The sequence below is a fragment of the Ranitomeya variabilis genome, chromosome 2 (assembly GCF_051348905.1).
Source record: "Ranitomeya variabilis isolate aRanVar5 chromosome 2, aRanVar5.hap1, whole genome shotgun sequence".
NCBI lineage: Eukaryota > Metazoa > Chordata > Amphibia > Anura > Dendrobatidae > Ranitomeya > Ranitomeya variabilis.
The window spans coordinates 910,094,727-910,383,084 of NC_135233.1; the positions used below are offsets into that span (position 1 = coordinate 910,094,727).

At 44.2% G+C, this 288,358-nt stretch overlaps 1 protein-coding gene across 7 annotated transcripts; it reads left to right on the plus strand.

Moving 5' to 3' along the window:
* The first annotated feature begins 44,852 nt into the window (after positions 1-44,852).
* PHC3 (polyhomeotic homolog 3) lies at positions 44,853-236,734 on the plus strand. 7 transcript variants are annotated; one of them, XM_077290562.1, is made up of 15 exons: positions 44,853-44,996; positions 52,811-52,946; positions 110,296-110,454; positions 128,601-128,672; positions 157,252-157,434; positions 162,887-162,988; positions 166,036-166,276; positions 169,862-170,733; positions 181,361-181,517; positions 182,983-183,149; positions 186,285-186,444; positions 205,183-205,300; positions 207,743-207,890; positions 207,973-208,186; positions 230,835-236,734. In XM_077290562.1, exons 2-15 carry the CDS (start codon positions 52,833-52,835, stop codon positions 230,987-230,989), a joined length of 2,862 nt encoding a protein of 953 aa, XP_077146677.1. In that variant the 5' UTR covers positions 44,853-44,996; positions 52,811-52,832; the 3' UTR covers positions 230,990-236,734. The 7 variants fall into 7 exon arrangements, with proteins under 7 accessions (XP_077146677.1, XP_077146672.1, XP_077146673.1 ...); XM_077290557.1 differs by having other exon boundaries at positions 44,857-45,000; positions 182,905-183,149; XM_077290558.1 differs by having other exon boundaries at positions 44,857-44,992; positions 182,905-183,149.
* Positions 236,735-288,358: the final 51,624 nt, after the last annotated feature.

A 288,358-nucleotide genomic window follows, 5' to 3' on the forward strand; every position in this document is an offset into this window, starting at 1 on the left:
TGATGTTATCTTATTTTAATATGTCTACCTAGCCACGGAGGATGGCTCCTTATGATCAATGATAAGTGGCACCCCTGCTCATTGGTGGCTGTCCCTGTTTCCCCACGGTATGGCACAATGACTGACCTTCCATCTATTCTTCCACTGGCTATCTGGGCCTCAAAGTACACATAGTTTTACAGCTCACTGAGTTTTCTAGTAGGGATTCTGCGCCAAAATCCACTTAAAAAGCTTCTTGGAAGAAGCTTCCTATTAATTTGAAAGATAAAACATTTCTATAGTGAGCATTTAGCATTTTTCTATCAGAGTTAGAAAAAAGCATCATGTCAGTTCTTTGATGTGCTTTTACACATGTAAATCACAGCAAAATGCATGTTTTTTTAATGCATTTTTTTCAAGGTTTAGGAGCAGAAACTCTACAAGAAACACTCAGTAACCTAAGCTCATTATAATTAAAGCTGCAACAAAAGAACGTTGACAAAACAAGGTAAAAACAACATAAAAGTGTAAAAAACTGAATATGCCTACAAAACGGGGCCAAAAACCACAAGTCTTTTAGTAGTAGTTTTTAGATGTGGATTTTTCAACCAAGGAAACTCACATAAAAAAAACCCACTATGAATATGCCCTAATACTGTAAATGAATGAGAAGCATTACAAAGGTTCTCCATGGGTCTACAGTGGAAGGTGAGTGCCAGGCCTTTTCTGCAGCTGGCTTCAGTTTTATTTCAGCTTAATGATGGTCCGTTTCTCTTCCATTGAGAGCTCCTTTGACTGCATGTTTGCGGGTTTTCCAAACTAAAATGCCACACCTGAAATCCGCTCCAAACCTTTACTCTGCCTAATTGATGATGTATTAATGAGAAAATTGTCCACGTTGCTCATTAGAGTGCTTTTGAGATAATTATCCACTTACTTTTAGTCCTGTAGTGCAGCGGGGTTGGTGCAGTGTGACAGACAGGCAGGGACTACAGGAAAGTTCAAAGCAAATGTCTTTTAATGTCCAAAAGTCAGACCTAGTCAGAGACCAGTTGCCGTGGATGACTGTACCACCGTGTCACGCCGAGGGGTGCCAGACCTTTTGGCTCTGCTTGGCTCCGTGTTACCTCACAGGCTAAGTTTTGCAGAGCCACCTGCTCTGCAAGTTTGCAAACCAAGTCTGACACACCCAAACCCTTTACTGCAGGGTTTTTAACTGGAATCTGTGGCCATGGGCCACTTGTAAGACCTGCCTGGAGGGAGCGAATTTCCCTACTACCATCCTGTAGTTCGCTCCAAAAATAAAAGCCCATGCCGGGTTTTCTTAAATCTGACTTGGACAAATAGCTTGCCCAAGTCCAAACTTACTTTTATTTTGCACTGCAATTACAGCTATGCCTGTGACTGCAATGCACTCCAGCAGCCTCAATATGCTTCTATGCGCATCCTGGGAGACACATAGCGACCCTCGCATATAACACCTGTCTCTGCCTCACAGGTCCCTTTAAAAGAGGCAGTTACGTATTAAAGATCTGTAATTCCTAAGGAGATGTTTTCTTTGTAGGCATTACAGTGGTGATGACTATATTTTATGTCCCCCTTTTTTTTTTTTCTTCTTTTGTTTGTAGAATGGGAATTTTTGTTTTCAATTTAAATTTTTCCTTTCTATGTCCCATTCCCCCCCTCCCCTCTTCCCAGTTGTTCTTAATTTTCTGTGTCTACCCGAAGCCGGTAGTATGTTCGTGTAAAAATTGTTGGAAAACTTCAATAAAGATACTTTACTAAAAAGATCTGTAATTCCTAAGCACTTATTCCAATAAGTATGTGAATACCCTCAAATTGAAGCTGGGAGTCTGCACTTTAAGCCTCTGTTGATTATATAACTGTATCGTGAATATGTTTTGGAAAATAGCTAAAATGCCAAATTTCGGGACCTAACTGTAGATTACCCCCTATAATTGCACCCATGTTACGTGCTGAAAGATGGGTATGTGACATAAATAAAGCTGTACTGGATAGTATGCTAGAAATTTACTGGAAATTCTGAAGTTGTCCTTTTACATTCAAGTCACTTGGTAACTGTATAATTAGAAGTTCACCTTTCGGAGTCCTCTAGACAACATTTCTTATGACAGGTCACTTTGTCATTCATACGTCTTTGATGCACTTGCCAACAAGCAATTGACTGTCTTGTAAAGTCTGTGAGCTGTCCTGCTGCAGCCATCCGGGGGCTAATTATAGAAAACAGATATACTCAGCAGTGTTACACCTCACTCTCTGCATCGCTAGATGCATTTGATTAATGACAGTACTCGCGGCATAGAGAGGAGGAGTCATTAGTTATATAATCTAGCCTTGGCTGCATTACACCAGATATGCTAGTGTAACCTACATCTATCATAAGAACCATCAAATTACAGCACAATCCTCTCAATTATTATGATTGTTAATAAAAACGTTATAAATAGTGATTGAAAGAAAAAGCCAAAATAAAATATTAGGTTTCCCAGGCCACAGTTACCATATTTTTCGGATGATAAGACGCTCCGGATTATAAAATGCACCCTAAATTTTGAGGAGAAAAATAATAAAATGCTGGTGCTTTTTATAATCTATGCATCTTATTGCTTACTGGGGGTGGTTGCTGCGGTGTAGCGGGGTCCCAGGGTCACTGCTGGAGGAGGCAGGAGGTGATGCTGCAGGCTGGGATGAAGGGGTGTTCCAATGTGCGGCGCGCCGCTGCGGGGGTGTTCGGCGGTGCTGCAGGGGTGTCCGGTACTGCTGCGAGGGACTCAGGAGCTGCAGGGGGCTCTGCCGACATTTTGTGAAAGGCCAGAGCCCCCGCAGTTCCATGGTTTCCTGTGCGGTAGACTAAGGGAAAATGGCCGCCGGGGGTGGCGCATGCACAGATGGAGATCTCGGCACCAAGATCTCGGGAGATGAGATCTCAGCGCTGATGATGTTGGATACCCAAATCCCGCTGCATGTCGGTTATTAGGCCGGCCATGCTGCAGCCCAAGCCTGCCAACAAAATGGAGGAGCTACTGAAGCAATTGGTCATTAGTCAGCGGCAGCAGCAGGAGTTGTACCAGCAACAGCAGCAGACCAACAGTTTGATCCTGCAACAGATTGCGGCCCTGCAAGAGGCTCCCTTACCTGTGACCGCGATCCGTTCTCAGGCCCAGTACAAGGTCTGGTCAGCACTGAGGAAGATGAGTCCTAAGAACGATATGGTGGTGTTCCCTACAGTGTTCGAGCACACAGCAGAGTGGGAGAGCTTGCGACTTTCCCAATGGGCTGAAGTGGTGGCTCCCCTCCCTGACAGGTGATGCCCAGAAAGCCTACTTCGACCTCAGTCGAGACGATGCCCTGGACTAGGGCAGCTGAAAGGTGAGATCCTTGCCCAACTGGGGGTTAACACCTATGTACGTGCACAATTGGTGTTCCAATGGGCCTTTGTGGAAACTCAGACATATGGTAAAAAAATGGCTTCAACCTGAGACCTTAACTCAGTTCCAGATGGTAGAGAGCGTGATAGTCGACCAGCTGGTGAGGGTGCTGTCAGCTATACAGCATTGGGTTGGGCAAGGGGACCCAGGCACTCTGGACCAGGTTGTGGGACTGATTGAGCAGTATATGGCCACTCAGGACTTTATGCGGGACACTGCTCCAATCAGGACCGAGTCCGTACTGAGGGGGTATCCCAAAGAGAGAGTGACAACAGACCGGTTTCCCCTAAATCGGCCCCAAGGTCCAGTCGTGCCGCAGCTACTAAGTGTTGGCGGTGCCAAGGGCCCAGACATATGGCTGCCAACTGCCCCCTGATGGCTGAACCCACGGATTGTGGGTATACTCGCCGTGTGTCTATGTATGCCCAGCTAGTCTGCACCGCCATTACACGCACTGCCAGCAGCGAGCCCCATCTGTGCCAGGTACTCATCAAAGGGTACCAAACAGAGGCTCTCTTGGACTCGGGGAGCTTAGTGACTCTGGTCCATGGGTCCTTGTTGTCAGGCTCAACCCCAATAAACAAAAAGTGGGAGTGGTGTGAATAAATGGGGAACTCTGAGAGTACCTGACCGTGGAGGTTACTTTTTCCACACCGTGGGGAGAAATCAAACGTGGTGGGAGTGGTGAAGACCCTTCCATATGGGACTGTGCTGGGAAGAGACTTGCCCCTATTCTGGTCCCTGTAGGAGACCAGGGTTAACCTTTCCAAGGTAAATGTTATTCCGGGTGCGGAACCCGAAGATCCCGAGTCAGAAATACCTGTCGGTTGGGTCGCCAACCTAGGGACAGGGTACACCCTTAGAGGTAGTGGCAGGAGAGGTCGAAAAGACCCCACCGATCCCCTAGCTGGAAGTGTCTTCTGGTAAGTTCGGGACAGCTCAACTCCAGGATCCTACTCTGGCCCGTGCATGAGAAAGGGTGATAAGAGATAAATGGAGTGGCTGAGCAACCGGGTGTCGAGGCAGTTTTCCCCACATGGCTAACCACCAGGATTTATTATACAGGGTGGATAAAATCTAGGATGAGCTGGTGGAATAACTGATAGTGCCCAAATTCTACCGTCAGGCGGTGCTCGAAATGGCTTACACCCACATGCTGGGAGGGAACTTGGGGGCCAAAAAGACGCAGGAGTGCATACGTCAGCATTTCTTTTGGCCTGGGGTCTACGTGGAGGTTCAGAAGCACTGTGACACGTCCAGAGTGCCAACTAACCTCACTCACCGCAAACTACCGGAGTCCATTAGTACCTCTGCCCATCATAGAGGTACCATTTGAGTGGATAGGGCCTATAGTGAAATCTTCCAGTGGCCATCAACATATTTTGGTCATAGTGTACTACGCAACGCTTTACCCAGAGGCGATACCTCTCTGCCACACCTCAGCAAAACTAACACCCCGCTAGCTGTTTGCAATGTTTTGTCACCTTGGGCTGCCAAAGGAAATCCTCACAGATCAGGGAACTCCTTTTATGTCCATGGTGACCAAAGAGCTATGTAAGCTGCTCCGGATCAAACAGCTACGCACGTCGGTGTACCACCCACAAACCGACGGCTTAGTAGAGAGATTTAATAGGACCCTTAAATCCATGCTGAAAAAGGTGGTCTCCAAGTACGGGAGGGATTGGGACATGTTATTGCCCTATCTGATGTTCGCTAGTTGTGAGGTACTACAGGCGTCCACAGGTTTCTCACCGTTTGAGCTATTGTATAGCAGGCATCCGAGTGGACAGCTCGACGTAGCTAAGGAGACGTGGGAACAGGGGCCATCTCCGCATCGGATTGTGATCGAGCACGCGGCAAGCATGCAGGACCGGATTGCGGCAGTCAGGCCCATAGTAAAGGAGCATCTGATAGATGTCCAGGCCATGCAGAGACGCACGTATAACAAAAGGTTAGGTCCTGTAAAGAAAGGGACTGGGTATTGGTATTGGTACTAGTGCCCACCTCAGAGAGTAAACTCATGGCCAAGTGGCAAGGGCCATATGAGATAAGGGAGAAGGTGGGACAAGTAACTTATAGAGTGTACCAGCCCGGAAAGAGGAAACCTGAACAACTGTACCATGTAAACCTGCTAAAAGCCTGGAAGGACCAAGAATGTTGGGTCACCAGCTAAGGACGTGGCCGGGGGTCAGGTTAAAGTAAATGATGCTCTCACCAAACAGCAAGGACGGGAAGCTTGGGTTTTGGTGCACCAGAATACAGATGTATTCTCAGAGCTGCTGGGGCAGACCTCGGTGATCCAGCATGACATTGTCACCAAGCCCCGGGTAAGGGTACGGATGAAACCAGGTGCCAGAAGCCCAGAGGCAAGCCATCGCGGCCAAAGTGAAGCAAATGCTTCAGTTGGGAGTCATCGAGGAGTCCCGGAGTGAGTGGGCTAGCCCCACTGTGCTAGTACCAAAGTCAGACGGGTCATTGCGATTTTGTAATGACTTCAGAATATTAAATGGTGTCAAAATTTGACCTCTATCCAATGCCCTGGGTGGACGAGCTAATTGAGAGACTGGGGGAGGCCCAGTACTTCACCACGCTCGATCTCACCAAAGGTTACTGGCAGGTCCCATTAACAGAATCAGAGAAAGAAAAGACCACTTTTATAATGCCAGAAGGTCTCTATCACTATGTTGTCTTGCCTTTTGGATTACATGGGGCTCCTGCCAGATTCCAGAGGCTGATGGACATAGTGTTAGAGCATCGGCATATTTAGACAGCATTGTCATTTTTAGTGATGACTGGAATACCCACCTGTCCCAGGTACAAGCAGTGCTGGAGTCTCTCAGAATCACAGGGTTAACAGCAAACCCCAAGAAATGTGCGATAGGACTCACGGAAGCCCGGTACTTCTGATACGTGATTGGCAGCGGGGTTATCAAACCCCAAATAAACAAGATCGATGCCATTCAAAACTGGCCTAAGCAGTTAAGTATCAAACAGGTGAGGGCGTTCCTCGGCATCATTGGGTACCAGCACCGGTTTATACCCAATTTTGCTGAGAGATCGGCACCCCTAACTGACCCATTAAAAGGTAAGAAGTCGGTTTTGGTCAGCAGGTGTTCCAGCCCCACCAGCTAGTATCCAGGCTCATGCAGCATGACCACCTGAGGAGCTTACGCTGTGTGACTGCTTCATTCAAACTTCCTCGAGTCAGGTAGGATTTCATAATGATATTTAAGGAAAATATGGAGTTGTTGTATGTCCTAGCCACACACCGGTTACATTTTTGAGATCTCTGGAATGGACCGAATGCCTTCCAGGGTCTCGATCCATTCTAGCACCCCAGAGTAGGGAGATACACGGAACAACTAGTAGAAGCCAGGTAGCAAAGCCATATTTCGTCTCCAAGCGTAATGGGGGCCCGACCTGATCCAATGGTGCCAGAAACGCTGCCATATGTTCGGAAGTTATGATCCTTCATAGGTTTTGAGAGTTTTAGCTACAAACACTGAGGGGAGGGGGATAAGGCCTGTCCTAGAGGCAAAAAGGGTGTGACCGACTAAGGAGTTAAAAGGCTTGTGTAAGGCCATGTGCTCTCTCTGTGTTTGTCATGCTTGCTGTTCATTTCTAAAGGGGAGACCATGCCGAGTAACATGCTGGAATGAACGGGAACCAGCTGGCTGCCCATGCCCCCATGCGGCCCAACACACACAATCAAACATCAAACCGGTAATTAACATGACTCATTTACTTATATATTTTGTACTTAACCTGTATTTGCATTGTATATGTATAACCATTTTGTATATAGTGTAGTGTCAAGTGTGCCGTTAAGGCAATTAAATATATAATTTAACCTTGGGATGCTCATTTATCTTGATTAGTGTTGAGCGATACCGTCCGATACTTGAAAGTATCGGTATCGGAAAGTATCGGCCGATACCGGCAAAGTATCGGATCTGATCCGATACCGATACCCGATACCAATACAAGTGAATGGAACTCAAGTATCGGAAGGTATCCCTGATGGTTCCCAGGGTCTGAAGGAGAGGAAACTCTCCTTCAGGCCCTGGGATCCATATTAATGTGTAAAATAAAGAATTAAAATAAAAAATATTGATATACTCACCTCTCCGACGCAGCTTGGACCTTACCGCTGTGAACCGGCAGCCTTCTTTGCTTAAAATGAGCGCGTTCAGCACCTTCAATGACGTCACGGCTTCTGATTGGTCGCGTGCCGCTCATGTGACCGCCACGCGACCAATCACAAGCCGTGACGTCATCCCTCAGGTCCTAAATTCCTAGAAGGGAATGGAAGGTGCTGAACGCGCTCATTTTAAGCAAAGAAGGCTGCCGGTTACTACCAGGGCGCGTCCGAGGGTGAGTATATCCCTAATTTTTATTTTAATTCTTTATTTTTTACATGGATATGGATCCCAGGGCCTGAAGGAGAGTTTTCTCTCCTTCAGACCCTGGGAACCATACACTGGGAACTTCCGATTCCGATTCCCGATACCACAAAAGTATCGGATCTCGGTATCGGAGTTCCGATACAGCAAATATCGGCCGATACCCGATACTTGCGGTATCGGAATGCTCAACACTAATCTTGATCCATGAATCCACACATCCCTACTTTCGGTTTTAAATTCACATACTACCGGGGCAGGGCTTATATCTAACAAGGAACTGCTGCTTGTGAAAGGGGCCTCTCAGCCTGTCAGGGTTGTGAGTGAGTGTGGTGCAACATCAGAGGTTGCGTCTCACTACGTGTGCCTCCCTGGGCTCATGTGGACAGAGGGTGTCTGTGTAAAACTCTGCCAATCTGGCCTTACGTGTCCTCAAGAGGTGCAGAATGTCACGTTGGTGCAAGTGCGGAGACAGAACCGTGTGATCCCTTCGATGTAATAGTGACATCAGGCAGAGTGGCGAGGTTTGGGTTCTTCACAATCTGCGATACAATCAAAGCTATATCTCACCTAGACCAGTGGCTTCCTGTTCTTTAGATAGCTCCACCAATGTCTATAGGGCCACTTGTTCCATGGGGGTTGGAAACATCCTTTGCAAATCCTCATTATGATTAGAGATCATGATAAAATGTGAAGGTCCTTCACTGCTATAAAGGGGTCACAATGTAAACTCAGTGAGAATGTGAGACCTCTAGATAATAAAGAAAGATCAGTTTCAGAGAAGCAATGGTCAGACAAATTGATTACCCTAGGCATATTGGGTGGATGTTCAGTTTTTGTCTGTTTGCATCTATTTCCTGTCTGTTTGGTTTTCCAACTACGCTAGTTTTTATTACCCAGATGAGTGTTCATAGATACATATGATGAATGTGATGTGTCTGAATTCTCTCCAATAGAGAAAGTGGAAGCGATGGATTCTGACCTTTTACTCCCAGCCTGTGTTGCCTGTCGCCTTCATCTACAGTCCTGCTCATCGTTATTGACGCCCATGAAGTTTAAGTAGATAATGTAGAATATCTCCTCAAAAAAATGAATCAAGTGAAACAGTTTTTTTGTATAGAGCACTCTTGTTAAATACAAAAGAGCAAATGATAAACAATAATGTAAAACAAAAAACAATGGGAGGGAAAAATAGAAAAACCTAAAGCTTGCTGTGACACTGGTATAGGCACCCTTTACATAAATTAGTATGGAAACACATTTTGACTCGACTGGTAAATCACAAATGAGAATCACCTGTGATTAACTGTCGGTGCCCATGTGACATGAATTAGCCAATGAATGATGACTTCAGTGTTTCAAAAAGCCACATAGTAGGATAGACTCTGCTCCTTTGTTACAATGGTGAAAGCAAAGGAGCTGTCTGAGGACATTAGAACTGCTATTATTAGCAAACGCAAGACTTCCAAAGGGTATATCTCCAGAGACCTTGGTATCCCAGTTTCAACAGTGCACAGTGTTATTAAGAAGTTTGCCAAGCATGGAGCCATCAAGAAACTCCCTGGATTTTTTTTTTTGGGGGGGGGGAGAGAGAGGAAAATTGACAAGAAATGTCTTCGAAGGTTGGTGTCAATAGTGGAAAAAACACCACGTCAAACATCCAAAGACCTAAAGGCCATCCTAGAACAATCTGGGGTCATGGTTTCCACAAGTACCATATGCCACACACTAAAGCAAACAGAGATTTATGGGCGAAGGCCAAGGAAGAAACTATTGCTGAAGAAAAGACATAAAAGGGAACGACTGATCTTTGCCAAAGAATACCTTGACAAACCACAATCCTTCTGGGAAAATGTTCTGTGGACAGTGTGATGCAGTGACCCCTGTAACAGGTAGGGGGCACTGCATGGCCTCCCCAGTATGCACACAGAGGTGTATTGAGGCCATGAGAGTGCATGGCAGTTGCATGCATGGCTGTGGTAATAAGACAAAGTCCGGCATGAATGGTCCAAGTGCAAGGTCCTGGAAGCCTGTGTTGGAAGTCCTGGGAGTAGGATTCCTGAACCGCACATGGTGGGGCTTTGGACCTGGTGGCCTGGGGTGTTGGACTAACGTCCTGAATAGCACCCGGACAGGTCACATGCCTGGGGTGTTGGACGTAGTCCTGAATAGCACCTGTTGCAAAACAATGGGGAGACAAAAAGCGCAATAGGGTCTTATCCACGTTACATAGAGGAGAATATACACCAAATTTGCTCACCTGGTTAGGATGAGATTAGAGCATGTAGATAGCGGCTGCTGCAGATCCACAGGTCTTCACCGACCAGAGAAATTAATGTCTTCAAAAGGAGATTTGTAGTTAAATTTCCGCGCTGCCGCTAAGATGAATTTCAGGAGAGTATAGTTGATTCACAGTGGTTTTATTCAACGCGTTTCAGGGGTCTCATGCCCCCTTCATCAGGAAATACCACACATGCTTGTGTGTTGGGAGGTCATGGGAGTAGGACCGGATCCCTGAGCAGCGCACAGGGAAACTGTGGACCTGGATAGTCTGTGTTGGGGAAGCTACGGTCTTCAGTGGGTCTGGACTGACTAAGGTGTGCCACCCAGGCAAGCTGGTGATCCCCGTGAGGCAGCTTTCCCGGAAGAGAGGACTGACAAGGAGTCAGCAGGTGGAGCAGGAGCTCCCGTCAGGTACCTATACAGACTGTTGGTGCTTGTGATGTTCTATGAACTGTGTGGTGACCCATGGCAACTGGTCAGGAGAGGACCAGCGTGTTTAGTTGCCGCAGACTAAGGATCTGAAACTGTGATGTCCTGGTACAGTGTGTAAATGGACTGCTCATGATGTGGTTTATGATACCTTAATAAACCAAATAGACTGTTTTGTTTGGAAAAATGGTGCCTGACTACGTTAATTCCGTGCCAATCGAGTGTCCCCAATACACTTAGTAAGTGCAATCTTACAACAGATTATCACAACCCCTGATGCAGGCTTACAGCAGGGGTCTACGCACAGATACAAAGAAAACAGGGGAGCAGGAGAGGAGAGCTGCCATGAGCTTACCAACCTGAGCGCATGACCTGAAACACGTGATCCCTAAGGGGAGTGGCCAGAGGCGGAGCTAGATGCCAGGTAGCGGCAGAGATCGGCGATGCCAGAGAGCAGTCAGAGCTAGGGTTGAGCGAAACGGATCGGTCATTTTCAGAAATCGCCGACTTTTAGGCAAAGTCGGGTTTCATGAAACCCGAACCGATCCTAGTGTGGGATCGGCCATGCGGTACACGATCAGAGCGCCAAAGTCGCGTTTCGTATGACGCTGTTACCGCCGTTTTTCATCCAATGAAGGAGGACGCAGAGTGTGGGCAGCGTGATGACATAGGTCTCTGTCCCCACCATCTTAGACAAGGGCATGGCAGTGATTGGCTTGCTGTCTGCGGCATCACAGGGGCTATAAAGGGGCGTGCACGCCGACCGCCATCTTACTTCTGCCGATCTGAGCATAGGGAGAGTTTGCTGCAGTTAGTCAGAAGCAGGGACAGAGTTAGGGAGGAAGTATAAACCCCAAAACCGCTTGTGCTGGAGCGATTTTCACTGTCCCACACCACCTTTTTGTGCAGGGACAGTGGAGGTCGTATTTTAGTGCAGCAGCTGCATAGCTGTGTGCACGGTGCTGTGCAAACCAACTGCTTTTTTCAAAGCAAAAATCCTGTTGCTCCTTTCTGCACAGTTACCTTTATTGTTTATTTGTCCACACTTTTTTGTTCTGAAGTCCTTTTTATTGCTGCCATACTTGTCCTGAGATCATTGTAGGGACTAGGGAGCGTGTTATTGCAGTAATTTTTTTTTTTTATAATAATTACAGCCACTTTCTGCCACGTTCATAGTGTTGTGTAATACCACTGTGCCAGAGTTGTGGTTCAGTTTCTCCCCCCAAAAGTGAGATAGTAATTCTCACACAGTTTATATTCTGCTGTACTGCTAGTGTGTCGTATATCAGGCAGCCACTTTCTGCTACGTTCATAGTGTTGTGTTATACCACTGGGCCAGAGTTGTGGTTCAGTTTCTCCCCCCAAAAGTGAGATAGTAATTCTCACACAGTTTATATTCTGCTGTACTGCTAGTGTGTCGTATATCAGGCAGCCACTTTCTGCTACGTTCATAGTGTTGTGTTATACCACTGGGCCAGAGTTGTGGTTCAGTGTCTCCCCCCAAAAAATGAGGAAGTCTGGTGGAAGAGGCCGTGGGCGGGGGTTGCCAGCTAGTACTGATGGTGGTGGTGGTGCTGCATCTGGTGGTAGTGGCAAAAGCACAGTAGCACCCAAGGCTGGAGGTGTTGAGCCTGCGTCATCGTCTGGCTACACAAGGCCTCGAAGGCTCCCTTACCTGGGAGTAGGAAAACAGCTTTTAAAGCCGGAGCAGCAGGAAAAAGTTTTGTCTTTCCTTGCTGACTCAGCCTCTAGCTCTTTCGCCTCCTCTTCCCAAAGTTCAAAATATAAGAGCAGCCAGTCGCCGGTGGATGCTTCCGGTCCGGAAAAAGACGTTTCCTTGTGTCCTTCTCCCAAACCAAAAGTGAAGGATGCGTCAGGCGACACTACAGGTTACTCCATGGAGCTCTTTACCCATACCGTGCCAGGGTTAGAAAGGGAAATTGTACACTGCCCATTACAAGAAGAATCGGACATGGAGTGCACTGATGCACAGCCACAGCTAGATTATGATGCTGTTCCATTGACTCAGATCACTACATTCACCTCGCAGTTTCCTGAGCCAGAATCTGACCCTGATGAGACTATGGTGCCCTGTCCCGAACGCTATAGCACCGGCTTACACGGTGACACTGAGGAGGGTGCACATGACATTGTGGAGGAGGAGGTGATAGATGACCCAGTTCTTGACCCAGATTGGCAGCCATTGGGGGAAGAGGGTGCCTCTGGCACTAGCTCACAAGCGGAGGAGGGTTATCCGCAGCAACACCAATCTACATCGCAACAGCTGGCATCAGCCAGGCCCGTATCAGGCCCAAAACCTGTGACAAAAACAGTTTTAGGACAGCGTGGCCAACCGCTGAAAGTTGCACAGCGTGCAATGCCTGAAAAGGAATTCCATAGTAGGAAGAGTGCAGTGTGGCATTTGTTTGACCAAGATCCTAATGATCAGTCTAAAGTGATCTGTAAGAAATGCTCAAAGACCTTTAGCAGAGGGAAGATTCTTCAAAATTTAAATACAACGTGCATGCGTAGACATTTAACCAGCATGCACTTGCAAGCCTGGACTAATTACCAAACGTCCTGTACCGTTGGTGCACCTGTTCAGAATGAAGGTAGTCAGCAACACTACATTGCTTCCCTCACTGTAAGCCCACCGGTTCGGACACCACCAGCAGCAAATGTGGAGGGATCGTCGCAAGGCCAAAGCAGGCAGGGAATCAGAAGGTTATTGGTAGGAAGCACTGTATGTAGGTCAACATCACCAACTGTCTCTCAATCCGCCATGTCCACCACCACCACCACCGCTAGTTCCACCATCTGCAGGTCTCCTGTCCAGCTCTCCCTAGAAGAGACTCTCGTGAGGAAAAGAAAGTACACAGGGTTTGAACGCCCACATTGCCAGATTAATCTCGTTAGAGATGATGCCCTACCGGTTGGTCGAAAGCAAAGCTTTCAAAGACCTGATGGCCTACGCAGTACCACGCTATGACCTACCCAGTCGCCACTTCTTTGCGAGAAAAGCCATCCCAGCCCTCCACCAGCATGTCAAAGTCCGCATTGTCCATGCACTGAGGCAGTCTGTCAGTGGAAAGGTGCACCTCACCACAGACGCATGGACCAGTAGGCATGGCCAGGGACATTACGTGTCCATCACGGCGCACTGGGTTAATGTGGTGGATGCAGGGTCCACAGGGGACAGCCATAGTGGGACAGTTCTGCCTTGCCCACGGTCTAGGAAACAGTTGGCAGTAGGCGTTCGACACCCCTCCTCTTCCTCCAGAAGCGACAGCTCGTCCACAGAGCGCAGTCGCCTGGCAACTCCATCCGCAGCTGCCAGTGTTGCACACGAGGTGTCTCATTATGGAACAGCTAGTGGTAAGCGTCAGCAGGCTGTGTTGGAAATGAAGTGTTTGGGCGACAACAGACACACCGCGGAAGTACTGGCCGAGTTCTTGCAGCAAGAAACTGAGTCATGGCTGGGCAGTGTACATCTTGAGGCAGGCAAGGTAGTCCGTGATAACGGAAGGAATTTTATGGCTGCCATAGCCCTTTCACAACTTAAACACATACCTTGCTTGGCTCACACTTTGAACCTGGTGGTGCAGTGCTTCCTGAAAAATTATCCGGAGTTACCAGCCCTGCTCCTGAAGGTGCGAAAACTTTGTTCGCACATCCGCCGGTCGCCCGTACACTCCAGCCGTATGCTGAACCATCAGCGATCGCTAAATCTTCCACAGCAACGCCTAATTATAGATGTTGCAACAAGGTGGAACTCCACACTGCACATGGTTCAGAGGCTGTGTGAACAGAGGCGTGCTGTCATTTATTTGTGGGAGGATACGCATACACGGGCAGGCAGTTGGATGGCAGACATGGAGTTGTCTGGTGTGCAGTGGTCGAAGCTACCAGATCTCTGTCAAGTCCTTCAGTGTTTTGAGGAATGCACACGGCTGGTAAGTGCAGACGACACCATCATAAGCATGAGCATCCCACTTATGCGTCTGCTGATGCAAAGTTTGATGCACATTAAGGAGCAGGCGTCTGCAGCCGAGGAGGAGGGAAGCCTTGATGACAGTCAGCCATTGTCTGGTCAGGGAACTGTCCAGGACGAGGTGGCGGACGAAGAGGATGAGGAGGAGGATGATGGGGCTGAATATGTATGGGAGGAGGGAGCTTCTCAGGGGGCAATAGAAACTGGTGCCGTTGCAAGGTCTGGTACAGGTTTCTTGCGGGACACTTGTTATGTAGATTTGCAAGAAAGTGCTCCTCAACCCAGCAGAAGCAGTGAATTGACACCTGGAACATTGGCCCACATGGCTGAGTATGCCTTGCGTATCCTAAAAAGGGACCCCCGCATTGTCAAAATGATGACCGATGACGATTACTGGTTGGCCTGCCTACTGGATCCACGCTACAAAGGGAAATGGCAAAATATCATGCCACATGAGAACCTAGAGCAAATATTGGCTACCAATCAAGCAATTCTTGTAGACCGTTTGGTTCTGGCATTCCCAGCACACAGCGGCGGTGATGGTTCTCACACGAGCCATAGGGGGCAACATGACAGAGGTTCTAGCGGTGCAGAAATCCGAAGTGGCGTTGGACAGAGGGGTTTTATGACCAGGTTGTGGAGTGATTTTTCAATGACCGCTGACACGACAGGGACAGCTGCATCGATTCAAAGTGACAGGAGACAGCATTTGTCCACTATGGTTATAAACTACTTTTCCTCCCTTATCGATGTTCTCCCTCAAAGGTCATTCCCCTTTGATTACTGGGCATCTAAACTAGACACCTGGCCTGAATTGGCAGAATATGCATTACAGGAGCTCGCTTGCCCTGCTGCCAGTGTGCTATTAGAAAGAGTCTTCAGTGCTGCTGGTTCAATACTGACCGAAAAAAGAACACGTCTGGCTACCCAAAATGTTGATGATCTAACCTTCATTAAAATGAACCAATCATGGATTTCAAATTCTTTTGCCTCACCTTCCCCTGCTGACACGTAGCTTTCCTTTAAAAAGGTCTTGCTTTTGGACTCCTCTTACTGACTGCTCCAATTCCTCCATTTGCTGCTGCTGAATGTCCACCATAGGCCATTTTTAACACCTCCCTAAATGGGCTGACTCCCCCCACGGGCCCGTGGTCACCACTTGGTGCAAGCACCCGTGCGAGTGCCGTTTGCCTGGACAGGTGGGTGTGCCCTGTTATGGTTCTCAATGGCAAGAGAACATAGCCCAGCAAACATGAGTACTAGCTCTTGGAAGGATGGAAACTAAACTGACCATGAACTAAACCTGCCGCACAACTAACAGTAGCCGGGTAGCGTTGCCTACGTTTTTATCCCTAGACGCCCAGCGCCGGCCGGAGGACTAACTAATCCTGGCAGAGGAAAATATAGTCCTGGCTCACCTCTAGAGAAATTTCCCCGATAGGCTGACAGAGGCCCCCACATATATTGGCGGTGATTTTAGATGAAATGACAAACGTAGTATGAAAATAGGTTTAGCAAAATTGAGGTCCGCTTACTAGATAGCAGGAAGACAGAAAGGCACTTTCATGGTCAGCTGAAAACCCTATCAAAATACCATCCTGAAATTACTTTAAGACTCTAGTATTAACTCATAACATCAGAGTGGCAATTTCAGATCACAAGAGCTTTCCAGACACAGAAACGAAACTACAGCTGTGAACTGGAACAAAATGCAAAAACAAACGAGGACAAGAGTCCAACTTAGCTGGGAGTTGTCTAGTAGCAGGAACATGCACAGAAAGGCTTCTGATTACAATGTTGACCGGCATGGAAGTGACAGAGGAGCAAAGTTAAATAGCGACTCCCACATCCTGATGGAAACAGGTGAACAGAGGGGATGATGCACACCAGTTCAATACCACCAGTGGCCACCGGGGGAGCCCAAAATCCAATTTCACAACAGTGCCCACTTTTGGCCGACGGCACTGGCACAGGGTCCCTCATCGTACAATTAAGTGTCTCTGGCGGTGGGGATGCACACCCAACGTCAGACACACCGTCGTAATATGAGGGGCCCTGGGCCAGTACCGCCACCCGAGAGAGTGTTCCCCCCCCCCCAGCTCAAACAGTGCTCCACCGCTGTTTAGTCGGTGTTGTTAAATTTTTCAATGGCACTGCCAATACAAATTGAGAGATGATAGTAAATATATACAGGGACCATGCCCTCCATTTTGACCTGTGAATACTGTGCGCGAACTACCACTATCTGGTACTCAGCAGAGGAACCCACCCCTGTACGTTTCTTTGCCACCTGTTTGTTTATGAACATTTTTTTGCAGACATTTAGCCCGCTTTACTATTTAGGCCAACGTACTGTGTCAGCCACTTATTCCAGTTGTCCTCCACCGAACAAAGCAGTGCCACCAGTTTACTCCTGTTACCAGTTTAGAACTGCATTGAGCCATCTTTTTTATTTTAGGCCTAGTAAGTCTGTCTGCGCCACTCCTACTAATCGTCCTCCGCTGACCAAAACAATGCTGCCTGTGTACCCGTTACCCATTTTGAACTGCATTGAGCCTACTTTTTTATTTTAGGCCTAGTAAGTCTGCGCCACTCCTACTAATCGTCCTCCGCTGACCAAAACAATGCTGCCTGTGTACCCGTTACCCATTTTGAACTGCATTGAGCCTACTTCTTTATTTTAGGCCTAGTAAGTCTGTCTGCGCCACTCCTAGCAATCGTCCTCCGCTGATCAAACCAGTGCTGCCTGTGTACCCCTGTTACCCATTTTAAACTGCATTAAGCCAACTTTTTTATTTTAGGCCTAGTAAGTCTGTCTGCGCCACGCCTAGCAATCGTCCTCCGCTGACCAAACCAGTGCTGCCTGTGTACCCCTGTTACCCATTTTAAACTGCATTGATTGAGCCAACTTTTTTATTTTAGGCCTAGTAAGTCTGTCTGCGCCACTCCTAGCAATCGTCCTCCGCTGACCAAACCAGTGCTGCCTGTGTACCCCTGTTACCCATTTTGAACTGCATTGAGCCTACTTTATTCTTTGGGCCTATATCTGTGTTTCCTCCTCATCCTGCCCATTGCCCAGCCACTGCTAGATGAGTCTGCCGATACATTGACCCAGACCACTACATTCCCCTTGCACTCTACATAGCCAGTATCTGACCCTGCAGAAAGTCTGGTTCCCCTTCCCGCATACTATACCACCTTACACGGGGACAAAGAGGAAGGTGCAGATGAAAGTGCAGGTTCCTTCAACAGGTGGGGGGGCATACTTGTTGGCGACGTCACTGGCACAGGGCCCCTCATAGTACGCAAAAGTGTCTCTGCCGGTGGGAGGCGCCCCCGCCATCAATCACAACGCCATACTTTGAGGGCCCTGTGCCAGTGGCAATGCGAACGAGTGTGCCCCCCCTGCTTGCTCAGGATCACAGCACTTGCAAAGTTGAAATACTTACCTCTCCCTGCTCCACCGCCGTGACGTAGTCCGCGTTTCCTGGGCCCACGAAAAACTTGAGCCAGCCCTACTCCCCCCACAACTGTTGCCAAATGACCCCCAAATTTTCAATGGCTAACTATTATTATAAGGTAAATAAAGATTGACAAGCTTAAGTCACAAGAATTGACGTTTTTGGCATTAAAATGGGCTCTGTTGGTGTTTTCCTGTCCTCCACTCACTGCCGACTTTGATTCTCCATTGACTTGCATTGGGTTTCGTGTTTCGGTCGGATTCCCGACTTTTCGCAATAATCGGCTGATTTCACCCGACCCGACTTTTGACAAAGTCGGGTTTCGCGAAACCCGACTCGATCCTGAAAAAGTGAAAGTCGCTCAACCCTAGTCAGAGCGTGTTGAAGTCAAGCCAGGAGGTCAATAAGGTGCCGAAGAGTGAGACAAAAAGGGAAGTCAGGATGTAGCCAAAGGTCAGGGACCTGGAGATAGCTGTACAGTACAAGCGGGGCAGGCGGGTGCGGAGTAAGAGTAACCAAGCCAGAAGGTCAGAGCCGGAAGAGACAGTAATAACAATCACAGAGCAAAGCACAAAATGAGAAAATGGACCAGGTCATACACGAGAGACAAAATAGTATGCAAGCAAACCAGAGGGTCAGACACACAGCCAGAATGAATGTATAACTGACAAGGAACCCCAGACGGGGGCGGGTATATAGCCCTCCCAGATCCAAAAGGAGGCCACACAAAATTAACCCTGAGAGGACAGGGAAAGGAACCCTGTCCTCAAACATGACAGTATCCCCCTCTTAACGGGGGGCCACTAGACCCCCAGGCTTCTCCGGATGCCTGGCATGAAAAGCCTGAACCAACCGATCGGCATGCACCGAACTGGCTGGGACCAAAAACCGATCCTCCAGAGCATACCCCTTCCAGTGCACCAAATACTGGAGATCCTGACGCACCCACCGTGAGTCAATGATGGGCCCCACCTCATACTCCAGCTGTCCCTCCACCAATACTGGAGGAGTGATGGACGAGGAGTCCTCCTCAACCGCTCCCAATGGCTTTAAGAGGGATCTGTGGAAATCATTGGATATTTTGAAGCAGGCAGGAAGCTGTAACCTGTAGGCCACCGGGTTGACTACCTCCACAATTTTATATGGGCCAATAAACGTAGTCCCCAATTTGGCCGAAGGGGCCTTGAGTTTATATTGTGGGTGGATAACCACACCTTCTCGCCCACTAAGAATGCAGGACCTGATCCCCTCCTCTTATCCGCCAAAAATTTGTACTTTTCCTGAGCCTTGGAGATGTTTCATTGAACCTCTCTCCATAGGGCATTCAAACGTTAAACCGCACCGTCTGCCCCCGGACAACCTGAGTCCATGCGTGAAAACTCCCCAAAATGCGGGATAATCCCATATTTGACCAGGAAGGGAGACATCCCTGTGGATTGACTCACCTGACTGTTGAAAGCAAATTCTCACAATTCTCCCATTCTCTCACACCAGTCATCCTGTCTGGAAGATGCCAAACATCTACGACTTTGCTCCAATGACTGATTATTGCGTTCGGTCTGCCCATTCGACTCCGGATGGTAAGCAGCGGAAAAAGACAATGTGATTCCCAAGTTCTTACAAAAAGCTCTCCAAAACTTGGCCACGAACTGAACACCTCTGTCAGACACCACATTCATAGGTACCCTATGCAGATGGACCACATGCTGCACAAACAATCTGGCCAAGGTTTCAGCAGACGGTAAAGTGGGCAGGGGTACAAAATGAGCCTGTTTGGAAAATCTATCTACCACCACCCACACAACGGAGTTGCCCCTGGAATGAGGGAGGTTAGTGATTAAGTTCATGGACAAATGTGTCCATGGTCTATCTGGAATTGTTAAAGGCACCAATTCCCCGGCCGGCAATGAGAATTTTTAGAACGGGCACAGACCCCACACGCAGACACAAACTTTTTAACATCTGCAACGAAAGAGGGCCACCAGAAAATCCTAGCAACAGCCCCCCGTGTGGCCGAAATCCCAGGATGAGCACTCAAGGCAGACTCATTAAACTCCCGCAGACATCTAAGATGGAAATGTTCCGGTACAAACAATCTACCCATGGGTTTATTACTGGGAGCCAGTGACTGGGCCTCAAAAATCTCTCTCTCTAGATCAGACGAGATTTCGGTATCCACCACCCCTGGCTGAAGAATGGAGGATGGGGGTTCAGGAGGAGACACAGAATCAAAGCTTCGGGACAATGAATCTGCCTTAACATTCTTAGACCCCGGCCAGAAGGTGATGGAGAATTGATTTGAGTTAAAAAGCGACCACCGGGCCTGCCTGGGGGTTAATCTTTTGGCAGACTCAATATAAGCTAGATTTTTGTGATCGGTGATCACAGTGACAGGATGAATAGCCCCCTCCAAAAAATGCCTCCATTCTTCAAAGGCCAACTTGACTGCCAGAAGCTCCCTATTGCCCACATCGTAATTTCTCTCGGCAGAAGAGAACTTTCTAAAAAAGAAGGCACAAAGTTTGAGGTTGACCCTGAGACAAAACTGCCCCCACTCGTCGGAAGCGTCGACCTCCACGATAAAAGGTCTCGATGGATCTGGCTGGACCAACACTAGGGCGGAAATAAAACACTTTTTTAAAGACCGAAAAGAATTTTTCGCAGACGTTGACCAATTCTTTACATCAACCCCCTTGAGTGTGAGATCAGTCAGGGGCTTAACCACCTGCGAAAAACCCTTAATGAACTTTCGGTAGTAGTTTGCAAAGCCCAAAAAATGTTGCAAACCCTTTAAATCATCATGTTGAACCCATTCAGTAATAGTCTGGACATTTTTCATATCCATACGAAATCTCTCTCCAGAGGCAATTAAGCCCAAGAAAGACAATTCAAAAAGAAAACAGTTTAAAAATGGTCAACAATGAGTTCTGACCTCAATCCCATTGAAAATCTTTGGGGTGAGTTGGAATCTGCTGTTGGGAAGTAGAACCCTGCAAACATTCAAGAGCTTGAACAAACTGCAAATGAAGAGTGGGAGAAAATACAAAATGAGAGGTGCAAGAAGCTTGTAGATGGCTACAAGAAATGTTTGGAGGCTGTTATCAGTGACAAAGGGAGTGCAACCAAATATTAATTAGGGGTGTCTTTATTGCTGCACATGCTGTTTACTCTGTTTCTTCTTTGAAATTGCAACATGTAAGTTGAAAAACAAGTTTTATTGCTGTATTACTTTGGACCACTAATTGAATCCTGAGGATAAAACTTATCAGTGCTAGAATCTATTAGATTATAAAAAGTAGTCATTACATCAGGAGTGATCAGATCTTTCTGGAGTAAATATGCCTCATCCAATTCTTTCTCTATACTAGAAATAACCTGTTGATTATGACCAATGAATAGTTCTATAAATTTGAAAGAGCTACTTAGTGATGAATTTATCCTCTACAGGAAACAAAGGGAAAATGTGGATCCTAAGTCCATGTGGAATCATTTGTTTGCTTAAATATTTCTCCAGAAATGCTTTATTCCACCAAATTTTAATTTAGTGAATTCTTTAGCTTATTCATATTCCTCTGTTCGTCCGAACCCATGGGTGGAAACCAACTATTGAAAACCTTATCAAGTTTCAACCGTCAGGATGTATTTTTTACTTTATAGTCCATGATGACTGCTACAAGGTCTGTAAAAATATACAGCAAATATAGTTATCAAATGTGTAAACTGTAACAAACATAAATGTACCCAAAATTATACAAATCTATGTTCCAAATAAAGTTCCCTACATGGAAAGAATAAAGGGTTCAGTACAGAAAGGAACATACATCATATAGAAACAATGTACATGAGAATCATGAATATCAGACAAATATCACATTTTATTTGTAATGCTAAAGTTTATAAAAACATAAAAAACATGTAAAAAAGTGGGAAAATCACAAGGTGGCGCCACATACCCAGCAATAGTATATGCAGGTAATGCAGGTGTAAGGTCATGTATAAATTCTAATAGCCCAAAAGATGTCTGCTGACTCTGAGCCTATAATGTTGCTATTACATTAGATACTGTAAGTAAACCATACTAAGAAAAGAGTATAATTAAAGACCCAGCATAGCATGTTAATGAACATTATAATGATGTGAGCATGTGCAAGCAACTATTGTTTACCTGCGGTGGGAAGTAGTGTCAGCCCCAAACAAACCCAACATACGTTTTGGCATACTGCCTTCTTCTGTGGGTGGCGTCACACCAGCAAGGGAAACTTTTTGTACTGTGACACGACCAGTCAGCTAAAACATTCCACATCAGGTTTATAATTAACTCATATGCTCTAGACTCGAGAATGAAGGTAAAATAACATGGTGCATAGTGATTAACATAACCCACGCCTCTCAGCGCGGAGAAGATAGACCTCAGTTAGTAGGAGATATCTGTCCCCTTTATCATGCGTACACACCCCATTTCAAGCAACCAATAGGGTCTACTGGAGGTGTGGCCAAAACGCAATGTGATTATGGAGCGCCTCTCGCCGGCGATCCAGAAGAAGTGGAGTGCGTCAAAGGAGGCAATCCGGCTGTGACTCTCATGTGAGCAGGAGTGCCACTTGACCGGAGTGCCAACCATGGAGACACAGCCAGGACACACAGCATGTGCGCACGCATAGGATCGTGTAACGCAATAAGTAAAAATGCAATACGAGGACAAGAAAAGGAAGAGGAATGCACGTCTAGCAATATGGATGATTTAACAATTGTAAAGCAGTCACAGATAATAGGCATCGGTATCATTATATCACACCCTGAACAGAGGTTAATCTAAATCTTCATAAAATAAATATACCTAAAAAGTAAATATAATCCTAAAGTGCGGTATAGAAAATGGAACCAATCTGTGTAAGATCACAATATTGTGAATAGAAAAGTGGAAAAAGTGAAAAAAAAAATGTTTTAGTAAAGAAACCTATAAAACCTTTAAAAAATCCACAGATAAATATATGCGAGTATTGTAGAAATCCCCCCAAAAATGTAATACATCCAAAAAGTGACAAAACTGAAAAAATCATGTAAATAGTGTTAATAAAAAAATCTAATAAAAGACCTACATAATAACATGCGTATGAGATAAAAAAAAAAAAAAGCATGCCCATATATAAGACTAAACTGCGGTAGATATCATTTAAAAAGTCTACATATACAGTACAGAGCAAAAGTTTGGACACACCTTCTCATTTAAAGATTTTTCTGTATTTTCTTGACTATGAAAATTGTACGTTCACACTGACGGAAGGCATCAAAACTATGAATTAACACATGTGGAATTATATACTTAACAAAAAAGTGTGAAACAACTGAAATTATGTCTTATATTCTAGGTTCTTCAAAGTAGCCACTTTTTGCTTTGATGACTGCTTTGCACACTCTTGGCATTCTCTTGATGAGCTTCAAGAGTTAGTCACCGGGAATGGTTTTCACTTCACAGGTGTGCCCTGTCAGGTTTAGTAAGTGGGATTTCTTGCCTTATAAATGGGGTTGGGACCATCAGTTGTGTTGTGCAGAAGTCTGGTGGATACACAGCTGATAGTCCTACTGAATAGACAGATAAAATTTGTATTATGGCAAGAAAAAAGCAGCTAAGTAAAGAAAAAGGAGTGGCCATCATTACTTTAAGAAATGAAGGTCAGTCAGTCCGAAAAATTGAGAAAACTTTGAAAGTGTCCCCAAGCGCAGTGGCAAAAACCATCAAGCGATACAAAGAAACTGGCGCACATGAGGACCGCCCCAGGAAAGGAAGACCAAGACTCACCTCTGCTTCTGAGGATAAGTTTATCCGAGTCACCAGCCTCAGAAATCACGGGTTAACAGCAGCTCAGATTAGAGACCAGGTCAATGCCACACAGAGTTCTAGCAGCAGACACATCTCTACAACAACTGTAAGGGCTTGTTTCCACATGCGAGAATCACGTCCGTGTCTCGCATGTAGAAACCAAGCTCTGGCGCCGGCACTCAGGAGCGGAGCTGTGCGGCTCCATGTGTTCCTATGCGGCCGCACGCTCTGCTCCGGAGTGCAGACACCAGAGCTTGGTTTCTACATGCGAGACACGGACGTGATTCTCGCATGTGGAAACAAGCCCTTAAGAGGAGACTTTGTGCAGCAGGCCTTCATGGTAAAATAGCTGCTAGGAAACCACTGCTAAGGACAGGGAAGAAGCAGAAGAGAATTGATTGGGCTAAAGAACCCAAGGAATGGACATTAGACCAGTGGAAATCTGTGTTTTGGTCTGATGAGTCAAAATTTGAGATCTTTGGTTCCAACTACTGTGTCTTTGTGCGACGCAGAAAAGGTGAACGGATGGACTCTACATGCCTGGTTCCCACCGTGAAGCATGGAGGAGGAGGTGTGATGGTGTGGGGGTGCTTTGCTGGTGACACTGTTGGGGATTTATTCAAAATTGAAGGCATACTGAACCAGCATGGCTACGACAGCATCTTGCAGCGGCATGCTATTCCATCCGGTTTGCGTTTAGTTGGACCATCATTTATTTTTCAACAGGACAATGACCCCAAACACACCTCCAGACTGTGTAAGGGCTATTTGACCAAGAAGGAGAGTGATGGGGTGCTACGCCAGATGACCTGGCCTCCACAGTCACCAGACCTGAACCCAATTGAGATGGTTTGGGGTGAGCTGGACCGCAGAGTGAAGGCAAAAGGGCCAACAAGTGCTAAGCATCTCTGGGAACTCCTTCAAGATTGTTGGAAGACCATTCCCGGTGACTATCTATTGAAGCTCATCAAGAGAATGCCAAGAGTGTGCAAAGCTGTCATCAAAGCAAAAGGTGGCTACTTTGAAGAACCTACAATATGACATATTTCCAGTTGTTTCACACTTTTTTGTTAAGTATATAATTCCGCATGTGTTAATTCATAGTTTTGAGGCCTTCAGTGTGAATGTACAATTTTCATAGTCATGAAAATACAGAAAATCTTTAAATGAGGTGTGTCCAAACTTTTGCTCTGTACTGTAGATAGGAAAGGACTCGGCAGCGCCCCAGAGTCCTGGTCGTTGCAGTACTGTTGCTCCGCCACTAAGGGGAGTGATGGTATGTCCGATGGCACTTAAGGAGTTCACCTGACCAGGTATCACAGACACCAATACACTTCACAGTCTGGCCTCCAGGGGGAGCAAAGGGTACTATGTATTAGGCCACTCCTCACAATCTGGTAAAACTGGCGGTTGGATAGGAAGTTAGTTAGAAGCTGACTGGGTTGGAACCAGGCAACATTCTGTGGCAGAGGGTGTTGCGGGGGAAAGATTCAGGGGGGTCCCTGTCAGGGATGGGATCCTGACAGAGGCCTAGCGAACAAGATAGAGCGTTAAGGAACCGCGCCTGCACTACATCGCGGCGGTATCTCAAGAAAGGACAAGAAGCGAGGTTTATTGTGGAGACGTGAGAAACGAGATCACAGCAAAAAGGAGATAATACCAGTAGGAGTCGTGCTGTAAGATCGAGGCAACATCCTACTGAGGCGCGTAGCCGGTGGCCGGAACGCCGAGGAAGTATTGGGCTCCAAGCATTACTTCAAACCAACGGCAGGACAGTTAATTATAGGTTGGCTGTCTCACCTAAATCACCTAAGCAGACATAGGGGGCAATTGTGGGAGAGGGGCGACACTAGGGTCCCGGAAGAACTCCAGGCCTACCCGTCATACGGGTGCGTCCTAGCCATATCATCTGGGGGATGGAGAAGAACATCAGAACAGATACAAGTTGTGAGAATGAACATCAGAAACAGACATAACAGTTGTGAGGACTATCCCATGGTGCTCAGCAGGGAAGTACTACAACACACAGGCGCTAGAAGGTAGGCACTGATTTCCACCTGCAAAGGGAACTCTGGACGTGCCTTCGGACCAGCCGGTCTCAGCCAGCCCTGTTAACAGTACTCTGGATTGAGGATCCTGAAGCCTTCAGTAAAGAGGTAAAGAGACTGCAACCCTGTGTCCTCATTATTCATCGCGACCTACACCACGCACCACCATCACACCTTTCATTGGATGCCCCTTAGCAGGGTCACGGACCGGGTCTAGCCACCGTGACAACCCCAAGACCGAGACAGAGAGGCCCGGTACCGAGTACCCCGCGGCCCTGCGTCTGGGGGCACTCCAACTCCACTTGTTTGAAAAAAAATCTCCCATGGGGTAGATGCAATTCCAAAACTGAGAAGACCAGTTGGATCACAATTATGGAAATTTTTGAAACTCATGGTTTCATGAAGACTGTCATGATTCTCAATGGCGAGAGAACATAGCCCAGCATATATAAGAACTAGCTCTTGGAAGATGGAATCTAAACTGACCATGAACTAAACCTGCCGCACAATTAACAGTGGCCGGGTAGCGTGCCTACGTTTTATCCCTAGACGCCCAGCGCCAGCCGGAGGACTAACTAATCCTAGCAGAGGAAAATACAGTCCTGGCTCACCTCTAGAGAAATTTCCCCAAAAGGCAGACAGAGGCCCCCACATATATTGGCGGTGATTTTAGATGAAATGACAAACGTAGTATGAAAATAGGTTTAGCAAAATCGAGGTCCGCTTACTAGATAGCAGGAAGACAGAAAGGGCACTTTCATGGTCAGCTGAAAACCCTATCAAAACACCATCCAGAAATTACTTTAAGACTCTAGTATTAACTCATAACACCAGAGTGGCAATTTCAGATCACAAGAGCTTTCCAGACACAGTAACGAAACAGCAGCTGTGAACTGGAACAAAATGCAAAAACAAACAAGGACGAAAGTCCAACTTAGCTGGGAGTTGTCTAGTAGCAGGAACATGCAAAGAAAGGCTTCTGATTACATTGTTGACCGGCATGAAACTGACAGAGGAGCAAGGTTATATAGAGACTCCCACATCCTGATGGGAACAGGTGAACAGAGAGGATGATGCACACAAGTTCAATTCCACCAGTGGCCACCGGGGGAGCCCAGAATCCAATTTCACAACAGTACCCCCCCCTCAAGGAGGGGGCACCGAACCCTCACCAGAACCACCAGGGCGATCAGGATGAGCCCTATGAAAGGCACGGACAAGATCGGAGGCATGAACATCAGAGGCAGTCACCCAAGAATTATCCTCCTGACCGTATCCCTTCCATTTGACCAGATACTGGAGTTTCCGTCTGGAAACACGGGAGTCTAAGATCTTTTCCACAACGTACTCCAACTCACCCTCAACCAACACCGGAGCAGGAGGCTCAACGGAAGGCACAACCGGTACCTCATACCTGCGCAATAATGACCGATGAAAAACATTATGAATAGAAAAAGATGCAGGGAGGTCCAAACGGAAGGACACAGGGTTAAGAATCTCCAATATCTTGTACGGGCCGATGAACCGAGGCTTAAACTTAGGAGAAGAAACCCTCATAGGGACAAAACGAGAAGACAACCACACCAAGTCCCCAACACAAAGCCGAGGACCAACACGACGACGGCGGTTGGCAAAAAGCTGAGTCTTCTCCTGGGACAACTTCAAATTGTCCACTACCTGCCCCCAAATCTGATGCAACCTCTCCACCACAGCATCCACTCCAGGACAATCCGAAGATTCCACCTGACCGGAGGAAAATCGAGGATGAAACCCCGAATTACAGAAAAACGGGGACACCAAGGTGGCAGAGCTGGCCCGATTATTGAGGGCGAACTCCGCCAATGGCAAAAAAGCAACCCAATCATCCTGATCCGCAGACACAAAACACCTCAAATATGTCTCCAAGGTCTGATTAGTCCGCTCGGTCTGGCCATTAGTCTGAGGATGGAAAGCAGACGAAAAATACAAATCTATGCCCATCCTAGCACAGAATGCCCGCCAAAATCTAGACACGAATTGGGTCCCTCTGTCAGAAACGATATTCTCCGGAATACCATGCAAACGAACAACATTTTGAAAAAACAGAGGAACCAACTCGGAAGAAGAAGGCAACTTAGGCAAGGGAACCAAATGGACCATCTTAGAGAAACGGTCACACACCACCCAGATGACAGACATCTTCTGAGAAACAGGCAGATCCGAAATAAAATCCATCGAGATGTGCGTCCAAGGCCTCTTCGGAATAGGCAAGGGCAACAACAATCCACTAGCCCGAGAACAACAAGGCTTGGCCCGAGCACAAACGTCACAAGACTGCACAAAGCCTCGCACATCTCGTGACAGGGAAGGCCACCAGAAGGACCTTGCCACCAAATCCCTGGTACCAAAGATTCCAGGATGACCTGCCAACGCAGAAGAATGAACCTCAGAGATGACTCTACTGGTCCAATCATCAGGAACAAACAGTCTACCAGGTGGGCAACGATCCGGTCTATCCGCCTGAAACTCCTGCAAGGCCCGCCGCAGGTCTGGAGAAACGGCAGACAATATCACTCCATCCTTAAGGATACCTGTGGGCTCAGAATTACCAGGGGAGTCAGGCTCAAAACTCCTAGAAAGGGCATCCGCCTTAACATTCTTAGAACCCGGTAGGTATGACACCACAAAATTAAACCGAGAGAAAAACAACGACCAGCGCGCCTGTCTAGGATTCAGGCGCCTGGCAGACTCAAGGTAAATTAAATTTTTGTGGTCAGTCAATACCACCACCTGATGTCTGGCCCCCTCAAGCCAGTGACGCCACTCCTCAAAAGCCCACTTCATGGCCAAAAGCTCCCGATTCCCAATATCATAATTCCGCTCGGCGGGCGAAAATTTACGGGAAAAAAAAGCACAAGGTCTCATCACGGGGCAGTCGGAACTTCTCTGCGACAACACCGCCCCAGCTCCGATTTCAGAAGCGTCGACCTCAACCTGAAAAGGAAGAGCAACATCAGGCTGACGCAACACAGGGGCGGAAGAAAAGCGGCGCTTAAGCTCCCGAAAGGCCTCCACAGCATCAGGGGACCAATCAGCAACATCAGCACCCTTCTTAGTCAAATCACTCAATGGTTTAACAACATCAGAAAAACCAGCAATAAATCGACGATAAAAGTTAGCAAAGCCCAAAAATTTCTGAAGACTCTTAAGAGAAGAGGGTTGCATCCAATCACAAATAGCCTGAACCTTGACAGGATCCATCTCGATGGAAGAGGGGGAAAAAATGTATCCCAAGAAGGAAATCTTTTGAACCCCAAAAACGCACTTAGAACCCTTCACACACAAGGAATTAGACCGCAAAACCTGAAAAACCCTCCTGACCTGCTGGACATGAGAGTCCCAGTCATCCGAAAAAATCAGAATATCATCCAGATACACAATCATAAATTTATCCAAATAATCGCGGAAAATGTCATGCATAAAGGACTGGAAGACTGAAGGGGCATTTGAAAGACCAAAAGGCATCACCAAATACTCAAAGTGGCCCTCGGGCGTATTAAATGCGGTTTTCCACTCATCCCCCTGCTTGATTCGCACCAAATTATACGCCCCACGGAGATCAATCTTAGAGAACCACTTGGCCCCCTTTATACGAGCAAACAAATCAGTCAGCAGTGGTAACGGATATTGATATTTAACCGTGATTTTATTCAAAAGCCGATAATCAATACACGGCCTCAAAGAGCCATCTTTCTTAGACACAAAGAAAAAACCGGCTCCTAAGGGAGATGACGAAGGACGAATATGTCCCTTTTCCAAGGACTCCTTTATATATTCTCGCATAGCAGCGTGTTCAGGCACAGACAGATTAAATAAACGACCCTTAGGGTATTTACTACCCGGAATCAAATCTATGGCACAATCGCACTCCCGGTGCGGAGGTAGTGAACCAAGCTTGGGTTCTTCAAAAACGTCACGATAGTCAGACAAGAATTCAGGAATCTCAGAGGGAATAGATGATGAAATGGAAACCAAAGGTACGTCCCCATGAGTCCCTTTACATCCCCAGCTTAACACAGACATAGCTTTCCAGTCGAGGACTGGGTTATGAGATTGCAGCCATGGCAATCCTAGCACCAAAACATCATGTAGATTATACAGCACCAGAAAGCGAATAATCTCCTGGTGATCCGGATTAATACGCATAGTTACTTGTGTCCAGTATTGTGGTTTATTACTAGCCAATGGGGTGGAGTCAATCCCCTTCAGAGGTATAGGAGCTTCCAAAGGCTCCAAATCATACCCACAGCGTTTGGCAAAGGACCAATCCATAAGACTCAAAGCGGCGCCAGAGTCGACATAGGCGTCCGCGGTAATAGATGATAAAGAACAAATCAGGGTCACAGATAGAATAAACTTAGACTGTAAAGTGCTAATTGAAACAGACTTGTCAAGCTTCTTAGTACGCTTAGAGCATGCTGAAATAACATGAGTTGAATCACCACAATAGAAGCACAACCCATTTTTTCGTCTAAAATTCTGCCGCTCGCTTCTGGACAGAATTCTATCACATTGCATATTTTCTGGCGTCTTCTCAGTAGACACCGCCAAATGGTGCACAGGTTTGCGCTCCCGCAGACGCCTATCGATCTGAATAGCCATTGTCATGGACTCATTCAGACCCGCAGGCACAGGGAACCCCACCATAACATCCTTAACCCCTTCCCGACATGTGACGGTATAGTACGTCACATGTCGGGACCCCCGCTTTGATGTGCGCTCCGGCGGTGAGCGCACATCAAAGTCGCGACATGTCAGCTGTTTTTTACAGCTGACATGTGCGCGCAATAGCGGCGGGTGAAATCGCGATCACCCGCCGCTATTAACTAGTTAAATGCCGCTGTCAAGCGCAGACAGCGGCATTTAACTACCGCATCCGGCCGTGCGGCCGGATATGAGCGCATCGCCGACCCCTGTCACATGATCGGGGGTCGGCGATGCTCCTCCATTGTAACCATAGAGGTCCTGGAGACCTCTATGGTTACTGATTGCCGGTGGCTGTGAGCGCCACCCTGTGGTCGGCGCTCACAGCACACCTGCATTTTAGCTACATAACAGCGATCTGATGATCGCTGTTATGTAGCAGAGCCGATCGGGCTGTGCCTGCTTCTAGCCTCCCATGGAGGCTATAGAAGCATGGCAAAAGTAAAAAAAAAAAGTTTTTAAAAATGTGAAAAAAATAAAAAAAACATAAAAGTTTAAATCACCCCCCTTTCGCCCCAATCAAAATAAATCAATAAAAAAAACCAAAAACCTACACATATTTGGTATCGCCGCGTTCAGAATCGCCCGATCTATCAATTAAAAAAAAGCATTAACCTGATCGCTAAATGGCGTAATGAGAAAAAAATTCGAAACGCCAGATTTACGTTTTTTTGGTCGCCACGACATTGCATTAAAATGCAATAACGGGCGATCAAAAGAACGTATCTACACCAAAATGCTATCATTAAAAACGCCAGCTCGGCACGCAAAAAATAAGCCCTCACCTGACCCCAGATCACGAAAAATGGAGACGCTACGAGTATCGGAAAATGGCGCAATTTTGTTTTGTTTTGTTTTTTGCAAAGTTTGGAATTTTTTTTCACCACTTAGGTGAAAAATAACCTAGTCATGTTAGGTGTCTATGAACTCGTAGTGACCTGGAGAATCATAATGGCAGGTCAGTTTTAGCATTTAGTGAACCTAGCAAAATAGGCAAGCAAAAAACAAGTGTGGGATTGCACTTTTTTTGCAATTTCACTGCACTTGGAATTTTTTTCCCGTTTTCTAGTACACGACATGCTAAAACCAATGATGTCGTTCAAAAGTACAACTCGTCCCGCAAAAAATAAGCCCTCACATGGCCAAATTGACGGAAAAATAAAAAAGTTATGGCTCTGGGAAGGAGGGTAGCGAAAAACGAAAACGGAAAAACGGAAAAAGCTCCGGGGGTGAAGGGGTTAATGGCATCAGAGAGACCTTCTCTGAAAATCGCCGCCAGGGCGCACTCATTCCACTGAGTAAGCACAGACCATTTACGGAATTTTTGGCAGTATATTTCAGCTTCATCTTGCCCCTGAGATAGGGACATCAAAGCTTTTTCCGCCTGAAGCTCTAAATGAGGTTCCTCATAAAGCAACCCCAAGGCCAGAAAAAACGCATCCACATTGAGCAACGCAGGATCCCCTGGTGTCAATGCAAAAGCCCAATCTTGAGGGTCGCCCCGGAGCAAGGAAATTACAATCCTGACCTGCTGTGCAGGATCTCCGGCAGAGCGAGACTTCAGGGACAAAAACAATTTGCAATTATTTTTAAAATTTTGAAAGCAAGATCTATTCCCTGAAAAAAATTCAGGCAAAGGAATTCTAGGTTCAGACATAGGTGCATGAACAACAAAATCTTGCAAATTTTGTACCTTCGTGGCGAGATTATTCAAACCTGTAGCTACACTCTGAAGATCCATTTCAAACAGGTGAACACAGAGCCATTCAAGGGTTAGAAGGAGAGAAAGAGAGGAAGGCTGCAGTATAGGCAGACTAGCAAGTGATTCAATTATGAGCACACTCAGAACTAGAGAAAAAAAAAAAAAAAAATTTTCAGCAGACTTCTTTTTTCTCTCCTTTCTCAGCCAATAATTTAACCCTTTTTGGGCCGGTCAAACTGTCATGATTCTCAATGGCGAGAGAACATAGCCCAGCATATATAAGAACTAGCTCTTGGAAGATGGAATCTAAACTGACCATGAACTAAACCTGCCGCACAATTAACAGTGGCCGGGTAGCGTGCCTACGTTTTATCCCTAGACGCCCAGCGCCAGCCGGAGGACTAACTAATCCTAGCAGAGGAAAATACAGTCCTGGCTCACCTCTAGAGAAATTTCCCCAAAAGGCAGACAGAGGCCCCCACATATATTGGCGGTGATTTTAGATGAAATGACAAACGTAGTATGTAAATAGGTTTAGCAAAATCGAGGTCCGCTTACTAGATAGCAGGAAGACAGAAAGGGCACTTTCATGGTCAGCTGAAAACCCTATCAAAACACCATCCAGAAATTACTTTAAGACTCTAGTATTAACTCATAACACCAGAGTGGCAATTTCAGATCACAAGAGCTTTCCAGACACAGTAACGAAACAGCAGCTGTGAACTGGAACAAAATGCAAAAACAAACAAGGACGAAAGTCCAACTTAGCTGGGAGTTGTCTAGTAGCAGGAACATGCAAAGAAAGGCTTCTGATTACATTGTTGACCGGCATGAAACTGACAGAGGAGCAAGGTTATATAGAGACTCCCACATCCTGATGGGAACAGGTGAACAGAGAGGATGATGCACACAAGTTCAATTCCACCAGTGGCCACCGGGGGAGCCCAGAATCCAATTTCACAACAGAAGACCATGTGGTTGAAGTGATTGTATGGTCCAGATCCACTTTGTTTCCATTTGTTTGAGTAAGTGGCTTGTTTGGCCTCCACATGGTTCTAATACCATGAGATAAATGCCCCTCACTCTCAATCCCCTAGGATCAGAATTCTGGACATTTTTGAAGGGTGTAGGTAGTGTACGTAAGCTGTCAATGTTAGTCACCTCTCTAGAAGCATAATGTCCCTTACGGGCTCCCAGATTCTCACCTTCAGTGCCCATGTAGTGAGCCCCACATAGATCCTGGAGCATAGTATATGACGGAGTTTGTGGAACATATAATTGATTGGATAATCAAACATTCTTTTTGACCATTGGATGAATGAAAAAACAGAGCACTCTTTATATTCGGACACACAATGCACTTCCCACATGGGGAACATCCCCAACTAGGGGATGTGGTCCATTGACATGTATTGATCCAACAGGAACAGGTTAGCATAGGACGGCACGAAGTCCACCCCCATGGCTGTCCCCTAGAGCTGGAAGTAGAGGGACCTGCCGAAAAAGAAAAAAAATATGCATCAGAGCAAACTCCAAAAGATGTAAAAAAAATCAGTCTCCTCTGATCTCATGTTTGTCATGGACAGAAAATAGGACGCTGCATTCAGAGGATCAATTATGTTGCAAGGGTAAAGCGATTCCATTTCGAAAGTCACTAAAATCGCCCATCATCCACTTGTTACAAATCAATTTTTTGCAAAATGAGTTCAATGAAAGTAGGTACAGTAACAGGAATACATACGTCAGCAGCAGCTCAGCATTGGGGTATCAGCAGGGTAAGGAGTTTTTGAAGGTTGGGGATAGATGGGGACGGTGCCTGAAATGTGAGATGGCAGATGAGTCTTTGTTGTAATCTCTGCAGCTGAGTCCTGGCTGGAGAAGTTGCCATGTCAGTCTGGGCCAGATGGAGAACACGGGAAAAGTGAATGACTCAACCAGAAAGAACATAAGCTGTAAGTCCCTATCTGTAACTGTACTGTAATCTCTTACATGTTCTGCAGGACTGGTATCTACCACTATATGGCCCCATATGGCAGTAATATCAGTGTTGTTCATTGTATACATACTTTTTTAGTAACAGCGCGGTCATCTGCTGAGGTTCTCTTACATCCAATATTAGGGTGCGTCACCATAGTTGTAATCAGGGATACCTGACAGGGCAGTGCGACATCACATTTACTAATTTCCTATTGTGTTGAATTACCACCTGCAACATACCATAACTCCAGCACAGTCACAAGCATTGTTAAAGTGAACCTGACAGCTGATACTTGCTGCCTTATCCATGGCCCAGGGTTGCAGGGTTGCCAACTTGACGGTTTATTTTTTCTGGACAGTTGATCAAAAAATTATAGACAGACTATATTTTTCATGGACACATTGGAAAACCATAATAAATCATTATGAATATCAGTGATCCATATCTATAGCCCGTAATTTGATATGAAACAGCAAAATAAGGATAATTACAGTTAAAATAATCTGCTTAACTTTCTTCAGTCTAAAAAAACACCTTACATTTTTCTTACGAACAGGGCAAAAAATGACCTATTTTTACGGACTGTCCTGGTATTTCTGGACTATTGGCAACTCAGTATGGGCAGCATGTATTGGAAAGTGGCAGAAGGATTTCAGCCATATATGCTTTAACTCTGAAATACTGTGGTGTTTCTTTGAAAAACAGTTTAATAGCCCCTTGGGACCGAGCCTCACTGGAGACTGGTCACAAAGGCGAGTCTCTGGAGGCTTCTCCCGCCTGTTGCCTTGGTTTGACAGGTCTCTGCCTATATGCACAGCTCAGTTCCTGGCATCCATTAAGCTATGTTTTACGATGATACCTTAGGATTAACTCTTTCCTCCACTCATGCCCATGTCCATTTTCTACAGTTGCTTTGTGTTAATGGGACAAGCACTTATTGATTCCGGAGCAGCAGAGAATTTTATGGACTGCTCTGTGGCCAAAAGGCTGAAAACTCCTTTAGTTTCTTTACAGACACCTTGAAAGCTAACCTCCATGAATGGCTCAACAATTCCAGATGGCTGTATTTAAGTCCAGACAGTGAAAATAACTCTTTAGATTGGTGCACTGTACATTGAGGACCTTTATTTTTCAGTTTTGCCACTTTCTGATGCACTGGTGCTTTTGGGACTTCTATGGTTACGGCTACATTCTCCGATAATTGATTGGTTGTCTGACCGTGGAGATCATTTTGTTTTCATAACTGCTGTAAATTACTGCCTAAACCAAATTCTATGAAACTCTGCTCTGAATTTTTTGCCTCCTATCAGATCTTTGGAGATCTTTTTTCCAGGAATGGGGTCAAAGAGAACCACAGGGAAGACGTGACTGAGCCTGAGTGTGCCCTTCCTTCTGCCTCATCATTTTCCAACTTCCCCTCTGCAGGTCATCTTCTAAAATCAGAACAGTTCCTGCTTCTGATCCAATCACGAAGTATAAAATCAATCAAGTTCTGGACTGTAAAATGACTCATGGTGTTGAGGACAGATGCTGACTGCCTAAAAAGGACTTAGATGCTCCTTTCCTGCTCAAGTGATATCATACTAAGCATCCTCTTTATACTATCACTGACTCATCTGGGAGGGGCCTTAAGAGGGGGTGGATAGTGTTACACAGCTGTCCCTGTTATCCTGGACTCCAGTTCCTTCCCCTAGGTCTGCTGCCCTATGTTGTGCTCCAAGTTGGGTTTTGCAAGTTGCCTGGCGTGGATCAATTACATCATCTCCCTAGACCTACTAAAGCCCATTAAGACACACACCTGTATTTTGAGATTGATACTCTAAATCTACATGTTTCATGTGTCCACCATCTGTGCTTACTGAGCTGGTAATTGCTTTCATCCCTGAAAAGTTCCAATTCATCCATTCTGATGCTCCTGATATTTCTGAGTGTGTCCATGTGCCTTCCTGTTTGCTGAATCAATGCCCGGGGTCTGTGGGCTGACCGACAGCTGAGGCTTGCAGTATCCACCTCACCTGGTGACCCTAGCATAGAGTTGCTTTGAAAATTTAGTTTCCTTTTTCTCATCATTTACATATTATGCATGTGTTCAACCATCCTGTGATTTACATAATTTCAGTGTTGAGAAGTGTGCATACAAATACCACTATACTTTTAAATGCTGTTTTCAGCAGCTTTGGCAGGATGACCACCCTTATAATTATATACAGAAAAGAGAATACAACTGTAAAATCAGAAAATAAAAGCAAATAAAAAAATCTGATTTTAATTTTTGAAAAAAAAAGATAAAGATTGCTGGTACATTCCTTTTAAGGCCAGTGCTACTTGGAAACTTTGGCAGTCGCACGACTGCTACTGCTGGTTGAAGAATTACTCAAAATCAACTCACAAAACTACTGCAACTTTTTAGAAGGCACTTTCTTCAAGCAGTGGTACAGAAAAGGTGTGTTTTTTTTCAAGAAAACCTTGATTTCTAGGAGGGACAATGCTCCGTCACATTCATCAAAGTCCTCCACTGCTTGAATAGCTTGTAAAGACCTTAGGTGAAAGAAAAATGACAAAGCCTCTGGCTCACCTGACCTAAACGCTATTGAGAATCTGGGGACCCTTCTTATGCTAAAGGAAAACAGTACACCTCTCTGAACAGTGTTGGGAGACTGTTTTTGGTGCTGCTCAAAAAGTTAATCTAAACAGACTCAAAAAAGGTGAATAAACCAAAAGAAGAAAATAAATATAAAATATATAATTTTATTAAATTACAATATTAAAATGGTTAAAAACAGGGAAACACAGAAAAAAGACAATGTCAGAAATACCATAGTACAAAATTGGACATAAACGGGAGAACTGACTAGAAATTTTTTTAGTGGTGTATCAAAAAGTGTTCCTTCCAACAAGTCCTTATAAATGTGCAAGAAAATATAAGGAACAAAAAAAGAAAGGGATATACAATAAGTAAATTAATAAATACCAAAAGTCAGGAACCTGTAGCTCCTATGATTCTGACGTATGTTTCACCCAAAACGGCTTTCTCAAGGAGTGTCACGTAGGTTGTTGTTTTTCAAAAAGTTAATCACCTACTGATTAACCCCTTTATGACATCTGCTCAACATGTATGGCACATGTTGGAAGTGGGTGTATTGAGCGGGCTCACAGGGTAAGTCCGCCCCATACCCGGGCAGGTGATTTATTATTATTATTTATTTATATATTTATTTTTATAGCACCATTAATTCCATGGTGCTGTACATGAGAAGGGGTTACATCAAAATACAAATATCACTTACAGTAATCAAACTAACAATGACAGACTGGTACAGAGGGGCGAAGACCCTGCCTTGCGGGCTGTGTATTAGGCCGGCGTCACACTCAGCGTATGGAAATACGGTCCGTTTTTTACGGCAGTAATACGCAGTAATTGTTCCAAAACACTGTTCCGTATTCAATGCGAGGATGCGATTTTTACGCACAAATTTATCCGTGTGTCATCCGTATGGCTTCCGTACGGCGATTTTTTTCTCGCAGGCTTGCAAAATGGACATATCATGGATCCATCGGCTCAAATATTCTTAAAAACATATATACAGTCTATATATACTGTATATATATGTGTCAGTGAGACACATATATATATATTTATTTCAGCGCTAGATAGCAGAAAAGCAGGTAATTCAATATTGCCGGCTTTTCCTATCTCCTTCACAAACCCGACAGGATATGAGACATGGTTTACATACAGTAAACCATCTCATATCCCTTCTTTTATTACATATTCCTCTTTACTAATGTAACAAGTGTCTCTGTAAAATTTGGGGGCTCTAGCTATTAAAGGGTTAAATCCCGGAAAAAATTGGCGTGGGCTCCCTCGCAATTTTCTCCACCAGAGTGGGAAAGCCGGTGACTGAGGGCAGATATTAATAGCCTAGAGAGGGACCATGGTTATAGGACCCCACCGGCTAAAAACATCTGCCCCCAGCCACCCCAGAAAAGGCACATCTGTAAGATGCGCCTATTCTAGCACTTAGTCTCTCTCTTCCCACTCCCGTGTAGCGGTGGGATATGGGGTAATGAAGGGTTAATGTCCCCTTGCTATTGTAAGGTGACATTAAGCCAGGTTAATAATAGAGAGGAGTCAATTATGACACCTATCCATTATTAATCCAATAGTACGAAATGGTTAATAAAACACACACACACATTATTAAAAAGTAAAGACACATGGTGTTTTAATATTTTATTATACTCTTAATCCACCTCAAGACCCTTGTCACCTGAAACAAAGTTAAAAAAACAAACAACAATATTCCATACCTTCCGTCGTTCAGTCTTGTCCCACGTTGTAAATCCATCTGAAGGGGTTAAATCATTTTACACCCAGGAGCTCTGCTAATGCAGCTGTGCTCCAGACTGTAAAACTTGGTGAATGAATGGAATGCAGGGGAATGTACTGTAGTTACCTCGAGTCACGGTGCTGCGTCCTCTGCTGGATGAACTCATATGAACTCGAGCGTGGGAAAATATTCTGAAAAATTCCCAGGCTCGAGTTCATATGAGTTCATCCAGCAGGGGGCGCATCACCGCAACTCGAGGTAACTACAGTACATTCCCCTGCATTCCATTAATTCACCAAGTTTTACAGCCAGAGCACAGCTGCATTAGCAGAACTCCTGGGTGTAAAAAGATTTAACATCTTTCTATGTGTACACATTTATTCTACCTATTCTATTCTGTCAGTGTGATTTTACTGTACACCGCTGAATTGCCGGCTTTTCTATAGAACACCGGTGCGTATTTCTCGCAAGTCACACGCATGGTCCGTGTGTAATCCGTAATTTTCTCGCCCCCATAGACTTTCATTGGCGGCTTGTTTGCGCAACACGCTGACAAACGCAGCATGTTTTCTACGGATGCGTAATATACGGCAGATAGGAGCTGCCCCATAGAGAATCATTGGGCCGGGTGCAATTTTCTGGACGTATTTTCTGCGCTCATACGTCCGTAAAACTCGCTAATGTGACGCTGGCCTTACAGCCAGGACCGTCCTCTAACAATTGAGAGTGGAGTGGAGCTCCGCCCGTAATTGTTAACCTGTTAAATGCCACTGCCAAACTCTGACAGCAACATTTAACACCTGCTGGCATGGGGGCGTATAATTCTATGCCCCCGTCGGTGCACCTGTGACGTGATCCTATGCCGCTGACAGCTTGCTATGATAGCTGGGGGTCTGCTGAAGACCCCCGTGCTTGTCATTATGGAGCTATTTTGAAAATCTGCCTGTTGTTGGGCTTCAAAGGAGACTATGAATTTTGCTATATGCATCTATCCTGTGGTATTACAGAATATAGCACAAGTGATCAGATGATCGCAGCTTCAAGTCCCCTAAGGGTATGTTTCCACCTTCAGGATGGCCGGCGGTTTGGACGGAGCAGCAAACCTGCTCCGCCCTAAGCCCCGCCCCCTTCTGTGACCCGATGATGCCGGATGTGTTCATTGCACACAACCGGCATCATCGCACCCCACACATAGGGCCCTGTGATATACCTTGCGGTGGCGCAGCGTCGCCGCAAGGTACACGGACATGCTGCGATCTTAAAAGACATGCAGCATGTCCGTTATCGCATGTGCGTTACCACGCATAGTGGAGACGGGATTTCATAAAATCCCCTCCACTATGCTGTAACATCTGGATGCTGCGTGTTTGACGCTGCGGCTCTGCGCAGCGTCAAACACGCAGCGTTTCCTGCACGTGGACACATACCCTTAGAAGATTAACAAATACAGTGAAAAGTTAAAAAACGTTTTACATTTTTTTTTAAAAAACCCTCAAAGTTCAAATAACCCCCTGTTCCTCCAGTAAAAATAAAGATATTTTAAAAAAGTTAAAAAAATACAAATATGTGATATCGCTGTTTTCAGAAAAGTCCAATCTATCAAAATATTAAAATAATTAACCCGATCAGTAAACACTGTAAACAAAAAAAAATCAAGAACACCAAAATTACGTTTTTTTCGGTAGCTGCAATTCCACAAAAAATGCTGTAACAAGCAATAAAAAATCATTTTTATCCCAAAATGGTATCAATAAAACCATTGTCTCGTCCCGCATTAAATAACTAATCACATAGCTTCACTGGACAAAAAATAAAACTTACAGGTCTCGTAAAATGGCTACACAACTCCCCCCAACTGCCAACTTATGTTTTTTTCACCACTAAAATAAGAAAAAAACTGGACATGTTTGGAATCGCCATAATCGTACTAATGGGCAGAATCTTATCGCAAGGTCATTTTTACCACAAAATGTATACCTTAGAAAACAATTCTGAAAAAACAACACAGAGTTGTGGCTCTGGGAAAAAGGGGAGAGGAAAACAATGAAAATGCAAGAATGGAAGTTGGCTGCGTCATGAAGGGGTTAATAGACTGGCAGACTCTATGGATGGCTTATGACTATTATTGAAAAGATGGGTGGATATATTGGTCACTGATATATTTTGGAAATGTCAGAAACTTATTTTTGTACATTTTGAGCTGTTTGGTTATTATTCTCATTTTAACAGATGAAAATTAACCATTGAGATGGAAAAATTAATGTTTTTCATTCAGTTGCATAATAATTCTGCACAGTAATAGTTGCCTAATAATTATGCACAGATAGATATTCTCGGAAGAAAGACGAAACCTCACTTTCACTTTCCTAAATATTCAGGTTTCTTAATCTTTTTGATTGACCGACAGAACTGTAGTTGTTCAATAATAAAATTAATCATCAAAAATACAAATTGCCTAATAATTATACAGACTGAAGGCTCAATCTGAGAATGAAGAATCAAAAGGACCTGATTCATTTCTGCATTTGCATCTGTTTGGTGGTATTTTGTGCCTTTTTTTTTATTAGTACAAAATTCATCTTACATCTTTTTTTTACGTCTATTTTATATGTGTTCCAATGCTTTTTTATTTCCTACTGTGCCATTTTTGTAGACGTTTAGGGTTTTCAGATGTTTTCGGTGGATTAATCGGTTGCAAATTTACAATAAGTAGCAAAATTTGTCCTAAATATATTACATTCCCCACCCCCATCCCTCAGAGATTTTATGTACACCAGGAATTTTTGAGTAACTTTATGTGACATTTTGCAAAACATGCAACTTTCTGCTCTAAAAAAGTAGCAAAACTGGTGAGAGTAAAAAATACCATTTTTGAGCTTGAGTAAATTTCATAATCTGTGTGCGCCATTTGGATTTATTTGGCACAAAAAACATCACCGAATACCTCAAGATAAAAAAGAAGAAAAGTGACTTAATAAAAACGTAAACAGTGAATCGGACCCCAAAGTGACTTCCAGCATACATCCAATGGTGATTGTTTGGGTAAGTGCTGCGTTCTCATCAGCCTTGTGGGGGGTCCCAATAGTTGGACCTCCATCTAGCCCTCAATAATGGCTAGCTAATGCTATCTGTATTATAACTTATTTTGTAAGATAACCCCATTGTAACCACAGTGCTAAACTGTATGTGAATAGGCCATCTAAGTATATGTGCACACAGCTTTTTTTTATACAGTGTTTTTCCTGACATGTCTTCTTTGTCGTCGTTTTTATGGTGGCTTCGCCTTCGGGGTCAAAACATTATATATAAATTATTGAGGGAAGTCACGTTTTTGGCCACGTCATGACTTTTCAAGCTTGAATCGGTTATACGAAACTCAAAAAGGTTGAACGTATGTACAAGTCGTGTTGATATTGTGGAGCTTATGTTCATTCTTTTTAAGTTCAGAAAAAAGATTCAATTACACAACTGAATAACACAACAGAAATGTCAGTGGTCCCCCAAATCTTTGCCAACTCGTCCGATTGCTGGGGTCTGGCCCCCACACATTTACCTTCCTGGAATTGTTTTATAAGGGGGATTTATTGTCATATTTTTCTTTTCCTTTTTTTCTGGTCGATGCATTTGTGGGTGTACTATACAACTTTATAGGATTTGCAGATAGGGACAGACGACCATGTTTGGGGCGATATTATACCTTGCTTCTTCAGGGTGTCAAGGGAGGCATACAAGATAGGGCCACTGTAGGGCGAGAGCAGCCCACGTCTCATATCAGTGCATGGCCTCTGGCTACTGTCACAGGGTTGTTTCCCATAGGTTTCATATGGATGGCTGCTACTGTATAGTGAGTTTGTAAGCAGAGGGCTTATAGCCGCAGGTTCTCTGGGACTTGTGGTCCTTTACCGCTCGGTATTCCTGTAGTCTCAGTATTGGGGCCGTGGCTCCCTGTACATCAGACACTATACTTTTGGGTGGGACATTAGCTACTTCTGTGCCCACCTGTACCAGTTGGTCAGACAGAATGCAATGAAAACTAGGTTATGAGGGGTTTTATTGTTTGCGTGCGCAATTAACCCCATTATTAGGGGAGAGAAATGTGATCAGTCACGATGCTGAATAGTCCAACTCCACACAGCAAGCCGATACCAGCCGCGCTGAGGAGAGAGGTGCCTGCTGAGGAGAGAGCTGCCTGCTGAGGAGAGAAGTGCCTGCTGAGGAGAGAGCTGCCTGCTGAGGAGAGAGCTGCCTGCTGAGGAGAGAGGTGCCTGCTGAGGATAGTGCCTGCTGAGGAGAGAGGTGCCTGCTGAGGAGAGAAGTGCCTGCTGAGGAGAGAAGTGCCTGCTGAGGAGAGAGGTGCCTGCTGAGGAGAGAAGTGCCTGCTGAGGAGAGAGGTGCCTGCTGAGGAGAGAGCTGCCTGCTGAGGAGAGAAGTGCCTGCTGAGAAGAGAGGTGCCTGCTGAGGAGAGAGCTGCCTGCTGAGAGAAGTGCCTGCTGAGGAGAGAAGTGCCTGCTGAGGGGAGAGGTGCCTGCTTAGGAGAGAGGTCCCTGCTGAGGAGAGAAGTGCCTGCTGAGGAGAGAGCTGCCTGCTGAGGAGAGAAGTGCCTGCTGAGGAGAGAGCTGCCTGCTGAGGAGAGAAGTGCCTGCTGAGGAGAGAAGTGCCTGCTGAGGAGAGAAGTGCCTGCGGAGGAGAGAGGTGCCTGCTGAGGAGAGAGGTGCCTGCTGAGGAGAGAAGTGCCTGCTGAGAAGAGAGGTGCCTGCTGAGGAGAGAGCTGCCTGCTGAGGAGAGAGCTGCCTGCTGAGGAGAGAAGTGCCTGCTGAGGAGAGAGCTGCCTGCTGAGGAGAGAGCTGCCTGCTGAGGAGAGAAGTGCCTGCTGAGGAGAGAGGTGCCTGCTTAGGAGAGAGGTCCCTGCTGAGGAGAGAAGTGCCTGCTGAGGAGAGAGCTGCCTGCTGAGGAGAGAAGTGCCTGCTGAGGAGAGAAGTGCCTGCTGAGGAGAGAAGTGCCTGCTGAGGAGAGAGGTGCCTGCTGAGGAGAGAGGTGCCTGCTGAGGAGAGAAGTGCCTGCTGAGGAGAGAAGTGCCTTCTGAGGAGAGAGGTGCCTGCTGAGGAGAGAGCTGCCTGCTGAGGAGAGAGCTGCCTGCTGAGGAGAGAGGTGCCTGCTGAGGAGAGAGCTGCCTGCTGAGGAGAGAAGTGCCTGCTGAGGAGAGAGCTGCCTGCTGAGGAGAGAAGTGCCTGCTGAGGAGAGAAGTGCCTGCTGAGGAGAGAAGTGCCTGCGGAGGAGAGAGGTGCCTGCTGAGGAGAGAGGTGCCTGCTGAGGAGAGAAGTGCCTGCTGAGAAGAGAGGTGCCTGCTGAGGAGAGAGCTGCCTGCTGAGGAGAGAGCTGCCTGCTGAGGAGAGAAGTGCCTGCTGAGGAGAGAGCTGCCTGCTGAGGAGAGAGCTGCCTGCTGAGGAGAGAAGTGCCTGCTGAGGAGAGAGGTGCCTGCTTAGGAGAGAGGTCCCTGCTGAGGAGAGAAGTGCCTGCTGAGGAGAGAGCTGCCTGCTGAGGAGAGAAGTGCCTGCTGAGGAGAGAAGTGCCTGCTGAGGAGAGAAGTGCCTGCTGAGGAGAGAGGTGCCTGCTGAGGAGAGAGGTGCCTGCTGAGGAGAGAGGTGCCTGCTGAGGAGAGAAGTGCCTTCTGAGGAGAGAGGTGCCTGCTGAGGAGAGAGCTGCCTGCTGAGGAGAGAGCTGCCTGCTGAGGAGAGAGGTGCCTGCTGAGGAGAGAGCTGCCTGCTGAGGAGAGAGGTGCCTGCTGAGGAGAGAAGTGCCTGCTGAGGAGAGAAGTGCCTGCTGAGGAGAGAAGTGCCTTCTGAGGAGAGAGGTGCCTGCTGAGGAGAGAGGTGCCTGCTGAGGAGAGAGCTGCCTGCTGAGGAGAGAGCTGCCTGCTGAGGAGAGAGCTGCCTGCTGAGGAGAGCCGTGCCTGCTGAGGAGAGAGCTGCCTGCTGAGGAGAGAGCTGCCTGCTGAGGAGAGAGGTGCCTGCTGAGGAGAGAAGTGCCTGCTGAGGAGAGAGGTGCCTGCTGAGGAGAGAAGTGCCTGCTGAGGAGAAAAGTGCCTGCTGAGGAGAGAGGTGCCTGCTGAGGAGAGAAGTGCCTTCTGAGGAGAGAGGTGCCTGCTGAGGAGAGAGGTGCCTGCTGAGGAGAGAGGTGCCTGCTGAGGAGAGAGGTGCCTGCTGAGGAGAGCCGTGCCTGCTGAGGAGAGAGGTGCCTGCTGAGGAGAGCCGTGCCTGCTGATAATCACCCAGCAGACTTGTAGGGTTAATGCCCGCACCAGCTGAGAGTCACACGGCGGCACGACGCATGCGCAGCGACACCTAGTGACGAGGATAGAAAATGGCGGCACCTCAGTGAGTAAGTGAGTGTGAGCGTCCACTGGGGGAATGGAGATGCTGGTGGGCGGGAGTGGGAGCTGATAACCCGAGGAAGTCGTACACCACCGTACTGAGCGGGGAGGGGGAGCGCAATGTAAAGAGGCAGAGACGTCCAGCGCTGGGAGGGGAGACACGTCCTCTGTGGTGAAGGCTGCCATAGGGACAGGTGACAGCAGCCCTGGGGGATGTAAGGACACAGCAGGAGCCGCACAGCGAGCAGAACAGGCAGATGTGACCGGGGAGTCTGGGGGCATGTTGTCATACACAGTGCTGGGGTCCTGCAGCCCCATATAATGTCGGGGTGCCATCTATCACCACATGTAGATTGCTACATGGTCCTCTGTGCTGATATATAGTAGTGAGGGCATCTATCCCGATATACAGTAACTGTGCCTCCTATCCCGATATACAGTAACTAAGCCACCTATCCCCATATACAGTAACTGTGCCTCCTATCCCCATATACAGTAACTGTGCCTCCTATCCCCATATACAGTAACTAAGCCACCTATCCCCATATACAGTAACTGTGCCTCCTATCCCCATATACAGTAACTGTGCCTCCTATCCCCATATACAGTAACTGTGCCTCCTATCCCCATATACAGTAACTGTGCCTCCTATCCCCATATACATTAACTGTGCCTCCTATCCCCATATACATTAACTGTGCCTCCTATCCCCATATACAGTAACTGTGCCTCCTATCCCCATATACAGTAACTAAGCCACCTATCCCCATATACAGTAACTGTGCCTCCTATCCCCATATACAGTAACTGTGCCTCCTATCCCCATATACAGTAACTGTGCCTCCTATCCCCATATACAGTAACTGTGCCTCCTATCCCCATATACAGTAACTGTGCCTCCTATCCCCATATACATTAACTGTGCCTCCTATCCCCATATACAGTAACTGTGCCTCCTATCCCCATATACAGTAACTGTGCCTCCTATCCCCATATACATTAACTGTGCCTCCTATCCCCATATACATTAACTGTGCCTCCTATCCCCATATACATTAACTGTGCCTCCTATCCCCATATACAGTAACTATGCCTCCTATCCCCATATACAGTAACTGTGCCTCCTGTCCCCATATACAGTAACTGTGCCTCCTATCCCCATATACATTAACTGTGCCTCCTATCCCCATATACAGTAACTATGCCTCCTATCCCCATATACAGTAACTGTGCCTCCTGTCCCCATATACAGTAACTGTGCCTCCTATCCCCATATACAGTAACTGTGACTCCTATCCCCATATACAGTAACTAAGCCACCTATCCCCATATACAGTAACTGTGCCTCCTATCCCCATATACAGTAACTAAGCCACCTATCCCCATATACAATAACTATGCCTCCTATCCCCATATACAGTAACTGTGCCTCCTGTCCCCATATACAGTAACTGTGCCTCCTGTCCCCATATACAGTAACTGTGCCTCCTATCCCCATATACATTAACTGTGCCTCCTATCCCCATATACATTAACTGTGCCTCCTATCCCCATATACAGTAACTGTGCCTCCTATCCCCATATACAGTAACTGTGCCTCCTGTCCCCATATACAGTAACTGTGCCTCCTATCCCCATATACATTAACTGTGCCTCCTATCCCCATATACAGTAACTATGCCTCCTATCCCCATATACAGTAACTGTGCCTCCTGTCCCCATATACAGTAACTGTGCCTCCTATCCCCATATACATTAACTGTGCCTCCTATCCCCATATACAGTAACTATGCCTCCTATCCCCATATACAGTAACTGTGCCTCCTATCCCCATATACAGTAACTGTGCCTCCTATCCCCATATACAGTAACTGTGCCTCCTATCCCCATATACATTAACTGTGCCTCCTATCCCCATATACAGTAACTATGCCTCCTATCCCCATATACAGTAACTGTGCCTCCTGTCCCCATATACAGTAACTGTGCCTCCTATCCCCATATACAGTAACTATGCCTCCTATCCCCATATACAGTAACTGTGCCTCCTGTCCCCATATACAGTAACTGTGCCTCCTATCCCCATATACATTAACTGTGCCTCCTATCCCCATATACAGTAACTGTGCCTCCTATCCCCATATACAGTAACTGTGCCTCCTATCCCCATATACAGTAACTAAGCCACCTATCCCCATATACAGTAACTGTGCCTCCTATCCCCATATACAGTAACTAAGCCACCTATCCCCATATACAGTAACTATGCCTCCTATCCCCATATACAGTAACTGTGCCTCCTGTCCCCATATACAGTAACTGTGCCTCCTGTCCCCATATACAGTAACTGTGCCTCCTGTCCCCATATACAGTAACTGTGCCTCCTATCCCCATATACAGTAACTGTGCCTCCTGTCCCCATATACAGTAACTGTGCCTCCTGTCCCCATATACAGTAACTGTGCCTCCTGTCCCCATATACAGTAACTGTGCCTCCTATCCCCATATACATTAACTGTGCCTCCTATCCCCATATACAGTAACTATGCCTCCTATCCCCATATACAGTAACTGTGCCTCCTGTCCCCATATACAGTAACTGTGCCTCCTATCCCCATATACATTAACTGTGCCTCCTATCCCCATATACAGTAACTGTGCCTCCTATCCCCATATACAGTAACTAAGCCACCTATCCCCATATACAGTAACTGTGCCTCCTGTCCCCATATACAGTAACTAAGCCACCTATCCCCATATACAGTAACTGTGCCTCCTATCCCCATATACAGTAACTAAGCCACCTATCCCCATATACAGTAACTGTGCCACCTATCCCCATATACAGTAACTGTGCCTCCTATCCCCATATACAGTAACTAAGCCACCTATCCCCATATACAGTAACTATGCCTCCTATCCCCATATACAGTAACTGTGCCTCCTATCCCCATATACAGTAACTAAGCCACCTATCCCCATATACAGTAACTATGCCTCCTATCCCCATATACAGTAACTGTGCCTCCTGTCCCCATATACAGTAACTGTGCCTCCTGTCCCCATATACAGTAACTGTGCCTCCTGTCCCCATATACAGTAACTGTGCCTCCTATCCCCATATACATTAACTGTGCCTCCTATCCCCATATACAGTAACTGTGCCTCCTATCCCCATATACATTAACTGTGCCTCCTATCCCCATATACAGTAACTGTGCCTCCTATCCCCATACACAGTAACTGTGCCTCCTATCCCCATATACATTAGCTGTGCCTCCTATCCCCATATACAGTAACTGTGCCTCCTATCCCCATATACAGTAACTATGCCTCCTATCCCCATATACAGTAACTAAGCCTCCTATCCCCATATACAGTAACTAAGCCTCCTATCCCCATATAGAGTAACTGTGCCTCCTATCCCCATATACAGTAACTAAGCCTCCTATCCCCATATACAGTAACTGTGCCTGCTATCCCCATATACAGTAACTGTGCCTCCTATCCCCATATACAGTAAGCCTCCTATCCCCATATACAGTAACTGTGCCTCCTATCCCTATATACAGTAACTATGCCTCCTATCCCCATATACAGTAAATGTGCCTCCTATCCCCATATACAGTAACTGTGCCTCCTGTCTCCATATACAGTAACTGTGCCTCCTGTCCCCATATACAGTAACTATGCCTCCTATCCCCATATACAGTAACTGTGCCTCCTATCCCGATATACAGTAACTAAGCCACCTATCCCCATATACAGTAACTGTGCCTCCTGTCCCCATATACAGTAACTATGCCTCCTGTCCACATATACAGTAACTGTACCTCCTATCCCCATATACATTAACTAAGCCTCCTATCCCCATATACAGTAACTGTGCCTCCTATCCCTATATACAGTAACTGTGCCTCCTATCCCCATATACAGTAAATGTGCCTCCTATCCCCATATACAGTAACTGTGCCTCCTGTCTCCATATACAGTAACTGTGCCTCCTGTCCCTATATACAGTAACTATGCCTCCTATCCCCATATACAGTAACTAAGCCTCCTATCCCCATATACAGTAACTAAGCCTCCTATCCCCATATACAGTAACTGTGCCTCCTATCCCCATATACAGTAACTGTGCCTCCTATCCCCATATACAATAACTGTGCCTCCTATCCCCATATACATTAACTAAGCCTCCTATCCCTATATACAGTAACTATGCCTCCTATCCCCATATACAGTAACTATGCCTCCTATCCCCATATACAGTAACTGTGCCTCCTATCCCCATATACAGTAACTGTGCCTCCTATCCCCATATACAGTAAATGTGCCTCCTGTCCCCATATACAGTAACTGTGCCTCCTATCCCTATATACAGTAACTATGCCTCCTATCCCCATATACAGTAACTGTGCCTCCTATCCCCATATACAGTAACTATGCCTCCTATCCCCATATACAGTAACTGCCTCCTATCCCCAAATACAGTAACTATGCCTCCTATCCCCATATACAGTAACTGTGCCTCCTATCCCCATATACAGTAACTGTGCCTCCTATGCCCATATACATTAACTAAGCCTCCTATCCCCATATACAGTAACTGTGCCTCCTATCCCCATATACAGTAACTATGCCTCCTATCCCCATATACAGTAACTGTGCCTCCTATCCCCACATACATTAACTAAGCCTCCTATCCCCATATACAGTAACTGTGCCTCCTATCCCCATATACAGTAACTATGCCTCCTATCCCCATATACAGTTTCTAAGCCTCCTATCCCCATATACAGTAACTGTGCCTCCTATCCCCATATACAGTAACTGTGCCTCCTATCCCCATATACAGTAACTGTGCCTCCTATCCCCATATACAGTAACTGTGCCTCCTATCCCCATATACAGTAACTGTGCCTCCTATCCCCATATACAGTAACTGTGCCTCCTATCCCCATATACAGTAACTGTGCCTCCTATCCCCATATACAGTAACTATGCCTCCTATCCCCATATACAGTAACTATGCCTCCTATCCCCATATACAGTAACTGTGCCTCCTATCCCCATATACAGTAACTATGCCTCCTATCCCCATATACAGTAACTGTGCCTCCTTTCCCCATATACAGGTCCTTCTCAAAAAATTAGCATATAGTGTTAAATTTCATTATTTACCATAATGTAATGATTACCATTAAACTTTCATATATTATAGATTCATTATCCACCAACTGAAATTTGTCAGGTCTTTTATTGTTTTAATACTGATGATTTTGGCATACAACTCCTGATAACCCAAAAAACCTGTCTCAATAAATTAGCATATTTCACCCGTCCAATCAAATAAAAGTGTTTTTTAATAACAAACAAAAAAAACATCAAATAATAATGTTCAGTTATGCACTCAATACTTGGTCGGGAATCCTTTGGCAGAAATGACTGCTTCAATGCGGCGTGGCATGGAGGCAATCAACCTGTGACACTGCTGAGATGTTATGGAGGCCCAGGATGCTTCAATAGCGGCCTTAAGCTCATCCAGAGTGTTGGGTCTTGCGTCTCTCAACTTTCTCTTCACAATATCCCACAGATTCTATATGGGGTTCAGGTCAGGAGAGTTGGCAGGCCAATTGAGCACAGTAATACCATGGTCAGTAAACCATTTACCAGTGGTTTTGGCACTGTGAGCAGGTGCCAGGTCGTGCTGAAAAATGAAATCTTCATCTCCATAAAGCATTTCAGCCGATGGAAGCATGAAGTGCTCCAAAATCTCCTGATAGCTAGCTGCATTGACCCTGCCCTTGATGAAACACAGTGGACCAACACCAGCAGCTGACATGGCACCCCACACCATCACTGACTGTGGGTACTTGACACTGGACTTCAGGCATTTTGGCATTTCCTTCTCCCCAGTCTTCCTCCAGACTCTGGCACCTTGATTTCCGAATGACATGCAAAATTTGCTTTCATCAGAAAAAAGTACTTGGGACCACTTAGCAACAGTCCAGTGCTGCTTCTCTGTAGCCCAGGTCAGGCGCTTCTGCCGCTGTTTATGGTTCAAAAGTGGCTTTACCTGGGGAATGCGGCACCTGTAGCCCATTTCCTGCACACGCCTGTGCACGGTGGCTCTGGATGTTTCCACACCAGACTCAGTCCACTGCTTCCTCAGGTTCCCCAAGGTCTGGAATCGGTCCTTCTCCACAATCTTCCTCAGGGTCCGGTCACCTCTTCTCATTGTACAGCGTTTTCTGCCACATTGTTTCCTTCCAACAGACTTACCACTGAGGTGCCTTGATACAGCACTCTGGGAACAGCCTATTTGTTGAGAAATTTCTTTCTGGGTCTTACCCTCTTGCTTGAGGGTGTCAATGATGGCCTTCTTGACATCTGTCAGGTCGCTAGTCTTACCCATGATGGGGGTTTTGAGTAATGAACCAGGCAGGGAGTTTTTAAAAGCCTCAGGTATCTTTTGCATGTGTTTAGAGTTAATTAGTTGATTCAGAAGATTAGGGTAATAGGTCGTTTAGAGAACCTTTTCTTGATATGCTAATTTATTGAGACAGGTTTTTTGGGTTATCAGGAGTTGTATGCCAAAATCATCAGTATTAAAACAATAAAAGACCTGACAAATTTCAGTTGGTGGATAATGAATCTATAATATATGAAAGTTTAATTGTAATCATTACATTATGGTAAATAATGAAATTTAACACTATATGCTAATTTTTTGAGAAGGACCTGTACAGTAACTGTGCCTCCTATCCCCATATACAGTAACTGTGCCTCCTATCCCCATATACAGTAACTGTGCCTCCTATCCCCATATACAGTTTCTAAGCCTCCTATCCCCATATACAGTAACTATGCCTCCTATCCCCATATACAGTAACTGTGCCTCCTATCCCCATATACAGTTTCTAAGCCTCCTATCCCCATATACAGTAACTATGCCTCCTATCCCCATATACAGTAACTATGCCTCCTATCCCCATATACAGTAACTGTGCCTCCTATCCCCATATACAGTAACTGTGCCTCCTATCCCCATATACAGTTTCTAAGCCTCCTATCCCCATATACAGTAACTATGCCTCCTATCCCCATATACAGTAACTGTGCCTCCTATCCCCATATAGTTTCTAAGCCTCCTATCCCCATATACAGTAACTATGCCTCCTATCCCCATATACAGTAACTATGCCTCCTATCCCCATATACAGTAACTGTGCCTCCTATCCCCATATACAGTTTTTAAGCCTCCTATCCCCATATACAGTAACTATGCCTCCTATTACCATATACAAATAAATTGTTGTACTGGTTCTGATAGTTCAGTTCTGTGTTATCCACATCAGGAGATGTAATCATAGCGCACAGATAATAGTGGTGGGAGCTGTTGACGAGTGGTCTGTGGGTGGTATGTCCAGATAGAGCTTTATATATGTGTCTGGTCACTATATGTAGATACGCTGTGACCAGGCTCTCTTTCCGTGTACGTGTAGTTGGCGATGGTTCACCAAGAGCTCATGCCCTCATTACGTTATTACAAGAGACCGGGCAGCGTAGTTCTTCTTTCATAGATATCTCTGGTATCATAACCAGTATTGTGATGGAATGATGGCTGATAGAGCGTAGCTCATTTATAGGATGACAATTTTTGTATTTTCCCTAATTACTGTGAAAGTAAATATTCTTCAAGCTATGCATCTAAATACATCGATGACATATAATGTATATGAATGTGTAAATACATATATATATATATATATATTTTTTTTTTTTTTGAGCCACAATCAGAATTTGTTTTTTTAAACAGAATCGAATATTAACCAGGAACCATGGAGGGTGAGCATGCCGTAACTACATCATCACCATCTCCAACTACGACCACCACTTCTGCTTCTCATCCCCCCCCCATCTCTGTGTACAGCTCGGACCGCCATGCTGTGCAGGTATGTGGAAAGTAATGCTAGATAATACCTCAGAAAGGCTGCCCTCTCTTGTGCTACACAAAGTAGTGAACGTTCTTTTGTGTTCAATCTTCCGTGCCGGTTTTATGATAATAAAATTATATGTAGCCTTTAAAGCACTTGTGATGATTTTGGAAGTTTCCTTCTGCTTGTTAGCGGTTTTCTCGACTTATTCTCATTTACAGCAGTGATCAGGAACCCCAGAGCCAGAAAAGAGGCCACTGAAATTGCAAGATATATATATATATATATATATATATATATATATATATATATATATATATCTATATATATAATTGTCTTAAGGGTTTTTCCGTCTGTCTGTCTGTCTTTCTGTCTGTCTGTCTGTCCTGGAAATCCCGCGTCTCTGATTGGTCGAGGCCGCCAGGCCTCGACCAATCAGAGACGGGCACAGCATGGCGACGATGATGTCATAAAGGTTGCCTCGACCAATCAGTGACGGGCACAGTCTGCCGTGAATTCGCCTCGACCAATCAGCGACAGGCACAGTATCGACGTAGATGTCATAATGGTTGCCATGGCGACGATGATGTCATAAAGGTTGCCTCGACCAATCAGCGACAGGCACAGTCTGCCGTGAATTCTGGAATCATCATTGTCCATATACTACGGGGACATGCATATTCTAGAATACCCGATGCATTAGAATCGGGCCACAGTCTAGTATATATATATATATATAAAAAAGTACGGTATTCAGCAGTTGAACCAATATAAACAAAACAGAACATCATCGAACCGTACGATGTGCACCGTACTGCAAATCAGCTACTATTCTCTGCATTAGGGCTCATGCCTTAAAAAAGGTGGATACGATGTTGTTCCTGAACAATCGGACAAGTGTATTGCAGGTGTTAACTAAATCAATGCCTCTTTCAATCTCTTTAACAGCGGCATTTAACTCGCGCTTACAGGAAGCACATTGCTTATCCCGCCCATCGGTGACCCCATCACATGATTGCGAGTCATCGATGGGCCGGCATGACAACCAGAGGTCTGCAGCAGACCTCTATAGTTGTCATTGCCAGATTGCTATGAGCGCTGCCCCGTGGTCGGCGCTCACAACAAGTGAGCATTTCTGCAACACAGTGGCAATGAACAAGTACTGCAGCTTTTAGTCTCCCATGGAGACTAATAAAGCATTCAAAAAGTAAAAAAAAGTTTTTAAAAATATTGAAAAAATATTAAAGTTCAGATCACCCCTTTTTTGCCCCATTCAAAATAAAACAATAAAAAAAAATACACATTTGGTATCGCCGCATTCTGAATCGCCCGATCTATCAGTATAAAAAAAAGAATTAACCCGATCGCTAAACGGTGTAACGATAAAAAATTCAAAACATCAGAATTACGTTTTTTTGGTCGCCACTACATGGCAATAAAATGCAGTAACTGGCGATCAAAAGATCATATATACACCAAAATGGTATCAATAAAAATGTCAGCTCGGCGCTCATAAAATAAGCTGTCACCCAGCCCCAGATCACGAAAAGTGAAGACGCTACAGGTCTCGGAAAAAGGCACTTTTTTTTTCTTTTTAACAAATTTGGAATTTTTTTTCACCACTTAAAATAAAACATAACTTAGACATGTTTGGTGTCTCTGAACTGGTAATGACCTGGAGAATCGTAATGGCAGGTCAGTTTTAGCATTGAGTGAACATTGAAAAAAAAAAACAAAATAAAAAACAACTGTGGAATAACACTTTTTTATAATTTCACTGCACTTGATTTTTTTTTCCCGTTTTTCCAGTACACGATATGTTCAAAAGTACAACTTATCCCTCAAATGGCCATATTGACCGAAAAATAGAAAAGTTATGGCTATGGAATGGGGAGCAAAAAACGGAAATTCAAAAACTGAAATACTCCTGGTCGTTAAGGGGCTAAAATGGGTGATCCTAAAAAAATGGTGTAAGGTTCCCCTTTATCTAATAGCCAGCAAAGACTAGGCAGACAGCTGCGGGCTGATAATAATAGGCTAAAAAGGGGCCATGAATATTGGCCCTTCCCTGATTAAAAAAATCAGCTCTCAGCTGCCCCAGAAATGACGCATCCATAAGCACTTCCCCTGGTTCGTTGGCAAGTGGGGTAATAGTATTGGGGTTGATGTCGGCTTTGTATTGGTAGTTGACATCAAGCCCAGGGGTTAGTAATGGAGAGTCGTCTATAAGACACCCCCATTACTAACCCCATAGTCATATTGTAAATAACACCCAGAATAAAGTCCTGTAATTTAAATAAAGACACTGACACCTTTATTTTAAATTAAACAAAACAAACAAAATATATATATATATATATATGACACCTAATCCACTGAAACCCATGTCCCCTGTAAAAGAATTAAAATAATAAACCACCATATCTATCACCTGTCTGACATGAAGATAATCCTCCGATGCCCATGTCCCCTGTAAAAGGGTAAAAAAATAAACAACTATATTCCTCACCACTCCCGACAAGAAGATAATCCATTTGTTCCTTTACGAGTATTGCTCTGCTGTATCTAGTTGGCAGGCTGAATACTGGCATGATGTGAGCATCCAGCCTGCCAGCCAGCAGAGACACTGAGCTGCGCATAATAGCTCACCTCAATGCCTCTCGATATCTTGAGGAAGTTGAGTGGAGTTCATTGACGTTAGCGAGCATGAGAACTTTCAAACGGTGCTCACGCTGACATCAATGAGGTGAACGGAGTTTATTGGGTATGAACTCCACTCAACTTTCTCAAGTCACCGCTAGGTACTGAGCTGCCCTATCACGAGCAGCTTTGTGTCTCTGCTGGCTGGTAGGAAAGCCATATTTTATCCACAACAGAACATATGACACAGACTAGACGGTGAAATTTAGTATTTCTCCATTTCATTTTTTTTCATTTTCATTTGGAAAAAATAAGTCATTTAGAAATTGATGGCAGCAATTTCTATAAAGAAAAAATGCGACAGAATTAGCAATAATCAGCTAAGGCATGTGACTGTGTATAAAAAGAGCGTGTTAAAGATGCAGAGTGTCCCAGAAGAAAAGATGGTTAGAGGTTTGCCAATCTGTGAGCAAATGTGTCTAAAAATTGAAAAACAATTTAGTCTAAAAAAAAAAAGTAGGAACCAGGCCATGTCTACCATTGTATAGCATCTCCTCTTCTATTTACAACAATCTGTAAATGTCCTGGAAGTTAGGAGACCAATTACCGTACTACAGTTTTGGGAGAAAAACATTGTCCCATTCTTGTCCAATGTTTTATTCTAACTGGTGAACAGTCTGGGATCTTTTTTTGCCAGCTATTTCACTTCAAATGTGCCCAATGTTTCAGAACTTTCACCAATGTTTTATTGTCTCCTTCCCCACCATCCTGTAGAATGTAAGCCCGCAAGGGCAGGGTCCTCGCCCCTCTGTATCAGTCTGTAATTGTTAGTTTGCTTACTGTAAGTGATATCTGTAATTTGTTTGTAACCCCTTCTCATGTACAGCACCATGGAATTAATGGTGCTATATAAATAAATAATAATAATAATATTGGTGAAAGTTCTGAACTTAAAGGGGTTGTCCACTACTTTCAATTAACCCCCCCAATGTATCCCCCCGGGGCCCCTAACGAATTGTGTAAATACCTTTTGTTGCCGTTTTCGCCTGTGAGCGGCGCTATGGCGGCGGCTGTGTCCAGGTCAAGTGACCCCCAGGCTGCAGCCGCCGCTTATTTCCGCCGACTCTGGAAATTGACGTGACATCATGAGCAGGCGTGACCCAGCCTCCACAGGCAGCAGTCACTCATCAAGAGTGACTGGGCTGTGGGCGGCGCTGGGGGCTGCAGGGCTGTGCTGGGGGTGGGCGGGGCTAGGCAGGGATGTGTGGGTGGGGCTAGGCAGGGATGTGCGGGCGCCGGGGGTATGTGTGCCGGCGCCGGGGGTCTGCGTGCCGGCGCCGGTATGTGCGGAGGTCTGCGTGCCGGTATGTATGGGGTCTGCATGCTGGCGCCGGTATGTGCAGGGTTCTGCGTGCCGGGGCCGGTATGTGCGGGGGTCTGCGTGCCTGCGCCGGTATGTGCGGGGGTCTGCGTGCCGGCGCCGGGATGTGTGGGCGGTGCTCGGGTCTGCGGTGGGTCTGCTGGCCGTGCTGGGATCTGCTTGGGGGGGTGGTCATAGATGTGTGTGTGTGTCTCTGTGTGCAGGCTTCGTCCGATGGGACTACAAATCCCATCGGACTCTGCCTGCTACAGTGACAGTGAGTGACACATTAGCCAATGATGGGACAGTAGTAGTCCCATGATCCGGCTAATGTGTTGAATGTAAAAAAACCCACACACATATACAGTACATACAACATACACCATGTGACATGCAACATGTGACAACATGCGACATACAGCATGCGACGTGACAACATGCGATGACATGCGGCGACATGTGACAACATGCGACGACATGCACCTTGTGACATGCGAGGACATGCAGCATGCGAAAATGCAACATACGATGACATGCAACACGCGACATGCGACGACGTGCAACATGCGACATGCGATGACATGCACCATGCTACATGTGAGAGCATGCAACATGCGAAGACATGCGACATGCAATAACATGTGACATGCGGCGACATGCGATGACATGCACCATGCGACGACATGTGACAGCATGCGACATGCGATGACATGCACCATGCGACGACATGCAGCATGCAACAACATGCGACATGCAGCATGCGACATGCGACGACATGCAACATGTGACATGCAGCATGCAACTACATGCAACATGCGATGACATGCAGCATGCGACATGCGATGACTTGCAACATGCAATATGTGACGACATGCAACATACGATATGCAGCATGCGACATGCGATGACATGCAGCATGCGACATGCAACATGCGACGACATGCAACATGGCACATACAGTACATACATACAACATACGTATAGACATACAGAACATATAACATAGAGTACATACTCACCATCACTTGTCACTTTGATCCCCGAAGCCAGTGTCATCTGTAAAAAATATTAAAATAATAAACAAACAACATACTACCTGATCCGCAGATATCCAATTAAAACGAGTGTCCCACGACGATCTCCCGTGGAGAGCAGCAGCATCAGCTGATGCGACCGCTCTCCAGTGGCTCCAGGAATACAATGATGGAAGGTATCCTTCCACAATGTATTCCTCACAATGTATTCCTACGCCCCTGTGAGAAAATAGTCCCTAGTCTCACTTTATGCCATTGCTGTTGAGAAATTATCCCAGGCAGCAATTGCCATAAAGTGAGACTTTGTCCTAAGGTAACCTCTCAGTGATGCACTGCAGGAGCCATTGTCTCCTATCAGTGTGTCACTGAGGGTCCTATAGAGCAGTGACATCACCCGATGTCACTGTTCTATAGGGGAGATGGTCGTGGGACACTCGTTATTAATTGGACTACGGCGGACAGGTAGTATGCGGTTTATTATTTTACGTTTTTTGCAGGCGCTGAAGTATGGTAAAATGGTGGTATGGTGAAATGAAGAATATTAAAATACTTTTTTCTGGCTGCGTCTTTTTTTTTAACTCTTTCACTACTATAGGAATAATAATGGATAGGTGTCTTATCGACGCCTCTCCATTATTAACCCGGCTTAATGTCACCTTACAATAGCAAAGTGACATTAACCCCTTATTACCCCATATCCCACCGCTACACGGGAGTGGGAAGAGAGGGGCTAAGTGCCGGAATTGGCGCATCTTACAGATGCGCCATTTCTGGGGCGGCTGCGGACTGGTATTTGTAGCCGGGGGAGGCCAATATCCATGGCCCCTCTCTAGGCTATGAATATCAGCCCGCAGCTCTCTGCATAGCCTTTCTGGCTATAAAATATAGGGGGACCCCACGTCATTTTTTTTGGGGGTCCCCCTATTTTAATAGCCAATAAAGGCTATCTAGACAGCTGTGGGCTGATATTCATAGCAGGCTACAAATATTGGCCCCCGGCCGTCGGCTTTCCCCCTCTGGCACAGAAAATTGCGCGGGAGCCCACGCCATTTTTTTTTCTTTTTTTTTTTAACTGAAACATTGTTCATTAACCCCTTTCTGCCAGCTGACGGAATAGTACGTCAGCTGGCAGTATCCCCCACTTTGAGGTGGGCTTCGGCGGTGAGCCCACTTCAAAGCCGCAACATGTCAGCTGTTTTCAATACAACCAAAAAAATTTACATGATCGCTAAACGGCGTAGCGAGAAAAAAAAATCAAAAGCCAAAATTATGGTTTTTTGGTCGCCGCGACATTGCATTAAAATACAATTAAGGGCGATCAAAAGGACGTATCTGCACAAAAGTGTTATCATTAAAAACGTCAGCTCGGCACGCAAAAAATTAGCCCTCACCCGACCCGATATCTCAGAAAATATAGACGCTTACGCATATCAGAAAATGGCGCAATTATTTTATTTCTTTTTAGCAAAGTTTGGAATTTTTTTTCACCACTTAGATAAAAAATAACCTAGACATGTTTGGTGTCTATGAACTCGTAATGACCTGGAGAATCATAATGGCAGGTCAGTTTTTTGCTGTGTGCACACGTTGCAGATTTGGGTGCAGAATTTTCTGCACAAAATCTGCATCTCGCAGAAAACGCAGCTGCATTTTTGATGCATTTTTTTCACGGTTTTTGCGCGGTTTTGATGCCGCTTTTTTGTGCGGTTTTTATGCAGTTTTTGGTGCGTTTTTTTGCGTGGTTTTGATTCAGGTTTTTTAAAGGCGCAGATTCTGACCTGCGTTTTCTGCCAAGAAATGCAGAATCTGCACAGAAAATTCCACAGTCAAATCTGCAACGTGTGCACATAGCCTTACGCTATGTGCACACATAGCGGGTTTTACCGCGGATCCGCAGCGTTTCTGCAGCTGCGGGTCCGCAGCAGTTTCCATTGCGTTTACAGTTACATGTAAACCCTATGGAAACCGCAATCCGCTGTGCACATGCTGCGGGAAAAACCGTGCAGAAACGCAGCGGTTTACATTCCGCAGCATGTCACTTCTTTTGTGCAGAATCGCTGCGATTCTGCACACATAGGAATGCATTGATCCGCTTACTTCCCGCATGGGGCTGTGCCCTCGATGCGGGAAGTAAGCAGATAATGTGCAGATGGTACCCGGGGTGGAGGAGAGGAGACTCTCCTCCAGGCCCTGGGAACCATATTAGTGTAAAAAAAAAAGAATTAAAATAAAAAATAATGATATACTCACCTCTCAGCGCTGCACGCGGCCGTCCGGTTGCTGTGCGAGCAGGACCTGCGGTGATGTCGCGGTCACATGACCGTGACGTCGCGGTCACATGACCGTGACGTCACGAAGGTCCTTCTCGCACAGCATCTTTGGAACCGGACCGCCGTATGCAGCGCCGAGGAGATCGGGACGTAAGAGGGTGAGTATAACCATTTTTTATTATTTTTAACATTACTATTGATGCTGCATATTGCTGCATATGCAGCATCAATAGTATAGGAGTAAACCCGCAGCGGAAACCGCAAAACAAACCGCGATAAATCTGCAGGGATAACCGCAGCGGTTTTGCCTTGCAGATTTATCAAATCCGCTGAGGGAGAACCCGCAGAGGACCCCGCAAAGTGTGCACATAGCCTTATGCTTTTTCATGCAGTTTTTGGTGAAGTTTTGATGCAGTTTTTGGTGCAGTTTTGATGCAGTTTTTGGTGCGGTGTTGATGCAGTTTTTGGTGCAGTTTTTGCTGCTGTTTTGATGCAGTTTTTGGCGCAGTTTTGATGCAGTTTTTGGTGCAGTTTTGATGTAGTTTTTGCTGCAGTTTTGATGCAGTTTTTGCTGCGGTTTTGCTGCAGTTTTTGGTGCAGTTTTGATGCAGTTTTTGGTGCAGTTTTAATGCAGTTTTTGGTGTAGTTTTTGCTGCGGTTTTGATGCAGTTTTTGGTGCAGTTTTGATGCGTTTTTGATGCAGCTTTGATGCGTTTTTGGTGCAATTTTTGCACGGTTTTGATGCATTTAAAAAAAAAATTTGCGCAGTTTTTCTTCTGGGCTCCGTCGCAATCCATCGTTATGAGCAAAAAACGTATCCTGCAAATGTGCTCGCAGGATGCGTTTTTTGCCCATAGACTTGTATTAGCGATGAATGGGCACATGTCGCATCCGTCGTGCGACGGATCCGTCGTGTTTTGGCGGACGTGACGCACAAAAAAACATTCAATGCAATTTTTTTTGTGCGACGTGTCCGCCATTTCCGACCGCGCATGCGCGGCCGGAACTCCGCTTCCTCCTCCCCGCTGATCACAATGGGCAAAAAACTGCATCCGCTGCCCACGTTGTGCTAAATTTAGCACAACGTCCGTCGGTACGTTGGGCCGACGGTTTGTGACAGCCCCGTACCGACGGAAGTGTGAAAGTAGCCTTACATCCAAATTAGCTGCAGATTGGATGCTGCGTACTTGTAGTCCCATCGGATGATGCCTGCACACACCCTAAGGCCATGTTCACACTTTGCGGGTTTTACCGCGGATCCGCAGCGTTTCTGCAGCTTCGGGTCCGCAGCAGTTTCCATTGCGTCTGCATTTACATGTAAACCCTATGGAAACCGCAATCCGCTGTGCACATGCTGCGGGAAAAACCGCGCAGAAACGCAGCGGTTTACATTCCGCAGCATGTCACTTCTTTGTGCAGAATCGCTGCGATTCTGCACACATAGGAATGCATTGATCCGCTAACTTCCCGCATGGGGCTGTGCCCACGATGCGGGAAGTAAGCGGATCATGTGCAGATGGTACCCGGGGTGGAGGAGAGGAGACTCTCCTCCAGGCCCTGGGAACCATATTTGTGTAAAAAAAAAGAAATAAAATAAAAAAATAATGATATACTCACCTCTTAGCGCTGCACGCGGCCGTCCGGTCGCAGGGTTGCTGTGCGATCAGGACCTGCGGTGACGTCGCGGTCACATGACCGTGACGTCACGAAGGTCCTTCTCGCACAGCATCTTTGGAACCGGACCGCCGCGTGCAGCGCCGAGGAGATCGGGACGTCAGAGGGTGAGTATAAACCATTTTTTAAATTATTTTTAACATTACTATTGATGCTGCATATTGCTGCATATGCAGCATCAATAGTATAGGAGTAAACCCGCAGCGGAAACCGCAAAACAAACCGTGATAAATCTGCAGGGATAACCGCAGCGGTTTTGCCCTGCAGATTTATCAAATCCGCTGCGGGAGAACCCACAGAGGACCCGACCTACGTGTGCACATAGCCTAAAAGACCCCCCGCACAGCCCCGCACACACCCGAACAGCCCGCAGACCCGCCCGTACACGCACACAGTCACCGCCAACACACTTCCCTCCTCCCGAAACTGCAGCGTTTCTCGGACCCACATCCGCAGCAAAACTGCACATCTTTTTTACATCTGCGGTTTTGCTGCGATGTGCACGACTCAATGAAAGTCTAAGGCCGGAGTCACACTACAGCGAGATACGGCCGAGTCTCGCAGGTTAAAAACAAACTCTGGCACCGGCACTCCGGAGCGTGCGGCTCCATGTATTGCTATGCGGCTGCACGCTCCGCTCCGGAGTGCCAGAGCTTGGTTTTCTCCTGCGAGACTCGGCCGTATCTCGCTGTGTGTGATCCCGGCCTAAGGGTGCAGAAACGCTGCAGTTCAACACAAAAGAAGTGACATGCTGTGGAAAAAAAAAGCTGCGTTTCGGTGCGGCCTTTTCCGCAGCATGTGCACAACAAGTCTGCGGCTCCCATAGACTTACATTGGTTGTGCACTACACTGCGGATTTGATGCAATTCTGTGCAGCAAAAAACCCTGTGGATCTGCAATCAGATCCGCAACGTGTGCACACAGCCTTAGCATTTAGTGAACCTAGCAAAAAAGCCAAGCAAAAAACAAGTGTGGACTTGCACTCTTTTGCAATTTCATCGCACTTTGAATTTTTTCCACATTTTCTGTTACACGACATGGTAAAACCAATGGTGTCGTTCAAAAGTAGAACTTGTCCCGCAAAAGATAAGCCCTCACATGGCCATATTGACGGAAAAATTATGGCTCTGGAAAGAAGGGGAGCGATAAACGAAAAAAGCTGCAGGGGTGAAGAGGTTTAGAAACATGGATATGGACATATCTATGGAAATAGACATAGATATATCTCTGGATGTATCTTCTATCAATCCCATACCTATCTATCTATCTATCTATCTATCTATCTATCTATCTATCTATCTATCCATCTATCCGTGTGTAATGGAGTGTGGGTTGGACAAATGTAAAAGAGGAGGTTGGACAGAAATTACATCACAAATCTTTTTGAAGATAGAGGAGAGAGGGGAGGGAGGGGTTTGGTTGTGTTTTGGAGTGGCTGTGGTAGGTTCGTGCTTAGAAGCCTGTGCAAAGCATCATGGAACTTGTAGTATTAGAGCACAATAACTCAGGAGAAAGGAAGTTGTCGATTAACCCCATGAGAGCTGGATCCAGCACTGAAGATCTGCTGCTACAGCATGATAAAAGGTAATACTGCTAGTGGCACATAATAGCAAGATTTATGAAAACATTTTTATTGTAGTGGACAACTTCTTTAAAGGGAACCTGTCACCTGAATTTGGCGGGACCAGTTTTGGGTCATATGGGCGGGGTTTTTGAGTGTTTGATTCACCCTTTCCTTACCCGCTGGCTGCATGCTGGCCGCAATATTGAATTGAAGTTCATTCTCTGTCCTCCGGAGTACACGCCAGCGCAAGGCAATCTTGCCTTACACAGGCATGTACTACGGAGGACAGAGAATGAACTTCAATCCAATATTGCGGCCAGCATGCAGCCAGCGGGTAAGGAAAGGGTGAATCAAACACCCGAAAACCCCGCCCATATGACCCAAAACTGGTCCCGCCAAATTCAGGTGACAGGTTCCCTTTAAGGTGGCAGGTTCATCACGCGAAGTGTTGTGTGTACTGTGATGTCTGTAATGATCTGCTTTTTATGTGTTGTGTGTGCTGTGATGTCTTTGATGATGTGGTTCTGCGATGCCTGTAAGAAACGTACAAAATGCGAGCCCGCTTCGGGTATTCCTCCACCCCGTCCGTCTCCTACTGGAAGCACCTCTGATACTTCAGCTTCCCGTTAACAAGAATTAATATATTAATAAAATATATATATACTAGATGGTGGCCCGATTCTAACGCATCGGGTATTCTAGAATATGTATAGTATATAGCACAGCCCACGTAGTATATAGCACAGCCCACGCAGTATATAACACAGGGCACATAGTATATTGCCCAGCCAGGTAGTATATAGCAGAGGCCACGTAGTATATAGCAGAGGCCACGTAGTATATAGCAGAGGCCATGTAGTATATAGCAGAGCCCACGTAATATATAGCACAGCCCATGCAGTATATAACACAGGGCGCATAGTTTATTGCCCAGCCAGGTAGTATATAGCAGAGGCCACGTAGTATATAGCAGAGGCCACGTAGTATATAGCAGAGGCCACGTAGTATATAGCAGAGCCCACATAGTATATAGCACAGCCCACACAGTATATAACACAGGGCACATAGTATATTGCCCAGCCAGGTAGTATATAGCAGAGGCCACGTAGTATATAGCAGAGGCCACGTAGTATATAGCAGAGCCCACATAGTATATAGCAGGCCCACGTAGTATATAACACAGAGACGTATGTAACACAGCCCACGTAGTATATAACACAGCCCAAGTAGTATGGCAGCTTTCTGGAGACCGTCCCCGGCCCGTCCGTCCATGAGAGGAGCAGATGTACGGCCGGTGGTGAGAGCGGCGGAGGTGCTATCTCCGGCAGTGCAGGAGCAGCACACGGAGAGGCCGAGGGGCCGACCGGGAGTGTGACTCACATGGGGCGCCCTGCAGGACTCCACAGTGCCGGCACATGGGCTGGCTCCGAAGAGCTGTTCACGTGCGGGGTGATAGTCCGCCCTTCCTGTAGTCTGGTACGGAGGCCATTGCTGGTGGAGGACCAGCTGCTCCTGGGAGTGTGCCCCGGGCACAGGTCAGATGATGGTGCCCGCTGTGATCTCCCCATTGTATTTCCATGTCCCGCATTGTGAGCGCTCGCTGCCTCCTCCCCATTATAACCTCGTGCACCATGTGCGGGTCATGTGTCAGCAGTGAAGCACACAGGGGGCACTGAGTAGGGAGGGGCCAATTCGCGCCACTTGTTAGCGGTGACTGGAGGGGAGTATGCGGGCATTGGGCACTGACTGCAGGGGAGTAGGGAGGGACTAATCGGACTTTGCCCGTCGCTGATTGGTCGCGGAAGCCATGACAGGCAGCTGGCAAGACCAATCAGCGACGCGGGATTTCCGTGACGGAAGTTGCGGACAGAAAGACGGAAGTACCCCTTAGACAATTATATATATAGATACAGTGGGGCAAAAAAGTATTTAGTCAGTCAGCAATAGTGCAAGTTCCACCACTTAAAAAGATGAGAGGCGTCTGTAATTTACATCATAGGTAGACCTCAACTATGGGAGACAAACTGAGAAAAAAAAATCCAGAAAATCACATTGTCTGTTTTTTTATCATTTTATTTGCATATTATGGTGGAAAATAAGTATTTGGTCAGAAACAAAATTTCATCTCAATACTTTGTAATATATCCTTTGTTGGCAATGACAGAGGTCAAACGTTTTCTGTAAGTCTTCACAAGGTTGCCACACACTGTTGTTGGTATGTTGGCCCATTCCTCCATGCAGATCTCCTCTAGAGCAGTGATGTTTTTGGCTTTTTGCTTGGCAACACGGACTTTCAACTCCCTCCAAAGGTTTTCTATAGGGTTGAGATCTGGAGACTGGCTAGGCCACTCCAGGACCTTGAAATGCTTCTTACGAAGCCACTCCTTCGTTGCCCTGGCGGTGTGCTTTGGATCATTGTCATGTTGAAAGATCCAGCCACGTTTCATCTTCAATGCCCTTGCTGATGGAAGGAGGTTTGCACTCAAAATCTCACGATACATGGCCCCATTCATTCTTTCATGTACCCGGATCAGTCGTCCTGGCCCCTTTGCAGAGAAACAGCCCCAAAGCATGATGTTTCCACCACCATGCTTTACAGTAGGTATGGTGTTTGATGGATGCAACTCAGTATTCTTTTTCCTCCAAACACGACAAGTTGTGTTTCTACCAAACAGTTCCAGTTTGGTTTCATCAGACCATAGGACATTCTCCCAAAACTCCTCTGGATCATCCAAATGCTCTCTAGCAAACTTCAGACGGGCCCGGACATGTACTGGCTTAAGCAGTGGGACACGTCTGGCACTGCAGGATCTGAGTCCATGGTGGCGTAGTGTGTTACTTATGGTAGGCCTTGTTACATTGGTCCCAGCTCTCTGCAGTTCATTCACTAGGTCCCCCCGCGTGGTTCTGGGATTTTTGCTCACCGTTCTTGTGATCATTCTGACCCCACGGGGTGGGATTTTGCGTGGAGCCCCAGATCGAGGGAGATTATCAGTGGTCTTGAATGTCTTCCATTTTCAAATTATTGCTCCCACTGTTGATTTCTTCACTCCAAGCTGGTTGGCTATTGCAGATTCAGTCTTCCCAGCCTGGTGCAGGGCTACAATTTTGTTTCTGGTGTCCTTTGACAGCTCTTTGGTCTTCATCATAGTGGAGTTTGGAGTCAGACTGTTTGAGGGTGTGCACAGGTGTCTTTTTATACTGATAACAAGTTTAAACAGGTGCCATTACTACAGGTAATGAGTGGAGGAAAGAGGAGACTCTTAAAGAAGAAGTTACAGGTCTGTGAGAGCCAGAAATCTTGATTGTTTGTTTCTGACCAAATACTTATTTTCCACCATAATATGCAAATAAAATGATAAAAAAACAGACAATGTGATTTTCTGGATTTTTTTTTCTCAGTTTGTCTCCCATAGTTGAGGTCTACCTATGATGTAAATTACAGACGCCTCTCATCTTTTTAAGTGGTGGAACTTGCACTATTGCTGACTGACTAAATACTTTTTTGCCCCACTGTATGTATTTATATATATATTACGTAAACATCACAAAAAATAAACAAAAAATATATATTTACCTTACAGCGCTGACGATGCGAGGGAGGGCTCCCAGGAGAAGACATTGGTTGGCTGGCTGCTGGCCTGAAAGGCTGTGGCTAGCTGCTGGCCTGGAAGGCTGTGGCTGGCCTGGAAGGTTGTGGCTAGCTGGCCAGGGGCAGGTTTTTGCTCTGGCTGACCTGGGGCAGGTTTTTGCTCTGGCGGCAGGTTTTTAGCTCTGGCGGCAGGTTCTAGCTCTGTGTCTTGCTTGCTGGCTGGTACATGGATGAGTGAAGCCCTACCTTGCAGGCTTTATATACACCTTTCCTAATTGGGGGCTGGCCAATTGTATCCTAGTTAAATCGGAGCATGCGCAGTTAAAAAAACGGAATCCGGCTCCAGATTCTGTCATGTGACGGATCCGGCGCCCATAGGCTTCCATTCTAGCAAACGCCGGACGTCGCGGATTCTGGCGCTGTCCGGTTTTTCGCCGGAGAAAAAACATTACTTTGTCCATTCTTTCCCACCGCCGGATAAACAATTTTCGGCGATCCGGTGAACAACGGATGAAACGTGAGGCCATCCATCGCAATCCGTCTCTAATACAAGTCTATGAGAAAAAAACGGATCCGGCGGCAACATTTGCCGGATCTGTTTTTTTCAAAATTCACTGGATTGTGACTGATGGCAAAAAACTGATGTGTGAAAGGGGCCAAACGCGCTTCTATGAAGTCATACTGTTGTGATCTATGTATTACATGGTTTACCATTGTCTTGCTGACATATGCTTCTTTTGAGTCCGCAGGACAGCATCTGTGGTTTTCATAGACAATTTCACATTTTGATTCTTCTGACCACAGAACAGTTTCTATTTTGCTTCAGTCCATTTTAAATTAGCTTTGCATGGAAAAAGATGTCAGTGTTTCTGGATTATAGTGGGGGAAATAAGTATTTGATCCCTTGCTGATTTTGTAAGTTTGCGCACTGCTAAAGAAATGGACAGTCTATAATTTTAATTGTAGGTTAATTTTAACATTGAGAGATAGAATATCAAAAATAAAATCCAGAAAATCACACTGTATAAATTACACAAATGTATTTGCGTTTTGCAGTGAGAAATGAGTATTTGATCCCCTACCAACCATTAAGAGTTCTGGCTACTACAGACCAGTTAGACGCTCCTAATCAACTCGTTACCTGCATTAAAGACAGATGTTTTACAAAGTAACCCTTTATAACCTGAAATCCGCTGCCTCGGGGTAACTCTCGATTCTGCCCTGTCCTTCAAACCGCACGTCCAAACTCATGCCACCTCCTGTCGCCTCCAACTCAAAAATATTGCCAAAATCCATCCATTCCTCAGCCCACAATCTACTAAAACTCTTGTGCATGCCCTCATCATCTCCCACCTCGATTACTGCAACACCCTCCTCTGTGGCCTCCCCGCTAACTCCCTTGCACTACTCCAGTCTGTCCTCAACTCTGCTGCTCGGTTAATCCATCTCTCTCCTCGCTACTCCCCTGCTTCACCCCTCTGAAAATCCCTCCACTGGCTCCCAATTCCCCAACGAATCCAGATCAAACTACTAACATTGATCTACAAAGCCATCCACAACCAGCCCCCTCCCTATATCGCTGAACTAATCTCCCACTATCTTCCCTCACGTAATCTTCGATCCCCCCAAGACCTCCTACTCTCCTCTACACTTATTCGTTCCTCACACAACCACCTCCAAGATTTCTCCCGAATATCCCCCATCCTCTGGAATTCCACGCCTCAACACTTCCCATTATCCACCACCCTCGTATCCTTCAGACGGAACCTGAAATTCCATCTCTTCAGGAAAGCCTACAGCCTGCAATAACCATTCTGCCGCCTCACCAACCACCTGAGCTGCCGCCTCACCAACCAACTGAGCTGCCGCCTCACCAACCACCCGAGCTGCCGCGTCGCCACCGCCAGAGCTGCCACCTCACCAACCACCCAAGCTGCCGCCTAACCACCACCAGAGCTGCCGCCTCACCACCACCAGTGCTGCAGCACACCGACCTCCTGTCTCTTCCCCATTATCCCGAAGAATGTAAGTCCGCAAGGACAGGGTCCTCTACCCTCTGTACCAGTCTGTCATTGTAAATTTGTTTACTATTAACGATATCTATAACCCTGTATGTAACTCCTTTTCTCATGTACAGCACCATGGAATTAATGGTGCTATATAAATAAATAATAATAATAATAATAATAAAAGACTGCTGTCGATAATCTCAAATAATCAGTCAGACTCTACAACATGCCCATTGACTTAAGGTACCGTCACACTAAACGATATCGCTAGCGATCCGTGACGTTGCAGCGTCCTGGATAGCGATATCGTTGTGTTTGACACGCAGCAGCGATCAGGATCCCGCTGTGATATCGCTGGTCGTTGATTAAAGTTCAGAACTTTATTTGGTCGTCAGATCGCCGTGTATCGTTGTGTTTGACAGCAAAAGCAACAATACCAGCGATGTTTTACAATGGTAACCAGGGTAAATATCGGGTTACTAAGCGCAGGGCCACGCTTAGTAACCCGATGTTTACCCTGGTTACCAGTGTAAAATGTAAAAAAGCAAACAGTACATACTCACCTTCGCACCCCCCGCCGTCCGCTTACTGCACTGACTGAGCGCTGGCCGTAAAATGAAAGTACAGCACAGCGGTGACGTCACTGCTCTGCTGTTAGGGCCGGCGCTCAGTCAGTGCAGGAAGCGGACGGCGGGGGGCGCGAAGGTGAGTATGTACTGTTTGTTTTTTTACATTTTACACTGGTAACCAGGGTAAACATCGGGTTACTAAGCGCGGCCCTGCGCTTAGCAACCCGATGTTTACCCTGGTTACCCAGGGACCTCGGCATCGTTGGTCGCTGGAGAGCGGTCTGTGTGACAGCTCTCCAGCGACCAAACAGCGACGCTGCAGCGATCGGCATCGTTGTCTGTATCGCTGCAGCGTCGCTTAGTGTGACGGTACCTTAAGACTGTTCATGTCTTTGTCAGTGGGCACACTTACAAAATCAGCAAGGGATCAACTACTTATGTATACTGTATGTTAATGTATGGCTTCTTCTTTACAGGACAAAGCTTTAACCTATATTTATGGATTGCCCAGAGAAATCTGTTCACAGACAATGATTTCTAGAAGTATACCTGAGCTCATGCAGTGATATACTGTGTCCTACCAAATCATGCCTGTTTCTATGCAGTGCCGCCTGAGGGACCATAGCATCTAATATTGACTGGTGTCCTTGTCCCTTGTGCACATGGATTTTTCCAGAATCTCTTACTCTTTTGATATTATGTATTCTAAATGGTGAGAATTTGAAAGTCATTACAATTTTAGGCCTGTCACACGCATCCTGATATTTTCCGTACCGGAAAAAAACAGTACCGGAGATATGTTTCTGTGTGTGTAATGCTTGTAGCATACATGTGGCAACTGTGTGCTGTATCAGTATCACACGTACTGGTGCCAGGGAAGCAGCTGTATAGTTAGCGCTGTTTAAGGCACCGGGTGTTGAAGACCGCTCTCATCATTCTCCCCTGCTCTGCCAGCAATCATTGCAAGCAGGGGAGAATGTTGAGAGTTATATTCAACTGATAACTGCCAGAGCAGGAGGTGGCTGATGGGACTACTGCACCCATCAGCCTACACCTGCTTCCGCTAATAACAGTGAAAGCAGGTGGTGGTTGATGTGATTATTCATCAGCCACCACCTGCTCTATAAATAAACTAAAATGCGGTGTGAGTTTCCCTATATTTTTGATAAGCAGCCAGGCAAAACTGACAGCTGCGGTCTACAACCCTCAGCTGTCAGTGTTAGCAAGGCTGGTTATCAAGAATAGTATTATCTGGCTGGTTACCAAGGCTGGTTATCAAGAATAGCCCCTATGTGTTTTTTGGAAATTATTTAAATAATTAAAAAAGGTGTATGGTCCCCCCATTTTTGACAACCAAAAATCCTATAGTTTTTATGCTAAATAAGCACAGCAAGCATAAAGTCTTTTATTTGAAATAAAAACAAAACACACTTTTCCTTTTTTATTTAAAAATAACAAACACAGTTGTGCTCACCTAACACCCATTCCATTGAAGCCAACGTAATAAAAAAAAGCACAAAACCAACAATATCGCTCACCCTCACGCCCCTGGAAGAAGCCAGCAGCGAAACGCGCGTCAGGGGTGAGGGGACACCACCGCGACTTTTGTAAGGTATACTGGGCTCTCTTTATATTTTAAAGCTTCTATATACCGTATCTATGGTCTTGGCACTTGTATCTCTCCAAACGGTTTGGTATATGACATTTTTGACATTGGGCTAAGTAAGACCATTTTCGGTATTATCATATTACTAGCTGAAGAGCCCGGCGTTGCCTGGGCATAGTAAATATCTGTGGTTAGTTATAGCACCTCGCTTCTCTTATTTTCCCATCACGCCTCTCATTTTCCCCCTCACTCCTCTCATTCCCCCCTCACTCCTCTCATTCCCCCCTAACACTTGTCATTTCGACCTCACATGTGTCATTTTCTGATCACTCCACTATTTTCCCTCACTCCTTTCATTTTGCACTTGCACCTTTTCATTTTCACCTCACACCTCTCATTTTCACCTCTCACTTTCACCTCACACCTCTCATTTTCACCTCACACCTCTCATTTTCCCCTCAGTATATACATGTTTGTCATCTCCCTTATATATAGTATACACCTGTATGTCATCTCCTGTATATAGTATATACCTGTATGTCATCTCCCCTGTATATAGTATATACATGTATGTCATCTCCCCTGTAAATAGTATAAACCTGCTGTATGTCATCTCCTCCTTTATATTGTATATACCTATGTGTCATCTCCTCCTGTATATAGTATATACCTGTATGTCATCTCCTATATATAGTATATACCTGTATGTCATCTCCTGTATATAGTATATACCTGTATGTCATCTCCCCTGTATATAGTATATACCTGCTGTATGTCATCTATATATACCTATGTGTCATCTCCTCTTTTATATAGTATATACCTGTATGTCATCTCCTCTTATATATAGTATATACCTGTATGTCATCTCCTCCTGTATATAGTATATACCTGTATGTCATCTTCTCCTATATATAGTATATACCTGTATGTTATCTCCTCCTGTATATAGTATATACCTGTAAGTCATCTTTTCTGTGTCGAGTTGCATGTGACAGGTTAGTGTAGCAAGTTGTGTGCAGCAAGTTTTGCACATGGCGAGTTTTGCGCGTGGCGAGTTTTATGTGTGGTGCGTTTTGAGTATGTGCAAGTTTTGTGTGAGGCAACTTTTGCATGTGTTGCAACTTTTGTGCATGTGGCAATTTTTCCGCGTGTGCAAATTTTGCGTGTGGCAAGTTTTCTATGAGGTGAGTTTTGCACGTGTGGCTAGTTTTGCGTGAGCCTAGTTTTGCATGTGGCGAATTTTGCGCGTGGCGAGTTTTGAGCGGTGACTTTTGTGTTTCGACTTTTATGTGGGAGGTGGGTGTATGTGTGGTGAAATGTGTGCTGAGGGTGGTATATGTGTTCAAGCACGTGGTAGTGTGTGGCGCATTTTGTGTGTGTGTTCATATCCCTGTGTGTGGTGAGTATCCCATGTCAGGGCCCCACCTTAGTAACTGTACGGTATTTACTCTTTGGTGCCATCGCTCTCATTCTTTAAGTCCCCCTTGTTCACATCTGGCAGCTGTAAATTTGCCTCCAACACTTTTCCTTTCACTTTTTCTCCATTATGTAGATAGGGGCAAAATTGGTGAATTGTAAAGCGCGGGGTTAAAATTTCGCCTCACAACATAGCCTATGACGTTCTCGTGGTCCAGACGTGTGACTGTGCAAAGTTTTGTGGCTGTAACTGCGACGTTGCAGATACCAATCCCGGACACACACACATTCATACACACACACACACACACACACACACACACACACACACACACACACACACACACACACACACACACACACTCAGCTTTATATATTAGATTATGATTTAATATAGAATTCCTAATACCTTTTCTTTCATTTCTTCTGTGGACTCCTTTAACCCCTTAAGCACCAAGGGTGGTTTGCACGTTAATGACTGGGCCAATTTTTACAATTCAGACCACTGTCCCTTTATGAGGTTATAACTCTGGAACTCTTCAACGGATCCCGTTGATTCTGACATTGTTTTCTCGAGACATATTGGGCTTCATGATAGTGGTAAAATTTCTTTGATATTACCTGCTTTTATTTGTGAAAAAAATGGAAATTTGGCGAAAATTTCTCAATTTTCCAACTTTGAATTTTTATGCCCTTAAATCACAGAGATATGTCACACAAAATACTTAATAAGTAACATTTCCCACATGTCTACTTTACATCAACACAATTTTGGAACCAAAATTTTTTTTTGTTAGGGAGTTATAAGGGTTAAAAGTTGACCAGCAATTTCTCATTTTTACAACACTATTTTTTTTTAGGGACCACATCACATTTGAAGTCATTTTGAGGGGTCTATATGATAGAAAATAACCAAGTATGGCACCATTCTAAAAACTGCAACCCTCAAGGTGCTCAAAACCACATTCAAGACATTTATTAACCCTTCAGGTGTTTCACAGGAATTTTTGGAATGTTTAAAAAAAAATGAACTTTTAACTTTTTTTCACAAAACATTTACTTCAGCTCCAATTTGTTTTATTTTACCAAGGGTAACAGAAGACATTGGACCCCAAACGTTGTTGTGCAATTTGTCCTGAGTACGCTGATACCCCATATGTGGGGGTAAACCCCTGTTTGGGCGCATGGCAGAGCTCGGAAGGGAAGGAGCGCCGTTTGACTTTTCAATGCAAAATTGTCTGGAATTGAGATGGGACACCATGTTGCGTTTGGAGAGCCCCTGATGTGCCTAAACAATAAAACCCCCCACAAGTGACACCATTTTGGAAAGTAGACCCCCTAAGGAACTTATCTAGATGTGTTGTGAGAGCTTTGAAACCCCAAGTGTTTCACTACAGTTTATAACGCAGATCCCTGAAAATAAAAATTATTTTTTTTCCACAAAAATTATTTTTTAGCCCCCAGTTTTGTATTTTCCCAAGGGTAACAGAATAAATTGGACCCCAAAAGTTGTTGTCCAATTTGTCCTGAGTACGCTGATACCTTATATGTGGGGGGAACCACCGTTTGGGCGCATGGCAGAGCTCGGAAGGGAAAAAGCACCATTTTGGAATGCAGACTTAGATGGATTGGTCTGCAGGCGTCACGTTGCATTTGCAGAGCCCCTGATGTACCTAAACAGTAGAACCCCCCCACAAGTGACCCCATATTGGAAACTAGACCCCTCAAGGAACTTATCTAGATGTGTTATGAGAACTTTGAACCCCCAAGTGTTTCACTAGTTTATAACGCAGAGCCGTGAAAATAAAAAATCATTTTTTTCCCACAAAAATGTTTTTTTAGCCCCCCCCCAATTTTTATTTTCCCATGGGTAACAAGAGAAATTGGTCCCCAAAACTTGTTGTCCAATGTGTCCTGAGTACGCTGATACCCCATATGTTGGGGTAAACCCCTCTTTGGGCGCACGGGAGAGCTCGGAGGGGAAGGAGCACTGTTTTACTTTTTCAACGCAGAATTGGCTGGAATTGAGATCGGACGCCATGTCGCTTTTGGAGAGCCCTGATGTGCCTAAACAGTGGAAACCCCCAATTGTAACTGAAACCCTAACCCAAACACACCCTAACCTTAATCCCAACCACACCCCTAACCCCAACCACACCCCTAACCCCAACACACCGGTAACCCTAATCCCAACCCTAACCACACCCCTAACTCCAACACACCCCTAACCCTAATCCCACCCATAACCCTAACCACAACTCTAACCCTGACACACCCCTAACCCTAATCCCAGCCATAAATGTAATCCAAACCCTAACTTTAGCCCCAACCCTAACTGTAGCCCCAACCCTAACTGTAGCCCTAACTTTAGCCCTAACCCTAACTTTAGCCCCAACTCTAACTTTAGCCCCAACCCTAACTTTAGCCCTAACCCTAACTTTAGCCTCCACCCTAACTGTAGCCCTAACCATAGCCCCAACCCTAACCCTAGTCCCAACCCTAGCCCTAGCCCTATCCCTAATCCTAGCCCTAACCCTAACCCTAACCCTAATGGGAAAATGGAAATAAATAAATTTTTTTAATTTTATTATTTTTCCCTAACTAAGGGGGTGATGAAGGGGGTTTGATTTACTTTTATAGCGGGTTTTTTTAGTGGATTTTTATAATTGGCAGGTGTCACACACTAAAAGATGCTTTTTGTTGCAAAAAATAGTTTTTGTGTCTCCACATTTTGAGAGCTATAATTTTTCCATATTTTGGTCCACAGAGTCATATGAGGTCTTGTTTTTTGCGGGACGAGTTGACATTTTTAATGGTAACATTTTCGGTCACGTGACATTTTTTGATCGCTTTTTATTCTGATTTTTGTGAGGCAGAATGACCAAAAACCAGCTATTCATGAATTTCTTTTGTGGGGTGCGTTTATACCGTTCCACGTTTTGTAAAACTGATAAAGCAGTTTTACTCTTTGGGTCAGTACGATTACAGCGATACCTTATTTATATCATTTTTTTATGTTTTGGCAGTTTTATATAATAAAAACTATTTTATAGAAAAAAATAATTATTTTTGCATCGCTTTATCCTGAGGACTATAACTTTTTTTTATTTTTTCGCTGATGATGCTGTATGGCGTCTTGTTTTTTGCGGGAGAAGATGATGTTTTCCACGGTACCATAGTTATTTATATCCGTCTTTTTGATCGCGTGTTATTTCACTTTTTGTTCGGCGGTATGATTAGGTGCCCTGGGATTGGGACACCTGGTTTTTTGTAATTACTAATTGCTCATTGAGCAAATTTTAAGAATAATCACGCAACATGTAATGTAATATGTTCACTAACAATGAATTTAATGAGGATATTAAAAGTCACAATGATGCACTCTTTTATGGACTGTTAATATATATATTTTTCCAGGTATTTATAATATTACACATAATGAATTTTATAATTGGATATGTATGAGTTTTGTATAAAGGGTTGTCTCACTCATGTGCTCACTGCTTGAAAAAGGATTTTGTATCCGAAACGTTGCCACGCCGTTCAGGCAATAAAGTCCACTTTTTTATATTATTTTGTGCTGCTTTTCTTTTTTTTATACTATAACTGGAGGCTATTGGACTGCTGGTTGGGAAAGCTCTGCACGCTATTGAGGTAGTATTGGATGCTGTTCCAATTTTTTTCTTTATAAAGAAATTTATTTATGGGAACAATATTTTTTTTTCTTTATTTAGGAATTATTATTTTTTTTTTTACACATCTAAATATTTTTTTTTACATTATCACATTATCAGCGATCTGACGTGCACTGCTCCAGGCTTACAGGCGCCTGCTCTGAGCAGGCACTTGCAAGCCACCTCCCTGCAGGACCTGGAAGTAGCCCCGTGGCCATTTTGGATCCGGGGCCTGCAGGGAGGAGACGCTCGGTACAAGGTGAGCACATCACCTTGTACCGAGGGTCTCAGGGAAGCCCGCAGGGAGCCTCCTCCCTGCGCGATGCTTCCCTATGTTTGATCGCAGTGTTCCGGGGGTTAATGTGAATAAATCATAAGTCACTGCAGGGCTGGGATTCACAAGCAGGGCGGCCGCGCAGGCGCAGTCAGCTGGACTGCATATGAGGAAAGACGGGCAGCGCTCACTGCGCCTGCTCCAGGCAGGGGAAAAGAGCGCAGGCGCCAGCTATTTTCAAAACAGCGGTGAGGAGGAGGCGGCGCCCGGCGCCAAGAAGATGTGAGTGACAGCTGTGTGGCGTCTAAAGCAGGGGAGAAAGGCCTGCCTCCTTGACTGAAGACCTGGTATTTCTGACAAATTAAAAAACGGATTACCGTATATACTCGAGTATAAGCCGACCCGAGTATAAGCCGACCCCCCTAATTTTGCCACAAAAAACTGGGAAAACTTATTGACTCGAGTATAAGCCTAGGGTAGGAAATGCAGCAGCTACCCCCATAGATGCTCTATTTCAAGCTGTGCCATATATAATGCTCTATAGCGTTCATTATTGCCCCATAAGATGCTCCATCTCAAGCTGTGCCATATATAATGCTCTATAGCGTTTATTATTGCCCCATAAGATGCTCCATCTCAAGCTGTGCCATATATAATGCTCTATAGCGTTCATTATTGCCCCATAAGATGCTCCATCTCAAGCTGTGCCATATATAATGCTCTATAGCGTTTATTATTGCTCCATAAGATGCTCCATCTCAAGCTGTGCCATATATAATGCTCTATAGCAATCATTATTGCTCCATTTCAAGCTGTGCCATATATAATGCTCTATAGCCATCATTATTGCCCCATAAGATGCTCCATCTCAAGCTGTGCCATATATAATGCTCTATAGCGTTCATTATTGCCCCATAAGATGCTCCATCTCAAGTTGTGCCATATATAATGCTCTATAGCGATCATTATTGCCACATAAGATGCTCCATTTCAAGCTGTGCCATATAGAATGCTCTATAGCGATCATTATTGCCCCATAAGATGCTCCATTTCAAGCTGTGCCATATATAATGCTCGATAGCGATCATTATTGCCCCATAAGATGATCCATTTCAAGCTGTGCCCTATATAATGCTGCTGCTGCTGTAATAAAAAAAAACAAAAACACATACTCACCTCTCTTGCTGCCCGCAGCTCCTCAGCGTCCCGTTTCTCCGCACTGACTGTTCAGACTGAGGGCGGCGCGCACACTAGTACGTCATCGCGCCCTCTGACCTGCACAGTTAGAGCAAGGGGACGGGGAGACGGAGCGGCGCCCGGCGTGTGGAACGTGGACAGGTAAATATGACATACTTACCTGCTCCGGCGCGGTCCCTGGCTCCTTCTCCCGGACAGATGGTCTCCGGGTGCCGCAGCCTCTTCCTCTGTCAGCGGTCACCGTTACCGCACATTACAAGGAATGAATATGCGGCTCCGCCCCTATGGGAGTGGAGTCCATATTCATAACTTTAATGAGCGGTACCACGTGACCACTGACAGAGGAAGAGCTGTGGCACCCGGAGACCGTGTGACAGGCAGGGACAGCGACAGGAGCGCCGGGACTAGGTGAGTATATGATAGTCCTCTCTCCCCCTCACCCGCCGACCCCACCACCGATCATGACTCGAGTATAAGCCAAGAGGGGCACTTTCAGCCCAAAAATTTGGGCTGAAAATCTCGGCTTATACTCGAGTATATACGGTATTTCTCTAGTTACAGCACCCAGAACAAAAAGAGCCACCTTGTCAGAATGCAGCATTACTGCTTGCTGCACAAGGTGGCTCTTTTAGTTTGAAACGACTGGGGGGGTGACAGGTTCCCTTTAAGGCCGAGGTCACACTTGTGAGAAACTCACACGAGTCTCTTGCATCAATACCCGGCACTGCCGCCGGCACTCGGACCGGAGCGTGCGGCTGCATGTATTTCTATGCAGCTGAACGCTCCGTTCCTGAGTCCCGGCGGCAGTGCCTGGTACTTAGGTGCGAGACTTCTTGTGCGATTTTCTCGCAAGTGTGACCCCGGCCTAATGCAGATTTTGTGTGTGTGTGTATATGTCTTTATTTAACTCTTTATGTACCATTTTATTATGTTTATTACTAAACATCGGGCTTGGTATTATCTATGTTATCTATAGATATCTATCTATCGATAGATGGATAGATATATATAGCTAGATGGATAGATAGATCTGTAGATAGATAGATAATAGATAGATCTATAGATAGATAGATCTATAGATTTATCTATTATCTATCTATTATCTACCTATCTATTATCTATCTATCTATAGATCTATCTATCTAGCTGTGTGTGTAAACATTATTCTTCAATGGAGTATGTAAATGAAGAGGTTGAACAAGAAATGACATTACATTTTTTTTTTTTGTTCAATAATAGATCTTTATTTAGCTTACCAAAACGCATACAAATCTGCATGAAAAAAAAAAACGCATGAAAATCCACACCAAACCTCATTCAAAACTCATCAAATCCACGCAGATTTTTGCTCACATTTTCTGGCAAGAGATGCAGATTCTGTGCAGAAAATTCTGCAGGCAAATCTGCAACGTGTGCACATATCCTTATACTTGCTGTGTGTTTATTTACCATACAACTATAGGATTAGTAATGGATAGGCCTCTCCATTACTAAGCGGTGGGCTTGATGTCACAAGAAAATACAAAGGTGACATCAACCCCACAAATATTACGCCACTTGCCTCCGCCACAGGGCAAGTGGGAAGAGTCGGGCAAAGCACCAGGTTTGGCTCACCTAATAGTTGTGCCTTTTCTGGGCGGCTGGGGGTGCATCTATATCCATGGGTCCTTACCAGCCTGAGAATACCAGCCCTCAGCCTTCTGCTTTAGCAAGGCTGGTTTTCAAAAATAAGGGGGGGCCCTATTCTGTTTTTCTTTAAATTATTTAAATAATTAAAAATACTGTGTGGGGACCCCTCTATTTTTGATAACCAACCTTGCTGAAGCTGACAGCTGAGGGTTGCAGCACGCAGCTCTCAGTTTTGCCTGGCTGGTTGTCAAAAATAGAGGGGAACCCACACCCTTTATAAAATGTATTTATTTATTTATTTATTTATTTATAGCACAGGCGGTGGCTGATGAATACTCCAGTCAGACGCCGCCTGCTCTCACTGTTATTAGCAGTAGCAGGTGTAGGCTCATCGGAGTTATCAGTTGAATATAACGCTCAACATTCTCCCTTGCTTGCCCTGATCACAGCACAAGCAGGGGAGAATGAGGTGAGCAATCTTCAGCTCCCAGCGCTAGGGAGCAGCGCTAACTGTAATACTGCTTCCCAGGTGCTGGTACGTGTCACACTGATGACACAACGGATGTCATCCATGTCCCTTGAGTGTGCACGTGTGCTGGCTGTTTTGCGGCCCTTGCTGCTGTTACAAAACGGACATGTCAGAGTCTTTTGCCCACGTCCGTGGAAACACATGCGCACAGACCCATTCACTTGACTGGGTCTACGTATGTAAGTGTCTCCGTGAAAACTGTCACCACACGTACTGGACACACTGACCTGTGAAAGAGCCCTTACATTGAGAAACTTTAATATGAACATTGTTCCACAATGTTTAGGTACAGCTGTTCAAAGATTGGAGAACCTCTGACCATCTTTGCTTCTAAGAGCGGCTGCCTCTTTTGCCGGAGTCACACTTAACTATCAAAAATCTGTCCGAGTCTCCCTGCCGAGAGTCGCACGAGTGTAATGCAAGTGTCATGCGATTGTCATGCGAGCACAATCTGATTTTTCACACCTACCATCCGATTTACATCCTAATGTAGTGCGATTGCTATCCGATTGCAATGCGATTTTAACATGAGCTTTTACATAGAGCAATTCTCTGTCATTTACACTATGGAGGTCAGCGCCGTGGGAAATTTTACCATTGCGATTGCGCTGACGTGAGTTCATTGGCTGTGAACTCCCAGGACCTTTTTGACGGCACCACGAGCAGGAGAACTTTCTCACGCTCGTGGTGCTGCCAGACAGGGAGTAGGAGTTCACAGGGAGACATTGAGCACACGCTGCTCAGTCTTTCTGCTGGATGTCAGGCTGTATGGTCGCATCATGCAACCTGCCATCTAGATATAGCAGAGCTAGACCGTGTCATGTGGAAAAGTGAGGAATATTGTTGTTTTTTATTTTTAACTCTTTTGTAGATGACAAGGACGTCGAGGTCGTAAGTATGGTTTAATTAAGATTTATTAAAGAAGTCGGTGTCATTCTTTCAATTAAAGGACTTTAATCTGGGTGTCTGTGTTTTCATACAATGGGACTATGGGGTTAGTAATGGGGGCGTCCTATTGATGCCTCTCCATCACTAACCTCGGCCTTGATGTCACCTGACAAAACAAAGGTGAAGTCAGCCCCCCCAACTATCACCTCACTTGCCACCGCTACAGGGCAAGTGGGAAGAGCGAGGCTAAGTGCCAGAATTGGTGCATCTTAGAGATGCGCCTTTTCTGGGGCGGCTGAGAGCTGATGTTTTTAGCCTGGGGGGGGGGCAGAATTCATGGCCCCTTCCTAGGCTATTAATATCAGCCCGCAGCTGTCTCCATAGCATTTGCTGTTTATTAATTATGGAGGACCCTACATCATTTTTTTTGTGTCCCCTATATTAATAACAAGTAAAGGCTAATTATACAGTTGTGAGCTGATATTAATAGCCTGGGAAGCCCCATGGGTATTACCCCCTTCTCAGGCTATAAATATCGTCCCTCAGGGGTCGACTTTCCCTCTGCTGGTTACGAAAATTACACGGGAGCTCACGTCAGTTTTAACCAGAAAAATTACCTTTTATTAAATACATGTACTATAAGCTGCACACACATTGTACTAATTGTATTTGTCACAGACATCTGTATATCTATATGTATTTACTGTGTGTAATTCATCTCTTCTATCCTTTTGGCTCCTGCTGTGATTTTACAGTACACGGCAGATGAATTGCCAGCTTTTCTTCTATCTTTCTATGTAATATATATACATACTGTATATACACTGCTCAAAAAAATAAAGGGAACACTAAAATACCACATCCTACATGTCACTGAATTAAATATTCCAGTTGCAATTCTTTATTCATTGCATAGTGTAATGCGTTGAGAATAATAAAACATCAAAAGGATCAATGCAAATCAAAATTAATATCCCATGGAGGTCTGGATTTGGAATGATACTCAAAATCAAAGTGGAAAATCAAATTACAGGCTGACCCAACCTCAGTAGAAATGCCTTGAGACAAGGAAATGATGCTCAGTAGTGTGTGTGTGACCTCCACGTGCCTGTATGACCTCCCTACAACACCTGGGCGGATTTCTCCTGACAGATCTCCTTCAAGACCTGGTTTAAAACATCAGTGAACTCTTGGCCAGTCTGTGGTGCAACGTGGCATTGGTGGATGGAATGAGATATGGTCTCCCAGATTTGCTCGATTGGATTCAGGTTTGGGGAATGGGCAGGCCAGTCCATAGCATCATTGCCTTCATCATACAGGAACTATTGACATACTTCAGCCACATGAGGTCTAGCATTGTCATGCATCAGAAGGAACCCAGGGCCCACTGCACCTGCATATGGTCTCACAAGGGGTCTGAGGATCTCATCCCGGTACCTAATGGCAGTCAGGATACCTTTGTTTAGCACACGGATGGCTGTGCGGCTCTCCAAAGAAATGCCACCCCACACCATTACTGACCCACTGCCAAACCGGTCATGCTGAAGGATGTTGCAGGCAGCAGGTCGCTCTCCACAGCATCTCCAGACTGTCACGTCTGTCACATGTACTCAGTGTGAACCTGCTTTCATCTGTGAAGAGCACAAGGCGCCAGTGGCGAATTTGCCAATCTAGGTGTTCTGTGGCAAATGCCAAGCGTCCTGCACGGTGTTAGGCTGTGAGCAGAACCCCCATCTGTGGACGTCGGGTACTCAGACCATTCTTATGGAGTCGGTTTCTAACCGTTTGTGCAGACACATGCACATTTGTGGCCTGCTGGAGGTCATTTTGCAGGGTTCTGGCAGAGCTCCTCCTGTTCCTCGCACAAAGGCTGAGGTAGCGGTCCTGCTGCTAGGTTGTTGCCCTCCTGCGGCCCCCTCCATGTCTCCTGGTGTACTTGCCTGTCTCCTGGTAGCGCCTCCAGCCTCTGGACACTACGCTGACAGACACAGCAAACCTTCTTGCCACAGATAGCAATGATGTGCCATTCTGGATGAGCTGCACTACCTGAGCCATTTGTGTGGGTTGTAGAATCCGTCTCGTGCTACCACGAGTGTGAAAGCACAACCAACATTCAAAAGAGACCAAAACATCAGCCAGAAAGCATTGGTACTGAGATGTGGTCTGTGGTCCCCCACCTGCAGAACCACTCCTTTATTGAGTGTGTCTTGATAATTGCCAATAATTTCCATCTGTTGTCTATTCCATTTGCACAACAGCATGTGAAATTGATTGTCAAACAGTGTTGCTTCCTAAGTGGACTGGTTGATTTCACAGAAGTTTTATTTACTTGAAGTTATATTCCGTTGTTTAAGTGTTCCCTTTATTTTTTTGAGCAGTGTATATATGTGTGTGTGTCACTGACATCTATATATCTATGTATTCTATATGTATATATCTATTCAAACCTGTCAATGTGATTTTCCTGTACTCGGCAAATAAATTGCCGGCTTTTCAAATGATATCGGTGCATAAAAATCAGACAGCACTCGCATGGTTTGAGTGGTGTGTGATTTTTTTTTCTCGCACACAAAGGCTTGCATTGGCGAGTCTCGGCCGAGTCTCGGTGACAATCGCAGCATGCTGCGATTTTACACGCACGTCGAATACGCCTGAGAAAATAAACGATGATGTGAGCTGCCCCATAAATTAACACTGGACCGAGTGCTATGTGATGTTTTCTCGCATAGCACTCGCCCATATTCTACGGTAGTGTGACTCCGGCCTTACATGCTGTTTTCACACACAGTTCTGTCACTTAGCTGATTATGGACCCTTTAGCTGTTTTTAATTAGTAGCACCAACTTTTCCAGCATTTTATTAACCCTGTGTAAAGTTTTTTCTTAGATCTGTTGCTGTAATCAGTTTCTAAATGAGTTAATTTTTTTTTCTAATGGAATGTAAAATGTCTAACTTTCATCTCTTGCTCTGTGTTCTATGTTCTGTTGTAAATAAAATATGAGTATGAGAGATCTGCAATTCATTGTATTCTTACTTTAACATTTTACACAGCGTTCCAACTTTTTTTTGGAATTGGGGTTATAAAAGTATTGGCCTATCACATTAACTGTATGCGCGAAACATCTGATTATTTCTTTTACATCTAAGTATATTTGAACATTTTTACTGTATTTGTTTTGAATGTGGGGTAGTTTTTGGGCTCTCATCACCTGCTTTTATAGTAAATAATTTCAAGTCTTTGTGACCAAAAACTGTATAAATAAATAGTTTAATGGTATCTCTACTTCTAGCTTACAACGACTTTATTTCCATCTTGTCTGCTTAGTCATGATTGGATCTTTTTGTGTAAATCATTTTTGAATAATATGTGATATATCTAGTCAGAATTAAGTAACGTGGCAGTAATATTTATATAGCATAAGATGTACATGTCACGGGAGTACTGGGTAGACTAAGGCTGGTTACCCGGGCCCCTGTGATATCCCTCAGGCTAGGGAAACCCTGTCCCTTTCCCAGAAGTTACACTAAGGCCATGTGCACACGTTCAGTATTTTTCGCGTTTTTTTCGCGTTTTTTCGCTATAAAAACGTGATAAAAACGCGAAAAAAACGCTAACATATGCCTCCCATTATTTTCAGTGTATTCCGCATTTTTTGTGCAAATGTAGCCTTTTTTTCCGCGAAAAAATCGCATCGCGGAAAAAAAAGCAACATGTTCATTAAAATGCGGAATTGCAGGGGATTCCGCACACCTAGGGGTCCATTGATCTGCTTACTTCCCGCACGGGGCTGTGCCCACGATGCGGGAAGTAAGCAGATTATGTGCGGTTGGTACCCAGGGTGGAGGAGAGGAGACTCTCCTCCACGCACTGGGCACCATATAATTGGTAAAAAAATAAGAATTAAAATAAAAAATAGTCCTATACTCACCCTCTGATGGCCCCCGAAGTGTTCCCGCCTCTGTGCTGCACGCTGGCTTCGGTTCCTGTAGCTGGTGTGCGGTGAAGGACCTTGCCGAATGACGTCACTGTCCTGTGATTGGCCGAGACCGCTCACGTGACCGTGACGTCATGGAAGGCCCTGCGCGCATACATCAGCTATAGGAACGGACGCCGGTGAGGAGATCTGATGTCTGCGGGTGAGTATAAGCATTTTTTTTTATTATTATTTTTAAACGTTCTATCTTTTACTATAGATGCTGCAAAAGCAGCATCTATAGTAACAAGTTGGTCACACTTGTCAAACGCTATGTTTGACAAGTGTGACCAACTTGTCAGTCAGTTTTCCAAGCGATGCTACAGATCGCTTGGAAAACTTTAGCATTCTGCAAGCTAATTACGCTTGCAGAATGCTAAAAAAAACGGAAAAAAACGCAAAAAAAACGCAAAAAAAAAAATGCGGATTTCTTGCAGAAAATTTCCGGTTTTCTTCAGGAAATTTCTGCAAGAAATCCGCAACGTGTGCACATACCCTAAAGGTGTGCATGTTTGGGCCGCCAGGCCTGACCCTGTCTCCTGTTTCAGCCCTAAGCTGCCATCACCCGCCACCCAGTGAAGAGACCACACACCAATCCCCACAGAAAGCACAGACAGGGAAAACTGAAAAATGTACCACGCCGCAGACACACAGGAATACACTATAATGTGCACAGGGCAAAAACAAATACAAATATAGGAAGGAGGAATATGACAAAGGATAATTCACCACCAGATACGATATTCCTACAACAAGACCACCACTCCAGACCGGAATCGCTAGGCACAAAGCACAAGCTATAATCGGCGACGCCCAAAGTCCAGCACGACTATTTAAAGGCCATGGGCGTGACCCAGCCTCCAACCAAATTACCAGCTAGATTAACCCCGAGCAAGCTGGATAAAGTCTAGCCGACGCCACTGAGCGTGTAGTGGACGTATGTGGAATTACCGCTGTCTGTCGGACGCCCTAGTGTGAACAGCGTCCGACATGACAGTACCCCGCCTTCTACGAAGGACCCCAGGGCCCTCACGACTTATAGGACCTGGCTTGTCCGGATGGCGGCGGTGAAACATACTGACCAGCCGGTCCGCATGTATGTCCGAGGCTGGTACCCAGGACCTCTCTTCCGGCCCATAACCACGCCAGTGTACCAGGTACTGTAATGTGCGGCGCACTACTCGAGAGTCAACCACCTTGGAGACTTCAAACTCCAAATTGCCATCCACCAAAACTGGAGGTGGCATAGGCGCTGTGTCCACAGAACCCACCACCTTTTTTAATAAAGATATGTGGAACACGTTGTGTATTTTATATACCGTACGGAGCTACCGGGTTAATGATGGCGGCAACCCTAAATGGACCAATAAACCTTGGACCCAATTTCAAGGATGGAATCTTGAGTTTTATGTTTTTTGTGGACAACCACACCCAGTCACCCACACTCAGGTCCGGACCTGTCACACGTTTACTGTCAGCCACTCGTTTGTACCTTGCACCTACGTTTAGCAAGCGCTGTTTCACTCTTCTCCAAATGGATGCCAGTTGTGCTCCTAACTGGTCCTCCTCCGGGACGCCAGTAGAACCCCCCTGACGCAGAGTACAAAACTGAGGATGGAGCCCGTAAACACAAAAGAACGGGGACTCCCCAGACGATTCCTGACGGTGATTATTTATAGCAAACTCAGCCAAAGGAAGGAACGTCGACCACTCCTCCTGATTGTCAGAAACAAAACAGCGTAAGTACTGCTCCAAATTCTGGTTCATACGCTCGGTCTGACCATTTGACTGAGGATGAAATGCAGAAGAATGCGACAACTTGATCCCCAGCCGTGAGCATAAAGCTTTCCAAAATTTTGCCACAAACTGAGTACCCCTATCAGACACGAGGTCAGATGGGACCCCGTGAAGTCTGACCACCTCCTGCACAAATACCTGAGCCAGAGTCTTAGCGTTAGGCAACGAAGGCAAGGACCCAAAGTGCGACATCTTTGAGAACCGATCAACAACCACCAGAATGACCGTGTTCCCAGCAGAGGAGGGCAAATCTGTGATAAAATCCATGGAAATCTCCGTCCATGGCCTACTGGGTACCCCGAGAGGATGTAGTGTGCCAGCAGGATGAGAGCAGGACGTCTTAGCCCTAGCGCACGTGGTACATGCTGATACGTACGAGACCACGTCCTGTCGGATTTTGGGCCACCAAAACCGCCGCGACACCAACTCCAAGGTACCCCTAACCCCTGGATGGCCAGCCAGGACAGCATCATGATGCTCACCCAACACCTTAAGGCGAAGATGGAGCGATACAAACGATTTATTAATGGGAAGCTCTGGTGGTACCTCCTCCTGAGTCTCGGCAATCTCAGCCTCAACTTCGGTCGTGAGAGCCGAGACCACTATACCCTTTTTGAGGATGGGTACCGGATCTTCCCGAGGTTCTCCCCCCAGAAAACACCTGGACAAAGCATCCGCCTTAGTGTTCTTAGACCCAGGTCGGTACGTAACAAAAAAGTTGAACCGCGTGAAAAACAATGCCCAGCGAGCCTGCCTGGGGGACAGACGCTTGGCTGACTCCAAATACAGCAGATTTTCATGGTCGGTGATAACTGTAACCTGATGGACCGACCCCTCCAAAAAGTGTCGCCATTCCTCAAACGCCAACTTGATAGCCAACAACTCCCTGTTGCCGATATTGTAATTACGTTCAGCGGGCGACAGCTCCTTGGAAAAGTAGGCGCATGGACGCAACTCACCCAAGGATGAGCCTTGTGACAGCACCGCCCCCACTCCAACCTCAGACGCATCGACTTCCACGGTAAATGGTTTTGATACGTCCGGTTGCACCAGAATGGGGGCAGAAGCAAAACTGTTCTTCAGAAATTCAAATGCGCGCACAGCAGCCTGAGGCCAGGCGGAGAAATTGGTACCCTTTTTCGTCATGTCAGTAAGCGGTTTAGCAATGGTAGAAAAATCCTTGATAAACTTTCTATAGTAGTTGGAAAACCCAAGGAACCGCTGGAGTGCTTTTAGGTTATCAGGCCATTCCCAATGCAGCACCGCTTGTACCTTAGCGACGTCCATTTTTAACCCTGAAGCAGACACAATATAACCCAAGAAAGGCAACTCCTGAACCGAAAATACACATTTCTCAAGTTTAGCATAGAGCTTATTTTCCCTGAGTAGCTGTAACACCTGCCTCACATGCTCTAAATGAGTATCAGAGTCGCATGAATAAATGAGAATGTCATCTAGGTACACAATAACGAATTTCCCCAGAACATGCGAGAATACATCATTTATGAAATGTTGAAAAACTGCAGGCGCGTTTGTCAACCCAAATGGCATCACCAAATTTTCAAAATGACCCTCAGGAGTATTAAAAGCCTTCTTCCACTCATCACCTTGATGGACTCTTATGAGGTTGTACGCCCCCCTGAGGTCAAGCTTGGAAAACCACTTACAGTTGTGGCCAAAAGTATTGACACCCCTGCAATTCTGTCAGATAATACTCAGTTTCTTCCTGAAAATGATTGCAAACACAAATTCTTTGGTATTATTATCTTCATACAATTTTTCGTAAATGAAAAAACACAAAAAGAATTGTCCTAAAGCCAAATTGGATATAATTCCACACTAAACATAAAAATGAGGGTGGACAAAAGTATTGGCACTGTTCGAAAAATCATGCGATGCTTCTCTAATTTGTGTAATTAACAGCACCTGTAACTTACCTGTGGCACCTAACAGGTGTTGGCAGTAACTAAATCACACTTGCAGCCAGTTGACATGGATTAAAGTTGACTCAGCCTCTGCCCTGTGTCCTTGTGTGTACCACATTGAGCATGGAGAAAAGAAAGAAGACCAAAGAACTGTCTGAGGACTTGAGAAACCAAATTGTGAGGAAGCATGAGCAATCTCAAGGCTACAAGTCCATCTCCAAAGACCTGAATGTTCCTGTGTCTACCATGCGCAGTGTCATCAAGAAGTTTAAAGCCCATGGCACTGTGGCTAACCTCTCTAGATGTTGACGGAAAAGAAAAATTGACAAGAGATTTCAACGCAAGATTGTGCGGATGTTTTATAAAGAACCTCGACTAACATCCAAACAAGTTCAAGCTGCCCTGCAGTCCGAGGGTACAACAGTGTCAACCCCTACTATCCGTCGGCATCTGAATGAAAAGGAACTGTATGGTAGGAGACCCAGGAAGACCCCACTTCTTACCCTGAGACATAAAAAACCCAGGCTGGAGTTTGCCAAAACTTACCTGAAGAAGCCTAAAAGGTTTTGGAAGAATGTTCTCTGGTCAGATGAGACAAAAGTAGAGCTTTTTGGGCAAAGGCATCAACATAGAGTTTACAGGAGAAAAAAAGAGGCATTCAAAGAAAAGAACATGGTCCCTACAGTCAAACATGGCGGAGGTTCCCTGATGCTTTGGGGTTGCTTTGCTGCCTCTGGCACTGGACTGCTTGACCGTGTGCATGGCATTATGAAGTCTGAAGACTACCAACAAATTTTGCAGCATAATGTAGGGCCCAGTGTGAGAAAGCTGGGTCTCCCTCAGAGGTCATGGGTCTTCCAGCAGGACAATGACCCAAAACACACTTCAAAAAGCACTAGAAAATGGTTTGAGAGAAAGCACTGGAGACTTCTAAGGTGGCCAGCAATGAGTCCAGACCTGAATCCCATAGAACACCTGTGGAGAGATCTAAAAATGGTAGTTTGGAGAAGGCACCCTTCAAATATCAGGGACCTGGAGCAGTTTGCCAAAGAAGTATGGTCTAAAATTCCAGCAGAGCATTGTAAGAAACTCATTGATGGTTACCGGAAGTGTCTGGCCCATTTTTGGAGTTTTGTGTGAAATGATCAACGTTTTGCTTTTTGCTTCATTCTCTTTTGTGTTTTTTCATTTAAGACAAATTAAATGAAGATAATAATACCAAATAATTTGTGATTGCAATCATTTTCAGGAAGAAACTGAGTATTATCTGACAGAATTGCAGGGGTGTCAATACTTTTGGCCACAACTGTAGCATCAGCCATCTGGTTGAACAAATTAGGTATCAGTGGCATAGGGTATGGATCACGAACCGTAATCTGGTTTAACTCCCTGAAATCCAGACACGAGCGTAGTCCACCATCTTTCTTTTTAATGAAGAAGAACCCCGCTGCCACCGGCGAGGACGAAGGCCTGATGTGCCCTTTGTTCAGACACTCAGCAATGTAGTCTTTTAACGCTTGCCTCTCAGGACCAGAGATGTTGAACATCCTAGCTTTCGGCAATTTGGCCCCAGGTTTAAACCTAATAGTACAGTCATAGGGGCGATGTGGTGGCAATTCAGAGCAACCCTTCTCTGAGAACACATCCACAAAATCCAGCAGTGACTCAGGAATGCTTGGAGTCACAGCAGACACACATGTGGCCAGGCAATTCTCCTGGCAAAATCCGCTCCACTGAATTATGTCCTGAGTTTTCCAGTCAATAACCGGGTTGTGCATAGATAACCATGGAAAACCCAGAACCATTTGTGCAGGAAGATTACTGAGCACCCTACATGTAACCTGCTCAGAATGTAGGACCCCAATGTGGAGTTTCACCTCAGCCACAAACTCAGTAATCTCCCCCTGTGGGAGAGGGGTAGCATTGATGGTGACCACCCGGATAGGATGAGGCAATTTTTCAACCGTGAACCCGGCCGCGCGCGCAAACTCCTCATCAATGAGATTAGTGGCCGAACCACTATCCACAAAAACAGTAATTGGCAGCTCTCTGCCAGCGACCATAACTCTGGCAGGGAGCATACATTGAGAGACCACCATGGAGGAGATATGCATAAGCTCAGATTGGCCTCCTCCACACCCTCTGAGCTTAGAAGTTTTCCGCCGTTGCGCTTTTCTTAGAAAACAGAGGACAAGCATTTACATAATGCCCCTTTTTACCACAGCAAAAACAGGCTCCCTGCTTCCTGAGCGAGGGGGCTTGCTGTGACACCCCTGCGATTTGCATAGGCTCCGTGGGCTCACCTGCAGCAACCTCACGTGCACCTACGACCTCCCCCATAGGCGGCGTCTCTAGCTCCCCCTGACGCAAACGGCGGTCAATGCGGACAACAAGACTCATGGCAAACTCTAGAGAAGCAGGAGTCTCATACATCAGGAGGGCTTGTTTAACCATTCTCGAAACCCCATATACAAACTGACTCCGCAGCGCCGGGTCATTCCATTGTGTGTCCACCGCCCAGCGGCGAAATTCAGAACAGTAATCCTCTGCCATTCGCTCCCCCTGGCGGAGAGCGCGTATTTTAGATTCTGCTAGAGCCAATCTGTAAGGATCATCATATATGAGTCCAAGAGCAGAAAAAAAACTCTCCACTGAGTTAAATGCAGCTGAATCAGAAGGTAATGAAAACGCCCATGCTTGGGGATCTCCGTTCAGTAATGACAAAACCAAGCCCACACGCTGAGCCTCATTACCTGAAGAAAGCGGGCGCATATGAAAATATAATTTGCAAGCTTCATAGAAAACAACAAATTTACTGCGTTCCCCAGCAAACCTCAAAGGTAAAGGGATTTTTGGCTCTGCAACTCTGCCTGCAGTTTCCACTTGCACATTAGATACTAATAGACCCTGTTGCTGAACCGCCCCCTTCAATTCAGTGACCTGTAAGGACAGCGCCTCCAACTGGCGGGTTATGGAAGTCATGGGATCCATGACATAAAAAAAACTTTCCTTTTTTTTTGGCCGATTATAATGTCACGGGAGTACTGGGTAGACTAAGGCTGGTTGCCCGGGCCCCTGCGATATCCCTCAGGCTAGGGAAACCCTGTCTGACCCTTTCCCAGAAGTTACACTAAAGGTGTGCATATCTGGGCCGCCAGGCCAGACCCTGTCTCCTGTTTCAGCTCTAAGCTGAAACCACCACCCGCCACCCAGTGAAGAGACCACACACCAATCCCCACAGAAAGCAGACAGGGAAAACTGAAAAACGCACCACGCCGCAGACACACAGGAATACACTATAATGTGCACAGGGCAAAAACAAATACAAATATAGGAAGGAGGAATATGACAATGGATAATTCACCACCAGATACGATATTCCTACAACAAGACCACCACTCCAGACCGGAATCGCTAGGCACAAAGCACAAGCTATAATCGGCGGCACCCAAAGTCCAGCATGACTATTTAAAGGCCGTGGGCGTGACCCAGCCTCCAACCAAATTACCAGCTAGATTAACCCCGAGCAAGCTGGATAAAGTCTAGCCGACGCCACTGAGCGTGTAGTGGACGTATGTGGAATTACCGCTGTCTGTCGGACGCCCTAGTGTGAACAGCGTCCGACATGACAGTACATAGGTGAAGTTGTAGCTCAGGTTTTACTTGCATTACAACAGCCACCTTATGTAGTAACACAGGTGGCCAAGACATAGGCACGATGAAGATTACTCCTACAAAACCACATGGTTACTACCAATGAACAATTGGTTGCCAGTAAATGTTAAACACACCATTCGATAACTGTGATGGCTTGCATGTCTGCATGGTTTTTGGCTACATTGTGGCCACCCCTTGTGATCCTGCTCTTGTAGCTCATGTTCTCGTCATTGTTCTGTTCGGCAGCGGCCCCTATTACCTTCTAAGCCCTTGTGCAACATTAAAGCGGTTGGCCGGGCTTTTCACACAAGTCTGCCTACACATAGAGTAACAAGCTCGGACACCCCCCTTTAAGGTACTGTGTCTGATGTTAAATACAAATGCACTTTTTTGTCCAAAATTAACTTATATGCTGCCACTTTCTGTAAACTAATGAATCTGGACTAGTCCAGTGAGGCATTTTCTCACCGAGAATAGTCTGGGCACAGTAGCTGCAGTCACTGATTGACAGTCCCTGCACTGCCCACATCTTTTCGATGTCTTTGCTGCCTGGAATTGAGGGGACGTTGTGGGCAATGCAGGAAATGCCAATCATGCCCAGGGGGCCTGACGGCAGTCACTGAGTGCAAATTGTTCTCAGTTTATCATCAATGCCTTGATTTCCACAAATATTGACATTTGTATTTAAAGATTGTTCTTCGGGAATAGAAAAATAAATACTGTAACTAAGGGTACTGTCACACAGTGCCATTTTCATCGCTACGACGGTACGATTCGTGACGTTCTAGCGATATCGTTACGATATCGCAGTGTCTGACACGCAGCAGCGATCAGGGACCCTGCTGAGAATCGTACGTCGTAGCAGATCGTTTGGAACTTTCTTTCGTCGCTTGATCACCCGCTGACATCGCTGGATCGTTGTGTGTGACACCGATCCAGCGATGTGTTCGCTTGTAACCAGGGTAAACATCGGGTAACTAAGCGCAGGGCCGCGCTTAGTAACCCGATGTTTACCCTGGTTACCAGCGTAAACGTAAAAAAAACAAACAGTACATACTCACATTCCGGTGTCTGTCCTCCGGCGTCTCAGCTTCTCTGCACTGTGAGCGCCTGCCGGCCGGAAAGCGAGCACAGCGGTGACGCGGTGACGTCACCGCTCTGCTTTCCGGCTATGGTGCTTACACAGTGCAGAGAAGCAGAACGCCGGGGGACAGACACCGGAATGTAAGTATGTACTGTTTGTTTTTTTTACGTTTACGCTGGTAACCAGGGTAAACATCGGGTTACTAAGCGCGGCCCTGCGCTTAGTAACCCGATGTTTACCCTGGTTACCCGGGGACTTCGGCTTCGCTCCAGTGCCGTGATTGCAAAGTGTGACCGCAGTCTACGACGCTGGAGCGATAATCATACGACGCTGCGACGTCACGGATCGTGCCGTCGTAGCGATGAAAATGGCACTGTGTGACAGTACCCTAAGGCCTCTTTCACACTTCAGTCTTTTGTCGGCAGTTTGAATCCGCCGTTTTCATCAAATAGCGGATCCGCCATTTTTTTTGGCAGATCCGCTATTTTTCCATAGACTTGCATTAGCGACGGATTGTGGCGGATGGTCGTCCGTTCCATCCGCCATGTGATGAATCTGTCGAAATTTGGCGGACGTCATCTAGACATAGACGGACATTATAACGTTTTTTGTCTGCGCCGAAATGGTGGTTCGCGATGGATCCGTCGCGTCCGCCATTCCATAGAATGTGTGCCTATGGGCGACGGATCCGTCGCTACCGTCATTTGGCGGATCCGTCGCCCCAATCCGCTTTTTCAATTGCGCATGCTCCAAAAAGTAGATACTTTTCCCAGACAACCCCCAAGTAACGGATCCGTCAAAAAAACGGATCCGTTAGAACTGTTTTCTCAACAATTGTGATGGATCCGTCGATGCGTCACTATGTCGAAGCAGACTGACGCCAAACAACTGAAGTGTGAAAAAAGCCTAAAGGAAATGTTGTTATAAATACACTTCTAAATACTTTCAGCAAGTCACAATTGTTTTATCTAAGGTGTAAATCACTATAGAATTAAAATGGTCGCCATCATGTTACACTGGAGATACCATACCAGGTGTGCTGAGGTAAGAAGAGGCTGTTCTCCCAGTTTGTCTGATCTAATATAGATATACCAGTGGTGCTGAGGTAAGAATGGGTTGCTCACGCTGCTGCCCTATCTCTCTGATCCAATACTGGACATATCCACGGTGCTGAGGTAAGAAGAAGCTGTTCACGCAGCTGTCCACCCTGTCTGTCTGGTCTAATATGGAGATACCAAAGGGGGTGAGGTAAGAAGAGGCTGCTCACACTGCTGTCCTATCCGATCCAATACTGAACATATCCAGGTTGTTGAGGTAAGAAGAGGCTGCTCACGCTGCTGTCCACCCTATCTGATCTAGTACTGGACACATCCATGGTGCTGAGGTAAGAAGAGGCTGGTCACACTGCTGTCCACTCTGTCTATCTGATCTAATACTGAAGATACCAGGAGTGCTGAGGTAAGAAGAGACTGCTCACAATGCTGTCCATCCGGTCAACCTGATCTAATACTGGACACGTTCATGGTGCTGAGGTAAGAAGAGGCTGCTCACACTGCTGTCCACCCTGTCTATCTGATCTAATGCTGGAGCTACCAGGAGTGCTGAGGTAAGAAGAGGCTGCTCACACTGCTGTCCTCCCCTGTCTATCTGATCTAATACTGGACATGTTCATGGTGCTGAGGTAAGAAGAGGCTGCTCACACTGCTGTCCACCCTGTCTATCTGATCTAATACTGGACACATCCAGGGTGCTTAGGTAAGAAGAGGCTGCTCACACTGCTGTCCTCCCTGTCTATCTGATCTAATACTGGACATGTTCATGGTGCTGAAGTAAGAAGAGGCTGCTCACACTGCTGTCCTCACCTGTCTATCTTATCTAATACTGGACATATCCAGGGTGCTTAGGTAAGAAGAGGCTGCTCACACTGCTGTCCTCCCTGTCTATCTGATCTAATACTAGACACGTTCATGGTGCTGAGGTAAGAAGAGGCTGCTCACTGCTATCCACCCTGTTGAATGAATGACAGACCTCTCTTCATCGTGGCACCTCACATCTATGGAGTAGCTGGTTCCAGATTGCGCCTCCTGATAAACCGCATGAACGGGGAAATGCGTCGAGGCTTGAAGCTAAGTTCTCTGGGCTAATTCCCAGTTAGGCTTTTTTTCAACTACTGACAATGACCACTAATTATGTATCAATGTGTCTTTATGTGACCTATTGTGGTTAATTGTCCTCGCATAAACCATGCTGTTTAAATTAGTTGTGTGGCCCCTCTGATGGTGTTTGCAAGTCCTGTTAAAAATTGTGAGGGGACGGTTATCTTTGTTCAATTGCTGAGTCCTCATTAGCTTTAGTCACTTTTGTTGACTTTTTGTGGTAATCTTATCTAAATTTAAAAATCATACCTTCATTGTATATGGTCTTAACAGGACATGTTTGTTAACCTAAACCTGACTATTGCAGGGTGACTATATGAGAGTTCACAACTCTTTAAATAACCTGCTCTCTATAAACTGATAAGCTCTATCCCTTCATTTCTTTTATTGCTCATTGTTTTCCAACCTTTAGCATAATAGTATGTACTAGGGCTAGTCATGGACAGCCATCGTGGAGTGGGGGCGCCAAACAATCGTGCCTAATAGGGTGCCAACCCCCACTGCTAGGAAGGGATAGCAGGCAAGCGTAGGGAATTGACAGGTTATTGTAATAAGACCTATATCTTAATTAATTTATTGTTATGTCTGCACTGGGAAGGTATTTTTTAACCAATTCTCATTAAAAGTTTACTATTTTTTAAGGGATTTTATGTTACACACCGGCCGCGACCAATCAGCGACGTGGGATTTCCGTTACAGACGTACAGATAAACAGACAGAAGTGGAAAACAGACGGAAGTGGACCTTAGACAATTATATCTATACTAGATGGTGGCCCGATTCTAACGCATCGGGTATTCTAGAATATGTATGTATGTATGTATATAGCAGCCACTTAGTATATAGCACAGTAACGTAGTAAACGTAGTAAATAGGAGCCATGTAGTATATAGCAGACAAATACTAAGTGGCCTGTGCTATATACTATGTGGCTGCTATATACATACATACATATTGTAGAATACCCGATGCGTTAATACAGGCCATGCAGTATATAACACAGCCCAAACAGTATATAACACAGCCCACGTACTATATAACACAGCCCATGCAGTATATAGCAGCCACGCAGTATATAACACAGGCCACGCTGTATATAACACAGGGCACATAGTATATAGCACAGCCCACGCAGTATATAACAGGGCACGCAGTATATAGCACAGCCCACGCAGTATATAACACAGGCGACGTAGTATATAACACAGGCCACACAGTATATAACACAGGGCACGTAGTATATAACACAGGGCACGTAGTATATAACACAGGGCATGTAGTATATAGCACAGCCCACACAGTATATAACACTGCCCATGTAGTATATAGCAGCCACGCGGTATATAACACAGCCCACGCAGTATTTAGCAGTGTGGGCATCATATCCCTGTTAAAAAAAATAAAATAAAAAATAGTTATATACTCACCCGCCGGGATCCAGCGAAGCTCTGGCGATGCGCGCGGCTGCCGCCATCTTCCGTTCCCAGGATGCATTGCGAAATTATCCAGATGACTTAGCGGTCTCACGAGACCGCTAAGTCTTTTGGGTAATTTCGCAATGCATCTCTGGGAACGGCAGATGGCGGCCGGCGCGAGCGCATCGTCGGACGACGGAAGGTGAGAATAGCAGGGGTTTTTAAAAATTATTTTTAACATTTCATCTTTTTACTATTGATGTTGCATAGTAAATAGTAAAAAGTTTGGAACACACAGGGTTAATAGCAGCGGTAATGGAGTTCGTCACGCCGCGGCATAACGCAGCCCGTTACCGCTGGCATTAACCCTGTGTGAGTGGTGACTGGAGGGGAGTATAGAGCGGGCACCGGGCACTGACTGCAGGGGAGTAGGGAGGGACTAATTGGACTGTGCCCGTCGCTGATTGGTCGCGGCAGCCATGACAGGCAGCTGGCGAGACCAATCAGCGACGCGGGATTTCCGTGACGGAAGTTGCAGACAGAAAGACGGAAGTACCCCTTAGACAATTATATATATAGATAGATATATATATATATAGATCACCACTTGGTGGTGATAGAGAATGCAATAGATGTAGTTAAGGCTTTACCAGCTGATAGAATCAACATTTCATATATATATATATATATATATATATATATATATATATATATATATATATATATATATATATATATATATATATATATACTAGATGATAGCCCGATTCTAACGCATCGGGTATTCTAGAATATGTGTGTAGTTTATTTATGATGATTTTAGAATAATACATTGAATACACAGGATTTGGCCGGCGGCGACCAATTAGCGAAGCGTGGTTCAAATCCTGCGCCAATTCGCGTCCGGACTGCGCCTGTCGCTGATTGTTCGTGGCTGGCTACGTAGTATATAGCACAGCCACTTAGTATATAACAGCCCACGTAGTAAATAGCACAGCCACGTAGTATATTGCACAGCCACGTAGTATATTGCACAGCCACATAGTATATAGCAGAGCCACGTAGTATATAGCACAGCCACGTAGTATATAGCACAGCCCACGGAGTATATAGCACAGCCCATGGAGTATATAGCACAGCCACGTAGTATATAACACAGCCCACGGAGTATATAGCACAGCCACGTTGTATATAGCACAGCCCACGGAGTGTATAGCAGCCCACATAGCATATAACACAGCTCACGTAGTATATAACAGCCCACGCACGCAGAATATAACAGGCCACGTAGTGTATAACACAGGTCACGTAGTGTATAACACAGCCCACGTAGTATATAGCACAGCCACGTAGTATATTGCACAGCCCACGTATATTGCACAGGCCACGTAGTATATTGCACAGTCCACGTAGTACATTGCACAGCCCACGTAGTACATTGCACAGCCCACGTAGTGTATAACACAGCCCACGCAGTATATTGCACAGCCCACGCAGTATATTGTACAGCCCACGCAGTATATTGCACAGCTCACGTAGTATATTGCACAGCCCACGTAGTATATTGCACAGCCCACATAGTATATAGCACAGCCCACGCAGTATATTGCACAGCCCACGTAGAATATTGCACAGCCTACGTAGTATATTGCACAGCCCACGTAGTATATTGCACAGCCCACGTAGTATATTGCACAGCCACGTAGTATATTGCACAGCCCATGTAGTATATTGCACAGCCCACGTAGTATATAGCAATGTGGGCATCATATCCCTGTTAAAAAAATAGAATTAAAATAAAAAATAGTTATATACTCACCTTCCGTTGGCCCCCGGATCCAGGCGAAGCGGTTACCGAAGCTCCTCGCGCGCTCCGGTCTCAAGAGTGCATTGCGGTCTCGCGAGATGATGACGTAGCGGTCTCGCTAGACGGCTACGTCATCATCTCGCGAGATCGCAATGCATGGAGCGGTCACCGGAGCATCGCGAGGAGCGGGAAAGGCTTGTTCTGGATTCGAGGGGCCGACGGACGGTGAGTATATAACGATTTTTTTTATTATTATTATTTTTAACATTAGATCTTTTTACTATTGATGCTGCATATGCAGTGTTCTATGGTACTTTGTGTTTGCTAACTGTGTAAGAAGGCTAATGGGTGGTTCGAATACCCTTGAAACCCCTTGTGCAAGTATGTTACCACAGCTGAAAACAGTTTGGCTGATTAGAGAAGCTATAAACCTGACATTCCTTTGAGCTAGTTGAGAATCTGGAGCATTACTTTTGTTGGTTCTATTAAACTCTCAAAATGGGCAGAAGAAAAGAACTTTCATGTGAAACTCGACAGTCTATTCTTGTTCTTAGAAATGAAGGCTATTCCATGCGAGAAATTGCCAAGAAACTGAAGATTTCCTACAACGATGTGTACTACTCCCTTCAGAGGAGAGCACAAACAGGCTCTAACCAGAGTAGAAAGAGAAGTGGGAGGCCCGGCTGCTCAACTGAGCAACAAGACAAGTACATTAGAATCTGTAGTTTGAGAAATCGACGCCTCACAGGTCCTCAACTGGCAACTTCATTAAATAGTTCACGCAAAACGCCAGTGTCAACGTCTACAGTGAAGAGGTGACTCCGGGTTGCTGGCCTTCAGGGCAGAGTGGCAAAGAAAAAGCCATATCTGAGACTGGCTAATAAAAGGAAAAGATTAATATGGGCAAAAGAACACAGACATTGGACAGAGGAAGATTGGAAAAAAAGTGTTATGGACAGACGAATCCAAGTTTGAGGTGTTTGGATCACACAGAAGAACATTTGTGAGAAGCAGAACAACTGAAAAGATGCTGGAAGAGTGACACCATCTGTCAAGCATGGTGGAGGTAATGTGATGGTCTGTGGTTGCTTTGGTGCTGGTAAAGTGGGAGATTTGTACAATGTAAAAGGGATTTTGAATAAGGAAGGCTATCACTCCATTTTGCAAAGCCATGCCGTACCCTGTGGACAGCGCTTGATTGGAGCCAATTTCATCCTACAACAGGACAATGACCCAAAGCACACCTCCAAATTATGCAAGAACTATTTAGGGAAGAAGCAGGCAGCTGGTATTCTGTCTGTAATGGAGTGGCCAGCACAGTCACCAGATCTCAACCCCATTAAGCTGTTGTGGGAGCAGCTTGACCGTATGGTACGCAAAAGGTGCCCATCAAGCCAAACCAACTTGTGGGAGGGGCTTCTGGAAGCATGGGGTGAAATTTCTCCAGATTATCTCAGCAAATTAACTGCTGTAATTGCTGCAAAGGGAGCATTCTTTGACAAAAGCAAAGTTTGAAGGAGAAAATTATTGTTTCAAATAAAAATCTTTTTTTCAAACCTTGTCAATGTCTGGACTAGATTTTAAATTAATTTGGCAACTCATTTGATTAATAAAAGTATGAGTTTACATGGAAAACAAAAAATTGTCTGGGTGACCCTAAACTTTTGAACGGTAGTGTATAATCGCACACTGCTCAAAAAAATGAAGGGAAAACTAAAATACCACATACTACATGTCACTGATTGAAATATTTAAGTTGCAAATCTTTATTCATTACAAAGTGGAATGTATTGAGACCAATGAAGTGTAAAAATTATTAAAGTAAATCAAAATTGATATCTCATGGAGATCTGGATTTGGAATGATTCTAAAAATCAAAGTGGAAAATCAACTGATCCAACTTCAGTGGAAATGCCTCAAGACAAGGAAATTATGCTCAGTAGTGTGTGTGGCCTCTACGTGCCTGTATGACCTCCCTACAAGGCCTGAGCATGCTCTTGATAAGGTGGCGGATGTGCTGAGGGATTTCATCCCAAACCTGGATCAAAGCGTCATTCAACTCCTGGACAGTCTGTAGTGCATGGTGCTTTGATGGATGGAGCGAGACATGATGTCCCAGATGTGCTAGATTGGATTCAGGTCTGGAAAACTGGCAGTCCAGTATGTTGCATCAATGTTTTCATCATGCAGGTACTGCTGATACTCTAAAGCCACATGAGGCCTAGTATTGTAATGCATCTGAAGGAACCCAGGGCCCACTGCACCTGCATATGGTCTCACAATGGGTCTAGGATCTCAAAGGACACAAAAAAACAGGAAAAAAAGGTAAATTGGACATAATTTCATACAGAACCCCCAAAGTGGTCCAGACAAAATAAATTGTTGGCACTTTCCAAAATTATGGGTAAATAACTGTGTTTCAAGCATGTGATGCTCGATCAAACTCATCTGTGGCAAGTAACAGGTGTGAGTAACATGAAAATCATACCTGAAACCAGATAAAAAGGGAAGAAGTTGAACCCACAACCACAGAGCAGCGCCCATCACTAAACTCGCCAACCCTGTTAGTACAAGCGTTCAGTGGAGAGATCACTTTATTTCGTGAAGCTCATATATCTTCATGATACTACCATCAAGATCTCAGCACCTCGCACAATTATACAGGTAAACCTTATATAGCTCTATTTATATGCCAGTAATAGCACAAACATTTACTTTAGGAGACAAAAAAAAAATCAAGTGACATGCTGACAAATTGACGCGCCTGTGCTTGCAAATTGAACACACCCCTGCTGACAAAATGACCCACCCCTGCTCATTATTTAGGAGAAATTTGTTGAAAGGTCATTGCAACTGCAATGTTATTGTTATTGCAATTACACTTGTTTTGTAATACATATATTTATTTCCTTTGTGTGATTTGGAACAACACAAAAAAACAGGAGAAAAGGCAAATTAGAGATACCATATTTTCATGCCATAAGACGCATCTAGGTTTTAGAAGAAGGAAAATGGACAAAAAAAATTGAAGCAAAAAATGTGGTCTTAACACACTTATGGGGCGCGGGAGGCTGCTGCTGACACTGCAATAGGGGTAATATCCCCCATCCTGGTATATATATATATATATATATATATATATATATATATATATATATATATATATATACCCTCTATCCTGATATATATTTCCCCATCCAGGTATACATGGCTCGCCATCCACATATATGGCCCCTCTTCCTGGTATACATGGCCACCATCCCTATGTTGGCATACATGGCCCCCTTCTCCATCCTGCTATATATCGCCACCATCCTCATCCTGGTATACATGGCCTTCAACCCCATCCTGGTATACATGACCCCCATCCTGGTATGCATGTCCCTAGCCCCATCCTGCTATTTATGGCCACAATCCTCATACTGCTATATATGGCCACCATCCCCATCCTGCTATATATGGCCACCATCCCCATCGTAGTATACATGGCCCCCTTCCTAGTATACATGTTCCCTCATCCACATCCTGGTATACATGTCCACCATCCCCATCCTGGCATACATGGCCCCCTTCTCTATCCTTCTATATATCGCTACCATCCTCATCCTGGTATACATGGTCATCATTCACCATCCTGGTATACATGGCCCCTTCATCCCCATCCTGGTATACATTGTCCCCATCCTGACATACATGGCACCCATCCCCTTTGTGATATACATGCCATGCCGTTCTGGTATACATGGCACCCATCACTCTGCACACATAAAAAAATTAAACAATTCTACTTACCTTCGCTCTGCTTCCTCGCAGCAGCATTCTGTTCTAATTCCAGCAGCTGATTTCAGCATGTAACAGCGCATGACATCATTGCCATGCGCCCTCACATGTTGAGGTCAGCTGACGGAACACTCACTGCGCTACACCCCCGGGATTACGGGTGTGGAAAGCAGTGAATATTCATTTTGTTTAATAGTAGGCACAGAGTTAGCTGCAGCCACCTGCTTCCTGCAGCGGCTGAGCAATCATTTGTGCCCGCTATTAAAGAGAATGAATATTTACTGCTCTCCACACTCATGGGATTAGGGCTGTGCAGTCTGTTGCCAATATATAGCTGCATTATTTTTTTGTAGACATGAAAAATTGAATATATTTTGATCCATCCGAGTATTACTTGATTTGTGTTACTTTTTTGTGTTATATAACACTTCAAAATATCGTTAAAATATTTCCCTGGGTTAAATTTCTTACCCATACACTATTCTGTGTATGGGTAAGAAATTGATTCATTTTTTATGTATAACACTCCAAAAAAGCATTAAAAATTTTTGCAGAGTTAAATTTGTCACCTATACAGTATTACATGGTCTGGGGTACATTTCTGTGATCTTTAAAACTGGAAAAAAGTATTAAAAATGTTTGAAAGCTTACTTTTCTTCACCATATATTTTTATATCTTTTCTGCTGTACATTTCTGTGATATCTAACACTCCAAAAAAGCAGTAAAAAATTAGCTGGATTAGATTTCTCCCCCATGCAATATTCCGAGGTCTGGGGTAAATTTCTGTGATATTATTTAACACTACAAGAAAGCATTTAAAAAATTGGCTGGATTACAGTTCTCATCCATACACTATTCGATGGTCTGTGGTATGTTTCCTGTGATCTATAAAACTGAAAAAGCATTAACATTTTTTGTAATGTTACATTTCTTAGCCATACAGTATTACGTGGTCTGGGTAAAGTTTTGTGCTCTCTAAAACTGAAAAAAGCATTTAATAAATTTGTATGGTTGCATTTCTCAGCCATATATTATTATCTGTGAAAACTTAGAAGGAGTCAGAAAGTGTGTCTATAATGAATACAAAAAAGTCTTTATGACATCATAACAACTATTTTTAGCAAACACAAGACTTCCAAAGGGTATAATGCCATCTCCTAAGACCTTGGTACCCCAGTTTCAACAGAGCGCAATGTTATTAAGAATTTTGCCAAGTACGGAACCATCAAAAACCTCCCTGGACGTGGGGGAAAGAGGAAAATTGCCAAGAGAGGTTTTTGAAGGTTGACAGTCTGGGGTCATGATTTCCACAGGTACAATATGCTACACAGTAAAGCAAGCAGAGCTTTATGGGCGAAAGTCAAGGGAGAAACCATTGCTGAAGAAAAGACAGAAACAACTGATCCCTGCCAAAGAGTACCTTGACAAACCACAATCCTGGGAAAATGATCTCTGGACAGATGAAACAAAAATAGAGCTTTTTGGCAATGCAAATCAATAGTTTATTTACACACGGCACAATGAAGTTTATAAGGAAAAGAACACCCTGTGAGGGACAAGGGAGAATCCATTTTGGATTTTAAGGGTACCGTCACACATTGAAATTTCCATCGCTACGACGTTACGATTCGTGACGTTCTAGCGATATCGTTACGATATCGCTGTGTCTGACACGCTACTGCGATCAGACACCCTGCTGAGAATCGTACGTCGTAGCAGATCGTTTGGAACTTTCTTTCGTCGCTTGATCACCCGCTGACATCGCTGGATCGTTGTGTGTGACAGCGATCCAGCGATGTCTTCGCTTGTAACCAGGGTAAACATTGGGTAACTAAGCGCAGGGCCGCGCTTAGTAACCCGATGTTTACCCTGGTTACAAGCGTAAACGTAAAAAAACAAACCGTGCATACTCACCCGTCGGTGTCCTTCAGGTCCCTTGCCGTCTGCTTCCTGCTCTGAGTGCCGGCCGGAAAGTGAGAGCAGAGCGCAGCGGTGCTGCGATCTGCTCTCACTGTACGGCTGCACTCAGAGCAGGAAGCAGACGGCAAGGGACCTGAAGGACACCAACGGGTGAGTATGTACTGTTTGTTTTTTTACGTTTACGCTGGTAACCAGGGTAAACATCGGGTTACTAAGCGCGGCCCTGCGCTTAGTTACCCGATGTTTACCCTGGTTACCCGGGGACTTCGGCATCGCTCCAGCGCCGTGATTGCAACGTGTGACCGCAGTCTACGACGCTGGAGCGATGATTATACGACGCTGCGACGTCACGAATCGTGCCGTCGCAGCGATGAAAATTTCAATGTGTGACGGTACCCTAAGTCTCCCTCCACTCTTGAAATGTGCCCTCACCCTTGGGATTCCCCAGGCTCTTTGTTTTCTTTTAATTAAAGGAGCTAGGGCAAGTTCTTTTGAAGTTGTTAACACAAGGGTGCGAACTGTTGAGCAACTGTGGAAATCTGAACCTCTTTGTGTGACCAAGCACATGGAAAAGTAAGGCTAGGATGTATTGAATATGGGAAATTACTTATAATAACATAATGCAATATGTCTAAGATGAACCAAGCACATATTCCGAATCGGCGTCCCTTTTCCCACGTGCACATATTAGTTAGCCACCTGTAGCACTCTGGATCATGGAGTTATAACGCATAGCTAGCAATAATTACATACGGTAGTCATATTTAGTCTCTATGCTCAGATAAAATGCAGCAGAATCCAGTGGCAATACAACCACCCCGTTCAGAGCTTCGAGCATAAAGATATGGGCCAGACACTGTTCTAGGCAGAAAATAATATTCTCAGACATGGGAGGAGAGAGGCTGCACCACCCAGGGGTGGGAGCAGAAGTGTGAGGTAGCAGCCTAGGAGATATAAGGCAGCCCCTCATTTTGGTCAGCGTCTTTCTGATGGCCGGAGGATAAGTTTGCTGACACAGCCCGCAAAGCCTGTAACTAAGATTTGAGCCTGTGATCCATCAGCGCCTCCCTGTGGTCATATGCTACATAACATGGTAATTGCAACCTATCTATACCCTATCCTTGTACTACACTCCTGACTGTAAATATTTGCTCTTGTATGTATAGCTGTATTTTCTAGTGTGCCTCTTCGACGATTAAATATAAAATTAATCTTGGGCTGCTCTTTTATCTGGATCCACGAATCCCCACGTCCGCACGCTCCGTTGGTTATATCATACGCTACCCCAGGGTTGGTTCCTGACCTGATCTAAGCCTGCTGTCGGACGGGGCTTATTTTAAATGAGGAATTGGTGGCAGAATATCGTATTGTTTTAGTGAGGAACTCTGGCAGTGATGGCCAGGAGGTTTAGATATATATCCCCAGCCTGAACTGGTGATATTTATTCCCCCTCATTGGGAGCGCCTCACTAACTCGTACCTATAAGGGAAGCCTTTCCGGCGACTATTTGCCCTCGGTGCAGTTCCCTGACTGACCTGAGGCAAGTGGTGGCGCCAGAGAGCTGACCCGTGCTGGGACCTTCTCTCCCCTCCCCCGAGGTGATCGAAGTCGATGCCCCCCTTCCCCTGTGAGATCCCTTACACACCCTACCAACAGTTAAGCTTGGTGGAAGAGCAATAATCCTGTGGGGTGTCTGCGCTGCATCTGTACTGGAGGCCTTGAATGTATCACAGGAATCATGAAATAAGAAAATTATCAAGAGATTTTAGAGCGAAATATCCTACCTAGTGGAAGAAAACTTGGTTTGAGTTGAAGATCATAGGTCCTCCAGCAAGACAATGACCCAAAGCACACATCCAAAAGTACACAGGAGTGGTTGAAAAAAGTAAAAAAGTGGACTGTTTTAAAATGGCCATCAATGAGTTCTGACCTCAATCCATTTGAAAAAAAATTGGGGGGCAAGCTCAAATCTGCCATTGGGAAAAAGAACCCTGCAAACATTCAAGATCTTGAACAAGCTGCAAAGGAAAAGTGGGAGAAAATACCAGCTGAGAAGTGCAAGAAACTTATAGATGGCCACAAGAAACGTTTGTCATCAATGCCAAAGGGTGTGCAACTAAGTATTAGGGGTGCTTTTATTGCTGCACATGCTGTTTATTCTGTTTCTGTGTTTTGGTTGTACTACTTTGGACCACTAATTAAAAAATTCTGAAGGTATAGCTTTGGTACATTTCCATTTATTTCTGATGACATTGTATAGTCTCTGAAAGAAATGAAGGGGTGCCAATAATGGTGAACAACACTAGACTGCACACAGGTGGACTTCATTTCACCAAGCATGGGACTTGTGAGTGTAATTGCTTGCATCAGAAATTATTGGGGGCTGCATAGCAAAGAGGGTGAATACATATGCACATGCCAAATTTTAGTTATTTGATCCCATAAATTTATTCTTTGCCTATATTTTTCTCACTTCACCAACGTACCGTATATACTCGAGTATAAGCTGACCCCCCTAATTTTGCCACAAAAAAACTGGGAAAACTTAATGACTCGAGTATAAGCCTAGAGTGGAAAATTCAGAAGCTACTGGTAAATTTCAAAAATAAAAATAGATACCAATAAAAGTAAAATTAATTGAGACATCAGTAGGTTAAGTGTTTTTGAATATCTATATTGAATCAGGAGCCCCATATAATGCTCCATACAGTTCATGATGGGCTCCATAAGATGCTCCATATTAAAATATGCCCCATATAATGCTGCACAATTGCTGATTATGGCCCCACATGCTCCATAGACACATTTGCCCTGTATAATGCTCCACAAATGCGGATTATGGCCCCATAAGATGCTTCGTAGAGATATTTGCCCCATATAATGCTGCACATGGCCCCATAAGATGCTCCATACAGATATTTGCCCCTTATAATGCTGCACATGGCCCCATAAGATGCTCCATACAGATATTTGCCCCATATAATGCTGCACATGGCCCCATACAGATATTTGCCCCATATAATGCTGCACATGGCCCCATAAGATGCTCCATACAGATATTTGCCCCATATAATGCTGCACATGGCCCCATAAGATGCTCTATACAGATATTTGCCCCATATAATGCTGCATATGGCCCCATAAGATGCTCCATACAGATATTTGCCCCATATAATGCTGCACATGGCCCCATAAGATGCTCTATACAGATATTTGCCCCATATAATGCTGCACATGGCCCCATAAGATGCTCCATACAGATATTTGCCCCATATAACGCTGCACATGGCCCCAGAAGATGCTCCATACAGATATTTGCCCCATATAACGCTGCACATGGCCCCATAAGATGCTCCATACAGATATTTGCCCAAAATAATGCTGCACATGGCCCCATAAGATGCTCCATACAGATATTTGCCCCATATGCTGTTGCTGCGATTAAAAAAATAAAAAATCACATACTCACCTCTCAGACCCCCGACACTTGCTATACTCACCTTTCCCGTTCCAACGACGGCCGCTGCTGTGTCTTCCCCGCCCTCTGCACAGACTGTTCAGGCAGAGGGCGGCGCACACTAATTGCGTCATCGCGCCCTCTGACCTGAGCGTCAGTGCAGAGAACACAGAAGACACAGCGGCGCCGACGGTGGAACGGGGAGCAGGTGAATATCGCGCACTGCGTTATACTCACCTGCTCCTGGCGCGGTCCCTGCACATCTGTTCCCTGGCACCGGCAGCTTCTTCCTGTAGTGAGCGATCACACGGTACCGCTCATTACAGTGATGAATATGCGGCTCCACCCCTATGGGAGTGGAGTCCATATTCATTACTGTAATAAGCGGTACCATGTGACCGCTCACTACAGGAAGAAGCTGTCAGCGCCCGGAGAACCAGGGACTACGCCAGGAGCAGGTGAGTATTATTAGACAGCTGCCGCTCCCCCTCCCCTGCCGACCCCTGGGTATGACTCAAGTATAAGCCGAGAGGGGCAATTTCAGCCTAAAAAAACGGGCTGAAATTCTCGGTTTATACTCGAGTATATACGGTAGACTAGTTAGTGCTGATGCATCACACACAAATTGAATGTCACGATCCATGTTTGGATCTGTGGCAGATCTGGTTTCCCTCGGATTTAAACCTTTTTTCCTTTATGGTCATTGGGGGTTAATGCAGCTCCCCCCTCCCCCCGATGGCCGCTGATGTTATTGCATTGCATTGCTGCTGGGTCAGCTGATGTTTGTGACCACTCCCACCATCTTTTATAAGGTCACCTGGTGCATCAGCTGACTGTTGGTTATACAGTTCCTTTCAGGAGACACACCTCGCAGTAGCAGCTCCCTGGTGTCAGCCAAGTCTGGTGTTTGGAGCTCAGTTGCTGTACTATCTGTGTTGTGGAGTCTGCAGCGGCGTGCACAAGCTAAGTCCTGAGTTTTGTTACTTTGTAGTTTGTGCATTCACCTTTTGGTATCGTGTTCCCCTCACTCTCATATTGTTTATTCCTGTTTATTTGCTTTGTGGTGCTGTTTACACTGTTCACCTCCTGGGATGGGGGTTGGGGGTTTAGTTCAGGGTTTAACAGGAGACCGGGACAGGTCGGTGACTTGGGCCTCCCTACCTTCAAGGGTACCCCCAAGTTAAGGAAAGACAGGGCTTCCCCTAGTCTGAGGGGCAGTTCAGGGGCCCAGATTCCTCATCTATTTTTGACATTGGATTACAATGATGTTTAAACACAGGTTGTAATGTAACAAAATAGGTAAAAACCCAAGGGGGAGTGAACACTTTTGCATGCCACTGTATATGTATATAATATACACTGCTCAAAAAAAAAAGGGAACACTAAAATCCCACATCCTAGATATCACTGAATGAAATATTCCAATTATAAATCTTTATTCATTACGTAGTGGAATGTGTTGAGAACAATAAAACCTAAAAATTATCAACGTAAGTCACAACTAATATACCACGGAGGTCTGGAGTTGGAATGATGCTCAAAATCAAAGTGGAAAATGAAGTTACAGGCTGATCCAACTTCAGTGGAAATGCCTCAAGACAAGGGAATGATGCTCAGTAGTGTGTGTGGCCTCCAGGTGCCTGTATGACCTCCCTACAACGCCTGGGTATGTTCCTGATGAGGCGGCAGATGGTCTCCTGAGGGATCTCCTCCCAGACCTGGACTAAAGCATCCGCCAACTCCTGGACATTCTGTGGTGCAACATGGCATTGGTGGATGGTGCAAGACATGTGTCCCAGATGTGTTCAATCAGATTCAGGTCTGGGGAACGGGTGGGCCAGGCCATAGCTTCAATGCCTTCATCTTGCAGGAACTGTTGACACACTCCAGCCACATGAGGTCTGGCATTGTCCTGCATTAGGAGGAACCCAGGGCCAACCGCACCAGCATATGGTCTCACAAGGGGTTTGAGGATCTGATCTCGGTACCTAATGGCAGTCAGGCTACCTCTGGCGAGCACATGGAGGGCTGTGCGTCTCCGTAAGATAAATTTTCTGTCCAATGTATTGGGCGACGTAATTCCAATGAACACATGCGGAATCACCGGTGTTCAAAATCTGGCAGCGCTTTGGACGCAGCAGACATAACCTTAGGGGAATATACTGTTGACTACTTAACATCTGAAGTGATTAAAAAAAGAGCTCTGAGTTATGGAACATTTGCTCTGCTAGTCATTTTTATACAGCACTGCATGACTTCATTATTTTTTTTTGCATTTTTAAAGCTTTCTTTCAGTTGCAATATGCCGAAAAAGAGTCAGTGTGCACATGCCCTAACACTGACCAGCTGCCTTATAAACACACCTTTAGTCTTTCCAATTCTTGATTGTGATGGGTCTGAGAGGTCGACAGAAACAAACCACAAACAATTCTATTGATGGTAAATGCTGACTTTTCTTCCTTGCAGGTCATTCAACAGACACTGAATCGTCCTCCAAGCTCTGCGGCCCAATATCTTCAGCAAATGTATGCAGCCCAACAGCAACATCTAATGCTGCAGACAGCAGCGCTGCAACAGCAGCATTTGAGCAGCACTCAGCTTCAGAGTCTGGCCTCTGTTCAACAGGTATTAAATGTTCAGAGACATAATTTATCCTACGACCCCATTACAAAATCTCTAACTGAGCCCCTCATCTTTGCAGATAATTTGTATGGTGTCATCTTATGTAGTCACTGCAACCTCAACAGCTGATGATATCACAGAACAGGCATAATACACTCAGGCCTCCTTCAGACATCTATCATTTTTGCATTTTATTAAACAGTCGAGGTTCCTTAGTATTTGGTCAGTGTGTCAGTTTTTGCCATTAGTGTTTCATCGCTGATTTTTCAGATATGTATAAATAAATTACAAATCTATCCATTAAAATGTTAATCTCTGGCAGCACACGCATTGCATGCTGATGCCATCCATGTGATGTCTGTGATTTTCACAAACTCATAGAATTGTAAAGCACCGCTACAGCGTTTTTTTAATTTCATGAATAGACTAGAAAAACTAGAAAAACATGGATAGAAACACGTTTGTGAAATACTGTCGTCTGAATGAGTCCTTAGGCTGGGCTCACATTAGTGTTCTCAGTTTCATTTCATTTTTGTCTTCCCTGATAGTAACAGAGAAATGGTACTCTTCAAGGAAATGGATACATGACGGGCACAAACTGCTCTTGACATACCCCCTTTTCTATAAGGGGTCTTTTAGGTCTCCATCATTATAAGGCCGGGATCACACATGCGAAAAATGCGGCCGAGTCTTGCATGTTAATACCCAGCATTGCCGCCGTCACTCGGGAGCGGAGCATGCGGCTGCATGTATTGCTATGCGGTCGCACGCGCCGTTCCTGTGTTCCGGGTGCAGGGCCAGGTATTAACATGCGAGACTCGGCCGTGTTTCTCGCATGTTTGATCCCTGCCTAACAGGAAAAATAATGCAGTGCATTGTGCTTTTTTTTCCAGGGAAAATGAGGGAACTTTCAGTGGAGCTTCCTATGTGGGCTTCAACGTGTGAAACAAGACTGTAGACTTGTGAATCCTCACATCGCACGTAGCATTGATTGTGAGGACTCTCCTGTGCTAGTCACGAGACTGGGTGGTTGTGTGACCACAAGTAAGCAATATGCATACTTGGAGCCACATTCCGACTAGACTGTGTGGCCTTGCTCAATACACGTGCATTGAGCAAAACTGCGCACGTTTAGTTGGAATGTGGCTGGGAATGTGCATGTACGTTGGTCTTGCTGGCGGCATCGGAAAATCATCACAGGTCACAATGTGAGTGAATGTAGATTTTTGTGATAAACCTGGACAACGTCTTTAACCCCTTCCCGACATGCGCCGTACTAGTACTGCTCTGCGGGAACTGAGTTCCCGCAAACCGCAGTACTAGTACGGCGGCGCGGTCTCACAGTGAGCTAGCGCCGATCGTGGGCATTTAGCCCCTCTGATGCCGCTGTCAGTAGTGACAGAGACATAGAGGGGCATCGTGCAGGGACGGGGGCGATCGCTTTGTTCCGGTGTTCTGGAAGGAGTCCCCGGATCCAAGATGGCCGCTGGGTTCCTTCACTGAGGTGGCTTGCCGGCGCCTGCTCAGAGCAGGCGCCGGAAAGCCTCCTGCACTGCCTGTCAGATCGCTGATCTGACACCGTGCTATGCAAAGTGTCAGATCAGCGATCTGATGAAATATAGTGATATCCTTCCCTGGGACAATGTTATGAAGTGTAAAAAAAAAATAATCCCCAAATAAAGAAAAAAATAAATAAATATTTTCCAATAAATCCATTTATTTATGTAAATAAAAAAAAACAATAAAAGTACACATATTTGGTATCGCCGTGTCCGTAACAACCCACTCTATAAAACTATCCCACTAGTTAACCCTTTCAGTGAACACCGCAAAAAAAAATAAAAAATGAGGCAAAAAACAATGCTTTATTATCATACTGCCGAACAAAATGTGCAATAAAATGTGATCAAAAAGACAGATATTAATAACCATGGTACCGCTGAAAACGTCATCTTGTCCCCCCCAAAAAAAGCCGCCATACAGCATCATCAGCAGAAAAATAAAAAAGTTATAGCTCTCAGAATAAAGCGATGCAAAAACAATTAATTTTTATATAAAATAGTTTTTATAGTGTAAAAGCGCCAAAACATAGAAAAATGATATAAATGAGGTATCGCTGTAATCGTACTAACCCGAAGAATAAAGCTGCTTTATCAATTTTACCACACGCGGAACGGTAAAAATACCCCCCTAAAAGAAATTCAAGAATTGCTGGTTTTTGTTCATACTGCCTCCCAAAAATCGGAATAAAAAGCGATCAAAAAATGTCATGTGCCCGAAAATGGTACCAATAAAAACGTCAACTCGTCCCGCAAAAAACAAGACCTCACATGACTCTGTGGGCCAAAATATGGATAAATTATAGCTCTCAAAATGTGGTGATGCAAAAACTATTTTTTGCAATAAAAATCATCTTTTAGCGTGTGACGGCTGCCAATCATAAAAATCCGCCAAAAAAACGCTATAAAGGTAAATCAAACCCCTCTTCATCCCCTTAGTTAACCCCTTTCTGACATCTGACGTACTATCCCGTCGAGGTGGGGTGGGCCCGTATGACCACCGACGGGATAGTACGTCATACGCGATCGGCCGCGCTCACGGGGGGAGCGCGGCCGATCGCGGCCGGGTGTCAGCTGCATATCGCAGCTGACATCCGGCACTATGTGCCAGGAGCGGTCACGGACCGCCCCCGGCACATTAACCCCCGGCACACCGCGATCAAACATGATCGCGGTGTGCCGGCGGTATAGGGAAGCATCGCGCAGGGAGGGGGCTCCCTGCGGGCTTCCCTGAGACCCCCGGAGCAACGCGATGTGATCGCGTTGCTCCGAGGGTCTCCTACCTCCCTCCTCGCCGCAGGTCCCGGATCCAAGATGGCCGCGGCATCCGGGTCCTGCAGGGAGGGAGGTGGCTTACCGAGTGCCTGCTCAGAGCAGGCGCTGGTAAGCCTGCAGCCCTGCACAGCAGATCGTCGATCTGACAGAGTGCTGTGCACACTGTCAGATTAATGATCTGTAATGTCCCCCCCGGGACAAAGTAAAAAAGTAAAAAAAAAAATTCCCCACATGTGTGTAAAAAAAAAATAAAAAAAATATCCTAAATAAAGAAAAAAAAAAAAATATTCCCATAAATACATTTCTTTAGCTAAATAAAATAAAAAAAACAATAAAAGTACACATATTTAGTATCGCCGCGTCCGTAATGACCCAACCTATAAAACTGCCCCACTAGTTAACCCCTTCAGTAAACACCGTAAGAAAAAAAAAAAAAAAACGAGGCAAAAAACAACGCTTTATTATCATACCGCCGAACAAAAAGTGGAATAACACGAGATCAAAAAGACTGATATAAATAACCATGGTACCGCTGAAAACGTCATCTTGTCCCGCAAAAAACGAGCTGCCATACAGCATCATCAGCAAAAAAATAAAAAAGTTATAGTCCTGAGAATAAAGCGATACCAAAATAATTATTTTTTCTATAAAATAGTTTTTATCGTATAAAAGCGCCAAAACATAAAAAAAATGATATAAATGAGATATCGCTGTAATCGTACTGAACCAACGAATAAAACTGCTTTATCAATTTTACCAAACGCGGAACGGTATAAACGCCTCCCCCAAAAGAAATTCATGAATAGCTGGTTTTTGGTCACTCTGCCTCACAAAAATCGGAATAAAAAGCGATCAAAAAATGTCACGTGTCCGAAAATGTTACCAATAAAAACGTCAACTCGTCCCGCAAAAAACAAGATCTCACATGACTCTGTGGACTCAAATATGGAAAAATTACAGCTCTCAAAATGTGGTAACGCAAAAAATATTTTTTGCAATGAAAAGCGTCTTTCAGTGTGTGACGGCTGCCAATCATAAAAATCTGCTAAAAAACCCGCTATAAAAGTAAATCAAACCCCCCTTCATCACCCCCTTAGTTAGGGAAAAATAAAAAAAATTAAAAATGTATTTATTTCCATTTTCCCATTAGGGTTAGGGCTAGAGTTAGGACTAGAGTTAGGGTTAGGGCAAGGGTTAGGGCTAGGGTTAGGGCTAGGGATGGGGCTAGGGTTAGGGCTAGGGTTAGGGCTAGGGTTGGGGCTAGGGTTAGGGCTAGGGTTAGGGTTGGGGCTAGGGTTAGGGCTAGGGTTAGGGTTAGGGCTAGTGTTACGGCTAGTGATAGGGCTAGTGATAGGGCTAGGGTTATTGCTAGGGTTAGGGCTAGGGTTGGGGCTAGGGTTGGGGCTACAGTTAGGGTTGGGGCTAAAGATAGGGTTAGGGTTTGGATTACATTTACGGTTGGGAATAGGGTTGGGTGTGTCTGGGTTAGAGGAGTGGTTAGGGTTACTGTTGGGATTAGGGTAAGGGGTGTGTTTGGATTAGGGTTTCAGTTATAATTGGGGGGTTTCCACTGTTTAGGCACATCAGGGGCTCTCCAAACGGGACATGGCATCCGATCTGAATTCCAGCCAATTCTGCGTTGAAAAAGGAAAACAGTGCTCCTTCCCTTCAGAGCTCTTCCGTGTGCCCAAACAGGGGTTTACCCCAACATATGGGGTATCAGCGTACTCAGGACAAATTGGACATCATCTTTTGGGGTCCAATTTCTCCTGCTACCCTTGGGAAAATACAAAACTGGGGGCCAAAAAATAAGTTTTGTGGGGAAAAAAAGATTTTTTATTTTCACGGCTCTGCGTTGTAAACTGTAGTGAAACACTTGGGGGTTCAAAGTTCTCACAACACATCTAGATAAGTTCCTTGGGGGGTCTAGTTTCCGATATGCGGTCACTTGTGGGGGGTTTGTACTGTTTGGGTACATCAGGGGCTCTGCAAATGCAATGTGACGCCTTCAGACCAATCCATTTAAGTCTGCATTCCAAATGGCGCTCCTTCCCTTCCGAGCTCTGTCATGCGCCCAAACAGTGGTCCCCCCCCACATATGGGGTATCAGCGTACTCAGGACAAATTGGACAACAACTTTTGAGGTCCAATTTATCCTGATACCCTTGTGAAAATACAAAACTGGGGGCTAAAAAATCATTTTTGTGAAAAAAGAATTTTTATTTTCACGGCTCTGCGTTATAAACTGTAGTGAAACACTTGGGGGTTCAAAGCTCTCAAAACACATCTAGATAAGTTCCTTAGGGGGTCTACTTTCCAAAATGGTGTCACTTGTGGGGGGTTTTAATGTTTAGGCACATCAGAGGCTCTCCAAACGCAACATGGCATCCCATCTTAATTCCAGTCAATTTTGCATTGAAAAGTAAAATAGCGCTCCTTCCCTTCCGAGCTCTGCTATGCGCCCAAACAGTGGTTTACCCCCACATATGGGGTATCGTCGTACTCAGGACAAATTGCACAACAGCTTTTGTGGTCTAATTTCTTCTCTTACCCTTGGGGAAATAAAAAAATAGGGGCGAAAAGATCATTTTTGTGAAAAAATATGATTTTTTATTTTTACGGCTCTGCATTATAAACTTCTGTGAAGCACTTGTTGGGTCAAAGTGCTCAACACACATCTAGATAAGTTCCTTAAGGGGTCTACTTTCCAAAATGGTGTCACTTGTGGGGGGTTTCAATGTGTAGGCACATCAGGGGCTCTCCAAATGCAACATGGCGTCCCATCTCAATTCCAGTCAATTTTGCATTGAAAAGTCAAATGGCGCTCCTTCCCTTCCGAGCTCTGCCCTGCGCCCAAACAATGGTTTACACCCACATATGGGGTATCAGCTTACTCAGGACAAATTGCACAACAATTTTTGGGGTCCAATTTCTTCTCTTACCCTTGGGAAAATAAAAAATTGGGGGCGAAAAGATCATTTTTGTGAAAAAATATGATTTTTTTTTTTACGGCTCTGCATTATAAACTTCTGTGAAGCACTTGTTGGGTCAAAGTGCTCACCACACATCTAGATAAGATCCTTAGGGGGTCTACTTTCCAAAATGGTGTCACTTGTGGGGGGTTTCAATGTTTAGGCACATCAGGGGCTCTCCAAATGCAACATGGCGTCCCATCTCAATTCCAGTCAATTTTGCATTGAAAAGTGAAATGGCGCTCCTTTCCTTCCGAGCTCTGCCATGCGCCCAAACAGTGGTTTACCCCCACATATGGGGTATCAGCGTACCCAGGACAAATTGTACAAGAAATTTTGGGGTCTATTTTCTCCTGTTACCCTTGGTAAAATAAAACAAATTGGAGCTGAAATAAATTTTTTGTGAAAAATAGTTAAATGTTCATTTTTATTTAAACATTCCAAAAATTCCTGTGAAACACCTGAAGGGTTAATAAACTTCTTGAAAGTGGTTTTGAGTACCTTGAGGGGTGCAGTTTTTAGAATGGTGTCACACTTGGGTATTTTCTATCATATAGACCCCTCAAAATGACTTCAAATGAGATGTGGTCCCTTAAAAAAAATGGTGTTGTAAAAATGAGAAATTGCTGGTCAACTTTTAACCCTTATAACTCCGTCACAAAAAAAAATTTTGGTTCCAAAATTGTGCTGATGTAAAGTAAACATGGGAAATGTTACTTATTAAGTATTTTGCGTGACATGTGTCTGTGATTTAAGGGCATAAAAATTCAAAGTTGGAAAATTGCGAAATTTTCGCCAAATATTCGTTTTTTTCACAAATAAACGCAAATTATATCGAAGAAATTTTACCACTATCATGAAGTACAATATGTCAAGCAATGTCAGAATCGCCAAGATCCGTTGAAGCGTTCCAGAGTTATAACCTCATAAAGGGACAGTGGTCAGAATTGTAAAAATTGGCCCGGTCATTAACGTGCAAACCACCCTTGGGGGTGAAGGGGTTAAGGAAAAATAATAAAATTTTAAAAAATGTATTTATTTCCATTTTCTCATTAGGGTTAGGGCTAAAGGGCTAAAGATAGGGTTAGGGTTGGGGCTAAAGTTAGGGTTAAGGTTGGGGCTAAAGTTAGGTTTAGGGTTGGGGCTAAAGTTAGGGTTAGAGTTGGGGCTAAAGTTAGGGTTTGGATTACATTTAAGGTTGGGATTAGGGTTGGGATTAGGGTTAGGGGTTATGTTTGGGTTAGGGTTTCAGTTAGAATTGGGGGTTTCCACTGTTTAGGCACATCAGGGTCTCTCCTAACGCGACATGGTGTCCGATCTCAATTCCAGCCAATTCTGCGTTGAAAAAGTAAAATAGTGCTCCTTCCCTTCCAAGCTCTCCCGTGCGCCCAAACAGGGGTTTACCCCAACATATGGGGTATCCGCATACTCAGGACAAATTGGACAACAACTTTTGGGGTCCAATTTCTCCTGTTACCCTTGGGAAAATACAAAACCGGGGGCTAAAAAATAATTTTTGTGGAAAAAAAAGGATTTTTTATTTTCACGGCTCTGTTTTATAAACTGTAGTGAAAGACTTGGGGGTTCAAAGTTCTCACAACACATCTAGATAAGTTCCTTGGGGGTCTAGTTTCCAATATGGGGTCACTTGTGGGGGGTTTCTACTGTTTAGGTACATCAGGGACTCTCCAAATGCAACATGGCGTCCCATGTCAATTCCTGTCAATTTTGCATTGAAAAGTCAAACGGCGCTCCTTCCCTTCCGAGCTCTGCCATGCGCCCAAACAGTGGTTCCCCCCCACATATGGGGTATCAGCGTACTCAGGATAAATTGGACAACTTTTGGGGTCCAATTTGTCCTGTTACCCTTGGGAAAATAAAAATTGGGGGGCTAAAAGATCATTTTGTGGAAAAAAAAATATTTTTAAATTTTTACTGTTCTACATTCTAAACTTTAGTGAAACAATTGGGGGTTCAAAGTGCTCAACACACATCTAGATAAGTTCCTTAGGGGGTCTTCTTTCCAAAATGGGGTCACTTGTGGGGGTTTCCACTGTTTAGGCAAATTAGGGGCTCTCCAAACGCGACATGGGTTCGATCTCAATTCCAGCCAATTTTGCATTGAAAAGTCAAATGGCGCTCCTTCCCTTCCGAGCTCTGCCATGCGCCAACACAGTGGTTTACCCCCATATATGGGGTATAGGCGTACTCAGGACAAATTGCACAACAACTTTTGTGGTCCAATTTGTCCTATTACCCTTGGTAAAATTAAAAATTTGGGGCGAAAAGATCATTTTTGTGAAAATAAATATGATTTTTGTTTTACGGCTCTACATTATAAACTTCTGTGAAGTACTTGGTGGTTCAAAGTGCTCACCACACATCTAGATTAGTTCCTTAGGGGGTCTACTTTCCAAAATGGTGTCACTTGTGGGGGGTTTCCACTGTTTAGGCACATCAGGGGCTCTGCAAATGCGACATGGTGTCCGATCTCAATTCCAGCCAATTTAGCATTGAAAAGTCAAACGGCGCTCCTTCCCTTCCGAGCTCTGCATTGCGCCCAAACAGTGGTTTACCCGCACACACGGGGTATCAGTGTACTCAGGACAAATTGCACAACAACTTTTGTGGTCCAATTTGTCTTGTTACACTTGTGAAAATAAAAAATTGGGGGCAAAAAAATCATTTTTTGTGGAAAAAATATGATTTTTGTTTTCTTGCGGCTCTACATTATAAATTTCTGTGAAGCACTTGGGGGTTCAAAGTGCTCACCACACATCTAGATTAGTTCCTTAGGGGGTCTACTTTCCAAAATGGTGTCACTTGTTGGGGGTTTCCACGTCTAGGCACATCAGGGGCTCTCCAAACGCGACATGGTGTCCTATGTCAATTCCAGCAAATTTTGCATTTTGCAAGTCAAATGGCGCTCCTTCCCTTCTGAGCTCTGCCATGTGCCCAAACAGTGGTTTACCCCCACATATGGGGTATCGACGTACTCAGGACAAATTGTACAACAACTTTTGGGGTCCAATTTCTCCTGTTACCATTGGTAAAATAAAACAATTTGGAGCTGAAGTAAAAATTTTGTGAAAACAAAAGTTAAATGTTTAATTTTCTTTAAACATTCCAAAAATTCCTGTGAAGCACCTGAAGTGTTAATAAACGTTTTGAATGTGGTTTTGAGTACCTTGAGGGTTGCAGTTTTTAGAATGATGTCACTTTTGGGCATTTTCTGTCATATAGACCTCTCAAAGTGACCTCAAGTGTGAGGTGGTTCCTAAAAATAATTGTTTTGCAAATTTTGTTGTAAAAATGAGAAATCTCTGGTCAACTTTTAACCTTTATAACTTCCTAACAAAAAAATTATGTTTCGAAAATTGTGCTAATGTAAAGCAGATATGTGGGTAATGTTATTTACTAACTATTTTGTATGATATGACTCTCTAATTTATGGGCATAAAAACTAAAAGTTTAAAAATTGCAAAATTTTCAAAATTTTCACCAAATTTCTGTTTTTTTCACAAATAAACGCAAGTCAAATCACCGAAATTTTACCACTATCATAAAGTACAATATGTCACGAGAAAACATTCTCAGAATCACCAGGATTCGTTGAAGCGTTTCAGAGTTGTGACCTCATAAAGTGACAGTGGTCAGAATTGAAAAAAATGGCCTGGTCAGGAAGTTGAAAACAGGCTTCGGGGTGAAGGGGTTAATGAGATCTTACCTCTGGTATTAGGCTTTCCACAAACTTGCGTTGGAGTCTCTGTAACAACAAGTCTTCCTTTATAAGTCTTGTCATTATAATATCAATTTCACACATCTGTGTTTCAAGGTTTGTGCACAAACTGCAATTTCCAGACTGGCTGTGCGTCAGGAGCTCTGCTGCCTGTCTAGCAATTGTAATCTGTACAGGTACCATGAAACTCGAACACTTGAAACTGGACTAGCAGGACGATAAAGTTCAGTCTATTTTTTCCTTTAAAATAATAGAGACCAAATGGACCGAGTTATAGTTAATGGGCTCCTTTAATATCGGTTTGTGTTTGTCATGTGACTGATCCATTTCCTGCATGAAGTCCATTTTTCTGTTCCTATAACGGAACTCAGAACACTATTGTCAACTCAACTTTAATAGGAAAAACACAAATTTGCAGTACAAAGATAGCAAAAAAGCCAAGATAAAAAAAACAGTGATGGCAAAAGGGAATGAAATTAAATATCTGAAGATGAGCTCTAGTGGACATAAAAGGTGAAATACAGCTTAATAAAATAAAAGTTTACTGTAAAAAATTCCCCCATGTAATTTATATAAAGTTATTTTTCTTTAAAATGTATTTTATTGTTAACAAATTGTTCTTCATAAAAAAGCATGTTAAGGTACCTTCACACGAAACGACTTTGTAACGATATCGCTAGCGATCCGTGACGTTGCAGCGTCCTCGCTAGCGATATCGTTTAGTTTGACACGCAGCAGCGATCAGGATCCTGCTATGATGTCGCTGGTCGCTGAATAAAGTCCAGAACTTTATTTGGTCGTCCGATCGCCGTGTATCGTTGTGTTTGAAAGCAAAAGCAACGATACCAGCGATGTTTTACACTGGTAACCAGGGTAAACATCGGGTTACCAAGCGCAGGGCCGCGCTTAGTAACCCGATGTTTACCCTGGTTACCAGCGTAAAAGTAAAAAAAACAAACAGTACATACTCACCTGCGCGTCCCCCAGCGTCTGCTTCCTGACACTTACTGAGCGCCGGCCCTAAAGTGAAAGTGAAAGCACAGCGGTGACGTCACCGCTCTGCTGTTAGGGCCGGAGCTCAGTCAGTGTCAGGAAGCAGACGCTGGGGGACGCGCAGGTGAGCATGTACTGTTTGTTTTTTTTACTTTTACGCTGGTAACCAGGGTAAACATCGGGTTACTAAGCGCGGCCCTGCGCTTAGCAACCCGATGTTTACCCTGGTTACCCGGGGACCTCGGCATCGTTGGTCGCTGGAGAGCGGTCTGTGTGACAGCTCCCCAGCGATCAAACAGCGACGCTGCAGCGATCGGCATCGTTGTCGCTATCGCTGCAGCGTCGCTTCGTGTGAAGGTACCTTTATATAAACCTCACAGCAGAGGGATATAAGGGCGCACTGGGCGTTGGGTAGAGAGAGGTGCAGGTTGAACTTGAGAATCCAAATTAAGTCAAATAGCAGGAAATCAGTCGCTATTGCACTGAGCATTTTTTTAAATGATCGATTGTATTTATTTAGTTACAGTACAATATTTCACCAAAGTTTTGGGTAGAAGAATATAGAGTGACAAGTCGTATTTTACGTTTTGACCCGTCCCGGGTATTTTGCAAACGTTGGTGTCACACCAAGGCTGGAGCGCATGCTGCGCAGTACACCCTATCCTTGTGATTAAAGCGACGTTTGAAAAGGACCCGGGACTGGTTGAAACATAAAATATAACTTGTCGCTCTATATTCTTCTACCATGCACTTTGGTTAGATATTTTACTGTAACTAAATAAATACAAATTATCATTTAAACAATTCTCAGTGCGAGTGAGACTGATTTCCTGCTATTTGATGTAAACCTCACAGTGCATGAAGCAAAAATTTCAAAAAGCAGTGGCTGAAATTTAATTTTCCCTATAAAAAAAAGTTTTCAAAACATGTTATGTACCCCTTTCATCTTTCAGGTAGCTACTCAGACACGCACAGGCATAGGGTTTAATATCAAAACAAAGAAAAGTTTTTTGTCCTTCATAAACTTTGTAGCTCCAAAAGGAAAAACAGCTTTCTTCAGCACAACAAAACAAATCAAACAGTGTAACCAACTTGCTGTCACAGGCACTTCTTAGTCTCTAACATAGACTACCCACAATGGTCTTTCTCTAGCTCCAGCACAACACCATCTGCTGAGCTATACCCAGCTGCTTGTTATTAGGCCTGTATGACCTGGACTGGCGAATGGGAGCGACCGTTCCCACCCATGTGCACTTTCTCCCGGGACTTACATCACCTAGGCCAGCCACCTTGGTGACAAACACCTGCCATCCAGGACCATACCTCCTGCTTTCTTAACACTACACTGTGTGCAGAATTATTAGGCAAGTTGTGTTTTCATCACATGATACTTTTTATACATGTTGTCCTACTCCAAGCTGTTTAGGCTTGAGAGCCAACTACCAATTAAGTAAATTAGGTGATGTGTATCTCTGTAATGAGGAGGAGTGTTGTCTTATGACATCAAAACCCTATATAAGGTGTGCTTAATTACCGTATTAGGCAACTTCCATTCCTTTGGCAAAATGGGTGAGAAGAGAGATTTGACGGGCTCTGAAAAGTCCAAAATTGTGAGATGTCTTGCAGAGGGATGCAGCAGTCTTGAAATTGCCAAACTTTTGAAGCTTGACCACCGAACAATCAAGCGTTTCATGGCAAATAGCCAACAGGGTCGCAAGAAGCGTGTTGGGCAAAAAAGGCGCAAAATAACTGCCTATGAATTTAGGAAAATCAAGTGTGAAGCTGCCAAGATGCCATTTGCCACCAGTTTTGCCATATTTCAGAGCTGCAGCGTTACTGGAGTAACAAAAAGCACAAGGTGTGCGATACTCAGTGACATGGCCAAGGTAAAGAAGGCTGAAAAACCACCACCTTTGAAGAATAAACATAAGATAAAACGTCAAGACTGGGCCAAGAAATATCTTAAGACTGACTTTTCAAAGGTTTTATGGACTGATGAAATGAGAGTGACTCTTGATGGGCCAGATGGATGGGCCAGAGGCTGGATCAGTAAAGGGCAGAGAGCTCCACTCCGACTCAGATGCCAGCAAGGTGGAGGTGAGGTACTGGTATGGGCTGGTATCATCAAAGATGAACTTGTGGGACCTTTTCGGGTTGAGGATGGAGTGAAGCTCAACTCCCAGACCTACTGCCAGTTTCTGCAAGGCAACTTCTTCAAGCAGTGCTACAGGAAGAAGTCGGTATCGTTCAAGAAAAACATGATTTTCATGCAGGACAATGCTCCATCACATGCCTTCAACTACTCCACAGCGTTTCTGGCCAGTAAAGGTCTCAAAGAAGAAAAAATAATGACATGGCCCCCTTGTTCACCTGATCTGACGTTACCCCATAGAGAACCTGTGGTCCCTCATAAAATGTGAGATCTGCAGGGAGGGAAAACAGTACACCTCTCAGAACAGTGTCTGGGAGGCTGTGGTGGCTGCTGCACGCAATGTTGATCGTAAACAGATCAAGCAACTGACAGAATCTATGGATGGAAGGCTGTTGAGTGTCATCATAAAGAAAGGTGGCTATATTGGTCACTAATTTTGGGGGGGTTTGTTTTTGAATGTCAGAAATGTTTATTTCTAAATTTTGTGCAGTTAAATTGGTTTACCTGGTGAAAATAAGCAAGTGAGATGGGAATATATCTGGTTTTTATTAAGTTGCGTAATGATTCTGCACAGTAATAGTTACCTGCACAAACAGATATCCTCCTAAGATAGCCAAATCTAAAAAAAAAAAACACTCCAACTTCCAAAAATATTAAGCTTTTGATATTTATGAGTCTTTTGGGTTGATTGAGAACATAGTTGTTGATCAATAATAAAAATAATCCTCTAAAATACAACTTGCCTAATAATTCTGCACACAGTGTACACACTTCCAGTAAAAACTATGTATCTTCCCATGTACAGTGCCTTGCGAAAGTATTCGACCCCCTGAAACTTTTCAACCTTTTCCCACATATCATGCTTCAAACATAAAGATACCAAATGTAAATTTTTGGTGAAGAATCAACAACAAGTGGAACACAATTGTGAAGTTGATCAAAATTTATTGGTTATTTTAAATTTTATTGGAAATTCAAAACCTGAAAAGTGGAGCGTGCAATATTATTCGGCGCCTTTAACATAATACTTTGTTGCGCCACCTTTTGCTGCGCGTACAGCTGCATGTCGCTTGGATTATGTCTCTATCACTTTTGTACATCGAGAGACTGACATTTTTGCCCATTCTGCCTTGGCAAAGAGCTCGAGCTCAGTGAGGTTTGCTGGAGATCGTTTGTGAACAGCAGTTTTCAGCTCTTTTCACAGATTCTCGATTGGATTGAGGTCTGGACTTTGACTTGGCCATTCTAACACCTGGATACATTTATTTGTGAACCATTCCATTGTAGATTTTGCTTTATAATTGGGATCATTGTCTTGTTGGAAGACAAATCTCTGTCCCAGTCTCAGGTCTTTTTAAGACTCCAACAGGTGTTCTTCAAGAATGGTCCTGTATTTGGCTCCATCCATCTTCCCATCAATTTTAACCATCTTCTCTGTCTCTGCTGAAGAAAAGCAGGCCCAAACCATGATGCTGCCACCACCATGTTTGACAGTGGGGATGGTGTGTTCAGGGTGATGAGCTGTGTTGCCTTTAAACCAAACATATCGTTTGGCATTGTTGCCAAAAAGTTCGATTTTGGTTTCATCTGACCAGAGCACCTTCTTCCACATTTTTGGTGTGTCTCCCAGGTGGCTTGTTGCAAACTTTAAACAACACTTTTTATGAATATCTTTGAGAAATGGCTTTCTTCTTGCCACTCTTCCATTAAGGCCAGATTTGTGTAGTGTACAACTGATTGTTGTCCTATGGACAGACTGTCCCACCTCAGCTGTAGATCTCTGCAGTTCATCCAGAGTGATCATGGGCCTCTTGGCTACATCTCTGATCAGTTTTCTCCTTGTTTGAGATGAAAGTTTAGAGGGATGGCCGTGTCTTGGTAGATTTGCAGTGGTATGATACTCCTTCCATTTCAATATGATCGCTTGCACAGTGGTCCTTGGGATGTTCACATTTTGGAAATCATTTTGTATCCAAATCCGGCTTTAAACTTCACCACAACAGTATCACGGACCTGCCTGTTGTGTTCCTTGGTCTTCATGATGCTCTCTGTGCTTCAAACAGAACCCTGAGACTATCACAGAGCAGGTGCTTTTATACGGAGACTTGATTACACACAGGTGGATTATATTTATCATCATTAGGCATTTAGGACAACATTGGATCATTCAGAGATCCACAATGAACATCTGGAGTGAGTTTGCTGCACTGAAAGCAAAGGAGCCGAATAATATTGCACGCCCCACTTTTCAGTTTTTGAATTTCCACAAAAATGTAAAATAACCAATAAATTTCGTTCAACTTCACAATTGTGCTCCACTTGTTGATTCTTCACCAAAAATTTACATTTGGTATCTCTATGTTTGAAGCATGATATGTGGGTAAAGGTTGAAAAGTTCCAGGGGGCTGAATACTTTCACAAGGCACTGTAAATCAAGGCAAGTGGACATATTTAGCAATATTGTCTAATTTTTAGACAGTTGCAACCTGAATCTAGACAGTCTTAAAATGCGCCAGAATTATCATAGTGGTTCATGCTTAAAGGGAATTTCACCAGGTTTTTACTACCCCGTTTGACATCAGCTTGTAGGGGCAGAGACCCTGTTTTCAACAATATGTCACTTACAAGGTTGCTTGCTGTAGTTTTGATAAAATCGGTGTTTTATCAGCAGGAGATTTTCACTAGAAGACTCGTTAACTGGCTGCTTTTTATTCTTTCATATTTATGAGCCTTAAATCCAACCCTGGTGCACACTTACTCCAGAGAAAATGAAAAGATCCATCATAAAATATATACTTTTATTAATTAAAGTTAAAAACAATGTGCAAAACAAATCAATAAAAATGCAGAGTGCTTCACAGGGGAGACACCAGAAACTCCTAGCAGTACAGGCGATAAGGACATATACGGTACTTCAAAAATAGTAGTTGTACTCTTTACATTATCAGTGGGTTATGTACCATCAGATTCTAACACTGTCAGAATGGATGCTGTAATGCTATGTAGGGGCACCCCGCTCTAAAAAGGGGAAAGGTAACCCCCAATTTTACAATATAACACATGTACAACATATGATGAATGGTGAGTCCATTTCTTTAATGCAAGCTCAGAAGCTGAGCTTGCATGATTGCCAGCAGACATTGGCTTTGTTATTCAGCTTGCATCTACCTCTAATAGCAGCAGGAGGAGCTGGGCTGTGCTCGCTGCTTTTATCCTCTTAGTTTCTGACAGCGGCATTTAATACACACAAATTAAGGGGTGTGCTGTTCCACATGCCCATGGCCTCCCTCCACACAATAAGATCCTGGGGTGCTAATGGATTGTTATAGCAGCTGCGGTTCTGCTAAAGACACCAATGCCTGCTATTATGGTGCTCCTGTGAAGGCTAGCCTGTGGCTGCCAATCAAAGGATATTCTGATTTTTTTTTGCTATATACTGCAATACTCTGGCGTTGCAGTATATAGTATAAGCGATTAAATTATCGCAGGTTCAAGCCCCCTTAAAAAATAAAAGGGAGAAAGAAAAGTTTAAAAAATATAGAAAAAAATACAAAAATTCAAACCATCCTGCTTTCCCCCATTCAAAAAATAAAAAATAAACAAATGTGGCATTGCTGTATTTGTAAAAGTTCAAATTGTTAAAATATAACATTTATGAACCCCATCAGCAAGCTCAATAACGAAAAAAAAACCTTCTGGAGTTTAGGGTTTCTTGCTTGCTGCAACACCACAAAAATACAATATGAAGCAATCAAATTGACGTATCTACTCCAAAACGGTATAAATAAAAACATCAGATCGCCAGGCAAAAAGCCAGCTCTCACACCGCTGCATCAACAGAAAAATGAAAAGGCTACTGTAGCTCTTGGAAAATGTCGACACAAGCAGTTTTTGTTTTTACCACTTAAGGGGTATTCTAAAGTTGCCTCCTGAGCAGCTCACAACTCTGCAGTCTCCTCACTTCCTCTGTTCTAGCATAGCGGGCTCTCCTTCTTGAGTGACAGTTCTTGTGAATAGAACTGTAGTATTAGTAGACCTGCTTTGGGAAAATTTGATGCTGCAGCTGCTACAGGCTGGTGGTTTTGTAAGATTTATAACAGCAGTTACCGTAGTTATCAATAGCTGAGAGGGAGTGAGGTGAGCAGCTAAGGCAGGCTTCACACTAGTGTTCGGCAGGCCTGCAGACGGCAGCCTTCTTCCTCCGTGAAGCCCCGCCCACTGCCGCGCCTCTCCCTTCAGCTCCGCCTACGTCTGCATGCGTCCTGTGTACCCTATCTTTAACATTGGGTATGCAGGCCATACGGATGTATGCAGATGCCTCCGCATGCATCGTTTTGAAGCTGTGCCGACCGCAGCAAAATCCTAACATGTTGCGTTTGACAGAGGTCAGCGCAGTGTCAAGACGACGCATGCGGAGGCATCCGCTTACATCCGTATAGCCTGCATACCCAATGTTAAAGCTAGGGTACGCAGAACGCATGCAGATGTAGGCGGAGCTGAAGGAAGAGGCGCGGCAGTGGGTGGGGCTTCACAGAGGAAGAAGGCTGCCATCCGCAGCCCTGCCGAACGCTAGTGTGAAACTAGCCTAAGTGCTATATACAAATCAGTTGGCTGGAGAGATGTGACTGGGATATTAGGAGTTAACCACAAAAGGATAACCACTATTCCCACATAGCCAGGGTCTGAGCAGGCACAAATGATAAACATAAATAATAAGTTGCAGATTTGAGGGGTGCTGCAGATTAGGCTATGTTCACATGTCCAGTAATGATCCATTAGAACAGATCCAGCAAAAATCCTCTAGGAAAAAATGTGCTGACACAACTTTCTAGTCCGTTATTCACTAACTGATCTCTGCCAGATCTGTTCATTTAACCTTGGAGTCCATGGGCATCGGATCCATTATTGTCGTGTCCATTGTTCTCTATTTCTAACGGAACCGGCAAGAAAACTCTGGATCCGTTCTAATGGATCATTACTGGACATGTGCACATAGTTTAAATATCAGATCAGCGCCATGCCCTATTAGTTTTGGTTTCTTGGTGCTGATTTCACCCAGTACATTAGGAATAACAGTAAAACCCTCATAAAACACATTTTGATGATGTTGCATTTAGTACTTTCACAGTGTATTTTTATGCTAAATGTCAAGCTAACCTTAAAAAACTTTCAATTTAGGTAGTCAATAGCAGATCAGGTAGGGAGGCCAATACCCCCATTAGTTAGCTTATACCCTTGTGCGTCTGTTGCCGAAAGTATGCATGGTATAAAGCTGAAACTAGTGGTCCTTCTTGAAAGCTAGAGCTTAGCTCATTCACTTCAGTGCTGTGATTTCCTGCTTGGTACACTGTGTACTTCCAGCGACTACAGACCATGTTTTAGCCGGATGCTTTACTCTCACTTAGCTGATATTTGGCTGTGCATCATGTAATTTTCATCTTATTTGTCTTTGTCTCTAGGCAGGTGTGTCGGGCGACAGGCGGTCTGCTTCCCCTTGTGCTGTTAGCCAGCAGTCCACTGTTCCTCAATCTGTAAGTGTCATTGATCAAGTTTTTTTGTAACATTGACCTTTTATAGTACTTTGTAATGGAAAATATTAATAAGAAAATAATGGCCATGAATAAGCTAATTCTAGGACCACAATATGTTCATGACTTTATGTGTGTGGAGTGGAATATTTATACCATTCGGTGCCTTGGCACACGCACAGCATATGTACATACTTGTGTGTGTGTATATATACACTCACCGGCCACTTTATTAGGTACACCATGCTAGTAACGGGTTGGACCCCCTTTTGCCTTCAGAACTGCCTCAATTCTTCGTGGCATAGATTCAACAAGGTGCTGGAAGCATTCCTCAGAGATTTTGGTCCATATTGACATGATGGCATCACACAGTTGCCGCAGATTTGTCGGCTGCACATCCCAAAGATGCTCCATACAAGGCAGGATGGATCCATGCTTTCATGTTGTTTACGCCAAATTCTGACCCTACCATCCGAATGTCGCAGCAGAAATCGAGACTCATCAGACCAAGCAACGTTTTTCCAATCTTCTACTGTCCAATTTCGATGAGCTTGTACAAATTGTAGCCTCAGTTTCCTGTTCTTAGCTGAAAGGAGTGGTACCCGGTGTGGTCTTCTGCTGCTGTAGCCCATCTGCCTTAAAGTTCGACGCACTGTGCGTTCAGAGATGCTCTTAGGCCTACCTTGGTTGTAACGGGTGGCGATTTGAGTCACTGTTGCCTTTCTATCAGCTCGAACCAGTCTGCCCATTCTCCTCTGACCTCTGGCATCAACAAGGCATTTCCGCCCACAGAACTGCCGCTCACTGGATTTTTTTTCTTTTTCGGACCATTCTCTGTAAACCCTAGAGATGGTTGTGCGTGAAAATCCCAGTAGATCAGCAGTTTCTGAAATACTCAGACCAGCCCTTCTGGCACCAACAACCATGCCACGTTCAAAGGCACTCAAATCACCTTTCTTCCCCATACTGATGCTCGGTTTGAACTGCAGGAGATTGTCTTGACCATGTCTACATGCCTAAATGCACTGAGTTGCCGCCATGTGATTGGCTGATTAGAAATTAAGTGTTAACAAGAAGTTGGACAGGTGTACCTAATAAAGTGGCCGGTGAGTGTATATATATATATATATATATATATATATATATATATATATATATATATATATACATATGTATGTATATATATATATATATATATATATATATATTTACACACACCCACACAGCATTTTTTAGAGCATTAACTTTTAAATAGCAGTAAAAAATGCAGAAAGGTGGGGCAAGGCATCTTAATTAAACAAAGCCTTTTCTCCTGGTTCTAAGACTCTAGAGTGTTGTATTCATTTTCACTGAGAGCCACATCCACATTACGGTTGTCTTCAAAGGGCTTCTTTTAATTGTAAGAGCTCATGCAGATGTCCATGCAATGTGATACAAGCACGAGTTGCAAAGCACGGACTGACTAAGGACTATAAGAAAGCTTCCCTGGGTAGTAGGGCTATAAGGCTACTTTCACACTTGTGTCGGTACGGGTCCGTCGCTAAACGTTGGCGCGACGTACCGACGCACGTTGTGAAAATTTGGCACAACGTGGGCAGCGGATGCAGTTTTTCAATGCATCCGCTGCCCATTGTAAAGTCCCGGGGAGGAGGGGGCGGAGTTCTGGCCGTGCATGCACGGTAGGAAATGGCGGATCCGACGTACGAAAAAACGTTACATTGAACGTCTTTGCTGGCTGACTGCATACACTTTTTGTGCTGGCTGACTGCGTTTACTACATTCACTTTTTGTGACTGGCGGACTGTGTTCACTGCATTCACTTTTTGTGACTGGCTGACTGCGTCCACTGCATTCACTTATTGTACTGGCTGAGTGCGTTCACTTCATTCACTTTTTGTACTGGCTGACTGCGTTAACTTTTTGTGCTGGGTGTGTTCACTTTTTGGGCTGGCTGACTGCGCTCACTGCTTTCACTTTTTGTGACTGGCCATTCACTTTTTGTGACTGGCTGAATACGTTCACTTTTTGTGCTGGCTGACTGTGGACACTGCATTCACTTTTTGTGACTGGCTGACTGAGTTCACTTTTTATGCTGGCTGACTGCGTTCACTTTTTGCGCTGGCTGACTGCAGTCACTGCATTCACTTGATAAAGACCATTTGGTTGAAACGTTGTATGATGGCGGAATAAAGTTTATTCCAATCTTTCACCTGGACTGCATGCTGTTCCATATTTTATTTTGGAGTTACTACGTCCAATTGGGTCTGTGGACTTGGAACGTGTATCTTTTTTTCTGATGTGCTGTCAGCTGTCTCTTTTTTTTCTTGCATTCACTTTTTGTGACTGGCTGACTGCGTTCACTTTTTGTGCTGGCTGACTTCGTTCACTTTTTGAGCTGGGTGACTGCATTCACTTTGTGCTGACTGACTGTGTACCTTTTTTGTGCTGGTTAACTGCATTCACGTTGTGTGCTGGCTAACTGCGTTCACGTTGTGTGCTGGCTGACTGCGTTCACGTTGTGTGCTGGCTGACTGCTTTCATGTTGTGTGCTGGCTGACTGCGTTCACATTGTGTGAAGACTGACTGCGTTCACATTGTGTGTTGGCTGACTGTGTTCACTCGGTTTTAAAGATGGTGCCCGGTACTTGTATTGGCTCTGCATCCTCTACTAAGTGCTGGCTGCATACACTCAGATTACAAGATAACATTAGCGCCATGTGCTGGCTATGTCCCCTCTGCTAAACTCTGGCTGTGTCAACATATATTGCAGACACTATTTAAAAGAGGTGGTTCCATCTTTAATTTTGAGCTTCAGCGCACACTTCCACACTGCTCCTACCGGCTCTCTGTATGGAGAAAGTGGAGAGCTGGTCCTTCTGTGATGTGACCTTGAGAGACAAATAAATAGACATGGCCAGCTGAATTCAGCCAGCGGGCTTTGAGTTTGACACTAGTCTAAGTGGGGCTGGTGGTTGTGAGAAGCAAAGAAAAAAAATGATGGAGATAGCCAAGCACGGTATTCCGCTACTGCTGAAACTTCTATAGACAGTAAATTGGAGCGGTAATTGTACATGTGTACTACTGTTTCATTCACACAGGGGACTTGGAAATCCCCATTCTTAAGGCCCCGTCTCACATAGCGATTTACCAACGATCACGACCAGCGATACGACCTGGCCGTGATCGTTGGTAAGTCGTTGTGTGGTCGCTGGGGAGCTGTCACACAGACAGCTCTCTCCAGCGACCAACAATCAGGGGAACGACTTCGGCATCGTTGAAACTGTCTTCAACGATGCCGAAGTCCCCCTGCAGCACCTGGGTAACCAGGGTAAACATCGGGTTACTAAGCGCAGGGCCGCGCTTAGTAACCCGATGTTTACCCTGGTTACCAAAAAAAACAAACAGTACATACTCACCATCTGATGTCCGTCAGGTCCCTTGCCGTCTGCTTCCTGCTCTGACTGAGTGCCGCCGTACAGTGAGAGCAGAGCGCAGCGGTGACGTCACTGCTGTGCTGTGCTCTCACTGTACGGCGGCACTCAGTCAGAGCAGGAAGCAGACGGCAAGGGACCTGACGGACATCAGATGGTGAGTATGTACTGTTTTGTTTTTTTTACATTTACGCTGGTAACCAGGGTAAACATCGGGTTACTAAGCGCGGCCCTGCGCTTAGTAACCCGATGTTTACCCTGGTTACCAGTGAAGACATCGCTGGATCGGTGTCACACACACCGATTCAGCGATGTCAGCGGGACCTCAACGACCAAAAAAAGGTCCAGGCCATTCCGACACGACCAGCGATCTCGCAGCAGGGGCCGGGTCGCTGGTACGTGTCACACATAGCGAGATCGCTACTGAGGTCGCTGTTGCGTCACAAAACTTGTGACTCAGCAGCGATCTCGCTAGCGATCTCGCTATGTGAGACGGGGCCTTTATAGTGTGGATCCCAGGGGTCAGATACGCAGTAATCTTTTGCATAAGTGATAACGGTGTTTATAGGAAAACACATACAGTTCCAATCTACAAATTTCATATTAGTATGTAAAATCTGTAAACTAAGAAAATAGTTTTATTTTATACATGGAAGCATTTTTTTTTTATAAAACACTCCACGTTTGTCACACTTAAATGTTTCAGATCACCAAACAAATTTAAATGTTAGACAAAGATAACACAAGTAAACGCAAAATGCAGTTTTTAAATGAAGGTCTTTATTATTAAGGGAAAAAAAAATACAAACCTACAGGGCCCTGTGTGAAAAAGTGATTGCCCCCTAAACCTAATAAGTGGGCCACCCTTAGCAGCAACAACTGCAATCAAGCGTTTTAATTGTTGTAATTCCGCCACAATGGAAGGTTTCCGAGCATGAACCGCTATTTAAGGATACACCACAGCATCTCAATAAGATTAAGATCAGGACTTTGACTAGGCCACACCAAGGTCTAAATTTTGTTTTTCTTAAGCCATTCAGAGGTGGACTTGCTGGTGTGTTTTGAGTCATTGCCCTGCTGCATAACCCAAGTGCGCTTCAACTTGAAGTCACGAACAGAAGGCCAAACATTAGTGATGAGCGAATATACTCATTACTCGAGATTTCCCGAGCACGCTCGGGTGTCCTCCGAGTATTTTTTAGTGCTCGGAGATTTAGCTTTTATTGCCGCAGCTGAATGATTTACATCTATTAGCCAGCATAAGTACATGTGGGGATTCCCTAGCAACCAGGCAGCCCCCACATGTACTTATGCTGGCTAACAGATGTAAATCATTCAGCTGCGGCAGGAAAAACTAAATTTCCGAGCACTAAAAAATACTCGGAGGACACCTGAGCGTGCTCGGGTAATCTCGAGTAACGAGTATATTCGTTCATCACTACAAAACATTCTTCTTCAAGATTTTTTTGGGTAGACAGCAGAATTCATAGTTCCATTTACCACAGCAAGTCTTTCTGGTCCTGAAGCAGTAAAACATCCCAATACCATCAAACTACCACAATCATATTTTACTGTTGGTATGATGTTCCTTATTTGAAATTCTGTGTTACTTCGACGACAGATGTAATGGGACATACACCTTCCAAAAAGATCAACTTTTGTCTTGTCAATGCACAGAATATTTTTCCAAAAGTGTTTTGGATCATGAAAATGTTTTCTGGCCGGTAAAACTGAAATGAACCTTTTTCTTCTTATTGCTCAGCTGTGACTGAGGCAAGTGTTCTTTGGATGCAGTGGCGTAACTACCATGGTCGCAACGGTCGCCAGTGCGACCGGGCCCGGCGTGTCAGAGGCACCCAACACCATGTTGCAGTGCAGGAGATTCCTCCCGCACGGCAACAGTCCGAAGCGTATCTAGGGGGAGGGGGCAGCCAGGGCATGTGAGAGACAGGAAGCAGCTCCAGTCATCACAGTGAGACAGCTTCTCCTGCTGTGCAGCCCCGGGACAGAATGCGAGAACGGGGGAGGTGCGGGACAGAGCTGCTGTAAGCAGGAGAAGCTGAGGAGCTGCGCCACGGTTATATCAGCCTCCCCAGTAACAGAGAGGAGAGTGTGAGATGTGTATATGAGCTGGTATCTGGTGTGTGTGTGTCTGATATCTGTAGTGTGTGTGATATCTGTAGTATGTATGTGTGTGATATCTGTAGTATGTGTGTGTGATATCTGTGGTGTGTGTGTGTGATATCTGTAGTGTGTGATATCTGTAGTATGTGTGTGATATCTGTAGTATGTGTGTGTGATATCTGTGTTGTGTGTGTGTGATATCTGTAGTGTGTGTGTGATATCTGTAGTATGTGTGTGTGTGATATCTGTAGTATGTGTGTGTCATATCTCTAGTGTGTGTGATATCTGTAGTGTGTGTGTGATATCTGTAGTATGTGTGTGTGATATCTGTAGTGTGTGTGTGTGATATCTGTAGTGTGTGTGTGTGATATCTGTAGTATGTGTGTGTGTGATATCTGTAGTGTGTGTGATATCTGTAGTGTGTGTGTGTGATATCTGTAGAATGTGTGTGTGATATCTGTAGTATGTGTGTGTGATATCTGTAGTATGTGTGTGTGTCATATCTGTAGTGTGTGTGTGATATCTGTAGTGTGTGTGATATCTGTAATATGTGTGTGTGATATCTGTAGTATGTGTGTGTGATATCTGTAGTATGTGTGTTTGTCATATCTGTAGTGTGTGTGTGATATCTAGTGTGTGTGTGTGTGATCTGTAGTGTGTGTGTGTGATATCTGCAGTATGTGTGTGTGATATCTGTAGTGTGTGTGTGATATCTGTAGTGTGTGTATGTGTGATATCTGTAGTGTGTGTGTGTGTGTGATATCTAGTGTGTGTGATATCTGTAGTGTGTGATATCTGTAGTGTGTGTGTGTGATATCTGTAGTGTGTGTGTGATATCTGTAGCATGTGTGTGTGTGATATCTGTAGTATGTGTGTGTGTGATATCTGTAGTGTGTGTGATATCTGTAGTGTGTGTGTGAGGCAGGAGCGTAACTACCACGGTCGCAGCGGTCGCCGCTACAACCGGCTCTGGCAGGTCAGGGACCCGACAGGTCAGAGGCACACAACTCCCCCCCGTCGCAGCCGCTGCAGTGAACTATACCGGCGTCTATGATGACGGTACAGTTCAAAGCAATGATGGAGGAGAGAGCATCAGCTGATGCTCCCTCTCCCATCATTCCCCTCTGCCTCTGACACTGCGGGTGCGTGATGACATCACTTCATCGCGCACCCGCTGTGTGCGGGGCCCAGGCAGTGCAGCATCTGCACAGGTGATGGTGGTCGCCATATTGGCAAAGCCTGTGGCGGCTGCTAGGACCGGGAACAGGCGGCTCCGGAGCTGGTGGGGGGCACGTGGACCGAGCCACCCATGAGGGGGATGCTGCAGTGGCTCAGCCATGTGGAGGATCCGGGGATGAACATGGAGGTGTACGGGACCGGCGGAAGTGAGGTGTGTCTGCTGCCCGTGTGTCGCCGTCCTTGACCCCCAGCGTCCTCGGCCACCTGTGACACCAGCCCTGTTTCCTCCCTGCTCTCCCGTGCCCCATGTCCTAGTAGGTCCCCAGGTTCAGGTCATTGTGTTCCTCCGGGCCCCCCGTACACGCCTTGTTCCTCCTCCCCTGGTCCCATGCCCGGAGTCCTCCTGCACCCCCCATGCATTCCCTGCCCCTTGTCCCTGTGTGACTCGTCTGCCCTGCTCTCAAGTCTCCCCTGTCCCCCTTCTCACCGTGTGTTCCCCATCTACCCTGTCCTCGTAATCCCTGTGCCCCCTTCTTCCCTCCTCCCAAGTCTCCCCCCCCGTCTTCCCCTGTCCCCTTGCAGCCCTGTCTCCCCGTGCATTCCTATCTACTCTGCCCTCGGAGTCCCCTTGTGTCCTCTTGTGCCCTTCTCCCTTTCCTCCTAGTCCCCATGAGTCCCCTTGTGCTTGTGTCCCTTGATCCGTGTGTAGCCTTGTGTCAGTCTCCCTTGCCCACTAGTCCCCGTGTGTTCCCTTGTCAGTCTGCCTGGCCAACTAGTCCCCGTGTGTCCCCTTGTGTCAGTCTCCCTTGCCCACTAGTCCCCTTGTAACGTTCTCCCCTGCCTCCTAGCCCCCATGTGTCCCCTTGTGCCTGTCTTCCTTGCTCCCTAGCCCCCCTATGTTACCCTTGTGCCTGTCTCCCCTAGCCTCCTTGTGTCCTTCTCCCCTGCCCCCTCATCTCCATTTGCTCGTGTCTTTCTCACTGCCCCTGTATGGAGGGGCTGCATTATACTATGAGGGGGGCTGCATTATATTCTATGGGGGTTACATTGAATTGTATGGCAGGGCTGCAGTATACTCTGTGGGGTGGCTCCATTATACTCTGTGGGGTGGCTGCATTATACTCTGTGGGGTGGCTGCATTATACTCTGGGGTGGCTGCATTATACTGAATCGAGGACTATGGGGAATATATTATACTATATGAAGAACTATGGGGTGCATTATACTGTGAAGTGAAAAGTGAACATGGATGACGATGGTGGTGCATTATACTATATGGAGCACTATGAGGAGTGTATTATACAATATGGAGGACTGAGGAGTTTATTATACTATATGGAGGACTATAAGGGGTGCATTATACTATATGGATCACTATAAGCAGTGTATTATACTATATGGAGGACTGAGCAGTGTATTATACTATATGGAGGACTGAGAAGTGAATTATACTACACTGTGTTCCAAATTATTATGCAAATAATATTTCCTCATATTTTCTCTAAATTACCTATCTGAATTGCAGTCATTGCTATTTTCCAGTCATTTACTATTCTAGTATAATTGCAATGTTTTGGAACAAACTGCCTATGAAAACAGTATCTTTTAAAAAAAAATAAATAAACACTCTAAATGCATGTTCCAAATTATTATGCACAGCAGAGTTTTCAACCCTTTTTTTTTTTATTTTGAACAAAAAAATGGCCAATTGTGAAGTTATAAGCATTATTATTATTATTATTATTATTATTTATTTATATAGCACCATTAATTCCATGGTGCTGTACGGGTCATTCCATGTCAAGTGAACCAATGATTTTTACCACTATATTTTTAATTCTTTTGAGATTTTGTTATTTGGTAATAGTGTGTCAGAGAATGCAAAATGTGAAGAAGAAAAAAATTCTAGATTTTTTTGTTATTTTTTATTGATTTTCAAAGTTCGGAAAAAGTGTGAATTTCGGTGTTGCCTGCCATTACATTTCTCCCCATAACTCAGGCTAGAAAAGAGATAGAGAAACAAAATAAACACCATTCTACTCAGAACTGTACAGGCTTTCACCAGATATGTCACAAGAGTATCTTTGATAATATTTTACCTATGCAAACGCAAGCGCAAAAATTTAAAACGCATTTCCGAAAAAAACGTTTAATTTAAAAATTTCAAAAACTGCACATGTACCTGCTATGCTCCTATTCACATCTGTACCTAAATACAAGATGGGATCATGATGGGATCATATTTTAAAAAATAAAACTATTACAGTGTCAGTTCAAAAATCTTGATTTCAGATCTGCTCAGCTTGTGGTCTAACAGTGTGAGGTCTATATTTACCAAATAATCCATGATTGCTAGATATTACTGTATTATTTTATTATGTTACAGAGTATTAGAAGCAGGAGAGGACAGAGGAGAAGCTTTGTTAGGGCTGAGAATGACCAGGGGTAGACGGTGACTGCAGAGCAGATGACAGGCCGGCAGCTCGGGTCTTCAGAGGCCGTATTCACACCAAACCTTATCACCCAGGCAACTCCTCAAATGGAGGGAGAAAAATATTCTTAACATCCAGTTCATGTATTGTACAAACCAGGACTACGAAGAGGAGGAGGAGAGTTTGATATAACATCGGTTACAGGAAGCAGAACCCATCACAGGGACTCAGCAATACCGGACTGTCATCCCATGTAGTGGAAATAAAGACAGTGACGTCCATGACGTGGTAGAAGGCGGCACAAGATCGGCCATGGATGACACAACTGGCTATGTGACCTGTGAATATGATCGGCGCTGGCGGCTACTGACTCTCCAAAGATTGTGAAAATGAAGACGTAGAAGTGACTTTTCTGCACCTTCTGGTCCAGCGCCGTCCTTTGTGTATCCAAGAAAATCAGACATTGTAAAAGTGAACAAAAATCAGATCTAACTCAGGTGGAGCCGAGCACCATGACAGGCCGTCCATACTCTGACACAGAAGGAAACGGCCATTGCTAGTGAGCGCTTATGGACAAGATCACATTTCACCCACTAGAAGGGACACATTGATGATAGAAGCCCAGTGTAAAAACCTACTATTAATTGTTTGATTAGTTCATATTTTATAGAACGAGGATTTAACTACTGGACTATTCTTCTTAAACACTTCAGAAATGACATGTTTAGTGATATAGTAGAAAAAAAATTGTTCCATGTATAAATAGGTGGTAGAAATATTGGTTCTTTTAATCTTGTTTTTAACATATAATTAGGATCAGACTGTATTTAGAAAACCACACTTGAGGATGTGATCACCTTTTATCTTTTGGCTTGTTCAATGAATTCAGGTTGAAAATGCTGAGCAAGTTGTTATGATGATTAAGATGCATTTATTCTGGCACTTTGGTAATTGTTTTTTGTGTTTCTTTATTGTTGCATATAAATGTTGAATGCGATAAGTTGTAATTTGAAAAGAAAAAAGGAAGAAACTCACACAAACATAAAATCAGATGATTCAAGGCTTAAAAAAAAAAATACAAATGCGATAGATCCCAAGTTGAATCCCTGTACAAATATAAACAAGGACACAAGTAACACACATGGCATGTTTTCACAATTTTAAAACATACGTTTTTTTCAGAATTGCGCATCAAAATTTTTAATTTGATTTCTCCAAAACAAAATATAAAGAAACATAGTCTTGTGACATATCAAATGAAAGCTGGTACCGTTCTGAGAAAAATGATGTCTCTCCCACCTCTGTATCTTAATTCTAGCCCGAGATATGATAAAAAATGTAAAGCCATACCAGGCCAAAATCCATGCTTTTTCAAAACTTTAAAAATCTGTAAAAAATTAACTGATGAAGAAAAAAATTCTAAACTTTTAATTTGTAATTAACTAAAGTTGTACTTCATAAAAACAAAAAATAAAAAAAATCTAAAGACGTAAGGTAAAAAAAATATTCATATTTGGATCACTTGAAATGGAATGACCCGTACATGAGATAGGGGTTGCATACAGGGTTATAGATATAATTTACAGTAAACAGGTTTACAGTGACACACTGGTACAGAGGGGAGAGGACCCTGTCCTTGCGGACTTACAGTCTATGGGATAGTGGGGAAGAGACAGAAGGTAGGGGTGAGGCGGCGGCGGCTCTGGCGGTGGTGAGGCGGCGGCTCGGTTATTGTAGGCTGTAGGCTTTCCTGAAGAGATGGGTTTTCAGGCTCCGTCTGAAGGATCCGAGGGTGGTGGATAATCGGACGTGTTGAGGCATGTAATTCCAGAGGATGGCGGATATTCGGGAGAAATCTTGGAGGCGATTGTGTGAGGAACGAATAAGTGTGGAGGAGAGTAGGAGGTCTTGGGATGAACGAAGATTACGTGAGGGAAGATATTGGGAGATTAGTTCAGAGATATAGGGAGGGGACAGGTTGTGGATGGCTTTGTAGATCAGTGTTAGTAGTTTGAACTGGATTCGTTGGGAGATTGGGAGCCAGTGGAGGGATTTGCAGAGGGGAGAAGCAGGGGAGTAGCGAGGAGAGAGGTGGATTAGGCGGGCAGCAGAGCAGCAGAGTTGAGGACAGACTGGAGTGGTGCAAGAGAGTTAGCGGGGAGGCCACAGAGGAGGGTGTTGCAGTAATCGAGGCGGGAGATGATGAGAGCATGTACAAGAGTTTTGGTAGATTGTGGGCTGAGGAAGGAACGGATTCTGGCAATATTTTTGAGTTGGAGGCGACAAAATGAAATTAAACAGTTTTCAAGTGAAATCTTTATTCTAGGTGATGTTACATTTGCACATAGGACCCCTTGTTCGAAAGAAGCTTCTGAACTCTCTCGTCCATTGAATTTGTCAGTTTTTGGATGGTTTCTGCTTCAATTGTTTTGCATGTGGACAGAATACCCTCCCAGAGCTGATGCTTAGATGTGAACTGCCTCCCGCCATCATAGACACTCATTTTGATGATGCTCCAGAGGTTCTCAATGGGGTTGAGGTCAGGGGAAGATGGTGGCCACACCATAAGTTTGTCCTCTTTTATGCCCGTAGCAGCCAGAGATGCAGATGTGTTTTTTGCAGCATGAGACTGTGCATTATCATGCATGAAAATGATCTTGCTGCGGAAAGCATGGTTCTTTCTCTTGAACCATGGCAGGAAGTGTTGTTTTAGAAACTCCACATAGATTATGGAGTTCATCTTTACCCCTTCAGGAATCATAAAGGGGCCAACAATCTCTCTCCCCATGATTCCAGCCCAGAACATTACTCCACCTCATCCTTGTTGGCGCCTTAGCCGTGTTTTCATGGGGTGTCCATCAACCAGCCATCCTCCACTCCATCCATCTGGACCATCGAGCGTTGCACGGCACTCATTGGTGAACAGAACAGTTTGGAAGTCAGTCTTCATGTATCGTTTGGCCCACTGGAGCCGTTTCTGCTTGTGTGCAGTGGATAGAGGTGGTCGACAGGATGGTTTACGCACAGCTGCAAACCTCTGAAGGACCCTGCATCTTGTTGTTCTGGGGACGTTGGAGGCACCAGCAGCTTCAAAAACTTGTCTGCTGCTATGACGAGGCATTTTTGCAGCTGCTCTTTTAACCTTACGCAATTGCCTGTTGGAAAGAGTCCTCAATTTTTCCTTATCAGCACGCACACGTGTGTGCTGGGAATCAGCTACATACTTCTTGATTGTGCGATGATCACGATGAAGTGTCTTGGCAATGTTGATTGTAGTCATGCCTTGACCTAAATACTCCACAATTTGTTGCTTCTCAGCATCCAACGCATCCTTTTTCTTTCCCATTTTGGCAAAAAATGTAGGCTGCTTAATAATGTGGAACAGCCTTCTTAAGTAGTCTTGCCTTTATTTGGACACACCTGCCAAACTAATTTGCACAGGTATCTGCAATTGCTTTCAGTGATATAAAGAGCCCTGACACACATCACCATCAATGAGTTTAAATGACAAACAGAAAAATCTAACCTTATCACTCCTAAACTCTTTGTGCATAATAATTTGGAACACAGTGAATATGGAGCACTATGAGGAGTGTATTATGCTATATGGAGCACTATGAGGAGTGTATTTTAATATATGCAGGACTATGAGGAGTGTATTATACTATATGGAGGACTGAGGAGTGTACAATACTATATGGAGGACTATGGGGAGTGTATTATGCTATAAGGAGGACTATGGGGAGTGTATTATACTATAAGGAGGACTATGGGGGTGTATTATACTTCTTATATGGATCCCCATGACTTCTATATTAGCCCCTGATGAGTATAATGGTTTATTTTCTTTTATACATTACATAACAATGGTAGTACAGGGGACAAATATATGCCAGGATGGGGCACCGGATAGTTATGCAACTGAGGTCACACTATACAACTTTGCAATAAAGCTATAGTGTGCGAAATGAATAGGGAAAATGTGAATTTGGGTGGAAAATATTTTGGCAAGGTGGGGGGGGGGGCCCCATTTGAAAGTTCGCATCGGGGCCCATAACTTTGTAGTTACGCCACTGTTTGGATGTTATTGTGGGGTCTTTTGTGACCTCTTGGATGATTCGTCGCTGCTTTCCTGGGGTAATTTTGGTCGGCTGGACATTCCTGAGAAGGTTCACCATTATTCAATGTATTCGCCATTTGTGGATAATGGCTCTCATTGTGGTTCGCTGGAGTTTCAAAGCTTTAGAAATGGCTTTATACCCTTTTCCAGACTGATAGATCTCAGTTACTTTGTTTCTCATTTATTCCAGAATTTCTTTGGATCGCAGCATGATGTCTAGCTTCTGACGATCTTTTGCTCTACTTCACTTTGTCAGGCAGGTTCTATTTAAGTGATTTCTTGATTGAGAACTGGTGTGGCAGTAATCATGTCTGCATGTGCATAGGGAATTTGAACTCAGCTTCCCAAAGATGTGATAAACCACGGTTAATTAGTTTTTTAAGGGCAGGACAATCACTTTTCCACACAGGGCCTTGTAGGTTTGGATTTCTGTTTCCCTTAATAATAAAGAACTTCATATAAAATCTGCATGTTGTGTTTACTTGTGTTATCTTTGTCTAATATTTAAATTTGTTTGCTGATCTGAAACATTTAAGTGTTACAAACATGCTAAAGAATAGGAAATCAGGAAGGAGGCAAACACTTTTTTCACATAACTGTATGTATTCTCTTTAGAATAGTAGGATGCCAAACCATAAATATGCACAACACCTTAAAGTGTGACAGAAAGCTTCCCAAACAGTTAAAATTAGGGGCAGACACCATGAAAAGCGGTAGAAATTTGCAAATGGCACAGCAGCAGTCAGCCATGGGAGATTCATGTGGTATCAGGGTCTGGGCCAGCATTTACAGCTTTGAATTGAAGTTTGAATGAAGACCTGGTGGTTAAGGGAATGGTGTAAACGTTTGTTGGGAGCCCTGATTCCTCATGCAACAGTTCCAATTATTTCCACAGCCGCACTCAGGTGGCACAAACATACTGTAAGTTTCATATAGTACGATACCTCATGCAACACCTCCAATTTTTTTTTCACACTCAGTTGGCACAAACATCCGTTTCATGCAGTACTATTGGCAGAAAAATTTAAGGAAAAGTGGTTGAGTGAAAGTAAGTGTAGGCCTGCCTGTCTGGGAACCCTACTTCTACAGGCAACACACATGAAGGAGACACAACTTGAATTCTCCACATTTCCAAAAATTATTGTCACACATCACAAAGGTGGCATCAATTTCCACAGAGCAGAAACAGTATAATGTGACTCTGAAACATCTTACACTACAGGCAACCAACCAGATAGAGACCCAACTTGGAGTCTCCACATTTCAAAAAATTGTTTGTAACATCAGCAGCAGTAACAACAGCAGGTACAGAAGCCACAACAAAGATGCCACAGACTGCGATAGTGCTAGATCAATGCATGACACTAAAAACAACACCATTACCCAGTTTGCCCAGGCTGCGACTGGGGTGCAAAGGTCATTGAAGATCCATGACTTGTTCATTTTGATGAAAGTTAGGCAGTCTACACTTTCAGGGGACAGCCGGATGCACTTATCCGTCAGGGCACCACCAGCAGGGCTGAAGATACGTTCTGAGAGAACCCTGGCTGACGGGCATGACAAAACCTCCAAGGCGTGACAGGCGAGCTCAAGCCACTCTTCCATTTTTGAACACCAAAATGGCAAATGCTGAAGGGTCCAACGCCGCCTGATGGCATTGATATTGAAATCCAGATATTCCTGCACCTTCCTCTCCAGTCGTTCATAACGTGTCAGACTTGTACTTTGTTTTGCTGGTGCACAAGCTGGCCTAAAAAATGTGTGAAACTACTCACAGAAATTGCATATACCACCTCCACTGCTACTCCTAGCAATGATTTTGCAATGACACCTTGACGTTCCCAGAGTTCGAAGTCTAGAACTACGATGCACACTGTGTGCCTCACTGCTGTCTTGGGGAAAGCCACTCTTAAGATTGTAGATTGAAGAGTGGCAACCCAGTAGTCAGCACTATTTCTAACCCTAAGAATATGGGCATCATGTTGAAGTGCAGCAAGAAGGCTCTCATATGTCGGACACTTCCATGAGGTCCAAGTCCATAGTGTGTTGGTGACGGGGTAACACAGAGAGGGGATCATTATCCTTTTCATCTCCTGACTGTTGCATGTCCATTACCTCTTCCTCCTCCATTTGTTCCTCGGCTCCTGCATCTTGATTAACACTTTGGTGCAATGAGCCCCCCATGATCGCTGTAATCCACCCTCCCATCGCACTCGCCTGTGCGATGACAGTCCGGAACTTTGTGATATTGTTATCCCTTTCTCATACTACTCTGCTTCCACCTCTTCCTCTGGGACCATCATTTCCTCACGCAGACTATTTAAAGTGTACTGCAGCATGTAGATGACGGAATAGTGATTCTGATGACGGCGTCGTCAGCGCTAGCCACCTTAGTAGACATTTCAAAACTGTGTAGGAGGGTGCAGAGTTCCTTCATCTGTGCCCACTCCGCAAGCGTGATTTGCACCACGTCTGTACTGCGTACAGGCTATGCTAAAAGACATACTGCATCAGGGCTCGTCGCTGCTATCACAGATGCTGCAACATGTGAAAAGTGGAATTCCACCATGTCGGAACATCGCAAATCAAATGATTAACCGGTAGGCAGAAAGACCTCTGTAGCGATGCAAGTCGATGACCTGCGGGGTGCGATCGTCAGGAGTGAGCACACAGTGACCGTGCTTTCTGCAGCCGCGCATCCTAGCCAGGATAGAGGCGGAGAAATTTCTGTACCACCAGGTTGAGGACATGAACCATGCAAGGCATGCGTGTGAGGTAACCCCGGCATAGGGTCACCACCAGGTTTGTACCATTATCGCACAAGGCCTTCCCTGGCTCCAGGTTCAGTGGAGATAGCCAGTGCCCTAACTTGGACTGGATAGCTGTCCACAACTCTTGAGCTGCGATCTGCAAGGCATATTCATTTTAACACTGCCTGATTGCGTTGAGCCATGGCTGCGCAGTACGGAGGTGGGGAGAATTCTGTCTGCACTGTTGGAACGCGTGTCTGATTAAGGGAGAGATTGACCGCCTGCCCCACAGCCACCAGTCACCCAGTACCTGGACAGTGAGATATAACACCCCTGCCCATGTGTGCTCGTCCAGGTGTCAGTGGTGAAATGCACTCTGCAGACATAGATTTTTTTCAGGGAACGGGTGATATCTGTGACATGCTGGTATAGCACAGGCACAGCTTTCTTAGAGAAGTAATGGCGACTGGACAACTGGTACTGGGGGACTGTGACGGCCATCAACTTTCGGAAACCATCTGTATCCACCAGGCAGAAAGGCAGCATTTCTGTGGCTAACAGATTGGAAATGGTGGAGTTCAAGCTCTTAGCTTTGCCATGTGTAGGAGGAAACATTGTTTTACGTGACCACAGCTGCGGAACTGAGGTCTGGCTCATGTGCTGAGACAGGGTTGAGTAGGGTAAACAGGACAAACTGCTGGACTGTGATTGATGTGCAGGCAGAGATGTTATGGTGAATTGAGAAAGATTTTCAGCACAGCAATGAAATAGGCACTAACGGACAAGTGATAGTGCGCAAGCGATGCCATTTTGATGAATGCACACATTAGCATATTCATTATGTAAACTAGGGGGCAGGTCAGTGAGGTATCAGTGACCTGTTAGCAGTCTGCATTATGAATTTCTAATCAGAGCACCACATGTAGACCACCCCCCCTCCAGGCCCCGCCTTAGGGCACGAGCATATCATAAACTACAAACTGAAACTAAGGATTAAAAAAGAAGCACCAGATGGATTTTATCAACCCAGGTATCATTTTAATCAGTATAACGACACCGACCTGACACTGTGTGTAGGTTACTATGCACAGTCCAGCTGACAGGTTCCCTTTAAGTTTCCTAATCCTCTTACCACCGCATCTGGATGCTGGTACGCTCTCGAAGACTTGGAATTTAAGCTGTGAATCAGAATGGCCTGAAGTCTTGATGAAGAGACTGGAATTAGACACTCCTGATCTCTTTAGAGGGGCACGCCTTTTAATGAATCCGGCTCTTCTGAAAAGTGGAATGTACCACCTTGTTCACCTTGCCACAAATCTTACTTCATTTGGGAACTGGAGTAAGATTTGTGGCATAAGGAATGCCACTGCTCAAAGTGAATTTGACAAGTGGGAGTTGCCACGCCCGAGCTCCGCTCACTTTTTTGGAGCTAAGCGAAAGTTGCAGCCTCGCCTTGTTCCAAAATTTTGTGACGTTTCAAAGCTTTTTACAGCAGAATTCTGGGGTACAAGTTTTAATGAATCGGGCCCATGTTTTCTCTGAAACCACACATCCTATCAGATAAAAATATACCTGGCTGCACTCTTGCAGCCATGTTCTGATTCATGCTGGCCATAGTTTGGACAGTATTCATGATTGAACTGACAGGTTTACTTTACAGGCATTATCTGGCACCTCTTACTACCTTATTGGGAGGTGACCTGAGATGCTATAATTACCACATTTGTGTACACCACCTATTCTAGATAATAGGAAAGTACAGTTTTTATCACTGCTGGACATCCTACTTCCAAACAAACCTATTTCAACACCCTCATCACCTCACTGTCAAATAACCCTAAACGTATCTTTGACTCTTTCCAGTCCCTACTCAACCCAAGAGAGCAGGCCCCAACCACGGATCTCCGCGCTGACGATCTGGCCAATTACTTTAAAGAAAAAATTGACCATATTCGACAGGAAATCATCTCCCAATCTCTTCATACCATGCACTGTCCTCCCTCCCCCACTGCATCTAGTTCACTCTCTGCCTTTGAACCAGTTACAGAAGAAGTAATCAGGCTCCTTGCATCTTCTCGCCCGACCACTTGCACCAGTGACCCCATTCCGTCACACCTCCTCCAGTCCCTTTCCCCGGCTGTCACCTCTCACCTAACAAAAATATTCAACCTTTCTCTCACTTCCGGTATTTTTCCCTCCTCATTTAAGCATGCCATCATACATCCATTACTTAAAAAACCCTCCCTCGACCAAAACTGTGCCGCTAATTATAGACCTGCCTCTAACCTTCCCTTCATCTCCAAACTCCTGGAACGCCTGGTCCACTCCCGTCTTACCCGCTATCTCTCAGATAACTCTCTTCTCGACCCTCTTCAATCTGGCTTCCGCTCTTTACACTCTACTGAAACTGCCCTCACTAAAGTCTCTAATGACCTACTAACAGCTAAATCTAATGGTCATTGCTCCATGCTAATTCTCTTGGATCTCTCTGCAGCATTCGATACTGTGGATCATCAGCTCCTCCTCACTATGCTCCGCTCCATCGGCCTCAAGGACACCGTTCTCTCCTGGTTCTCCTCCTATCTCTCTGACCGATCCTTCACTGTATGATTTGCTGGTTCCTCCTCCTCTCACCTTCCCCTTGCTGTTGGGGTTCCTCAAGGATCAGTCCTAGGCCCCCTCCTCTTCTCTTTGTATACTGCCCCTATTGGACAAACAATCAGTAGATTTGGTTTCCAGTACCATCTCTATGCTGACCACACCCAATTATACACCTCTTCTCCTGTTATCACACCGACCTTCTTAGAAAACACCAGTGATTGTCTTACCGCTGTCTCTAACATCATGTCCTCCCTCTATCTGAAACTGAACCTGTCAAAAACTGAACTCCTCGTGTTCTCTCCCTCTACTAACCTACCTTTGCCTGACATTGCCATCTCCGTGTGCGGTTCCACCATTACTCCAAAGCAACATGCCCGCTGCCTTGGGGTCATCCTTGATTCCGAGCTTTCATTTACCCCCCACATCCGATCACTGGCTCGCTCTTCTTATCTGCATCTCAAAAACATTTCTAGAATTCGCCCTTTTCTTACTTTCGACTCTGCAAAAACTCTTACTGTTTCACTTATTCATTCTCGTCTGGACTATTGTAACTCTCTACTAATCGGCCTCCCTCTTACCAAACTCTCCCCGCTCCAATCTGTCCTGAATGCTGCAGCCAGGATCATATTCCTCACCAACCGTTACACCGATGCCTCTACCCTGTGCCAGTCATTACACTGGCTACCCATCCACTCCAGAATCCAGTACAAAACTACTACCCTCATCCACAAAGCACTCCATGGCTCAGCACCACCCTACATCTCCTCTCTGGTCTCAGTCTACCACCCTACCCGTGCCCTCCGCTCCGCTAATGACCTCAGGTTAGAATCCTCAATAATCAGAACCTCCCACTCCCGTCTCCAAGACTTTACACGTGCTGCGCCGATTCTTTGGAATGCACTACCCAGGTTAATACGATTAATCCCCACAGTTTTAAGCGTGCCCTAAAAACTCATTTGTTCAGATTGGCCTACCGCCTCAACGCATTAACCTAACTATCCCTGTGTGGCCTATTTAAAAAAAAAAAAAACATAATCAGGTTCCTCGCATCATGTTCTCATACACTTTATGCAGTTAATAGCACTCTGTGTCTGTACTGCTACACACTTAGGCAGTTAACTGGTTCATGCAGCTTTACATGAACACCCGAGCCTTACAGTATGGCTGGTCCAAATAATTAAAGCAATTGTTACCATCCACCTCTCGTGTCTCCCCTTTTCCTCATAGTTTGTAAGCTTGCGAGCAGGGCCCTCATTCCTCCTGGTATGTATTTTGAACTGTGATTTCTGTTATGCTGTAATGTCTATTGTCTGTACAAGTTCCCTCTATAATTTGTAAAGCGCTGCGGAATATGTTGGCGCTATATAAATAAAAATTATTATTATTATTATTATTCTCTTCTGTCCATTCAGTGTCCACTCCTCTTCACATTTCACCTCTCCTTATGTTCCCAAACTACCCACCAGCTAGATTATGTTCCCCCGTCAGGGTATTCCCATGAAAAACGCAGCATTTTACTGTCCCAGCAAACTAAATAAGATCTCTGAAATCTCATCCACACGTTGCTTATTTTAAAGTATTTTTAAATCTGCAGCATGTCAGTTCTTTCATTATTTTTGCAGCGTATGTCAACCAACCTAATATTAGATTAGGAAAAGCTGCATCAAAACTGTATTTGAAAACGTTGCCAAATTGTTCATTTTTCCTGCCTAGAGAAATGTTTGTAATGCAGAAATATTTGCAGCAAGTGCTTAAACTGAACCTGTCACCAGGAAAATGTAGTCCAACTTGCAGGCATCATGTTGTAGAGCGGGGGAGCTGAGTAGATTGATATTTAATTATTTATCCATCTTCTCTTTCTGGTATTTTTGGTCCAGCGGGCTGTTAAAATCATGACTGACAGTTACCTTTGTATCCACTGTTACACATAGAAAGCTGTCAGTCACTGATAGGCTCACCCACTGGATCCAAAATCCAAATAAAAAGCCATCCCTGGACCAGAACTGCACTGCTTAACTACAGACCTGTCTATAACCTTTCCTTCATCTCTAAACTCCTGGAACGCTTGGTCCACTCCTGTCTAATCCGCTGTCTCTCGGATAACTGTCTTCTTGACCCCTTACAATCTGGTTTCCGCACTTTACACTCCACTGAAACTGCCCTCACTAAAGTCTCTAATGATCTAATAACAGCTAAATCCAAAGGTCATTGCTCTCTGCTGATTCTCCTGGATCTTTCTGCCGCATTTGACACTGTGGATCACCAGCTCCTCCTCACTATGCTCGCTCTATAGGCCTCAAGGACACAGCCCACTCCTGGTTCTCCTCCTACCTCTCTGACGGCTCTTTCACTGTATCTTTTGCCGGCTCCTCTTCCTCTCCTCGTCCCCTTACTATCGGGGTTCCGCAAGGCTCAGTCCTAGGCCCCCTCCTCTTCTCTCTTTACACGGCCCCTATTGGACAAACAACCAGCAGATTTGGGTTCCAATATCATCTCTATGCTGATGACACCCAATTATACACTTCTTCCCCCGACATCACCCCTACCCTAATTCAAAATACCAAGGATTGTCTGTCTGCTGTCTCTAACATCATGTCCTCCCTCTACCTGAAACTAAATCTCTCCAAAACGGAACTTCTTGTGTTTCTCCCTTCTACTAACCTCACTCTACCCAACATCGAAATTACCCTGGAGGGTTCAACCATAACTCCCAAGCAGCATGCTCGCTGTCTTGGGGTCATATTCGACACCGAACTTTCCTTTACTCCCTATATCCGATCACTCACTCGCTCTTGTCACCTGCATCTTAACAACATCTCCAGAATCCGACCTTTTCCCGTCTCCCATGACAGCACACCTGAGAGAGGGATCCGCCCAGCCAGGACAGGAAACCTACTGAAATAAAAGGGCGGTACCTCTCCCTCGCTTCAGTTGGGTTTCCTGTCCTGACGGGAACCCTTGTGCTGAAGACGGCGGTTTTATTTTTGATAGAAGATCCACTTACCCGCTCCTGTCCCGGCACTGGAAGCGCAGGCAGGGTGCCTGTATGCCGGCCTTCGGGAGGCGGTAGCGCCGTTCGCAGATCCCGTGGGGCTCTTGCGCACGTGCGGGCGTCGGTCCAGCACAGTCCGGACTCCTGGGGCCGGTCTCTGTCCGCTACGCCGCTCTCTCCCTCTCAGCTGGGCCACTTCCGGGCGCGCGGCTGACGTTGCGCGCAAGGTACGCTGGGAGTGGGCGTGCCCGCGTGACGTCAGACCGGCGCGCCGGATCCAAGATGGCGGCGCCCATGGAAAGAATGCCGGTAACGCCACAGACTTCCCGGCGGTGTCCTGGGGGAGAAAAAGAGCTTAATGGTCACCGGAAGAGGTGGAGAGCACGGAGAGGACCCTTTATTAAGGGTAAAGCAACGCTGAAACGACGCTCATTTCCATACAGCTATTCCAGAGATGGAGGATCGTATGGAGCTTCAGCAGCAGCAGCCATTACAGCAGCAGCAGCAGCATGAGCCCCTTTCAGGTGATACGCCTGCCCAACAGCGTACAAAAAAGAATAGCCGCTCGAGTGGAAGGAGTGGCAATCGCCCTGGTCGGTCGTCTCAGGATTCCTCTACCTCCAGGAGAATCGTTCCCCGTGCTCCTAGTCCACCTCGGAATCCGGTACCGTTTGTGGTCAGCGGGTGGTGAATGATCTACGTGAATGTCACCCTGGTGGTAATAGGCTACATTTTCTGTTTACTTGGCAGGCGCCGAGGAAGGCTAGCTCCAAGACAAAGAATAAGGAATGTGCCCTCTGTAGAGCTCCGTTGGCAGTCCAGTGGCAGAAAAGTCTTTGTATAGATTGTATCCAAAAGACCATCCAGGAAGAAACCCCTGACCTTGCCTCTAGTCTTAGGGCAATAATTAGAGCAGAAGTAGAATGCTCTGTTAAAGCGGCCCTTAAGAAAAAGGGTAGTAGAGACCCAGAACCAGTTTCCGTATCCGAGGTTTCCCATTCTGATGAGGAATGTCAGGAGGAACCATTGTCTCCCTGCTCCTCCTCCTCTAGGTCCTCTGGCTCCTCTTCAGATAGTGATGTTGGGGGCCGTCCGTGCTTTCTTACCGAGAACATGGACAAGCTGGTTAAAGCCGTTAGAGCTTCTATGGGCCTAAAGGATGAGAAAACAGCCAAATCCCTGGAGGACATTATGTTCGGGGGGTTGGAGGAAAAAAGAAAGCGTACCTTTCCTGTTAACTCCAAGGTAAAGGCCCTTATTGAGAAAGAATGGAAAAAGCCGGAGAAATCGGGTAATCTGCCCTCGGCTTCTAAAAGACGTTACCCCTTTGAGGAGAAGGATTCAGAGACTTGGGAGAAAGTGCCTAAAATTGATGGCGCAGTAGCTAAATCTTCTAAACAGCTATCCCTTCCCTTAGAAGACTCTGGTGTGTTAAGGGACCCCTTAGATAAAAAAGCGGACGGATTCCTAAGACACACCTGGGAAGCAACCGCAGGCGCTCTGAAGCCGGCAATTGCAGGAACCTGTGTCTCACATTCCCTTATTATATGGTTACAGCAAATAGAGGAGCAGTTAAAATCTAAAGCTCCAAGAGACGAAATTTTATCCAATGTAGCTATGGCTAAGGGAGCGGCTGCCTTTATAGCGGATTCATCAGCAGACTCCGTAAGGCTGGCGGCTAGAGCTGCAAGTTTATCCAATGCGGCTAGACGTGCTCTCTGGTTGAAGGGGTGCCCGGGAGACTTGCCCTCAAAGAATAGACTCTGTTCTATACCATGTGATGGCCATTTCCTCTTCGGTAAAAAGTTGGAGGACATTCTGGAGAAAGCCGGTGACAGGAAAAAGGGTTTTCCTCGCTTTCCAGTGGACTTTAGAAGGCCTTATTTTCGGAGGGGCAAATTTAGTAGGGGCCGCCCCCCGGGAGATAGAAGGAGTTGGGACTCCAGAGACAGAAGGGGATCTGGATATATGTTTAAAGGTCCCTCAACATCAACTAAAAAGCCCTCCCAATGACGACAGGCCAGTAGGTGGGAGGCTTTCATCTTTTTTCCCAGCCTGGGTAAACATCTCCCCCACTCATTGGGCTCTGAAGGTGGTCAAAGACAGCCTAAAAATAGACTTTGTTTATCCACCGCGACAGACTTTTGTTTCAACACCCCAAAGAAAAACCCCGGAAGAGCAGCTAGCCTTGGAAGCAGAGGTATTGGAGCTGGTATCAAAACATGTTCTGGTAGAAGTCCCGGGGGAAGAACAGGGAAACGGTTTTTATTCCCCTCTTTTTTTGATAAAAAAAACAGACGGGTCACTAAGAACTATCGTCAATTTAAAAAATCTCAACCAATCGGTAGTAAACTGTTCCTTCAAAATGGAGTCTGTAAATACAGCGATAAAACTCTTGTTCCCACAGTGCTTCATGGCAGCTATCGATTTAAAGGACGCCTATTATCACGTCCCAATTCATCGAGACTTTCAAAAATTCCTAAGGGTAGCGGTTTATGTCCAAGGTTGTCTCAGGCACTATCAGTACGCTGCCCTCCCATTCGGCCTGTCAATAGCGCCAAGAATTTTTACCAAGCTGATGTCAGAGGTCATGTCCTTCCTCCGTTCTCGGAACGTGGTAATAGTTCCGTATCTAGACGACTTCCTGATAATAGGGAATTCAGCGGCACACTGCCGGTCGCAAATAAAAGAGGTTATAGCGACACTAGAATTGTTGGGGTGGAAAATAAATCTCGCCAAATCAAGGTTGACGCCGGAGCTGATTCAGTCCTTTCTAGGCCTGGTTCTGGACTCCAGGCGTCAGCTTTGTCTCCTACCAGAAAACAAGCTGGTCAAAATTCAGAATCTTGTGGAAACAGCAATTCAACACCCTGTAATGACCTTGAGAAAGGCAATGTCCTTGCTGGGCTCTCTAACGTCCTGTATACCCGCAGTAAGATGGGCTCAGTTCCATCTAAGACTATTGCAGTGGGAGGTCCTATCTGCGCAAAGATGGTTAAAAGGGCATTTAGAGGGCAAGCTGTGTCTCTCTCTGGAGGTAACAGATTCCCTAAAATGGTGGGCCATAAAAGATCATTTGACGTCGGGGGTCCAGTGGGTAACTCCGGTAGAACAGGTCATCACCACAGACGCAAGCGGTACAGGATGGGGGGCGCATTTAGGAACTCTCTCAATTCAGGGATCCTGGTCCCATCTAGAATCACAGCAGGCATCAAATTTAAGAAAATTATGGGCCGTAGAAAGAGCTGTGAAACACTTCCTTCCCATCCTTCAAGGTCACCATACCAGAGTCATGTCAGACAATCGCGCAGTGGTGGCATATATCAACCACCAAGGGGGGACGAGATCCCCTTCCCTAATGAAGTCAGCGTCTGTCCTCCTACAACTAGCAGAGCGCCACCTGCTATCCCTCTCTGCTCTCCACATAAGGGGAGTCGAGAATACGAGAGCAGACTACCTAAGCCGCAAGACACTGAGGCAGGGGGAGTGGTCTTTAAATCCCCGGGTGTTTCAACAGATGCAGGCCTGGGGCATACCTGTAATAGATTTATTTGCCACTCTAAACAACAGGAAGGTAGACAGGTTCTGTTCGTTAGACCCGAGGGAGAATCCCTTCGCGGTAGATGCTCTGCAAATACAATGGGATTTCAGTCTCGCTTATGTGTTTCCACCGATAGCGATGATTCCAGCAGTGGTGAGAAAGATCAGAATGGAGCAAGCGAGGGTAATCTTGATTGCTCCATTTTGGCCAAAAAGACCTTGGTTCTCCCTCCTGAGACAAATGTCTATAACCGATCCGTGGATTCTACCAGAGATTCCGGACCTGCTTACCCAGGGCCCAATATGCCACTCTCAGGTGAAGGGCTTCCATCTTGCAGCCTGGAATTTGAGAGGGCATTACTGAGTAGGCGGGGGTTTTCGCCGGGGTTAGTCTCCACCTTATTAAAAAGTAGAAAACCAGTAACATCGAGAATTTATGGTAGAACGTGGAAAAAATTTCTGGATTTTTCGGGGCAACCTTTGGGGGATAAAGCTCCTGTGGGTACCATCTTAGAATTTTTACAAGCGGGTTTACAACTGGGGTTGGCAACTAATATGCTCAAGGTCAAAGGCAAAGATGGGTGTCCCGCTTTATTAAATCCTGTAGTAGGTCTAGACCAGTAGAAATTCAGAGAGTTCCCCCGTGGGATTTAAATCTGGTGTTAGATGCTCTAACCAACAGTCCATTTGAACCCCTGCAGGAATCATCGTTAAAGATACTCACTCTTAAAACGGTGCTCCTGGTAGCATTAACATCAGCCCGTAGAGTGAGCGACTTACAGGCCCTGTCCGTCTCCCCTCCATACACGCAAATTTTTGATGACAGGGTAGTACTCAGACCAGATCCGGCATACCTTCCGAAAGTTGTACTTAAATTCCATAGGAGTCAGGAGATTGTGTTACCCTCCTTTTGTAATAATCCTAAGAACCCAGGGGAGGCGAAATTTCATACACTGGATGTAAGGAGAACTATTTTGCAGTACATATCCTTGACTAGTCAGTGGAGGAAGGATCAATCCCTATTTGTAGCCTTCCAGGGTAGTAGGAAGGGATATGGGGTATCCAAGGGTACTATTGCTAGGTGGATTAGGGAGGCTATTTCCTTATCCTATGCTTCCTGTGGTGCCCCGATCCCTGATGGCATCAAGGCTCACTCCACCAGAGCTGTGGCTACTTCCTGGGCAGAAAAAGCAGAGGTATTGATAGATCAAATTTGTAAGGCCGCTACCTGGTCCTCTCCGTCTACCTTCTTTAGACACTACCGGCTAGATCTATCCTCCTCATCTGACCTTACCTTTGGTAGAAGGGTGCTACAAGCGGTGGTCCCTCCCTAAGGTGGTTCTTTCTCTAAAAATCTCTCAGGTGTGCTGTCATGGGAGACGGGAAAACACCAAGGTTACTTACCGGTAGCCGGTTTTTCCGGAGCCCATGACAGCACCTGTATATTCCCTCCCTTCTTTTTCACCCTTTGGTGCGCACTTTTTAGCTGGGTGTATTTTGTTATAATTATAATGTGGTGATGGATTATCATGTACTAACCAAGGGGGCCTCTCATGCTCTGAAAACCAACTGAAGCGAGGGAGAGGTACCGCCCTTTTATTTCAGTAGGTTTCCTGTCCTGGCTGGGCGGATCCCTCTCTCAGGTGTGCTGTCATGGGCTCCGGAAAAACCGGCTACCGGTAAGTAACCTTGGTGTTTTCTCACCCTTGAAACTGCTAAGACTCTTAGGCCTCTTTCACACTAGTGTCGTGCACTGCACGTCGCTATGCGTCGTTTTGCAGAAAAAAACGCATCCTGCAAAAGTGCGTGCAGGATGCGTTTTTTCTCCATAGACTTTTATTAGCAACGCAGTGCGACGCATTGCCACACGTCGCACCCGTCGTGCGACGGTTGCGTCGTGTTGCGTCGGACCGTCGCCACCAAAAAACGTTGCTTGTAACGTTTGTTGGTGCATCGTCTGCAGCATTTCCGACCGCGCATGCGCGGCCGGGAACTCCTCCCCCGCCTCCCTGCACCTCACAATGGGGCAGCGGATGCGTTGGAAAACTGCATCCGCTGCCCCCGTTGTGCAGCGCTTTCACAGCCAGCGTCGGTGTGCCTCAACGTCGCATAGCGACATGCAGTGCACGACGCTAGTGTGAAAGTAGACTTACTGTCGCTCTTATTCATTCTCGTCTGGACTACTGCAACTCTCTTCTAATCGGTCTCCCTCTTACCAAACTTTCTCCTCTCCAATCCATCTTGAATGCTGCAGCCAGAGTCATATTTCTGTCCAGCCGCTTCACCGATGCCTCCATCTTGTGCCAGTCATTACACTGGCTACCCGTTCGCTACAGGGTCCAGTATAAACTCATCTCTCTCACCCACAAAGCTCTCCACAGTTCTGCACTGCCTTATATCTCCTCTCTCATCTCTGTCTATCGCCCTACACGTGCCCTCCGTTCTACAAATGACCTAAGACTAACATCTCCTGTAATCCGAACCTCACACCAATGTCTCCCAGACTTCTCTCGTGCTGCGCCAGCTCTCTGGAATGCACTTCCCCAGACGATCAGACTGATACCTAGCCCCGACCTATTCAAGTGCGCTTTGAAAACCCATCTCTTCAAACAAGCCTACCACATCAACTACTCAGTAAACTAACTTTGCCCTATTCCCTCCCTCTAAATATTACTCTGAATCTGCACCCTACTATTCATCTGACTCCACACCCTCCATGCACATAACTGCACTTGATACTTGACTATTGCACTTAAACACACGGGCTGATGACCAGATCATGCAGCTTTGTATGAAAATCCCTATTTATTATAATTGCCAGACCTGAAATAACAATCACTTTTCACCTATTGTGTCCGCCCAATTCCTTGTAGATTGTAAGCTTGCGAGCAGGGACCTCACCCATAATGTCACTGTTTAAATTGTCTTAACTCGTACCGAATTTATTGTTTGTACATGTCCCCGCTTAATTGTAAAGTGCTGCGGAATATGTTGGCGCTATATAAATAAAAATTATTATTAATTATTATTAAATAAAAGCAGAGGTTTAAGTGATAAAAACCCAGGTAATACTGAATATAATATTTTCTCACAAAATTATATATCAGTCTACTCATTTTCTCGTGCTTTATAACATAATGCCTGCAGATTGGACTGCATTTTCTTGGAGACCGGTTCCCTTTAATGTGTCCATACCCTAAGGTAGCATTTCCTAAACTGTTGATTATATTATTCTATTTTATCATTTTGTATGTTATCTTTTGTAACTTGTCTTTATTATCGCAAATGGAAACTCGTATAATTTCATTTTTTTCTGCTTTGAAATTTAACCAATTTGTTTTTTAATTAGCAGACATTTAACATATAATTTATACTGAAGTACTTTTTTCTGATCTGTTATTGAAGTCTCATAGTTTCACTTATTGTTTTCTGTCAAGCTTAACCTATCCACTTCACCTCCTCCAACGCAAATTGTAAGTCGATCACAATCATCCAGTACAACCAGCAGCAGTATTACACAGAAAACAATGTTACTTGGAAGTACTTCTCCATCTCTGAGTGCAAGTCAGGCTCAGATGTATCTACGCGCCCAAATGGTAAGATGGAGCTTTTTATCTAGCTTTGCTATATTATGTTGTTTCTTTGATCTGCGTTTTTCTTTTCTGGATATTTTTGATATTATGATGTGATGTTAGTGCTTAAATTATACATAAAAAATAAAGATTTCTTAATTGCTTCATTGGGGGACACAAGAACCATGAGTTAGTCTTCTGCTACCTGGAGGCTGACAATAACATCTTAACAAAAAAGGTTGGCTCCTCCCCAGCAGACTAAACACTGCCTGCTAGCACCAGGCCTCTTCAATTTAGCTTAGTGTCATGCGGAGGCAGACAATGGTCAAGTCTCAGACCGGTCTTTGTCTTGGTTAGAGTAGAAGCTAACCATCCCTCTTTTTGTGTTTTAGAACTCAGATGATCGTTAGGATGGGTATCGTGATGCCACTCTGTTTCACCCCACAGAACGACAGAGAGTACAACCTGTCCTGGTCAGCCTGTATCCACTCTCATCGGTCTGGTAGGACTGTTTACTTTAAAGTGGCCAGCGATCAGTTACCAAGGGGAGATCGGTCCTTTTATTTTTGATGCCTGCCCCTCATTTGCACAGAGCGGAAGATTGACTCTGGACTTCCAGATGTCTAGCTGCAGGATCAAGCTTCTTCAGAACAGTTAAGTATGTCCCTGACTGAAGCCCTGCTTTGCGCTGGCTTCCCTGATGTCATTTTTCTTGGTGTTGTGACTTTTTTTATGCAGCGTCTTGGAGTCGAGGACCTAGTCAAGTACTCGTGTTCCCTCTCTGTAGTTTTTGAGACTCCCGACATTTTTTAGGTGCCCTTTTCTCCACTCCCCTCCTTGTCTCCCCTCAACTGCTCAACCCTCCTTCCCTGGGTTGGGAGTGGGGTGGAGGATAGGGAGCCTATTCCTGCCATTCAATGTATGTGTGGCTGTTTAGGATGGATAAGGGTCCAGTGGATATCCGCATGAGAGTGAGCTCTTCATCTGGAAGTCTTCAACCAGATATGTCTTTGGTGGGACACCGATGTTGATCTGATGGTATCCAGGCGAAACTGCAAGGTGCTGAGGTTTGTGGCCAGGTCTTGAGATCCACTGGCAGTTGCAGTTGACGCTTTGGCAATCCCTTGTTCTCAGTTCACACTACCAAACCTGTTTCCATCTCTGTCACTGCCATCCAGCCTTCAAAAGAATCCCGAACGGGCCTCGATGATCCTGTTATGCAGAAATGATCAGTGTCCTGGCAGACGCCATATGTGCTTTCTTTATTGTCAATATATTCTTTTCCAGGACCCACTCTTCCATCAGAATTTACTGTCGCTCATTTTAACGGCATGGCTGTTGAAGCTGCAATTCTGAGGGCCCCAGGCCTGTTGGATCCATTTATTTAGACTATGATTAAAGCATGAAAGCCTTCCTCACTGCATAGCTACCATTGCACCTGGAAGGCCTATTTTTGTTGGTGTGAATCAAGCCCTGTGTCTCGTGAGGAGTGTCTGTCCATCTCTGTGTGGGTACTGGCTTTGACTTAGTCTGTAGCTGAGTTAGCCAAGTTTTCCCAGACCCTATTTATGGTTGTGGAATGATTGCTTATGGTATCTTCTGTTTTTGAGACTCTGATTGCTGTCCACAGTGAGTAAGACCTACCAGCTACACAGGACCAGCAGGGCCATGCACAGAGATGATCCATGCAGCCTTTGCTTAGCTCAAGTGCCAAATTTCCACGTTGGCTAGCAGAGAGATCTTTATACCACAAGTTAAGACTTTTCTCTATAGAGTGGCACACGCGAGGCCGGTGTAATTTTGTTTTAGCCAATTAGAGACATCTTATGTTCCATCTCTTTTGTAAGATGGATTTCTTATAACCATTGCCTCCTTGAGGATGGTTTTGGAACTGGCTCCTCAACTCATCCAACACCTGGAAAAGGTGATATTGTGGTCGGTTTCCATCTTTTTTTCGTAGGATGGTTTTGGGTTTCTACCGACATTGTCTTTATTTCCTTCTGCTCCACACCCGTTCATCCTACTTAGAGAGCTTTGTACAAACTGGACGTTGTCAGAGCCGTGCGGTGACACTTGTCAGTCTCCGCTCCATTCAGATGTTCGGATTCCATGTTTGTCACTCCGGAATACCAGGACAGAGGACTGGCTGCCTTTAAGGCGACCATTGCTTGCGGGATATGATCTGCCATTATCGAAGCATATATGACGAAGGCCAGAATTAACCCATTCGAGGTTAGGGCGCACACTACATGGGCTGGCCGTCTACAGGCATCTATTCTGCAACTCTGTAAGGCAGCTATTTGTTCATCAGCTCATACTTTTTCTAAGTTTCATCTTTGCTTCAGCGACGCAAGTTTTTGTGGGAAGGTGTTGCAGGCAGCAATCGCACAAGCGGCGACCGAATCAAGAATGAATCCTTCTCTTGTAACAGCATCATTCCCGCCTCAGGGACAGCTTTCCCGTGTTTCCCAATGAAGTGACCAAGATATTAAGATTTTTGGTACCGTAAAATCTCTTTCTCGTTCTCTTCATTGAGACGGACGTGAACCATGGGCTTATATGCTACCACCTGGAGACTGACCTTAAGAATACTTCATAGTTTAAAAAAAAACAACTGACTCCTCCCTAATGAGCTACTCCTGGGCAGCTGACATCCAGCTATTCAGTTTAGCTTATCCAATTTAATATAGGCAGAGCTGTGCAGTTCTACCTGTCTCTCACAGCTCCGTTCTGTCATTCAAATGTCCGGTGAGTCATCCTGATACTCTATGGCCGAGGTCAGACCACATCAAGTGCTACCATTGTTCTCTGGTTTCAGTCTGCTAATGCAGAAGGTCAGACTAGCATAGGTCAGTCCTGTAAGGGCACGACTCTCTCCTCTCTCCCCCTGGGTCTTACACCTTCAAGCATCTGTTCTTCCATTCCATAGGGCCGCAACTTACTCTATGTGGAGCTCTTAACTTTGCATCTAGGGATGCAAGTCTTAAGGTACCTTCACACTAAACAACTTTCCAACGAGAACGACAACGATCCGTGACGTTGCAGCGTCCTGGATAGCGATCTCGTTGTGTTTGACACGCAGCAGCGATCTGGATCCCGCTGTTATATCGCTGGTCGGAGCTAGAAGTCCAGAACTTTATTTGGTCGTCAGATCGGCGTGTATCGTCGTGTTTGACAGCAAAAGCAACGATGTCAGCAATGTTTTTACATGGAGAGTGAACGATAAGTGAGTCGCCGTTACGTCACTGGATCGCTCCTGCATCGTTCTGGAGCTGCTCAGTTTGACATCTCTACAGCGACCTAACAGCGACGCTCCAGCGATCTAGTTTAGGTCGGATCGTTGTCTATATCGCTGCAGCATCGCTTAGTGTAACGGTACCTTTAGCAGAAAAGGGAACTGCAGGCTGTAGTTGCTTGGGTAATAACATGAAGAATTGCTTTTTTTTTTTAGTACTGGTATTAGTTTTTCCACCCTAGAGACATCTTTAAGACATCCCACGGTTTCTGTGTTCCCCAATGAAGCGACCGAGAAATAAAGATTTTTGGTTCTCACCGTAAAATCTCTTTCTCGTAGCCCTCATTGGGGGACACAGGTGGTTGGGGAGGGGGGAGGTTGATTTTGCTACTACTGCTTTTGCACTAACTGAATAGCTTGGTGTAGCCTATTTTCTTTGTGCCAACCTCCAGGTGACAGTATATACAACCCTTGTTCCTGTGTCCCCCAATGAAGGTCGTGAGAAAAAGTTTTTACAGTGAGTATCAAAAATCTTTATTTCACGGCACCCACAATTTGTTGCCCACTCTGGCATACATTTTTAGTTGTTTTTTCTCTTAGGGTGGTTATACTTTTTCTTTCATTCTTTTGTGCTTTAGTTCTTTTGTTTCTCCTACTGCTTTCTCACTGAGGAGGCGTGGTGCTAACAGGCGTGGTATGTTCTGCTGGAGAGGAGACTTTTTTTGTTAAGTTGTATTGTTAGTGTCCACCTCCAGGTGGCAGGAGAGTAATCCAAGATTCCTGCATCCAACAAAGACTACGAGAAAGAGATTTTACGATGAGTTCCTAAATTCTTAATTTATTAATAGCATTATTGAAAACTGATGGCATGAAATACAGCCTGTAGATTGGACCATGCCATTCCAAGTCCTCTTTAAAACATAGGACTGAGTTCAGGGGTCAAATTACTCGGCTAATCTGCGAGCTGTGTGTCTTTTTCTCAAATGTAAAGTTCTAATGGAAGACGAATTTGCTTGCAATATTTGAAGTGGCTTCAAAACAGGGATTTACTTAGTGAGATTTACTTTATGAAATTCCTTCACCTGAAACCATTTTGTTTTGTTAGGGATAGTACAGTGTGATTGACTCGAAAGAGGCCCAAAATATTCTATTAAACTCTCAGTAGGATGAAACAGTCTGAACCCCAAAAATATGCTACGTATCTTTCCGTATCTGCAATCAATTGTATTACATGTGACACTGAAAGAGATCTCTGTTTTCTGCCAAATTTCGACGCTGAAGTTTTTCTCTAAATCTTACACAGTATGAGGCTTGTTCTGATAAACTTTTCCTTTTGTGCATGCTCCAAAGGGAGAAGTCTAGTGGTGGTGAAAGCCACTTTGAAATTATTCTGTTGTTGAAAAAGGACTCGATTTCTGCCATGCTCCTTGCCGATGTGTGATAAGTTGTTCCTTCTTGCTAGAAGTACTCAGTTGATTCACAAACTGTTCACCACCACCAGTTCTCATGGTGGTGTCAAAGAAACTGGTGCCTATCATACAAAACCGAGACATTGCACACCATACACCTACTTTTTGATCATGGAGTGGTTTTTATTGAGTGGCAAATGGATTAATGTTGCAGTGTCATTGTGCCATTTTCAGACCAACTCTGCTATGACAAGGGATCAGTGATCCCGTTGTTCCCAGATTCTGTACCATCTCCTGAATAACACACTTTGAGGTTATGTCACAAACTATATCTATTCCTAAATTCACTTTGACATCACTTAAAAGAATTGGTGATCCCATTGCTTCACACCATGAATATACTGTTCACCGCCATCTACGAAAAGTAGAGTGACTGCACCTAGAAATCTTACATGGTGGTTAAATGTTGTGTCGGCTGTTCAGGATCTACATCATCACTCCTGTTCAGGGGCATACTGGCTGGTTTGAAGCTCCATAGACTGAGAAGCACATTTTTTAATTCAGATTTCTTTGTCCTTGCGAGAGTTATTACAGAGTATTTGGGCCCTCTTTTAGTAGTTCTCCCTGTATTTTATTCTACTCATGAAACCTGGTGTATTTATTTCTTTTACTCATCTAGTCTCATTAATTTTACAGCGCTTTGCAGACCTCATCATTACTCATTGGGGCTCACAATCTAAATGTATGGAAGTTAACTTTTTATTAGTGCCATTCACAGATCTTGGTAAGGTTTAAAAACGATTAAAAATTGAGATCTTTTCCGTGTTTTCAGCTGATTTTCACTCCGGCAGCCACTGTCGCCACTGTACAGTCTGACATTCCAATGATTTCATCATCTGCATCTTCAACCTCCACTCAACCTTCTGCCACCCAGGTAAGAAAATGTAAGCAACCTTAAAAAAAATTCCCCAAGATATCCATATTTGAAGTGCGTAGCTTATGCAGTCCAGACAACAGCAATACACTACGAACTTGAAAAACTACCCTCAGTAGAAACCGCAACTTATGCTGTGTTAGACAAGCAAAAATCATATGAATTGCCAGGCATGAGCTGGCTTGGTGCACGCTTATGTCAAACCATCAACTTTTGTTGTAATAAAAGCCTGGTAGAACAAAATGAGATAATGGATCTTGGGCCAATTTTAAGTTTTAGCGTAATTAATTTTTTCAGTTTTACCTAAGGAAAAAAATCTTCATGCACAAAATGGTACACTTCGAACGGTGTGCCAAAATATTGAAAAAAGGACCTTTCTATTTTGGTGTGATCTAAAGGGAATCTGTCAGTAAGATCATTTTCCCACAATCCACTTATATGGGCATGTAGGTCTTTGAAAGCTAAATCAATTGACTCCTTTATATCTTTCATTTGTTGCTGCATTGCTGAGAAATCAGCGTTTTAATTCATGTGCAAATGAGGTGGTAAGTGCTCCGTGTGTGGCAGAGCACATATGTAGCCTTTGTCTCCCCAGGGTGGGTCGGTTCCTAGCCCAACATCAGCCTCTATAGCTTGATTGGTAGCTCATTGTCTGATTTCCTTGCTTGGCACCTGATGTCAAACACATATTGAGCTGGTGCTGGGATGGCAAACAACCTTGGGCGGCAGAGGTTCGGAACCTGCTCTGTCACCTCCAAGAGCACTTGATGCCTCATTTGCACATTAAGTAAAATATTGATTTTTCAGCAATGCAGCAACAGATAGAAAATATAAAGGTGTCTAGAGATTTATCTTTAAAAAACTTTAATGCCCATATTGGCAGTTTGGGATGGGGAGGGGGTTTGATCTTACTGACAGATTGCCTTTTAAATTGATTTGCAAGTTAGATGTGGAATATCATGTTTCTCATCCCCATAAAACAACTGATTTTGTGACTCAATGGATTCAAATCCTACAAATCATATTGCAAATTTCATGAGCCAAGTCTTCCCAGAAGCTGCAAGAAAGTGATTGAGGGATTGCCAACTTTTTATTTAAGGAGACCTACAAAATGGAATCTAGAAGCGGTCAATGAGTTCAAATAAAAAAATGTGAAAACTTGCTTTCATTATTTTTTTTTAATAATGTTACCTTCCAAAATATCAGGATTGAGACTGAAGCTGTTTTACTGAGAGACTCTCATGACATATCCCCTTATGATCTCTCCTCAAGCACCCACTTATAAAGAATTCACATCCACAGAAATATTTGCCTGCAAAATGTCTTGAATAATTTTTGTTAAATGGTTATTCTGGAGATCACATTCGTGACTCTTTGAAAAAATAATAATTTGGTGTTTAGAATGCAAATACATTTTAGTTTTATATTTTAAATGTGCTATTTCTGACATTATTTTCTCCTTTTGATCTCATGTGATTAACTCTTCATTGTCACTGGACACTGCTGTTCACCTGTTACAGTGAAAGGGATACTTGGTTTGCAACAGCATTCCAGTATATACTAGAATTTTTTTTATTTTACCTATGTTTGCACAAAAATGTATACTGTATACCATGTATATCCTAGATTATTTATTTTACTCACTTATACAGCGCCATTAATTCCAAAGCACTTTACAGACATTATCGGCACTGTCCCCATTGGGGCTCAAATCTAAATTCCCCATCAGTAGGTCTTTGAGGTGTGGGAGGCAACCGGAGAACCCACAGGAAACCCACACAAACACGGGGAGAATACTCAAACTCCTCGCAGATGTTGTCATTGGTGGGATTTGAAACCTCCAAAGCCACAGTGCTAACCACTGAGCCACCGTGCTGCCCATAGATTACTGCTGGTATCAGTAGATCAAGTACCCTCCGCTTTATGGTTGTGATTCTGTAACAATATAGGAAGTTGTACCCACCATAGTGAGTGATTACACATGGCTGGGGGTAATGGTTGCATAATGCCATGATCAGTAGATGTCATCTCTTACTGATAATGGGGGTCTTACTGCTGGAACACAGCAACACTCCTGGTCACCCTATGAAAAAGACACTGCCCCTGCATCATGGCCCCATTTACGTGCATTAGGTTGTGTTGCAGTACGATGCACAAGACATGGAGGTCACTAGTGATTTGCTATAACATTAGAAGATGGGACTCTCCATTTTATTTTACAATATGGTAAACTGGCTAGAGGATTAATAATAATAATTAATAATAATTTTTATTTATATAGCGCCAACATATTCCGCAGCACTTTACAATTAAGCGGGGACATGTACAGACAATAAATTCAATACAAATTTCATATAAAGCTGCATGATCCGGTCATCAGACCGTGTGTTTAAGTGCAATAGTCAAGTATCAAGTGCAGTTATCATGTGCATGGAGGGTGTGGAGACAGATGATTAGTAGGGTGCAGATTCAGAATAATATTTGGAAGGAGGGAACAGGGCAAAGTTAGTTTACTGAGTAGTTGATGTGGTAGGCTTGTTTGAAGAGATGGGTTTTCAAAGCGCACTTGAATAGCTCGGGGCTAGGTATCAGCCTGATCGTCTGGGGAAGTGCATTCCAGAAAGCTGGCGCAGCACGAGAGAAGTCTTGGAGACGGAGGTGCGAGGTTTGGATTACGGGGGATGTTAGTCTTATGTCATTTGTAGAGCGGAGGGCACGTGTAGGGCGATAGACATTATCCAGAAAAATTAAGGCAGCACTCCAATAGAAAAAATAAAAGTGGTTTATTAGCCCATGTGCGATAGGGTGATAGACAGAGATGAGAGAGGAGATACAAGGCGGTGCAGAACTGTGGAGAACTTTGTGGGTGAGAGAGATGAGTTTATACTGACCCTGTAGCGAATGGGTAGCCAGTGAGGGTTTGTTTGTGTTTGATTGTATATTTAGAAAATATAAATAAAAATGTATATTTTTATTATATTTTGAACTTTGTCATTTGCTTTAAAGAATTACTTTCTGACAAGTATATCTAATATATTTTTTCTCAGGTTCAAAATTTAACACTGCGTAACCCTCCAATATTGGAGATATCATGCCCTCAAAACAGTCCTCCGAAAATAAATAACCATGACCAGTCCCTTGCTATGTGTCATAAGACCACTGTCACTAGTTCTAAAACCATACACACCGATTCTTATGAGGCAAGCCGTAAAGGAGAGAGTCCTGGATCAGAATCCCGCTGCACAGCAGTAACACGTACAGCAAGTTTACATCAGCTGCTCGCACCAGGCAAGTTCTAGTACAATCATTTTTTATCCGGTCTTTCAGTGTGAAACTGCAAGTATATTATATGGCCACTTTCAGTATTTGGTCAGTATTTCACATCAGTATTTGTAAGTCAAAATCAGGCTTCACTTAAGGTACCTTCACACGAAACGACTTTGTAACGATATCGCTAGCGATCCGTGACGTTGCAGCGTCCTGGCTAGTGATTTCGTTTAGTTTGACACGCAGCAGCGATCAGGATCCTGCTGTGATGTCGCTGGTCGCTGAATAAAGTTCAGAACTTTATTTGGTCGTCCGATCGCCGTGTATCGTTGTGTTTGACAGCAAAAGCAACGATACCAGCGATATTTTACACTGGTAACCAGGGTAAACATCGGGTTACTAAGCGCAGGGCCGCGCTTAGTAACCCAATGTTTACCCTGGTTACCAGCGTAAACGTAAAAAAAAAAAAAACACTACATACTCACCATCTGATGTCCGTCAGGTCCCTTGCCTTCTGCTTCCCACACTGACTGAGCGCCGCAAAGTGAAAGTGAAAGTACAGCACAGCGGTGACGTCACCGCTGTGCTCTGCTCTCACTGTACGGCGGCACTCAGTCAGAGCAGGAAGCAGACGGCAAGGGACCTGACGGACATCAGATGGTGAGTATGTACTGTTTGTTTTTTTTTACTTTTACGATGGTAACCAGGGTAAACATCGGGTTACTAAGCGCGGCCCTGCGCTTAGTAACCCGATGTTTACCCTGGTTACCCGGGGACCTCGGCATCGTTGGTCGCTGGAGAGTTGACTGTGTGACAGCTCTCCAGCGATCAAACAGCGACGCTGCAGCGATCGGCATCGTTGTCGCTATCGCTGCAGCGTCGTTTCGTGTGAAGGTACCTTTAGAATTTCTAGGTCTTGTTTTGTGGCTAACTGCTGACCTGAATAGCTGCACAATGGCAGTCTGAGAATGCTTCCAAATGAACTAGCAATAATACAAACATAAATCAGTGGGTGTTGCTTGAGTATTTTTGTGCAGCTATTACCGTAGCTTTCACTTTTTGCATAGCAAAATCTCACAGAAAATCCGTGGCATTTCTGCAACAGCCAAACTGGATCTCACACTTTATTCTGACGAGGGGAGTACCCCGAAACACAGTGTCTGCAAATTGAGATTTTGGTTTTGGCTTTTATTTTAAGTCAGTTTTATTGACTTTTCGGATTGCTACTTCCAATAGGTGGCACTAGAGTTCTAGTCCTCTTCCTCTCTGAATAGAAAATTTTCAACATTTAAAGGGAATCTGTCACACCCCCCCCGGGACGTATATAACCTATTAATATGGGCATACAGGTAATAGAAATGTTACACTAGTCCTACCTGTATGCCTCATATCAATGGTCTTCATGATGAGAAATGTTATATTCTGTCTTTATGCTAATGATTTCTTCCAGGCTTCGGGGGGTGCAGTGTGGCCCCGGAATCCTGCGGCCTGCACTCCATTAGAAATACATACCTCATTCTCCCTTTTGTGGGCACTGCATTCAGGGATCCTCTGCTCAAGCAGCGGCGAGTCACTGTGACTTCTGGTGTGTTCACCAATAAAATGCTCTCCCCACGTCCTCCCGCACGCCCCTGGACCTGAGAGAAATCATTAACATAAGGAATATAACATTTCTCCACAAAAAGACCATTAATATGAAGCATACAGGTAGGACTAGTGTAACATTTCTATTACCTGTATTCCCATATTAACTCCTTTCTGACGTTGGGCTTAATAGTATGTTCACGTCGGACTCTCAGCGTCAGAGCCCGCACCTTTTTGAGCACATGACAGCTAATCTATACAGCTGACATGTGCCTGCAACAGCCACGGGTGGAATCATGATCCACCCGCCACTGTTAACGATGGGATTGCGTCCCATCACAGATCACAGGGCTTATTCTGAATGCTGTGTTTAACAATTTTTGGTCATTTTAGCTCATTGCGACTTCAGACAGAACAGCCTGTCTGTTCTGTAGTATATTTAGGAATAGGTGACGTTAGGCAGTTACATGTCAGTTACACAGTATCATGACAGGAAGTCACACGTCAGGCAGTCACAGAACATTACTTCAGGTAGTCGCAAGTCAAGCAGTCACAGAACATCATGTCAGGAAGTCACGCGTCAGGCAGTCACATATTACTTCAGGTAGTCGCAAGTCAGGCAGTGACATAACATCATGTCAGGTATTCACACGTCAGGCAGTCACGGAACATTATGTCAGGTACCACCAAAACAACCGCCCCCAAAAAAAAATCTTTGAACCTCCACCATATTTGACTGAAGGAACTGTGTTGTTTTCTTTGTAGGCCTCGTTCCATTTTCGGTAAACAGTAGAATCATGTGCTTTACCAAAAAGCTCTATCTTACTCTCATCTGTCCACAAGACGCTTTCCCAGAAGGATTTTGGCTTACTCACGTACATTTTATCAAACTGCAGTCTAGCTTTTTTATATCACTGTGTCAGCAGTTGGGTCCTCCTGGGTCTCCTGCCTTAGTGTGTTTCATTTCATTCAAATGTCGACAGATACTTCACGCTGACACTGATGCACCTTGAGCCTACAGGACAGCTTCAATTTCTTTGCTACTTGATTTGGGCTGTTTATTCACCATCCAGGCACTCCTGCATTGCAACCTTTCATCAATTTTTCTTTGCTGTCCACGTCCAAGGAGATTAGCTACAATGCCATGGTTTGTAAACTTGATTATTTTGCGCACCGTTGACAAAGGAACATCAAGATTTCTGGAGATGGACTTGTAACCTTGAGATTGTTGATATTTTTCAACAATTTTGGTTTTCAAGTCCTCAGACAGTTTTCTTCTCCTCTTTCTGTTTTCCATGCTTAGTGTGGCACACACAGACACAATGCAAAGATTGAGTCAACTTTTACCCTTTTTATCTGGTTTATCGGTTACTTGCCACAGGTGCGTTTGAACGAGCATCACATTCTTGAAACAAAAGTTGTTTACCCACAATCTTAGAAAGGTGCAAACAATTTTGTCCTGCCAATTTTGGGGGTTTTGTGTGAAATTATATCCAATGTGCCTTTTTCTCTAAACAGGAAATAAATGTGTATAACAAAATATGTGTAACTGCAATAATTTTCTGGGAGAAATTCTTCCTTTTCTGGAACAACTGCAAGGGTGCCAACACTTTCAGCCATGACTATATGGAAAACTTATTACAATGGTAGCCATTTTAATGTCCTTATAGTCCATTTTGTATGTTTTCACACTCTGCCAGTTCTACACTTAACACTCCCATCTTCCCATCCCACCCAACTTTTTGGGAAATGTGGCTGTAATAGGACGCCTTTTAGTAGAAATGCAGACGTCTGCTACTGACTTCAGTATCACAACAGAGAGACAATATTTTCCACCTTGTTAAGTGGCAGTTACAAAGAAACGAATACTATATGTATGTGATGAATACCATGTCGTAAAAGATTCACTAGTTTTAGTAGGGATAACTCATATGAAACACTTCAGTGATGTAACATATAAGTATTGCTATACAATGTCTTTATTGATTTGCTTAGTACATATTTTGCTATTTCTTTTCACAGTGTCATATTCGTCAGTCCAGCCACATCCTTTGGTTAAACACCCAACAATCCAAATTCACCCCGATCCCCCAAAGCTGCCGCATCATCAAATGATACTACAACAGCAGCAGCAGATACAACATCGGCATCAGATTCAGACCATTACCTTACATAATCCAGCCTTGGATTCCTCCTCTGCCCAACACTGTGTGCCAATTCAGAGTCCGGCATTCCTGTCCCTTCCCAGCAGTGCTCATGCCCATCACAGTACCCCAGCCCCAACTCCTCCTCCTCCATCTCCAACACTCACACCCGCTGTTCAGCAATCTGTAGTGGTGTCACCCTCACCAGCACAGTCCCCATGTCAGTCTCCAACTATAATCATTCACCCACAAGCCCTAATTCATTCTCAGCCGCCTCTGCTAGTGCAGTCAACACTTCCATCCAGAGAAAATACACATCTACAGAGCACATTGCATCCATCACCACAGATTGTCATTCCAACACATTGTACATCTACACTGACCCCAGGAAGCCATACTGGAACATCACATCAACAGACAATAGCATCCACTGCCCAACAGTTACTATCTCCCATAGACCCAATGCAGTCATCACTACAGTCCTTGCCGTCAACAATAGCAACCTCCCCAAATCTGCCCGCATGCCCCGCTTCCCAGCTCCAGTCTCTGCCCCTACAGTCCATACAGGCCATATCGGTACAGCCAGAAATCCTAACTCCAGGCCAGGTCTTGGTGCAGAATGCATTACTAACAGAAGAAGAACTTCCTGCTGCCGAAGCTCTCGCTCAGCTGCCTTTCCAGACCCTTCCACCACCTCAGACTGTTGCAGTAAACCTGCACATACCATCAGCACAAGTGGAGACACCAGTGGTAAGTTACCAGTTTGAGGTTGGCACCTCTGCTCAGATATGCAGCTAAACATCTGGAAAGAGCAGCAACCTGTCACAGTGGCTTCCATATTTGGTTGTTAAGTGGCTGTTCCTAAACAGGAATAAACCACTAAGGCCATGTTCACACAGTGCGTTTTTTACCGCGGCTTTTTTCCATGCAGGGTACAGTACAATGTACCCTATGGAAAACAGGAACCACTGTGCACACGATCCTGAATTTCCAAAAAAAAGCCGCGCTGAATAGCTGCGGGAAAAAAGAAGGAGCATGTCACTTCTTTGTGCAGAACAGCAGCGGTTCTGCACCCATAGACCTCCATTGTGAGGTCAAACCCGCAGTAAAACCCGCAGATCAAAAATATATCTGCGGGTTTTATTGCGGTTTGTGGTGCAGAACCGCTGCAGCAGGAAGTGCGGGGAAGCGGCCGGAAGTGCGTGGGCGGAGAGACATGGAGGCATACCGTCGCATGGGGATCGTGTCGGCCGTTTGATTGATTTGGTATGTGTATGTGTGTGTGTGTGTGTGTGTGTGTGTGTGTGTGTGTCCCCATGCGACGCTAGTGCCACCATTGTGCTAAGTCGCCGTATGGGACTACTACTCCCATCCAGTATTAGGATGGGAGAGTTGTCCCTGTGTCCGGCGACTTAGCACAGTTGTAAAGTTACACAAAACACACAATACACATACATGACACACAGTACATACAACATATAACACAGAGTATATACTCACCAACAGCACACTGGTAGGCGAAGCCCTCGATCCCCTAGATAAAATCCCAAAATCAAAAAATCAAATCCATACTCCCTGTCCGCAGAATCCATAAAACGAGTGTCCCACGCTGATCGGCTGCTCTCCGGCGATACACTGCCAGGAGCGAAGCTCCTAGCAGTGTATCGCGTACTGTTCCGGAGTTCAATGGCTCCGGCGTCTCGGTTAACAGCAGTACAGCTGCGTTGAACTTTCCCACGCAGCACTGCCGTTAAGCGAGAGTGCCGGGGTCAATGACCGCCGGTAAACTCGCTCGCGCATGCGCAGTGACACACCGACAGGAACTATGGCTCCTGTCAGTGTGTTATATGTTATATATATGTGTGATACGTGGCACTTAAATACGTGATACGTGGCACTGAAATACGTGATACGTGGCACTTAAATACGTGGCACTTAAATACGTGATACGTGGCACTTAAATACGTGGCACTTAAATACGTGATACGTGGCACTTAAATACGTGGCACTTAAATACGTGATACGTGGCACTGAAATACGTTGCAGTTAAATACGTGGCACTAAAATACGTGGCACTTAAATACGTGATACGTGGCACTGAAATACATGATACGTGGCACTTAAATACGTGGCACTTAAATACGTGGCACTTAGGCTATGTTCACATTTGCGTTGTGCGCCGCAGCGTCGGCGCCGCAACACACAACGCAAACAAAAACGCAGCAAAACGCATGCACAACGCTGCGTTTTGCGCCGCATGCGTCCTTTTTTTGATTGATTTTGGACGCAGCAAAAATGCAACTTTCTGCGCCCGGATGCGTGCACTGCAGTGACGCATGCGGCGCAAAACGCAAGTGCGACGCATGTCCATGCGCCCCCATGTTAAATATAGGGGCGCATGCTGCGGCGCCCGACGCTGCGGCGCAGACCGCAAATGTGAACGTAGACTTAAATAGCTGGATAGAGCTGGATCCGCGGGCTGTGATCTGGCCTACGCTCAGCACTCTGCGGAGCGCTGTCATTCAAAACACGTCCACTCATTTTGGTGTTTAGTCCCAAAATGGAGGATGGAAGAAGAAAAGGGTTGGACAAGGAAATAACATCATTTCTTTTTTTTTTTTTCCCCACTGCAGTTAAAGCTTTATTTGTGTCAAACACAGACAATCTGCAGAGAAAACTGCATAAAAAAACGCATCAAAAACCGCATCAAAAAACGCATCAAAAACGCATAAAAAACGCACAAAAAACGCACCTGCGTTTTCTGCCAAGAGCTGCGGTTTTAGTCCTCAAAAAAAAGGATTGAAATCAGGAACGTGTGAACATACCCTAACAAAAAAGGAAAGCAGTAGTGTCCAGCTGTTAAAAAGCTAAAATTTTCAGCATTGTGTTAGTTTTGCAATGACTGGGATGGCTGACATAAAGGCTATGTCTACCCAGATGGAAGGTTGTATGGCAACAGAAAGGGAGTCTTTGTTGCATTTACTCCTTATAGAAGGTTTTTTTTACAGGCTCAATACTTATCACCTATACACATAAATATGAGCCACTGCATATGAATAAAGGCCCCCATAAACATGAGATAGCTATCGGTTGAGTGCACGGTTGTTCATCTGACAGCTACAGTGGGTGAAATAAGTATTGAACATGTCACCAATTTTCTAACTTGCAAAGTATTAAATACGGTAGATTTCCGTAAGCGTGTTCAATACTTTATCCTGTGTCATTATTACATATTTCCCTGTGTTATTATTACACATAACTTAATTTATGGACATTTATGGTTTGATTTATTTGCCTGTGTGGATTGGAAGGGTTGTTATGACATCTAGTGAGAATTTCATGTCGATAGCACAATTAGAAATATATGTACAACACACCTTGTAGTAATGCGCTCCCCAGCTATGATACACTTTATGACTGGCATTCACATGATCTGGAAGGTCTCTCCTCATCTCCCTACATCAGACCGCACTCCTGTTGTGCTCTCCCATGCATCTCAGTGCACATAGCACCTAATTCCCTTGTCTATCTCTTCCACAAGCTAGATACGGGTTTGCTATTAAATCAGTGCACTAGTACCATGATTTAATACAGTTTAAATAACCACAAATTCAGATAAATGACCTGGGAAGGGTTGTCTAATCCAAAAAAAGGCCTAAAGGGGGCAAAGGCCCATTAGAAATGATCCCTCTCTAGCAGGTCAATAAAACTGCAAGCCTACATCTTTCTCCGTACATGATGACTGGTCATGTTCTTGACTTTGGCTGTGACTAGCGGTGGATTTCACGTCTCTGTCTGCCACGCCGGCACGCTGCCCTGCTTTGGCTCCTATTATTTACCGGTATAACGGTCCGGACACCTCTCCCATATGCAGACTTTTTGCTGCCACTGTGCCGATGTGGGATATTAATACACGTTTATCTATGCATTCATCTCTCCCTAAATATTGTTACTGAAGAAGGCCGTCCACTGTGGCCGAAACGTTTAATTTGATGACTACATTAAATCACAAACAAGCTCTGCTTAAGTTGACTGCCTGAGTCTATTTTCTTCTTGACTTTGACGCGGGCTCCAACGCTGATCCTGCATCTTTCCCCGCACTTCAAGTGCCTCTATGTTGTGAATTAGACTTTTTTGGCTCCCTCTTGTGGTCACTAGTGATATGACTCTGGGATTGTCTTTCCTCAGTTTGGCACCCACCTGGGTCGTTAGTCCAGGGGTGTTGCTATATAAACTTCCTGGATCCTCAGTCCAGTGCCTGGCATCGTTGTAATCAGATCCTTTCTGTTTGCTCCTGTCTGCTGGTCCGGGTTCTTGCAAAATTAAGCTAAGTCCTGCTTCCTTGTTTTTTGGTTATCTGTATTGCTCTTATTTTCTGTCCAGCTTGTACTAAATGTGATTCCTGATTTTGCTGGAAGCTCTAGGGGGCTGGTATTCTCCCCCCGGGCCGTTAGACGGTTCGGGGGTTCTTGAATATCCAGCGTGGATATTTTGATAGGGTTTTTGCTGACCATATAAGTCATCTTACTATATTCTGCTATTAGTCAGTGGGCCTCTCTTTGCTAAATATCTAGTTCATTCTTACGTTTGTCTTTTCTCCTTACCTCACCGTTATTATTTGTGGGGGGCTTGTATCCAACTTTTGGGGTCTTTTCTCTGGAGGCAAGAAAGGTCTATCTTTTCCCTTCTAGGGTTAGTTAGTTCTCCGGCTGGCGCGAGACGTCTAGAACCAACGTAGGCACGTTCCCCGGCTGCTGCTATTTGTGGTGCTAGGATTAGATATGCGGTTAGCCCAGTTACCACTGCCCTATGAGCTGGTTTTTTATGTTGGCAGACTTGGTATGTACTTTTGAGACCCTCTGCCATTGGGGTCATAACCCCTCTAACAGCCTTGGGTGGATCTGAGCTTCACCTGCTGCTGTTAACCAGTTAAATTACCCTGTCAATCACTGACAAAAGGATTTAACATGCACCATCCGGAATTGAGTCATTCATCTCGCCCATCGGCTCCACTGTCACGTGACCGCAGGGTGCCAATGGGTTGTCATGACAGCCAGGGGTCTGCTGATGACCCCCAGTCCTGTCAATACAATTCTACTGCGTTCATAAGAGATTGTGATTTCACCTATAAAAGGCAGTGGTGAAACACTGCTATGTATAGCAATGATTGCAGATTCAAGTTTCCTAAGGGGACTATTAAACACAGTAAATAGTGAGAAAAAAAGTTTTTAAAAATATGAAAAAAAAAATGCAGGTTCAAATCAACCCCCTATTGTCCCATTACAAATAAAACAATAAAAATGTACATATTTGGTTTTGCTGCATTCTGAAATGTCCGATCTATCAAAATATAAAATAAATAAACATCGGTAAAAAGCGTAACAAGAAAAAAAATCAAAACTTCAGAATTAAATTTGTTTGGCTTCCGCACCATTGCAATAGGAGGCGATCAAAACACTTTATCTACTCCAAAACGGTATCACTCAATCAAAAAATAAGTCCTCATACAGCTCCATAGCCTGAAAAATGAAGATTCTACAGGTCTTGGAAAATGGCAACATAAGTGACATTTTTGTTTTCTTACAAATTTCCAAATTTGTTTTCCCCACTTATATAAAAAAACATACATGTTTGGTATCTGCGTACTCTTACGGACTAGGAGAATCATATTACCTGGTCAGTTTTACCATTTAATGAAAATGATAGATAAAACAAAAACAATTGCGAAATTGCACTTGCAATTTTAACACACTTGGATTTTTTTCCCCAGCTTTTTCGCGCTTTCATGTGCATCACATTTCAAAATGAATGGTGTCACTTAAAAGTGCAACTTGTCCGTCAAGTCCTTCTACCGCTATGGGGATGGAAAAATAGAAAGCAATGATTTATTTTATTGCTCCATTTCAAGTATTCTCCATTTTGTTTTGTTTTTTTGTATATTGTTATCCTTTCTATATGAGATCTTACCCTTTTTGTTCACTCCCTTCTATCTTGACTCTGATGTTATCAAAATTATATCAAGCATCCCACTAAGTGATACATAGCTCAAGGTCTCTGCCCCTATATTGTGCTACCTTTAGATGGAGTATCAAAAACCTGGTGTCAGATTCTCTTTAAGCTTTGCTTGTTCCCGATTCAATGTTTAACCCCTTTCCCACCTGAGACATATCCATATGTCCCTGTGACTTGGGTCTAATTGACCTGGGATGTATGGATACGTCCCGGCGATTTTGCTCGCACTCAGGCTGTGCGTGCGCGATCTCCACCGTGTCAGCTGATTCTGATGGCTGACACCCGGTACTCAGTGTCAGGAGTGGTCCCGCACTGCTCCCGACACTTTAACCCCCTAAATGCTGCGATCGAATGCAATCGCAGCATTTCGGGAGGGAAGACATCCTCTCTGCCTTTGGATCGGAGACCCGCTCGATTATTGCCATGGCGACCCAATGTTGTCATAATGACATCCGGGTCACCGGAGCTAGGAAAGTTGCTGATCATGCGCAGAGCATGATCAACAGCTTTATCTGTCAATGCTGCGCTGACAGTTTGCATAGCATAGGGCTGCTGCTGTATCCCCATGCTATACAAGAGATCAGACTGCAAAAAATTAAAGTCCTATAGTGGGATGGGACAAAATAAAAAAAAATAATAGTAAAAAAATCTAAATATGTTGTACCCATAAATTTATAATTTTATGAAAAAAAACCAAATCATTAAAAGTACACATATTTAGTCTTGCCGTGTCCGGAACAACCTGACCTATGAAGCTGTCCCACTAGTTAACCCCTTTAGTAAACACCATAAAAATTTTTTATAAAAAACAAGGCAAAAAACAATGCTTTATCTTCATACCACTGAACAAAAAGTAGAATAAAACACAATCAAAAAGAAGAATAAAAATAAACATGGTACCGCTGAAAACGTCATCTTGTCCTGCAAAAAACAAGCTGCCATACAGCTCCATCAGAGGAAAAAAAAAGTTAGAGCTCTCAGAATAAAGCGATGCAAAAATAATAATTTTTTTTGTATAAAATATTTTTTACTGTGTAAAAAACACAAAAACATAAAAAAAAGGATATATCTATGGTATCGCTGTAATTGTAGTGACTCGAAGAATATAACTGCCTTATCAATTTTACCACAAGCTGAACGACATAAAAAAAAAAAAATCCTGTATTGCTGGTTTTTATTCATTCTGCCTCCCAAAAATCAGAATAGAAAGCGATCAAAAAATGTCATGTGTCAGACGAAATATGGATAAATTATAGTTCTCAATATATTGGGATGCAAAAAAGCGTCTTTTAGGCCTCTTTCACACTTCCGTCAGCTGTGTCACGTCGAGATACGTCGTCTTGTGAGAAAACAGGATCCTGCAAAAAAATTTACAGGATCCTGTTTTTTCCCATAGACTTGTATTAGCGATGGATTGTGAGGGATGGCCATCCGTTTCATCCGTCGTGCACTGGATCCATCGCAAAATAGCGGTCCGTCGTGAACAAAAAACATTCAGAGGAACGTTTTTTGTCCACGTCGGAAAATTGTTCAGCGACGGGTCCTGCGTTGTCCGTCGTTGGCTACAATGGAAGCCTATGGACGCAGGATCCCTTGCTGACCGTCACTCGCAGGAATCCAGCGACGGATCCCGTTTTTTCATTGTGAGAATGCCCGGAAATATTTTCAGACCCGGAAAAAAATTCTCTCTCTCTCTCGCTCTCTCTCTTTTTTCCCGGAAATTTCTCCATTGAAATTGTGGCAACAACACAAACGACGCATCCGTCATTACACTGGAAGCGTCACACACGTTTTTCACTATTTTTGGGACGTCCGTCGATACGTCATTTTACTGCACAACGACGCACAGCAGAAGATGGAAGTGTGAAAGAGGCCTTAGTGTGACAGTAGCCAAACATAAAAACCGATATAAATCTGATATTGCAGTAATTGTACTGACCTGGAAAATAAAGTCTTCTAAGCACTTATACCACATGAGGAACGGCGTAAAAAAAATAATAAGACCAATTCTTCAAGACCTATTTTGTACATTCTGCCTCCCAAAGATCGCAGTAAGGCTCAGCGCACATTTATCCTGTGCTGAGCGCTTACACTGGGGTTTCTGCGTAAATCTATGAAATAACTATTATTAGTTATTGCTTTAGCCCCAAGTTTTTAATTTTTCTAAGGTCTGATAGGAATTTTTTTTTACAACAAACTGAGGTCCATTTTTTCCAGATTGTGCCAATACCCAACATGTAATCGGGAAACATTTTTCAGGAGTGATGGAGCGCCTTGAGGGGTGCAGTTTTTAGAATGGTGCCACTTTTTGATATTTTCTATCACATAGGCCCCTCATAGTCACTTCAAATGTGAGGTGGTCCCTAAAAAAATGGTTTTGTAAATTTTGTTGAAAAAATTAGAAATCGCTGGTTAACATTTAACTCTTGTTATTTTTAACCAAAAAAATGTGTCAAAAATTGTGCTGATGTAAAGTAAACATGTGGAAAATGTTATTTATTAATTAGTTTGTGTGACACATCTCTCTGATTTAAGGGCATAAGAATTCAAAGTTTGAAAATTGAGAAATTTTCCACATTTTTGCCAAATGTCCGTTTTTTTCACAATCAAATGCTAGTTATACCGAATAAATTTTACCACTATCATGAAGTACAATATATCACGAAAAAACTATGTCAGAATCAGTGGGATCAAGTTGAAGCATTCCAGAGTTATTACCATATAAAGTGACAGTGGTTAGAATTGTAAAATTTAGCCTGGTCAGGAAGGTGAAAACAGGCTTGGAGGGTAAAGGAGTTAAGCAAAATTTAGCGTATCAGTAGTTTTAATTTTTATTTCATAAATCAATTGAGACACATGAAAATAAGCAACTTTGTAATATATCTTATCAGAGAAATCTGCTTCTTTCTCTGCCAGGCCTGATCATTCATTTTGAAAATTCCCTGGTCAAATCTGAGAGATGGCAGTTATTACTGATAAGATTCTACAGTGGGTACAGAAAGTATTCAGACCCCTTTAAATTTTTCACCCTTTGTTTCTTTGCAGTCATTTGTACACTCTGCACCCCATCTTGACTGAAAAATAAACAAAAATGTAGTAATTTTTGCAAATTTATTAAAAAAGAAAAACTGAAATATCACATGGTCATAAGTATTCAGAGCCTTTGCTCAGTATTGAGTAGAAGCAGCCTTTTGAGCTAGTACAGCCGTGAGTCTTCTTGGGAATGATGCAACAAGTTTTTCACACCTGGATTTGGGGATCCTCTGCCATTCTTCCTTGCAGATCGTCTCCAGTTCTGTCAGGTTGGATGGTGAACGTTGGTGGACAGCCATTTTCAGGTCTCTCCAGAGATGCTCAATTGAATTTAGGTCAGGGCTCTGTCTGGACCAGTCAAGAATGGTCACAGAGTTGTTCTGAAGCCACTCCTTTGTTATTTTAGCTGTGTGCTTAGAGTCATTGTCTTGTTGGAAGGTGAACCTACGGCCAAGCCTGAGGTCCAGAGCACTTTGGAAGAGGTTTTCATCCAGGATATTTCTATACTTGGCCGCATTCATGTTTCCTTCAATGACAAACAGTCTTCCTGTCTCTGCAGCTGAAAAACACCCCCATAGCATGATGCTGCCACCACCATGTTTCACTGTTGGGATTTTATTTGGCAGGTGATGAGCAGTGCCTGGTTTTCTCCACACATACCGCTTAGAATTATCACCAAAAAAGGTCTATCTTCATCTCATCAGACCAAAGAATCTTATTTCTCTTAGTCTGGGAGTCCTTCATGTGTTTTTAGCAAACTCTATGCGGGCTTTTATACAGGGTTCTTCTTTACCTCTCTCACCAAGGCTCTTCTCCCACGATTGCTCAGTTTTGCTGGAAGGCCAGGACTAGGACGACTTCTGGTGGTCTCAAACTTCTTCCATTTAAGGATTATGGAGGCCACTGTGCTTTTAGGAATTGTGAGTACTGCAGAAATTGTGTTGTAACCTTGGCCAGATATGTGCCTTGCCACAATTCTGTCTCTGAGCTCCTTGGCCAGTTCCTTTGACCTCATGATCCTCATTTGGTCTTACATGCACTGTGAGCTATGAGGTCTTATATAGAGGAGGATCACAAGGAAATGGACAGCATGTGACTTAAATAATATTGTATGAGCAAAGGGTCTGAATACTTATGCCAGTCAGTTTGTCAGTTTTTCTTTTTTCTTAAATTTGCAAAAATTTCCACATTTCAGTTTTTTTTTCAGTCAAGATGGGGTGCAGAGTGTACATTAATGTGATCAAAAATGAACTTTTTTGAATTTACCAAATGGCTGCAATGAAACAAAGAGTGAAAAATTTAAAGGGGTCTGAATACTTTCTGTACCTACTGTATGTAGAAGGAAGGAAGTGAGAAAAAAGAGGATAGATCTTCTCCCCCTCATATCCACATAGAATCTTATAAAGGTTTACCTATTAAGGTATGAAGTGACACAAAAGGTAGTGAATAACATTTTTTTTTACTTTAAATTAAATCAATGCCTGTTGTGATTACTTATGCTTTTCTTGGTTCATGTTCTCCTCTGGGTAATGGACTAAAAGGGGAAATCAGGAGACGCTGTGACGTCCACCCCCTTTCTAAGTAAACTCATATAACCATTTTTGGAGGACACTTCCCAAGAGCAGACATACTATAAAACTGCCATCTTCTCGTGAAAAATTTTTATTCACTACCTTTTATGTCACTTCATACCTTAATAGGTACACCTTTGTAATCATGTATAACTGAAGTGCTATTGCCAATTGAATGTTGGATTATGGGATTAATAGAATCTTATCAGTAGCAACTATCATCTCACATCTCAGTAGTGTAAAAATCTGTCTTCACGAAATACAGATTTTTCTCCAGAATTGAGTTTTGAGCATGATCAATCAGTCCTGTCCGTGAAAAAAGCAAATTTTTCTGCTAACATGCATTACAAACTGTTTATTTTCATGTATTGTTGATTAATGAAATAAAAATTAAAACAACGGTTAGTCTTTAGGTTTGTTGTTTGTTGTTAGAGCATGTGCACTCATCACTAATGAGCGTGTTTTATCAGGTCCTCGAAAATAGAAACACCTGAACAGCACCATAAACTGTAATGGTTACGTGCGCTATCCTATCTCTACAGAGTAACGGAGCTTATGTTTCACTTTTTATGGAGGACATAGTCATTTTTTTAAAACATTTCTGTTTGCACATTTTACAGAACATCCAAACTGAATGTTTTAGCACTTTTTTGACCTTTCAATTAAAATTGTTGGCTAAAGTTTGAGTTCTAAGGTTAAAATAAAGGAAATGTTTTGATTAGCTGCATTGTTTCTAATGGACATCTGCTGTTCCTATCCAGGTTTACCAAGTAGAACATTTGTGTCCTGAAGAAGTGCCAATGGAGCAACACGAATGTGTACGTGTGATTACTCAGACCCCCACACCTCCAACACTGTCTCCCCCTGCAGTTCCTTTAGAGAATGGCGAGGAGCTTCCTGTAGATCATATCATGCAAGGTAAAAATAACAATATATATTCCATGGTAATGTTTCTGAATTTGATGAGCTTTGGCCGATACACATAAAGTGATCATTGGAGGATTGCCATTGAAAGTTCTGTGATATTCAGTAAGGCTGCTGGTTGATTTTTTAGGTTTTGTAGAGAAATGTAAAAAAAGTAGTATACAGTAACTCTTTTTTTTATTCTTCATAACTTCTCCGGTTTCTGCATGCAGCTGGAGATATATACAGTGGTTATTTTCCACTATTGTTTTTGTTCAGTTAAATGAGTAATCTCTGCAGTACCTGCATTTCTGCTATTCATATTTCCCACTTATTCGAGTGATTAGTGTTGTGCCAATAAACATAGGCTGATCTAATGGCCAGTATAATGACTAACAAAATTTCAAAGAACTTTGTTTACCCAAAATAAAGTTTTCAGCTTTCCATCAGACAATACCAATACTTACATAAAAGTTTTGTCTTTACTTCTAACTTACTGTCCATTGCCTGCAGCCTAGTGTAATCGATCTGTAGCATCAGAGACCCTGAGACAGTTTACAGGATGGGGGGAGGACAGCTTTTCTTACCGGGAGAGTCCTTGACTTTTTGTTCTTGACCTACTATGTGTACAGACAGCAGTGCGGAGAAAGGGCTCTTAGTTTAAAGGTACCTTCACACTCAGCAACTTTACAACGAGAACGACAACGATCCGTGACGTTGCAGCGTCCTGGTTAGCGATCTCGTTGTGTTTGACACTCAGCAGCGATCTGGATCCCGCTGTGATATCGCTGGTCGGAGCTAGAAGTCCAGAACTTTATTTGGTCGTAGATCGGCATGTATCGTCGTGTTTGACAGCAAAAGCAACGATGTCAGCAATGTTTTACATGGAGCTAACGACCTGTGAGAACGATAAGTGAGTCACCGTTACGTCACAGGATCGTTCCTGCATCGTTCTGGAGCTGCTGTGTTTGACGTCTCTACAGCGACCTAAACAGCGACGCTCCAGCGATCGGCTCGTTGTCTATATCGCTGCAGCGTCGCTGAGTGTGACGGTACCTTTAGGCAGGCAAGTCATTTCACAATGGCTGATGCAATGCAGGCTGCTAAGTGAGGGGAAGGAAGTCCCAACACCTGTAGTGCTGTCAAAATGCTGATAGAGCATCTGCCCACTCAAATAGAGTGGATGGCAATGTGTGGCTGAGAAGATTACACATCAGCTCCTTTCATTGTTTACTTCCAGCCGCCATCGCAGTTAATGACAGCTGATTGGTGCAGGTGTCAGATTCCCCAAAATTGATATTGATGACCTATCCTCAGGATATCACGTGACCTATTAGCTGTTTAACATATGATATGTTGCTGTACTTGGTTATAGTGAAATTCTGTTTCTCTAAATTTCAAGGTCTCCCAACAGCGGTTTCTTCAGTTAGTGCCTCAGTTATCAAGTCCCCATCTGACAATTCATATGCCTCTATCCCAGCACCACCACTACTTCTACCAGCTGCTACTACAAGAAGCAATAGTACACAGAAGCCGAATAGCATTCCAGGGTTGGAGAGCAAGCTTCCTCAAGCCATCGTGAAACCACAGATTCTCACCCATGTCATTGAGGGATTTGTTATTCAAGAAGGCCTAGAACCATTTCCTGTAAGTACAAGTATGGTCACTTTAGTAGTCATGATAAAAAGGTAATCTGTCTTATAAATGCTGACTCTAGAATCAGTCACCAGACTGATTGCAGACAATTATTTACAGCACTGTACTGCTTTAACATTTGTCTCTAATTTCTACTAGTTTTGCAGAATCAGGCCCTATGTGTTTTCTATATTATATGTTCTTTTTCTGCATACTCCTACTATTTTTTTTTATTTTGTGTTTTGCTCATATACCCAAGTCTTTTTGGAAGGAACAAGAAATATTGATCTTCATTTACTGATGAGGACAGTTGTTGAAAGACTTCCAAAAGCAGATTTTTCTAGCGCAAGTTTTATGACATTACTACATCTTTTATATTAATTTCCTGGCATTTAAACAGGTTGTATGTAGAGAAAAAATGTGTTATTCTTCGCTCAGAATGTGCGTAGAAAAAAATAAAATAAGCAAAACTCACCAAATTAGTACCCCATTAGAGCAGCCCAGATCCTCAATGGTTTCCAGCTTTTCCTGTAGTTATAATGTCTTGATACAGTAGCATGTGACTGCTTTCATTGGCTGTAACAGTCACCGATCCTTGCATGGATGTCAACACTGCAGCAGGAGATAAAGATCGGGGGGACATGAGGGGAACGAGCAGAGTTGTAGCTAGATTTGTGGGGGATTGGCGAGTATTGCTAGTTTTACAGGTATGGTTGTCATTATTGGCACTTATAATTGTTTATTATTAAACACCCAATACTTTCAGAAATAAGTCAATATTTAGCAACTGTTTATTATTGGAATACTTTAATAGCATGTCCCAATATATGCAACATACATGCAACAAAAATGTTAACCTGTCACCGTATATTCAGTCACTTTTAAAAAGAGATGATGAATCATAAAATATATATATATATTTAGACTTCATATTGGTATACTGCCAAAGAGTTCTTGGATTCATCTGTTCGTGGTTGGATTGTCTTTGCAGCTTCAGGAAAAGTTAATTCTCTCTTTTATTCCTTTCGTTGAGCACTGGGGTAATCCTTGGCCTTTGCCCATAGAGCAACTGTTTTGTTCAGTGTGTTTCATATGGTATAAGTATTGACATCCTTACTTATGTCTTTAGCTCAGCCTGAAATTCTTTGGATTCTGTACATGGTACTGTGCCACATTTCAAACCAGCTTTCGTAGGATTTTCTCATTTACTTTCCACCATGTTCTGTAGGGTTCTTGTTTGGTTCCATGAGCATTAAACTTCTCAAAATGTTGAGCTGTTGAAGTCAGGATGTGAATGTCTTTGGAGATAGTCTTGCACTGTTTAGACTACTTGCGCTTGGTAATAGTAGCATTTCTGGTCTGTTCTGACAGTTTGATATTGTATTGAACATGGAACCTTTTTAGCATGAAAACCACCAGTCATAGGCCAATCAAAGGCATGTCAGAACTGGCAAGGTGGGGACAGGGAGTCTAACTAATAACAGGTTATTTTGATTTAAGTTTTTTTGTTTGAAAGTGAACAGCGGGAGCCAGTATTTGTGTCCCGGGATTGTTTTAATTGTTGTCTTGTGCTTTTTTGTATCAAATATGTGAGTTCATATATAAACTGGAGTTGGTTACAGCTGACCAATGGGGAAGCAGAGGAGTAGCTAGGTGTCAGACCCCACTGATCGGAAGTCCGCTGCCTCGGAGTAACCCTTGACTCTGCCCTGTCCTTCAAACCGCACATCGAAGCTCTTTTCATCTCCTGTCGCCTCCAGCTCAAAAATATCTCCAGAATCCATCTTTTCCTCAACTGTCAATCTACTAAAATGCTTGTGCATGCCCTCATCATCTCCTGCCTCGACTACTGCAACATCCTTTTCTGTGGCCTCCCTGCTAACACCCTTGCACATCTCCAGTCCATCCTTAACTCTGCTGCCCGATTAATTCATCTCTCTCTTCACTACTCCTCCGCTTCCCACCTCTGCAAATCTCTTCACTGGCTCCCATTCCCTCAGCGTATCCAGTTTAAATTACTAATATTGACCTACAAAGCCATCCATAACTGGTCTCCTCCATATATCTCAGAACTAATCTCCCGATATCTTCCCTCACGTAATCTCCAGTCCTCCCAAGACCTCCTTCTCTCCTCCACACTTATTCGCTCCTCACCCAATCGCCTCCAAGACTTCTCCCGAATATCCTCCAATCTGGAATTCTTTGCCCCAACACGTCCAACTATCAACCACATTCAGATCCTTCAGACAGAACCTGAAAACCCACCTCTTCAGGAAAGCCTACAGCCTGCACTGACCCCGCTGCCTCTTCATCACTACCAGAGCTACCGCCTCACCAACACCGGAGCTCCTGCAACCCTCAGCCTATTGCCTCCTTCCCCACCATCCTCTAGAATGTAAGCCCGCAAGGGCAGGGTCCTCGCCCCTCTGTATCAGTCTGTCATTGTTAGTTTGCCTACTGTAAGTGATATCTGTAATTTGTATGTAACCCCTTCTCATGTACAGCACCATTTGAATCAATGGTGCTATATAAATAAATAGTAATAATAATAATAATATTAATGAACTAACTGAAGAGGTACCAGTAACGTTGACCACAACTGTATTTATTAGAACCCAATCTGATCATTTTATACAAAATTTTTGACTCACTTGACAACCCTTAAGAAATATCACTTCATAATGAATAAATTAAGTGGAATCTGTCAGCAGGTTTTTGGTATAAAATCTGAGAGCAGCATGATATAGGGTCTGAGAGCCTGATTCCACTGATATTTCTTACTAGGCTGTGTGTTGCTGTTTCTATAAAATCAGTGTTTTATCAGCAGAAGATTAGCACTACTGGACTAGGTGTCTTATGCTCTATTAAATCTTACACCCATTACTGATCAGCATCTTTCTGACAATGTACACTGTACACAGAAAGCTGCCAATCAGTGGTGTGGGCCGGGTTATACAGGGCTCAGCATTTGAGCACTGCTAGATCTGCAGCAGATTAATAGTGACTATATCAAAATGACAGCAAACAGCCCAGCAAGTGACACATCGCTGGAATTACGTTCTCAGCCACGATATACTGCTGCTCTCAAATCGCATAACAAGAACCTGGCGACAGATTCCCTTTAAGACTCACCATTTTGTATTACAGGTAAATCGTTCTTCCCTACTGGTTGATGAACTTGACAAAGGGCAAGTGACACTTGATGAACAGATGATGAACCTTACTGACATGGAGTCGGATATTCAGAGTACGGCCAAGCTTCCAGATAACTCCACAGACTCTGATGTAGACGATATAACAGCTGAGGGTTAGTCTTGTGTTTTTTCTTTTCTTTTTACTTTTCCTTTTTTTTATTATTTTCCTTTTCCACCCTTTTTATACATTTTCAGAAGGTTTCTTCGATTCATTGGTACAACCAAGGATTTACTAATTCCTGCTTCATCCTTCCTAAGAGTGATATAGACAGATCTCGATATCAGGAGTGCTTAGTGGTGAAGAGACTACAATACTTTCCTCTTTTCCCAAATTAAAACCACAAGACACTTGTTAGTTCACTCTTATTACATAATTGTGTTTTAATTTCCGACATTCAAAAACTGAATTTTAAATTTTATTAATTCAATATGAAAGTAATATTACTATGTGGGATCTGCAACTTTGTGAATAGTTTTCCTTTTACCTTCGGGCACCCATCGGGTCACTCTGTTTGCTGGGGATATTCTTCATAGATTGTGCCATTTGACTTTTCTATACAGTTAGAATTTTAGTATCTAAAGCAGCTTCTAGTAATCTTAACGGCTAATATTTAGACACCTATTGCTTTATTAATGTTGCTCAGTTTAAAATCAGCATTTCTCTGCCATATGGCTTTCTGCTGATTTCTTATGGGGCAGCAGGATGATACATGTACAATTCCCAGCCATCTCAAAGACACCACTTCTGCATTAGGAGACAGCAGTATCTAAGTGACACTTGGTAGATGCCATGTCTTTTACAGTTTTACATCATGGCCAAGAATTTGCCTACAGGCTCTCTCTTTTTGTTGTGTATCTGCTGACTTAAGAAATAGATACCATCCCCCCTCCAGTTAACCCATTCTCATTACCATTTAACTCACCAAGTAAAAGCTGACAGCTTACCTTGACGTTTTTGTTTGCATTTTAGGAGTCATGGTATATATTGGGTCATTTGAATTCTCATTGCTTAATATGTATTTCTGTTGATTTGCGTTCCCATTCCTTAGATATGTTTCTTAAAATGAAAAAAAAAAATGTATTGCCTTTAGATATGGCGTGCTGCAATTTCCAAAGTTTGACATGAAAGTCTACAGTCACTCTATGTAACTGCAGACTTGTGAATCCTCATAGTGTACACTGTCAGGAGTCTTCGCTGCCAGTAGCAGGCGGCTGCAAGTATGAGATATGCAAACATCCGGCCACCCTCCGACTAAACGTCCACAGCCTAGCTCAATTCACTTGACAACAGGGATTCTCTTGAGCAATGGTTCACAGGTAAATACCATATGATTATTTGTTTTAGCAGAAGAAATGTTGACTTTATCTAAGGAAGCTATACATTGTGGCATGGTCTGTGAAGTCTATCCATGAAAACGTGATGGAGTTTCACAGTTAATAATGCAAAGAGCTGCTCCTTTTCTTGAAAGGACCGGTTCATTTTTATGCAATCAGTTAGTCATCCAGCAAGTAGATGTTTTGGGTTTTTTTCAAGTCAATGTAATAATTTGGGGCAGTGATGTTTTTTTCTTAATTTTATGAGATATTCTCCCTAATCTCAGTCTTAATAGTGTGCCCCCCAAACAGAAGTCCCAAAATCAAGGCCCAGGAAAAAGCGCTTCTTCTATGAAGATCTTACACTGGAATGTAGAAGGTGAGGTGCAGGCAGGTAATGCTATGTTATAAGCTCACAGGTGGTTTCAGCAGGACCCCTGTTTATTGCTAGAAAAGTTGGCCAGTACGAAACAAGTATGTAGCTCTCAGATTACATGAATCTAATGGTAAGTATTTTTCTCCAGCATTTGTTGAAAATGTACCTATCATTTCATGAAACTTCTGATTTGCGGAAGTAACATGTCAGAAGTTTTGTTTGGTGAGGATTTCAGTTCCGAGACCCCATTGATCGCATTGTGGCCGTTCAACTGGGATTGTCTTTACTAGGCTGTCCGGGTTACCAGTGTATGATAATATAGTGTTAGATCTACTGTGAATGGGAATAATGTTTGACATTGTTAACAATGGAAGAAACGCGGTTCGCTGCTGGAGTGGTCTCCGAGGAGGGGGAGGGATAATTTACCATAAAATGTAAAATGAATAAGGATATGTGATATGTAATATCTGCTTTATTTTGTTATCTTTAAAAAAAAGTTATCTGATTAAATAAAAGAAGGCAGTGTCCAAATCCTGTTTTGTTGGGGCGGGTTCGGAAGTATGCTCCGACGTGGCCACCAAGCATGTACTAGACCCAATGTGAAAGCACACTTCGTGATGAATGAATTATTGACTTAAAGGGGCATTCCCATCTCCAAGATCCTATCCCAATATGTAGTAGGTGTAATAATAATAATATTAGCAAATATTTCCAATTATAAATGTGGTACAGTTTTTCTGATTCACTATGTCTTTCCTCATGTGCATGGTTACGACCACTAGCAACAAGTTAGCTGTCACTATATTGGTGGTCGTAACCATGGATACCAAAGGTCCTGCAATGCCTGCACGTGAGGAAAAAGACATACCGAATCAGAAAAACTATACTACATTTCTAATTGGAGGCATTTGCTAATATTATTATTATACAGACTACATATTGGGATAGGATCTTGGAGATGGGAATACCCCTTTAACCCAATTTCACACATCCTGAGATGATTCTCTGATAGGCATAAATGAGGCATTTAGCTCAGGCCAAGAGATCCAGCAGTCAGGCTGGGTATTGCATTTGATCATACTCTGGGTTTAGGAGTTATAGAAAATTGCTTTACTTTTCTGAGGCAGATTGTTCAGCTGTGTGCTTCTGTCCCTTCATTTCAGTGATCAGTGCAGGTCTCTGCACTCAAAACCCCTCTCATCAATACATCGGACATTTCACTGTGGTGTCCATCACAGGCATCCATGACACACAAATGTTGGGAACTTTTCCCAGCTTATGCATTTAATTAAAGGTACAAAAACAGTGTAAAGTAGCTTAGTAGCTTTAAATTCCCATTCTTTGGATCCAGCTGTCCATGGTTTGCTAAGTTTAGGAAACCTTGCTTGTGTACAGTTATAAAATAAGTGGGGGTGGTTCTTTATCATTGATAACAGATGAAAAAGATGTGAACCAAGAAATTAGAGACTGATTGTGGCTGATATAAGCATGTAAAAAGAAGAAACATGAGGCCCAGAAAGAACCTTTTGTGTGAAGTATTTAGTGCGAACAGAATTAAAACACGAATAAAAGCTTTTAGAATAAGGTACAGGAGCAGGATATAGATTAAACACTACAGGGGGCTGATTCTGGAGAGAGGGTATGGGGTGTACATGCTTTATTTCTTCTTTTTCTAATATTCCTGTGCAAACATTGGTAAACTTTTTTCCTAAACCAGAAACAGTGAGTTGCAAAAGAATGTCAAGATATCTGCCATTGAGGTAGAGTTTGAGGCCTCCATAAATATCAAATTGTTGGCCCACCCTGACATAATTAGCAGATTGGAATGACTTGGATCTTAAAAAATTACACTCCATATTTCTCTTTAAGAGACTAGCCTAAAAAATAGGTCATTTACATACAGGTGCTTGTTACAAAATTAGAATGTCATCAAAAAGTTAATTTATTTCAGTTCTTCCATACAAAAAGTGAAACTCATATATTAGGTAGAGTTATTACAAACAGAGTGATCTATTTCAAGTGTTTGTTTCTGTTAATGTTGATAATTATGTCTTACAGCCAATGAAAACCCAAAAGTCATTATCTCAGTAAATTAGAATACTTTATAACACCAGCTTGAAAAATGATTTTAAAATCCGAAACATTGGCCTACTGAAATGTATGTTCAGTAAATGCACTCAATACTTGGTCGGGGCTCCTTTTGCATCAGTTACTGCATCAATGCGGAGTGGCATGGAGGCGATCAGCCTGTGGCACTGCTGAGGTCTTATGGAAGCCCAGGTTGCTTTGATAGCAGCCTTCAGCTCGTCTGCATTGTTGGGTCTGGTGTCTCTCATCTTCCTCTTGACAATACCCCATAGCTTCTCTATGGGGTTAAGGTCAGTCGAGTTTGCTGGCCAATCAAGCACAGTGATACTGTTGTTTTTAAACCAGGTATTAGTACTTTTGGCAGTGTGGACAGGTACAAAGTCCTGCTGGATAATGAAATTTCCATCTCCAAAAAGCTTGATGGCAGAGGGAAGCATGAAGTGCTCTAAAATGTCCTGGTAGATGGCTGCGCTAACTTTGGACTTGATAAAACACAGTGGACCTACACCAGCAGATGACATGGCTCCCGAAACCATCACTGATTGTGGAAACTTCACACTAGACCTCAAGCAGGTTGGATTGTGTGCCTCTCCACTCTTCCTCCAAACTCTGGGACCTTGATTTCCAAATGAAATGCAAAATTTACTTTAATCTGAAAACTACACCTTGGACCACTGAGCAACAGTCCTGTTCTTTTTCTCCTTGGCCCAGGTAAGATGCTTCTTGCGTTGTCTATTGGTCATGAGTGGCTTGACCCAAGGAGTGCGACACTTGTACCCATGTCCTGGATACATCTGTGTGTGGTGGCTCTTGAAGCAATGACTCCAGCAGCAGTCCACTCCTTGTGAATCTCCCCCAAATTTTTGAATGGCCTTTTTGTTAACAATCCTTTCAATGTGCGGTTATCCCGGTTGCTTGTGCACCTTTTTCTACCACACTTTTTCCTACCACTCAACTTTCCGTTAATATGCTTGGATACAGCACTCTGAACAGCCAGCTTCCTTAGCAATGACCTTTTGTGGCTTACCCTCTTTGTGGAGTGTGTCAATGACTGCCTTCTGGACATCTGTCAAATCGTCAGTCTTCCCCATGATTGTGGAGCCTACTGAAACAGACTTGGGGACCTTTTTAAGCACTTAGGAAGCCTTTGCAGGTGTTTTTTGTTAATTATTCTAATTTACTGAGATAATGACTTTTGGGTTTTCATAATCATAAACATTAACAGAAATAAACACTTGAAATAGATCACTCTGTTTGTAATGACTCTATATAATATGAGTTTCACCTTTTGTATTGAAGAACTGAAATAAATTGACTATTTGATGATATTCTAATTTTGTGAGAAGCACCTGTACATAATACTAGTCACTAGTGATGAGCTAGTGTAATCGTTGCTCGGGTTTTCCAGAGCACGCTCGGGTGACCTCCGAGTATTTATGACTGCTCAGAGATTTAGTTTTCATCCCGGCAGATGAATGATTTACAGCTACTAGCCAGCTTGATTACATGTGGGAATTCCCTAGCAACCAGGCAACCCCCACATGTACTCAGCCTGGCTAGTAGCTGTAAATCATTCAGCTGCCGGGATGAAAACTAAATCTCCGAGCAGTCATAAATACTTGGAAGTCACCCGAGCATGCTCTGGAAAACCCGAGCAACGAGTACACTCGCTCATCACTACTAGTCACACTTGTTACTAAAAGTATGTGAACCTATATGAGCTTATCAGACATCCTATTCCAAATCCATAGGCATTACTATGTAGTTGGACTTCCTCTTGTGGTTATGCCAGTCTTCACACTTCTAGGAAAGCTTGTCATAAGACTGTAATGTGCCTTTGGGAAATTGTACCCATTTATCCAAAAGAACATGTGTGAGATCAGACATGTGTGCATTGTGCATCTGTTCAAGACCCTCCACACCAAACTTGTAAAACCCGTTCATTGTAGAGTTCTCTTTGTATACAGAGGCAGTCAGGTTAAGCAAAGGAAAGGGTCTTCATAGAGTTGGAAGAAAACAGTTGTCTAAAATGTCTGGGTAAGCAGTAGCAATAGTATTACCCTTAACTGGACATAGTGTACGAGGCCTTGCCAAAAAACCTGTAAAACAGGCCCACAACATTATCCTTGCTCCTGCACTAGAGTAGGCCCTCTGCATTTCTGTAAGTAGTAGGGCTGTAAAAAATATTTTCAGTACTTTGGTCCAGCGGTCTTGTCGGTAGTCTATGGCCACTGGACCAGAGCCCTGCAAACTTTCTGCTACTTGTGGTACAGTGTCGTGACAACATAATAATCAGAAGATGCACCAGGGATGTCGCAGGTAGCAGGATGTTCACAGGACTCTGGTCTGGTTGTCAGGGACAACTGACATAGCTGCTTGACCAAGGTCCCACAAATCTTTTTGCTTAACAGCAGTAGGTAGCATTTTCTGGTTGTTTGCCAAACTTCCGTAATACCAGACCTCATAATGCCTGATAGAGAAATCTTTTTCTTTGTCTGTACCCCTGCTGTACTGCTTTAGTAAAAGGGCTTATGTATCTATACTTGGTAGTCTGATGCAATGAAGGTACTTATGTCTGTATCCCTGGTTGTCTTCTGCAGTAAAGGTGTTTCTGTCTATATACCTGGTGGTCTGGTGATGTGAAGGGCCTTATGTTTCTATCCCTGGTGGTCTTGTACACTAAAGGGGCTTATGTCTGTATCCCTGGATGTCTGGTGATGTAAATGACCTAATATATGTGGTCTTCTGCAGTAAAGGGGCTTCTGTATGTCTACCTGGTTTAGTGGTGCAGTAAAGGGGCTTATGTCCGTATCTCCAGTGATCTGTTGCAGTAAATGGGCTTATGTCTGTACCCCTGGAGGTCTTGTGATATGAAGGGGCTTATATCTGTATCCCTGGTTGTCTTCTGCAGTAAAGGGGGTAAAGTCAAGTCTGTGTACCTGGTTGTCTGGCAATGTGAAGGACCTAATATCTGTAACCCTGGTGGTCTTCTGCAGTAAAGGGGCTTCTGTCTGTGTACCTGGATGTGTGGTGCAGTAAAGGGGCTTATGTCTGTATCTCTAGTGATTTGCTGCAGTAAGTTGGCTTATGTCTATACCCCTGGAGGTCTGGTGATATGAAGGGCTTATGTGTGTAACCCTAGCGGGCTGGTGCAGTACAGGGGCTTATGTCTGTATCACTAGTGATTTGAAAAGCCTTATGTCTGTGTATCCCTGGTGGTCTGGTGATGTGACAGGACTTATGTCTGTAACCGTGGTGGTCTTGTGCAGTAAAGGATCTTATGTCTGTATCACTGGAGATCTGATGATGTGAAGGGGCTCATGTCTGTATCCCTAGCAGGCTGATGCAGTAAAAGGTTTATGTCTGTATCCCTGGTGGTCTGGTGATTTGAAAGGATTTACAGCAGTTGAAAAAAGTATTGAGCACGTCACCAATTATATAAATAACTATATTTCTATTGACATGAAATTCTCACCAGATGTCGGTATCAACCCATCCTTTCTACACAGGCAAAGACATCAAACCATAAATGTCCATAAATTAAGTTACCGTATTTTCCGGCGTATAAGACGACTTTTTAACCCCTGAAAATCTTCTTAAAAGTCGGGGGTCGTCTTATACGCCGGGTATCGTCTTGTACGCCGGGTGTATATGGTGGGTGGGTGGGGGGGAGTGGTCCCGATGACAAAGAGGGGGCGTCTCACAGGAAAGTGTGAGTGGAGTATGCCCCATTACCTCATTGTAGCTGCAGCGTCAGCGTGGGGTGCTGGGGAGCGGCGGCGGCTGCTCCTCTTGGGCCGCGTGGGTGCTGTGGGGCGGCGGCTCCTCTTCGTGCAGCGTCGGGCCTCTGTGCTGTGGGGCGGCGGCGGATCTTACTGCAGAGTCGGGGCTCCTCCGGCATCTTTTCAAAGCCCGGAGGCACCGGCAGCTCCATTGCTGCGATGCGGTGGCCTCCGGGAAAATGGCCGCTGGGGGCGGCGCATGCTCAGATTCAGATCTCGTCTCCCGAGATCTCGGGCACATTAGTCACCGGCCCTATAAGACGACATACAGCGTATAAGACCACCACCGACTTTTAAGAAGATTTTATATTATAACTGGAAAAGTTGGGGGGTCGTCTTATACGCCCAGTCGTCTTATACGCCGGAAAATACGGTACATGTCATAATGAAAAAATGAAAAAGTATTGAACTTGCTTTGTGAAATGTATTTAACCCCTTCACCCCCGGAGCTTTTTCCGTTTTTCCGTTTTCGTTTTTCGCTCCCCTCCTTCCCAGAGCCATAACTTTTTTATTTTTCCGTCAATTTGGCCATGTGAGGGCTTATTTTTTGCGGGACGAGTTGTACTTTTGAACGACATCATTGGTTTTACCATGTCGTGTACTAGAAAACGGGAAAAAAATTCCAAGTGCAGTGAAATTGCAAAAAAAGTGCAATCCCACACTTGTTTTTTGCTTGCCTATTTTGCTAGGTTCACTAAATGCTAAAACTGACCTGCCATTATGATTCTCCAGGTCAGTACGAGTTCATAGACACCTAACATGACTAGGTTATTTTTCACCTAAGTGGTGAAAAAAAATTCCAAACTTTGCAAAAAACAAAACAAAACAAAATTGCGCCATTTTCCGATACTCGTAGCGTCTCCATTTTTCGTGATCTGGGGTCAGGTGAGGGCTTATTTTTTGCGTGCCGAGCTGGCATTTTTAATGATAGCATTTTGGTGCAGATACGTTCTTTTGATCGCCCGTTATTGCATTTTAATGCAATGTCGTGGCGACCAAAAAAACGTAAATCTGGCGTTTCGATTTTTTTTCTCACTACGCCGTTTAGCGATCAGGTTAATGCTTTTTTTTTATTGATAGATCGGGCGATTCTGAACGCGGCGATACCAAATATGTGTAGGTTGGTTTTTTTTTTTATTGATTTATTTTGATTGGGGCGAAAGGGGGGTGATTTAAACTTTTATATTTTTTTTATTTTTTTCACATTTTTTTTTACTTTTTTTTTTTACTTTTACCATGCTTCTATAGCCTCCATGGGAGGCTAGAAGCAGGCACAGCCCGATCGGCTCTGCTATGCAGCAGCGATCATAAGATCGCTGCTACACAGCAGAATTACAGGTGTGCTGTGAGCGCCGACCACAGGGTGGCGCTCACAGCCACCGGCGATCAGTAACCATAGAGGTCTCCAGGACCTCTATGGTTACAATGTACAAGCATCGCCGACCCCCGATCATGTGACGGGGGTCGGCGATGCGCTCATATCCGGCCGCACGGCCGGATGCGGTAGTTAAATGCCGCTGTCTGCGTTTGACAGCGGCATTTAACTAGTTAATAGCGGCGGGTGATCGCGATTTCACCCGCCGCTATTGCGCGCACATGTCAGCTGTAAAAAACAGCTGACATGTCGCGACTTTGATGTGCGCTCACCGCCGGAGCGCACATCAAAGCGGGGGTCCCGACATGTGACGTACTATACCGTCACATGTCGGGAAGGGGTTAATACTTTGTACAAAAGCCTTTGTTGGTGATGACAGCTTCAAGACTCCTCCTGTATGGAGAAACTAGTCGCATGTATTGCTCAGGTGTGATTTTAGGCCATTCTTCTAAACACGCTCTTCAAATCCTGAAGGTTCCGTGGCGCCTTCTGTGAACTCTGAGCTTTAGTGCCTTCCATAAATTTTCTATTGGATTCAGGTGAGGTGATTGGCTGGGCCATTCTAGCAGCTCTATTTTCTTTCTCTGGAACCTATTGAGAGTTTCCTTGGCTGTGTGTTTGGGATTATTATCTTGCTGAAAAGGCTGCACTCGTTTCATCGTCATCATTCTGGTATATGGTAGCAGATTGTTTTCAGGTATGTCTTAGTACATTTGTCCATTCATACGTCAATCACATGAGATTTGCCAGTGTCGTATATTGAAAAACATCCCCACACAATGATGTTTCCTCCTCCAAACTTCACTGTTAGTATAGTGTTTTGGTGTGTAATATACATTGCCTTTTGGCCTCCAAACATGTGTATCGTACCATTCAAAGAGTAAAATGTTGGTCTCATCTGACCAAACTATATTCTACTAGTATTTCACAGCTTTGTGTAAATGTTATTGAGCAAACTTTAAAGGTGCTTGAACATGATTTTTGCTCAGCAATGGAGTCTTCCGTGGTATGCATTAGGGTGTCCCTTAAATGAGGCAAACATTTATTTTTAATAAAGCTGATACTCATACCCTCTCAATTTATTCAATTTAGTCCTAAACACTAATTTATGAAATATTATTCCCCTAGCAAAACGTTAACCCGTGCCAACTTTTCGTCAAAGTTACTATATGGCAACTAGTATTAAGTCACTGATTTCACATTTCATGTAGTTAGGGGAAAAAATTAAGAATTTATTGAAATTGTCCATTATTTATTATTATACATTAAGTAAAGTAATAAATACTTTAAAAAGATAATATAAATACGCACTTATTCATTAATTGGGACATTTTCGTTTTAAACTTTTTTTCTTGCAGTCAGGGTACAACTTTCTGTGTTCTTGTATACAACGTAACAAAAATTGTTTTTGTTCCTCTACTGCAGTAGGTAGACCATGGAAATTTTGCATCAACTTTACAGCCCTTTCGCTGTATCATTCACTGCTTTAAGGCACAAAACACAATGAACATTAGTTTCCCATGAAGAAGGATCCTCTTGGAGAAAACTATCATCAATCTTGAGAGGAGAGAACAAATCCTTACTCTTGATTGATTTAAAATCATCAATGTTTTTCTCTGAAATAAAAGAAAAAATGGTTTTCATGAAAGTGGAAAGGGAATAAAGAAATGTATCAATAAACTTTGCATATAATGAACTGCAAAGTTCTTCCTTCAATGGCATGTATCTTTTCCCAGGGACTGATATATTTTCCTAGTTTATCTTTGTCACCATTCTTGCTTTTGTTTCTTGGTCAACTTCATTGTCAATGAATAAACTTCTGTAAAGCAGCTTTCAAGATGTTTTCATCCACTTTTTCATAAACCTTCATTGACTTTAGGATCTTGGTATGGTGTTTTTTTTGTTGCAGAGATGCATTTAAGTCCTGACTTAACATAGCATGTGACAATAAACAAGCTAACGTCTAGCAGTGCTGCCTTGTCTTTCTGGGTTAATCTGAACTGAGAGCTGAGAAGCAATATCTTCATAAAGTAAAGTGCTCTCGCCATCCAATGAGCTTGGTGCATGCCACCTGGAGGTGTGATTTTCAGGTCACGTCACTCAACATCTCCACCTAAGAATATGATTGGGAGTTCTATTATCTCCTCATAGTCATCTTTTAGTTTGGATCTATAGAACTCTAGCAATGCATCAATTTCGAAATAGTTTAAGTGCGCTTCCACGGTTTCTTTGCAGCTTTGTATCTAATTTGCATCAGTGTTTTTCCAACTTTCTTTTAACTTTTTGAAAGTGGAATATATGGGCATGTCGTAACTTGGTGAAATTGGACTTCAAACACATTCTTCAACACAAGCTCATAGATGTAATGGCGGCAGGCAAAAAGTAGCATATATAAAACCTTAGGTTTGTTTTACGCTATGCAAATAATCTCCACCTTCTGATGAAAAGAAAAAAAACAAAACAAAACTTTGTTTTCTATAAAGCCGACAGCTTTTTTATATGTATAAATCAGTGTCGTGCAACTATTAGCAGCAAGTTCACCCACGTAAATTAAAATCAACACGAAAATATAAAAATGGTTGCTATAAAAACAAACCCCCAATCTTGCTTTGACTATATAACAATTATTTTAAGTACTGCAAGTTATATGATATAAGGAAGTCTTTTGATGACAGTGGACCATCCCTGACGAAGAAGACCGTGATCTTTGAAACGCGTAGGAACTGGTCCACACAGCGTTCCTTACTTTGGATAACCACGTGATCACCTACATCACGCAAGGTCCTGTTCCGGCATCTGCAGCGCCACAGGCTCCAAGCGTGCACCGGCTTTTAGTGCGCACCATCAGTGAGGACGCTTAGGGGGTGTTAGTCACCGGCCGGGACTACACTCCTGAAGAAACATTTCTTCCACTTCGGATTTTATCCGGACAGCATCTGGGACTGCACCTCCACTTCGGAGACTGACACCATTGTCTAAGGAGGTACTGACTAGCGTTACACATTTTACTATATTAAACCGCTAATGAACTTGCGGTACTTAAAATAATTGTTATATAGTCAAAGCAAGATTGGGGGTTTGTTTTTATAGCAACCATTTTTATATTTTCGTGTTGATTTTAATTTACGTGGGTGGACTTGCTGCTAATAGTTGCATGACACTGATTTATACATATAAAAAAGCTGTCGGCTTTATAGAAAACAAAGGGGTTTTTATTGTTTTTTTTTCCTTTCATCAGAAGGTGGAGATTATTTGCATAGCACAAAACAAACCTAAGGTTTTATATTTTCTACTGTTGACAGTATTGGTGGTTTTTGTCCTGTTTTGCAGCTGCAAAGAATCTTTTCCCCCCTAATATTGCCGCTTTTTGCGCCGACCAATATATACTTGAAAAAGTAGCATATCTCTGTTGAATGTTTGTTGCAAGAGTACATAAGCTCCGTTTATACGACCTGCTTTTGAGGCTGTATTATCACAGAGGATCTGCACTTTATTGTAACATAGTAACATAGTTATTAAGGTTGAAGGAAGACTTTAAGTCCATCTAGTTCAACCCATAGCCTAACCTAACATGCCCTAACATGTTGATCCAGAGGAAGGCAAAAAACCCATGTAGCAAAGAGTAAGCTCCACATTGGGGAAAAAATTCCTTCCCGACTCCACACACGGCAATCAGACTAGTTCCCTTCAAGGATCCAACTGGTGAACGCATTCCAAACAGTTTTTGCCTGCTCTTTTCAGGCACTTTAGGAAGACATTCTTCTTTGAAATTTTGGACATCAAAAGCTGATAACAATTTACTATCCTGGTGAACAGTAACAACGTCTGGTACCTCATTTTGACAATTTTTATGGATTCTGTGCATTCCTTTCATTTGTTTTTGTCTGGATTCGTTGGATGGATGACTTGTTTACCGGACAATCTAAAACATTATGTCCAAGTGCCTTGATTGTATCTAGAAGAATGAAAACAGAGTCTCTAATACTTAACAGCCATCTATCTAAAGCTGCTACTAATTTCAGAGTAACAAAATCTTTCCTACATCATTTCGCAAGACTCTTGGATTGTGAGCTCTCGGTCAAAGTTGACAACTGCTCTTGTGAACTTTCAGTATTATAGGCTGAACTGTAGCATGAATCGTCTGGTAAGTTTGTAATATCATATGCTGCCAAAGACGTTGATGCCATAAAGAGATATTTTATTCTCCAATTTTCATCTTCTGTACACCTTTGTCTCTCGCACTCCTCTTTTTCAGTGAATGTTCTATCCACTCCAGCCAAGTTCCTGGGCCAGACTGGTTCTCTCTGACATTGCAAAAAGATCTTCTCTTCTTCTATTTTCAAGAAATGAAATGTACCGACGTGTGCAATGTCAAATAGATTATCCAAATTGCTTAAAAACTCTTATCTACGATGCTTGAATACATCTTGTGTTTTCTTTGCATTTTTTTTGCTCCCTCCAAAAGTGATGCAAATTCACTAACTTTTTTACACAGTTAGGTAAAGATTTTGTAGGTATTCTTGCCTTTTCCTAAAATATAATATTTTCACTAATAGTGAGATTTTCACTTTCAGTGACAGATTATTTAACTTCACAAATATTATAAAATAAATGTCACGGGGTTTCCGCAACAGAGAGGAGCTAGAAGACCGCGGCATCTAATTGCTCCTACTCCTGCGCTTAGAAGAAGCAGTTCTCCATTTTAATGATGTTTAAGGGTACATTCACACAGGACTTTTTTGCTGCTTTTTTTAATGCTAATTTAGGTGCGTTATTTTGGTGCGTATTTGGTGCGTTTTTTGGGTACGTTCACACAGGACTTTTTTGCTGCTTTTTTTTGCTGCAGATTTTTGCTGCAGATTTTTGCTGCTTTTTTTATGCCAATTTTCAGCTGCTAGGACACCTCACAGTGGCTCTTCACACCTCACAATGGCTCTTCACTAGTGTTGAGCGATACCGTCCGATACTTGAAAGTATCGGTATCGGAAAGTATCGGCCGATACCGGCAAAGTATCGGATCCAATCCGATACCGATACCCGATACCAATACAAGTCAATGGGACTCATGTATCGGACGGTATTCCTGATGGTTCCCAGGGTCTGAAGGAGAGGAAACTCTCCTTCAGGCCCTGGGAACCATATTAATGTGTAAAATAAAGAATTCAAATAAAAAATATCGCTATACTCACCTGTCCGACGCAGCCGGGACCTCAGCGAGGGAACCGGCAGCGTTGTTTGTTTAAAATTCGCGCTTTTACTTGGTTACGTGAAGTCCCGGCTTGTGATTGGTCAGGGCCGCCATGTTGCCGGGACGCGGACCAATCACAGCAAGCCGTGACGAAATTACGTCACGGCTTGCTGTGATTGGTTAATGGCGGCCATGTTGCCGGGACGCGGACCAATCACAGCAAGCCGTGACGTAATTACGTCCCGGCTTGTGATTGGTTAATGGCGGCCATGTTGCCGGGACGTCACTGGAGGCTGGACACGCGCGCTTTTCAAAATACGCGCATGTCCAGCCTCCCGTGACGTCCCGGCTTGTGATTGGTTAATGGCGGCCATGTTGCCGGGACGTCACTGGAGGCTGGACACGCGCGCTTTTCAAAATACGCGCATGTCCAGCCTCCCGTGACGTCCCGGCTTGTGATTGGTTAATGGCGGCCATGTTGCCGGGACGTCACTGGAGGCTGGACATGCGCGCTTTTCAAAATACGCGCATGTCCAGCCTCCCGTGACGTCCCGGCTTGTGATTGGTTAATGGCGGCCATGTTGCCGGGACGTCACTGGAGGCTGGACACGCGCGCTTTTCAAAATACGCGCATGTCCAGCCTCCCGTGACGTCCCGGCTTGTGATTGGTTAATGGCGGCCATGTTGCCGGGACGCGGACCAATCACAGCAAGCCGTGACGTAATTTCGTCACGGCTTGCTGTGATTGGTCCGCGTCCCGGCAACATGGCCGCCCTGACCAATCACAAGCCGGGACTTCACGTAACCAAGTAAAAGCGCAAAATTTAAACAAACAACGCTGCCGGTTCCCTCGCTGAGGTCCCGGCTGCGTCGGACAGGTGAGTATAGCGATATTTTTTATTTTAATTCTCTTTTTTACACATTATTACATTAATGTTGTTCCGATACCCGATACCACAAAAGTATCGGATCTCGGTATCGGAAATTCCGATACAGCAAGTATCGGCCGATACCCGATACTTGCAGTTCGGAATGCTCAACACTACTCTTCACACCTTACTACCAGGAACTCCCTCACAATAGATCACAATCAGGACACCTCACAATGGCTCTTCACACCTCACAATGACTCACAATGGCTCTTCACACCTCACTAACCACACCCCTAAGCTCTTGGCTGTGAGATCCCTTCCTGCTGGCCATGATTTTCTGCACAAAAAACGCAGCAAATAATGCTACATGCGTTTTTTCAGCGTTTTTGCAGCGTTTTTTTCATCACCCATTCAAGTCAATGGGTGAAAAAACGCTGCAAAAACGCAGCAAAAACGCTGAAAGAAGTGACATGCCCTATGTCCAAAAAAAGCAGCAAAGCAGAAAATACTGATCAAACAAAAAACCAACGTGTGTGCATGAGATTTCTGAAATCTCATAGGCTTTACTGGTACTGTAAAAAGCAGCTGAAAATTAGCATAAAAAAAAGCAGCAAAAAAAAAGCAGCAAAAAAGTCCTGTGTGAACGTACCCTAAGTCTTCTGGTATAACAGGGGTAATAAGCCATGTTGGAGAGCCCTGAGCTCGCAGCTGAGCTCAATAAGCCACTCACGTTCCCTTTATAATCTGGGCTCTGATGAAAATCCTTGTCAGAGCTAGCATTTGCTGCATTGCTTCAGGAGGGAGAGGTGTTCATATGAGAAGGAGTGTTGGAGGAGTTATCTGTGACTTGCGTGGTTTGTAAGTGTGGTAATTCCCTTCCTTTCTCTATTTTTGTTTTTTTTTCTAATACCTCAACTCCCCGCTGCATTCCTCTATTGTATGTGAGTGAATATTTTGTATGCCTGGAGTTTTCTTTTAATCATTGTTTGTTTAGCCTTGCTTGTCGGGTCGGTGTACTGCAGTGCACAATAGCACCCTTCTTCCCTGGGTGGGGGAAGAGAACAGACGGAGGGCTAACTCAGGAGACAGGGCAAGGGTAATGTAATGATTATAAGGGATAACTCAGGAGACTCTTTGCATGGAACAAGACAACTACAGGACACAGTTTTATAAGTGGTAAAGTCTATATTATCACACGGTGATTCAAACAGGTGCAGAGAGAAACTCAAGTCCACAACACTTGGTGTAAATATTAAACGCAGCTTAACAGTCTATAGGAAACTTCAGAGGAAAATGCAATCACGCTGAAAGTCTATGAAGCACAATTATTCTTGAGGATACTTGACATGAATAAGTCCTTGGTAGTCCAAACACAGATAGATATGCTTATAAGGCAGTTCAAATAATATCTTAGCACAACCAGGGAGGCCTGGGTAAAAGTCTCAGGTTTAAGCAGAGCAGCAACAGCTTACATGTCCAGCAAATGCAGATGGAAACAAACACAAGCAGCCAGATGGAGGATTACTGGAAACCGATGTATGCAGCAGAAACTCAGAGCTGAGTAGCAGGATCTCCACACAGGTTCACAGGTGCAGGTGCAAAGCCAGGGAGTCGTCAGGAGCTGGATGCAAGGCAGAATACTCTAGCACAGACTAAAGGCTGGGGTGGAGTTATATAGCAGGAAGACACAGTGCACATGAGGCCAAAGACACCATCTTGGAAAAGGGCAGTAATGCACAAAAGGTAATCAAAATGTTCAGAGTCCTGACAGGTAAAGGCCCAGGCATCTTCACCTTCAGAAGTATCCCGGGGGATAGGGCGAACTAGGGCCCCCCTAGAAATTGAGGCAGGGAAGGAGCCCCTGGTCCCGAATTGCCCAACAGCTGTGTCGTGACAAAACTGCAAGAACTTGACGATTTGATGGTAGTTTGGACCCCGCTATTTGATGACTCACGTTCCCTGCTAAAAATCCAGTTTTTTAAGAACTGTGCAATTCCACTGACATGATTTCACTGAAAACAATTCATCCTCTACCAAAAATAACCAATAACTACGAGGTATAGGTGGGGATGCTTAAGAGCCCTCTCCTAAACATGCAAGTACTAACCTGTGCAGAGTTGCTTTGGAACATGTTAACGTACACCAAACGTCATGAAATTTGATTTCCGAGTGTTTTGACAGTAGATGAAAACAATAAGAGCATATATGTTAAAAAAAATTTAAGTAAAAATATAAGGAACACCCCAGTGAGCGTATATATAGACCATGAAGGTTGAGTTCATTACATATAGTTTTCTTTGAAACAATTGTACCTGCTGATTCCTGATTCTTTCTATAGCTCTTCACAGGTGGTCCTTAGCCCTTGAAAAAATATTCTGATAATTATTTTCACTCCTCTGTCTGAAATCTTGCGGGGAGGACCTGGACATGGATGGCTCATGGTGAAATTATGTTCTTTCCACTTATGGCCCCAACAGTGCTCACTGGAGCCTTCAGTAGTTTAGAAATTCTTCTGAAACCAGAAGAATTGATTAGTAGATCTGTGATCAGTATGTTTTGCAGCAATAAGGTGTTGAAGGTCTTGAGACACCTCACTGGTTTTACCCATCATGAGATGTTTCTTGTGTGGCACATTGGTAATGAGACACCTTTTGTAGACCATCAGTTTAACCAGCTGATATTGTTTTTCAGTTACTACAGAATTGGGTTCTAGTTCCTAATAGATTTTCAACTGGTGTCATAACTTTCCATGGCTTTTTGCACCTCTCTTTCTTCACATATTCAATACTTTTTCCCTGTGTCATTTCTCATTATTATACATAACTTAATTTATGGACATTTATGGTTTGATTTTCTTTGCCTGTGTAGATTGGATGGATTGTTACCGACATTTGGTGAGAATTTCTTTTCAATAGCACCTGTAGAAAGATATTTACTTAGAAAATTGGTAACGTGTTCAATACTTACTTCACCCACAGTATGTCTGTATCCCTGGTGCTCTGGTGATGTGAACGGTCTTATGTCTGTAATCCTGATGATCTTGTACAGTAAAGGGGTATATGTCTGTATCCCTGGTGGGTTGCTCTAGTAGAGGAGGAGCTTATGTCTGTATCTCTGGTGATCTGGTGCAGTGGAGGTGCTTTTGTCTCTATCCTTTTTAAGTTTGTGCAGTGAAAAGACTTTTGACTATATCCATGGTGGTTATGGCCCTCTGCCTGCCACATATCTTTAAAGGGAACCTGTCACCCCCCTCAGGCGTTTGTAACTAAAAGAGCCACTTGTGCAGCACTAGCACTAATGCTGCATTCTGACAAGGTGGCTCTTTTAGTTATGCTCCCTGCACACGCTGAAATAAATGTTTATAAAATGTGCCCCCTCATACCCTGAAATCGTCCCGGGGCAGGTCTTTCCCCCCTAATCAGATGCAGTACAGCCGTCACTCCGGGCCTGTGCGCGCCGGGCACCGCCTCCTCTTGCTTTATTAGCGTCCCTGGCGCCTGCGCTGTAAGTACGAAGGGCAGCGCAACTGCGCATGCCCGGGAAAAAATACTTACAGCGCAGGCGCCGGGAACGCTAATGAAGCAAGAGGAGGTGGGTTGACAGGTTCCCTTGACATTGGTCATAGGTGTTTTTTGAATATCTGATCTTATTATAAGAGTTTGTAGGTGAAGATCAGAGATTCAGTTTTCACTTCATCTGAACTTTCGTTTCCAGTGTCAAGTCTTGATGAATATTCATGGATATGGTTGCATTACATTTTCCCAGCCTGGTGGATTTGCATTCTACTTCAGTGACAAATATATACGCTTTGTAAGTAAGATAAGCTGTACAACGTTGTGTTTTCTTCTTTTTCTAGCAGAAGGTGTCGATGAACTGGAATGTGAAATGCTGGAGTGTGAATTTTGTGGAAAGGCAGACTATCCAAGCAAGTTTTTGAGATCAAGAAGATTTTGTTCCCATTCTTGTGCAAAAAGGTAATGTGACAAGTTTTGTATGAAATAGATTTATTTAGTTAATTAATAGAATGTCCTAGAAAAAAATGTGAAAACTATTGATTTTTTAAATTTACTATTTTCTTATAAACTATATAAAGCTAAACTGGCTCCGGGGAAAATTGTGAAATTAGCACAAACATTTTCCGTTTCCGTGTAACCTTTACTAACCTGGACCAGTCACAGGTGATTCACTATAGAAATAGGAAAGTTACAACTGCTGCAATGTGAAAAAATATATTTAAGACCCCAAGGCCTGAACTAATACTCTTTAAAAACGACCTGTATTCTCATGATCGATGCTCTTACTGTATGCTGAGTTCCTCCTATAGGTGGAAAATTAGCAACATGATTTTTTAGTTTTTTTTGGCACTGTCCAGAAAAAACAGCATTGCTGCCTAACTGAATTAAAAGAAGAAAAAGGCACAAATGAAAAACATTAAAAACTAGAAAATGAAGGCACAAATGCAAAAGTTAAATGTGTATTTGCTGGTCACCAATCACTAGAACAAGGGTCCTAACCCTACTTTGACTTCTTATTATATAACCATAGTAAGGGGGTGTTTAAATGGAATGGCTATCGAGGGCCATTTCATTTAAACTCTTCCTTTTGTGGTCATAAAGTGGGAATAACAGGTGGTTCGGAACTTAATTTCTTAATCCACTACTTTTTTTTTCTTCAGCACTGGAGTGGTGCCACTAGCTTTTGTTCTCTGACCCTAGTATTCACCAGCCACCGTCTTCTGCTCTTCCTGTCGCCACTCCGGACCCGCTCTTCCATCTTGTGACCGCAGCTTCTGATGAACTGCAAGTCAGAGGTAACGGTCATAAGCTCACAGTGTTTTGAAATTCAATAGCCAAAGACCCAAAAATCCCATTTTAACCAATCCAGAAGTAAGCTTAAGTTTTTATTGTTAAAATAAAAATATGAGTAACTAGTGCAAATCAAATGTTAAGGTGCACATTAAAATGACACCATGTTCCTTATTGTAGCTACAAATAGGTAGATCTATCCGTTAGTATATTAAAATTAAATTACTCAATTAGCATAGCATTGTTACCGCTTGGAATACATTAAACATATGTAGGATTAATAAGGAACAGAGTGTAGTTTTAATGTGAAAAGGGAACCTGTCACCCCGTTTTTTCAATATGAGGTAAAAATAGTGTTCAATAGGGCCTGAGCTGTGCTGTACAACAGTGCTTTTATTATCCCCGATTCCCCACCTTTGCTGCCAAAATACCTTAGTAAAGTCGCTGTTTTCGGCTGTCAATCATGCAGGTCTGGTCAAATGGGCGTGGTGAAATCGCTGCTTCTCCCCCACCTCTTGCTTTTCTTCCCGACGTTGGCGTAGTGGTTCGCGCATGCCCCGATGCGAACTCGGCTGCAGGAAAATGGCCTCCGCGATCTCCATCTGCGCACACGCGGCATCCCGCGGCCATTTTCCTGAAGCCCCGGGAAGCAGAGCACTCCATCTGCGCACGCGCGGCCTCAGGAAGATGGCCGCTGCCACTGATAAACCGTTGAATAGCGCAGATTGCGCTTTTTCTGCCACTGCGCAGTGTATTCGGCTGTTGCGCATGCGCGAACCACTACGCCAACGCCGGGAAGAAAAGCAAGAGGTGGGGGAGAAACAGCGATTTCACCATGCCCATTTAACCAGACCTGCGTGATTGACAGCCAAAAACGGCGACTTTATTAAGGTATTTTTGCAGCAAAGGTGAGGAATCGGGATAATAAAGGCACTATTGCACAGCTCAGGCCCTATTGAACACTATTTTTACCTCATATTGAAAAAACGGGGTGACAGGTTCCCTTTAACCTTAAAATATGATTTGCACTAGTTACTCTTTTTTTTACTTTAACAATTAAAAGTTGTGTTTTCCTTTTACATTTGTTAAAATGGGATTTTTTGCCCTTTGTCTATTGGGTTTAAAATATTAGTTAATCCCTACTGATACCCTTGAGCAATTTTGGTGTGATTAAACTCTCAGTGTAAGTCTATGAGGTCCTCGTTCTGGCTCTCGTAGACTTGCATCGAGAAGTGACCTCTGGGTTTCCCAGCAAACACTGGTGCGATCCACCAAGTCACAAACTGCAAAAGACAACCAGAACGGTGCTGGTAACAGATGAAGATTAGGGGCACCACTCCAGCGTTAAAATTAAATTTAAAAAAACGAAAGAGTGGTGCGTTAAAGGGATTGTTCACTACCTGACAACCTACCTAATAACATATACTCACCTCCTGCGTCAGTGCTGCTCCATCAATGTTGGCGCCATGTCTTGTGTGACATCATTATGCCATGTGAGCCATGCAGTCAATCAGCGGAATCAAATCAGAGGAAAACTATTTTTGTAGTTCTTGGATTAGCTGTATGCTTTCAATGATTTCTCATGTGTCTTAACAAAACAAATTATTTAAGGTATAACATAAGCGGTTTAAAGCGTCATGGGCTTTACAAGGCTGAAAAAGGCAACAGATGGAGTAGAAAGCCAGAAGGAATTCCAGGCCGACGTGGGAGGCGTCCACACAGCTCTGGAGTATCAATTAGAGACCACTATTTAAGACAGGTTAGTAATCTAGAGTTTATCAGCATTGATTTCTCAAATTATCTATTTGAGTCAGTTTAGTGCTAGAACCTGTGTCTTTCAGCACCCTACTTCATATTCATGTACTGAAGCTTTAGAGAATCCCATCCCAATGCGTATGACCACTCGTCTACGGCGACAAAGTGAGAGGGAGCAAGAATTGCGTCGTCTTCAGTTAAGGAAAGCATCCTCACCACCTGAGTCACCACCCGATGCACAGACCGAGCCATCCCTATGGACAGTTGAAGATGTGTGGGCGTTCATATATTCTTTACCAGGTATTTGCAGATATTTTTATTAGGTTCCATACATAATGACTAATAGGGATATGATGCCATACAATTTATGTTATCTTTTCCATCACAAATCCCAAAAAGAACATGTTTAGGCAATATTTTAACCCCTTCATGACCTTGCCGTTTTTTGCAATTCTGACCAGTGTCCCTTTATGAGGTAATAACTCAGGAACGCTTCAACGGATCCTAGCGATTCTGAGATTGTTTTTTCGTGACATATTGGGCTTCATGTTAGTGGTAAATTTAGGTCGATAATTTCTGAGTTTATTTGTGAAAAAAACGGAAATTTGGCAAAAATTTTGAAAATTTCGCAATTTTCACATTTTGAATTTTTATTCTGTTAAACCAGAGAGTTATGTGACACAAAATAGTTAATAAATAACATTTCCCACATGTCTACTTTACATCAGCACAATTTTGGAAACAAATTTTTTTTTTGCTAGGAAGTTATAAGGGTTAAAATTTGACCAGTGATTTCTCATTTTTACAACAAAATTTACAAAACCATTTTTTTTAGGGATCACCTCACATTTGAAGTCAGTTTGAGGGTTCTATATGGCTGAAAATACCCAAAAGTGACACCATTCTAAAAACTGCACCCCTCAAGGTGCTCAAAACCACATTCAAGAAGTTTATTAACCCTTCAGGTGTTTCACAGCAGCAGAAGCAACATGGAAGGAAAAAATGAACATTTAACTTTTTAGTCACAAAAATGATATTTTAGCAAAAAATTTTTTATTTTCCCAAGGGTAAAAGGAGAAACTGGACCACGGACGTTGTTGTCCAATTTGTCCTGAGTACGCTGATACCTCATATGTGGGGGTAAACCACTGTTTGGGCGCACGGCAGGGCTCGGAAGGGAAGGAGCGCCATTTGACTTTTTCAATGAAAAATTGGCTCCAATCTTTAGCGGACACCATGTCGCGTTTGGAGAGCCCCCGTGTGCCTAAACATTGGAGCTCCCCCACAAGTGACCCCATTTTGGAAACTAGACCCCCCAAGGAACTTATCTAGAAGCATAGTGAGCACTTTAAACCCCCAGGTGCTTCACAAATTGATCCGTAAAAATGAAAAAGTACTTTTTTTTCACGAAAAAATTATTTTAGCCTCAATTTTTTCATTTTCACATGGGCAACAGGATAAAATGGATCCTAAATTTTGTTGGGCAATTTCTCCTGAGTACACCAATACCTCACATGTGGGGGTAAACCACTGTTTGGGCACATGGTAAGGCTCGGAAGGGAAGGAGCGCCATTTGACTTTTTGAATGAAAAATTATCTCCATCGTTAGCGGACACCATGTCGCGTTTGGAAAGCCCCTGTGTGCCTAAACATTGGAGCTCCTCCACAAGTGACCCCATTTTGGAAAGTAGACCCCCCAAGGAACTCATCTAGAGGCATAGTGAGCACTTTAAACCCCCAGGTGCTTCACAAATTGATCCGCAAAAATGAAAAAGTACTTTTTTTCACACAAAATTTCTTTTAGCCTCAATTCTTTCATTTTCACATGGGCAACAGGATAAAATGGATCCTAAAATTTGTTGGGCAATTTCTCCTGAGTATGCCGATACCTCATATGTGGGGGTAAACCACTGTTTGGGTGCACGGCAAGGCTCGGAAGGGGAGGCGTGCCATTTGACTTTTTGAATGGAAAATTAGCTCCAATCGTTAGCGGACACCATGTCGCGTTTGGAGAGCCCCTGTGTGCCTAAACATTGGAGCTCCCCTACAAGTGACCCCATTTTGGAAACTAGACCCCCCAAGGAACTTATCTAGATGCATAGTAAACACTTATAACCCCCAGGTGCTTCACAGAAGTTTATAACGCAGAGCCGTGAAAATAAAAAAATAATTTTTCTTTCCTCAAAAATGATTTTTAGCCCAGAATTTTTTATTTTCCCAAGGGTAATAGGAGAAATTGGACCCCAAATGTTGTTGTCCAGTTTGTCCTGAGTACGATGATACCCCATATGTGGGGGTAAACCACTGTTTGGGCGCACGGCAGGGCTCGGAAGGGAAGGCACGCCATTTGGCTTTTTGAGTGGAAAATTAGCTCCAATCATTAGCGGACACCATGTCGCGTTTGGAGAGCCCCTGTGTGCCTAAACATTGGAGCTCCCGCACAAGTGGCCCCATTTTGGAAACTAGACCTCCCAAGGAACTAATCTAGATGTGTGGTGAGCACTTTGAACCCCCAAGTGCTTCACAGAAGTTTATAACGCAGAGCCATGAAAATAAAAAATAATTTTTCTTTTCTCAAAAATGATTTTTTTAGCCCACAATTTTTTATTTTCCCAAGGGTAATAGGAGAAATTGGACCCCAAAAGTTGTTTTCCAGTTTCTCCTGAGTACGATGATACCCCATATGTGGGGGTAAACCACTGTTTTGGCACACGTCGGGGTTCGGAAGGGAAGTAGTGACGTTTTGAAATGCAGACTTTGATGGAATGGTCTGCGGGCATCAGGTTACGTTTGCAGAGCCCCTGATATGCCTAAACAGTAGAAACCCCCCACAAGTGACCCCATTTTGGAAACTAGACCCCCCAAGGAACTTATCTAGATGTGTGGTGAGCACGTTCAACCCCCAAGTGCTTCACAGAAGTTTACAACGCAGAGCCGTGAAAATAAAAAATCATTTTTCTTTCCTCAAAAAAGATGTTTTAGCAAGCAATTTTTTATTTTCACAAGGGTAACAGGAGAATTTGGACCCCAATATTTGTTGCCCAGTTTGTTGTGAGTACGCTGATACCCCATATGTGGGGGTAAACCACTGTTTGGGCACACGTCAGGGCTCGGAAGGGAAGTAGTGACATTTGAAATGCAGACTTTGATGGAATGGTCTGCGGGCGTCACATTGCATTTGCAGAGCCCCTGATGTGCCTAAACAGTAGAAACACCCCACAAGTGACCCCATTTTGGAAACTAGACCCCCGAAGGAACTTATCTAGATGTGTGGTGAGCACTTTCAACCCCCAAGTGCTTCACAGAAGTTTATAACGCAGAGCCGTGAAAATAAAAAATAATTGTTCTTTCCTCAAAAATTATGTTTTAGCAAGTAATTTTTTATTTTTGCAAGGGTAACAGGAGAAATTGGACCCCAACAGTTGTTGCCCAGTTTGTCCTGAGTACGCTGGTACCCAAAATGTGGGGGTAAACCACTGTTTGGGCGCACGTCGGGGCTTGGAAGGGCGGGAGCACCATTTGACTTTTTGAACGCAAGATTGGCTGGAATCAATGGTGGCGCCATGTTGCGTTTGGAGACCCCTGATGTGCCTAAAACAGTGGAAACCCCTCAATTCTAACTTCAACACTTACCCCAACACACCCCTAATCCTAATCCCAACTGTAGCCATAACCCTAATCACAACCCTAACCCCAACACACCCCTAACCACAACCCTAACCGCAACACAACCGTAACCCTAATTCCAACCCTAATCCTAACCCTAATCCCAACCGTAACCCTAATCCCAACCCTAACCACAACTGTAACCCCAACACACCCCTAACCCTATCCGTAACCCTAACCACAAGCCTATTCTTAACCCTATTTCCAACCCTAGCCCTAATTCCAACCCTAACCCTAAGGGTATGTGCCCACGTTGCGGATTCGTGTGAGATTTTTCCGCACGATTTTTGAAAAATCTGCAGGTAAAAGGCACTGCGTTTTGTCTGCGGATTTACAGCAGATTTCCAGTGTTTTTTTGTGCGGATTTCATTTGCGGATTCCTATTGAGGAACAGGTGTAAACCGCTGCGGAATCCGCACAAAGAATTGACATGCTGCAGAAAATACAATGCAGCGTTTCTGCACGGAATTTTCCGCACCATGGGCACAGCAGATTTGGTTTTCCTTAGGTGTACATGGTACTGTAAACCTGATGGAAAACTGCTTCGAATTCGCAGCGGCCAATCCGCTGCGGATCCGCGGCCAATCCGCTGCAGATCCGCGGCCAATCCGCTGCGGATCCGCTGCAGATCCGCGGCCAATCCGCTGCAGATCCGCGGCCAATCCGCTGCGGATCCGCTGCGGATCCGCGGCCAATCCGCTGCCGATCCGCTGCCGATCCGCTGCGGATCCGCGGCCAATCCGCTGCAGATCCGCGGCCAATCTGCTGCGGATCCGCTGCCGATCCGCTGCGGATCCGCGGCCGATCCGCTGCGGATCCGCGGCCAATCCGCTGCCAATCCGCTGCAGATCCGCGGCCAATCCGCTGCGGATCCACTGCGGATCCGCGGCCGATCCCCTGCGGATCCGCGGCCGATCCGCTGCAGATCCGCGGCCGATCCGCTGCGGATCCGCGGCCGATCCGCTGCGGATCCGCTGCGATCCGCGGCCGATCCGCTGCGGATCCGCGGCCGATCCGCTGCGGATCCGCGGCCGATCCGCTCTGTGTGCACATGCCATAACCCTACCCCTAACCCTAACCCTACCCGTAACCCTAACCCTACCCCTAACCCTACCCCTAGTTCTAACCCTAACCCTAGTGGTAAAAGAAAAAAAAATATTTTCTTTATTTTATTATTGTCCCTACCTATGGGGGTGATAAAGGGGGGGGTTTATTTATTATTTTTTTATTTTGATCGCTGTGGTAGAACCTACCACAGCGATCAAAATGTACCTGTAACGAATCTGCCAGCCTGCAGATTCGGCGGGCGTACTGAGCATGCGCCCGCCATTTTCCAAGATGGCGGCGCCCAGCGAGGAGACGGCCGGACACCGGGAGGATCGGTAAGTATGAGGGGGTGGTGGGGGGGTGGATCGGAGCACAGGGGGGGGGATCGGAGGACGGGGGGAGCGGACAGGAGCACGGGGGAGCGGACAGGAGCACGGGGGAGCGAACAGGGGGACGGAGGGGGGTACCGGACAGAACGGACGACTGGGGAGGAGATCGGGGGCGGTGGGGGGGGCCAGTACATGATTTCCAGCCATGGCAGATGCTATTGCAGCATCGGCCATGGCTGGATTGCAATATTTCACCATTTTCATAGGTGAAATATTGCAAATTGCTCTGATTGGCTGTTGCACTTTCAACAGCCAATCAGAGCGATCGTAGCCACGTGGGGGCAAAGCCACCCCCCCTAGGCTGAAGTACAACTCCCCCTCTCCCTGCAGATCGGGTAAAATAGGAATTAACCCTTTCACCCGATCTGCAGGGATGCGATCATTCCATGACGCCGCATAGGCGTCATGGGTCGGGAAGGGGTTAAGCAGTGTTGTCAAGGGAGGACACCGGAGTGATTTTGCAGGTACCCAAGATTGAGATCCCCAACTTTGGCTACGTTCACATTTGCGTTGTTGGGCGCAGCGTCATCGACGCAACGCACAACGCATGTCAAACGCATACACGACGCAGCGTTTTTTGACGCATGCGTTGTCCTATACAATTGAAGATCCAAAACGCCCCCCAAAAAATACATTTAGTCAAAAGGCGCATGCGTCAAAAAACGCGGCTCAACGCAGGCAACTGCGCCCTATGCGTTTTCCATAGACCAGGGGTGTCAAACTGCATTCCTTGAGGGCCTCAAACCATGCGTGTTTTCAAGATTTCCTTCTCATTGCACAAGGTGCTGGAATCATTCTGTGCAGGTGATTAAATGATCACCTGTGCAATACAAGGAAATCCTGAAAACATGACCTGTTTGCAGCCCTTGAGGAATGCAGTTTGACACCCCTGCCATAGACGCTAATGTGTTTTTTTGGCGCATTTACGACGCAGGTGCGTTGCATGCGTTTTTCTTCTTAAATGTGACTCATCAAAACTGCAACCTGTAGCGTCGTCCGCGCCCTGTCTGGTGCGCCAAAAAAACACATGACGACGCTGCGCCCAACAACGCAAATGTGAACGTAGCCTTTCAGAACATCTTCGCTCCTGGAGGTCCCAGGTGTGAGATATTGTTCTCTCTGATCTTGTTTGTTGTCATGGTATGGATAGCATCATCCATATTCCAGATATTAAGTTGGAGGTATTCGGCTGGTCTTGCAGTGATGTGAGTAAATGCATTATGTTCATCCCTGCGCTACAACGCCAAAGATATATCTCCACTAAATAACGGGTCAATGCAAACCCCAATATTCATCACTGAGCACTGGCTCCAGAAAGTCTGAGACCAGTCCTTTGAAAAGAGGAAGCTCTTGCCTCTGAAAATACAAATCCTAGCCTTGTTGTCTGGCTCTCAGGGCAGATCTCCTGTTGTAATTACCTGGTTACTGCATGAGTTTCTACTTCAATAGAGGTTGACGCTTTCTCTCACTTCCCTAGTTAATAATAATAATTTCCTCATTTTCCCAGTTATAATTAATTTCAGAAGTTCAATGTGAGGGCGATCTGTCACTGGAAAAGTCTTTATAGATTTTAATTTTTCTCTACTACAAATGTGAGTATCCCTCATCACCAACTGGAAGACTAAAGACCCCCATACACATTAGATTGTAAGCCAAACCTGCTGACAGTCTTACCTTTGGGGCATCCCTGCATATGATGAAGGCAGAGATGGTGAGCGAAGGAATCCGTGCTTCAGATTACCAATAGTATATACATTGCTCTCCAGCCAATAAGCCAGTGCCAGAGGAGTCTGGCAGTAACTCTCTCATGGTGAACACAGTAGGGCTCAGACAAACCAAGCATTCCTTTTTATGGGGCATTCGGAAGACATGACTGTCAGCAGAACAACCCTTCAGATGACAGCTATTTATTGTATTTTGAGGAGGCTTTTAAAGAAGCTATCATCAGAAAAGGAAATATTTAAATTGGATTTTTGTGTTAAATTAATTTATTTTCTCGCAATGTTTTGTTCATTAGACACATTGAACAGACCCAGAAGCTATCTTTTGTATTGAAGCTTCAAATGAGTGTGTGCAAAGGTCATTGTGAAGGCAGGAGGAGCAGGGTCAGCCGTGACCTATTGTAAATGGTGATTGGATCCTTTGTTAGCAGCTGTGTATAAAGTTGTTACCAGTCAGTGTAATCCTGCCTATGATGATAAGGAAACTGCTGTAAACTCTTCCCAATAGGAGAGGAATTTTAAGTCTAAAATAAGCCTATAGGCCCCTCTGAAAATTGCAAGATTAATACTTTTGTTTTCTAACAAAGATTGTGATATGGAACAAAAAAAACATTGCAAAAATGTTTTGAAAAATACATGTTTAATCCGGCGGTGAGCCCACCTCATAGCCTCGACATGTCAGCTGTTTTGAACAGCTGACATGTGCCCGCAATAGGCGCGGGCGGAATTGCGATCCGCTCGCGCCTATTAACTAGTTAAATACCGCTGTCAAACTGTGATAGCGACATTTAAATCGCGCTTCCGGCAATCGGGCCGGAAATACACGCACCGCTGTGATCGGGGTCAGCGGTACGTCAGCATGACCAGAGGTTGAGACCTCTATGGTTGTTGATGCCGGATTAGTGTGAGCGCCACCCTGTGGTCGGCACTCATGGCAATGCTGTAATTCTACTACATAGAGGCGATCTGAGCGTCGCCTCTATGTAGCAGAAGCGATCGAATTGTGGCAGCTTCTAGCCTCCCATGGAGACTATTGAAGCCAAAAGTAAAAACAAAAATGTGATTAAAAATACGAAAAAAATAAAAGTTTAAATCACCCCCTTTCACCCCATTGAAAATAAAACAATAAAAATAAAATCAAGAATTGCCCGATCTATCAAAAAAAGGATTAAACTGATCGCTAAATGGCGTAATGAGAAAAAAAATCAAATGCCAGAATTACATTTTTTGTTCCCCGCGACATTGCATTACAATGCAATAACGGGCGATCAAAAGATCGTATCTGCACAAAAATTGTATGATTAAAAATGTCAGCTCGACACGCAAAAAATAAGCCCTCGCCCGACCCAAGATCATGAAAAATGGAGACACTACGGGTATAGGAAAATTGTGCAATTTTTTTAGCAAACTTTGGAATTTTCCTTCACCACTTAGATAAAAAAGAACCTAGACATGTTTGGTGTCTATGATCTCGTAATGACCGTGAGAATCATAATGGCAGGTCAGTTTTAGCATTTAGTGAGTCTAGCAAAAAAGCCAAACAAAAAACAAGTGTGGGATTGCACTTTTTTGGCAATTTCACCTTACTAGGATTTTTGTTTTCCGTTTTCAAGTACACGACATGCTAAAAACAATGGTGTCGTTCAAAAGTACAACTCGTCCCGCAAAAAATAAGCCCTCACATGGCCATATTGACGGAAAAATAACAAAAAGTTATGGCTCTGGGAAGGAGTGGAGTGAAAAACGAAAACTCAAAACTGACAAAAAGCTCCGGTCATGAAGGGGTTAAATTAAGTTTTTGTGTTGCAATAGGTCATTTTGTAATAGATTTCCATCAAGAAATTCTCATGCTGGAGTTGTCAGACATTGAACAATTTTTTGCTTTGAGAATAATTATAGCAGTGTAGCAATGTAAGAGACAGAAAAAAAATTGCTGGTATATCTAACTGTAACTTAAAGTAGTATACCAGGAATTTTGTTTTGCACTTGTAATGCATGCTCGGCAGTAATATTCCAGCAGTCTAATTTGCTTCATCAAAGCTCTATTGCATCTATACACTTTGCACTTTATTATAGTCATTTGGGTCATGTGATCTCTAGTATGACACAAAGTGAAGTCCATGAACAAATGTGTAGATAGGAAGTAAATCTCTGACTTGTTTGAGCTACGTGATGACATAATCACCTATCAAATCCCTGCTGGCATCACTTTGGATATACAGAGATTACTGTATGCTTTACAAAAGATAAACTGCGAATCTGCTGTATAAAGGACACATGATACACTGTGACTACTGTTATACAACACGTATGATACACTGACACTTCTGTGTATAGCACCTATAATACATTGATACTACTGTATTTACAACACATAGGATAGATACACTGACACTTCTGTGTATAGCACCTATGATACATTGATACTACTGTATTTACAACACATAGGATACACTGAGACTGCTGAATACATCACATATGACATACTGAGACTGCTGTATACATCACATGGAAAATACTGAGACTGCTGTTATACATCACATAGGATACACAGACTCGCGTATATACATCACATAGGATACGCTGAGACTGCTGTATATACAACACATAGGATACACTGAGACTTCTGCATAGATCATATAGGATACACTGAGACTGCTGAATACATCACATATGATATACTGAGACTGCTGTGTATACATCACATAGGAAATACTGAGACTTGTGTATATACACAGGGTGGCGCTCACAGCAATCCGGCATCAACAACCATAGAGGTCTTCAATAGACCTCTGGTTGTCATGCCGACGCATTGCTGACCCCCGATCACGTAACGGGGGTCAGCGATGCACGCATTTCCAGCCCGATAGCCGGAAGAGCTAGCTAAATGCCGCTGTCAGCGTTTGACAGCAGCATTTAACTAGTTAACCCCTTACTGACATCGAACGGTATAGTACGTCCGATGTCAGCTCCCCTGCTTTGATGCAGGGCTCCGCGGTGAGCCCGCATCAAAGCCGGGACATGTCAGCTGTTTTAAACAGCTGACATGTACCCGCAATAGCGGCGGGTGAAATCGCGATTCACCCGCCGCTATTAACTAGTTAAATGCCGCTGTCAAACGCAGACAGCGGCATTTAACTACCGCATCCGGCCGGGTGGCCGGATATGAGCGCATCGCCGACCCCCGTCACATGATCGGAGGTCGGCGATGCTTCTGAATGGTAACCATAGAGGTCCTTGAGACCTCTATGGTTACTGATCGCCGGCAGCTGTGAGCGCCACCCTGTGGTCGGCGCTCACAGCACACCTCCATTTCTACTACATAGCAGCGAACAGCAGATCGCTGCTATGTAGCAGAGGCGATCGTGCTGTGCCTGCTTCTAGCCTCCCATGGAGGCTATTGAAGCATGGCAAAAGTTTTAAAAAAAAGTAAAAAAAATGTGAACAAAATAAAAAAAATATAAAAGTTTAAATCACCCCCCTTTCGCCCCAATCAAAATAAATCAATAATAAAAAAAATCAAATCTACACATATTTGGTATCGCCACATTCAGAATCGCCCGATCTATCAATAAAAAAAAAGCATTAACCTGATCGCTAAACGGCGTAACGAGAAAAAAAATGGGAACGCCAGAATTACGTTTTTTTGGTCGCCGCAACATTGCATTAAAATGCAATAACAGGCGATCAAAAGAACGTATCTGCACCAAAATGCTATCATTAAAAACGCTAGCTCGGCACGCAAAAAATAAGCCCTCACCTGACCCCAGATCACAAAAAATGGAGACGCTACGAGTATCGGAAAATGGCGCAATTTTTTTTTTTTTTTAGCAAAGTTTGGAATTTTTTTTCACCACTTAGATAAAAAATAACCTAGTCATGTTAGGTGTCTATGAACTCAAAAGACAAACAGAGAAAGAAAGGTCATAAATGGGGATCACCACACTCTGGATTTGAACAAAGTATAAACACAGCTTTATTAATATATATTCACAAACATGAAACAAGTATAAAGAAAAAAACACACACAATTAAAAACAATTAAAAAAGGTAACATACTAGTTCCTTTAAAACACAGCCTGTAATAAGGCAACACCTGCGCCAATAGGCAGACCAATATAGGGGGGTGCCTATATGAACACCACTAGACATGCACTCAGGGTATAACAGGGCAAACCAATGGTTAATAACTGAGGGTGGACACGATGGACAACAATCCTACCACAACATAGTACGCATTCATGTACTCATGATGAATACAAATAGAATAAAGATATCCCCACCTTTGGTAGCAAAATGACCCTAATGAAAATACACAGGAATAATTAGTCCAATACAGTTCCCCCACATGGACTAAATACAAGTCAGGAAATAAGGAACCCTGTGCAGAGCCATCAACATACTATACCGAGAGCCCGTCCCTAACTGTGCATAGCCTATAGCATAATAGCATACAAACTACAAACTATGGAACCTGTATATAAGGTAAAACACGCTCAGCGGACATTACCCCTGACGAAGCCACCTCCGTGTGGCGACACGCGTTGGGTCTCCGCTTCTCCTGCGCCCATGCTATTATGCTATAGGCTATGCACAGTTAGGGACGGGCTCTCGGTATAGTATGTTGATGGCTCTGCACAGGGTTCCTTATTTCCTGACTTGTATTTAGTCCATGTGGGGGAACTGTATTGGACTAATTATTCCTGTGTATTTTCATTAGGGTCATTTTGCTACCAAAGGTGGGGATATCTTTATTCTATTTGTATTCATCATGAGTACATGAATGCGTACTATGTTGTGGTAGGATTGTTGTCCATCGTGTCCACCCTCAGTTATTAACCATTGGTTTGCCCTGTTATACCCTGAGTGCATGTCTAGTGGTGTTCATATAGGCACCCCCCTATATTGGTCTGCCTATTGGCGCAGGTGTTGCCTTATTACAGGCTGTGTTTTAAAGGAACTAGTATGTTACCTTTTTTAATTGTTTTTAATTGTGTGTGTTTTTTTCTTTATACTTGTTTCATGTTTGTGAATATATATTAATAAAGCTGTGTTTATACTTTGTTCAAATCCAGAGTGTGGTGATCCCCATTTATGACCTTTCTTTCTCTGTTTGTCTTTTGTTATACATTTCTGTTGGTCAGGGTTACGATCCCACTGTCTGTACCGTGGTGCCCCCTCAAACTTATATGACTGGTGTCTATGAACTCGTAATGACCTGGAGAATCATAATGGCAGGTCAGTTTTAGCATTTAGTGAACCTAGCAAAAAAGCCAAGCAAAAAACAAGTGTGGGATTGAACTTTTTTTGCAATTTCACCACACTTGGAATTTTTTTCCCGTTTTCTAGTACACGACATGGTAAAACCAATGATGTCGTTCAAAAGTACAACTCGTCCCGCAAAAAATAAGCCCTCACATGGCCAAATTGACGGAAAAATAAAAAAGTTATGGCTCTGGGAAGGAGGGGAGTGAAAAACGAACACGGAAAAACGAAAAATCCCACGGTCATGAAGGGGTTAATAGCGGCGTGTGGATCACGATTCCACCCGCCGCTATTGCGGGCACATGTCAGCTGTTCAAAACAGCTGACATGTCCTGGCTTTGATGCGGGCTCACCGCCGGAGCCCACATCAAAGCGGGGGGTTCTGACCTCGGACGTACTATCCCGTCTGAGGTCAGAAAGGGGTTAAAAAGATGAGGCCTGTAATTTACATCATAGGTAGACCACAATTCTGAGAGTCAAAATGAGAAAACAAATCCAGAAAATCATCTTGTCTGATTTTGCAAGATTTATTTTGCAAAATATGGTGGAAAATAAGTATTTGGTCTTGTAAAAACATGCAAGATTTCTGGCTCTCACAGACCTGTAACTTCTTCTTTAAAAGGATCCTCTGTCCTCCACTCATTACATGTAGTAATGGCACCTGTTTGAACTTGTTATCAGTATGAAAGACACCTGTTCACAACCTCAAAGAGTCACACTCCAAACACCACTATGGTGAAGACCAAAAAGCTGTCGAAGGGTACCAGAAACTAAATTGTAGCACTGCACAACACGAAGCTGGGAAGACTGAATGTGCAATATGCCGGCAGCTTGGTGTGATGGAATCAACTGTGGGAGCAATAGTAAGAAAATGGAAGACATACAAGACCACTGGTAATCTCCTCGATCTGGGGCTCCATGCAAGATCTCACGCTGTGGGGTCAAAATGATCACAAGAACTGTGAGAAAAAATCCCAGAACCACATGGGGGGACCTAGTGAATGACCTGCATAGAGCTGGGACCACCGTAACAAAGGCTACCATGAGTAACACACTACACCGCCAGGGGCTCAGATCCTGCAGTGACAGAGGTGTCCCCCTGCTTAAGCCAGTACATGTCACAGACATGTCTGAAGTTTGCTAGAGAGCATTTGTTTTATCCAGAAGAGTATTGGGAGACTGTCATAGGGTCTGATGAAACCAAAGTAGAACTGTTTGGTAGAAACAATATTAGTCGTGTTTGGAGGAGACAGAATGCTCAGTTGCATCCAAAGTACACCATACCTACTGTGAAGAATGGGGGTGGCAACATCATACTTTGGGGCTATTTCTCAGCAAAAGGACCAGCACGACTGATCCGTGTACATGATAGAATGAATGGGGCCATGTATCATGAGATTTTGAGTGCAAAACTTCCATCAGAAAGGGCATTGAAGATGAAACATGGATGGGTCTTTCAGCATTGTAATGATCCTAAGCACACTGCCAGGGCAACGAAGGAGTGGATTTGTAAGAAGCATATGAAGGTCCTGGAGTGTCCTAGCCAGTCTCCAGATCTCAACCGCGTAGGAAAACTTTGGAGGGAGTTGAAAGTCTCTGTTGCCCAGTGACAGGCCCAAAACATCACTGCTCTAGAGGAGATCTGCATGGAGGAATGGGCCAACATACCACCAACAGTGTTTGCCAGCCTTGTGAAGACTTACAGAAAACGTTTGACCTCTGTCATTGCCAACAAAAAATATATAACAAAATATTGAGATGAACTTTTGTTAATGACCAAATTATTTTTTCCCACCATATTTTTCCAAAATAAATCTTGCAGAATCAGACAAGGTCATTTTCTGGACTTGTTTTTAGTGTTGAGCATTCCGATACTGCAAGTATCGGGTATCGGCCGATACTTGCTGTATCGGAATTCCGATACCGAGATCCGATATTTTTGTGATATCGGGTATCGGTATCGAAACAACATTAATGTAAAAATGTGTAAAAGAGAGAATTAAAATAAAAAATATTGCTATACTCACCTCTCCGACGCAGCCTGCACCGTACCGAGGGAAGCGGCAGCGTTCTTTGTTTAAACTTCGCGCTTTTCTTTCATTTACGTGAGTCCCGGCTTGTGATTGGTTGCGTGCCGCCCATGTGACCGGGACGCAACCAATCACAGCAAGCCGTGACGTAATTTCAGGTCCTTCAGGATTTTAAAATTACGTTCCGGCGTTGTGATTGGTTGCGTCGCAGTCACATGGGCGACGCAACCAATCACAGCAAGCCGTGACGTAATTTCAGGTCCTTAAGGATTTTAAAATTACGTCCCGGCTTTGTGATTGGTTGCGTCGCAGTCACATGGGAGACGCAACCAATCACAAGCCGTGACGTCACGGGAGGCTGGACACGCGCGCATTTTAAAATTTTAAAATGCGCGCGTGTCCAGCCTCCCGGCTTGTGATTGGTTGACCGCGGCGCAACCAATCACAAGCCGGGACGTCACGGGAGGCTGGACACGCGCCCATTTTAAAATTTTAAAATGCGCGCGTGTCCAGCCTCCCGGCTTGTGATTGGTTGATCGCGGCGCAACCAATCACAAGCTGGGACGTCACGGGAGGCTGGACACGCGCCCATTTTAAAAAGCGCGCGTGTCCAGCCTCCCGTGACGTCACGGCTTGTGATTGGTCAGGGCGGCCATGTTGCCGGGACGCGGACCAATCACAGCAAGCCGTGACGAAATTACGTAATTTCGTCACGGCTTGCTGTGATTGGTCCGCGTCCCGGCAACATGGCCGCCCTGACCAATCAGAAGCCGGGACTTCACGTAACCAAGTAAAAGCGCGAATTTTAAACAAACAACGCTGCCGGTTCCCTCGCTGAGGTCCAGGCTGCGTCGGAGAGGTGAGTATAGCGATATTTTTTATTTTAATTCTTTCTTTTACACATTTATATGGATCCCAGGGCCTGAAGGAGAGTTTCCTCTCCTTCAGACCCTGGGAACCATCAGGAATGCCCATTTTAAAAAGCGCGCGTGTTCAGCCTCCCGTGACGTCACGGCTTGTGATTGGTCAGGGCGGCCATGTTGCCGGGACGCGGACCAATCACAGCAAGCCGTGACGAAATTACGTAATTTCGTCACGGCTTGCTGTGATTGGTCCGCGTCCCGGCAACATGGCCGCCCTGACCAATCAGAAGCCGGGACTTCACGTAACCAAGTAAAAGCGCGAATTTTAAACAAACAACGCTGCCGGTTCCCTCGCTGAGGTCCAGGCTGCGTCGGAGAGGTGAGTATAGCGATATTTTTTATTTTAATTCTTTCTTTTACACATTTATATGGATCCCAGGGCCTGAAGGAGAGTTTCCTCTCCTTCAGACCCTGGGAACCATCAGGAATACCGTCCGATACTTGAGTCCCATTGACTTGTATTGGTATCGGGTATCGGTATCGGATTGGATCCGATACTTTGCCGGTATCGGCCGATACTTTCCGATACCGATACTTTCAAGTATCGGACGGTATCGCTCAACACTACTTGTTTTCTAATTTTCACTCTTATAGCTGTGATCTACATATGATGTCAATTACAGGCTTCTCATATTTTTAAGTGGGAAATTTGCACAGTTGGTCGCTGACTAAATCCTTTTTCTCCCACTGTACATGTTCGGATTACATAGTAACATAGTTATTAAGGTTGAAGGGAGACTTTAAGTCCATCTAGTTTAACCCATAGCCTAACCTAACATGCCCTAACATGTTGATCCAGAGGAAGGCAAAAAAAAAAAACATGTGGCAAAGAGTAAGCTCCACATTGGGGGAAAAAATTCCTTCCCGACTCCACATACGGAAATCAGACTAGTTCCCTGGATCAACGCCCTATCAAGGAATCTAGTATATATAACCTGTAACATTAAACTTTTCAAGAAAGGCATCCAGTCCCCTCTTAAATTTAAGTAATGAATCACTCATTACAACATCATACGGCAGAGATTTCCATAATCTCCCTGCTCTTACAGTAAAGAATCTGCATCTGTTATTATGCTTAAACCTTCTTTCCTCCAGACGTAGAGGATGCCCCCTTGTCCCTATCTCAGGTCTATGATTAAAAAGATCATCAGAAAGGTCTTTGTACTGTCCCCTCATATATTTATACATTAAAATAAGATCACCCCTTAGCCTTCGTTTTTCCAAACTAAATAGCCCCAGGTGTAATAACCTATCTTGGTATTGCAGACCCCCCAGTCCTCTAATAACCTTAGTCTTTCTTCTCTGCACCCTCTCTAGTTCAGCTATGTCTTTCTTATACACCGGAGACCAGAACTGTACACAGTATTCTAAGTGTGGTCGAACTTGTGGCTTGTATAGAGGTAAAAATATGTTCTCCTCATGAGCATCTATGCCTCTTTTAATGCATCCCATTATTTTATTTGCCTTTGTAGCATCTGTCTGACACTAAATGTGAGTTTGTCATCCACCCATACACCCAGGTCTTTTTCATTGATGGTTTTGCCCAGAGTTTTAGAATTAAGCACATAGTTATACATCTTATTACTTCTACCCAAGTGCATGACCTTACATTTATCCCCATTAAAGCTCATTTGCCATTTGTCAGCCCAAGCTTCTAGTTTACATAAATTATCCTGTAATATAAAATTGTCCTCCTCTGTATTGATTACCCTGCAGAGTTTAGTGTCATCTGCAAATACTGAAATTCTGCTCTGTATGCCCCCTACAAGGTCATTAATAAATATGTTAAAAAGAAGAGGGCCCAATACTGACCCCTGTGGTACCCCACTGCTAACCGCGACCCAGTCCGAGTGTGCTCCATTAAAGGGAACCTGTCACCCCCAAAATGGAAGGTGAGCTAAGCCCACCAGAATCAGTGGCTTATCTACAGTATTCTGAAGTGCTGTAGATAAGCCCCTGATGTATCCTGAAAGATGAGAAAAAGAGGTTAGATTATACTCACCCAGGGGCAGTCCCGGTACGATGGGCGTCGCGGTCCGGTCCGGGGCCTCCTATCTTCTTACGATGACGTCCTCTTCTTGTCTTCACGCTGCGGCTGCACTGCAGCGCAGGCGTACTTTGTCTGCCCTGTTGAGGGCAGAGCAAAGTACTGCAGTGAGCAGGCGCCGGGAAAGGTCAGAGAGGCCCGGCGCCTGCGCACTGCAGTACTTTGCTCTGCCCTCAACAGAGCCGCAGCGTGAAGACAAGAAGAGGACATCATCTGATGAAGATGGGAGGCGCCGGACCGGACTGCGACACCCATCGGACGGGACCGGGACCTCCCCTGGGTGAGTATAATCTAACCTCTTTTTCTCATCTTTTAGGATACATCGGGGGCTTATCTACAGCATTCTAGAATGCTGTAGATAAGCCCCTGATGCCGGTGGGCTTAGCTCACCTTCCATTTTGGGGGTGACAGGTTCCCTTTAATAACCACCCTTTGTATCCTATCCCTGAGCCAGCTCTTAACCCTCTTACACATATTTTCCCCTATCCCCATTATTCTCATGTGTTTACCTGTGAATTTTCTGCTTTTAATGCAGTTTTATCGGGAAAATCTGCATCGTACCCATAAGAGAGATTGACATGTTGCAGATTTGAAACACACCACAAGCCAGTTTACACTGCGTAAAAAAAATGCATTGTGGACATGAGCTAAATCCCATCCACTTTTGTGGAACTGTAAGATACTGCATTTTTTATGCAGTGAAAATATGCAGCGTGAAAAAACTCATCATGGGCACACAGCCTTAGCATGCTCTTTGGTGACAATAAGAGTCCTGTAAGTAGAATTTGTACATATCAGATATTTTTGGTATATACTGTACTTTCGATATGCCATAAATTTCACAGAAGGTAATACCTCTTTAATTTTTAGTGAAGACCTTGGATTGGTTCAGTATCACACTGTGACCTTTGGACCAAACAATATTGTGCACCCCTGTCCGAACCACTGGATATTGATGCTCTCCTAGACAGCACCTACATTGGACTTTATGATGAAAACACTAAGCTTTGCTGGCCAGAATTGACAATCCATAGTGCTCCTTGTCTGATGAGTAAAGATAGCCCATTGTATGAAACAGCAGCCATCTTTTACTTTTTCACGACATCCACCATATATGTAGGGCGCTGCGGGAGGTGCATTCCCGCAAATCGCTGTACATGTACGGCATGACAGTCGCACTTGATCACTACAAGCGTCAGCACAATCAATAGCGAGTGTGAGCGCTATTTGACAACTGTCACCCTGTTTAACTCCTCTGATGCCATTGTCAGTAGCGACATCAGTCGGGTTGCAGAAGGAGGGTGCTCCCACTCTGCTCGGATCGGCACAATGCAATTGCGATTGTGTTGTGCCTATTGTCTTCATGGTGACCCCAGGCTGAAAGATGGCCATGTGGTCACCCAGATTCAGTGGCCTGTAAGTTCCTGCTCAGTGCAGGAGCTGACACACATCCTCCCTCTGTACCAGAGACTGCTCTAATACTCTGCATTAGAAGATAAAAAAAAGTTTTAAATTGTAAAAATATTTAAAGAAAAATAAATCACAAAACAAAGAACAAAAAAAGGAACTAGAAATATTATACCAATATACGGTATATACTCGAGTATAAGCCGAGATTTTCAGCCCACTTTTTTGGGCTGAAAGTAACCCTCTCGGCTTATACTCGAGTCATACCCAGGGGTCGGCAGGGGAGGGGGAGCGGAGCTGTGTGATAATACTCACCTGTTCCTGGCGCGGTCCCTGCTCGTCTTTTCCCTGGCGCCGGCAGCTTCTTCCTGTAGTACCATAAGCGGTACCATGTGACCGCTCATTACAGTAATGAATATGGACCCGACTCCACTCCCATAGGGGTGGAGCCGCATATTCATTACTGTAATGAGCGGTACCATGTGACCGCTCACTACAGGAAGAAGCTGCCGGCGCCAGGGAAAAGACGTACAGAGACCGCGCCAGGAGCAGGTGAGTATAACTCAGTGCGCGATATTCACCTGCTCCCCGTTCCACCTTCGTCACCGCTGCGTCTTCCACGTCCTCTGCAGTGACACTCAGGTCAGAGGGCGCGATGACGCGATTAGTGCGCGCCGCCCTCTGCCTGAACGTCAGTGCAGAGGACGGGGAAGACACAGTGGCGGTCGGCGGTGGAACGGGGAGCAGGTGAATATAGCAAGTGTCGGGGGCCTGAGAGGTGAGTATGTGATTTTTTATTTTTTTTAATCGCAGCAACAGCATATGGGGCAAATATCTGTATGGAGCAGCTTATGGGGCCATGTGCAGCATTATATGGGGCAAATATCTCTATGGAGCATCTTATGGGGCCATGTGCAGCATTATATGGGGCAATTAATCTGTATGGAGCATCTTATGGGGCCATGTGCAGCATTATATGGGGCAAATATCTCTATGGAGCATCTTATGGGGCCATGTGCAGCATTGTATGGGGCAAATATCTCTATGGAGCATCTTATGGGACCATAATCCACATTTGTGCAGCATTATATGGGGCAAATGTGTCTATGGAGCGTCTTATGGGGCCATAATCAGCATTTGTGCAGCATTGTATGGGGCAAATGTCTGTATGGAGCATCTTATGGGGTCATAATCAACATTTGTGCAGCATTATATGGGGCATATTTTAATATGGAGCATCTTATGGAGCCCATCATAAACTGTATGGAGCATTATATGGGGCGTATTTTGTATGAAGCATCTGATGAGGCCATCATGAACTGTATGGAGCATTATATGGGGCTCCTGATTCAATATGGATATTCAAAAACACTTAAACTACTGATGTCTCAATTCATTTTACTTTTATTGGTATCTTTTTATTTTTTAAATTTACCAGTAGCTGCTGCATTTTCCAACCTAGGCTTATATTTGAGTCATTAAGTTTTCCAATTTTTTTGTGGCAAATTTGGGGGGTCGGCTTATACTCAGGTCGGCTTATACTCGAGTATATACGGTATATATTTATGTAAAAACAAAAAATAAACAAAGTGCACATATTTGGTATTGCTGCATCTGGAAGACCCAACCTATAAAACTGTCACCCTAGTTAACCCCTTCAGTGAGCGCCATTAAAATAAAAAACCTGGCAAAAAACTGTTTTCTCATCATACCATCGAAAAAAGTGGAATAAAACTCAATCAAAAAGTTGAATTTAAATAAACATAGTATCGCTGAAAGTGTCATCTTGTCCTGCAAAAAAAAAAAACAACAATCCTGCTCTGCCAGCAGAGAAATAAAGTTATAGCTCTCAGACTAAAGCGATGCAAAAACAATTATTTTTTTTATAAAATAGTTTTTGTGTAAAAGTGGCAAAACATAAAAAATTATATAAATATGGTATCGCTGTAATTGTATTGACCCAAAGAATAAATGTATCTTATAATTTTTACCACAAGGAGAATTGAATTAAAAAAATCCTAAATTTCATTTTTTTTAATTCTGCTTCCCAAAAATCAGAATATAAAGCGATTAAAAACTTTTATGCGCCCAAAAATTGTACAAATAAAAACGTGAATTTGTCCTGCAATAAACAAGCTCTCACATGACTGTCAGCAGAAATATAGAAAAATCATAGCTATCAAAATATGGCAATGCAAAAACTTGTTTTTGTAAACAAGAAAAAAACAAAAAACCCATTTTCTAGTGTGTGACAGCAGCCAAATATAAAAACCGATATAAATCTAGTATTGCTGTAATCGCACCGACCTGAAGAACAAAGTTGTCTAATCACTTATACCGCACGAGGAACGACGAAAAAAATAAATGAAACCAATTTGTCACTTACAGTTGATTTGTTCATTCTGCCTCCCAAAGATTGCAGTAAAACTCGGCTCACATTTATCCTGCGATCTATGCTTAGCGCTTACACCGGGGTTTCCGTGTAAATCTTTGATAAAAACGTTCAAAAATGGACCATGGGAAATGGAAAAAATTCAGACGAAACCTCTTGCTGAAGTTTCCCTATAATGAGGCAGATGGAGGTACTATGAACGCCGTCTGGTCGCCTTTGATCCTTTTTAGGTGTGCACAGTTTTGTGCACCTCTGAAAAGAAGGACAATACTGTGTAACTCTGCTGCCTCATTATAGTGAATGGATTCTTCGGGTATTCATCAGAATCATGTCACTCAGAGATTTAGATGTAAACCCCGATGTGGGTGCTTAGCGTAGAGCTTAGGATAAATATGATCTAAAATATTATGCAAAATGTTTTCAGTAAAATTCACTCAATTCACACAAAAAAAACAAGTCTCCACTCAGGTACGAAATCTGTCAATGGAAATATAGGGGGCTTCCATGTTACTGGTAGCACAAAGGCTCTGGAAAAGCACTATGGCTCCTCACCTTGCTGTATTTTACTTGTATTCTATCTGATGGACCTTTACAAATGTAGTATTACATAGTTTTAGCTTTTGTATTAATAAAGCATTTTGTTTTATTGAATTTCTTTGGTGAGTTGGGTTTTGTCCATTTTTTCCTTGGGCGCCCTAACAGCAGTTTTCCACCACATATGTGATATCAGCGTACTCAGGAGAAATCGCACACCAGATTGTATGGTCCTTTTTCTCCTGTTACCCTTTTGAAAATAAAACATTTGGGGCAAAACCAATATTTTTCATGTGAAAAATGTATTTTTTTATGGCTCAATGTTATAAAATTCTGTGAAGCACCTGTGGGTTTAAGGTGCTCACCACACCTCTAGATAAGTTCCTTGGGGGGTGTAGTTTCCAAAACGGGGTTACTTGTGGGAGGTTACCCTTGTTTAGGTAAATCAGGGGCATTCCAAACACAACATGGCGTCCACTATCGATTTCAGCCAATTTTGTGTTCAAAAAGTAAAAAAGCACTCCTTACCTTCCAAGCTATGCGATGCACACAAACAGTAGTGTTCCACCATATCTGGGATACCAGCGTACTCAGGAGAAATTGTACAACAAATTTTATTATCCATTTTCTCCTGTTACCCTTGTGAAAATAAAAAAATCGGAGCCAGAGAAACATTTTGTGGGAAAAATTAACATTTTTCATTTTTTTCCTTCCATATTGCTTTCATTCCTGTGAAGCACATAAAGGGATAATACACTTCTTGAATGTTTTTTTAAGCACTTTGAAGGTTGCAGATTTTAAAATGGTGTAACTTTTAGGTATTTTTTGTCACATAGGCCCCTCAAAGACACTTCAAAGATGATGTGGTCCTTAAAAAAATGGTTTCATAAATTTTGTTGGAAAAATTAGAAATTGCTGATAAACTTTTAACCCATCTAACTTTCTAACAAAAAAAAATGTTTAATAAAAATTATGCAGATGTAAAGTAGACGTGTCAAATATTATTTATTAACTGTTTTGTGTGTTCTGACTGTTTGTTTTAAGGGCATTTAAAATTGTGAGATTTTTTATCAAAATTCCAATATTTTCATACATGTACCCCAAAAATATTGTTCGAAATTCGCCACTATCATGAAGTACAATATGTCACTAAAAACAATCTCAGAATCACTGGGATATGTTGAAGGGTTCCAGAGTTATTTACGTCATAATGTGACACTGGTCAGAATTGAAAAAATTGGACTGGTCACGAAGGGTTTCGCAACACAGTGTTTAAGGTCAACATGTCTTTACACACTTTGACCACTTTTCATTATGATGTTCCTACTCGACTATAATGTTATATGTTATTTATTGCTGAAAAACAAATAAAAAGTTTAGATTTCACTGAGTTGTTTGTGCAGCAAGCATATGGCTCCTTTCAGATCGATGGAACAATTCTGCCACATGTGTCTTTACCCTACATTTCGTTCTTGACTGTACGATATATTAGACCCCAGAGCTCACCACTTTCTTATGTTTGTCCAGGCTGCCGCGAGATCGCCGATGAATTCAGAACGCAGGAAATTGATGGACAGGCTCTTCTTTTACTAAAGGAAGATCATTTGATGAGCACCATGAATATTAAGTTGGGACCAGCTCTTAAGATCTGTGCTCGCATTAACGCACTAAAGGACACATAGTACTGTTCGGCAACAATGACTCTGTACAGTGAAGGACTCGGTCTTTGCAGGCTGACAGCCAGTACGTTGGATCATTTTTTAGTCATTCGTTCCGTGCATAAGTGTAAGCTATTACATTTCGGGCCAGTCTGTGGAAAACTTATATATTACATATAATACATAAATCAGCACGTCCTCTATGCTTCTCACTGGATGGTCCTCTTCATAATCACCAGGTTTATATTTCATTTCTATTTATTGCAGTTCCTTCAGTTTCTATACCCCAGATTCTGTAAAGCTATAGTAACCATACGCAAGCTTCCAGTGTATGTTTTCTATCCCTTGTATTTTTCTATCTTACTGAAAGAGAATCCAGTATGGCACAAACAGATTGCCAGTGTTCTTCATAATGTAACATGTAAGAAGTACGAAAGCTCTGCGTGAGATTCTCAGTGTATTACTATGTCATATACCAGTGATCTCAGTGTGAAAGCAGGTTTGTAATATGAGAGAATGAAATGCAACTAAAGGCTTTGGCAAGTTTTAAATGTGGTTAAAATGCTACGTTACACATCCCACTGTTATAGTTCACTTATCATAAGTGCCCCAGTCTTCAGATATCCACTCCATTCCCTGGTCCAGACAGGCCTACTTCTGCGTTGTCTTCAACACAAGAGGTTGTATTCTAATTCCGCACTTCAGCAGTGCAGAATGTCACTCACTGCTAATTTCATGGATACAGCCCACAGTGGACAAAAACAACACCGATCTCTCACACATGCTCATGGCCATGTGTCATAAATGTAAATCAGAGATCATATTGCACTAAATAGGACACTCTACCAGACAATCAAATATACCTGAGAAACAGAAACGGAGTCCAAGTCCACATTGAAAAAAGTATATGTACAAATTTTTTTTAATCAGATAAATTTTTATTGAGCACAATAAATGGTATCCACTCATATAACAAATTGCTTCATGTTTTGACTTAACAAGAAAATAACCCCTCCCCCCTGAAGACCAACACCAAACCATACAATACCCTTACCTAAGTTGGAAAGAAGAGAGTAAACAGTACATACATGTTATACCATTTAGCATCTTGTACCAAAGTCCATCAATTATTCCCATCCAGCCATGGCTGCCACAACTTTTGGAAAAACCCCATCCTATTCCTCTTATTATATATACTTTTTTCGAGCTGGACAATATGATTCGTTTGCGCAATGAACTCTCGTCTGGTTGGAGGTTCCTCCCTAATCCAATACCTTGCAATCACTTTCCTCGCAATAAACAATAATCTAGCAATTGCCATTTTTGCAGTACCGTCGGCTAAGATTTCCTCCACATACCCAAGTACACAAACCACCGGATCCCTGGGAATCGAGCACCCGTAAATCACCTCAATTCGATTCAGCACTACAACCCAGTACGAAAATAATCTGGGACATAGCCAGAGCATGTGCAGTATTCCCGCCTGAGACTGGGAGCATCTAGGGCACTCAGAATTAGATCTCATCCCAGCTTTAAATAACATGTCAGGTGTCCTATAGGCCCTATTTATCACGTACAATTGCGACAATCTCCCAGGTTCACTCATCGACAACTTGGGTACGTATTCTAAAATAGACTCCCACCTATCATCATTTAACCCAATTCAGCCTCCCACTTCCTTCTGGCCTTAATAGGGTGATCTACTAGAAAGGTGTGTAGCAGATCACCGTATACTACTGATATTGCCCCCTTTGTATATGTACAAATTTTTATTCTACAAAAAGGTCACATACAAGATAATAATATCATTTAGCAATAAATAGATAGATGATACAGCGAGCAAGACTGAAGAAAACACTGAAAGTAAATGGTGACAACCCCTAGGAATGTCTGCATGTGTTTCATAATAAAGTGCTAACAGTGCTTGTCATAATAGGAGTTTTAGGGCCAGGAAGGTTACCTACTACATATCATACATCCCACAACGGGGTCACAGTCAAGTATAACGAACTACAAGTCAATCCCGGTTCCATAAACCTTACCCATAATGCAGACTCCCAGAGGTCACCACCAAAGCCCCAACACGCGTTTCGCGTCGGCTTCGTCAGGGGGCAGTGCTGTGCAGTGTGTTGGGCCAGTTCTTATAGGGTCCACAATCCTCCTTTCAGGTGCCACTCATTACGGCGCATGTCACGTCAGTCACGCCGGGAGTTGCATCACACGCGGCAAACACCATGGCACTGCGGTTCACAGTCGCGTAGCAATGACGCCACTGGACCGCAGACGTCACTACCAGGCGCCGCCTGTAATGCCCCGGAATTCGGACAGCGATGGACATGCGCTCTGTGGATCACAAAAGGTACCGCATATACTGATGTCAAGACAGGGCACGTAAACAAAAGTAATCTAGGCCGTAACCCGTTACAGAGCCCCATCACGCATGGAGATAGAACAGTGCTATACGTGCTTAATGAATGATACAATCCTGTTCACATATATCTACACAGAAGAGAGGGAAAAGGGAAAGAAAGGAGAAATGGGAACAAGGACTGCAGGGAATAAGTGAAGATGGTGAGGAAAATAGAAGAATAACGCCTAGAATTAACCTATAAAAAATTGTACACATACTTTTTTCAATTTGGACTTGGACTCCGTTTCTGTTTCTCAGGTATATTTCATCACTGCTAATTTCAGTAGCTAAGAAAGTCCATTTTTTGTCATTTAATTAGCTATAACAATGACTGAGACTGGCTTAGCTATTGAAGTGAGCAGTCAGCCAATCCCTTTACAGGCATTTTCCCACTTACAAATAAAGTACATTTTAATCAATAGATCTTGGAATAAAAATAAGTTCTACTATTGGATGTTGTCTGTATACTCTCTCTTTAGCTTCCTCCCTGCCCAGGAGCTGTGGTATGATCAGACCATGTCCCTGTACGGTCAGACACGGCCATTAGACAGCACATAGCAGGGGCACATTTATAAGATTATCTCAGCACAGGAACATTATTTTTAACACATCTAATTGTGTAGCTTATTTTTATACCAAAATCTATTGATTAAAATGTACTTTGTTCTTGGGAAAAAACTTTTACAGACAGCATTGATGAGGTGCTGACATATAAAATGCTCTCCTATATATTGAAGATAATTGAAGATCATGGCATCTTTGATAACTGTACTAATAAGTTGTAAAACTTAAAATGTTATGCATATTTAGGTATATTTGACTTTTTATCAGGACACCCCTCCTTAAGGTGCATTGACCTTACTGAAAAGAAGATTTCAACTCTCTCTTCCCCCATCGTCACATAAATCATCAGGTATGATGGATGAAATGTAGGAATGAATGTGGTTTCAAGCAATATGGCACCTTGCTTTTCTTATAGTATATGGAAAAAATATTTTCAAGTATTTTAAATATATGCAATGGAGGCTATGTACACATATAGACATTTTAGCTGTGAGTGACAAACTTTAAATGTAATTCTGTTTAGATTTATTATTTATTATGTGTTAATAATAATTGTCACTAAATGAACTGTGGTATTTGTCATCTGATGTGTCACAGAGATACAGCAGGTAAAGCAGGTAAAGAATTGGTGAATGAAAGGGTTTTTCCACTACAGTTATATTGATGACCTGTCTTTAACCGCTTAGTGACCATCAAGACATCTTTTTACTGACCTGCGATATAAGAGATATAGTAGCAACTGTTGTGAATTCCGTCTGGGCTCCCTCTGGTGGCCTTTAGCGATACTGCGGGTCTGTAGCAGGGCTCAGCTGCCTCATTTCCTGCTGTACTGTTATGATCCGGTGGTAGGATCAACAAACTGACCTGATAGGTAAACCAGAATATTAGGACGAGCTCTGGGGATGTGGAAACTATACTGACCGCAACACTGAACCTATCCAATACACACTAAAGGCAGCCGTGGAGCGTTACCTAAAAACCTAGACGCCTCGTCACAGCCTGAGGAACTAACTACCCCTAGAGAGAAAGCCAAGCCTCACGTGCCTCAGAGAAATGACCCCAAAGTTTAGACAGCCCCCACAAATAATAACGGTGAGTTAAGGGGAAAATACAAACGTAGTAATGAAAAACAGGTTTAAGCAAATGAGGCCCGCTAAAGCTAAATAGACTGAAGATAGCAAGGGATCTGTGCGGTCAGTACAAAAACTATCAAAAACTATCCACGCAGAAAATACAAGAACCCCCACACCGACTCACGATGTGAGGGGCGCACTCTGCACCCCAGAACTTCCAGCAAGCAAAAAATCACATATAAGCAAGTTGGACTGAACTCATCATATAATGAAACATTTTCAAGAGAAAAATGAGCAAACATGAACTAGCAAGACTTAGCTTCTCCGGAGGGAGACAGGTCACAAGGAAGTCCAGAGAGATCAGAACCAGTACTGAATACAACGACAGCAGGCAACAAGTGAAGGTCCAGGTGGAGTTAAATAGGGACCAGCATAGCAGGAAATGAGGCAGCTGAGCCCTGCTACAGACCCGCAGTATCGCTAAAGGCCACCAGAGGGAGCCCAGACGGAATTCACAACAAGCAACCCTCGATGGGTGACAATTTTGTAGCTGTCGGCTGTACACTATAGCTGACAACATGCTGCATCAGCCAGTCAGTGTTGGCACTGACTATGGTCATTTAACCCTTTAAATGCTTCTGTTAATAATGATTACAGCATCTCGATGGTTAACAGTGTTGTGACTTCCTTTTCAACCCCATTGAGATCTTGATCATGTAGTCCTGATGCTTTTTCATTCACGTCTTCCCACTTTGAACTACTTCCTGAAAAGCACCTGAAGAGTTAATGAACTACCTGAAAGCAATTTTGAATATATTGCGGGGTGCTGTTTTTAAAATGGTATCATGTTTGAGGGTTTCCAATATATAGGACCGCTAAAGTGACTTCAAAACTGAACAGGTCCCTAAAAAAGTTTTGTAAATTTCCTTGAAAAAATGAAGAATAACTGCTACAATTTTAAGCCATCTAAAATGCTAACAAAATAAAACAACATTTTATAAATGGTGCTGATGTAAAGCAGACATGAGCGAAATGTTATTTCTTAATGTTTTTGTGTGGTATGGCTATCTGGATTAAAGGGAAAATCATTCAAAGTTTGAAAATCACATTTTAAAAAAAAATTGCCAAATTTCTGATATTTTTATAAATAAAGGCAAAACATATCAACCTAAATTTATCATTATCACAAAATGTGATGTGGCAGAAAAAAAGAGTCTTAAAACCACTGGGTTTTGTTGAAGCATTCTAGAGTTATTACCACATAAAGTAACACTGGTCAGATTAAAAAAAAAATGGCCCAGTCACTAAGGGGTTAGGCTATCAATGTCAGATCAGTGGGGTGCTGCAGTCCTACCAATCTGACAGCTTTTATCATCTCCGGCAGTCATATGTGAACAGTGTACAGAGCTGAAGAGCACAGCTCTATAACCTGCATAGTGGCCATTTGTGGGTACTGCAGCTTAGCTCCTAAGGAGGGGTCATCAATATCATTGTAGTGGAAAGCTTTTCTGCTGATGTTAAAGATAATGCCAGGAGATCCACCAGATCCAGAGTGTGGTCTTACAGGGTAAAAACCCATTAACCGTTTAATTACTTATTAAACATTGTAGCCAGTATAAATATAACACTGTGTGTACATATTAAATATATAAAGCTATATAATATTAATGCAAATGTTTTCACACGTAATTATTTCACATGTTAATTAAAAACTTAAAGCCACCCTCCATGAAGAAGGCAATTTTTCATAAACTGTTGTGGCTGAGAAGTTATATTCCAGCATCCCGATCTTCTCTTTGGTTAAAAAATTATCATCTTAATTTCACCTTTTTTAAAATCTTGACAGTTGCCATACAAAACTAGTCAGTATCGCAAGCACATTGGAGCACAGTGTCGTCCATCCTTGCACAGACCAGGCCTGCACAACATACGGCCCGCAGCCTACCAAAGGTTTTGCTGTGACCCACAGAGCTGTCAAGGAGACGCTGACTTTCGTCTTCATATATTTAAATATCTGAAATATCTTTCAGATGCGAATACATTTGAACACTGGCCCCTGGACTGGGGCAGATTAACGCTCGTCAGGCACGCTGCTGATGTTATCACGCTGCTCCCGGCACTGAACTACCACGCTGCACAGGAGAAGCTATAAGCACTCCATCAAGGAGCCGAAGATTAAATTAATTATCATTGTGAATGAGGGGGAAGGGGATTAATATTACAGTAAGGGCACATAATGGGAATGACAATTGTGAAGAGGGGCACAGTTTTGCGAGAGGCAGTGGTGGTGGGGTGTACTTTATTCAGAGGGGCAGTGTGTGTGTAGGGTGATATTTGTTGCGGGGATGATATATGGAAAGGGGCAGTGTGCCGGAAATAATTTGCAGAGTGACAGTCTGCAGGGATATTTTGCAGAGGGGGCAGTGTGCGGGAGACATTTTGCAGAGGGGCAGTGTGCGGGAGACATTTTGCAGAGGGGCAGTGTTCAGGGAACATTTTGCAGAGGGGCAGTGTGTGGGAGACATTTTGCAGAAGGTCAATGTGCGGGGGACATTTTGCAGAGGGGCAGTGTGCGGGGGACATTTTGCAGAGGGGCAGTGTGCTAAGGACATTTTGCAGAGGGGCAATGTGGAGGGGATGATATATGGAAAGGGGCAGTGTGACTGGGAAATTTTTTAGAGTGACAGTCTGCGGGGATATTTTGCAGAAGGGCAGTGTGTGAGGGACATTTTGCAGAGGGGCACTGTGGAGGGGATGATATATGGAAAGACGCTGTGTGCAGGGGATTGTAAAGATTATAAGGGATAACTCAGGAGACTCTTTGCATGAAACAAGACAACTACAGGACACAGTTTTATAAGTGGTAAAGTCTATATTATCACACGGTGATTCAAACAGGTGCAGAGAGAAACTCAAGTCCACAACACTTGGTGTAAATATTAAACGCAACTTAACAGTCTATAGGAAACTTCAGAGGAAAATGCAATCACGCTGAAAGTCTATGAAGCACAATTATTCTTGAGGATACTTGACACGAATAAGTCCTTGGTAGTCCAAACACAGATAGATATGCTTATAAGGCAGTTCAAATAATATCTTAGCACAACCAGGGAGGCCTGGGTAAAAGTCTCAGGTTTAAGCAGAGCAGCAACAGCTTACATGTCCAGCAAATGCAGATGGAAACAAACACAAGCAGCCAGATGGAGGATTACTGGAAACCGATGTATGCAGCAGAAACTCAGAGCTGAGTAGCAGGATCACCACACAGGTTCACAGGAGCAGGTGCAGGTGCAAAGCCCGGGAGTCATCAGGAGCTGGATGCAAGGCAGAATACTCTAGCACAGACTAAAGGCTGGGGTGGAGTTATATAGCAGGAAGACACAGTGCACATGAGACCAAAGACGCCATCTTGGAAAAGGGTAGTAATGCACAAAAGGTAATCAAAATGTTCAGAGTCCTGACAGGGACATTTTACAGAGGAGCAGTGTGCAGGGTGCATTTTACAGAGGGGCAGTGTGCGGGGGACATTTTGCAGAGGGGCAGTGTGCGGGGGACTTTTTACAGAAGGGCAGTGTGCTGAAGACATTTTACAGAAGGGCAGTGTGCGGGGGACATTTTGCAGAAGGGCAGTGTGTGGGGGAAACTTTGCAGAGGGGCAGTGTGCTGAGGCCATTTTGCAAGGGGGGAGTGTTCAGGAGACATTTTGCAGAGGGGCAGTGAGCGAGGGGACATTTTGCAGAGGGGCAGTGTGCGTGGGAAATTTTGCAGAGGGGTAGTGTGCCGGAGATATTTTGCAGAGGGGCAGTGTGCAGGGGGACATTTTGCAGAGAGGCAGTGTACGGGGAAATTTTACAGAAGGGCAGTGTGCGGGGGACATTTTGCAGAAGGGCAGTGTGTTAGGGACATTTTGCAGAGGGGTAGTGAGTGGGGGACATTTTGCAGAAGGGCAGTGTGCTAAGGACATTTTGTTGAGGGGCACTGTGCTAAGGACATTTTGCAGAGGGGTAGTGTGCAGGGGACATTTTGCAGAAAGACAGTGTGTGGGGGACACTGAAGAGGTGCAATTTGTGGGGGTACATTTTGCAGAGGGGCAGTTTGCGGGGGACATTTTGCAGAAGGGCAGTGTGCGGGGAACATTTTGCAGAAGGGCAGTGTGCTGAGGACATTTTGCAGAGAGGCAGTGTGCAGGGGACATTTTGCAGAGGGGCAGTGTGCAGGGGACATTTTGCAGAGTGGTAGTATGCCAGGGACATTTTGCAGAGGGGCAGTGTGTTGGGGACATTTTGCAGAGGGGCAGTGTGCAGAGGACGTTTTTCAGAAGGGCAGTGTATGGGGGACATTTTGCAGAGGGGCAGTGTGCAGGGGACATTTTGCAGAGTGGTAGTATGCCAGGGACATTTTGCATAGGGACAGTGTGTTAGGGACATTTTGCAGAGGGGCAGTGTGTAGGGGACATTTTTTAGAGATGGGCAGTGGGGGAGATATTTTGTGCAAAAAGAACAGGCAATTATTCAATTGCACAGTATGGGAGATATTTTTATTTATGGGGCACTATAATTATACTTTTACTTTTAAGGACACATGTCGGGAAGTGCTGCTGAAGATATAATAAGGAAATCTGCAGAGATAAGCTATGGGTGTGAAATCTCATTTTGGGGTCTGTACTACATGGAGGCAAAAAAAGTTGGGAACAACTTAAATCAGAGAATATGTCACCTATAAGGTACCTGGATGTAATTGTTTATTTTTGATACTTCCTGCGTCTCATCAGTACTGTGGTTCGTGTATGATCCGGTCTGATTATGACTGTTAACAACTCACAGTATCTCCTTACCATTGTTAAAGATAAACTGAGTTGTAGGTTGATGTGATACAATTGTATATGGGGCTGACCTAACATTGCAATTGATCACTGTACTAAGCTTGGTGTTTTATTCATGTACACAGCATGTCGAGTCTCCCCCTGTTTCCTGAGGGCTCTGGCGCTAAGCCCACATCTTTTCATTAGCTGACATGTGCCATTAACAGCCAGCGATCCACCCACGACTGTTAACATGTTAAATGTTGTTGTGAATCTTGACAGCAGCAATTTACATGCACGTGCCGGAAGCGCATCACAAACGTCGCCCGTCGGCGCCAGTGTCACATGACCGCAGGTCACCTATGGGTTGGTATGAGAACCTGTGGTCTGCAGGAGATCCCTGTGGTTGTCACAGCTGGATAGCTATGAGCGCTACCCAGCAGTCGGCACTCATTGCAAGTGAGCGTTTTTGCTACAGAGAGCAGGACTAAAGACCTACTGTGTATAGCATAAGCGATCGGATGATCTCTCATGGAGACTATTGAAGCAAGTAAAAAGTTAAAAAGTTTTAAAAATATTAAAAATAAAAAAATAAAAATATTTAAATCACCCCCCATTCACCCCATTCAAAATAAAACAAAAAAATTAAAAATACGTATATTTGGTATCGTCACATTCAGAATTGCCCGATCTATCAATATACAAAAATAATTAACCCTTATAACTGCCTTAAAAAATATATATATGTGCTTAAAAATGATGCAGATGTAAAGTAGACTTGTGGGAAATGTTATTTATTAACTATTTTGGGTAACATAACTTTCTAATTTAAGGGCTTAAGAATTAGAAGTTTGAAAATTGCGAAATTTTCTCCAAATTTCCAATATTTTCACAAATAACTGCAGGTCATATCTAACAAATGTTACCACTTTTACGAAGTACAATATATCACAAAAAAAATCTTAAAATCAGTGGGATCCGTTGAAGCGTTCCAGAATTATTACCTCATATATTGACACTGTTCAAATTTTAAAAATTTGGCCTGATTATTAAGGTCAAAATTGGCTTGGTTACTTAAGAGTTAATCACCTTTAGTACTGCCATGCACAGTCGCTTATATGTTACTAATGGTTGTTTGTATGTATACTAAGGGTAAGTTCACACATGGCGTTTTTTCAGCGTTTTTTCTGCAGCAAAACCTGATCTCTTGGCAGGAAAGAAGCTGCAGAAAAAAGCATGTTTTTGCAGCTTTTTTTATGCTTTTTTGCGTCAGTTTTGGCATGCTATATTTGTCTCTTGTGCATGCTGATAAAGTTTAGTGTTGAAAAAAAGAGACATTCCATAGAATCGGTTTTGGTACAAAAAATGCAGCAAAACACGATATCTGTGTTTTGGTGTGTTTTTTCATCGTTTTTCCCCATTGACTTGAATGAGTGGTGATAAAACGCTGAAAGAAGTGACATGCTCTATGTCTAAGAAAAAAAGGGAAAGGCACATATTACTGCTGACAAAAAAAACAATGTGTGTGCATGAGATTTCTGAAATCTCATAGGCTTTGCTGGTACTGTAAAACCCAAACAGGATTTATGCTGGCCACTATATTAGCTGCGCTTTGCTTCCTTTTTTTTTTTTTTTTTTTTTAATATATTCATGATTGCTATAGGAGGTCTTTTGCCATCTGTTATTCTTGGGGCATTACTATATATGTTTATGGTGACTATTGTATATTTATATTGATATTTTTGTTACTGTGTATTTATTGTCATCATTCTATTAACCATTGGGATTGTGTATGGTTACTATTGTATATTTATATTCATGTTGATATTTTTTGTAACTATGTATTTATTGTCATCATTCTATTTACCATTTGGATTGTGGATGTAGTGCCCTCACAGCATAGGGGGTCCAGGAGTGGGGTGCTATTGCTCTGTTTTTACTTATGTTTTATGCATTTTTTCTGCTGTTTTGGTGTACTTAATAAAGCTTTATATTATTACTATTTGGTGTAGTGTGCGGGCTTTTACGGTAGTGCCTTTTTTCTCTTTCTTGCTCAGGTACTGTAAAACCCAGCTGAAAATAAGCATAAAAAAGGCATTTACCCCTTAATCCCATATGACGTACTATCCCGACGAGGTGACCTGGGACTTAATTCCCAGTGACGGGATAGTACGTCATATGCAATCGTGAGCGCGGCCGGGTGTAAGCTGACTATCGCAGCTGACATCCGGCACTATGTGCCAGGAGCGGTCACGGACCGCTCCTAGCACAGTAACCCCCAAAACACTGCGATTAAACATGATCGCAGCGTTCCGGGGGCATAGGGAAGCCTCACACAGAGAGGGGGCTCCCTGCGTGCTTCCCTGAGACCCTCAGTACAAGGCGATGTGCTCACCTTGTACCGAGCGTCTCCTCCCTGTAGGCCCCGGATCCAAAATGGCTTCGGGGCTACTTCCGGGTCCTGCAGGGAGGTGGCTTACAAGCGCCTGCTCAGAGCAGGCGCTGGTAAGCCTGCAGCCCTGCTTCTCAGATCGCTGATCTGACACAGTGCTGTGCAAAGTGTCAGATCAGCGATCTGACCCTATAGTGTGATGTCCCCCCCGGGACAACATTAAAAAGTAAAGTTCTGACCCAAAGAATAAAGCTGTTTTATCAATTTTACCAAACGTGGAACGGTATAAACGCTCCCCCCAAAAGAAATTCATGACTAGCTGGTTTTTTGGTCATTCTGCCTCACAAAAATCGGAATAAAAAGCAATAAAAAAAGTCACATGCCCGAAAATTATACCAATAAAAACGTCAACTCGTCCTGCAAAACAACTAGACCTCACATGACTCTGTGGACCAACATATGGAAAAATTATAGCTCTCAAAATGTGGAGACGCAAAAACTATTTTTTGCATTAAAAAGCGTCTTTTAGTGTGACAGCTGCCAATCATAAAAATCTGCTAAAATACCCGCTATAAATAGTAAATCAAATCCCCCTTCATCACCCCCTTAGTAAGGGAAAAATAATAAAATAAAAAAAATGTTTTTATTTCCATCTTCCCATTAGGGTTAGGGTTGGGGCTAGGGTTAGGGCTACAGTTAGGGTTGGGGCTAAAGTTAGGGTTAGGGCTACAGTTAGGGTTGGGGCTAAAGTTAAGGTTAGGGTTGGGGCTAAAGTTAGGGTTAGGGCTACAGTTAGGGTTGGGGCTAAAGTTAGGGTTTGGATTACATTTACAGTTGGGATTAGGGTTAGGAGTGTGTCAGGGTTAGGGGTGTGGTTAGGGTTATGGATGGAATTAGGGTTAAGGGTGTGTTGGAGTTAGGGGTGTGGTTAGGGTTAGGGGTGTGTTGGGGTTAGGGGTGTGTTTGGGTTAGGGTTTCAGTTAGAATTGGGGGTTTCCACTGTTTAGGCACATCAGGGCTCTCCAAACGCGACATGGTGTCTGATCTCAATTCCAGCCAATTCTACGTTGAAAAAGTAAAACTGCTTCCCTTCCGAGCTCTCCCGTGTGCCCAAACAGGGGTTTACCCCAACATATGGGGTATCGGTGTACTCAGGACAAATTGGACAACAACTCTTGGGGTCCAGTTTCTCTTGTTATCCTTGGAAAAATAAAAATTTGGGGGGCTAAAAAACATTTTTGTGGGAAAAAATGATTTTTTATCTTCACGGCTCAGCGTTATAAACTGTAGTGAAACACTTGGGAGTTCAAAGTTCTCACAACACATCTAGATGAGTTCCTTGGGGGGTCTAGTTTCCAATATGGGGTCACTTGTGGGGGGGTTCTACTGTTTAGGTACATTAGGGGATCTGCAAACACAATGTGACGCCTGCAGGCCATTCCATCTAAGTCTGCATTCCAAACGGCGCTCCTTCCTTTCCGAGCTCTGCCATGCGCCCATATGGTGGTTCCCCCCACATATGGGGTATCAGCGTACTCAGGACAAATTGGACAACAACTTTTGGGGTCCAATTTCTTTTGTTACCCTTGGGAAAATACAAAACTGAGGCTAAAAAATAATTTTTGTGGAAAAGAAAAATATTTTTTATTTTCACGGCTCTGCGTTATAAACTGTAATAAAACACTTGGGGGTTCAAAGTTCTCACAACACGTCTAGATGAGTTCCTTGGGGGGTCTAGTTTCCAATATGGGGTCACTTGTGGGGGGTTTCTACTGTTTAGGTACATTAGGGGCTCTGCAAACGCAATGTGACGCCTGCAGACCATTCCATCTAAGTCTGCATTCCAAACAGCGCTCCTTCCTTTCCGAGCTCTGCCATGCGCCCAAACGGTGGTTCCCCCCCCCCCCACATATGGGGTATCAGCGTACTCAGGACAAATTGGACAACTTTTTCGGGTCAAATTTCTCCTGTTACCCTTGAGAAAATACAAAACTGGGGGCTAAAAAATAGTTTTTGTGGAAAAAATATAATTTTTATTTTCACGGCTCTGCGTTATAAACTGTAGTGAAACACTTGGGAGTTCAAAGCTCTCACAACACATCTACGTAAGTTCCTTACTTTCCAAAATGGTGTCACTTGTGGGGAGTTTCAGTTTTTAGGCACATCAGTGGCTCTCCAAATGCAACATGGCGTCCCATCTCAATTCCAGTCAATTTTGCATTGAAAAGTCAAATTGCGCTCCTTCCCTTCCGAGCTCTGCCATGCGCCCAAACAGTGGTTTACCCCCACATATGGGGTATCAGCGTACTCAGGACAAATTGCACAACAACTTTTGGGGTCCAATGTCTTCTCTTACCCTTGGGAAAATAAAAAATTGGGGGCAAAAAGATCATTTTTGTGAAAAAATATGATTTTTTATTTTTACGGCTCTGCATTATAAACTTCTGTGAAGCACTTGGTGGGTCAAAGTGCTCACCACACATCTAGATAAGTTCCTCAGGGGGTCTACTTTCCAAAATGGTGTCACTTGTGGGGGTTTCAATGTTTAGGCACATCAGTGGCTCTCCAAATGCAACATGGCGTCCCATGTCAATTCCTGTCAATTTTGCATTGAAAAGTCAAACGGCGCTCCTTCCCTTCCGAGCTCTGCCATGCGCCCAAACAGTGGTTTACCCCCACATATGCGGTATCGGCGTATTCAGGACAAATTGTGCAACAACTTTTGGGGTCCTTTTTCTCCTGTTACCCTTAGTAAAATAAAACAAATTGGAGCTGAAGTAAATTTTTTGTGAAAAAAAGTTAAATGTTCATTTTTTTTTTTTTTTTTTAAACATTCCAAAAATTCCTGTGAAACACCTGAAGGGTTAATAAACTTCTTGAATGCGGTTGTGAGCACCTTCAGGGGTGCAGTTTTTAGAATGGTGTCACACTTGGTGATTTTCTATCATATAGACCCCTCAAAATGACTTCAAATATGATGTGGTCCCTAAAATAAAATGGTGTTGTAAAAATGAGAAATTGCTGGTCAACTTTTAACTCTTATAACTCCCTAACAGAAAAAAATGTTGGTTCCAAAATTTATGAACCTGATTTATGAGCTGATGTAAAGTAGACATGTAGAAAATGTTACTTATTAAGTATTTTGTGTGACATATCTCTGTGAATTGAGGGCATAAAAATTCAAAGTTGGAAAATTACGAAATTTTCAACATTTTTGCCAAATTTCCTTTTTTTCACAAATAAACGCAGGTAATATCAAATATATTTTAGCACTATCATGAAGTACAATATGTCACGAGAAAACAATGTCAGAATCATCAGGATCCGTTGAAGCGTTCCAGAGTTATAACCTCATAAAGGGACAGTGGTCAGAATTGTAAAAATTGGCCTGCTCATTATCATGCAAACCACCCTTGGGGCTTAAGGGGTTAAAAAAGTGCAGCAAAAATGCCTAGTGTGAACTTAGCCTAACACTCCTATTGTGAGGGCTTACTAGCTCAACTATTACCTTAGTAGTCACTGTAATCACTTTATCCTATTACTATATAGATACTGCAAGTATTGTTTCCTATGTAGCGAGTGTTCAAACAGTCTCTACCCTTAGGCCGGGGTCACACTTGCGAGTGCCATGCGAGAAACTCGCATCAATACCCGGCACTGACGCCGGCACTTGGGTTCAGCTGCATAGAATATACACTATGTTCCAAATTATTATGCAAATTATATTTTTCTCCGATTTTCCTAAATGGTCAGTGCAAATGACAGTCAGTCTAATAAAAGTCATCACCCGTTAGAGTATACATCGAATTTTATTGAAGAAACCTCCCAATGATAACAGTGTAGTCTCCAAAATGAATAAAAACTCAAAATGCACTGTTCCAAATTATTAGGCACAGTAGTATTTCTAAACATTTGATATGTTTTAAAGAACTGAAAATGCTCATTTGTGGAATTTGCAGCATTAGGAGGTCACATTCACTGAACAAAAAAGCTATTTAACTCCAAAACATCCTAACAGGCCAAGAAACATGTTAACATAGGAGCCCTTCATTGATATCACCTTCACAATTCTTGCATCCATTGAACTTGTGAGTTTATGGAGAGTTTCTGCTTGTATTTCTTTGCATGAAGTCAGAATAGCCTCCCAGAGCTGCTGTTTTGATGTGAACTGCCTCCCACCCTCATAGATCTTTTGTTTGATGATACTCCAAAGGTTCTCTATAGGGTTGAGGTCAGGGAAAGATGGTGGCAACACCATGAGTTTATCTCCTTTTATGCCCATAGCAGCCAATTACTTAGAGGTATTCATTGTCATGCATGAAGATGATTTTGTTCCTGAAGGCACGTTTCTGCTTTTTAGACCATGGAAGAAAGTTGTCAGTCAGAAACTCTATTTACTTTGCTGAGGTCATTTTCACACCTTCAGGAACCTTAAAGGGCCCTACCAGCTGGTTCCCCATGATTCCAGCCCAAAACATGACTCCTCCACCTGCTTGCTGACATCGCAGCCTTGTTGGGACATGGTGGCCATCCACCAACCATCCACTACTCCATCCATCTGGACCATCCAGGGTTGCCCGACACTCATCAGTAAACAAGACTGTTTGAAAATTAGTCTTCATGTATGTCTGGGCCCACTGCAACCGTTTCTGCTTGTGAACACTGTTTAGGAGTGCCGGTTTATGCACCACAGCAAGCCTTTGAAGGATCCTACACCTTGAGGTTCGAGGGATTCCAGACACACCAGCAGCTTCAAATAACTGTTTCCTGCTTTGTAATGGTATTTTGGCAGCTGCTCTCTTAATCCAATGAATTTGTCTGGCAGAAAACTTCCTCTTTATGCCTTTATTTGCATGAACTCTGTCTGTGCTCTGTTTCAGTCACAAATCTCATCAGAGTATGATGATCACTCTTACGTTTTCGTGAAATATCTAATTTTTTCATACCTTGTCCAAGGCATTGCACTATTTAACGCTTTTCAGCAGCAGAGAGATCCTTTTTATTTCCCATATTGCTTGAAACCTGTGACCTGCATAATAATGTGGAACATCATTTTTGAGTAGTTTTCCTTTAATTAGAATCACCTGGAAAACTAATTATCACAGGTGTTTAAGATTGATTTCAGTGATTCATTGAGCCCTGAGACACAATACCATCCACCACGAGTTTATTTGAAAAACAAAATAATTAAATCTTTATGACACTTAAATCCAATTTGCATAATAATTTGGAACACAGTGTACATCCAGTCCCGAGTGCCGGCAACAGTGCCAGGTATTTATGCGAGAGACTCGTGCGAGTTTCTCACATGGCACTCGCAAGTATGACCCCGGCCTTACACATTCCCTTTGTGGTACATAGTGCTTGTTGTCTATACTCCATTAGTTTGCTGGGGTTGTTGCCCTTTTATATTTTTGGTTCAACTGCTTGTTTAAAATTTTAATAATATGACTCAATAAATATTTATTCGTCTAGTACATTTATGGTTATTTGGTTTTTAAATTGCACTCCTTTATCTATATGATCCTCATAGTAAACATGTATATGATTATGTCATATTTCAAATAGTCACATGAGAAAATCAACCTATTACAACAAACTATGTAACAGCAATCATATGAGAAGTATGAGTCTCCGTTACCATTATACTCCACAACAGAAATAAGAACTTACTCATAATGATATATTATATCTTGTCTAATATTATGCCCTGGGGGAATACATGTTTTTTTTATCACCCAAGCCGCTCTGTTTAATCATTTTCTCATATGTTCTCCTCTTCTCACCAGTTTCATTACTTTCCCAAACCCTATGACGTTGAAAGATCAAGTATCTCTCACCATGTATGTCACAAAAGTGTTGTGATGCTGCTGATTTGTCAACTATTTGGACATTTGTTGCATCTTAAAAATGACTCCTTTTGCAATATTACAGGAGTCCTGTAGTACATCCCACAAATTCCATATCACAAACTGTATCTACATCTGATTTATTCATAACAAAACTGGTATTACAGTTTATATACAGTAGATATTGATCTTTTATATGGTTTATGTTTAACAGCTAAAGTGGAAACATTAGCTTTACAGACATGATTACAGCATTTGCTGTGACTACATTTATTATGTGTTAATTATGTATTCACCCATACCAGATAAGTTAAAGGGAACCTGTCAGCAGGTTTGTGCACATTAACCTACCGACAGTGTCAGGTCGGCTCCGTTATACTGATGAAAATGATACCTTAGTTGATGAAATTTGTCTTGTGGTTGTTGTTTAACTTTTATTTATAGTTTTCTGTTAATGAGATTCTCGTGCTTTCAAAACATCTCCTGCTAGGTAAGCAATTAGGAATCCCACCTTGGCCCGATCAGAGACAAAATGGGGATCAAAAAATTCGCACTGCTGCATGCACTGCTCCAGGAACGCATGGCACTTGGCGGATCTGCTGGGAACGGGTTCCACTCAGTAAGCACAAGTTGCAGATCGAGTATGTATGGCTGCAGGAACTGCGACTTGGGCTGGTGCAGCAAAGGTCAGGGCATCCAATCGGGAGTCCAGCGTCTGTAGCTGAAAAAATAATTTTTCCTGTTTCTCACACTGGCAAAACAATAATTCATATAGCTCCAGGAGCAAAGAACAATGGGGCTCAGCAAGGAGCATGGCCTGAGCAAACTGTAATGCTCATGTCCAGATTGGATGGCGCGAGCGAGGATTGTGGTCCCACAGTGCCACAAACCAGACTTACCCTTGAGGGGTGTGACTAAGCAGCTATCTTGGTCTTCGCTGGAGCCTCTAGTGGTGAGGTCAGGCTTGTGTGGCAGGTAGCTGCCAGGTACCACTCCAGGGCGGCATCTGCAGTAGCAGATGACCCTAAGAGGACAGGACACTAATGACAGGTGCCAGCAGGTACTGTAGATATACTGTCTGGCTTGGCTGATGTACAGACAGGCAAGTACTGGTGGGCATGATTGATGTACAGGTGGGCACTCTGGCAGGCTTTGCTGACACTCTGGCAGGCAGGTGGGCACAGCTGATGCTCTGGTAGGCAGGAGGGCGGGCATAGTTCAGACTGGAGGGACATTAACTGTTTCGGAGAAGACTGGGGACACAGGCAGGTACGCGTGGAATACAGGGACAGGTAGGACCCAGTTCAGACTGAACGGACTGGTACAGTTTCGGGAAGAACTGGGACAGAGGCAAGTATGACAGGAATATAGGCATGGGTAGGAAGCAGTTCAGACTAGGAGCATTTTCAGGAAGGAATGGGACACAGATGAATATGACTGAAATATGGGAACAGATAGGACCCAGTTCAGATTGGACAAACAAAGCTGCAGGTGCGGAACAGGTGCAGAGCTGCAGGTGCGGAACAGATGCAGATCCGCAGGTGCGGATCAGATCCTGAGACGCAGGTGCAGAACAGATGACAGGACCAGATTCACACAGGTACTTACAATGAAGTAGCAACCGTACACAAAGGTCACTGACGTTTTGCAGAGACAACAGAATAGAGATAGGTGCTGGGTCAGATACTGCAGGTTTTTTTTTAGATAAGTGTCAGTACAGACACTGCAGATCTTTAAAGATAGAAGCAGGTACAGACACTGCAGGTTTAAGAAATATGAACAGAGACAAACACAGCAGGGAAAGGAAAGATCTAGACTTGGATAAAAACAGGTTCAGAGATAGACACTAATTCAGACAAGGACAGACACATGTACAGGTTCGGGATACAGAATTCAGACCTGGGTACTCAGTCCCCAGCGAAGAAGAAACAAGGCAGGTAAGATACAGGTGAAGACCTTGTGTATACAGCCCACAGTGTGGCAGAACCAAAAACAGAAACAGGACAGTTGAACATAGACTGAAAGAGAATGTTGCTCAGGCATCTCCCAATACGCTGGGGATACATTAGGAATGCATACAGAGTCTCTTTAATAATCAGGAAGAGCAGACACGGCCGCCCTAAGCATACAGCCAGGATGTATGCACACAGGAAGCAGAGGACATGTGGTTTACAGCAAGAAGAACATGGCCAGGAGTGGTGAGTAAATTGGTGTATCTGCCTGGTGGGGGATGGGAATCCATGCTGTGATTCCAGCAGGGATGTTACACCATGCAATGCGTGTGTGAGTTTTTCATGGCATAGGGCCACCACCAGGTTTGCACTGTTATCTCACACGGCCTTCTCTGACTCCAGGTTTAGTGGAGAAAGCCATTGCTGTAAGTTTGCCTTGATATCTGTCCACAACTCTTGAGCTGTGTGACTGCGATCTCCAAGGCATATTCATTTAAACACTGCCTGATTGCAGTAAGCCATGGCTGCGCAGAACGGAGGTGGGGGAGATTCTATCTGCACTGTTCGAATGCGTGTCTGATTAAGGGAGAGGTTGAGAACACAGGTGGAGGCCCTAGAGGATGTGAAGGAGCCAGAAGCAGTGGAGGAACTGTTAAATACAGAAGTTTGTCGCTCAAGCCTTGGGGATTCAAAGACTTGTGGAGCAGCCCTTGAGTGCCTGCCCCCATAGCCACCAGTCACCCAGTGCCCAATCAGTGAGATGTAACGCCCCTGCCCATGTTTGCTCATCATTCAGTGGCGAAATGCACCAAGATAGACAGATTTTTTTCAGAGAACGGGTGATGTCACTGACATGCTGATGTAGCGCTGGCACAGCTTTCCTAGAGAACTAATGTCGACTGAGCAACTGGTACAGGGGGCCTGTGACAGCCATCAACTTTCTGAAACCATCTGTAGCCACCAGGTGAAAAGGCAGCATTTCCATGGCCAACAGATTGGAGATGGTGGAGTTCAAGCTCTTAGCTTTAGCATGTAGGAGGAAACATTCTTTTACATGATCACAACTGTAAGACCGAGGGCTGGCTGCTGTGCTGAGAGAGGGCGGAGTACGGACAACAGGACAAACTGCTGGACTGTGAGTGAGGTGCAGGCAGAGATGTTATGGTGGATTGAGAAAGATGTGCTGTGCTAGGTGACACAAAAGCAGCAGTCATGTCTACTTCCATAACAGCTGACCGTCTCTCACTCACCCTGACTGTGGTGGGCAAACAATTTTAGATTCTGCTACCGGAGACTTGTGTGAGAACACTTGGCAGTGTGATGGAGGAGGAAGAAGCAGCAGATAGGGTTGATGTGATGGCCAGTAGTTGGAAAGGCCCGCTATTTACGCATTTTAGAGCACTGGGATTCCAAGACTAAGGCATGTTGATCGCGCATGTGCCAGTTCATGCATGAAGTTGTCTAATTATTGCAATTTTTGCCTTTACTGAAGATTTTTTTGAAAATTTGACAGATAACGTGTGTTGGGCCATCCTCAAAAAAGGCCCAGGCTAGGCAACCCTTGCCGCCTCTGCAAAGTGCACACTCGCAACCGGTTCTGACCACAGCCAGAGTTGGGGCTGAGGATGCAGTGCTTGTCGTGGTTGCATCACTTCGTGTCTGTGGGAAGCCGCATTTTAACCTCGTCTTCCTCTTCCTCCACCTCCTCTAGGGTGCCACCTCTGAGGATTTTACTGTGTGTGATGTTATGGTGGAGGAAGAGGAGGAGAGGCCACTTGATGCGGCGCTTGCCATCCACTGGAGCACATGCTCTTCCTGAGTCTCATCTACAAGGCATAAACTGTGACCGAATTTTGCTAACTTTGAGTAATCCGAATGTGCTATGTTCATGCCAAACTTTAAATTTACAAATGTTTTCTGAACACGTTCGCTCATCTCTAGTAACGATCAGGTTGGCTTTGTCCCTTTTGCACCAGGGAGGTGACAACAGCAGAAGGGAGATAGATTTGTTTGATGTGTCCAACAAAAATAAAAAACCCTTATTTTAAGTTTAGGTGCAGAGAAGGTATTTGACAGACTTAATTGGTCTTTCTTGTTTGAAACAATGAAAACATTTGGCATCTCATTAGTTTTTTACAGCATTAAAGGCATTGTACAGACCCCCATCAGCCTCAATTAAACTTTTGTATTTCCCCCTCTTTTCACATCTCGAACAGCACAAGGCAGGGATGCACTCTTTAACACCTGCTGTATGTAATGCGTATTGAGCCTCTGGCAACAATGATATGTCATAATCATAATATCTCGGGGTGGAAGTCAAGAATAAGGTATTTAAGATTTCATTATTTGCTGATGACGTTTAACTGATCCTCACTAAACTCCATATAACACTCCCCAACATCTTGGTTACTTTGAAGGAGTATGGGCATTTGTCGGGATATAAATTAAATACTTCTTGCCCTTGAACATCCCCCCTAATATCCTTGATCGTTTAATGGCAAACTTTAAATTTAGATGAAAAGCTGCTGAGGCTAATAGTTGGGGGTTACTGACAAAGTAGATGCCACTTTCGCTCTCACTGATTGGCCGGATAGCTTCAGTTATGATGACTCTCCTGCCTAAGCTAGTTTATTATTTTGAGACTCTCCCCATTAAGGTTCCCCTTGGACAAGTTAGGTCCTTCCAAGCTGCTATAACGAAGTTCATATGGAACAAAAGGCATCAATGAATTTCCATATGTGTTCTCACATCTCAAACATCTGAAAGGGGCTTGTTGGTTCCAGATATCATTAAATGCTATTGGGCAGCACACCTGAGGAGGATTCCCTTGTGTTCTTCATTATGGGCTTAATATTTGGACTGAAATAGAAAAGATATGGCTAGCACCGAACTACCCAAACTCCCTTTTATGGACGACTAAGCCTAGTAAGATACCATTTACTTTGTTGGTCCTATGCAGTTTACGAGGCATCTTTGAGTCTCACATGTAAGGTGTTTTGGTTTGATCTCCCCTAATTCCCCAATGATATTGTTTATATACCAACCTCTGACACCAAACAGTATTTTGCTGACAATGGTCCACTCATGTATTTCGGCAGGATTATTTAAATATGTGGGTTTAGTAGACGAAAACACTTTGGAAGTTCTCTCGTTTGATGTTCTAAATCTAAATTTGCTATAACTAATAGAGAGTTCTTCCAGGTCATGCAGATTAAGCCCCTTACATCTTCATTATATGGTTCATTGATGGTTTCTCAACCAACGGAATTTAATAGGCTCTGTAAGAAAGACATGTCAACTAAAGGGTTAATATCAGATATTTACAGGATCTTGGGTTCTCCTCGGATGGATCTCCTCTTGAACCATTCTTATATGATTAGATGGGAGTCTCTCCTGGGGAGGATGCTGTGTCCCCAATGCTGGCAGAACATATGGGAAAAAGCAGCCAAATCCTCTATATGCACCCTTTATAAGGAAAAGCTATATATAAAATGTTGAAGTTTTGGTAACCTACTCCTTCACAGACTGAACCATCAGCTCCCAAATATTTGCTGGCGTTGTTGCTCAGCACCAGGTTCTCAGTTCCACATTTTCTGGTCTTGCCCTGGGCTGGCTGGATTCTGAGAAAAGGTTAAAACCCTATTAAAAAAGGTTCTTTATGTGGAGGTTGAGCTGGATCCTGCTATATACCTACTAAATGTTTCTCCTAGAGGAATGGGGAAGAATTCGGCCAGATTGCTGTTATACAGTATGTGTTGACGGCAGCTAGGTGTTTTATTACCCCTAGAAAGGCTACTCCCCCCCTCTTATCAGAACTTATTGGATAGAATAACCGACATTTGCAGAATGGAACACATAACAGCCTTATTGAGTGCAAGATTGGACAGATTTGAGGCTGTCTGGGCTCCCTGGTACTATTTTAAGGCCCAAGGCAACAGTTAGGATCATATTGGTTTTTTAACAGGTTTCTTCTTCCTTTCCCCTCCCTATGTGTGTATCTTGTCTTATTTAGTGTTGTGGTTTATACGAATTCTAATATGAGTATAGGGATGGACTCATCTTAACTTGGCATCAATTATAACTTCTGTTGGACTAGGGGGAAATGTCTCCCAAGAGTTCACTCTCATTGTACTCCATTCTTTCTGAATCTCTAATTTGTAAGCCAAATCGTGATTGTTTTGTCTTATTTCTGATTGTTAAATTTTATAAAATTTAATACAAATTACAGTTATAAAAAAAAGAGGGGCAGTATGGGGGAATATTATACAGATAGGCAGTGTAGAGGCGTATATTAAACTTCAAGGTTGGTCTTAAGAAAGGCAGATTTTAATGGACTTAGAAATAGGGTAGGAAAGGTCCAATGGCTGGATGTTCAAAAGGACAGAAAAGTCCAAGAAGGAAGGGAGATTTTGCTAAATTAAATTCTCACTGCACGATCGGTAACAATCTTGAAAAGAAGGAAGAATTGGAAGCATTTAAAGAGATCAGGGTGGATGAACACATAACTTAATCACTTGTTAAAAAGGAAAAAAAGAAATGTATATCAAACTGAAAGAGGGACATATCTAAAGAAGAATATAATGCTCTATGCAGGGAATGCATGGTGAGAATTAGAAGAGCTAAAACTACTAATGAAGTAAGGCTTGCAAGGGACACCAAAGGCAGCAAAAAAGGATTTGGGGAGTATGTCAAAAGCAAAAGAAAAATCAAAGATGCTATAGGATTTTTACATCAAAAGGGTGAAGTGTTCAAAAATTATGTTGAGAAGGCCGAATTTTTAAATTCCTATTTTGCATCTGTGTTCTCTAAGAAAGCAAATGTAACATCAACTGATCTTCAAAGTTCCATCGAAGGAATAAAAGAATCCACTCTATCCATAAACAGAGAGATGGTGATGGAACACTTAGCTAATTTAAATGAATTTAAATATCCTGGTCCAGATTAATTAGATCCTAGGGAACTGAGTTAGCAGAGGAAATTGCAGAACCACTAGCCAGAATCATTGAAAAATCCTGGAAAACAGGAAAAGTCACAGATGATTGGAGAAGGGCAAAGATGGAGCCAGGAAATTACAGGCCAGTGAGCCTTACTTCTATACCAGGAAAGATCTTTGAACAAATTATTAAAGAGCATGCATGTAAGTACTTGGATAATTAACCAGAGCCAGCATAGGTCTGTCGCAAACAAGTCATACCAGACTAATGTATTTTCCTTCTATGATGGAATGACTGACTGGGTGGATCAGAGAACAAAGAGTGGTAATAAATGGTTGCACATCCAATTAGAAAAGTGTTTCAAGTGGGGTACCACAAGGCTCTGTCCTGGCCCCAGTGTTATTTAACATTTTTATAAGTAATCTAGATAAGGGAACTGAAGGTAATCTAATCAAATTTGCAGAAGATGCAAAGCTAGGAGTGACAGCTGACACTAGAGAAGACAGAGAAAGGATTCACAAGGATCTAGATACATTTGAACAAAGGGCAGTGACTAATAGAATGGTATTTAACAGGGAGAAATGCAAGATTCTACTTCTGGGCAAAAAAAATGAAAATGACTTTCACAGAATGGGAGGAATAGAACTAAGCAATGGCACGTGTGAAAAAGACAGGTATACTAATACAGTAGATCACATACTGCACATGAGACAACAGTGTGATGCAGCAGCAAAAAAGGCAAACACAGTTCTTGGATATATTTAGAGAAGCATAGAATCTAGATCATGTGAAGTAATTATCCCTCTCTACTCCACCTTGGTCAGACCTATGTGAGGTGGACATTATGAAGAGGGGCAGTGTGTACGGTGGACAATAACATTATGGACAGTGGCTCTGTGGGGGGATATACAGAGGGGCAGCGTAGAGGGAATATTATTCAGCGGGGCAGTGTGGAGGGAATATTATACAGCCATGTCATCTGCTTGTGTAGGTCCACTGTGTTTTATCAAGACCAAAGTCAGCAAAGACGTCTAGCAGGAAATTTTAGAGCACTTAGGCCATGTGCACACGTTCAGGATTTTTCGCGTTTTTTTCGCGTTTTTTCGCTATAAAAACGTGATAAAAACGCGAAAAAAACGCTAACCTATGCCTCCTATTATTTACAGTGTATTCCGTATTTTTTGTGCAAATGTTGCGATTTTTTCCGCGAAAAAATCGCATCGCGGAAAGAAAAGCAACATGTTCATTAAAAATGCGGAATTGCGGGGATTCCGCACACCTAGGAGTCCATTGATCTGCTTTCTTCCCGCACGGGGCTGTGCACACCATGCGGGAAGTAAGCAGATTATGTGCGGTTGGTACCCAGGGTGGAGGAGAGGAGACTCTCCTCCACGGACTGGGCACCATATAAGTGGTAAAAAAAAAAGAATTTAAATAAAAAATAGTGATATACTCACCTTCGATGTCTTCCCGCCTCTCAGGTGCATGCTGCCGCTTCGGTTCCTGTAGCTGGTGTGCGGTGAAGGACCTGCGATGACGTCACGGTCCTGTGATTGGTCGAGACCGGTCATGTAACCGCTCACGTGACTGCGACGTCATGGAAGGTCCTGCGCGCACACACCATCTATACGGAACGGACGCCGCTGAGGTCTGCAGGTGAGTATAACCATTTTTTTATTTTTTTCAATTATTTTTAAACATTCTATCTTTTACTATAGATGCTGCATAAGCAGCATCTATAGTAAAAAGTTGGTCACACTTGTCAAACAGTATGTTTGACAAGTGTGACCAACCTGTCAGTCAGTTTTCCAAGCGATGCTACAGATCGCTTGGAAAACTTTAGCATTCTGCAAGCTAATTACGCTTGCAGAATGCTAAAAAAACCGCAAAAAAAACGGAAAAAAAACGCAAAAAAAAAAAAATGCGGATTTCTTGTAGAAAATTTCCGGTTTTCTTCAGGAAATTTCTGCAAGAAATCCGGACGTGTGCACATACCCTGAATGCTTCTCTTTGCTGACAAGATTTTTAGAGGTGGAAATTTCATTCTCCAGCAGGACTTGGCACTTGTCCAAACTGCCAAAAGTACTAATACCTGGTTTAAAAACAACAGTATCAGTGTGCTCGATTGGTTAGCAAACTCGCCTGACCTTAACTCCATAGAAAATCTATGGGGCATTGTCAAGTGGAATATGAGAGTCACCAGACCCAACAATGCAGATGAGCTGAAGGCTGCTATCAAAACAACCTGTGTCCTGGCACCCTCAACTTTGTGCTTAAGAAAAGCGAGTTGACAGACAGCTAAACTCTTTCCTATCGATGCATTGAGGTAGACGCAAAGGGTCCTTTACAACTTTTATTAATAGGATAGTGTAAAACTTTAAGAAAAAATGAAAGTACTCAGTACAAGGCATAAAACATATCTAAATACACAGCATTATGTATGGTACAGGACATTCACAGTGTAGTTACACAACATGGCGGTAGTATAAACATCTGTAATATCAAAAGACTACTTTGATATAAAACACATAGAACAGAGTAGCTATATAATACAACATGGTGAGCTCTAACAAGGGGAAAATAATAACTCACCGACTGTGCTATGTGGAGGTAAACAACCAGATGGGCTGAAAATCAGGGAGATATAATCAGCATGTCTGTCACGGGGAGACTAGGTGAGCGAGAGCTAATAACCCGGGCCCCTGCAATTTCCCTCAGACTAGGTAAATCCTGACTGACCCTCTACCTGGAGTTTACACTGATGGTGTGCATGTCCAGGCCTCGAACCTCACCCTGTCTCCTGTTTCAACCCTAGGCTGAAACCTCCGCCCACCACCCAGTGAAGAGGTAATACACCAATACCCACTGTTATGATTTTCCCAATGGCAGGGAAATCAAAATAACAACGGACTAGCTCTCGGGTGATGGGAACTAAAGTGACCGTGACCTGAACCTGACACGACACTGGAAGTAGCCGGGGAGTGTTTCCTACGATGCCCTAGACACCACGCGCCAGCCGGAGATCTAACTACCCCTATCAGAGGAATATACAGGCCTGCCTTACCTCCAGAGATGAACCCCAAAAGGAGATAGCAGCCCCCCACAGATATTGACGGTGAGTCAAGAGGAAAAGACATACGTAGGATGAACAGCAAATTTAGCACAGTGAGGTCCGCTTACTAGATAGCAGAAGTACAGGAAAGAGTCACTTCACGGTCAACTTCAAAACACTACTCAAAAACACCATCCTGAAATTACTTTAAAACTCCAGTGAGAACTCATGCCACTGGAGTGGCAATTTCAGTCCACGAGAGCTTCCAGCTACATAGAGTCACATTGCAAATAGCTGGACAAAAATAGCATAAACTAGAAACAAAATTCAACTTAGCTGAACAGGATCTTGAGGCAGGAGAATGCAACAGAATGCTACTGATACATTGTTGGCCGGCATCAGACCAGCAGCCAAGCAGCCTTAAATAGGAAACTCCCCTAATGGGTGTCAACAGGTGATCAAGGATAGAAGAAGGCAAATAAGTGGTACTACCATAAAACACCACCGGGGGAGCCCACAAACAGAATTCACAACAGTACCCCCCCCTTAAGGAGGGGGCACCGAACCCTCACCAGAACCACCAGGGCGATCTGGATGAGCACTATGAAATGCACGAACCAAATCAGGAGCATGAACATCAGATGCTGTCACCCAAGAATTATCCTCCTGACCATAGCCTTTCCACTTAACCAGATACTGAAGTTTCCGTCTGGAAACACGGGAGTCCAAGATCTTTTCCACCACATACTCCAACTCACCCTCAACCAGCACAGGAGCAGGAGGATCAGCAGACGGAACAACCGGCACCTCATACCTCCGCAACAATGACCGATGAAAAACATTATGAATAGTAAAAGATGCTGGGAGGTCCAAACGAAAGGACACAGGATTGAGAACCTCCAGAATCCTATAAGGGCCGATAAACCGAGGCTTAAACTTAGGAGACGAGACCTTCATAGGAACAAATCGAGAAGACAACCAAACCAGGTCCCCAACACAAAGACGAGGACCGACACGCCGATGACGATTAGTGAACTGTTGAGTCTTCTCCTGGGACAACTTCAGATTGTCCACAACCTGTCCCCAAATCTGATGCATTCTATCAACCACAGCATCTACTCCAGGACAATCCGAAGACTCCAATTGACCGGACGAAAAGCGAGGGTGAAACCCTGAATTACAAAAAAATGGAGAAACCAAAGTGGCAGAACTGGCCCGATTGTTAAGGGCAAACTCTGCCAATGGCAAAAAATCAAGCCAATCGTCCTGATCAGCGGACACAAAACACCTCAAGTAAGTCTCCAAGGTCTGATTAGTACGCTCAGTCTGGCCATTAGTCTGAGGATGGAATGCAGACGAAAAAGACAAGTCGATGCCCATCCTGGCACAGAACGCCCGCCAAAATCTAGACACAAACTGAGTACCCCTGTCAGACACTATATTCTCAGGAATACCATGCAAACGCACAACATTCTGAAAAAATAGAGGGACCAGCTCAGAGGAGGAGGGCAATTTGGGCAAAGGTACCAAGTGAACCATCTTGGAAAAACGGTCACACACCACCCAGATGACGGACATCCTACGAGAAACAGGAAGGTCAGAAATAAAGTCCATAGAGATGTGCGTCCAAGGCCTCTTAGGAATAGGCAAGGGCAACAACAACCCGCTGGCCCGGGAACAGCAGGGCTTAGCCCGAGCACAAACATCACAAGACTGCACAAAAATACGCACATCTCGAGACAAGGAAGGCCACCAGAAGGACCTAGACACCAGATCCCTGGTGCCAAAAATTCCAGGATGACCTGCCAACGCGGAAGAGTGAACCTCCGAAATAACTCTACTGGTCCAGTCATCAGGGACAAACAGTCTACCAGGCGGACAGCGATCAGGCCTATCCACCTGAAACTCCTGCAAAGAGCGCCGCAGGTCTGGGGAGACAGCTGACAATATCACCCCATCCTTCAGGATGCCAGTAGGTTCGGAATCACCAGGCGAGTCAGGCTCAAAACTCCTAGAGAGGGCATCCGCCCTCACATTCTTAGACCCAGGCAGATATGAAACCACAAAGTTAAATCGAGAGAAAAACAACGACCAGCGCGCCTGTCTAGGATTCAGACGCCTGGCTGACTCAAGATAAATTAGATTTTTGTGGTCAGTCAAGACCACCACCTGGTGTCTAGCACCCTCAAGCCAATGACGCCACTCCTCAAATGCCCACTTCATGGCCAAGAGCTCCCGATTTCCAACATCATAATTTCGCTCAGCGGGCGAAAACTTTCGAGAGAAAAACGCACATGGTCTCATCACTGAGCAGTCAGGACCTTTCTGCGACAAAACTGCACCTGCTCCGATCTCGGAAGCATCTACTTCAACCTGGAACGGGAGCGAAACATCAGGCTGGCGCAACACAGGAGCAGAAGAAAAGCGGCGCTTAAGCTCCCGAAAGGCCTCCACAGCCGCAGAGGACCAATTAGCAACATCAGCACCCTTCTTGGTCAAATCAGTCAAAGGTTTAGCAATGGCAGAAAAACCCGCTATGAATCGGCGATAGAAATTAGCAAATCCCAAGAATTTCTGAAGACTCTTTAGAGAAGTAGGTTGTACCCAATCACAAATAGCCTGAACCTTAACAGGGTCCATCTCCATAGATGAAGGGGAAAAAATATATCCCAAAAAGGAAATTCTCTGAACCCCAAAAATACACTTTGAGCCCTTCACAAATAGAGAATTAGCTCGTAAAACCTGAAAAACTCTCCTGACCTGTTGAACATGAGATTCCCAGTCCTCCGAAAAAATCAAAATATCATCCAAATACACAATCATAAATTTATCCAGATATTCACGGAAAATATCGTGCATAAAGGACTGAAAAACAGAAGGGGAATTCGCGAGACCGAAAGGCATTACCAAATACTCAAAATGGCCTTCAGGCGTATTAAATGCGGTCTTCCACTCATCCCCCTGCTTAATCCGCACCAAATTATACGCACCACGTAGATCGATCTTAGTGAACCACTTCGCCCCCTTTATGCGAGCAAACAGATCAGTCAGTAAAGGTAACGGGTACTGGTATTTAACTGTAATCTTATTCAGAAGTCGATAGTCGATACAAGGTCTCAATGAACCATCCTTTTTACCCACAAAGAAAAACCCTGCCCCCAGTGGAGACAAAGAGGGGCGAATATGACCCTTTTCCAAAGATTCTCTGATATACTCCCGCATAGCAGTATGTTCAGGTACAGACAAATTAAACAAGCGACCCTTAGGAAATTTACTACCGGGAATCAACTCAATAGCGCAGTCACACTCTCTGTGAGGGGGGAGAGAATCAGTTTTAGGCTCCTGAAAGACATCATAAAAATCTGACAGAAATGCTGGGATCTCAGAGGGAGTAGATGAAGAAATGGGAACCAAAGGTGCATCCCCATGAATCCCCTGACATCCCCAGCTCAGCACAGACATTGATCTCCAGTCCAAGACTGGATTATGAATTTGTAACCATGGTAATCCAAGTACTAATACGTCATGTAGATTATATAACACAAGGAAACGAATAATCTCCTGATGGTCTGGGGAAAGATGCATAGTCACTTGTGTCCAATATTGTGGTTTATTGCTAGCCAAAGGTGTAGAATCAATACCCTTTAAGGGAATAGAAACCTCCAGAGGCTCTAAATCAAACCCACAACGCTTGGCAAAGGACCAATCCATGAGACTCAGAGCGGCGCCAGAATCCACATAAGCATCCACAGTAACAGATGATAAAGTACAAATCAATGTCACGGACAAAAGAAATTTAGACTGCAAGGTACCCATAGAAAAAGATTTATCAACCTTTTTATCAACCTTCTTTATGCGTTTAGAGCATGCTGATATAACATGAGCTGGATCTCCACAATAGAAGCACAACCCATTTTTGCGCCTGTAATTCTGTCGTTCGCCTCTAGACAATACACTATCGCATTGCATATGCTCTGGTGCCTTTTCAGAGGTCACCGCCAAATGATGCACAGGTTTTTGCTCAGAAGATACCGCCATATGGTGCACAGGTTTTTGCTCAGAAGATACCGCCATATGGTGCACAGGTTTTTGCTCAAAAGATACCGCCATATGGTGCACAGATTTTTGCTCAGAAGATACCGCCATATGGTGCACAGATTTGCGCTCCCGTAAACGCCGATCAATCTGGATAGCCAATTTCATGGCATCATTCAGACCTGTAGGCACAGGGAACCCCACCATGACATCCTTCACGGCATCAGAGAGACCTTCTCTGAAATTAGCTGCTAGAGCGCACTCATTCCATTTAGTAAGCACCGACCATTTACGAAATTTTTGGCAGTATATCTCAGCTTCATCTTGCCCTTGGGAAAGAGCTATCAAGGCTTTCTCAGCCAAAATCTCTAAATTAGGTTCTTCATAAAGCAACCCCAAAGCCAGAAAAAACGCATCTACATTTAATAACGCAGGATCCCCTGGCAACAATGCAAATGCCCAACTTTGTGGGTCACCCCGCAATAGAGAAATAACAATTTTAACCTGTTGCGCAGGATCACCAGCAGAGTGAGATTTCAGAGACAAAAACAATTTACAATTCTCTCTGAAATTCAAAAAACAGGATCTGTCTCCGGTAAAAAATTCAGGCATAGGGATCTTAGGTTCAGACATTGGAGCACGTATAACAAAATCTTGTAAGTTCTGGACCTTTGTAGCCAGGTTATTCAGACCTGCAACCAAACTCTGTGGATCCATGATTCAAACAGGTGTAACCAAAGCCATTCAGAGATTAAGAGGAGAGGAAAAAAAAAAAAAAAAAGGCTGAAGACTGCAGTTTAAGCAAGGAGTACAAATAAGCACTAAGGTGCACTTTCCAAACACAGAAGGAAAAAAAACCTTTTCATATCCTTTCCTGCTTTAGTGCATAGTTTTAACACATGTTGGCCGGCCAAACTGTTATGATTTTCCCAATGGCAGGGAAATCAAAATAACAACGGACTAGCTCTCGGGTGATGGGAACTAAAGTGACCGTGACCTGAACCTGACACGACACTGGAAGTAGCCGGGGAGTGTTTCCTACGATGCCCTAGACACCACGCGCCAGCCGGAGATCTAACTACCCCTATCAGAGGAATATACAGGCCTGCCTTACCTCCAGAGATGAACCCCAAAAGGAGATAGCAGCCCCCCACAGATATTGACGGTGAGTCAAGAGGAAAAGACATACGTAGGATGAACAGCAGATTTAGCACAGTGAGGTCCGCTTACTAGATAGCAGAAGTACAGGAAAGAGTCACTTCACGGTCAACTTCAAAACACTACTCAAAAACACCATCCTGAAATTACTTTAAAACTCCAGTGAGAACTCATGCCACTGGAGTGGCAATTTCAGTCCACGAGAGCTTCCAGCTACATAGAGTCACATTGCAAATAGCTGGACAAAAATAGCATAAACTAGAAACAAAATTCAACTTAGCTGAACAGGATCTTGAGGCAGGAGAATGCAACAGAATGCTACTGATACATTGTTGGCCGGCATCAGACCAGCAGCCAAGCAGCCTTAAATAGGAAACTCCCCTAATGGGTGTCAACAGGTGATCAAGGATAGAAGAAGGCAAATAAGTGGTACTACCATAAAACACCACCGGGGGAGCCCACAAACAGAATTCACAACAACCCACAGTTTAGCACAGACAAGGATAAAGGAAAATATACACCACGCCGCAGTCACTCAGGAATACACTATAAATGTGCAGGGCAAAATAAATACAAATATAGGAAGGAGTAAATAAGACAAAGGAAAAATACACCACCAGCAACGAATCTGCAACAACCAGCTCTCCACTCCAGACTGAGATAACAAGGCACAAGACAGAAGCTATAATCGGCGACGCCCAATGATCAGGAGAACCATTTAAAGGCAATGGGCATGGCCCAGCTTCCAATCCGAGGATCAGGTAAATTAACCCCGCAACAGCTAGATAAAATCTAGCCGACGCCAATGAGCACATAGTGGTCAAAAGCGGAATTACCGCTGTCTGTCGAACGACCTGGTCTGAACAGCGTCTGACATGACAGTACCCCGCCTTCTACGAGGGACCCCAGGGCACTCACGGCTTATAGGACCCGGCTTGTCTGGATGGCGACAATGAAAAAACCTGACCAGCCGATCCGCATGAATGTCCGAGGCTGGTACCCAGGACCTCTCCTCAGGCCCATAACCACGCCAGTGTACCAAGTACTGTAAAGTGCGGCACACTACATGAGAGTCAACCACCTTGGAGACTTCAAATTCCAAATTACCATCCACCAAGACTGGAGGTGGCATAGGTGCCGCGTCCACAGAACCCACCACCTTCTGTAGAAGAGACCTGTGGAACAAGTTGTGTATCTTATACACCGTAGGGAGCTCCAATCGGTACGCTACTGGGTTAATGACAGCGGTGACCCTAAATGGACCAATAAACCGTGGACCCAATGTAAGGGATGGTATTTTGAGTCTTATGTTTTTTGTGGATAACCACACCCAGTCATCCACACTCAGGTCCGGACCTGGCACACGCCTACTGTCAGCCACACGTTTTTACCTAGCACCCACACACAACAGGCGCTGTTTAACTCTCCTCCAGACTGATGACAATTGTGCTCCTAACTGGTCCTCCTCCGGAACGCCGGAAGAGCCCCTCTGACTCAAAGTACAAAATTGAGGATGTAGCCCGTAAACACAAAAAACGGAGACTCCCCAGACGACTCCTGGCGGTGATTATTGATGGCAAACTCAGCTAAAGGAAGAAAGGTAGACCACTCCTCCTGGTTATCAGAGACAAAGCAGCGTAGGTACTGTTCCAAATTTTGGTTCATACGCTCAGTCTGACCATTTGACTGAGGATGAAACGCCGAAGAATGAGATAATTTGATCCCCAGCCGTGAGCAAAATGCTTTCCAAAATTTTGCCACAAACTGAGACCCCCTAGCAGACACGATGTCAGACGGAACCCCATGAAGTCTGACCACCTCCTCCACAAATACCTGAGCCAGAGTCTTAGCATTAGGCAACGAAGGCAAAGACACAAAGTGCGACATTTTTGAAAACCGATCAACAATCAACAAGATGACCGTGTTCCCAGCTGATGAGTGCAAATCAGTGATGAAATCCATGGAGATTTCCGTCCATGGCTTACTAGGTACCTCAAGAGGAAGTAGTGTGCCAACAGGACGGGAGCGGGGCGTCTTAGCCCTAGCGCACGTGGTACAAGCTGACACGTATGAGACCACGTCCTGTCAGATCTTGGGCAACCAAAACCGACGTGAAACCAACTCCAAGGTACCTCTAACCCCTGGGTGGCCAGCCAGGACAGCATCATGATGCTCCGCCAAAACCTTTAAGCGGAGATGAAGCGGTACAAAAGATTTGTTGATGGTAAGCTCAGATGGTACCTCCTCCTGAGCCTCGGCAATCTCCGCCTCAACCTCGGTAGTGAGAGCCGAAACCACAACACCCTTTTGGAGGATGGGTACTGGATCCTCCCGAGGTTCTACCCCCTGGACAAAGCATCCGCCTTAGTGTTTTTAGACCCCGGTCTGTAAGTGACAATAAAATTGAACCGCGTGAAAAACAATGCCCAGCGAGCCTGCCTGGGGGACAGACGCTTGGCTGACTCCAAATACAGCAGATTCTTATGATCGGTAATAACAGTAACCTGATGTACCGACCCCTCCAAGAAGTGTCGCCATTCCTCAAAGGCCAACTTAATAGCCAACAACTCCCTGTTGCCGATATCGTATTTACGTTCGGCGGACGACAGTTTCTTGGAGAAATAGGCGCACGGACGCAAACCACTCAAAGATGAACCTTGAGATAGTACCGCCCCCACACCAACCTCAGACGCATCGACTTCCACAACAAAGGGTTTTGATACGTCTGGCTGCACAAGAATGGGGGCTGAAACAAAACTGTTCTTAAGAAATTCAAATGCGCGCACAGCAGCCTCAGGCCAAACGGAGAAATTGGTACCCTTTTTAGTCATGTCAGTTAGCGGTTTAGCAATGATGGAAAAATCCTTGATAAATTTCCTATAGTAGTTAGAAAACCCAAGGAACCGCTGAAGTGCTTTCAGGTTATCAGTACGTTCCCAATGCAGCACTGCTTGCACCTTAGCGGCGTCCATTTTAAAACCAGAAGCAGACACAATATAACCCAAGAAAGGCAACTCTTGAACAAAAAATACACATTTCTCAAGTTTAGCATACAGCTTATTCTCTCTGAGAAGCTGTAACACCTGCCTGACATGATCTAAATGAGCATCACGGTCGCGAGAATATATGAGAATGTCATCAAGGTACACTATAACGAATTTCCCCAAAACATGCGAGAACACATCATTGATGAAATGTTGGAACACTGCAGGTGCGTTAGTCAACCCAAATGGCATCACCAAATTTTCAAAATGACCCTCAGGGGTATTAAAAGCCGTCTTCCACTTCCCCATTCTTGGGGATCCCCGCTTAACAATGACACCACCAGGCCCACACGCTGAGCCTCATTACCCGAGGAGATCGGACGCATACGGAAATATAGTTTGCAAGCATCACGAAAAGAAACAAATTTACTGCGTTCCCCAGCAAATTTTTCAGGCAAAGGAAATTTAGGCTCAGCAACTCTTCCTGTCGCTCCAGCTTGCACATTAGATACTGCTAGTCCCTGTTGCTGTACTGCCCCCCTCAACTCAGTGCCCTGTTGGGACAGCGCCTTCAACTGGCGGGTTATGGAAGTCATGGGATCCATGACAAAACACAAAAAAAAAGAAACCCCTTTTTTTATTATAATGTCACGGGGAGACTAGGTGAGCGAGAGCTAATAACCCGGGCCCCTGCAATTTCCCTCAGACTAGGTAAATCCTGACTGACCCTCTACCTGGAGTTTACACTGATGGTGTGCATGTCCAGGTCTCGAACCTCACCCTGTCTCCTGTTTCAACCCTAGGCTGAAACCTCCGCCCACCACCCAGTGAAGAGGTAATACACCAATACCCACAGTTTAGCACAGACAAGGATAAAGGAAAATATACACCACGCCGCAGTCACTCAGGAATACACTATAAATGTGCAGGGCAAAATAAATACAAATATATTAAGGAGTAAATAAGACAAAGGAAAAATACACCACCAGCAACGAATCTGCAACAACCAGCTCTCCACTCCAGACCGAGATAACAACGCACAAGACAGAAGCTATAATCAGCGACGCCCAATGATCAGGAGAACTATTTAACCCCTTCACCCCCAAGGGTGGTTTGCACGTTAATGACCGGGCCAATTTTTACAATTCTGACCACTGTCCCTTTATGAGGCTATAACTCTGGAACGCTTTGACGGATCTTGGCGATTCTGACATTGTTTTCTCGTGACATATTGTACTTCATGTTAGTGGTAAAATTTATTCGATATAACTTGCGTTTATTTGTGAAAAAAATGGAAATTTGGCGAAAATTTTGAAAATTTTGCAATTTTCCAACTTTGAATTTTTATGCCCTTAAATCACAGACATATGTCACGCAAAATACTTAATAAGTAACATTTCCCACATGTCTACTTTACATCAGTACAATTTTGGAACCAAAATTTTTTTTTGTGACGGAGTTATAAGGGTTAAAAGTTGACCAGCAATTTCTCATTTTTACAACACCATTTTTTTTTAGGGACCACATCTCATTTGAAGTCATTTTGAGGGGTCTATATGATAGAAAATACCCAAGTGTGACACCATTCTAAAAACTGCACCCCTCAAGGTGCTCAAAACCACATTCAAGAAGTTTATTAACCCTTCAGGTGTTTCACAGGAATTTTTGGAATGTTTAAATAAAAATGAACATTTAACTTTTTTTCACACAAAATTTATTTCAGCTCCAATTTGTTTTATTTTACCAAGGGTAACAGGAGAAAATGGACCCCCAAAGTTGTTGTACAATTTGTCCTGAGTACGCTGATACCCCATATGTGGGGGTAAACCACTGTTTGGGCGTATGGCAGAGCTCGGAAGGAAAGGAGCGCCATTTGACTTTTCAATGCAAAATTGACTGGAATTGAGATGGGACGCCATGTTGCGTTTGGAGAGCCCCTGATGTGCCTAAACACTGAAACCCCCTACAAGTGACACCATTTTGGAAAGTAGACCCCCTAAGGAACTTATCTTGATGTGTGGTGAGCACTTTGACCCACCAAGTGCTTCACAGAAGTTTATAATGCAGAGCCGTAAAAATAAAAAATCATATTGTTTCACAAAAATGATCTTTTCGCCCCCAATTTTTTATTTTCCCAAGGGTAAGAGAAGAAATTGGACCCCAAAAAATGTTGTGCAATTTGTCCTGAGTACGATGATACCCCATATGTGGGTGTAAACCATTGTTTGGGCGCATGGCAGAGCTTGGAAGGGAAGGAGCGCCATTTGACTTTTCAATGCAAAATTGACTGGAATTGAGATGGGACGCCATGTTGCGTTTGGAGAGCCCCTGATGTGCCTAAACATTGAAACTCCCTACAAGTGACACCATTTTGGAAAGTAGACCCCCTAAGGAACTTATCTAGATGTGTGGTGAGCACTTTGACCCACCAAGTGCTTCACAGAAGTTTATAATGCAGAGCCGTAAAAATAAAAAATCATATTTTTTCACAAAAATGATCTTTTCGCCCCCAATTTTTTATTTTCCCAAGGGTAAGAGAAGAAATTGGACCCCAAAAAATGTTGGCCAATTTGTCCTGAGTACGATGATACCCCATATGTGGGTGTAAACCATTGTTTGGGCGCATGGCAGAGCTTGGAAGGGAAGGAGCGCCATTTGACTTTTCAATGCAAAATTGACTGGAATGGAGATGGGACGCCATGTTGCGTTTGGAGAGCCCCTGATGTGCCTAAACATTGAAACTCCCTACAAGTGACACCATTTTGGAAAGTAGACCCCCTAAGGAACTTATCTAGATGTGTGGTGAGCACTTTGACCCACCAAGTGCTTCACAGAAGTTTATAATGCAGAGCCGTAAAAATAAAAAATCATATTTTTTCACAAAAATGATCTTTTCGCCCCCAATTTTTTATTTTCCCAAGGGTAAGAGAAGAAATTGGACCCCAAAAAATGTTGGCCAATTTGTCCTGAGTACGATGATACCCCATATGTGGGTGTAAACCATTGTTTGGGCGCATGGCAGAGCTTGGAAGGGAAGGAGCGCCATTTGACTTTTCAATGCAAAATTGCCTGGAATTGAGATGGGACGCCATGTTGCGTTTGGAGAGCCCCTGATGTGCCTAAACATTGAAACTCCCTACAAGTGACACCATTTTGGAAAGTAGACCCCCTAAGGAACTTATCTAGATGTGTGGTGAGCACTTTGACCCACCAAGTGCTTCACAGAAGTTTATAATGCAGAGCCGTAAAAATAAAAAATCATATTTTTTCACAAAAATGATCTTTTCGCCCCCAATTTTTTATTTTCCCAAGGGTAAGAGAAGAAATTGGACCCCAAAAAATGTTGGCCAATTTGTCCTGAGTACGATGATACCCCATATGTGGGTGTAAACCATTGTTTGGGCGCATGGCAGAGCTTGGAAGGGAAGGAGCGCCATTTGACTTTTCAATGCAAAATTGACTGGAATTGAGATGGGACGCCATGTTGCGTTTGGAGAGCCCCTGATGTGCCTAAACATTGAAACTCCCTACAAGTGACACCATTTTGGAAAGTAGACCCCCTAAGGATCTTATCTAGATGTGTTTTGAGAGCTTTGAACCCCCAAGTGTTTCACTACAGATTATAACGCAGAGCCGTGAAAATAATTTTTATTTTTTTTCTCAAAAATGATTTTTTAGCACCCAGCTTTGTATTTTTACAAGGGTAACAGAAAAAATTGGACCCCAAAATTTGTTTTCCAATTTGTCCTGAGTACGCTGATACCCCATATGTGGGGGGGAACCACTGTTTGGGCGCATGACAGAGCTCGGAAGGGAAGGAGCGCCATTTGGAATGCAGACTTAAATGGATTGGTCAGCAGCTGTCACGTTGCATTTGCAGAGCCCCTGATGTACCCAAACAGTACAAACCCCCCACAAGTGACCCCATATTGGAAACTAGACCTCCCAAGGAACTTATCTAGATGTGTTTTGAGAACTTTGAACCCCTAAGTGTTTCACTAAAGTTTATAGCGCAAAGCCGTGAAAATAAAAATTCTTTTTTTTTTTTCACAAAAATGATTTTTTAGCCCCCAGTTTTGTATTTTTACAAGGGTAACAGGATAAATTAGACCCCAAAAGTTGTTGTCCAATTTGTCCTGAGTACGCTGATACCCCATATGTGGGGGGGAACCACTGTTTGGGTGCATGACAGAGCTCGGAAGGGAAGGAGCGCCATTTGGAATGCAGCCTTAAATGGATTGGTCTGCAGGCGTCACGTTGCATTTGCAGAGCCCCTGATGTACCCAAACAGTACAAACCCCCCACAAGTGACCCCATATTGGAAACTAGACCTCCCAAGGAACTTATCTAGATGTGTTGTGAGAACTTTGAACCCCCAAGTGTTTCACTACAGTTTACAACGCAGAGCCGTGAAAATAAAACATTTTTTTTTCCCCACAAAAATGATTTTTAGCCCCCCAAATTTTTATTTTCCTAAGGATAACAAGAGAACTTGGACCCCAGAAGTTGTTGTTCAATTTGTCCCGAGTACGCTGATAACACATATGTTGGGGTAAACCCCTTTTTGGGCGCACGGGAGAGCTCGGAAGGGAAGGAGCACTGTTTTACTTTTTCAACGCAGAATTGGCTGGAATTGAGATTGGACGCCATGTCGCGCTTGGAGAGCCCCTGATGTGCCTGGACAGTGGAAACTCCCCAATTCTACCTGAAACCCTAACCCAAACACACCCCTAACCCTAATCCCAACGGTAACCCTAACCACACCCCTAGCCCTGACACACCCATAATTCTAATCCCAACCCTAATCCAAACGTAAATGTAATCCAAACCCTAACCCTAACTTTACCTCCAACCCTAGCCCTAACCCTAACCCTACCCCTCACCCTAACCCTAAACGTGACTGAAATACGTGTCACTAAAATACGTGTCACTAAAATACGTGGCACTGAAATACGTGGCACTGAAATACGTGGCACTGAAATACGTGGCACTGAAATACGTGGCACTGAAATACGTGATACGTGGCACTTAAATACGTGGCACTGAAACACGTGGCACTGAAATACGTGATACGTGGCACTGAAATACGTGGCACTGAAATACGTGGCACTGAAATACGTGGCACTTAAATACGTGGCACTGAAATATGTGATACGTGGCACTTAAATACGTGGCACTGAAACACGTGGCACTGAAACACGTGGCACTGAAACACGTGGCACTGAAATACGTGGCACTGAAATACGTGGCCCTGAAATACGTGGCACTGAAATACGTGGCACTGAAATATGTGGCACTGAAATACGTGGCACTAAAATACGTGGCACTGAAACACGTGGCACTGAAATACGTGATACGTGGCACTGAAATATGTGGCACTGAAATACGTGGCACTTAAATACGTGGCACTGAAATATGTGATACGTGGCACTGAAATACGTGGCACTGAAATACGTGGCACTGAAATACGTGGCACTGAAATACGTGGCACTGAAATACGTGGCACTTAAATACGTGGCACTGAAATATGTGATACGTGGCACTGAAACACGTGGCACTGAAACACGTGGCACTGAAATACGTGGCACTGAAATACGTGGCACTGAAATACGTGGCACTGAAATACGTGGCACTGAAATACGTGGCACTGAAATACGTGGTACTAAAATATGTGGCACTGAAATACGTGATACGTGGCACTGAAATACGTGGCACTGAAACACGTGGCACTGAAATACGTGATACGTGGCACAGAAATACGTGGCACTGAAATACGTGGCACTGAAATACGTGGCACTATGACTGTCAGAAAATGTTCATTAAACGGTTAGGGGTGAGGTTAGGGGTAGAGTTAGGGTTAGGGTTTGGATCCCTTTATCACCTTGATGGTGGTGGGTGGCTTTTCAGTGTGTTTTCTGTTTTTTTTCGATAAAAATGCATGCGTTTTTAACGCAAACAAACGCATGTGCTTAAAAACGCAAGAAAATACTGCAGGTTGTATTTCTGAAAATGAACGCATGCAGAAAAAAACCGCATGCGTTTGAAAACGCGACCAAACACGTACAAAAAAACCGCATGCGTTTTCAATGTCAAATATAGGGAAAAAACGCATGCGTTTTTTTGTGCAAAAAACGCTGCAGACAAAAACGCAAGTGTGAAACCAGCGACGCTTTTTATAGCAAAAAAGTTTTTGCGTCTCCACATTTTGAGACCTATAATTTTTCCACATTTTGCTCCACAGAGTCATGTGAGGTCTTGTTTTTTGCGGGACGAGTTGACGTTTTTATTGGTAACATTTTCGGACACGTGACCATTTTTGATCGCTTTTTATTCCGATTTTTGTGAGGCAGAATGACCAAAAACCTGCTATTCATGAATTTCTTTTGGGAGAGGCGTTTATACCGTTCCGCGTTTGGTAAAATTGATAAAGCAGTTTTATTCGTCGGGTCAGTACGATTACAGCGATATCTCATTTATATCATTTTTTTATGTTTTGGCGCTTTTATACGATAAAAACTAAAATATAGAAAAAATAATTATTTTGGTATCGCTTTATTCTCAGGACTATAACTTTTTTATTTTTTTGCTGATGATGCTGTATGGCGGCTTTTTTTTTGCGGGACAAGATGACGTTTTCAGCGGTACCATGGTTATTTATATGCGTCTTTTTGATCGTGTGTTATTCCACTTTTTGTTCGGCGGTATGGTAATAAAGCGTTGTTTTTTGCCTCGTTTTTTTTTTTTTTTTCTTACGGTGTTTACTGAAGGGGTTAACTAGTGGGGCAGTTTTATAGGTTGGGTCGTTACGGACGCGGCGATACTAAATATGTGTACTTTTATTGTTTTGTTTTTTTTATTTAGATAAAGAAATGTATTTATGGGAATAATATATTTTTTTTATTATTATTTATTTAGGAATTTTTTTTTTTTGTTTTTTTACACATGTGGAAAATTTTTTTTTTAACTTTTTTACTTTGTCCCAGGGGGGGACATCACAGATCATTGATCTGGCAGTGTGCACAGCACTCTGCCAGATCGACGATCTGCTGTGCAGGGCTGCAGGCTTACCAAGTGTCTGCTCTGAGCAGACACTCGGTAAGCCACCTCCCTCCCTGCAGGACCCGGATGCCGCGGCCATCTTGGATCCGGGACCTGCGGCGAGGAGGGAGGTAGGAGACCCTCAGAGCAACGCGATCACATCGCGTTGCTCCGGGGGTCTCAGGGAAGCCCGCAGGGAGCCCCCTCCCTGCGCGATGCTTCCCTATACCGCCGGTACACTGCGATCATGTTTGATCGCGGTGTGCCGGGGGTTAATGTGCCGGGGGCGGTCCGTGACCGCTCCTGGCACATAGTGCCGGATGTCAGCTGCGATATGCAGCTGACACCCGGCCGCGATCGGCCGCGCTCCCCCCGTGAGCGCCGCTGATCGATGATGACGTACTATCCCGTCGGCGGTCATACGGGCCCACCCCACCTCGACGGGATAGTACGTCAAATGTCGGGAAGGGGTTAAAGGCAATGGGCATGGCCCAGCTTCCAATCCGAGGATCAGGTAAATTAACCCCGGAACAGCTAGATAAAATCTAGCCGACGCCAATGAGCACATTTTGGTCAAAAGCAGAATTACCGCTGTCTGTCGAACGACCTGGTCTGAACAGCGTCCGACATGACAATGTCAGCATCCATGAGGCCAAAATCGCTGCTGGAGAAGAAGGGGTCAAGGCTATTGCAGAGACTGATGAGAAACTAAGGAAACCTTGATGAGCCTTAAAGATTAAATTGCACAGTAAGCAATGAAATAGAAAGTAAACTAATTAGAACATTGTCAATAGATGACGCTGTTGGATAAGTTATCACAATACACCACAGTTCAATACAAAGCATAGCAAAACTAATTATATGCATTTGTATAAAGGCATGACAACCTGGGTTTCCTTAACACCTCAGCAGCACCACAGGCTGATCGCCTCCATGTCACTCTGCATTGATGTAGTAATTGATGCAAAATGATCCCCGACCAAGTATTGAGTGCATTTACTGAACATACATTTCAGTAGGCCAACATTTTGGATTTTAGAATCATTTTTCAAGCTGGTGTTATAAAATATTCTAATTTACTAAGATAATGACTTTTGTGTTTTCACTGGCTGCAAGCCCTAATCTTCAACATTAACAGAAACAAACACTTGAAATAGATCACTCTGTTTGTAATGACTCTGTATAATATATAAGTTTCACTTTTTGTATTGAAGAACTGAAATAAATTAACTTTTTGATGATATTCTAATTTTGTTAGCAGTATCTGTATTTCAGAGTGTGAATGTAACACTCGCGCCCAGACTGGTTGGCGTGGGCGTCCGGGGGTGTGGACCCACTGGACCACTGACCAGACTACCCTGGAAGGGGCGCAACTAAGTAGCTTCCTCGGTGTTCACTGGAGCCTCTGATACCAGGTACCAGGTACCACTTCAGGGTGGTGTCTGGTTGTGGATGCTGATCCAGGGGACAGGACACAGGCAGGCACGGCTGTGACACTGGCTGGCGGATGGGTATGAAAGAGGCTTGATGGAGACACAGGCAGGCAGGCATGGCTGGCACTCTGGCAGGTCAGGCGGACAGGGCTGATACTTTGGTAGGAACTGGTATGCAGTCGGGTATATGGAAACAGGTAAGGACCTGTTCCGACTGGAGGGTATATGGGAACAGGTAGGGACCTGTTTGGACTGGTGAATATAAAGAAGCAGGTAGGGACCTGTGTGGCAAGTTGCAGAGCAGAGATAAAGGAAGACCGCAAGAGCGGATGCAAAACAGATGTTAAGTTAAGAGCAGGAGGTGGAGCCAAGAACAGAAACGCAGGAGGCGGAGCCAAGAGCAGGAGGCAGAGCTAAGAACAAGAATGCAGCTAAGAGCAAAGAAGGAGAAGACATCTAAGAGAAGACGAAGGCGGAGCTAAGAGCGGAGACGCTGGAGGTGGAGCCAAAAGCAGAGATGCTTGAGGCGGAGCCAAGAGCAGAGACACTGGAGGTGGAGCCAAGAGCAGAACCGCAGGAGGCAATGCCAAGAACCAGAACCGCAGGAGGCAAAGCCTAGAGCCAGAAGGTGCAGAGCCACCAGTTGTGGCGAGCAGAGCAGAGAAGCACAGAGCCACGGGTTGTGGTGAGCAGAGCAGAGAGGTGGAGAGCCACTGGTAGTTTCAAGCAGAGCAGAGAGGTACAGAGCCACTGATTGTGGGGAGCAGAGCAGAGAAGTGCAGAGCCACAGGTAGTACAAACAGCAGAGTGGGAATGGCAAAGAAGGAACAGGAATGAACACAGACCAGAGTTCAGACAGGAACAGACACAGATGCTAGAACTAGATACAGATAGGCCTTTGTATTGCAACCCTCAGAGACAGGAAACAGAACACTATGAACATAAGGATGAATGACCTCGGGGAGATCAAGACATCCAACACCGCGGAGACACCATCACGTGTTTCTCAACGCAGTGATCAAGAACACTGCCCCCATCCCTTATGGGAAATATGCAAATGCATGTAGAAAAGCCACGGAGACACCATCACGTGTTTCTCAATGCAAGCAATGAATAGCCAAGTCTTTCACCGGGAAGGAACAACCACGGGAAGGGGAGCATCCACTGCGTTGAGAAACACATGATGGTGTCTCCGCGGCTTTTCTACATGCATTTGCATATTTCCCATAAGGGATGGGGGCAGTGTTCTGGATCACTGCATTGAGAAACACATGATGGTGTCTCCGTGGTGTTGGATGTTTTGATCTCCCCGAGATCATTCATCCTTATGTTCATAGCCTTTTCACTAGGCACTGCTCCTAATAGCCAGTTTCCTACTCCACACTGATGAGGGGCAAATACCTGGAAACAGCTGTCTGTGGATGGATACCATGTTTTGGCATAGGTGGTTTTCCTTTATTGGATGCTGCCCTTCCCGTGGTTGTTCCTTCCCGGTGAAAGACTTGGCTATTCATTGCTTGCGTTGAGAAACACGTGATGGTGTCTCCATGGCTTTTCTACATGCATTTGCATATTTCCCATAAGGGATGGGGGCAGTCTTCTGGATCACTGCGTTGAGAAACACGTGATGGTGTCTCCGCGGTGTTGGATGTTTTGATCTCCCTGAGGTCATTCATCCTTATGTTCATAGCCTTTTCACTAGGCACTGCTCCTAATAGCCAGTTTCATACTCCACACTGATGAGGGGCAAATACCCCGAAACAGCTGTCTGTGGATGGATACCATGTTTTGGCATAGGTGGTTTTCCTTTATTTGATGCCGCCCTTCCCGTGGTTGTTCCTTCCCGGTGAAAGACCTGGCTATTCATTGCTTGCGTTGAGAAACACGTGATGGTGTCTCCGTGGCTTTTCTACATGCATTTGCATATTTCCCATAAGGGATGGGGGCAGTGTTCTGGATCACTGCGTTGAGAAACACGTGGTGGTGTTTCCGCGGTGTTGGATGTTTTGATCTCCCCGAGGTCATTCATCCTTATGTTCATAGCCTTTTCACTAGGCACTGCTCCTAATAGCCAGTTTCCTACTCCACACTGATGAGGGGCAAATACCCCGAAACAGCTGTCTGTGGATGGATACCATCTTTTGGCATAGGTGGTTTTCCTTTATTGGATGCTGCCCTTCCCGTGGTTCCTTCCTGGAGAAAGACCTGGCTATTCATTGCTTGAGTTGAGAAACACGTGATGGTGTTTCCGCGGCTTTTCTACATGAGGAAACAGAACACGACCTGGCAGCTCAGTAGCAAATACTAACTGAGGGAAATAGTTTGCTCAGGCGTCTGTTGTGATTTTGCTTTTTGCTCCCTCTAGTGGTCATTAGTGATTTGACTCTGGAGCGTCTGTCTTTTCCTATATCCTCACCTGGGCCGTTAGTTCAGGGGCGTTGCTATATAAGCTCCCTGGACCTTCAGTTCAATGCCTGGCATCGTTGAAATCAGAGCTAATCTGTTGTGCTCTTGTCCTCTGATCCTGGTTCCTGTTTTTCAAGCTAAGTCTGCTTCTTTGCTTTTTGCTTTTGTTTTGTTTGGTATTTTTGTCCAGCTTGTTCCTATCTGTATCCTGACCTTTGCTGGAAGCTCTAGGGGGCTGGTGTTCTCCCCCCGGACCGTTAGACGGTTCGGGGGTTCTTGAATCTTCAGCGTGGATTTTTATAGGGTTTTTGTTGACCAGATAAGTTATCTTGCTATATTCTGCTATTAGTAAGCTGGCCTCTCTTTGCTGAACCTGGTTCATTTCTGTGTTTGTCATTTCCTCTTACCTCACCGTTATTATTTGTGGGGGGCTTGTATCTTGCTTTGGGGTCCCTTTCTCTGGAGGCAAGAGAGGTCTTTGTTTTCTTCTCCTAGGGGTAGTTAGATTCTCCGGCTGGCGCGAGTCATCTAGCGATCACCGTAGGCATGATCCCCGGCTACTTCTAGTGTTGGCTGTTATGGTTCTCAATGGCAAGAGAACATAGCCCAGCAAACATAAGAACTAGCTCTTGGAAGGATGGAAACTTAAACTGACCATGAACTAAACCTGCCGCACAACTAACAGTAGCCGGGTAGCGTTGCCTGCGTTTTATCCCTAGACGCCCAGCGCCGGCCGGAGGACTAACTAATCCTGGCAGAGGAAAATATAGTCCTGGCTCACCTCTAGAGAAATTTCCCCGAAAGGCAGACAGAGGCCCCCACAAATATTGGCGGTGATTTTAGATGAAATGACAAACGTAGTATGAAAATAGGTTTAGCAAAATTGAGGTCCGCTTACTAGATAGCAGGAAGACAGAAAGGGCACTTTCATGGTCAGCTGAAAACCCTATCAAAACACCATCCTGAAATTACTTTAAGACTCTAGTATTAACTCATAACATCAGAGTGGCAATTTCAGATCACAAGAGCTTTCCAGACACAGAAACGAAACTACAGCTGTGAACTGGAACAAAATGCAAAAACAAACAAGGACTAAAGTCCAACTTAGCTGGGAGTTGTCTAGCAGCAGGAACATGCACAGAAAGGCTTCTGATTACAATGTTGACCGGCATGGAAGTGACAGAGGAGCAAGGCTAAATAGCGACTCCCACATCCTGATGGAAACAGGTGAACAGAGAGGATGATGCACACCAGTTCAATTCCACCAGTGGCCACAGGGGGAGCCCAAAATCCAATTTCACAACAGTACCCCCCCCTCAAGGAGGGGGCACCGAACCCTCACCAGAACCACCAGGGCGATCAGGATGAGCCCTATGAAAGGCACGGACCAAATCGGAGGCATGAACATCAGAGGCAGTCACCCAAGAATTATCCTCCTGACCGTATCCCTTCCATTTGACCAGATACTGGAGTTTCCATCTGGAAACACGGGAGTCCAAGATTTTTTCCACAACGTACTCCAACTCGCCCTCAACCAACACCGGAGCAGGAGGCTCAACGGAAGGCACAACCGGTACCTCATACCTGCGCAATAATGACCGATGAAAAACATTATGAATAGAAAAAGATGCAGGGAGGTCCAAACGGAAGGACACAGGGTTAAGAATCTCCAATATCTTGTACGGGCCGATGAACCGAGGCTTAAACTTGGGAGAAGAAACCCTCATAGGGACAAAACGAGAAGACAACCACACCAAGTCCCCAACACAAAGCCGAGGACCAACCCGACGCCGGCGGTTGGCAAAAAGCTGAGTCTTCTCCTGGGACAACTTCAAATTGTCCACTACCTGCCCCCAAATCTGATGCAACCTCTCCACCACAACATCCACTCCAGGACAATCCGAAGATTCCACCTGACCAGAAGAAAATCGAGGATGAAACCCCGAATTACAGAAAAAGGGAGACACCAAGGTGGCAGAGCTGGCCCGATTATTGAGGGCAAACTCCGCTAAAGGCAAAAAAGCAACCCAATCATCCTGATCTGCAGACACAAAACACCTCAAATATGTCTCCAAGGTCTGATTCGTCCGCTCGGTCTGGCCATTAGTCTGAGGATGGAAAGCAGACGAGAAAGACAAATCTATGCCCATCCTAGCACAGAATGCTCGCCAAAATCTAGACACGAATTGGGTACCTCTGTCAGAAACGATATTCTCCGGAATACCATGCAAACGGACCATATTTTGAAAAAACAGAGGAACCAACTCGGAAGAAGAAGGCAACTTAGGCAGGGGAACCAAATGGACCATCTTAGAGAAACGATCACACACCACCCAGATGACAGACATCTTCTGAGAAACAGGAAGATCCGAAATAAAATCCATCGAGATGTGCGTCCAGGGCCTCTTCGGGATAGGCAAGGGCAACAACAATCCACTAGCCCGAGAACAACAAGGCTTGGCCCGAGCGCAAACGTCACAAGACTGCACGAAGCCTCGCACATCTCGAGACAGGGAAGGCCACCAGAAGGACCTTGCCACCAAATCCCTGGTACCAAAGATTCCAGGATGACCTGCCAACGCAGAAGAATGAACCTCAGAAATGACTTTACTGGTCCAATCATCAGGAACAAACAGTCTACCAGGTGGGCAACGATCAGGTCTATCCGCCTGAAACTCCTGCAAGGCCCGCCGCAGGTCTGGAGAAACGGCAGACAATATCACTCCATCCTTAAGGATACCTGTAGGTTCAGAATTACCAGGGGAGTCAGGCTCAAAACTCCTAGAAAGGGCATCCGCCTTAACATTCTTAGAACCCGGCAGGTAGGACACCACAAAATTAAACCGAGAGAAAAACAACGACCAGCGCGCCTGTCTAGGATTCAGGCGTCTGGCGGACTCAAGATAAATTAGATTTTTGTGGTCAGTCAATACCACCACCTGATGTCTAGCCCCCTCAAGCCAATGACGCCACTCCTCAAAAGCCCACTTCATGGCCAAAAGCTCCCGATTCCCAACATCATAATTCCGCTCGGCGGGCGAAAATTTACGTGAGAAAAAAGCACAAGGTCTCATCACGGAGCAATCGGAACTTCTCTGCGACAAAACCGCCCCAGCTCCGATTTCAGAAGCGTCGACCTCAACCTGAAAAGGAAGAGCAACATCAGGCTGACGCAACACAGGGGTGGAAGAAAAGCGGCGCTTAAGCTCCCGAAAGGCCTCCACAGCAGCAGGGGACCAATCAGCAACATCAGCACCCTTCTTAGTCAAATCAGTCAATGGCTTAACAACATCAGAAAAACCAGCAATAAGTCGACGATAAAAGTTAGCAAAGCCCAAAAATTTCTGAAGACTCTTAAGAGAAGAGGGTTGCGTCCAATCACAAATAGCCTGAACCTTGACAGGATCCATCTCGATGGAAGAGGGGGAAAAAATATATCCCAAAAAGGAAATCTTTTGAACCCCAAAAACGCACTTAGAACCCTTCACACACAAGGAATTAGACCGCAAAACCTGAAAAACCCTCCTGACCTGCTGGACATGAGAGTCCCAGTCATCCGAAAAAATCAAAATATCATCCAGATACACAATCATAAATTTATCCAAATAATCACGGAAAATGTCATGCATAAAGGACTGAAAGACTGAAGGGGCATTTGAAAGACCAAAAGGCATCACCAAATACTCAAAGTGGCCCTCGGGCGTATTAAATGCGGTTTTCCACTCATCCCCCTGCTTAATTCGCACCAAATTATACGCCCCACGGAGATCTATCTTAGAGAACCACTTGGCCCCCTTTATGCGAGCAAACAAATCAGTCAGCAGTGGCAACGGATATTGATATTTAACCGTGATTTTATTCAAAAGCCGATAATCAATGCACGGCCTCAAAGAGCCATCTTTCTTAGCCACAAAGAAAAAACCGGCTCCTAAGGGAGATGACGAAGGACGAATATGTCCCTTTTCCAAGGACTCCTTTATATATTCTCGCATAGCAGCATGCTCAGGCACAGACAGATTAAATAAACGACCCTTAGGGTATTTACTACCCGGAATCAAATCTATGGCACAATCGCACTCCCGGTGCGGAGGTAATGAACCAAGCTTAGGTTCTTCAAAAACGTCACGATATTCAGTCAAGAATTCAGGAATCTCAGAGGGAATAGATGATGAAATGGAAACCACAGGTACGTCCCCATGCGTCCCCTTACATCCCCAGCTTAACACAGACATAGCTTTCCAGTCAAGGACTGGGTTATGAGATTGCAGCCATGGCAATCCAAGCACCAACACATCATGTAGGTTATACAGCACAAGAAAGCGAATAATCTCCTGGTGATCCGGATTAATCCGCATAGTTACTTGTGTCCAGTATTGTGGTTTATTGCTAGCCAATGGGGTGGAGTCAATCCCCTTCAGGGGTATAGGAGTTTCAAGAGGCTCCAAATCATACCCACAGCGTTTGGCAAAGGACCAATCCATAAGACTCAAAGCGGCGCCAGAGTCGACATAGGCATCCGCGGTAATAGATGATAAAGAACAAATCAGGGTCACAGAAAGAATAAACTTAGACTGTAAAGTGCCAATTGAAACAGACTTATCAAGCTTCTTAGTACGCCTAGAGCATGCTGATATAACATGAGTTGAATCACCGCAATAGAAGCACAACCCATTTTTTCGTCTAAAATTCTGCCGTTCACTTCTGGACAGAATTCTATCACATTGCATATTCTCTGGCGTCTTCTCAGTAGACACCGCCAAATGGTGCACAGGTTTGCGCTCCCGCAGACGCCTATCGATCTGGATAGCCATTGTCATGGACTCATTCAGACCCGCAGGCATAGGGAACCCCACCATAACATCCTTAATGGCATCAGAGAGACCCTCTCTGAAATTCGCCGCCAGGGCGCACTCATTCCACTGAGTAAGCACAGCCCATTTACGGAATTTCTGGCAGTATATTTCAGCTTCGTCTTGCCCCTGAGATAGGGACATCAAGGCCTTTTCCGCCTGAAGTTCTAACTGAGGTTCCTCATAAAGCAACCCCAAGGCCAGAAAAAACGCATCCACATTGAGCAACGCAGGATCCCCTGGAGCCAATGCAAAAGCCCAATCCTGAGGGTCGCCCCGGAGCAAGGAAATCACAATCCTGACTTGCTGAGCAGGATCTCCAGCAGAGCGAGATTTCAGGGACAAGAACAACTTGCAATTATTTTTGAAATTTTGAAAGCAAGATCTATTCCCCGAGAAAAATTCAGGCAAAGGAATTCTAGGTTCAGATATAGGAACATGAACAACAAAATCTTGTAAATTTTGAACTTTCGTGGTGAGATTATTCAAACCTGCAGCTAAACTCTGAATATCCATTTTAAACAGGTGAACACAGAGCCATTCCAGGATTAGAAGGAGAGAGAGAGAGAAAGGCTGCAATATAGGCAGACTTGCAAGAGATCCAATTACAAGCACACTCAGAACTGAGAAAAAAAAAAATCTTCAGCAGACTTCTCCTTTCTCTCCTTTCTCTGTCAATTAATTTAACCCTTTTTTGGGCCGGTCAAACTGTTATGGTTCTCAATGGCAAGAGAACATAGCCCAGCAAACATAAGAACTAGCTCTTGGAAGGATGGAAACTTAAACTGACCATGAACTAAACCTGCCGCACAACTAACAGTAGCCGGGTAGCGTTGCCTGCGTTTTATCCCTAGACACCCAGCGCCGGCCGGAGGACTAACTAATCCTGGCAGAGGAAAATATAGTCCTGGCTCACCTCTAGAGAAATTTCCCCGAAAGGCAGACAGAGGCCCCCACAAATATTGGCGGTGATTTTAGATGAAATGACAAACGTAGTATGAAAATAGGTTTAGCAAAATTGAGGTCCGCTTACTAGATAGCAGGAAGACAGAAAGGGCACTTTCATGGTCAGCTGAAAACCCTATCAAAACACCATCCTGAAATTACTTTAAGACTCTAGTATTAACTCATAACATCAGAGTGGCAATTTCAGATCACAAGAGCTTTCCAGACACAGAAACGAAACTACAGCTGTGAACTGGAACAAAATGCAAAAACAAACAAGGACTAAAGTCCAACTTAGCTGGGAGTTGTCTAGCAGCAGGAACATGCACAGAAAGGCTTCTGATTACAATGTTGACCGGCATGGAAGTGACAGAGGAGCAAGGCTAAATAGCGACTCCCACATCCTGATGGAAACAGGTGAACAGAGAGGATGATGCACACCAGTTCAATTCCACCAGTGGCCACAGGGGGAGCCCAAAATCCAATTTCACAACAGTTGGCGTTAGGAGTAGCTATTTGGTCAACCCAGTTACCACAGCCCTATGAGCTGGATTTTTGTATCTTGCAGACTTACACGTTCCTCTGAGACCCTGTCCACTGGGGTCATAACAGTATGCCAGGCCAGTATTAAATGTTTAATGCATTGCAGAAGTGGGATTATAAGAAAGAAAATTTTGAGGTTTTTTTTTCCCTCTCTCATTTTTTTTTTTCTTTCTTTTCCCCTTTACCTCAGAGTGGCTTAAGCTTGCTGCAGACATGAATGTCCAGACCCTGATTACAACTGTGGACCAGCTTGCTGCTTGTGTGCAGGGCATACAAGATTATGTTACCAGAAATCCTAGGTCTGAACCCAAGATTCCGATTCCTGAACTGTTTTCAGGAGACCGATTTAAGTTTAGGAATTTCAGGAATAATTGTAAATTATTTTTGTCCCTGAAACCTTGTTCGTCTGGAGACTCTGCTCAACAAGTAAAAATTGTTATTTCATTCTTACGGGGTGACCCTCAGGATTGGGCTTTTTCGTTGGCGCCAGGAGATCCGGCATTGGCTGATATTGATGCGTTTTTTCTGGCGCTCGGTTTACTTTATGAGGAACCCAATCTTGAGATTCAGGCAGAGAAAGCCTTGCTGGCTATGTCTCAGGGCCAGGACGAGGCTGAGGTGTATTGCCAAAAATTTCGGAAATGGTCCGTGCTGACACATTGGAACGAGTGTGCACTGGCCGCTAATTTTAGAAATGGCCTTTCTGAGGCCATTAAGAATGTTATGGTGGGTTTTCCCATTCCCACAGGTCTGAATGATACCATGTCCCTGGCTATTCAAATTGACCGGCGGTTGCGGGAGCGCAAAACCGCAAATTCCCTCATGTTGTTGTCTGAACAGACACCTGATGTGATGCAATGTGATAGAAAAACCGCAAATTCCCTCATGGTGTTGTCTGAACGGACACCTGATTTGATGCAATGTGATAGAATCCTGACTAGAAATGAGAGGAAAATTCATAGACGCCGGAATGGCTTGTGCTACTACTGTGGTGATTCTACACATGTTATCTCAGCATGCTCTAAACGTATATCTAAGGTTGTTAGTCCTGTCACCGTTGGTAATTTGCATCCTAAGTTTATTCTGTCTGTAACTTTGATTTGCTCACTGTCATCTTATCCTGTCATGGCGTTTGTAGATTCAGGTGCTGCCCTGAGTCTTATGGATCTCTCATTTGCTAAGCGCTGTGGTTTTATTCTTGAACCATTAGAAAATCCTATCCCTCTTAGGGGTATTGATGCTACGCCATTAGCAGAAAATAAACCGCAGTATTGGACACAGGTTACCATGTGCATGACTCCTGAACACCGCGAGGTGATACGTTTTCTTGTTCTGCATAAGATGCATGATTTGGTTGTTTTGGGGATGCCATGGTTACAGACCCATAATCCAGTCCTTGACTGGAAGGCTATGTCAGTGTCTAGTTGGGGCTGTCGTGGTATTCATGAGGATTCCCTGCCTGTGTCTATTGCTTCTTCTACGCCTTCGGAAGTTCCGGAGTACTTGTCTGATTATCAGGATGTCTTTAGCGAGTCCAGGTCCAGTGCATTGCCTCCTCATAGGGAATGTGACTGTGCAATAGATTTGATTCCAGGCAGTAAATTTCCTAAGGGAAGACTGTTTAATCTGTCGATACCTGAACATACCGCTATGCGTTCATATATCAAGGAGTCTCTGGAGAAAGGACACATCCGTCCGTCTTCTTCCCCTCTTGGTGCGGGATTCTTTTTTGTGGCTAAAAAGGACGGATCTTTGAGGCCTTGTATTGACTATCGGCTTTTAAATAAGATCACTGTCAAATTTCAGTATCCTTTGCCGCTGTTGTCTGACTTGTTTGCCCGGATTAAAGGTGCCAAGTGGTTTACCAAGATAGACCTTCGTGGTGCGTACAACCTTGTGCGCATTAAGCAAGGGGATGAATGGAAAACCGCATTCAATACGCCCGAAGGTCATTTTGAGTACTTGGTGATGCCTTTTGGGCTCTCTAATGCCCCTTCAGTTTTTCAGTCCTTTATGCATGACATTTTCCGGAACTATCTGGATAAATTTCTGATCGTTTATCTGGATGATATTCTGTTTTTTTCTGATAATTGGGACTCGCATGTGGAGCAGGTCAGGATGGTCTTTAAAATTTTGCGTGAAAATTCTTTGTTTGTCAAGGGCTCAAAGTGTCTTTTTGGTGTACAGAAGGTTCCCTTTTTGGGGTTCATTTTTTCCCCTTCTGCTGTGGAGATGGACCCAGTCAAGGTCCGAGCTATTCTTGATTGGACTCAGCCCTCGTCAGTTAAGAGTCTTCAGAAGTTCTTGGGTTTCGCTAACTTCTACCGTCGTTTTATCGCTAACTTTTCTAGCATTGTGAAACCTTTGACGGATATGACCAAGAAGGGCTCCGATGTGGTTAATTGGGCTCCTGCTGCCGTGGAGGCTTTCCAGGAGTTGAAACGTCGGTTTACTTCGGCGCCTGTTTTGTGCCAGCCTGATGTCTCGCTTCCCTTTCAAGTTGAGGTGGATGCTTCAGAGATTGGAGCAGGGGCCGTTTTGTCGCAGAGAGGCCCTGGTTGCTCTGTTATGAGACCTTGCGCCTTTTTCTCTAGGAAGTTTTCGCCTGCGGAGCGAAATTATGATGTGGGCAATCGGGAGTTGTTGGCCATGAAATGGGCATTTGAGGAGTGGCGTCATTGGCTCGAGGGTGCTAAGCATCGTGTGGTGGTCTTGACTGATCACAAAAATCTGATGTATCTCGAGTCTGCTAAACGCCTGAATCCTAGACAGGCCCGCTGGTCATTGTTTTTCTCCCGATTTGACTTTGTTGTCTCGTATTTACCAGGTTCAAAGAATGTGAAGGCCGATGCTCTTTCCAGGAGCTTTGTGCCTGATGCTCCTGGAGTCGCTGAACCTGTTGGTATTCTTAAGGATGGTATTATCTTGTCAGCTATTTCTCCTGATCTGCGACGTGTGTTGCAGAGATTTCAGGCTGATAGGCCTGATTCTTGTCCACCTGACAGACTGTTTGTGCCTGATAAGTGGACCAGCAGAGTCATTTCCGAGGTTCATTCCTCGGTGTTGGCAGGTCACCCAGGAATTTTTGGCACCAGAGATCTGGTGGCCAGATCCTTTTGGTGGCCTTCCTTGTCTAGGGATGTGCGGTCATTTGTACAGTCCTGTGGGACTTGTGCTCGAGCTAAGCCTTGCTGTTCTCGTGCCAGCGGGTTGCTCTTGCCCTTGCCTGTCCCTAAGAGACCTTGGACACATATCTCCATGGATTTCATTTCTGATCTTCCGGTGTCTCAGGGCATGTCTGTTATCTGGGTGATATGTGATCGCTTCTCCAAGATGGTCCATTTGGTTCCTTTGCCTAAACTGCCTTCCTCTTCCGATCTGGTTCCTGTGTTTTTCCAGAACGTGGTTCGTTTGCACGGCATCCCTGAGAATATTGTGTCAGACAGAGGATCCCAGTTCGTTTCCAGATTCTGGCGATCCTTTTGTAGTAGGATGGGCATTGACTTGTCGTTTTCGTCTGCTTTCCATCCTCAGACTAATGGACAGACGGAGCGAACTAATCAGACTTTGGAGGCTTATTTGAGGTGTTTTGTCTCTGCTGATCAGGACGATTGGGTGACCTTCTTGCCGTTAGCTGAGTTTGCCCTTAATAATCGGGCTAGTTCCGCCACCTTGGTTTCGACGTTTTTCTGCAACTCTGGTTTCCACCCTCGTTTTTCTTCGGGTCATGTGGAACCTTCTGACTGCCCTGGGGTGGATTCTGTGGTGGATAGGTTGCAGCGGATCTGGAATCTTGTGGTGGACAACTTGAAGTTGTCACAGGAGAGGGCTCAGCGCTTTGCCAACCGCCGCTGCGGTGTGGGTCCCCGACTACGTGTTGGGGATTTGGTGTGGCTTTCTTCCCGCTTTGTTCCTATGAAGGTTTCCTCTCCCAAATTTAAACCTCGTTTTATTGGTCCTTACAAGATATTGGAAATTCTTAATCCTGTATCCTTTCGCCTGGATCTACCTGTGTCTTTTGCTATCCACAACGTGTTTCATAGGTCCTTGTTGCGGCGGTACGTTGTGCCTGTGGTTCCTTCTGCTGAGCCTCCTGCTCCGGTGTTGGTTGAGGGCGAGTTGGAGTACGTGGTGGAGAAGATCTTGGATTCTCGTCTCTCCAGGCGGAGGCTTCAGTACTTGGTCAAGTGGAAGGGCTATGGTCAGGAAGATAATTCCTGGGTGGTCGCCTCTGATGTTCATGCGGCCGATTTAGTTCGTGCCTTTCACGCCGCTCATCCTGATCGCCCTGGTGGTCGTGGTGAGGGTTCGGTGACCCCTCATTAAGGGGGGGGGTACTGTTGTGATTTTGCTTTTTGCTCCCTCTAGTGGTCATTAGTGATTTGACTCTGGAGCGTCTGTCTTTTCCTATATCCTCACCTGGGCCATTAGTTCAGGGGCGTTGCTATATAAGCTCCCTGGACCTTCAGTTCAATGCCTGGCATCGTTGAAATCAGAGCTAATCTGTTGTGCTCTTGTCCTCTGATCCTGGTTCCTGTTTTTCAAGCTAAGTCTGCTTCTTTGCTTTTTGCTTTTGTTTTGTTTGGTATTTTTGTCCAGCTTGTTCCTATCTGTATCCTGACCTTTGCTGGAAGCTCTAGGGGGCTGGTGTTCTCCCCCCGGACCGTTAGACGGTTCGGGGGTTCTTGAATCTCCAGCGTGGATTTTTATAGGGTTTTTGTTGACCAGATAAGTTATCTTGCTATATTCTGCTATTAGTAAGCTGGCCTCTCTTTGCTGAACCTGGTTCATTTCTGTGTTTGTCATTTCCTCTTACCTCACCGTTATTATTTGTGGGGGGCTTGTATCTTGCTTTGGGGTCCCTTTCTCTGGAGGCAAGAGAGGTCTTTGTTTTCTTCTCCTAGGGGTAGTTAGATTCTCCGGCTGGCGCGAGTCATCTAGCGATCACCGTAGGCATGATCCCCGGCTACTTCT

Bases quoted from the DNA above. Each gene is read 5' to 3' on its own strand.
- PHC3 (XM_077290557.1), top strand. From the start codon at position 52,833: ATGGAGGGTGAGCATGCCGTAACTACATCATCACCATCTCCAACTACG. The intron at 128,673-157,251 runs GTAAGTGTCATT...GAAGTCTCATAG, and splicing joins AGTCCACTGTTCCTCAATCT to TTTCACTTATTGTTTTCTGT. The intron at 207,891-207,972 runs GTTAGTAATCTA...TGTGTCTTTCAG, and splicing joins GAGACCACTATTTAAGACAG to CACCCTACTTCATATTCATG.